We start from the raw sequence: 288,358 nt of genomic DNA, 5'->3' as shown, positions 1-288,358 counted from the left end.
GTTAAAGTAGATAATAAATGAAAAGTGCCTATCTCAATGTCTGGCAAAGAGTAGGTACTTATAGCTGAAATTTCAATCAGCTTGAAAAGACAGTAGAAAGAACTTTGACAGCTCTATGGGAAAAAGAGCTGAGAGGGAGCACATAATCCCCAGAGAGAATATAAAGTATTAAATAGATTGTTCTTTTCAATATGGCTAAATTTTCAATGTAAACTTTCAACTTTCAACATAACTAAACTAAGTTAAGTCTCCAAAAAATAATCAGCCCAGTTCATTAAATCAGGCCAATTCAACATGGGCCAAGGACAGTTTACATGGGTTTTGTTTGGCCTTGGATGTTGGCGTCCCTTCAGCAGAGTTATAGCAGCATTTGCTGCTTCTATTAAACGAGAAGTTGTGGAAAACACAAGTGGGGCAGAATGGGGGGCTGGGTGCAGAAAGAATTTTTTTAAACAGAAAAGAAATGTCATTTACAGAACAGTATCAAGCATCAGCGTTGCAGGGAACAATTCGGATGGGGCAAATTAAGCGACTATTCCCATGATGAACTGTCTCTGCACAGTCAGTCATGTGACGGTAAATCTGGGTTGAGTGGCAGCCGTGTTAACAAACTGGAGAGAAGATTGATGCCCATCCGAGGCCAAGAAATGCACAATCAAAGTGAAGAGCTCTTTCAGCCCTGCGCCAGTCAGAATATAAATATGTATCACTGGCTTCTAAAGTGAGTTATGATTTCATTCTCCTACTGGTACCTGAAATCTAGAGAGGGCATTTATCTAGTCCCTGTATCGAGGGTGACAGGTATAGCAACATGGTCACACGGGGGAGATATCTGCTTGGCAGATAAATCAGGCACAGTGAAGGGACCTGTTGTTATCAATTTGATCTTGGGGGAAAAACATCTCCGTGTACTCAGGCAGTATTGTCAGTGCATTGAACGGGTCCTTCCTTTACTGAAGCATTTGCAGGCATCGTTTTCTCCAATCTGTTGTGTGCCTGGATGAACTAGTGTGCAGCATTCAATTTCTACACTTCACACAAGATACTGTCTGGTTTGCCCACTAGGGTGTAAACACCTTGAGGGCAGATCCATGTCTGATGCCTCTGTGCTCCCATCTTTAGTACAGGAGTTACCATGGTTTGTTCTTTTGAAATGAACAAAAAGGTCAAGCCTGAAATCTAACCTCCACCAGCAGTAGAGGAAGCACCTGAATAACAGCTGCAAGAACACAGGGTTTATTTTTCTGGGTCTCTGTGATAAGGTCCTTGACCTCTGAGTACATCTTCAACATGCAGGGCTCATTTCTCCTCATTTTATTTACTGTCATCAGGCAAGTTTCCCTCCTGAAAAGTTTCCTTTCTGGGGCTTCCCATCTAACCACTGAAGTAACAGATTCCAAATCTCTATCTGCAGCTGAGATCCTTCTCCTGAGCTCCAAACCCATATGTCCAGCTTTCTCGAGGATCTCTCCATCTGCATATCAAACTCAGCCTATCCAAAGTGGAGCTCAGCACCCTGCATCTCTTCTTCCCACATCTTTGACATTGACAATAATCAATGACATTGTCACTGCCCCAACTGCTCAAGCCAGAAGCCCAGCAGGCATCCTTGGCGCCCCCACACCATGACATGACAACCATGATGAGTGGACTCTAGCAAGAAGTTAGACTCTTGTTTGAATGGAGTGAGTCCTGGCTAGGACACTCCTCAGAGCTCATATTCCTGAGATTTTTTTTCCCTGTATGTTGACAGAGTGGACTTTGCAAGGATGAAGAGTTGATTCTATCCAGTCTCCAGAAAAGAAAAAGGATTGAACCAAATGAGTGCTTTCCAAGCTAGCTCTACAGATGTCTTTATCTGTAGATGGAGAAACTCCATACTAGATGGTCCTTTGACTTTGAGAAAGGCTGCAGACCTTTCCTCTGCTCCCTAAGGCCAACTCGCAGGAGGGAATTCCTTGGAGCCTCATGTGCTCCCTGTCTCCCATACGGCATCCAGAGACAGAACTTGAGGCTCTGCTCTCCTTCACCCAATTGTAGAAACCCAAAAGTTAACCCTGAGAAGGGACCAGATAGAGGGAGGGAGAGTAGCCCCACAAGACATTGTTTGGACAATTTCAGCATCAGCACATTGCGGTCAGAGGCAAGGGGCCCCCAGAGAGACCACTCCCTCCTAAACTCCTCCGTTTTTTTCACGAAGAAAGCCTGTGACTGGATGCTCATGTAATCAGGGTTGAGACCAACTGAGCATCGAGGTTAAGAGCGTACACAGGCTTTGGAGTCAGACAGATTTTTGGTCAAACACCAGTTCCACTCCTTACTCACTGTGCAACCTCAGGCCAGTCATTTTATCTCTCCGAGCTTCAGTTTACTCACCAGCAAGACAGTCCTGCCTCACTGGGCTGTTGTGATAATTAAGTGTAGATATGTACAAGTACTTGGCCCAGCAGCAGAAACATAGCAGGTATTTGGTAAATGGTAACTGACTTCACTGATAATCACAATCATCTTTCTGTTTTGAATTCTAAGTCCTTCCATCCCTTGAAAGACTGTTTCAAGTCCTTCTCTTCCCTGAAGCCTTCTTGGATAACTCCTGTCCTGGTCATCTGACAAGGAATTGGCACTTTCACTGAGAAATTTGCCAGGCCAGGAGCTGGGAAGACAAAGATGACACACACAACTCCTGCCTCCAAGCGAGTTATGTATGGTCCTAAGCAGAGTTCAAAGCCCCTAGTCACCACTTCTTCACTGTGTGACGTTCTCTCTCCCAAGGCTCAGATTTCTCATCGATACAATGGAGACAATATTCCTTACCATCATCGGTGGTATTGAGTATGGAAAAAAGCTGGCAGGCAGGCAGGGAGTGAGGAAAGGAAAGGAAGTGTGTATAGGGAGGGAAGAAAGGAGATAGAGACTAGAGGGGAAGAAAAAAGGGAAGGATGAAGACCAATGCACTCTGAGATAGGAACGAGTGGATGAATGGATGGGTGAAATAATGAACCATGTTTCTCCCTGCCATCTCCAGGTCCCACAGTCAGCCTCCGTTTGGCCCACATGCAGGATACCCGCTGCCTCATCTTCGTAGAGAGATTTCCTTTTCCCTCTCTTACAGCCCAATTTTCAATGAGAGAAACTCATTTGAAGGCCGCTGCTCTGAGAAACAGCATCATCGGATAGAGAGCCCGCACCTTCACCCATTTACAGACATTAATAATACATGGCAAAAAGCTGCCGCTTTATTTTATTTTGTCCTCCAAGTCAAGCTCTTTAAATCAAATATTTAAGGAGGGAATATTTACTCACACATCCTCCAGGAAGCATTTCTGGTCTTAAAGGCAAATGTGCACCACAGCAATGGAGGGCTGGTAGGTACAATTGTGGAGTAGTAACTCCTTTTACTCTCACAAAAACCCTGCAAGGTGCTGCATTTAGTATCGCCATTTTATAGATAAGGAAACGGAGGCTCAGAGAGGTTACATAAAATTTCCTAAGGTGAGTCAGCCCCTGAGCAGAAGGGCATGGATTCACACCCATGCAGTCTCATTGGAGGCCACGGGATTCCTGATTCATGGTACCACCTCACACCCAGCCTAGCTGTGAGGGACAGGAGGCTGAGACTGATGGGTGAGCAGGCATTAGCTAGGCTAGAGGTGGGTACCCATCCTTGCTGGGGCATGGCACCCACCTCTAGGAAAGTGAATGAGCATCCCATGTATTTGACATTACCCAGAGACAGTCAAGTGCAGGAGGTTCAGAATGTCTGCAGTGTGGGTAGGAGTGTGGTAGGAAATGAGGTCAGAGAGAAGCTGGGTTAGAACTGGAAAGACATTGAACACCAAGCTACGGAGGTATGGCTTTATCTTTCAGGCAATGGGAAGCTATCAGAGGCGTAGACGGGTTCAGATTCGTGCCTAAGTGAGCAGTTTAGGAGGCTTTGGGGACAATGGATTTGGGTGGGGGACTATGGCAGCAGGGATGTTGGTTATCATGATTCTGAAGCACTCCCATTTCTTGAGAACCTACTGTGCCAGGTCTGTAATGCATTTTCTCTCTAGCCTTCACCCTGCAAGGCAGGCATAACTGTCCGCATTGAACAAATGGGGAAGTACGAAGGGCATGCCCTGGGGGAAGTTCCCTTCTGTGAGGCAGCACATTAAAGCTGCTTCTCTGTCCCCTCCCAGGCCAGCCCCTTCAGTGACTCATGGCCACCCCTAGTGCGCTTCTGAAAACCAAGAACTGACAGGGATATTTGTTCCCTCACACCTGCCTTCTGTGGGTCCTTCTGAATACCTACTGTGTGCAGGTCTTGAACCAGGCTCTGGGTAGGAGTCTTGGGCAAGACACAATTACTGCTGAATTAACTAAAAGGAAGCAGATCACTCTGAATCCTGGGCTTGCAGCCCCAGTGCCGTCCCCACCCCCAACTCCTGTCCTGGGCTCTCTGAGCAATTACATCCAGGCACATTAGTGGTCGCCAGCTAAATGCTGAAGTGTGTGTTTCCTGCTATAGGATCGCTTATCGCTGACTCTGCAAGGCCTGCTCTAAGTGCTCAAGAGCAAGGGAAGGGGCCCGGTAAGAGGGAGGACCAGCCCAAGAGTGGACTGCAGCCCTCCCCCCATGGAGCTCAGAGCCCCTCATGTTTAAAAAGCAAGAGCTTCTGGAAAGGATTCAGGGTTGGGGGAGTCATGTTTAAATGCACTTTTAAGAGGCATAACATCAGACAATCTTTGCAAGCCACAAATGGAGAGAGGGATGGCCAGGGAAGGGAAGGGGGTCTGGTTAATGGAACAAACAGGAATTGGAGTAGAGAGGAGAATGGGGATTGTGGAAGAAAGCCAAAGCCCCTTTTTGCTTGGGACTAAGATGTCTCAGAGGGATTCCCGGTCTAAGGGACCAATCAAGTTCCATTCACATCCATATCCACAACATTTATTGAGAATCTACCTTGACATCAAGGTCACCTGGGTGGCTGCCAGGATCGCCTTGCAGCTTTGAGAATCAAATGACATTAGCTCTGACTCCCAACTCACCGTGCAGGTCAGACACCCAAAGTCACCTGCTGCCTCCCCTGGGCCTTCTGAGTGTAGGATTTAGATTTCTCCTGGTCTACTCCGGCTCCTGGTGTGTTTATCTGCTGCAATGACTCTGCTCACCAGCTGCACACATGGTCCCTTTTCCATGCAGCCTCACCCACACTGGACACACCCTAACCTCCTCTCCCTCCCCGACCAGCATCCCTGCCCCAGGAGGCAGGGAAGGAGATAGGGAAGCAGACTTTGCTGGCAACGGGCAGAACTCCCAGTCCCTTCCTGCACACACATCTTCATCCAAGACCCTGTCCTAGGCCTCCTCTCTTCCTGTGTAGTCTGGTCCCAACCTCTGTCTCCAGCCTCATCACAGCCCATCCACTCTCTTGCACCCTGAGATCTAGCCACTCTCATATATTCTCCACTACCTTAAATGTGCCACACTCCTTCCTGCCTCAGGACCTTTGCACAAGATGTTTGCTCTGTCTGCAAGGCCCTTTCTCTATTCTTCCCCTGAGGAACTCCTACTCAGGTCTCAGCACAAATGTCACTTACTCAGTGAAGGATTCCATGACTTTCCCAAGCTAAATAATATTTCCCATCCCCTGTCCACCAGTGTGTTCTATTCCTTCACTATTCTTTCGCTTTATTGCATGTATTGCTTTGTGTGTGTGCATGTGTCTGTGTATGTAATGTCTGTCTCCCACACCAGACTGCAGGCTTCATGATGGTGGGGGTCACATGTCTAGTAGACACTCAACTAAATGTGTTGAGTGAATGAATGGTGTGTATAGGATATATAAGTAATTTAAGAGGAGTGATAAGTATCTCTAACACATTGAAGGAGGCTTCAGGAAGACGGCAATGCCTAAGTAGGGTTTTGAGATACAAAAAGTACTCACTGGAGGGCTCAGATCAGAGAGCAGGTGCTGACACTCTTTGTTCTTCAGAAAGAGAAGAGCTTGAAGCCACAGAATAGAATGGGTGTTTGAGGGAAACACACAGGGTGTGGTCTGACAAAGGAGTTAAATGCAAGAGAAAAGGGGATGAGGTGAAGCTGGAGATGGGCAGGAGATGAAGTTAGAACTTAATAACAAGACAATGAGGCAATGGGGAGCCATTGAGGGACTGTGAGCAGGAGAGTGATGGGATTGGAGACCTGGTTCCACTGGGGAGGGGAAGTGGCCAGGGAGGGCTGGGCTGGGGACTACCATCGGATGGCTGTTGCAATGGCAGGGTAGTGGGTAATTGGGAGACCAGGATGTGTGCACTGGGGTGAGGGTTCACCCAGGAGGAAGACAGACTTGCTGGAGGAGATAGATGACCTGGCTTGGGACATGTTGAGTGGAAGGTGCCCATAGTCATCCCAATGGAGATGTCCATGAGGCCATAGGATCTGTGGATCAGGAGCACCAGTGAGGCACCTAGGCCAGAAATGTCAGTCTGGGAAGCCAGCTTGAAGGTGGCAGGTGGAGCCAAGGGCATGGGTGAGTGGACAGGAAATATATCCAGAGGGATAGGGCTCCCTAGCTCCTTCCAGCCCCAACAATCATTGATTTTATGAGCACTGGAAGCTTGGTTTGAGAGGGGAAGGGGAGGAATAGAGTTCATGCTCTCTGCTCCAGATAGAGGAGCCGGAGGGAGCAGAGAGATGGAAGGGGCTTATTATCCTCCATCTCCTTGCACCAGGCATCACTCAGATTGGCATCTGATTTCTGGCACTAATGAAAAGGCCTGCCTGCAGCCTGGCAGCCTGTAATCAGGGGCTCACTGGGTTGGGTTGGGCTGCCAAAGGCCGCTGGCTCTGCCCTCTACCCTCTCAAAACCTGGTAAAGGTTTGAACCTGATGCGTCTTCAGTGGCATGTGACTGGTCTGCAGTGAGGATTTTCTTCCCAGGTGCTGGCCCTTCAGAGGGACACTGGCCAGTGGAGTTTTCACTAGCAAAGGTTAGAATCTATGTTTCATGAAGGACAAGAATAGAACTAGGGTGCTGAGGTTGAGAAGAGGAAATCACAAATCCCAAAAGGCTTCCCAGGGCCAGGAGAGGAAATGTGAAGGGCAGAGGGTGGGGGGTGAGAGTAGAGCTCCCTGTCACAGTGAGTGAAGGATATCCTGCTATAGAGAGAATCCAAATCTTGAAGAAGAGGTAGACTAAGGTGACTCTTGGGGCCCCTTCTCTCCCTTGGATTATAAGTCTTTACAATTCACATGCAATGTTTTCTCTGGGTATCCATTATTGCATCTGATCCCCGAGGTCCAGAAAGTTCTACCTAGCATTTCAGCATATCACCTCAAACAGCCTCAGCTACATTTGCCCACATTCCTGTAGTTACAAGCATTCTGGAGTCACACATCCCCTCTAACCCAGTCCTTCCAGCCCCTCCCTCTTTGCCCCCAAACTGTCCCCCCACTGTCCCATCAGTGTGGTCATATGCAAGTTGCTTGACACTGAGAGAATGGAAGGTGACAGCCTAGATTTCAACATTATGCAAAAGCTAATCAATCCTATCAGACTCAGTTAATGCAAATCTCTTGTGCTTCTGGCCATAGTTTTCTGCTCAGTGTTACTGGTAACCTCTGGGAAGACTGCTTGGCCATGACTGCCCTTCTTTAAGTCACAGAGAATAATTCAAGATCTTTATAGGAAGGAGTTTTGTTGGGCTACATTTTCATCTTCACAGTGGGATCCTGAGCTTGTGGAGTTCCACCTACATGGCTGGACTGAGCTACTCTGGAAGATGCTTATGGGTTTGACCTGATAGAATCTCCTACCTACTGCCCCTTCCCTTTGGCCATGGATGTACTAGAGGCCATGGGAAAAGCTCAGTGACCACACATGAGCACTGGCTTCCCCAACCAGGACCCCAGGAGGCAGGAGGCAAGAGGCAGGCAGATGGGTGTATGTGCCTCTGACTCATGTCCACTCACTGCCATCTTAGAATTTAGACCCCTCAGTGGCTGCTGAGGGGTAAAGTTACTACATCATAGGAGCAAAGTTTGGCCTGTAGGAGAAGGAAGCCAGCAGAGAAATGCTTCTGCCTTCTTCCCTTGGGCAAACTGAAGCTATAATAGACGCTCTGAAGATGTCTTGTGAAGCTTTTATGAACTGCACAAAACTAGTCAACTCAGTAACGCACTCCCTTGGATTAGTAGAACTTCTCTCTTGCCTCACTGCCCTTTACCCCATTCTTTGTTTTTTTTTTTTTTTTTTCTTTTAAGACAAGGTCTGACAAGGTCTAGCTCTGTCATCCGGGTTGGAGAGCAGTGGTGACATCTCGGCTCACTTAATCTCCATGTCCCGGGCTCAAACCATCCTCCCATCTCAGCCTCCCAAGTAGCTGGGACTGCAGGCATGAGCCACTACACTCAGCTAATTTTTGTATTTTTCATAGAGACAGGGTTTCACCATGTTGCACAGGCTAGTCTTAAATTTGTGAGCTCAAGCAACCCACCCACCTCAGCCTCCCAAAGTGCTGAGATTACAGGCATGAGCCACTGCGCCTGGCTTACCCCATTCTTACTTCCTTGGGATAGCTTTCCCCTGTAATGATAATAGAGCCAGCCTTCCAAATCCACTAGTTCTGTATCCCAGATTCAAAAAACTGTGGATCAAAAACATTTGGAAAAAACAGACAATAAAAAATTACAATACAATAAAAAAAAACAAAAAGTAGAGGGTAACAACTATTTGTATAACATTTACATAGTATTAGATATTATAAATAATCGAGAGATGATTTAAAGTAAGTGGGAGGATGTACATAGGTTATATGCAAATATAATGCCATTTTATACCAGGGACTTGAGCATCCACAGATTTTTGTATTTGTCAGGGTCCTTGAATCAATTCCCCACTGACATAAAGAAATGACTATATATAAATTGCTGCCTATGGTTCTGTTTCCTTGGGAACTTGAGCTGATGGATTACAATGTGGCTGGTGAGTTTTTCATCCCTAGAAAGATGAAATTCTAGAATGGCAATAACAGACTCCATCTCATTGAATTTCCCTTGCAAGGCCCACCATGGAGTCTTCTCAGGTCCAACGTTAGTGACTTACAAGACTATCATACATCATCATCAGCCCAGTCTACTCAGAAGGGTATAGGGACACACTGCTCATCAGCAGGATGGCATCAAGGGTTTCTAAACTACAGGAACCCTTGGAGAAGCCCACAAAGCAATATAGCTCAAGTGCAGGGAGACAAGACCCACATCAGGCCAGCTTGAGAACCTACCTGCCCTACAGGAGCCAATACCTCTTGTAGCAACTTCTGGGGCCAGGGTCATGGCACTCAGAGAAGCTCAAAAATATGGCTTCCTATCAGGTAGCTCTCCCCAGTCACAAGTAGCTTACCAATAGGGGATCATTTCTGCCATAAGCAATACTGCCTAGTAACAAGGTTGACATATCCTTTTTATCCAGTTACCAGGGGAACAGAGCTACCAAGTTAATGAAAGGTCAAATCTCATGCAAAATGGGAAAGTGCATTGTTAACGTCTCACCCACACCACTCATTACATGAGCTCCAGAGGTATGGAGACTTGGGAAAGGTCTCACAAGTCCAGGACAGGAAGTAGAAAATATCCTAGGTGTTTCACATGCAGGAAGGAATTTAATACAGGGGATTCACTGGACACCACAAGGAGCTGACATCCAAAAAGCAGAAAGTCACTGTCATTGCTGCTGACACATCTGCTTTTACCCCTCTGAGCTGGTGACTAGAACCTAGAATACTAACTCTAACTGCTACAAACACGTGTGTCTCTATAACTTTGCCTATGGGCAGCAATAGCAGGATGAAAATGGTCCCCTTCTCCTCGCTTTTGCCTCCCAAAGTTTCACATGAATGCACCTCATCAGTGGAACATACAACTTACACTCAGACCTAGCTGCAAGGGAGCCAAGGAAATGCCATTATTAGTTTTCCTGGAAAGTACACAGAAAAGGATGAGGATAGATATTGAGTACCAGGTATATTAGGAGTAAATCCACTCACAATTCCCCTCTTTCAGGCCAGGCTTCTCTTTCCTTTGGAACTTCCTAGTTCATGGTCCTTTCTCTCTGAGCCTTCAAGCACTGCCCCTAGCCCTTCAAACACTCCATCTTCCCTCCCAACACAACATAATGCAGTAGCACCTGAATGTCCAGCAGCAGAGCTGTATGGGCCTGGGACAACGTGGTCATAGGAGGAAGGTGGTCAGATGTTCTTTCTTAAAGCAAATTGATCTTTTTTTTCTAGAATAATGCTCTTCCTTCATTGTTGGTGGTTTTATTTGTTTTTGGACTATTAGTAGTAGTAGTAGTAGTACTATTATTATCACTGCTATTATTATTATCTCCTCTTCCCACACTCTCAAATCCTCAGTCTCTGCTTAACTTTTCTTAACCTTCAATCCAACATGGCTTTCAATGCACAAAAAAGAGGAAGACCAGGAGACTTGGGCAACCTCTCACTGCCTGTCATGGAACAGCCAACTTGGGGAAACTTGTGAGTGGAAGTAGGGGAAGAGTTATCTCCTGGCCCCAAGATATAGGAGGAAGAATATAGAATAGGGTAATTCAAAATCTACTTACTGCTAGGTCTGTAAATAGTAGGCTTGAGCAACCAGTAACTCTACTGAAGTAGGTTGTACTAATGGCCCCAATTCTTCCTCTCTCCCTATATTATGACCCTTGGACATATAACTTCGTGGGATCCTCACATTCCAAGGAGGGGAGGGGTAAGTGCAAATTCCCCATCCCATGACTCTAGGCTTGGCTCTATGACTTCCTTTAACCAATGAGATGTTAGCAGGCAGGATGTGACTGACCTAAGTCTTAAAAAGCTACCTCTCTCTTCTTTGCCATGAGAAAGACATGCCCAAGCTAGCCCACTGTCCCCCAGGGCGAAGGGAAGAAACATATGGAGCAAGCCCACTCTCAGCCAAGCCTGGCCTGGATCACCTCATCCCAGCAAAGCCACAAATCCATGAGAATGAATCATTACTGTTTTAAGCCACTGAGTTTTGAGCTTGCTTGTTATACCACAACTGTATATGGTTAAATGACCCGTATCATGGGTCCCATCTTTGTCATGACTTCCCTACTATCTCCTATGCACCCAGCAGTGGCCCCCACCCACAGTCTCTCTAGGGAGACACTAATCCTAAAAATATTTCTTCCCAACTAGCAAGAGCCTTGGCATCAGGATACCTGAGTTCCAGCCCTGATGTCCCCTTATTAAACCTCAGTTTCACATGTTAAATAGATGGAATGCGGCCAGGCAAGCTTGTATTTATAGAACACTTACCTCATGCCAGGCACTTTCTTATGCCTTTATACAATTTGGGGACATAGCTGATTTTATTATTCACATTTTACAATCTAGGAAACTGAGACTCAAGGAGGCAGCACGACTCATCCAAGGTCACACAGTCAGCAAGAGAAGGATAAGTAGCCGGGTGCAGTGGCTCACACCTGTAATCCCAGCAATTTGGGAGGCCAAGATGGGTGGATCACCTGAGGTCAGGAGTTCAAGACCAGCCTGGCCAACATGATGAAACCTATCTCTACTAAAAATACATAAATTAGCCAGGCATGGTGGCATGCGCCTGTAATCCCAGCTACAAAGGAGGCTGAGGCAGGAGAATCGCTTGCCCCCAGGAGGCGGAGGTTGCAGTGAGATGGGATTGCGTCACTACACTCCAGCCTGGGCAACAAGAGCAAAACTCCATCTAAAAAAAAAAAAAGAGCGAGAGAAGGAGCCAGGATTCAAATCTAAGATTTTGAGTTGTTAAGCCTAAAAATTAATTGGAATCCCAGCTCCTTCAACTTCCACTAGGAGGTTTCTTCTTCTAATGTGTGTCTGGACTGCAGTGTGGGGATCTACAAGCTATACTTCCTGGACTCCTTTGCACCTGGGGTTTAACTGTGATTAGGTTCTGCCAACCAAATGCTGCCGTGCAAACTTTGGAAGGCAGAAGAGGAGCATCACAGAGAGAGAAAATGCCTCAGCTGCCCCTTCTGCAGACAAGCCCAGTCACAAGTATCTCTGATGCAGCTATAGCAGAAGTCCCAGAGCTTGATCCCTCACTTTGAAGAAAGGCAGGGCTTTTCATCCATTCAGCCTGTCTGAATCATGGAGAGGTGGCATGGCCCTAGCCTACAGCAGCAGTGGGGCCTCTCAACCTGGCAGGCACCTTCCTGACCCAGCATCTTAGCAGCAGCAGCAACTCCCTTGGTGTCCCAGTTGTGTGTGTGGCTTTGGGAGATGCTCCTAAAATTTCAACCTAAAATCTGTTTTTTCAATGCTCCCAATGATTCTGTAACCGCTGTAATAGTCTGTAAGACCCTGGGTGATTTTGCACCTGAACTCCAACCAATACAGATACAAACATCTCTCCCAACTCCTTTACTTCCACATGTCAAAACCAAGATCCAGAGAAAGCAAGCGGCTTAGCCACAAGTGCCTGAGAGCCGGTGTGTCCCAGACCTTCGGATTCCAAGCCTGTGCTCTTTCTACTCCACCTCTAGTAACAGAGAGAAGGAGAAAAGCCAGGGAATGTTGTGACAAGAACCCAGGAACCCTGATTTCAGGGCTTGTTTCAGACAATGATTCTGTTGGTCTGGAGACATCCTTTCTTAATTTAGAAAGTCGTGTTAAGTTGGCACTGAGTATTCCAAGGAAGATGTTAGGCCTGAAGCCTTTTTTCTCCTCACTATAATCCTTGGCAGACCCTATGTTACCTACGTGAAAAGCCCCACATTTGACTGGACCAAAAATAGGACATTTTTGGAGAAGACAATCAAAGTCTGACATACTGTTTAAATGCTATAAATATAAGTTCCAGGAGATGCATGCACTAACCAGATTTATCAATATTAAAAACCATCTCTGTAAAGATGAAAAGTGGTTGTCTCTGGTGAGAATAATTGTAGGAGGCAGCTTTTTCTTTGCTTTTTTAAAAAATCATGTTACTTAATTTTTAAAGCATGTACACATTATTTTTAATAAACAATGTTTAATTATTAAAATAGTAACATACATATGTAAATGGTTATATATAGTACATAAAATATATCGTTAGAGATATATTACATATATGTTTTGTATGGTTGTATGTATATATATATACATATATTTGGAAAGTTCTAATGTCATGAGAAATGGCAGTTATATAAGTGAGTAAATTTAGCTTTATGAAAAACTGATTTTTTTAAATGCCTGCTATGGCAGGTAACTTCACTCCTGAATTATCTTCTTCGGAATTCAAAAACACATTTTATCTTTTTTTTTTTTTTTTTTTTTTTTTTTTTTTTTTTTTTATTTTTTATTATACTTTAAGTTCTAGGGTACATGTGCATAACGTTTATATCATGTATAACTCCCAATGCAATCCCTCCCTCCTCCCCCTCCCCATGATAGGCCCCGGTGTGTGATGTTCCCCTTCCCGAGTCCAAGTGATCTCATTGTTCAGTTCCCACCTATGAGTGAGAACATGCGGTGTTTGGTTTTCTCTTCTTGTGATAGTTTGCTAAGAATGATGGTTTCCAGCTGCATCCATGTCCCTACAAAGGACGCAAACTCATCCTTTTTGATGGCTGCATAGTATTCCATGGTGTATATGTGCCACATTTTCTTAATCCAGTCTGTCACAGATGGACATTTGGGTTGATTCCAAGTCTTTGCTATTGTGAATAGTGCCGCAATAAACATACGTGTGCATGTGTCTTTGTAGTAGAGTAATTTATAATCCTTTGGGTATATACCCAGTAGTGGGATGGCTGGGTCATATGGTACATCTAGTTCTAGATCCTTGAGGAATCGCCATACTGTTTTCCATAATGGTTGAACTAGTTTACAATCCCACCAACAGTGTAAAAGTGTTCCTATTTCTCCACATCCTCTCCAACATCTATTGTTTCCTGACTTCTTAATGATTGCCATTCTAACTGGTGTGAGATGGTATCTCATTGTGGTTTTGATTTGCATTTCTCTGATGGCGAGTGATGACGAGCATTTTTTCATGTGTCTGTTGGCTGTATGGATGTCTTCTTTTGAGAAATGTCTGTTCATATCCTTTCCCCACTTTTTGATGGGGTTGTTGTTTTTTTTCTTGTATATTTGTTTGAGTTCTTTGTAGATTCTGGATATTAGCCCTTTGTCAGATGAGTAGGTTGCAAAAATGTTCTCCCATTCTGTAGGTTGCCTGTTCACTCTGATGGTAGTTTCTTTTGCTGTGCAAAAGCTCTTTAGTTTAATGAGATCCCATTTGTCAATTTTGGCTTTTGCTGCCGTTGCTTTTGGTGTTTTAGACATGAAGTCCTTGCCCATGCCTATGTCCTGAATGGTACTACCTAGATTTTCTTCTAGGGTTTTTATGGTATTAGGTCTAACATTTAAGTCTCTAATCCATCTTGAATTAATTTTCGTATAAGGGGTAAGGAAAGGATCCAGTTTCAGCTTTCTACTTGTGGCTAGCCAATTTTCCCAGCACCATTTATTAAATAGGGAATCCTTTCCCCATTTCTGTTTTTGTCAGGTTTGTCAAAGATCAGATGGCTGTAGATGTGTGGTATTATTTCTGAGGACTCTGTTCTGTTCCACTGGTCTATTTCTCTGTTGTGGTACCAGTACCATGCTGTTTTGGTTACTGTAGCCTTGTAGTATAGTTTGAAGTCAGGTAGCGTGACGCCTCCAGCTTTGTCCTTTTGACCTAGGATTGTCTTGGCAATGCGGGCTCTTTTTGGTTCCATATGAACTTTAAAGCAGTTTTTTCCAATTCTGTGAAGAAACTCATTGGTAGCTTGATGGGGATGGCATTGAATCTATAAATCACCTTGGGCAGTATGGCCATTTTCACGATATTGATTCTTCCTATCCATGAGCATGGTATGTTCTTCCATTTGTTTGTGTCCTCTTTGATTTCACTGAGCAGTGGTTTGTAGTTCTCCTTGAAGAGGTCCTTTACATCCCTTGTAAGCTGGATTCCTAGGTATTTTATTCTCTTTGAAGCAATTGTGAATGGAAGTTCATTCCTGACTTGGCTCTCTGCTTGTCTGTTACTGGTGTATAAGAATGCTTGTGATTTTTGCACATTAATTTTGTATCCTGAGACTTTGCTGAAGTTGCTTATCAGCTTAAGGAGATTTTGGGCTGAGACGATGGGTTTTTCTAAATATACAATCATGTCATCTGCAAACAGGGACAATTTGACTTCTTCTTTTCCTAACTGGATACCCTTGATTTCTTTCTCTTGCCTGATTGCCCTAGCCAGAACTTCCAACACTATGTTGAATAGGAGTGGTGAGAGAGGGCATCCCTGTCTTGTGCCAGTTTTCAAAGGGAATTTTTCCAGTTTTTGCCCATTCAGTATGATATTAGCTGTGGGTTTGTCGTAAATAGCTCTTATTATTTTGAGGTACGTTCCATCAATACCGAATTTATTGAGCGTTTTTAGCATAAAGGGCTGTTGAATTTTGTCAAAAGCCTTTTCTGCATCTATTGAGATAATCATGTGGTTCTTGTCTTTGGTTCTGTTTATATGCTGGATTACGTTTATTGATTTGCGAATGTTGAACCAGCCTTGCATCCCAGGGATGAAGCCCACTTGATCATGGTGGATAAGCTTTTTGATGTGCTGCTGAATCCGGTTTGCCAGTATTTTATTGAGAATTTTTGCATCGATGTTCATCAGGGATATTGGTCTAAAATTCTCTTTTTTGTTTGTCTCTGCCAGGCTTTGGTATCAGGATGATGTTGGCCTCATAAAATGAGTTAGGGAGGATTCCCTCTTTTTCTATTGATTGGAATAGTTTCAGAAGGAATGGTACCAGCTCCTCCTTGTACCTCTGGTAGAATTCAGCTGTGAATCCATCTGGTCCTGGACTTTTTTCGTGGGTAGGCTATTAATTGTTGCCTCAATTTCAGAGCCTGTTATTGGTCTATTCAGGGATTCAACTTCTTCCTGGTTCAGTCTTGGGAGAGTGTAAGTGTCCAGGAAATTATCCATTTCTTCTAGATTTTCTAGTCGATTTGCGTAGAGGCATTTATAGTATTCTCTGATGGTTGTTTGTATTTCTGTGGGGTCGGTGGTGATATCCCCTTTATCATTTTTTATTGCGTCTATTTGATTCCTCTCTCTTTTCTTCTTTATTAGTCTTGCTAGCGGTCTGTCAATTTTGTTGATCTTTTCAAAAAACCAACTCCTGGATTCATTGATTTTTTGGAGGGTTTTTGTGACTCTATCTCCTTCAGTTCTGCTCTGATCTTAGTTATTTCTTGCCTTCTGCTAGCTTTTGAATGTGTTTGCTCTTGCCTCTCTAGTTCTTTTAATTGTGATGTTAAAGTGTCAATTTTAGATCTTTCCTGCTTTCTCTTGTGGGCATTTAGTGCTATAAATTTCCCTCTACACACTGCTTTAAATGTGTCCCAGAGATTCTGGTATGTTGTATCTTTGTTCTCATTGGTTTCAAAGAACATCTTTATTTCTGCTTTCATTTCGTTATGTACCCAGTAGTCATTCAGGAGCAGGTTATTCAGTTTCATGTAGTTGAGCGGTTTTGATTGAGTTTCTTAGTCCTGAGTTCTAGTTTGATTGCACTGTGGTCTGAGAGACAGTTTGTTATAATTTCTGTTCTTGTACATTTGCTGAGGAGTGCTTTACTTCCAATTATGTGGTCAATTTTGGAATAAGTGCGATGTGGTGCTGAGAAGAATGTATATTCTGTTGATTTGGGGTGGAGAGTTCTATAGATGTCTATTAGGTCCGCTTGGTGCAGAGATGAGTTCAATTCCTGGATATCCTTGTTAACTTTCTGTCTCGTTGATCTGTCTAATGTTGACAGTGGAGTGTTGAAATCTCCCATTATTATTGTATGGGAGTCTAAGTCTCTTTGTAGGTCTCTAAGGACTTGCTTTATGAATCTGGGTGCTCCTGTATTGGGTGCATATATATTTAGGAGAGTTAGCTCTTCCTGTTGAATTGATCCCTTTACCATTATGTAATGGCCTTCTTTGTCTCTTTTGATCTTTGATGGTTTAAAGTCTGTTTTATCAGAGACTAGGATTGCAACCCCTGCTTTTTTTGTTCTCCATTTGCTTGGTAGATCTTCTCCATCCCTTTATTTTGAGCCTATGTATGTCTCTGCATGTGAGATGGGTCTCCTGAATACAGCAGACTGATGGGTCTTGACTCTTTATCCAGTTTGCCAGTCTGTGTCTTTTAATTGGAGCATTTAGTCCATTTACATTTAAGGTTAATATTGTTATGTGTGAACTTGATCCTGTCATTATGATATTAACTGGTTATTTTGCTCATTAGTTGATGCAGTTTCTTCCTAGCCTCGATGGTCTTTACATTTTGGCATGTTTTTGCAATGGCTGGTACCGGTTGTTCCTTTCCATGTTTAGGGCTTCCTTCAGGGTCTCTTGTAAGGCAGGCCTGGTGGTGACAAAATCTCTAAGCATTTGCTTATCTGTAAAGGATTTTATTTCTCCTTCACTGATGAAACTTAGTTTGGCTGGATATGAAATTCTGGGTTGAAAATTCTTTTCTTTAAGAACGTTGAATATTGGCCCCCACTCTCTTCTGGCTTGTAGAGTTTCTGCCGAGAGGTCTGCTGTTATTCTGATGGGCTTCCCTTTGTGGGTAACCCGACCTTTCTCTCTGGCTGCCCTTAAGATTTTTTCCTTCATTTCAACTTTGGTGAATCTGGCAATTATGTGTCTTGGAGTTGCTCTTCTGGAGGAGTATCTTTGTGGCGTTCTCTGTATTTCCTGAATTTGAATGTTGGCCTGCCCTACTAGGTTGGGGAAGTTCTCCTGGATGATATCCTGAAGAGTGTTTTCAACTTGGTTCCATTTTCCCCCTCACTTTCAGGCACCCCAATCAGACGTAGATTTGGTCTTTTTACATAATCCCATACTTCTTGCAGGCTTTGTTCATTTCTTTTTCTTCTTTTTTCTTTTGGTTTCTCTTCTCGCTTCATTTCATTCATTTGATCCTCAATCGCTGATACTCTTTCTTCCAGTTGATCGAGTCGGTTACTGAAGCTTGTGCATTTGTCACGTATTCTCGTGTCATGGTTTTCATCTCTGTCATTTCGTTTATGATCTTCTCTGCATTAATTAGTCTAGCTGTCAATTCTTCCACTTTTTTTTCAAGATTTTTAGTTTCTTTGCGCTGGGTACGTAATTCCTCCTTTAGCTCTGAGAAGTTTGATGGACTGAAGCCTTCTTCTCTCATCTCGTCAAAGTCATTCTCTGACCAGCTTTGATCCGTTGCTGGCGATGGGCTGCGCTCCTTTGCAGGGGGAGATGCGCTCTTATTTTTTGAATTTCCAGCTTTTCTGCCCTGCTTTTTCCCCATCTTTGTGGTTTTATCTGTCTCTGGTCTTTGATGATGGTGACGTACTGATGGGGTTTTGGTATAGGTGTCCTTCCTGTTTGATAGTTTTCCGTCTGACAGTCAGAAGGACTGTCTGTTGGTCTGTTGGAGATTGCTTGAGGTCCACTCCAGACCCTGTTTGCCTGGGTATCAGCAGCAGAGGTTGCCAAAGATAGAATATTGCTGAGCAGCGAGTGTACCTGTCTGATTCTTCCTTTGGAAGTTTCCTCTCAGGGATGACTCCACCCTGTGAGGTGTGGGGTGTCAGACTGCCCCTAGTGGGGGATGTCTCCCAGCTAGGCTACTCAGGGGTCAGGGACCCACCTGAGCAGGCAGTCTGTCCGTTCTCGGATCTCAACCTCCGCGTTGGGAGATCCACAGCTCTCCCCAAAGCTGTCAGACAGAGTCGTTCGCCTCTGCACCGCCCCCGCTGCTTTCCCTATTGGACCTCAGCTGTGGGCTGTCCCCAGAGGTGGAGTCTACAGAGACAGGCAGGTTTCTTGAGCTGCTGTGAGCTCCACCCAGTTCGAGCTTCCCAGCGGCTTTGTTTACCTACTTAAGCCTCAGCAATGGCGGGCGCCCCTCCCCCAGCCTCGCTGCTGCCTTGCGGATAGATCGCCGCAGACGGCTGTGTTAGCAGTGAGGGAGGCTCCGTGGGCGTGGGACCCTCCCGGCCAGGTGTGGGATATATTCTCCTGGTGTGCCTGTTTCCTTAAAGCGCAGTATTGGGGTGGGAGTTACCCGATTTTCCAGGTGTTGTGTGTCTCAGTTCCCCTGGCTAGGAAAACGGATTTCTTCCCCCTTGCGCTTCCAGGTGAGGCGATGCCTCGCCCTGCTTCAGCTCACGCTGGTCAGGCTGCAGCAGCTGACCAGCACCGATTGTCCGGCACTCCCTAGAGAGATGACCCCAGTACCTCAGTTGAAAATGCAGAAATCACCGGTCTTCTGTGTTACTCGCGCTGGGAGTTGGAGACTGGAGCTGTTCCTATTCGGCCATCTTGCTCCGCCCCAACACATTTTATCTTATGCCAACTATATCCCTTGTTACGTTTTTATGCCAGCCACCCTGGTTTACAATGCGATGTCTTTTTCATTCTTGCATTCTTCTCTATATTATTTTTGCAAAAGGCTTGGCACAATGGTTATGGAATGGGTTTTCCATCAGTTATTATGTTAAGGGCACATTTTTCTGGCTCTGGTGTAAGAAACTTCTGCATTGATGACATGATTATATATTTAGAAAACCCCATTGTCTCAGCCCAAAATCTCCTTAAGCTGATAAGCAACTTCAACAAAGTCTCAGGATACAAAATTAATGTGCAAAAATCACAAGCATTCTTATACACCAGTAACAGACAAACAGAGAGCCAAATCATGAATGAACTCCATTCACAATTGCTTCAAAGAGAATAAAATACCTAGGAATCCAACTTACAAGGGATGTAAAGGACCTCTTCAAGGAGAACTACAAACCACTGCTCAGTGAAATCAAAGAGGACACAAACAAATGGAAGAACATACCATGCTCATGGATAGGAAGAATCAATATCGTGAAAATGGCCATACTGCCCAAGGTTATTTATAGATTCAATGCCATCTCCATCAAGCTACCAATAAGTTTCTTCACAGAATTGGAAAAAACGGCTTTAAAGTTCATATGGAACCAACAAAGAGCCCACATTGCCAAGACAATCCTAAGTCAAAAGAATAAAGCTGGAGGCATCACGCTACCTGACTTCAAACTATACTACAAGGCTACAGTAACCAAAACAGCATGGTACTGGTACCAAAACAGAGATATAGACCAATGGAACAGAACAGAGTCCTCAGAAATAATACCACACATCTACAGCCATCTGATCTTTGACAAACCTGAGAGAAACAAGAAATGGGGAACGGATTCCCTATTTAATAAATGGTGCTGGGAAAATTGGCTAGCCATAAGTAGAAAGCTGAAACTGGATCCTTTCCTTACTCCTTATACGAAAATTAATTCAAGATGGATTAGAGACTTAAATGTTAGACCTAATACCATAAAAACCCTAGAAGAAAACCTAGGTAGTACCATTCAGGACATAGGCATGGGCAAGGACTTCATGTCTAAAACACCAAAAGCAACGGCAGCAAAAGCCAAAATTGACAAATGGGATCTAATTAAACTAAAGAGCTTCTGCACAGCAAAAGGAACTACCATCAGAGTGAACAGGCAACCTACAGAATGGGAGAAAATGTTTGCAATCTACTCATCTGACAAAGGGCTGATATCCAGAATCTACAAAGAACTCAAACAAATTTACAAGAAAAACAAAAACCCCATCAAAAAGTGGGCAAAGGATATGAACAGACATTTCTCAAAAGAAGACATTCCTACAGCCAACAGACGCATGAAAAAATGCTCATCATCACTGGCCATCAGAGAAATGCCAATCAAAACCACAATGAGATACCATCTCACACCAGTTAGAATGGCAATCATTTAAAAAGTCAGGAAACAACAGGTGCTGGAGAGGATGTGGAGAAATAGGAACATTTTTACACTGTTGGTGGGATTGTAAACTAGTTCAACCATTATGGAAAACAGTATGGCGATTCCTCAAGGATCTAGAAATAGATGTACTATATGACCCAGCCATCCCACTACTGGGTATATACCCAAAGGATTATAAATCATGCTGCTATAAAGACACATGCACACGTATGTTTATTGTGGCACTATTCACAATAGCAAAGACTTGGAATCAACCCAAATGTCCATCTGTGACAGACTGGATTAAGAAAATGTGGCACATATACGCCATGGAATATTATGCAGCCATAAAAAAGGATGAGTTTGCGTCCTTTGTAGGGACACGGATGCAGCTGGAAACCATCATTCTTAGCAAACTATCACAAGAAGAGAAAACCAAACACCGCATGTTCTCACTCATAGGTGGGAACTGAACAATGAGATCACTTGGACTCGGGAAGGGGAACATCACACATCGGGGCCTATCATGGGGAGGGGGGAGGGGGGAGGGATTGCATTGGGAGTTATACCTGATATAAATGAGGAATTGATGGGTGCTGACGAGTTGATGGGTGCAGCACACCAACATGACACAAGTATACATATGTAACAAACCTGCACGTTATGCACATGTACCGTAGAACTGTAATAATTAAAAAAAAAAAAAGAAACTTCTGCATTAAACAAATCTCTTCTTGCTATCAAATTTTGAAAATTTAAAGTATAGCCGTTTAGCTACAATATCATAAACCATGGTAAGCAAAGCTGCAGTTACTGAGGGCCTCCCACCCCTTCACACGTGAGAGTACAAACTGACCCCACCCTCATTCCCCCACGCTGACCTCAGTGACATCTGCCCCCTGCTCTGGAACTTCCAGGACTGAGACCAAGGTTGGCATTCAAGGCCCTACTAAGAGTAGGTTGTCCTCAAGATTTCTGAAGACTGGCCCCTACTTACTTCCTCTCCTATACCTCACTCCAGCCAAATGCACCTTCCCAATATGTCCCCAAACCATCCCTTGACTCACTCTTTCTTCCTTCTAGATTTCGCTGACATTGTCACATGTCCAGATCCTTCAAGGTGAACTACAATAATAAAAACAGCCAGTAATTCGAGCATTCGCTATGTGTCTAGGTATACCTTCAGAGATTTTGAAGCAGCAAAAACTTACTGAATGACATATATATTAAGTCCTTTGCATCCATTTCCATTTAATCTACACAACCATCCTCTAAGGTCCACCTCAGGAAAATGAGTAACAGAGTTTATTAACTTGCCCAAGGTCCCCCAGCCAGGAAGGAGTGAATCCATACTATGAACTGGGCAGTTCATCATCAGAATCATGTTCTTCTTTAAGACACTATATTGGGTTCTGGACAGTCAATTGGTACATTGTGAACAACTGTTGTCAAGGAAAAAGGCTATAAACACCTCAAAAAGTTAAGCATAGAATTACCATATGACCCAGCAATTCCACCCCTGGGTATATATCCAAGAGAAATGAAAGCACCTGTCCACATAGAAATGTGTATGCTAATGTTCGTAGCAGCATTATTCACAATAGCCAAAAGGCAGTGACAATACAAATGTCCATCAGCAGAGGAATGGAGAAACAAATTGGGGAATATTCAGACAATGGAATACTATCCAACCACCAAGAGGAATTAAGCAATGATACATGCTACACCATGAATGACCCCAGAAAGCATCCTGCAGTGGCCCTGTCACTATGGGATGTTGATTAGGGAAGCTGTGCATAGGTGGGGCTGGGGGATATATGGGAAACCTCTGTACCTTTTGTTCAGTTTTGCTATGAACATAAAACTGCTCTAAAAAAATAAAATCTCTTTTTTTCAAGTTGCTGTATTGGTTTGCTAGGGCTGCCATAACAAAGTACCACAGGCTGGGTGGCTTAAACAACAAATTCACTTCCTCGTGGTTCTGGAGGCTAGATGTCCGAAGCAAAGTGCTGGCAGGGTTGGTTTCTTCTGAGGTCTTTCCCCTTGGCTTGGGAATGGCCACCTTCTCCCTGTGTCCTCATGGGGTTTCCCCTCTGTGTGTGTCTGTGCCCTAATCTCTTCTTCTCCTATGAGCCATCAATCAGGTCAGATTAGGGATCACCCTAATGACCTCAATTTAATTACCTCTGTAAAGACCCTGTCTCCAAACACAGAAACCTTCTGAGGTACTGGGGGTTAGGACTTCAACATATGCCGATAACAGTCACATATTATATGATTTCTTTTCTGTGAAATGTGCAGAACAGGCAAATCCATAGAGACAGAAAGCAGATTCGTGATCACTAGGGTAGAGGAGAATGAGGGTGAGTACCGAATGAATCAGGGTTTCCTTTGGGGGTGATGAAAACGTTCTGAAACTAGAGAGCACTAGTGGTTACACAGCATGATGAATCATAAGCTGTACATGGTTAATTGTATGATGTGAACTTCACCTCAATAAAAATAGGTCAGAAAGGAAGGGGCTTCTCTGAGATTCCCATTCTTCCCCCTCCCTCCGAGCCATGGTACAAGGTCTCCATGCCTCTTCACCCAGGGGAAGGCGGGGCACTGAGAGATCATGGGCCTGGAGTTATCCTAAGTATGACATAAGATTAAGTCAAGTTTGCCAAAGACAGAAGGAAGAAAATGGCCCCAGTTTCAGGAGGATGTAAATGAAACCAAAACTCCAAGCAGAATATCAATCCAAAGAACCAACCGCTGTGTGTCTGAGACTGGCCAGGTGTGAAGTTCATTCCTTTGTTCTGGGCCCCTTGCCAGCACTTGCTGTGGAGGCTTTGTAAATGTGTCGACTGGCCCCACACTCCAACCTTTGTTCTCTAAAAGGGAAACTGTTTCCCAGATTTTGCCTCAAGGTGGAGAGTCAGAAAGATGAGGGGTGTGACTACATAAGCAACATGAGCAGACTGTATTAATGCCTCCCTGGGGCTGCAGACAGAGTGCCTGCCTCTTCTGGGGCCTCAATGGGGTTCCATGATGGTCCTGGGTCTCCTTGACCCCAGTGCCTCCCACAGGACATGGAGGTGGTGCTTGTTTTCTCACCTGTCTGCCACTCAGCACTGGGAGGCCCTGGAGTGCAAAGACAGTGTCTCATTCTATCTTGGACCCCTGCCTGACCAGAACAGGGCCTACCACAGAAGAAATGCTCAGCTAAAGTTAGAGGAAAGAAGAGAAGGTGGAAGAAAGAAAAGAAGGGTGGCATTTGATAGGAAACAGATGGCATGATTAGGAATAATCGTTTGATCTTGGGTTCCAATCATCCCAGGCCTGGTTCCCAGGTGCCCCAGGGACCTGACTCCTCTCCACCGAGGGGAACTAAGGCTGTGATGTGCTGAGAGCCTTCAGGAAGCAGGAGGGTTGAAAGGTCCATTCCTGATGTCATTTAGCTGTCTCCAAGTTCATGAACCTGATTTGCTACATCAGACACTCCATCTCCCTCCTCCAACAGCTCCCCCACCCCAGTGACCACACACTCTCCTGGGTCTCCAAAAGTTCCCCTGAGATGAAGAACCGTTGTCCAACAATAACCTTCGCCCCCCACCATGTGCCCCAGAGGTGGAGTCGGAATCTGTGGATCCCAGGGAGGACCTTGAGTCACTCCTCAACAGCCTATGCATCAGCTCCAGACTTTCCTGAGAAGCCTTCCCCTCACTCCACACTGCTTCCTCTGTGCCTGTAACCAACTCTAGACTCGTTCTGCTCGTTCTGTCTGCATGACAACCAGTAAGTCAAGAAACAAGGAGTTGGAGCAAGGAAGGCAACTTTATTTTGGAAAGCCAGCAAACCAAGACAATGGCAGACTAAAGTGCTAAAGAACCATCTTAAAAGTCACGACGACGCTCAAGCTTCTTTTATATTGAGGAGGAGGGAACAAGGAGGTTGAGGTCAGGAGAGAACTGGTGAACATTGACATGTGGGCATCAGCAGGAGTCTGAGGAAGTCTGAGATTTCTTTGCCCTTGCCCAGGTCACAATGTACCCATAAATTTTTTGTACTTTTATTTTAAGCTCTGGGGTACATGTGCAGGTTTGTTACACAGGTAAACATGTGCCATGGGGGGTTGTTGTACAGATTATTTCATCACCCAGGTACGAAGCCTGGTACCCATTAGTTATTTTTCCTGAGGCTCTCTCCCCTCTCCTATCAATTTTTAACCTAACGTTGTTACTTGTGTGTATGTCCTCCTTATTTCCTCAGGGGTTACTTTTGGGAAGGGACTATTCTCATCCTTACTTTAAAGTTAAACTATAAACTAACTTCCTCCCATAGTTAGCTTGGCCTACGTAGAGAATGAGCAAAGGCAGTTAGTTTGTGAGGTCAGAAGCAAGATGAAGTCGGCTGTGTTAGATTTCTCTCACTGTTACATACCTGACCTCCTGTCTCTTTTGTAATGCCTCTGTCTTCTAGGCATCTCCACCTGGAGCTCCTCCAGGGACCTGGGCACAGAGGTCGGCACGTCTTGCCCCCACAAAGCTGCTTCTGATCCTGCATTCTCAGCCGCATCTCTCAGTTCTCCCCGGTCCTGAGGTCACCTGCAGTGGTTCCCTCTCCCATCCCCATCATCAATCAATCACTGTATCCAGCTCATGATAACTTCTCTCCATCTCCTTCCATGTTCAACTCACTACCATCTTTCTCTAAAACCATATTAACGGTCTTCCAGCCCTAAAGCTTGCTCCCCTACAGCCCACCACACTGTATAGCCAGAGCAAGTTCTGCAACACGGTGGTCTGACTGGGGCAACATCCTTCTCCTCCAGGACAAACTCCAATGTCCCCAGCCCTCCACCATCTGGTACCAACCCACCCTTCTAGGCTAGCTCCTCCCTCTCTTCCAGCCTAGTCTCTTCCCTCCAGTCACACTGCCTACGAATGATCTACCAGTTTCTCCCTGCATGAACCATCCTCTTCCATCCCTTTGCATGCATATTTTCTTCTGCTTAGAATATCTTTTGCTCATCTCTATCTAATAAATTTTCCTTCACCCTAAAAAAAAATATTCAAATATCAGCTCCTGTGATGGCTTTTCCAACGTCACAAGCAGAGGTAGCTGCTTCTTCCTCTATTCTCTCACGGTACAATGTAAAAAGCATTTGTTAGGAGCCACATCACAATGCACCAGAATTACCCATTTACAGTATTTGTCTCACCCACTAGAAGATGAATGACTTGAATTTAAACTCTGAGTGCCCACATGCTTAGGAATGTGCCCAAGAATAGGGTGGGCAACACTAAGTATTAGAAGGAAGACAGAGAGAGAGAGGAAGAAAAGGAGAGAGGAAAAGAGAAAAAGGAAGGAGGGAAGAAAAAAGAGAAAGGGAGAGAAGGAGGGAGGAAGGGAGGAAAACAAGGGAAAAAAGGGGGAAAGGACATGCATAAATAGATGTACAGTAGAGTTTTATCTGTTCATTTGGTTTCCCAGACTTACTGCTAAGAAATGAGTGCTTTCACTAGAATGCGTCAGGAAATCCTACTTGGTTCCTCAGTTTTCCCAAAGAGATCCATCTCCAGAAGCCCAAATAAAATATGTTCTGGAGATCGTATAAATTCAAATAAGCACATGTTTTGAAGACTGGAAATTGTACAAGACTTTTTTTTACAAGTGTACAGACTTCTTTGTTCTTACATCCTACCAATACCAGCCCAGAAGCACTCACAGTGCAGACAGCATCACCCACCATCTTGGAAACTGAAGTTCTATGATAGTTTTGCAAGTATCTTACAATGCAAAATTATGGGGGCAGGCCTGTCATGTGTTAATGTGTGCTAAACTTTGGATAGTTTGTAATAAAATTTCCTATGACTATTACTTACTGAATCCTTGCATTTTATGTTTTCTTTCTCATATAACCTTCAGCATGGCAATGGTGTTACTTTGTCCTAGGCTCCTAGAAAACATCCATCACTCAAGTTATGGAGAGAACAAATATCTACAAAGCACCTGCTCTTGGCAGACAGTGTTTCAATCATCTCATGAAGAAATCAAGGATCTGAGAAACTGGGATCACACAGCCAGTGGTGACAGGGCCAGAACTGGAACCCAGGTCTGCCAGAGTCCTCACATATTTTACCAATACCATGAGCTCCTAAAAGCACTTAAATTTCCAACATTAAGTCCTGTGTGTCTAACTCAGCATATAGTAAATCCCATCTAGACCATGTGGTCTTTATCTCTGGCTACTCAAGGATTATATCTCAGATTGCCTTTTGGCTTCTGCGCTCAGCATAGTGTCTTGCACATGACAAATGCTAAGTGAACACCCATTGTTGGCTAGGAGATGAAAGTAGAGGGCCTAGGACTGGGAACTGGAAGACCTAAGTCACATGCAGTACTATCCACTAACTAGCTTTGAGTTTTAGCTGAACACTTATTCTCTGTTTCACAGATTCCAAATCTGTGTTTGGACTCAGTCTTAAGTGACATATCCAGATAGTCTTTGTTTAATCAACATATTGAGCATGTACTGTGTGCCTGAATGTACCATGTGCTTTTTATACTTTGACCCTTTGATTCCCACACAAGATTGCAGGATTCCTTCTACCTGGAAGGAAGGGGAACCTCTTTGAGATCGATTGTTTTTTGTTTGTTTTGTATAAGCTTGAATTATTTTCAAGTGTGACTGTTTTATCTCTGTGATGGTTTTCCAAGTATATTACAATGCAAAATTGTGGGGGCAGGCCTGTCCATGTGTTAATTCATGTTAAACTTTGGATAGTTTGCACTAAAATTTTCTATGACTATTACTTACTGAATCCTTGCATTTTATGTTGGAATAAAAAATCTGGGAATGGGCCAAAAATATCTAGAAATTACTTGGTCTTCAGGGATATCTAAATGTAATGTGAAAAATGAAATTGCACCTGAAATGTGCTGTAATTCCGTTGTATTTTGGTCTTTTATGGCTGGTTCATGTGGAGCACAGCTCAGTCACAGTGTAGGATCACTGTAGTGTCATGGGCATTGCTTTTTCGGAGTGGAAGTTTGCATGTTTCATGTCTTGGGCCGATCTTGTGAATACTAAAAATGAGAAAGTAGACCCCTGATTTTTTGAGGTATGTACCTGATGGCCTCTAAGACATTGGAGGGTAATATAGTCAACGATGGCTCCAGTAAAAGGAAAATATAAAGCAAAAGGAAATTGATTAAACAATGAATTTCTACCTTGTTGGTAGAATGGTGGGAATGTAAAATGGTGCCGCACCTATGGACGTCAGTTTGACGGACGCTAAACTTAGAATTACCCTATTACCCAGTAGTTCCATTCCTAGATATATACCAAAGAAATGGAAAATAGACACTCAAACAGATACTTGTATGCCAACATTCACTGCAGCACTATTCACAACAGACAAATGGTAGAAACAATCCAAGTGTCCATCAACAAATAAATGGACAAACAACATGTGATATACACATAAATGTATATATGTATATAATGTGATACACTTATATAATGGAATATTATTCAGTTGTAGACAAGACAAACATACAAATTCACTTACATGAAATAGCTAGAATAGGCAAATTCATAGAGACAGAAAGTAGATGAGAGGTTACCAGGGGCTGAGGGAAGGGAGGAATGGGAAGTTATTGCTTAACGATACATAGTTTCTGCTTGGGTGGATAAAAACATTTGGGAAACAGATAATGATGATGGCTGTACAACATTGTGAAAGTAACTAATGCCACTGAATTGTACACTGAAAATTGTTTAAATGGCAAATTTTGTGTTATGTATATTTTACCACAATTTAAAATAAAATTTGGGAACAGAGAAGAACAGAACCAAAGAAACCCAAATATATATCTGTGGGCTGACTGGAAAAGGTTTGGGATTCTTGATTTATTTCACGGTTAAACTGCTCATGCTTTGTAATATGTTCATAGAATATAAATAACATTAGTGATTATAGAGTATCAATTTCTGTCCCATTAAAGCATTAAAGACTTTCTTTCCAGCTCAGAAGGAGGAGGGAGGGGGGAGAGGGGAAAGATAATGAGGTTCCTATGGAGAAAACTAGGGGAGAATTTGGAACAAAATCTTGAGCATGAGTATCTATCTATATTCAACCGTTGATTGACATCTTTATTAGACATTTGGAGATTCCATCTGTGGTATTGCAAATGTACACCCCACATCTGGACTTTAGCCCAAAGGCAAACTGTAGCAATTACCTGCCCCATGGAATGTGGCCTTTGTGAAAATTAGCACTATAGGAGTGCTCAGTAGAGGAGGAGTTGAAATTTAGAATTCAAGGAGTTAGGGCAGGTGGTTTCTCCTCCCTCCCAGCATACAAACCCCTTTTCATTGTTCTGGTCAGAATTTTGCTCTTGAGCCTCCAGAGTACACCAAAATGCAATGGAAACAAAGGAGTTTGTCTCCCTCAGGTAGCCAAGTGGTGAGAAAAATTAAATAGAAGACATGGTATGACAGTTAAAAACAAGTTGAAGGATGGCAATACCTAGAACAATGAGACCATTCACAATGGCCAAACGATGCTGCTCCCGGGACTGGCAAAGAGGGAGCCGGTATTGGGATAGTTTACACTTTCTGTTGCTTTGTATACAGAATTACAGCAGTTCAGAGGATCATTATCCTAATGTTATTCACCCATAATGGTAGCACAGTAGTAAGAAAGAAGGAAAAAATGCAAAGGTCAGGGCAGGGGTGGGAAGGAAAAGAAAAAACAATAGATGAGAAAAATTACAACCAAGTCCTTTTAATAGGGAGATAAAATATGTAAAAGGACACTAAGGGGAAGTGTGGGGAATGTTGAATGTAAAATATTGATCAGCAGGAATCTATGATTTAGCAAAGTGGAAAAGTATTAGGGTGTCTAGAAAAAAAACAGTAGTTGGTAAATTCAGGAGAAAATCTGTAGATCGGTCAGATCTTGGTAGGGAGAAAAATGAAGCAAGGAGAAAAAGCAAGCAGAATTGTGGAATCGTTACGTTTTTTAAATCTCAAGAGGGAAACCCACTTGGGAGAGACAGAAATCTCTATCAAAGCCAAGTACTAATATATCACTCCCTGGTGCCCTAAAAATAGAAAACCTACTTTATGGTAATGACATTATAATGGGGAAAAGACATATAGAAATGAAGACACTGTGCGTGTGGGGTATATTCATTTCCTTTTGCCACTGTAACAAATCACCACAAACTGCGTGGCTTAAAACAACACCAACTTATTATCTTACTGTTGTGGAGGTCAGAAGTCTGAAATTGTCCTCACTAGGCCAAAACTGAGGTGCTTGCAGGGCCACATTCCTGCAAAAAGGAAAAGCTCTAGGGAAGAATCCCTGGCCTTGTGTTCTCCCCCTGCTAGAGGCCATCTGCATTCCTTGGCTCATTGCCCCTTCTTCCATCTTCAGAGCCAGTAGGACAGCATTTTCAATCTCTCTAACTCTGAGTTCTCTTCTGCCTCCTTCTTCCACTTTTAAGGATGCTCTGACTACATTGAGCCCATCCAGAGAATTCAGGATAGTCTCCTACTCTAAGGTCATATGATTAACAGTGTTAATCCCATCTGCAAGCATAATTCTCCTGTGTCGCCTGGCGCAGTGGTTCACACCTGGGATCCCAGCATTTTGGGAGGCTGAGGCAGGCAGGCAGATTACTTGAGGTCAGGAGTTTGAGAGCAGCCTGGCCAACATGGCGAAATCCCGGCTCTACTAAAAATACAAAAATTAGCCAGGCTTGGTGGCACATGCCTGTAGTCCCAGCTATTCCAGAGGCTGAGGCAAGACAATCACTTGAACCTGAGAGGCAGAGGTTCCAGTGAGCTAAGAGCGCCCCACTGCACTCCAGTCTGGGCGACAGAACAAACTCTATCTCAAAAAAAAAAAATCTCCTCTGCCAGGTAACGTAACATAGTTGCAGGCTCCAGGGATTCAGATGTGGGCGTCTTTGGAAGAGGGTTACTATTCTGCTTCCCACAAGGGGGACCACCATCTATAAAAAGGTCTGGAGAGAAGTTTGGGAGGGACTGTGCCACAGAAAAAAAGTGATATACAAACAAAGACTATGACTTGTGGCCAACTTGAGCCTCCAGACTAGGGAAAGGTTTGCCTTCCAAATCCTGTCAACTTGTTGCCCCTCCCCCTAGCTGTAGTCAGAGTCTGTGTTGAGTCATAAGTCATGTGGTTGTGCATCCAAGTTACCTAGGCAAGTTGACTCATCATCATCACTGCCAAAAGCAAATCCCAAATCCTCCTCAGTCAAGTCTGGAAAAAGACAAATACTCATCCTCCCAGGACTCCAGGTAGGGAAACAACAGGGAAACCCACTGCTTAGATTATTTCCCTGCCCTTGCCCTCTTTCCAGAGGGTTGGGCCCATCCAGAGATGGGGAGTGGACCAGGAGTCAACAGTAGGTTTTATTGCTGGACCCTTTCTAAAGATGAAGAATCTAAAGCATAGAGAGATTAAGTAACTTGTTCACAATCAGCTGTCTAGTAAGCTGAGAAAAATAAAATTTGAATTCAGGTTTGTCTGACCGCCCCCCGCCCCCTGCAAAGCTTAGTTGTTTATTCAACAAGTATTTAAATGTTTACTATGGGTCTGCCATTGTATTGGATTATAAGACTCTCAATGTTTTTATATAACTTCAATTTAAAGGAGACACTGGCATGTATTCAGACATTAGATAGAGCAGCATAGGTGTTTACAGATCAGAAAGCCTTGGAATAACAACTAACCCTGCCTTCTTAGCCAGGAAGGTTTTCCATAGAAACAGACATCTAAACTGAATCATTAGCTTAGATAGAAATTATCCAGGTGAAGAGGTGAATAAAGTCATTCCAAGGAGAGGAAACAGCTTGGACAAAGGCATATATTTAAGAGAAATCACAGAGTACATGAGAAACCATCCGGAATGGGTGAGGCTGGAGAGTATGGAAAACTAAGGGCTAGGAGGAGAAAACTATGAGAATCTTGGCTGGGGACAAAGGCAAGGGTCAGGTATCAAAGGTTCCTGAATGTCTAGCTAGATGCTTAGAGAGTCTCACAATCCTGAGAGCCACGGAAAGCAAGTGGCATGATCCAGTCCACTCCAGGTTTACTAAAGATCATCTGGCAGCCCCAGAGTGGAGTATGAATTGGGAAACAACCCTCAATCTGAAAGCCAGCTTAGGTGATTGTGGCTGTAATTCTGGTGAGGGCTTGGATTTACAGTTTAGTAGAAGGATAGAGAGGAGTCAGTGGCAAGATATTAAGGACGGAGTTGGTAACACTTGGGTTCTAATGAGATGTTGAGAGTGAGGGAGGTGAAGATATCTGGGATGACACACCTACTTTTGGCTTGGATGGAAGGAGGTGTCAATCACTAAGATACTAAAGTCAAAGGATATTTGGGGCAAAGCAGAATGAGTTTAATGACAGGCCATCAAAGGCAAGCATTTACTCTCTCTGACCTTGGACATGTCATTAACCTCTCCAAGTACCAGTTTCCTCCTTCCTCAAATGAAAATAAATAATACACTTCTGGGGTTCTTGGGAAGACGAGACGTGATGGTGGGTGGGTTTTCATAGACTCTAGAGTGACGAGGAAGGGGTTATCAGAGGAAAATGCCGTTCAATTCAGTCAGCTGAATGGAACGGGAGTCCTGTCCCACTGTGACCCTTCTCTCTCCTTGTTGGGGCAAGCCTGCACTTCTGTGCCAAGAGGTTCATTTAGCACCTCAGAGAGGGACAGCACCTGCCTGGCCTGCTGGATGGGTGGGAGGGTTGCCTCTGGGAACTAACAAGGATTTGCATAATCGTCTCCAATGTCACTGTGTCCCAGTCCCCTGCCTGGCGCAGTCCAGTCACCTGTTGCTCAGGTGCACAGCCAAAGGGAAGAACATTGACGATAGGAAAGGCTGATGTTGACATGAAAAATGACAAAATATACATCAGCTAGCAATTACCATTCCAGACATGTTTGCTGTTCTCCAACCCCAGGCCCCCATATGCAGTGCTCAGAACAAATGTACAGTTTTGCCAGGCCCCTGTATGCAGAGAAGAAGCCACCAGACTGTCCCCACTCAAGTTCACTACCATCCACTCTCATCTGAGCTTCACAATATCCCCTAGAAGCTGCAACGGCTGGAGTTCTCAGTCCCAAATTACAGAATAAGAAAATAAAATTCTGAGAAAGAAATCACTTGACCAAGGTCACAGAGCTAAGAATCCACAAAGCTTTCGTCTTGAATCTGGGACTGTGTGCTCCTGGTCCTGCCTGCCTCTTTCCTCTACATGTGCATGTATTTACTCAACTTTTTATTACATTCCAACATATAGTGCCAGGCACTGTGCTAGAACTGTTCCAAGTGTCACGTAAAGAAGCAATTAGATATCACACGTAGAGGAAGGGCATAGTCAGTGCATGGTATTATGTTAGAAGGAACAAATTCTGCACTCAGGGTTTAGATATGTCTCTTTCTGTGTGAACTTGGGCAAGAAAATTCACTTACCAAGCTTTGGTTTCCTCATCTATAAGATGAGTGTAATATGCATAGTTACCACCACAAATGTTATCAGGGTTAAATAACAATATGTGTATAAAGCATCTAACACAGTGCCTGACATATAACTGGCACTCGATGTTAACTTGTTAAGTGAAACAATTATGAAAAAGCTTCATGGGAAAGGGAATGTTTTTTTAAAACACAGGAAAAAGCACATAACTTTTGTTAATGTTTATATACTTTGTGATTCACAGAAAACAGGTTGCTTAGACTTGAAAATGTTAGACTCAGGGGTTTACTTACCCTCTTAATGAAGAAAAAAAGCATTTGGACTTATTTTTAAAAGTTTATGGGAAGCCATTGTTTGGACTGACCAAACCAGAATAGAGTTACTCAAGCTAGGTGCCACGCAATCGAACTTTGTGAGCCAGTTTTCATAAAAACTGGAGATTCACAGGAACCTTTTGAATTTGACAGTGTTGAAGAGTCATTTTATATTTACATGCAGACTCAAATAAATAACTTCAACATGCAATAACCCTGAAGAAAAAAAAATTCCCCTAGAACCCAGATTAGTCTGGGGAAGAACTTGTAGGCAATTGAATGATTCAACTCATCACCCTTCCATGACACTAGAACAACTATGGTTTAGCTAATTACGGCAGAGGGAATATTTCTCTAAAGGAAGACAGGATAGTGGATGCTCTACAGAGAGCACTTCTATCCCCAAAGTCTGTGCTTTCACTTACACTAGGTACTAGGACTCTGTCTAACACTTATGCTTTGGCCTGAGAGTAAAGAGACTTAGGCTGTAGTGCCAGCTCCATCACAGATGAGCCGTGTGACAGGCAAGGCAACTCAGATTCATTTAGTTTCTTCATTTTGAAGTGGTGACAACATTGTCCCAAGAGCAACTGGTCTACTTAACTTTGATTCTCCCAATATATGCTTATTTAGCACCTATGTTGTGCCATTCTCTTTTAGGTGATGAGATTCTAATGATTATTAACTAATGTTTGGATTCTGCCCTCCAGAAGGTTCCAATCTAGTGGAAGAGTTAATATGTAGTAGATTGTATTATTCTTCAAAATATTTACTGCCCCTCCCTGTAAGAGGAGTATGACTTGAGCATATTGACTCACTTTTCTGATAAAATATAAGCAAAAGTGATGGTGTCTCTTTCGTGAAGAAGCTTTAAATGTTACTATGTGATTGCTCTATATCTCTTTTTCCTGTCCCCCAAGACTGGCAATATTCTAAGTAGGGCTGCACCTGGAATAAAATTAATGTGGGACAGAGCCACACTTGACCTGTGATAAATATAAAAGCATGACCAATAAATTAATCTTTATTCTAATACACTGAAATTTGTGGATTATTGGTTACTAAAGCATAGCTTGCCCTATCTAACTGATAGAAATTAATACTAGAAGGGGAGTGATGACAAAATATTATAAGCCACTAAAACCATAAGGCATTTACTTCAAAGCTTAAAAAAAAAAAAAAAACAGGCCATCAGAAGAAAACTCATTGGAGGCCGTAAAGAAGGTACCAATGATACGCAGTGCTGAAACATCTGGTAAAAATGTTTTTCTCAGCTGAGCACGGTGGCTCATGCCTGTAATCCCAGCACTTTGGGAGGCCAAGGCGGGCGGATCATGAGGTCAAGAGATCGAGACCATCCTGGCCAGCATGAAACCCCATCTTTACTAAAAATACAAAAATTAGCTGGGCATGGTGGCATACACCTATAGTCCCAGCTACTCTGAAGGCTGAGGCAGAAGAATCGCTTGAACCCTGGAGGCAGAGGTTACAGCGAGCCGAGATCACGCCACTGCACTCCAGTCTGGTGACAGAGCAAGACTCCATCTCAAAAAAAAAAAGTCAACAACTTGGAAGGCAGAAAATATATGAAATGCACTTGTGAATTTAGGTGAACAGTTTGGGAAATCCAATATTAATAGCATTCTTTGGTTATTATTGGTTGCACTTGACAAACCAGTTCATGAGCTCAGAAAATATTTGGCCAGTTTGGTAACAGAAAGGAAAGAGAATTGAGTTCAAAAGTCTAGTATTTGCAAACGGAAGATGCAAGTGCTTTTCATTTCCACTGGTAACAGACAAAACTTAGAAGTCCTTTGAGCAACAAAGACTGATTAAAACAAAGTCTATTGGTAAAGACCAAATCAAGGTTGTGATCATTACAGCCATTATTAAAATCTCCGAATTGGTTGAGGTGGCACCCAGCAATTCCTTTCTGTTGGACAAAATGGCTCAGGGAAAAGAGATTAAGAATATGGTTCTTTGATAGAAGTCTGAGACTCTCAAAGTACCTGTCATTAAAATGAGAAAGATGTATCTACATGGAGTGTAGGTGTGGCTAATGGTACATAGGGCTAACCAAAATGTTGAATGAATTGTGCGAGTGATAGAGCCACCAACGTATACTGACTGACTGTTCAAGATGTGGAGGAGCTCAAAGGCACCCAACCTTCCGTGGGCAAGAAGCAGCCTTAAAAAGCTGATTTTTCAATGCCTTTTTCAAAAGTAGCCAAAAAGAACAATGAAAAGGGAAGGATCTCCCAGGAAGTAGAAAGCCATAGAGAATACTAGAAGGGGAGTTAATCCCAGGGAGCAAAACCAGAACACTCCCCATCCTCAAGGTAATGAGCCCTCATGGCATTCACCCAGCAAGAAGGAAGAATTTCTAGGAACCAGTGACTGCTGGGTACCTCCCTTGCTTCCCCTTTCTGAAGAGGAGTGTTGACTGCAGTTATCCTGTCTCTGATCAATCACTGTATCAGAAGTGTAAGGAACAGAAAACTTGTTTCCAGCTCATAGATCACCAAGTCAAGAAGACTCATATCCAGACCCGAAATAGAGGCACTCTCATGAGCCTGGACTCAGTGCATGACATCGTGACTCAAAAGACTTGTAACTTGTCTCCCTTAGGGAAGGAGTGGATTCAAAAGGGAAGAAAGTGAATGTTTGTGACCAAGAGAAAAGGATGCAGTAGATATGTTATCACTCAAAATGTTCACCGCCCCTTCCTGAGAGGGTATATTTTCCACTCCCTTGACATCAGGCTTGGCCATATGGCTTGCTTTGGTCAGTGAAATGTGAGCAGAAGTTATATGTGCCTCGTCCAAGTGGAAGCTATAAAGAACATCCTGTAGCCTAATATATTGCTGCTCCTCCCACCATGAGACCAGCACACACCCAGATGGGGGCCTCCTCTTTAGCTGGATTCAAACATGAAGATGACCCAGGTCAGGGCTGAGCTGATCTATGACGATCACGTAACGTGAGCAATAAATAAAGTATGTGGTTGTAACTGAATAAGAATTGGCGGTGGTTAGTTACTGTAGCCAGATCTAGCCTATGCTAAGTGATATACAAGGTACGTAAATAATAGGGATTAGAGAAGTTGAAGATGTTGGAATAAAAGAGCAAAAGAGCGTCAAAGAAGATCAGTTGAGAAAGAGAAAATTCCTGCTAAGAAGATCAGGGAAGACTTCAAGGAGGAGGTGGCATTTGAGGTAGGTTTAGAAACAGCAATAGGAATTGAACATGTGGAAATGGAGAGAGGCTCTCTAGAAAGATAGAACAGCATCAATTCCCCACCAATGTAGGAAAATCCAGGGCATGGATAACTTTCTCAAGGAAGAGGTCCCAAGACAGATTCTTGGGGGTCCTGTGAGTTCTTTCAATGTTATTTTAATTTAATTTTGTCAATAGTTTATTTGTACACCAATCCTCAAAACAAGTTTGCTAATACCTTTAATTTTATAATCTTTTTTCTAAGTAGACTTTCTGCATCATCTGAATGGCCACACTGTTTTGGTTTGCCCATTGTGTCCTTTGATCTGGTTGACCTCATTAAGTGATCAACTAAAGTGACAACATTTGGCTTTTAATGCTGAGCACTAGAGGTGTATTTATGAGGATCAGTGAGCTCTTCAGTTTGAGAAGCATTGGTTGGGAACAAATAAAAGCAGAGAGAACCACTTTGTCAGAATGTCCAGGAAGAGGCAGAAAGTGTGGCCGAAAAGATACATGAGAGCTGGATATTGAAGGCCCTAAAAACTGGACTGGGTATATAATTTTTCAACTGTCCAGATTCAAAGAAAACACTCTCCATTTTTCAGACAACAAAATGCAAAAACTCTCTATGTCACTCACAAGCAACTGTGTATGAGATTCAGGGAAAGCCTGAGTTTGGCTGCAGTAACAAACAAGGGTTCATTTCTCCCACGCACTACGTGTTTGGCACCGATTAGCTGTAGCTCTGCTCCACCTTGTCTCCCCTCTAGGTCCCAGGCTGTTGGAGCAGCCTCTGTCTATTTGGGACATTGTCAGTCACAATAGCAAAGATGAGAGAAGACCAAACCACATGCTGGCTCCTACAGTTTCTGCTCAGAAGTGGGGCACGTCACTTCTCTCCATTTTTCATTGGTGAGAGGAAGTCATTTGACCAAGTCTGATGAAAACCAGAGCAGAGAAGGGAGGAGCAGCAAATATGCGTGGGTTACGATGTCACCTACCATGGTGAGCCAGAATTTGGGGATGCACTCAAAGTCTGCACTTCATGGACCACCAAAGCTCACATGGGATTTTATTTTTTTTTTTTTTTTTGGCTCCCAGAGGCATGAAATCATCAAAGGGAGGGAAAAGTTGAGTCCATGACATGGCATCAGCTGGACCATGGCTATGCAAGCAACATCCCTCCCAGGGTGTCTTCATAATAAATGAATAATAAACATTCTACTAAAATCTTTAAACGGATAGAGGAGTTTAATTATAATAATTTAATTTCAGAAGAAAAAGCTGCTTTTGTACAATTACAGTGAGGCAACTTTTAATTAACTTTGGAAACTTTCTTTTGCTTAGAAAATCTAATTTAAAATACGAAACTATTAACATAACACAAGATTCAGGAGGGGGCAGAAATAATATTGGGAAGGTACGGAAAAGACATAGAAAAGATGCCTTTAGGGAGTTAGGGTCACCTAAGTCTCCCAAAGCATTCAATAGTTCCTGTCCCTCCCTAAGCTATTGGGATGCCAAGGAAAGTTTTTGCCAACAGTTGCTCTGTGGGATTCCTCTAAGTTATGGGATCTGATGAGAGTCCTGCTTTTTCTTTCTTCTGCTTTCAGGACGCACCCATCTCTGATGCAGGGAAAATGGGGCGGGGGGGGTTAGATTTGAGGGTCAGAGGAAATTTCAGAAAGTTAAATGACACCATAAATTAGCCCCTCCTCAGAGGGGACAGCAGGGGACAGTCTGCTTACTTTGCAACTTACCTACTTTTAATGTGTGCCCCTGGGAATAACAGCATGGTCTCAACCACAGTGATCAACAATCCAGCAGCATCACCAGGGAGCTCATTAGAAATACAACACTGAGGGTCGGATGCAGTGGCTCAGGCCTGTAATCCCAGCACTTTGGGAGGCCAAGGCAGGCAGATCATGAGGTCAAGAGATGGAGACCATTCTGGCCAACACCGTGAAATCCCGTCTCTACTAAAAATACAAAAATTAACTGGGCATGGTGGCACACACCTGTAGTCCCAGCTACTCGGGAGGCTGAGGCAGGAGAATCGCTTGAACCTAAGAGGCAGAGGCTGCAGTGAGCTGAGATTGTGCCACTGCACTCCAGCCTGGTGACAGAGCGAGACTCTATCTCAAAAAAAAAAAAGAAAGAAAAAGAAAAGAAATACAACACTGATTCTTGGGCCTCGCCCTAGATCCACTGAGTCTGAACGGGCATTTGTTGTGTGTTTGGGAGGATATTTTTTAACTTTTAAGTTCAGGGGTACATGTGCAGGTTTGTTACATGGATAAACTCATATCACAGTGGTTTTTTGTGCAGATCATTTCATCACCCAGGTATTAAGTCTAGTACCCACTGGTTATTTTTCCTGATCCTCTCCTTCCTCCTGCCCTCTACCCTCCCATAGGCCCCAGTGTGTGTTGTTCCCCTCTATGTATCCATGTGTTCTCATCATTTAGCTCTTACCTATAAGTGAGAACATGCAGTATTTGGTTTTCTGTTCCTGCATTAGTTTGCTAAGGATAATGGCCTCCAGCTCCACCTATGTTCCCATAAAGGACATGATCTCATTCCTTTTTATGTCTACATAGTATTCCATGGTATATATGTACCACATTCTCTTTACCCAGTCTATCATTAATGGACATTTAGGTTCATTTCATGTCTTTGCTCTTGTGAACAGTGCTGCAATGAACATACGCATGCATGTGTCTTTATGGAAGAACAATTTATATTCCTTTGGGTATATACCCAGTGATATACATGGTTTGGATCTGTGTCCCCACCCAAATATCATGTCAAGTTGTAATTTCCAATGTTGGAGATAGGGCCTGGTGGGAGGTGATTGGATCATGGAGGTGGATTTCTCATGAATGGCTTAGCACCATCCCCTTTGTGCTATTCTCGTGATCGTGAGTGGGTTCTTATGAGATCTGGTTATTTAAAAGTGTGTGGCACCTCCCCCCACCTCACTCTCTCTTGCTCCTGTTTCCCTCTATGTGACATGCCTCACTCCCACTTTCCTTCCGCCATAAGTTTCCTGAGTCCTTCTCAGAAGCTGAGCAGATGCCAGCACCATGCTTCCTATACAGCCTGCAGAACTGTAAGCCAATTAAACCTCTTTTCTTTATAAACTACCCAGCCTCGGGTATTTCTTTATAGCAATGCAAGAATAGACGAATACACCCAGTAATGGGATTGCTGTGTCAAATGGTAATTCTGTTTTTAGCTCTTTGAGGAATCGCCACACTGCTATCCACAATGGTTGAACTAATTTACACTCCCACCAACAGTGTATAAGTGTTCCTTTTTCTCCAGAACCTCACCAGCATCTGTTTTTCTTGTGTGTGTGTGTTTTTTTTAACTTAATAATAGTCACTGAATGAGCCTCTGAACATGATGCCCAGGTGATGGCCATACACGCTGAAGTCTGAGAAGCCCCAGGCGAGGCCACAGTCATCTCTGAGTATGATCTGCTAACAACCTGCTTCAGAATTCCTTGGGGCGTTGTCTAGAAAGTAGATCTCCAGACCCTACCCCAAGTCTAGTGAAACAGAACCCCTGGAGGTTGGGCTCAGGAACCCACATTTCAAACAAGGTCTCCCAAGAGATTATGGTATGCACTAGAGTTTGGGAATAATTGACATCTTCCAAGGAACTCCCTGCTTGAGGTCAGGAAGCCCGACTGGCTGGGGAGCCCCTCAACCTCTTCTTGGCCTCAGATTCCTCAAGAGAACAGCACCCATTCTCGGAAGTTTACCAAGTGTCTACTGAGAAAGTGGATGGGAACTGCTGTGTAAATGACAGCTGATGATGTAAATCTGAGTGTTCTTTGCTGAAGGTGATGTTGTCATCCCAGGCTGGTTCCACTGAAATCAGAGAGACATTAGGGGGTTAGAAGAGCCATTTAGGGGTTAGTAGACCAAGATACTAATCTGAATTCACCACCAACTTACTACAAGGCCTTCAGCAAATTAGACTACCCTGTCTGGTCTCAGTTTCTCAACTTTCTCACCACCAAGCAATAAAGTTGTAAAATGTGCAGGATCATCAGAGATTTCTAATCGATCTTTGAGACCTCCTAGGGCCCTGGAATCTGTCATTTGCCCTTCAGGTGGAAACCACCTTCCCAGATGAAGACAGAGGCAGAGGGGCCTCTGATAAGAATGGTTTCAAGCCCACCAGGGGCTTTAGGAAGAAGGGGCTCTGTGCACTCCATGTTACAGACATGTGTTTACAAATCAGTCCTTTGGCATTCTTGGATTCTTCTGAAACTCTAAAAGCAAAACCAAAAGGAAAACAAACAAACAAAATTGATTCTCAAGTGGCTCGGAATCCCCTAGCCCACCTGGCCTTGTGCCTGCCCACCAGGGATTCCAAATATAAGCAGCTGACCCAGATTCCTGAGTCAAAGGGCCTCCATTGGGGTTGCATGGGGCAGAGCAGTCGGCAGGAACCGTAATGTTACACTGACCCCCTGTGGAAGTCAGAGGGAGCAGCTGCTGCTCCCACCTCCAGCATCCCCACTCCCCTCCCCCCATTCTCCCAACTGAGCACTCCCCGACAGCAGCCCCCGACCCTCTGAAGGAGGGCCACCCACCAGCTGCCGCCTCTGAGGCACAGACTACTGGCCGAACGCGAATGCATCCTGGGGAACCCCCGCCAAGGTCAGATGGAGGACAAAGGGAGGTGGTATGTCCTCCGTTCCAGCTCGCTGCCACCCACCAGCGCACCATCTTCTGCCTGGACATTGCTCCTGCCTTCTCAGTGGCCTTCCAGCTCCCACATTCATCCTCCTTTGGGGCGAGGCCTCTTTCCTGCTCAAAGGCTTTCGCCAGCTTTCTGTAGCCTAGGGATTAAGTTCAATCCTTAGTCTGGCTCCCAGAGGTCACTAGGATCTAGTCCCAACCTAACTCTTGAGCCTCCTTGCCCAGGCTCAGAGAGGCCAGGAGCACCCAATTCCTCTCTCATCCCATAGTTTCCTACACCATGCCCTTGCTCAGGCTGCCCGCCTCCCACCTGACACCTCCCAGCCTGCGCCTGTCTCCTCTTTCCAGTCCTTCCCAGACTTCAAAGCACAGCAGAAATGCTGCCTCCCGGAGACACCTTTCCTGGTCGCTCAAGCTCCTTACAGTAGCGGGAGGTCAGAGGCTAGCTTTACACCAGCTCCTCCTGCCTCTTCCCAGATGTGCGACAGGTCACTTCCACTCTCAGAGCCTCAGTTTTCTCAGACAGAGAACGGAGATAATAACCCCAGCCCAGCGTAGCTCAGAGGACGAGTACTGAGGTGTCACAAGATAATGGAGAGCTCTGAAAATGGTTAAGTACATGCCTACATTACCTTATGTTACAATGGTTTGTACCATGGTGGGTTTTGGGGGTTTTTTTGATTTTTTGGTTTTTGTATTTTTTTGTTTTTGGGGGTTTTTGTTTGTTTTTTGAGATGGAGTTTTCTCTGTCGTCCAGGCCAGAGTGCAGTGGTACGCTCTTGGCTCACTGCAACCTCTGCCTCCTGAGTTCAAGCAATTCTCCTGCCTCAGCCTCTCGAGTAGCTGGGGCTACAGGCACGTGCTGCCACACCCAGCTAATTTTTGTATTTTTAGTAGAGACAGGGTTTCACCATGTTGGCCAGGCTGGTCTCAAACTCCTGACTTCAGGTGATCCACCCCCTCAGCCTCCCAAAGTGCTGGGATTATAGACGTGAGCCACCATGCCCGGCCCTGTACCTCCTTTTGCCTTGCATCACATAGGGATTTTGTTTCACACACTAACCTCAGATAACTGAGAGAAGCCACTGGAGCCAGTGAACGGCAGACTCAGACCTGGGACCCTGAGGTCCAACTCTGTGTTAGATGCTGGTGACACCAAGATGCCTGCAAAGAGCCCTCCATCAATGAAGGAGACAGATTCATGAGGATTACAACTCAGGTTGATGAGGGCTGGGATGGAGGTAGACAGGCACCTAGCAGGGCCCTGGACCCAGTCTCTGGGGTTAGGAAAGCCTTCTGGAGGAGGTGAACTGGGACTTGAAGGACCAGTGTGTGTTAGCCAAGAGAAGAGCATGAGGATGGGCAGGACAGCTACAGGTCTCTGCATGCAGTGACCCCAGTGGGGGGACACCTTAAGAGTGCAGTGTGGCCAGCAATGCAGTGGAGGCCTGATCATGCAAAAGACTCCAAACATGAGCACAGTGGGCTCTCTGCCAGCTTCTAAAGAAGAAAATGACACAGCCAGATTATTATTTAGGTCGATTCAGAACCTAATATCTGAAAAGCATTCCTCTGACTTCAAGATGCACAGCAAATGTGTGGCCGGGCACAGGCAGGAGCCAGGGAGAGTGTGGGGCAGTCATCCAGCTGACACTTTCCCCATTTTGGGCACTGATCAGCAAAGGAGAGCCCCACTTAATGCTACACGTGGAAAGGCAGAAATAAGGGAACCACAAACACACTCAGATTCACAGGACCCAAGAGGACCTTAGACATGGTCCCTTCCAAACCCAGCTCCCAGCACCTGACTTCTCTCTTCATCCTTCAGCCTCTGTGTGCCATCATCCCGGGCCAGGGAACTTGCTACCTGCCCAAACAAAGCATTTCCCAAGGAGAAATGTACCCAAAGCATGTGGGGATGATGGAGACGTGCTGAAAAAAAGGTATTCTCTGAACCATGAGCCAAGAGACGTGGGAGTTATTAGTGCAGAGCCCAGAATGGTGAGCCCATGTCATTCACTCAACCTCTGCCCCATTCTGCCCGGTTATGCTGCGTTGCCCTGAGACCTGAAGGCATGAGATGTCAGTGGGAAGGAAAACTAAAACTTGCCAGCATGAGGCCCCAGGCCAATGGCCATGGCACTCTGGTGAGTTGGGCCTGAGAACACAGAATCCTGTCGATGACAGTGAGCTTCCGGAAAGGGGAGGTGGCATCAGCATCCTCAAAGGTGAGTTTCAGAAAAGTCCTTCCAATGTGAAGAGGAGGATGGGTGGGAGGAAATAAACCAGCTGTATGACACCAGGGAGGATTTACTGTGTACCAGGCCACGCCCTCAACACCGTGCACGTTTATTAACTCACTTACTCCTCACCAGAAGCCAATGAAGCAGGTACTTTTATTATCCCCATTTTCCAGATGAGGAAGCTGAGGCCCAGAGAGTTTAAGTAACTTGCCCAAGGCTACCAAAGAGTAAGTATGCAGAGTGAGTGGACAAGAGCCAGGCCAGCCTCAAGGGACAGAGCCAGAGCATGTCAGCGACCCAGGGATGGGTCTGCTTGAGGGGTAGGGGGGCTCTACTTCAGGAGGCTGAGCTGGAAAATAGGACCCAGCCAGAGTTTCCTGCTCTGCCATTCTGCAGCTAGATGAGCTCTGACAGTGGATGTCTCCTCTCAGTTTTCTCAGCTGCAAAATGGGCATGATGAGCCTCATTAGCCAGACCTCTTATGCGAATGAACAGGAGAAGGAATACCCAGCCCAGAGTAGGGACCCATGCGGACTCCTTCCCTTCCCTCCCCTGCAGACAGCTTGCTGAGCCCCATGGGCACACACCCAAATATCAGGAGCTGGCAGTCAAGAGCAACTTCCCTCCCCTGACACGTTTCATGTCTTACAGTCTCATTCACTGCCCTTACCATGTGGGACACCATGGCCAGCATTTAGGAATCACCCTGGGGTCTCATTCTTGAGTGAAATGAGAGCATGTTGTGGAGGACATTGTTCATCACAGCTGGGAGGCGCCCCTCTCAGAGATCCAGGGCTGCCTCTCTCAGCCTCTCCCAGGAACAGCTGTGGCTCCTTTGGGCAACAGCAAACAAGTTGTAGATGCTCCTTTTACTCTTTGCTTTAGCTACTAGGGAGCTCAGAGCCATGTATACACTATGATCATCCACTGGTACACATTCCAGTACCCACTGGAAGGAAACAATGTGGAGGTCTTTTCTACCAGTGCAGATGGCTTCCCAGTATACATTCTGGGGAACAAACACTCCCCTGGGCACATCTTATGTTGCCATACTTTTTCACTCCTAGCCCCAATTACCTTACGCTTTTTTCCCCAAAAATAAAAATACACACATGCCATTTGAAATTCCACCCCCTCGGAGATGAATGTTCATGTGAACGTTTTGGTAGACATCCTTCTAGATGGGCATAAAATGAAAGTATAATTTTATAAAAACATCATATAATTGACTCAACTATATATCATAGATAGCTTTTCACATCAATGAATATAAATCCACATGACTGCACAGTGTTCTATAATGTGGATTGCCATCATTTATTTAGCCAGATTCCTGTTTCTATGTACTGTAGGCTCTCTCTCATTTTTGGTCACTATAGAGCAAGCAGCCATGGAATTCCTGGTGCGATTATTTCCCCCATTTGTGTGACATTCTTCTTACAAAAAAACTCTTAGAAATTGTCTCATGTTTTTAATCTGACAGTACTGTTTGTATTTTGTAAGAGAAATATTTATAAAATAATGATATGGTTGTCCATTTATCAAAATAATAGATTATTTCACCATAAAAATGGATGAAGTATCGATATGTGCTACAACATGGATCAACCTTGAAAACACACTAAATGAAAGAAGCCCATTGCTAAAGGTTGTATATTGTATGACTACATTTACATGAAATGTTCAGAATAGGCAAATTGAGGGCTACAGCAGAATGGAAGGATGATGGCTAAAGGGTATCATGTTTTCTTTTGGGGAGATGAAAATATTTGAAAATTGATGGAGGGGTGGTTGCACAATTCTATGAATCCCATCCAATCGTACCATGGAATTGTACAGCTTAAATGGGTTATTTGAATGGTATGTGACTTGTATCTCAATGAAGCTGTTACAAAAATAAAGAAAAGAAACCATAAACAAATCTCCAGGAGCCTGAAAGGAGGCAAGAGGCCTGTGAGGGGACAATAGAGGGAGAGGGGTTGGCAACGCAGGGTTCCTCATCCTGGGGAAGAAACCAGGAGGCAGTATCTCAGCCCCACACGCCAAGGTGGGAGCAATGGTGGCAGAAGAGTCCCTCTGATGTTGAGGCGACCCAGGAGATATCCACGGGGCCTCCCACCAGCCCAGACGGCTGTTCCCAGCACCACTTTCCCAAGCAACTGGCTCCCACCAGCTCTGAAGGCTGTGATACAGGCAGAGCCTTCTCTGGCACTCATGTGGTAGATGACAAAGCTCTCTGATTACAGTCGCCTTTGATCATTTCCCTGAAAGTCACTAATAAAAGCCAGGAAGCAACAAACAGAAAAGAAGAGAAGAAAAGAGCTCTTCAAGTCCCAGTGGTTGGGAATGGCTGAAGGAGAAAATGGAAGAGGATTGGGCTGAATTTTGGGAATCACCCAGGAGGCGCTCCTAGTGGAAAGTGGGTATAGCCAATAATTTCACCTGCAGCTTCACACTGGTATCTGCCTCCAAGTGCCTGGCAGATTCTACCATCTACATTCCAACAGCTGAGAGCACAGGGCAGAGGGCAGTTGGCAGCCACAAGATGCCAGGTAGCCCCCGTGCTCCCTTCTTTTCTGTCACCCTCCCAAGAGCCTTCCCCACAGTCAGCCAACTCAGAGTTAGAATAGCACCTGGTTTTAGAGTCAGGAGGGCCTCCAATCCCATTTCCTAGCTCCAGGACCCTGAGCAAGTGACTTCACCTCTCTAAGCCTCAGTTCTCTCACCTATAAAATGGGAGTGATGGCCACAATCTTCATCTTGTTTATTTTCCTACGGGTTATGAAGATGAAATGAGCCACTAGATGAGTCCCTGAACACCAGACTGACTGCCCCAGAATCCCTATGGATACATACTAAAATACAGATTCCTGGGCCCCCGCCCCAAAGAAGAATGGTTCACTGGAAATGGAGTGGGACCCAGGAATCGGTATTTTGGGGGGGAAAGCTTTTCTAGCACTTTTGGTGGATGGCCAAGCATGAGGGACCTCTACTTTACAAACCAACAGATGTGGCCTCTCAGCCTAAGAGACAGAGATCTGCCGTCAAAGACAGTGCTGGTTGATCCTGGTGAGCAGCTCTCTACTGGGCCAAGTTACTTTCTGACTCTGAGCCTCAGTTTTCTCACCCAGAAAGTGGGGACTCTCACCTCTTTTTCAGGTTTCATAGATTAAGGACGTGAAATGCTTAGCACATCATGGGTCTTCAACAAATGGTAGCTGTTTTCAGTTTATTTGTTGTTGTTGTTGTTTTTGCTTTTTGTTTGTCTTCCGAGACGGTGTCTTGCTGTGTCGCCCCGGCTGGAGCGCAGTGACACAATCTTGGCTCACTGCAACCTCCGCCTCCCAGGTTGAAGTGAGTCTCCTGCCTCAGCCTCCCAAGTAGCTGAGATTACAGGCGCCTACCACCACGCCCAGCTAGTTTTTGTATTTTTAGTAGAGACAGGGTTTCCCCATGTTGCCAAGGCTGGTCTTGAACTCCTGACCTTGTGATCCGCCTGCCTCGGCCTTCCAAAGTGCTGGGATTACAGGTGCTCAGTGAGCCACCACACCCAGCCAATGGTAACTTTCAGGAGTGGGATTCGAACCCACGCCTCCAGGGCAGACTGCAATCTGAACGCAGTGCCTCAGACTGCTCAGCCATCCTGACCAGCTTGCTGTTATTAGTTTTATGTTGGCTTATAATTGTATTATTATTATAGATTGTTAGTTTAAATTCAGCTTACTCAGAACATAAACATCATCATTTTTGTCGTCCTTTACCTAAAATTTTTCTTTAGTCTTTTTTTTTCTCATTCCAAAAGGGCAATATACATTCAGTGTAAACATTCAAACAATCCGGAAGCATTGAATCCCACTACTCATAGTTCAGGGCATAGTCTTGCAGACATTTCTCTATAAACAGGAATAAACATTGCTGTCATTTCATACACACACACACATTACAGGTTATGCCAAAACTTACTCTTTTTTTCCACTTAATCTATCATGGACACCCTTTCATGCCAGCATATTGATCTATTGACCTACAGGCTAAAAAGTGTTCCATTAAACAAGCATACCATGATTTATTTAACCAGGCCCCTTCTGATCAGCATTTAGGTAGTTTCTGATTTTTCACTCTTAAAAACAAACCTCCAATGCCCATCCTTCAACATTCATCTTCGCACCCTTGGGTAAGCATTCCTGAGCATCCGTCAGGTACCTGGTGCCTAATACTTAAAATGTATTTGTCTCAATTAAACCTCATGGCATCTCTGCCAGACTTGACAGATCAAGAGACTGAGACTCAGGGTTTTAAGTCACATACTTCTGTTCACATAGCTAGTAAGGGGCAGGGCCACAGTAAAGCCTGTGGTTGGTTAATTGTATTGGTAGCCCCCAGTCTGGCTGTCTCTCTGCTTCCCTGCTCTTTGGTAGACCCTCCTCTGTGGACTCTCAGTGAGGCCATATCACTTACTTCAACTAATCAGGCAGTAGCAAAGCAGATGCAAGCAGAAGTTTGAAAAAGCATGTTTGGGCTCCCTCCCTCTGACCCCTGTTCAGCCATGAGAACAAGCCCAGTCTGTCAAAGAATAAGAAAATACAGAGAACATCTCATCCAACGCCATCCTAGACCAGCCAGCCCACAGCCCACCTGCCAGCTGATCTAAGACACATGAACAAGTTCATCCCAGATCATCAGAACAGCACAGGTGACCTGTAGACTCTTGAAAAATAATCAGTAGTTCTTATATGAATCCACTGACTTTTGGTATAATTTGTTATGCAACAATAACTAACTGATCCAAAACAACTCTGACTCACAATCCCTGTTATCTCCAAGATCCCACTACCTTTGTTAAGAATCAAAACCTTATGCATGTCTCCTTATCAGAGAGTGCTATTTTTAAAATCCTACATATAGTCCACACGTAACAGACACTGTGCTGACAGACCTGGACGCTCAAAATTAAGTAAGATACGGCCCTGCCACAAGCAACTGACTGTCCAGAGAGAAAGAACCTAAACAAATGATTACTATTCACAGACAGGAACCTGGAACTCAGAAAGGGTCTCCAACTGATCATAATCACACAGTACTTTAGTGACGAGGAGGAAACCCAGGTCTCCTGACCCTGCTAAATCCAGAGTTCCTGGGACCACTCAAACCTTCAACATCTTTGAGCACTGCTAAAAGTTATGTGCCCACATCCCCATCCCTGGCTACACAGAACAGCAGCCCCAGAGGGAGCTTCTTTCCAATTTACTGAGTCTGGTAGAAGAGCTCCAGTTTCCATCTAGGGACATTAACTGCAAATTTATATTTGAGGCCCTGTGTGCAGTTTTTTATGCATCCTTAAATACCAAAACATAATTACCAATGTCAATACATAATGTTTATTTCTTTCAGAACTGACATTTTAATTTTCCCAAGCAGGCGGGAAAAATGATATGCATAAAAATAATGACAAATACTAAAAGTCTTCCAAATATGGGACCGAGATCACCCTCGTAATCCTAAATTTAAATGCACTCACGATCGCAGCCACATTAAAGGCCTGATAAGCCAAATTAGGTTCCATGTAAGCATAATTAATCTTTTTTTTCAATGAAGATATTACAAGGGCATTAATTTGAATCCCAAAGGCCTTTGGGAAATTGAATTATATAGATAAAGCAAATATTTGACCTTTTGCAGATAATTACTATTTTAAAAAATTCACAATGCAAATGAACACCAAGTAAACCTTGGGTGTTACCTGGCCCTGCTGAAATAAAATTCTTGATAAATATTCAGCAAGCAAAGAGACAGTTATTCTACTCTATTCAGCCTCCCAGCTTTTTATTTCAAATTTGGAAGCATGAAACTCCAGCCAGGGGTCCTGATGTTTATTAACAAATAATTGAACGAAAATTGGCCAGGACTGATTATGTCAAATTTGCAAATTATCTGTTATCATTAACAGGTTATTAAATTTCAAAAGATAGTAAGCAAAGAAGTCTCTTTTCCTACAGCAATGATCCCAGGGCCAGCGTTAAATGGGACTAAGGCTTGTTGAGGTGAATGACTTGCCACTGCTGGAACAGTCCTTCCGTCACCTCTGAGCCAGGTCCTTGGGTCCCTGGGCAGGATGGGAAGGAAAAGCCTGCATCAGTCCCACTACCCTTCCCTTTTGGCCACTTGGCATGGAAGAAAAAGCAGAGGTCTAGGACCAAACCCCGATCCTACAGCTCATAACCTGAAGGACGCTGGGCATCTCTGGGCTGGGTTTCCTGGGCAGTTAAGGAGTAGAATCAGACCAGTGGTCATGGCCCATGGGAATATGAAATGAGATCAAGGGTTTTGAATGCTAATGCCTGAGGCATAGGCTTCAGAGTTGGACAAACTTGTGTTTGCATTCTGGTTATCGCACTGATGATCAGGTTTCCTAAGTTTCCTGATCTGTAAGATGGGTCTATAGTACTGTCAAGATATCCTGAGGTTCTTGTGAAGATGAAATAAGAGCTCACAAGATGCTGGCAGAGAGTAGGTGCTCAGCTGCTTCTCTGTACTCCCAAACAGAGAATAACAGTGGTGCCTCGGTCCCCTTCCCAATTTCAAGACATACAGCATCTCTGAAGCCTGAAGCAGCACTGCTTGGGTCTAGAAAGACACAATCCCTCCCAAAGACTGTTCCTGCAGCTTCTGGTGCTAACCCGTCTCCAGAAAGATGTCACTGCTGCTAATGACTAAGCAACCACTGCTACTAACAACTAACACTTGAGTGCTAGCCTGTGCACTGCTCTAAGAGCTTTGCATGGATATTTCAGTGAATCCTCTCTAACAATTGTATAAAGAAAGACTGCTATTATCCCTGTTTCGGATGAGGAAACAGACCCAGAGAGGTTACAGAAACCCCCGACCTGGTAGCACCAGGGTTCAGGCCCTACATCCACATGTGGGACTGCCATCTACACAGTCCAAGAGGCCAGGCTAAGGCCAAGCCACATACCACTGCCACCATGGTCCTGGCCTCCCCTTCCTCTCTCAGTGGACACAAACATAGGAATTCGCCCCTCTCCAAAAGCAAAGGCCTGTATGTCTACCAGCCCACCACGGCATATGCCCAGAGTCTCCGCCTGCCAGGCCTACAGCTCCGGGGTACTTGTCCATATGACACAAAGGGCTGGCCTGAGGATCTACCCTGTCCTCTGTACCACCTACACTGTAGGATGGTGCCTGCCTCTGTTTCTTTCTAAGACTGAGTTACGGGAGATAGAGATGGCCTGAATTTGGATCTAACTAGTGCTTCCATGAAAAAATCAGATGCAGGGAGAGAAAGGCAAGAAAGCAATAATGATGCTTTCATGTAGCCACGCCGCTGCAGAGCAGAGCGACCTGCTTTGCCTGGGCACAGCTAGGCTTTCAGAAGGGACATTCTGCCCTGACTTTGAAGGATGAGTGAGGTACCCTGGCGGAGCCCGGGAGGAAGAGCACTCCAGCGGAGGAAACAGCGGGAACAGAGAGGGAGGTGCATAGAGCAAGTGTGGGGGTTAAGGGACAGCCTCCCGCCAGCACCTGAGTCACTCTTTATGTGAAGGTTTCTGGCCCCAGGCTCCCTTTAGCCCAGAGCACTGCCACCAGGTCCTCAGCCTCACCTCTGTATCCGTGGGGCTAGCAGGATCCAAAGCTGGCCCTGGCTCAGAGCCACGCGAAGGGATGCATTCCCCCCACAACAGTATTCACCTTTATGTTCCAAGCTCTGTCCAGGGCATCATTCAAACACCTCACTCTCAGGCTCTACAGAGAAAGACGATATTGACCTATTGAGATTAGATAACAAAGCTCCACCAAACCCACTCCCTTTCCCCAGCCCCAGCAAGGCAAGTTCAGAGTCCTCAGCTCCTGGGAAGTGTTTACAAAGTCATCTTCCCTGTCATTATTACACCAGAGTTTTCTATTTATGTGATTACGGCAGAATTGAATCTGGCCAGATGAAATTAAATTTGTGTATTTCCGCAATCATACAATCTTCAGACACTCAATGTCCTAGTCCCAATTAGCCTGCCCCGATCTAGAAGGAGGGGGAGATGTCCTTATTGACAAGAGGGGAATAAAAACTCAGAGCCTGGAGTTCTCAGTGATTGACCAGCTGTTCTGAAATGAAAATCCAGGGCATTTCTGGGTACCAGGAGGAGAGCCTCCTGGGCAGGGATGTGCCAGGGGAGCTCTGGCTGCAGAGGGCAATTTGGTTCTCCCACAGTCTGGGGCAGGTTCCTGGGGCTAGACCTTCAAGCCTGGCAGAGGCACATCCACAAGGAGATATTTGTCTTGAGTCAGGCAACTACTTGACTGTAGGTTGCCAGGTGAGCACCACAGCTAAGAAAAGAACCCAAGTTAAACCCCAGATTGTGCCTGGACCCACTGCAGGTCCTCATCTGCCCAGTTCCTAATGCCTGTGATCCTGCAACTTCAATTATCTCACCAAATACTTTGCTGGTGGCTTCATCTGCACCCTTAGCTTTGATGACCACCTAGACCTCTAGGTGGTCTTCACCCTGGACCTCTCTCTCGAGCTCCAAATGCAGGAAGCCAGGCCTCTGGGCATCTCCACTTGGATAACCAAGATGCCTCCAATTGAACATGGACCAAAGGAAGTCAGCATTTTCATTTATTGAGAGCTGATATATGCCAGGCACGGTTCCAAGGACCTTACGCCAAAAGAATCCTATAAGCACTGTTATAATCCCCCTCTTACAGATGAGGAAACAGTTTCTCTCCATTTTTATGAGATGGAGTCTCTCTCTGCTGCTCAAGCTGGAATGCAGTGACGCAATCTCAGCTCACTGCAACCTCCATCTCCCAGGTTCAAACGATTCATCTGCCTCGGCCTTCCGAGTAGCTGTGATTACAGGCATGCACCATCACACCTGGCTACTTTTTGCATTTTTAGTAGAGACAAAGTTTCACCATATTAGCCAGGCCGTTCTCAAACTCCTGGGCTCAAGTGATCCACCTGCCTCGGCCTCCCAAAGTGCTGGGATTACAGGCATGAGCCACGGCGTCTGGTCAGCCTTTCTATATGTAAGATTCTTTGGAAAAAGAAAATCAGTGAGCTGCAACCATGTCTTCTCCAACTCCATAGATGCTGGCCTGTTGCTTCAAAGGAAATCTGAAACCAGCCCAACTTGTTTCTTGCTGAGTTGCCTCTTCGGCATTTTGCTTTTTCCTGTCCGGATCCTTGCAAGCTACTTGTTTTTATTTTTTCCTTGTATTTCAACACATAGTCCAGGATTTATCCAAGCCAGGGTCTCCTTCCATTGGCTTTATCAGGAAGGAGGGGGCTTTCTTAACCTGCAAAGCTGATCTTTAATTTCTGCTTTGAGGGGGTGCAGTGGCTCTTCCCTGTAATCCCAGCACTTTGGGAGGCAGATGCAGTAGGATCACTTGAGCCCAAGAGTTCAAGACCAGCCTGGGCAATATATCAAGACCTTGTCTCTACTAAAAATAATAATTAAAAAAAAAATTAGTCAGGAGTGGTGGCATGCACTTGTAGCCCCAGCTACTTGAGAGGCTGAGGCGAGAGGATCGCTTGACCCCAGGAGGAGTTCAAGGATGCAGTGAGCCTTGATCACACCACTGCACTCCAGCCTGAGCAACAGACCAAGACCCTGTCTCAAAAATAAACAAAATTTTAAGGTTGGGTGCAGTGGCTCATGCCTATAATCAAAGCACTTTGGGAGTCCCAGGTGGGCGGATCACCTGAGATCAGGAGTTTGAGACCAGCCTGACCAACACGGCAAAACCCTATCTCTACTAAAAATACAAAATTAGCCAGGCATGGTGGCGCATGCCTGTAATCCCAGCTACTCAGGAAGCTGATGCAGGAGAATTGCTTGAACTTGGGAGGCGGAGGTTGCAGTGAGCCAAGATAGCGCCACTGCACTCCAGCCTGGGCGACAGAGTGAGACTCCGACCCAAAATAAATAAATAAATAAAATAAACAAAATTTTAAAATTTCTGCCTTGGGGCTTATAGTCCTGTTCTTCCTCAAGAACCACCATAATATCTATTATCACCCCCAAAGTTTCTGTCTTTATCCTTTTATTCTGCCTTCAAAGAGAACTTAAGATTGTCCTCTGCATCTCTGATTTGATTTTCCATAAAGTCGATTTCAACATCAATGTTTCCAGGGATGTTGTAATGATTCTATAGCCTTTTAAATCCCTTGTAATCCTTCCTTATCTCATCCATCTCTCTTTATATTTCATAGAAGTATCTGTTCATCTCGACTTTACCCGCCTTAAGATTTTCTGCTCCAATCTCTTAAGAGCCCAGCTTCGAGTGAAGGTCCACACACAATTCTAACATTTTCTTCTGGATCTGGAGAAAACACTTTTCAGAGGTCTAGTCATATTCTGAGTTTTGAACAATATTCTCATTCATTCATCCAGCAATATTTTTTCACGGATCTCAAACCATTTCTTCAAGAAGAATATAAAATAACACTGACTTACTTATCCAATATTTACTAAGCATCATGATGTCCCAAGCACTGCACAGAGTGTCGAAGAGGCCCCACCACACCTGCCCCACCGTCACAGATCTTCTCTGACTCTGTCCTCCTGAGAGCCTGCAAGGTGCCAGCTCCCAGGCTAGTTTACAGAGGCCCAAAGGCTTCCATTTGATACAGCTCTTCTAGAAATAATCTTTTCCTGGCTCTTGACTCTCTTTGAAATATTGAATTCCTCCAAACCACAATCCCCAGAATGCTCTTACCTGATTCTGGATGTCCACTATCAAGAGGTCTGGCTACTCACCGGCCTGGAGAAATATGAAATGTGTTTCTTGTTGATCTGTGCTACTGACTGAATGTATGTACCTCCCTCAAATTCACAAGTTGAAGCTCTCATTCTAAACAAATGGAATTTGCAGGTAAAGCCTTTAGGATGTAATTATGAATAGGTATAGATAAGGTACTGAGGGTGGGGTCCCCATTATGGAATCTGTGAGGTTTTCATGCTTTGTTTTGAGACAAGGTCTTGCTCTGTTGCCCAGGCTGGAGTGCAGTGGCTCAATCGTGACTCACCTCAGCCTTGACCTCCCTGTCTCAAGCCCTCTTCCCATCTTATGTTAGTACTCACACTGCTGGGAAGAAATACCCGAGACTGGGTAATTTATAAAGGAAGGAGGTTTATTGGACTCACAGTTCTGCACTGCTGGGGAGGTCTCAAGAAACTTGCGATCATGGCAAAGGCAAAGGAGAAACAGGCACCCTCTTCATAGGGCGGCAGGATGGAATGAGTCCCAGCAGGGGAAATGCCAGACCTTATAAACCTATCAGATCTTATGAGAACTCATTATCACACCAGCACGGGGGACCATACCCACGATCCAATTACTTCCACCTGGTCCTGCCCTGGATCATGGGGATCACAATTCAAGGTGAGATTTGGGTGGGCTACAGAGTCAAACCATATCACACCTCAATCTCCCAAGCAGCTGGGATTACAGGCGTGCCACCATACCTGGCTAATTTTTTTTTTTTTTTTTTTCTGTTTGTAGAAATGGAGTTTTGTTATGTTGCCCAGGCTGGTTCTCGAATTCTGGGGTTCAAGCAATCCACAATCCTCCCACCTTGGCCTCCCAAAGTGCTGGGATTACAGGCATGAGCCACTGCACCTGGCCAAATTGATGTTTTTATAACAAGAGGAAGAGACCAATACCCCTCTCTCTCTGCCATGTGATGATATGGCGAGAAGACAGCCATCTATAAGCTAGGAAGAGAGAACTTACCAGGAACTGAATCGGCCAGCACCTTGATCTTGGATTCCTCAGCCTGCAGAACTGTGAGAAATAAACATCTAAAAGTCTGTTGTTTAAGGCTCACAGTTGGTAGTGTGTTATAGCAGTCCTCTGACTAAGACGGTCTAGGTGGAAGTACTTCAAGGGCAGGGACCAGATCTGTCTCTACACCTTCCACAGAAGGGCCATTGAGTCCTGGATGGGACCTAACTGAATGCTCTAATCATGCAGGGGAATGAAAAGGTGACATTTGCTGTCCTTTTTCAGGTCTGGATTTGCACAGCTAATTCCCAGGAGACAGTTCTCGTCTCCTTGGGGACAGAGGCAGCTCTCTTCTTGAGCCCTCCCTCTTCTTAGCTGTTGAGGCAGAGACCAAAGAAAGTGTGGTCAGCCTGGACCCTGCAGTGAGGAGGGGAAACCGAGAGTAGCTGGCTCCAAAGTCAAGCACATTTGAAGCAACACCGATAGCAGCTAAGAGAGACGGCTGCTGACAGCCAGATCCCAGGCCTCCACCTCCTACACCAAAGCTCCCCGCACTGCGACCTCCCTACTTTACTCTAGTGCTTGAGATCTTACCAGAACAGAACTAGCAGAGGCTTGGGCAGGGCGATGACTGGGGGAGGAAGGGATGGGGAGGGGAAGAAGGGAGGGGAGGGAGGGGAGGGAGGAAAGTGGGGAGGAAGGGAGGGGAGGGAGGAAGGGGGGGAGGAAGGGAGGGGAGGGAGGAAGGGAGGGAGGGGAGGAGGGAGGGGAGGGAGGGGAGGGAGGGAGGGGAGGGAAGGAGGGGAGGGAGGGGGGAGGAGGGGAGGGAGGGGGGAGGAAGGGAGGGGAGGGAGGGGGGAGGAAGGGAGGGAGGAAGGGAGGGGAGGGAGGGGAGGGAGGGATAGAGGGAGAGGGAGAGAGAGAGAGAGAGAGAGGGAGAGAGAGTGAGAGAGAGGAAGAGAGAGAGAGAAAATTTGTGGTAAGAGAAGCAATTCTTAATCTTCTCAGAGTGAGGAAGGCGATCCATACCAGATGGTTAGGATACAGAGGGCCAAGAACTGGCACAGTTCCTGCCTTTGAGGAACATATATAATAGAAGAAAAAAAACAGAACAACACATAAACAAATAAAATGTATGCATGCATATTGATTATTTTAAAGGTGCACCAATTCTACATGCTTTATAGCAGCACAGGCTGGGCTGTATGGGGTGATATTACATGAGGTCTAGAATTTGTTACTCAGGTGCATCCCTGGGGACTAGCAGCAACCGTTTCACCTGGGAGCTTGTTAGAAATGCAAATGCTCAGATTTTGCCCCAGAACTACTTCTCAATAGTCTACATGTTCTAACATGTAGAATCACTTCTCAATATTTAGTGGTGGTGGGAAGAGCACTAATTTCACAAAGAGAAAAAGGAAAAGAAATCAGGGGAAGTAAGTCAAGTAGAGAGGAATATTGATAGCTGTTATATACCCAAAAGAATATATATCATTCTATTATAAAGATATATGTGGCCAGGCGCGGTGGCTCACACCTGTAATCCCAGAACTTTGGGAGGCTGAGGTGGGTGAATCACAAGGACAGGAGATTAAGACCATCCTGGCTAACACGGTGAAACCCTGTCTCTACTAAAAATACAAAAAATTAGCCGGGCGTGGTGATGGGCACCTGTAGTCCCAGCTACTCGGGAGGCTGAGGCACGAGAATAGCATAAACCCAGGATGAGGAGCTGGCAGTAAGCCAAGACCATGCCCCTGCACTCCAGCCTGGATGACAGAGCAAGACTCCGTCTCAAAAAAATAAAAAAGATATATGCATGTATATGTTTATTGGACCACTATCCACAATAGCAGAGATGTGCAGTCAACCTAAATGTCCATCAGTGATAAAGAAAATGTGGTACATAAACACCATGGAATACTATGTAGCCACAAAAAAGAATGAGATTATGACCTTTGCAGAGACATGGATGGAGCTGGAAGCCACTATCCTTAGCAAACTAACACAGGAACAGAAAACCAAACACCACATGTTCTCACTCATAAGTGGAAGCTGAACGATATGAGCACAGGGGGAGGAACAACACATACTGTCGAGAAAGAGGGGAAGTGGGGAGAGGGTGAAGTTCAGGAAAAATAGCTAACACTTGCTGGGCTTAATACTTAGGTGACGGGTCAACAAGTGCAGCAAACCACCGTGGCAGACATTTACCTATGTAACAAACCTGCACATTCTGCACTTGTACCCCAGAACTTATAATAAAAAAGAAAATAAAAGAAGTTGAATTGGCTCATGGTTCTTCAAGCTGTATAGGAAATCATAGCAACTTCTGCTTCTGGGGGGGCCTCAGGAAACTTACAATAATGGTGGAAGGCAAAGAGGAAGCAGGCTCATCTTATATGGCCTGAGCAGAAGGAAGAGAGAGAGGAGGGGGAGGTTCACACACTTTTAAATGACCACATCTCATGAGAACTCACTCTCACAAGAACAGCACCAACAGAGAAATCTGTCCCCATTATTCAATCACCTCCCAACAGGCCCCACCTCCAACACTGGGGATTCAACTGAACATGAGATTTGGGTGGGGACACGGATCCAAACCATATCACTGTTGAAACTGGATCATGGGCCTCTGGGATTTCTCCATACTAGTCTCTGCTTTTGTGTCTGTTTTAAAATGTTTGAAGTAAAAAAAAAAAAAAATAAGTAAAAATGTACCAATGAATTGACAGGGGAAAGCTGAGCAAACCATGGTCCAAGACAGCAGAACTTACCCTGGGACTTCCAGAGAGGCTAAAAGAAGGTCCAGGCTCCAAGTCGCTAATGCCAACAGCTGTGCTGGCCTCGGGGATGGGGACGTCATCAGGAGATTTGTCAAGGGGCTGCACTTGGGATGCTGGATACATGTAGTCTTAGAGAACAGAAGGCACTGACGCCAAGCAAGATGAATGAGAAAGACGCAGCTCTAGGTGAGATTTTTGGCACTCCAAAGATAAACAGAAAATTTTGGGCCAGGCACAATGGCTCATGCTTGTAAACCCAGCACTTTGGGAGGCCGAAGCAGGCGAATCACTTGAACTCAGGGGTTTGAGACCAGCCTGGCCAACATGGTGAAATCCCGCCTCTACTAAAAAAGAGAAAAATTAGCCAGGCGTGGTGGCAGGTGCCTGTAATCCCAGCTACTTGGGAAGCTGAGGCGGGATAATCGCTTGAACCTGGAAGGTGGAGGTTGCAGTGAGCCGAGATCGCGCCACTGCTCTCCATCCTGGGCGACAAGAGCGAGACTCCATCTCAAAAAAAAAAAGAGAGAGAGAGATAGAAAATTTTAAATGCTTCTGGAGAGCAAAAACACCGCCTACCAAGGTTATCCACCCTACCGAATGCTGCAGGAAATAGCAAGGCCTCTATCTTAAATGCCTAGGGCTGCTGTAATCAATGACCACAGACTTAATGGCTTAAAACAACACAGATTTATTCTCTTACATTTCTGGAGGTGAGAAGACTGAAAGGAGTTTCATTAGAGGGAAACCAAGCTGTCCGACTGCACACAGTCCAGAGGCTCCAGAGGAGACTCTGCTCGTTTTCCTGGCCTTTTCCAGCTTCTAGAGCTGCATTCCTTACATTCCTTGACTCCTGGCCTCTTCCTGCTTCAAAGCCAGCAGCAGCACAGAATATTGCTTCAGTAGTCATGTCATCTTCCTCTCTAGACGAATCTCCCCCGACCGCCCTCTAGTAAGGACACTTGGGATTACATTTAGGGCCCTCCTGAATAGTCCAGGATAATCTCTCCCTCTCAAGTTCCATAATCACATCTACAAAGTCCCCTTTGCCATATAATGTTCACAGATTCCAGGAATTAAGACCTGGATATTTCAGGGGACCATTCAGCCTCCCACAGCTTCTAATTCCAAAGAAAAGTAGTTTTACCCGGGGTTCTATAGTTCCACGGTTTGGAAAAGAGTTAGGTGATTCATCAACAAATTAAACATAGAATTACCATACAATCTAACAATTTCACTCCTAAGCATCTACCCAAAATAACTGAAAGCAGGCTGGGCACAGTGGCTCATACCTGTAACCCAAGTACTTTGGAGGGCCAAGGCAAGTGGATCACTTGAGTCCAGGAGTTCAAGACCAGCCTGGGCAACATGGTGAAACTCCATCTCTATAAAAAGTACAAAAATTAGTTGGGCATGGCCTGTAGTCCCAGCTACTTGGGAGGCTGAAGTGGGAGAATCACCTGAGTCCAGGAGGTCGAGGCTGTAGTAAGCTGTGACTGCACTCCAACCTGGATGACAAGACCCTGTCTCAAAAAAAAAATAAATTGAAAGCAGAAATTCAAACAAATATTGATACACAAATGTTCACAGCAGCACTATTCACAATAGCCAAAAGGTGGAAACAACCACAATATCCATCAATTGACAACAGGATAAATAAAATGCGGTACATCCATACAATGGAATATCATTCAGCTGTGAACAAGGAATGAAGCACCCATACATGCTACAACCTGGATGAACCTTGAAAACATTTTGTTACATGAAGAAGCCAGACACAAAAGGCCACATGTTATATGATTCCCTTCATATTAAATGTCCACAACAAGCAAATCCGCAAAGATAGAAAGCCGATTAGTAGTTGCTGGGGGTGGTGAGAGGGAGGAATGAGGGGTGACTGCTTAATGGATGGAAGGTTTCCTTTTAGGGTAAAGAAAAAATTCTGGAACTAGACAGCAGTGATGAGTGCATAATATTATGAATGTGCTTAATGCCACTGAATTATACACTTTAAAATCATTAAAATGGCAAATTTGGCATTAAAGAGAAAAAGAGTAGACACAGGAAATAATGATATCTAAGGATAAGTTAAGATCAAGGAAAGTGCAAACCAAATTGTAAGAGAATCTGCTGACCCTGATGTTTAGAACATTCCCTTTGAGCAGTAAGGGTTTCTAGACATAGAATTGATTACATTCTTGTCTCTACAGGCCTAATCACATCCCTTGGTTCTGCAGTGAATATTTCCATAATCTAAAGTATATAAATGATATTTTTACGGGCTTAAAATTTTAGAACTAACCTATAGAGAAATCATGAAAGACCATTACGGTAACAGAGTGAATATAAATGTTATGAACCTTGACAATGTAAGAATAATTATTTAAGAAGAACTGGATGCAGATGGGAAACACAGAACAAAGTGTAAGTACACAGACTTCTTTATTTTTCATAGCAGAGATCAATACTTACAATTCAAAAGAAATAAATCAAGAAATAGATACTTAGTAGGTTATTAAAACTTAAAAAGGCAATCAGTAGACAAACTAAGAATAATGTCTGTAACTGCAAAATTCAGTAAGGGACAGGAGAGTTGGAAGGCAATAAAGGGTGCTCAGTTCCTCAACTATCTTAGCAGAAAGGCAACAAGTACTGTCCAAAGAAGGTGAGTCAAGAAATATAACTATATTTAAAGCTTAAATTGTTGATAGACGTCTGTTTCTGTTTAGTGAGAAAACCCCTCTTTCCCTGGGGATACCCATTTGCATGTGTGAGGTAGGGCAGACCTGCCCTTGTGGCCATAGGAATGGTCACATGACCCATCCTGGCCAATCAGAACCTTCCCTGGGACTTTTTCCACCAGCACTGTTGGGGAACATACTGACTTTAGGCCAGCATTGTCAAGTCAGGAGAATGGTACCCTGGGGCTTTCTGTATCCATCTGCCTGCTACTGGACATGAATCTGCATATAGACTGAAGCAACATCAGAGCTGATGACATTATTGAATTCCTGGATATGCCTGAAGCTCATATTATTCTTCAGATTTCTGTTATCTTACCCATTGAATTCTCTCCTACGTCTTTTTTTGAGACAGAATCTCATTCTGTCACCCAGGCTAGAGAGCAGTGGCATGATCTCAGCCCATTTGCAGCCTCAACCTCCTGGGCTCAAGGGATCCTCCCACCTCAGCCTCCCAAGTAGTTGGGACTACAGGTGCATGCCACCAGGCCTAGCTAATTTCTGTATATTTTGTAGAGACAGGGTTTCATCATGTTGCCCAAGCTGGTCTTGATCTCCCAGTGTCAAGCAGTCCACCCATCTCAACCTCCCAAAGTGCTGGGATTATAGGCATGAGGCACCATACCGAGCTTGAATTCCCCGTTCACTTACAAAAAAAAAAAAAAAAAAAAAAAAGGCTGGGAAAGACATTTGTGCTAACCCTTGGAATCTTCTAGGAAGAAGAGGAGTTCACCAGCAAGGAACTCCAGGAAAAGGTGTTAGAACCACAGCCCAAGTGGTGACCCTAAGGCTTTCAGGATCAGGCCACCAACGGTTTTGAGTGGCCAGAACATCACCTGGTAGAGTGATGGTCACAAGGGGTGTGGCCAAAACTCGACATTTGGACGGCCAGCCAAAAGTCCAAATCCTGCTAAGAGCTATGCAACTTGGACAAAATTCTTAGCATTTCTGATCTTAGCCTTTTTGTTACCAAAATAGAGATGATACTATCTACCCTATGGTGTTGTTGAGATGGTGAAATAAATTAGGAAAAGGTACTTTATAAACCATCTGGGGTTTATTTTTTATGATGATTAGTTCAGTTCCTTGGTCAAACTACTTCTGTTCTCTGACCACAGACTGCATCTTACCTAATTCTGCCCAACCACCCCACAAATATATGCCATAATTCCCAAGTGGTGAGGGTGAGGGAGTGGGAATGACTCACTGCAGTCCCTTCCAATGACTGGAAAGAAAACAACTCCCCAGTGATCACGGGTCACTCAGCTAAAATTGTCATCATGTTCGCCTCCTGCTTCTCCCTCTTCTTCCTGGTAGGTATTTGCTCCTCTGGTCCTTTCTTCCTTTATTATTTTGCACTTATAAATGCCATCCTCAGCCGGGTGCTGCGGCTCACACCTGTAATCCCAGCACTTTGGGAGGCCGAGGTGGGCAGATCACGAGGTCAGGAGTTCAAGACCAGCCTGGCCAACATAGTGAAACTCCATCTCCAATAAAAATACAACAACAAAAAAATTAGCCAGGCATGGTGGCAGGCGCCTGTAATCTCAGCTACTCGGGAGGCTGAGGCAGGAGAATTGCTTGAATCTGGGAGACGGAGGTTGCAGTGAGCCGAGGTCGCGCAACTGCACACCAGACCCGGCAACAGTGAGAGACTCCATCTCAAAAATAAAAAGAAAAGAAAATTTAAAAATAAATAAATAAATGCCATCCTCATGCAGAAACAGGGGATTTTTGAGGGAGCAGGGTATGATTCAGGTGATCTGTGCCTCTGCATATGGTAAGAAAAACCACTGTGGAAGGAATAGTAATGGCTTTCCACTAAGATAGTGTCACTTATGAATTAAGTGGTGTCAGGCTCCCTTTGTAAATTTTTATGGGTTTTTTTTCTTATTGTAAAAGTAATATTGTTTTTATAATATTTTTATTGCAAGTAATATAGGTAATATTGTTTATTGCAGCAAACACAGAAAGATAAAGAAGGAAATAAGTCACCCACCATCCCACAGCCCAGATTTAAACCCTGTTAACATGTTGGTGGACTCTGTTCCATTCAGTTTTACTAACACCCCTGAAATCATATCACATATTGCATCCTGCTTTCTCCACTCAACATTATATTATAAGCATATCTCCATTTCATTAAAAATTCTCAAAGATTTTTTTTGGCCAGCATCATACTCCAGGGTACCAAAATCTATTTAATCAAGCAACTATTATTGAATATTTTAGGTACTTCTAGTTTTTCCCTACTGATTACTCAGCATAAATGTTTTCATCAGCTCAATAAGAGGCTTTCACAATTTGTATGCATTGTCATAGCTGGTACATTTAGCCTTGCTGCTCTCTTGGTTCACAGTAACACATCCAGAATGCCAGGTGGCCAGTCCCAAGGGTACCAACACCACCCACACACGAGACAGTCCCCCTTACCAAAGGCGAGGTTATTTTTCAGACCTCCTTGCCCTTCCTGGCTTCAGAGCCTCACTGAAGGCCATGCCAGTTCTCCCTGATAGATCTCCCCCAAGTTGTGTGTCTCTGGCAGTAGAAGCTGTGGTCTCTGCTCTGTTCTCCTAAAAGTCTCTGGGTTCCTTATGCAAAGAAGTCCCCTCCCTCTCAGCTCACAGTTCCAGAAGATAAACGTGTGGTTCTCTAAACGCCCCCCAAATCGGGTCTTCCACTCTAACCCAAGTAATAGGTGCCTACTGATTCTGCATAACTGAGCCACTCCCACCATCTGTCTTCCCTACAAAGGAAAAGGGCACTGGAGGAGGTTAGAGGGCCAGGGAGGACCAGCCAGAAAGATCCTGGAGTGAGTGTCCCACCCTACAGGTCAGGAGATGAAGCTCACACTGGGGGAAGGGTGGCATGGCTCCACATTCACGCATTTTCTCACGATCTGTGCCCCTGTCCCACAGAGCATATCCACCACATCCGGTTATTCCAGGGTCTGAGCTAGGAAAGAGGGAGCCTGGTCTCTAACTGCAGCTCTGCCAGTAGCGCACTTTGTGATGCTGGGCAAGTACCTTTCCCCCTCTGGGCTGTCAGGAGGGGAAGGGTGACCAAAGGATCCTCAAAGGCCCTCCAGGGTCTGTTGCCTGAGCTCGAGCCCCACAGAGAATATTCTATCTGCAAGAACCTGTGGTGAAGGGCGGCAGCCTGCTTCCCAGGGTCTCCCCGAGCCAGGGGCTGCACTGAGGGATACACCCACTTCCTCCTCCTCAGCCTTTCCATCAAGGGCCGTGGGGCATGAGGCTCACAAAGCACCTTGGAAAGCAGTAGACCTTTTGAGGCCAAAAGGCGAGGTGGAGACAGCTATCTCAGTGACCTCCCGCAAACAATGGGAATAATGGTCACAGGGCTGCTGCAGGACTTGCATGAGATGACAGAAGAAGTAAAAGTTTCAAGCTTCTTGTCAGGAAGACCCAGGAGCCAGCTCAAAGGGGCTCCTGCTGGCCAACCTTAGACAATGTGGGCATCAACATAAGGAATGATAGTAATGGATTATAACTCACAGACTCAGATAAAAAACTGTGAGTCTGTACAGATGGAAATAAGTGAATTAATTGAAAAGTTAAATTGAAAGATTGATGTAAAAGGGGATATTGTCATAGTTTCAAAGCACCTCCACAAAATAATTACTAATTACAAAGGTAAAAGAAGTAACAGACACCATCTACATCAAGTGATTAAAATGAACACCGTAGTAATGCAACATATCCAAACTCACACCACCTGGTAGAAGGTACTGAGACGAGGTATGGCTTCTGGGATATGCTTCCTCAGAAGCGTGACCTGGATCTGATCGTGAGGAACCATCAGGCAAACCCAGATGAAGGGACATTCCGGGAACTAATGGCAAAAATGTCAAGGTCACGAAAGTTTAGAAAAGAGTGAGGAACTGTCCCGGGTTGAAGGAGCCTAGAGATGGCTACGTGCAGCACTCATGATGCTGATCCCGGAAAGAGTGAGGAACTGTTCCAGGCTGAGGGAGACTAGAGACATGATGGCTGGATGCAACACATGTGATACTGATCCCGGAAAGAGTGAGGAACTGTTCCAGGCTGAAGGAGACTAGAGACACCACAGCTGGGTGCAACACACATGATACTGATCCCAGATCCTCGGGCTGTGAAGGACAATTATTGGAATGTTTGGGGAAACCCGGGTGGAGTCTGAATTAGACAGTAGTAATGTATCAATGTGAATGCTCCGATGGCAATGGTTGCTGTGTAGGCAGCCTTTGAGACGGCCCCCGGTGAACCTCACCCCCTGTATTCACTCCCTTGACTGAGAATATGGCAGAAGAAATGGGGAGTCATTTCCAAGAGTAGGTTCCAAAAAGACTGTGGTCTTTTTGACTGCTATACTGTGGAAAGCCCTAAGAGGTTTTCCCATCATGGTGGTGAACAGAGGCCCTCAGCCCAACAGCCCAACTGCCCAGGAGGAACTGAAGCCTCCTAACAACCACCTCAGTAGCTTGGATGTGGGTCCTTCAGACTCAGTCAGGTCAGAACGACTGCAGCCCGGGCCGACAGTGTGACTGCATCTCATGGGAGTCCTCCAGCCACTGGCTAAGTTGTGCCTGTGAAACAATCAATGTTCTTTATTTTGGGCTGCTAACTTTGGGGGTCATTTGTTACACAGCAATAGGTAACTAATACAGTTACCCATTATTATATGATTACGTAGGAGAATGTCCATATTTGTATGAAAGACACACTGTTCAGGTGTACTGAGGTATCAGATGATGCGTAATTCTCAAATGGTTCAGGAACAGAAAGTTCTTTTTACCATATCTGCAACTTTTCTGTATGTCTAGGATTGTTTCAAAATTAAGACATCTATTGTAAAAAGAAGCCATGTGCCCTAGGGACATGAAGGAAAGGAACTCTGTTCTGGAAGGTCACCACTCAGGGTACAAAGGAGTAGATGTAATGGTGGGACTTCAGACACTGTGGTCTCTTTCTAAAATACAAACCACCCTCCTGCCTTAGACCCTCCAATGACTCCTGCTATCCTCAGGATAAAGCCCAACTTCACGAGCCTGGCATTCAAGGCTACCAAGCCCTCCCTATGGACAGCACCCAGCCTGCCTCGTGTGTTCCCTCTGACACTTCACACTCCAGACAGTGCCCACACAAGCAGCTCCCAGAGGCCATGCTGTTTCTCCCCTTTGTGTTTTGCTCTGCCTTGAATGCCCCACTCCCCTTCTTTCCTAGACAATCCCTAACCAACCTCTGAGACTCGCCTTAGGAGCCACCTCCTCTGCATCCCATGTATCACCAACCACCTCTCCTTCTGCAGTCACAGCACAACAAGTAGCACATGTAAGAAGGGTCCATCTCCTCCATCTGACTGTGAGCCCAGCAAGGGCCAAAGCCCTATCCAGTTCCCCACAGGCACTCAGCACCCAGCCAGTCCCAGCAGAGCACACAGTAGGTGCTCAGTTTTAAGAGCCCACAGCCTAACCAAGGCATGGTTAGGGGTGGGAGGCCCATAGTTACACTCCACGGGACCACCCACTCCAAAACTCAGAGCAGCGCAGCCTGGAGTCAGTGTTGGGGGCCCCGGACACAAGTCCCCAGAACTAGCCTCCCTGCCATGGGCCCTTAGACCCGGCACTGCCTTGCAAAAGCCCCTGGGGATTTCAGGCCCTGCAAAGGAGCAATTTGTACTTCAGGCTCACTAATGAATCCCTGAACGAAGGAATTAATTACTGTCTGTCAAAATTAGACTTCTCCCTTCCTTTGAGATGCATCTTCTTTTTATTCTTAATTAATTTTTAAAATTACGACGTCAGTGCAAAGTCTAATTTATTTTACTTTTAGCGTTATTTCTCTGATAAGCAATTTCATTTTATGCCAGGCGCCCTCGTCGGCGCCACTTTGTCACGTCAGCTCTCAGTTCGAGGGGCTGTGGCAGACCTCCCAGAGCAGGCATCGGAGGCCTCAGATGAGCTCCTCCCCCTTCTGGGCCTTGGTCTCCCCGCTGAGAAATGAATGCATGGCACTAACCAGCTTCCGAGGGCCCTTCCGGGCTCACAACCCACTGTTCCACCAGCTTATCCCTCCCTCTGTCGCAGGATCTATGTGAGGCCTGTGGCCTCACAAATGCACAGCCCTCGAGCATGTATCAAGTGCTTCTGCACTTTTCACACCACGGATCCCTCCACAAAAACCCTTTTAAAGCCAAGCCTGTCTTCCCCATTTACAGGTGAGGAAACTGAGGCTCACAGAAGAGAAATTGCTAGGACATGTTGGAAAAAATGCTCCCAACCCAGGCTCTGACTCCAGATCTTCACCCTGGTACCTAGATGGGGTCTGTTGCAAATGATGACTTGGAGGCCTCTGGTAAGACCCAGATGCTGCCTGGACAGGTCCTACATGACACCATTTGAGTCTGCCCAGTGCTCTGGTAAATGTCTCCCCGCTCCCACCCTTGTATGGGGATCTGCTCAGCTCCCCACACTCTACCCTCGCCAGGAGTCCAAATGAGAGGTGCTTGCTTCACCCAGCACCCTACTCTCAGCCACGGGGTGCTTCCTGAGTAGGCTCACAACTCAGTTTGAGCCAACTGGCTCCTTCCCTGGGACTGTTCTCACAGCTGCAGGCAGAGAGCATTTTCCTCTCTGGTTATGAAGCTGAGAAGGTGCGAGCATGGGCCGAGCCTGGTGGCTCATACCTGTAATCCCAACACTTCTGGGAGGTGGGTGAATTCCTTAAGCTCAGGAATTCAAGACCAGCCTGGGCAACATGGTGAAACCCTGTCTCTACAAAAAAATTCTGAAAAAAAAAAGCTGAGCAAGTGGGGCACGCCTGTAGTCCCTGCTACTTGGGAGGCTGAGGTGGGTGGATCGCTTGGGCCCAGGAGGTAGAGGTTGCAGTGAGTTGAGATCATGCCACTGCACTCCAGCCTGGGTGATAGAGGGAGACCCTGTCACAAAAAAATAAAAATAAAAATAAAAAAGAAGAAGAAGAAGACGTTGTGAGCATGGATGCTGCTCCACTAGTGTGGCCCCCACTCCCAGCCCACCTAGGAGAGATGTGAGTCGCCCACAGAGGCACGGAGTGGCATGGAGAGATCCTGCTTCCAGCCCCTTCTGAGACTGCTCCACCCTTGCCCCTCCCAGTTGGTTACACGAGACACTTAAAGCCTTTTTATGGTCTAACTTCCTTTGAATGAGGTTTCTGTCACTTGTTACCCAAAAGTTCCAAGTGGTACGATTGGGCTCATAGAGCTGGGAGAAAGGAGGGGCTCGGCCTGATGTGGCGGGAACTGTCTCCAGTGGATTAATGCTAAGCCCGGGGGGTGAAGGTGCTAGAAGTGGATGTTCTGCAACCTGGAGATGAGTTGTCCCTGCCTCACCCCAGGATGAAGCCATGGGTATATGAAGCCCTCAGGCTCAGGCCCCACTCCCCATCCGGGCCCATCTCCCACCCTGCCATCTTTCACGCACAGCCTCACCACAGCACCCCCTTATGTCTCATGGGAATGGGATCTCACCATGCTTCTCCTTGCCTCCACGCTTTTGCATACTGGGACCCTAGGCCAGCCCCTCCTACCACCACCCGCCTACTTGTTACAAACAACACCTCCTCTGGAAGACCCTTCTGGCCACCCCAGAAAGAGTGACTCACCACTCTTTGGTCTGCCGTGGCAGTCAGCCTATTGCTGCTCATAGCACCTGAGCTGGAATTATCAGTGCATGCTGGTCCTCTAGGATGCTGTGAGCTATTTAACGACCACATATCAGCCTCCCCAGTGCTCAGCACAGGGAGAGTGTCACTCATCAACAAATATCTACTGAGCGCCAGACACCATTCTAGGTAAGCAACATAGAGGAGTCCCTGCCCTCATGGAGTTTATAGTCTATGGTGGGAAAACATGACCAAGGATAAGCATAACACATACAAAAATCACACAGCATGAAGCCAGCTAAGTGGCATCAGGTACACAGGGGCAGATTGGGATTATGAATAGGGGCAGAATGTCAGTGTAGTCCTGACTGAGATGGTGACATCAAGGAGGTGAGAGACTAGGCCATGCGGATGTCTGCGGAAAGAGGATTCCAGCAGAGAGAGCGGCCGGTCTTTGAGGCAAAGCATGTCGGATGTGCTTAGGGAAAAGCAAGGGAGCCCCACGGCTGGTCTGGAGGGAGCAGAGAAGGAGGGGAGAAGGGCTGGTGGCCCCTCAGAAAGGCAGGTCTATTTGGTTAAGAAGCTCAAGAAGTACTTGTTGAACAAATTGAATTGAAATTTGAAAAGATTCTTGTAGTCTATATAGCAAAAACTACATGAATAATGAAAATGGGGGAACGCCAGTGAAATTTCATGGCTATATGATTAGAGCACAACCGGCAGGAGGACGTCCGGGGAGTTCTGAGAAGCAGTGTCTCCAGCCAGGATGCAGGACTCATGTCCACCTTGGGCTGGCAGAGCGGGGAGCAGGAGCACAGGCAGCAGAGGCTGCGTTCATTTCCTAGGGCTGCTGGAACAAAGCACTGCACACTCAGCAGCTTGGAACAACAGAAGTCTATTCTCTTGCAGTCCTGGAGGGCAGAGGTCTGAAATCCAGGTGTCAGCAGGGCTGTGCTCCGTCTGAGGCTCGGGGTGGAATCTGTGCCTGCCTCGTGGCTTGTTGTCACGTGGCCATCTTCTCGCTGTGTCTGTGTCTTCACATGGTGCCCTTCTCCCCTGTCTCTGCCATTTCTTACAAGGACACTGGCCATCCTGGACCAAGGGTCCACCCTGTGCTCTTCTCCCCTGTCTCTCCCGTTTCTTACAAGGACACTGGCCATACTGGACCAAGGGTCTACCCTGCTTCAGTAAGACCTCATCTTAACTAATGACATCAGCAATGACCCCATTTTCAAACAAGGTTACATTCTGAGGTACTAGGGGTTAGGACTTCAACATATCTTTTGGGGGGACACAATTCAATCCATACCAGAGGCTTAACCTCCCAGGGACCCAATGGGTGACTCTGGTGCTCCACTGGGCCTCTCTGAGCCTCGGTCTGTCACCTTGTAAGACCAAGAGGCTGACATGTCATCCCTCAGGCACTCAGCTTGCGTCTCTCCAGCTCTTTTTGAAGAAACTTCTCTCCTCTTCTCACTGCACCGCCTCTGATCTCCAGCGCAGCAGCAATGAGGACAGAAGTTCAGATGGTTCCTAACTCTATCTTCACCATAAAACAAATATTTTGAAAAGCCTTTTGATGTCACTTTAATGGAGTGTGGAAAACACTGTTCAACCCCCCGCATCTTTAATTTCATCCTTTTTGCTATTTTTTTCTCTTTTAAAGCTTGTGTTTGCTTTCATGTTACACGTTATTTATTTAGTTGCTTGTCAATTAGTGTCTATTCTCCAAGCGACAAGCACATTAGCAGCTGCAGAGACTGGAATTAAAATTCGCGGCCCAGTTGGTGCTACAGTAGCTGGGCCTGCCCGACTGAGAAAACAGCACCTCTTTGTCATTTCAAAAGATGACCTTCCTCTCGCTTCTTCCTGTTTCTGGCTTCAGATTTAATTCCTACTGACTCCTCCGTGGTCACTGCATGGACGTGATGGCTTTGAGATGGATTTTTTTCAAATGCACAAAGGAAGATGTGGGCTCCCGTTAACAGCGGCCTTTGATGATGGTTACTGTAAAACAGGAGTCAGCTGGATTTGAATAACACGCTCTAAATTGCCAGCCTGGGGATCCTAACTCAGCCAGCCTAATACTCCACACCTCCCCTCAGCAGTTCAGCAAACATTTAGTAAGGTGACATGACGTAGTAGAAACAGTCAAACAGACCTAGCTCCACTATCAGCTCCTCGATTTACTGGGGACATGACTCTAAGCAAGTGCATTAACCTCACTGAGCTTTATTTAATCTTCCGAAAAATGGGAGAATTAAACCCAGCCGCACATGGATGTTGTAAGAACTGAGACTGTGTGTAGAGCTTTGCAATCCGAGCTTCCATGTCTGATTCCTCCAGTGAACCAGAGGCATTTGCTTACATGGGTTAATCTCAAAGCCAGCAGGACTTTGGAGAAAAAGACTGATGGTGCCAAGGCTCCATGGCTCTGGGGTGGAGACAGAAGGAGACTGCCCCCAGCCCAGCCCAGGCCTAAATCTGACTGCCGTTTACTTCAAGGCTGCAGGTAGAAGGCAGAGAAACTGTGATAACCCAGCCCAAGCAGGTTGACTTCAGAACCCAACGGCAAGGCAGACAACCTGAGAGAGCAGTATTTTCTCATTTTCTGTTCTCAACATGCTACTGCACAGATCCAGGCAATGGAGGTATTGGGATGACTTTTCTCTGCTCACATCCCCTTTCCACTAGGATCCCCTGTCCTGCTCCGCCCAGTTAGATCCTAATACCAGCTCCCCTCTATCACTCTCCCCTGCCCCGCACTCCAGCCCTTTTTGCCATAACACATTTCCCCTCCAACAAGGAGACAATGGGCTTGTTTATTACAGGTGTCCACAGCTGGAATCTAAGCAAGGGTCTTTATTTTGTCCCAAGGGCCCAGGACAGTTCCTACGCTATAAATATTTGTGGAAAGATGACAACTGCAGGTAATGGGGCCTGACTTAGGGAAGGGCGGGGAGATGCGGTGAGGAGCACAAACCGGAGCGATGTTCAGGAGGAAGACGTTCTTAACTCGCTCTGTGCAGCAGGAGCCTCAGGGGCTCTTTTCAAAAACAGGAAGCCCTGCACCTTGCTACAAACTCATCACACCACAGTCTGTGGGACCAGGGTTCTGCTCCTCATGCTGACAAGTCCCTGGTAATTCTAACTCAGCCAGAGTTGAGAACAGCCAGGGTTCTCAATGCAACTGTGATGGAGAGATGCAGGTTGAGAAGACACGAGTGCTGATCCCAGCTCTGCCTCCAACTCATGGTGTGATCTCGGGCAAGCACTTGCCACACTCAGGGACTCATTTTTCCCATCTGGACCAGGAAGGGGTTGAGGCACTGGTTTTCACGAGGTGTCCCTTGAAGCCCTACTGTTTGATAGAGGGACCTCAGAGTGGGGGTGAGGCTTAGTGGGCTCCCAAGCACTCAGGACCCTGGAGGCCCCATCTTTGCTTGCCCTAGAGCTGACCCACCTGCTTTGTATATTGGGGTTCCACACAAGATTTCTTTTTGAACAAAGGGTTCCGATTCACAGGTGTTTGGGAACCACAGGCTGGACACTGGCTGGGACTTGGGAGATGCTGGCATTACCAGCTCTGGGCTCAGGGCTTCACCTTCCCCATCTGTCTAATGTGGGGTGGACCCAATCACCCCGAGGTGCCTTCTCACCTGGGAAGTTGGGGTATTCCAGTTTCATGGTAGCAGGGGTGTTGCGAGGAAGAAAGAGAACTGGGTGAAGACAGGAGACAGTGTCTGCAGACGGACAATTACCATCACACAATGTAACACTCTAATGGCAGAGCCTTTATATGAGAATAGACATTATGGAGCACAGTTCCATCAAATGAATATAATAGACTTGTTTTATATTACAATGCACACTGTAATTACACATTTCAATAATTCCTTCAATACATTACATAGAAGCATTCTGAAGTAATGGAGTCCTGGAACCACATATAATAACACGCCTAAAGGAAGACCCTGTGGGTGGTGACAGGCCTCCCAGCTGGCAGAGAGAAGCACGCCTCCTCCAGCCCTGGGCCATGTGGCTTCTCACTGTAATCTCCGGAGACTCTCTGGAGGAAGTCCTTGGTCCAAGCACCTGCCAATTGAGAAGAAATCCCTTCTACAACAGCTAGCAGGCAGCCTCTGTAACATATCTCCAGGGATGGGGAGCTCACTACCTCACAGGTTATCTATTCAGTGGCCCCTGTCATTAAGAAATTACATGCTACAAGGCCGGGCGTGGTGGCTCACACCTGTAATCCCAGCACTTTGGGAGGCTGAGGTGGGTGGATCACCTGAGGTCAGGAGTTCGAGACCAGCCTGACAAACGTGGAGAAACCCATCTCTACTAAAAATATAAAATTAGCCAGGCATGGTGGCCCATGCCTGTAATCCCAGCTACTTGGGAGGCTGGGGCAGGAGAATCTCTTGAACCCGTCAGGTGGAGGTTGCGGTGAGCTGCGATCGTGCTATTGCACTGCAGCCTGGGCAACAAGCAAAACTCTTGTCGAAAGAAAGAAAAAGGAAAGAAAGGAAGGAAGGAAGGAAGGAAGGAAGAAGGAAGGAAGGAAGGAAGGAAGGAAAGAAGGAAAGAAAGAGAAAAGAAAGAAAGAAGAAAGAGAAAGAAAGAAAGAAAGAGAGAAAGAAAGAAAGAAATTACACACTACAAGCATATGCGTATCATCTCTAAATTCGTATGATCATACTTGTACTGACTAAGGCACAAGATTCATTTACTACTGCTGTCATAACAAATTAGCACAAACCTTGTGGCTTAAAACAACACACATTTATTATCATCTTACAGTTTCATAGGCAGAAATCTGACATGGGTCTCGCTGGGTTAAAATCAAGGAGTAGGCAGGACTGTGCTCTTTTTCTGGGGCCTTTAGGGGAGAATCTGTTTCCTGCGTTTTCCATCTTCCCAAAGTCACTTATGTTCCTTGACTCGTGGCCCCTGCCTCTGTCTTCAGCCACTCTCTGACGCTTTCCCTGGTGTCACATCTCTCTCTGGCCACAGCTATGTCCCGACCCGCAGGACAGTCGAACGGGCCCTGGAAGGGGGAGTGGGAATGGAGGAGACAAGAAAACACGAGAAATAGAGACAAGACAAATAGCCTGATCAAGTCTCGTTTATTGAATGTAGGGTCATGCCTTATATAGGCTGGCAGAGGAAGAGGTTGGGCCAGGGCGGTGACGAGGGGGCCGGGTCTTCTCAAATTACAATCGTGCATGCGCCGTGGGTTTGTACTTTTCCCGGGTGCGGGATCGCGCCTGCGCCCTAGGCTGCATATCTTCCTGGGCGGGAAAATGTTTGCGCGCGCGCGGGAAAGGTTGGCGCGCGCGGGAACAGTTTAGGTGGCGCGGGAAAAACTTAGGCGTGCGCGGGAAAAGCTTTGGGCGCGCGCGGGAACAGTTTAGGCGCGCGCGGGAAGGGCCCGCAATAAAGAACCCGGAAATGTGCCGTCTTGTCTCCGCTTTGCGGAGATCAAGCAACAGAGGTCGGCTAATTCCGGGCCTGATGGCTCCGGACACAGCTAGGAAAACTTCTTCTCCCTTAAGGAATCATGAAATTAGAGTGGACCTACCTGGATCATCCAGAAAGATCTCCCATCTCAAGGTCTTTAACTTTCATTACGTCTGTAAATTCCCTTTTGTCATATAAAGTAACATATTCACAGGTTCCAGGATTAGAGTATGGACATCTTCAGGGGCTGTTGTTCTGCCTACCATAGGCGCTATTTTATCATTGCAATACCTAACATATTGTGACTTCCTCTTCATCTGTACAAAGGACATCATAATGCTTTATGGCATTGAATGTGACTATACACATGTAGTGCCTGGCATATACATGTTTGACGAATGGCAAACAAATTCAGTGAACTGAGGTGAAAGTATCAATTATATGATCCACTTTGTCAATATCCTTCCTGAAGCAAGGCACAGGAAATGATCAGAAGGCCCACAGAAGAGCTGGACAAGTCATGGAGGTCTGACAAGAGCCAGATAATTCACCTCTCTTGGTTGGACTCTGTATCTCTATCAACGCAGCTAAGGCATCATTAGCATTTTAGACTTCTTTGGTCTCAGTTAACTTAGTTGCTTGTAGTCAGTTAAGACCCTAAGACCATCTCCAGTTACAAGGGATCATACCCCTATTATAGGGAGATAAATTGAGGGATAAAGGATGAAGGCCCAGAGGTGATGCCTGAGGTAAAGATGAGTGGGAGTGAGTCAGGCCCGGGATGTGGGAGATGAGCATTTCTGAACAGTAGATGCAGGTGCAAAGCCCAGAGCTACAGGATGCCGAGGAGGTGCTCTCAGGGGCCTGCAAGAAGTGTGGCAAGACTAGCAACCTCATGGATGGGGGAGGGAGAGATCACCAAGGACAAGCCCTGATCTACAGGTGATGAAGGCCAAGGTCAGATGGGAAGGCTTGGGTGCAGTGGAGGAGTTGGTACTTGGTCTTGGGAGAGTCTGCAAGCAGCAAAGTGACATGATTGGCTTGCAATTGACAAGATCATCCTGGATGTGGGCAGAGACAGTGAGGGGTGGGGGCATGCACAGGAGACAGGGAGACCCGTGAGAAGACTGCTGCCTTCACCCAGGCCAGAGGCGCCCAGGTTGGCTGCAGGCAAGCGGCCGTAAGGAGGAGGTGGAGGTGGAGATGGAGATGTAGGTAGAGGTGGAGATAGAGATGGAAATGGGAGGAGAGGAGGGGAGAGGAGGGGAAGAGGACGGGAGGGGAGAGGTGTGGAGGGGAGAGGTGTGGAGGGGAGAGAAGGGGAGGGGAGGGCAGGGGACGGGAGTGGAGAGGAGGGGAGAGGAGAGAGGAAGGAAGCAGAATCCGCTGGGCTGGGAAGAGGACAGGATGGCCTGTTGCAGAGCCTGGAGGAGCTCTGAACTCAGAGACAGGGAACTCTTAAGGGAGGAGGAAGCCTGGGTAGAAAACAGGAGGTGTTGTTACACCCACCTTAAAGGTGAGGCTGGAAACTGAGGCTGGGAGAGTTCAAATCATCTCTGTTTCTGTGGCACAGGCCCTTGCTAGGCAGCTGCTTGGACCGCTATCCTGTCTCCAGACAGAGGGGCTGCGTGCGGCTGGGTCACTGGCTCACTCTAGGGGTGGGGCCCAGGGACTGCATCTGAAACAGGAGTCCCAGGTAGTCCCCCGGGAGGCCACCCCCATGGCCCCATCTGAGTAGGAGGCCGGCTTTCTTTCTTGCCATCAGGCTTCCTGCAACAGCAGCGAGAAGAGAGTGAAATTCTGTGTCCTCACAGCCATGGGGCTCACTGCCTGGGAGATGACCGAGTTCCTCACCCTGACTGGCCTCCCCCATCTAGAGTTTTCTTTCTGCCTCCTCCCAGGGCTTTATCCTTCATTGCTGGAACAATCACCATTGTTTTCCCAATGCCACACACACACACACACACACACACACACACACAAAAGAGGCCCAAATCTACAGTACCTCGTATCCAACCTCCTGTTTCATGTCCCAGCCACGCTCCACTACCATGGGTCCCTCAGTGGCCTCCACGCCTTTGCACAGGCCGTTTCCTCCCCTACCCCAACCCTGTAGATTCTGCCCACCTTGAAAGATGCAGTTGGCATTCCATACTGTTCCATACATTCCGTACTCTTCTCTCCCTGTGGAGGTGCCCGCACCATTGGCTGGGCCAGAAACCTGCAGCATGGACCCTCTCCTCCTCACCCCCACCGCCCGGGCGCGCACACACACACTCACACACACACACACACACACACACACACACAGACATATACACACGGGTCCCCACGTCCTCATAAGTGTCCCAAATCCACCCCGTCTCTCTGTTCCCGACCCCTGACCAGGTGAGAACCCTCCAGCCTGCACCCTGGACACTCGGCAACGTCCCTCCACCCCTTCCCAGACAAAAACCTACGCGTGCCTCCCCTGCTGCTCCCGATGACACCCACCGGCCTCAAGCTGCCACTGGAGGCACTTCCCATGCTGCTGACTGACTCTAGCCAGGCCAATGCACCACTCACAGACCCTAGTCCCTGCTGTTTCCTCTGCCTAGGAGCCCCACCCCCACCCCTTCTCTGCCCCACAATTCCCAGTTGGCCTTTACTGCTCGCCCAGGGTCACCCCAGGACACCTCCCCTGCTCACCTCCAGGGCCCAGTAGGAGCTCATTTTCTGGGTGTCCATGGCCCCCTGTGACCATTTATCATGACCACGGATCACCTGTGTGCTGGCCTGTCTCCCACGCTTGACTGGGAGTGCCTCGGGCGCCCGCGGGGCTCTGGCAGCTCTGGGAGCTCTGGGCTTGGGTGGGTGCCAGCAGATGCTGAGTGTGTAACTGCAACTGTCTCCAAATACCTTCCTATGCTGAGTGTCCACACCCCGCCCCCCTGTGTCTCCCTCTCACACCCACTCCACACTCTCCAGGTGGGCTCCCAGCCTCTGGCTTCCACCACAAAGGAGCCCCGGGCCCGGTCACTCTCTGTCTGTGGCCCCCGACCCCACCATCGTTTTGGCTAAAGAGGAGGGCGAGGCCAGGGCGACCTGGTTCTCTTTCTTCCCTGTGTCTGCCCGCAGTCGGCCAGTGTCACACACGAGCTGGGACCACATGCGGTTCTGTTTGGAATGAGAAAGTGGTATTAACACAAACAGAGGATCGTTTTAGACCTGAAAACATGTAATTAAGCTCTCCCGTGAATGCCTGTTAACAAGGACGTGCTTTTGCATTTGAGAGAGGCGCGTGGGGGAGGGCGCTTTGGCAACCACCATGCACTTAGTCCCAGTGTGATCCAGTTGGAGGGGTGAGCCCTGCCCAGTGCTGCCCTCTCCAGTCAGGCAGGGCCGGCGGCTTCCCAGGGAATGGGGTCAACAGGAAAAGAGGGGACCTGGGCAACCCTGAGGACAAAGAGGTCTAAAAGGATGAGTCAGAAGCAACTCCAACTGCCTGCCTCCCAGCAAGGATGAGGCCTCTCTGGGCCTCGCCAGGAGCAGGGCTGGGCTTTGGATCACTGGCAGGAACCGCCTGAGTGGGCTGCAAGTGGAAGCAGATGCTGCCAGTGTGGGCTGCACTCCAGCCTGGCCAGCCACCTGGGCACTGGCCATACTGAACTGCATTCGCACGCAGCGGCGGGGAGCTGGGCTCTGCAGCCTGTGGGCCTCCATCTGAAGCCTTGTGATCTTGGGCGGGTCACTCCATGCCCCAGTCCTTCATATGAAAAAAGCAGTCCCTCCCACCCAGGGCTGTTATGATGACTGCCTATGACGATGTTCCAAAGACAGCCAGGCTCCGAGGACCCCAGGATCCCAGGACCCCAGGTCTAAGCAAATGTTCCCTATTCACTATATTACTTGTCTCTTCTCCCAACCAAGTTCCTCCAGAGTTCCTCCAGAAGAAGGTGGGAGAAGCTCTGGCAATGTTTGCTGAGTGAATATATTTGCTGGCCCTGTCCCAGGCAGTGGGGCTTGTGTGGTGAGCAAACCACATGAGGTCTGTGTTTTCACGGAGCTTCAGGTCAATGACAGGGAGAGGAAGAACCCAAAGTCACACAGCGGCCAAGTGCCAGTGAAGGGGGATAATCACGCTCTGACCATGCAGAATAGCGGCTCCTGATCCGGAAGCCATCTCTGACTAGCAGGAGAAGCCAGAGTAAGAGCATGCTAGGCAGGGGGCAGCATGTGCAAAGGTCCTGTGGACAGAGACGAAAGCCCTAAGAGACTGGAGCACAGGGAGCCAAGACGGCGGACAGGGGGACTCAGGGAACTGAGGGCTTGCTGACCACACTAGGTGTGGTGAGAGGCATCCCATATTTTTAAACAAGGGGGATAATATGATTTGCTTTGCCTTTTAAAGAATCACTCTAGCTGTGGTATGGTGGACATCTGGCAGGGGGTGGATGTGGGAGGCCAACTGAAAAGCTATTACAGTAAGCTGTCCAGGGGAGAGCTGATGGTCACTTGGACCGAGATGGCAGTGGAGATGAATGAAGCGATGGCCTTGGGAGATACAAGTGGAGTGGCCCTGATCATGGATGGGATATGGAGGGTGAGGAAGAAGGAGGTGCAAGGATGTCTCTAGCATGTGCTGCTGGCCAGAGGCAGATCCTTCACTGAGGTGAACGGATGAACCCCAGCAATTTGGCCATGTCTGGGCCTCACAGTTAGCCATTGTGTATCTTTCCACATCTCATAATTTTTGCGAATAAGGAAACTGAGGCTTGGTTCCACTAGAAGGTCCCACCTGGGGAGCCTGGCTCTCTGGATCTGCTCACCCCCACCCCACCTGGCGCCCATCTGTGGCAAGAGGTAAACAGGTCTAGCCCCTGAGGCACAGTCCTGGGCTTCTCAGGAGATGGGATGAGTAATTTTGATAATTGCATTTTTGAGTTAGCCCTAAAATATGGCCAAGATTGAAGAGGCAATTTGGCAAGGCCAGATCCCCCAGGCAGGTTTCTCAGCTTCCACAATGCCGAGAACTTATTAACAAGATCACTCTTTCTCCATTCCACCACCCATTTACAAGCAGTTCTCAGGGCTGCTGTGTTGAGGAATTCAATTGTGGGTCTCTGGCCCCTGCTCTGGTCATCCAGAGACGTTTTGTTGGAAAGGGTAGAGAAAACTTCGATTTGTAACAGGGAAATGCTGCAGTTTTTCGAAGAGATGGCATTTAGGGGGAATACTGATAATCCAAGGGACATCAGGTTTTAACAGACTCAGGTTCAAATTCTGGCTACATTTGGTCTTCTCATTTGTAAAATGGGTGAGGTGGTGCAGATTACTGAAATGCACAGCGTGGCTACTGCCATCCAGGTAAGCGCCAGAGGGGCGAGGATTTTACTCTTCAGGACCCTGATAGGGACGTGGGGAGGTGGGCCTCAGAAGTGAGATCAAAGCACCATTTCCAAGGTAGGGCAAGCAGGGGGCCCTGGGCCTGTCTCCCAATCCTTCTCTCACTATATATTTAGTCCCTGCAGCTGTTTCTCTCAGGTGCAGCTCCTCCAGCACACGTGGTGATTAATTTCACTGACGGGAAATTGACGCATTTTCTGATTACTGCTTCAAAGCCTCCTGAATTCAGCTGCTGGTAAAATTAACTCACCAGGGACAATGGAGCTTTTTCCAAGGTCCAAATTGTCTTATTTGCAGTTTGTTCTTGGCACTAATCCAGCCCAAACAAACCAGGCTGCTCCTCCACCTCCCAGAAGAGGGAGGGCCTTCACTAGCCCAAGGTTAAAAGTATTTTACCTGACTCTAAACTGGGGGATAAAAATGTACTTACTTTTAGATTATTGTGTTCCTGAAAAGCTGTGGGTGACCTGAAGCAAATGGCCAGCTGGACTCCTGGAGCCCCTCCTCTGCAGGTCCTGCTCCCAGGCATGCCTGGCCTCACCAACCAGACGGGCCTGGGACGTACCAGCATCCAAGGTGGATCTCTCCTCCAATCCCTCCACCTCAAGCCCTTGCCAATGACAAGGTTCAGCTCCCATGGGCTGTGCACTGACCATGTGCCAGGCAAGGTAGGACTCTTCCCCTGTGGGGACATCTGAGCCCAGCTCTGACTTCCAGGCCTTGCCTGAGCTATATCTACTACACTGTACAACCTACTCCTATCTTCCCCACTGCCCCCGCAACCACACATGCTTACATTTGTGCACATCTGCCTGGAGGGTAAATGCCCTGATAGCAATGGCTTAAGCATACCCTTAGAACGACTCTGTATGGCAGACGCATCTTAATGTTGTTCCGAGCTCGAGAATCGAGGAGCGGCCAACCCGGAGATTTGTTCCTTGTTTGTGAGGAATATCTGAGCCCCCCAGCCCATCTCATGGGACACGGGCTGTACCGGGGACTGAGGCCCTGAGTTTTGGGTTAAAAGGTTCTCAGGCAGAGGTCCTTGGGGGAAGGTTAAGTGAAAAATGCTATATAAACCGCATGCTGTTTATAAGTGGTGGCGGTTTTCCTGCCCCACCTGGGGCCGTGGGTTGTGTTCTTCAGCCGCTGCCACTGAACTATCCGTTTCTGTATGAAAAGCAGTTCCCCTGTCCAGTCTGCCGCCTCTGGACTGTTCCCTGTATGTAAGCCTCTAATAAAGCCCACATCCCGTTTGCTGGCTCTGTGGGTCTCTTCTCAGGCCTCTTGAACCCGAGCCTCCCCTACTGAGGTTAATAGGGGTTTGGCACAACATAGCCATAGAACTTAAAACTACTTTAAAACTTGCTTAAGACCAGTCACTGAGACACTGAAGAAGAGTCACCCATTTGTGGAAAGGGTCTTCAGCTGCTTCCAAAATTTGAGGCTCCCAACTCCCTAACAGTACTGGGCAAGAGGAACTCTCACTTACAGAAGCGCGAGACTCAGGACTGGAACCAGGCCTCCGGCTCCACAGCGCCACGCCGACCCGGTGCCTCAGCCCACCCAGCTTCCATTTAGGAAGTCAACTGTTGCGACTGCTTGCAAAAGGCACTCTAGTGACATTATGGCTCAATCTGAGTTTTCACACACTGGTACGTATTCAACCAAGGTGTATCTGTGCAAATATTTCTCAGAAGAGCACAGATGGCAGGAACCCAAGCAGAAAGGGTCCTCACTACCCACTTGCCCCACCCCTCTCTTAATGGATGGGGAGACAGGCAAAGTGGCATAAGGCCACTCCCCAGACTCCCAGCCTAGGCTGCAGCACCCTACGCTTCCAGTCAGTGCAATCCAGTCTCCTCCCCTCACCATCCTGTCTGGGGAGCTGGGTGCCAGGCCAGGTGCTGGCAATTCCGTGGTCAACACAAGCCTCTGTTCTCCAGGGACTCAGAGGATTTGCACAGTGGTGTGGGGGCTGCGGGAGCAGAGGTGGGGTATTTCACCTAGTATCAGGTCAGGAGAGGCTTCCCCAAGGGCAGAAAAAATACTTCTGAAGGACCATTCAAAGCTAACTAGAAAAAGAAAGGGTGGGAGGAGCATGTCCAAGAGGGTGCAGCCTGGGTTAGGCTGGGGAGAACACTGTTCAGTTTGCCCGGAACACAGAGTGGAGTGGGAGGAGGCGAGATGGGCAAGGAACCAGAGGTGCCAGCAAGGCTTGTAAACCTTGTTAGGGGCTCAGGCTTGGATCAGAGGGTAGTGGGAAGCCGCTAAAGTGTTTTGGCTGGGGGCATCTTGGTCAGAGGCAGCGATGTGCATGGCTGATGACACACACCTGTCATCATGGGGACAATGCAAATGCCACATCCCAGCTCTGGGCCTCACTTTGCTCTTTGCTAAATCGGGAATGGCACCACTGCAAGGGCTGCTGTCCAGCAGACTGTGAGATGCTGAGCACACGCCAGTGCCCACAGCCACGCTGCACGGAGGTGCTCTTCTCTGGACACCTGAGCGCGCTCAGCAGTGAGCCATGCGACTCGTGGAACCCTGGCCTGTCCCACTTGGGATTTTGGGACCTGGGCTTTGAGGCTCCACACAAAACAACAGAATCATCAAGGTGAAATGAAATGAATCATTTAATGAGAATCTTCAAACTGCGGCACTGGCTGAGTACTAAGCAAATCCAGGGGAAGACGTGAAGCCCACCAAGGCGCACAGCCTCAGTTCCGGTGCCTGCCCCAGATCTGATGTCTCAGATGCGACATCCAAGAGCTCCAGGCCTTTTTACCACCCGTTTGTGGAGCACCTGCACTTTTCTGACAACAACTCTCAAGCCAACTTTCAGAGAGAAAACATGAAGGGAAAAAAAATATTTCCTTTGGCCAGACAGCTCTTTCTTCCTCAATAAATAGGAACCACCCTTGGAACAAAGAGACACTGTGAGCTCAGTGGGGAAGCACAAGCTTTATTGGCTGCAAGTTCTTCTTAGGAGCCTGGTCTGCTGGGACTGCATGTTCCTGGATGGGCCCCCCCGGGCCTAAGCTAGGAAAAGGAAGAAAAAAAGGAGAATTTTAAGTCCAATGGAGGTTTCTGAAGTAAGACCCCTGACAGAGGTAAACGCAAGACTGTTATTCTCAAAGTGCTTTCAAAGACATAGTTTAGTCAGTAAATATTTACCGAATAAAATGACGATGAGATCATACTGCATTCATTCAAGAAATATTCATCAAATGCCTACTATGTGCCAAGCATTGTTTGCTGAATTTCTTACTGGTAAAAATAGCATACAAATTTAAAACTTAGAACCCCCACTGGCGACAGGGCATGATAAACACAACTTTCCATGCACTGCTGGCAGAAACACACAACTCTCTGAGGAGGACATGTCCCCTGGTTCCCCCTGCACTTGCATTTTTCAAGAGGTCCTTTCTGGCCCTGCACCCCTCCCAACCTTCCACTGGCCTACAGTGAAGACTCAAAGGGCATACCTCCAGGTTTCCTCTGGCCTTCCGAAGGATTTTGTGGGTTACGACCACTGAGGAGAGAGCAAAGAATGCAATGATTAGGGGCATGGATGTCCAGGAGAGCCATGTGAAAGCCAAGTGCAGGGAGGATGAGCCCCACCCCAAAGGGCTCAGACACGTGGACAACATGAGGTCTGAAGCATCCAGACCAGAGGGAGGTACCAAGGGCCCACCTGACCCATCACACACCCCAGGGCCAAATAACACATCAACAACACCTCTTTGAGGCCCCGCTAAGCCACCACCTGACAGCGATGCAGAGACTAGAGCACGCTATGCCGGTTCACAGAAGACACCACAGCTCTGCACGGTCACCCGGCTGTCCAGGTATCCCTCAGGCTCACCTCTGTGGGCCAGGGAGGGCAATGGCGCTGGGAGGGTAGAGGCCTGGGCCTGCCCAGCACTCTTGAGTTTCCTAGGCCCTGTGGGAAGCAGCTGTGGGAAGGGACTGTGCCCCGATCAGGCAGACCCACATATGAGCGTCCAAGTTCTACAAATCCAGGTTTTTACCCAGCAGCTCTTACAGCCAGCTCCAAATGACCTGGAAGAAAACGCCGTGGGCATGCTGCTTCTCCTCTGCCTGCCCTTCAACTGGTGGAATAGCCCAGCCTGGTTCCCCGGGCAAGTCACATTCTGCCTGGACAGGAGGTGGTTGGGTTTCAGAGGTCCCTGCCGACGCTGACGCCCGGAGCACCGTACTAGACAGATGCCCTGTGTATCTGAATTCCCAGGAGGGGCAGGCGAGCCCTGGCTTTCAGGAGCAACTGGAAAGGTGGCTCTTCCTTCAGAGTTTTTCTTGTCCAACACAAACTCCAGCAGCGGCAAGAATGCCCCTCTTGATCAGAGTTGAGCCTGACAGGGAATCTGTTCTCAACAGGGCTTGGTGAGGGTAAGGAGATCAGCTTACTCCCCATGCTGGAAACACCAAAGGCTTCTGGAGCCGCACCTTTAGCCAACAGTGCCAGAGGCGGTAACAGACTCGACGCCCAACACACACAGCCCGGCTCCCCAGTGGCTTCTTCAGAATAGGTGTTGTGTGGTGGCCTTGAGAAAATATTGATTTCTTGCCTCACGAAAATTTCCATCTGGAGGTAATGGAGCTTATTTGCAATCTGTGACACTGGGGACGGGACAGATGGTGTGGACTTTGTTTTTAGCCAAGCAAAACAACTTTCAGAGGTGGCCACTGCCCCTCTACCCCCAACCTGACTTCCTGCTGCAGGGTGAAGTTCTTGACATGGGGCGCTGGATATGTTTGGGGGGTCAGTCCTAAATCCTCCGACACTGTGTGCAAATGAGGGTATGTATCTGGATGTCTGCATTTTTCCACAGAGAGACCACAGCTTTCTCCAGATTCACCAAGGGGCCTGAGACCCAGAAAAGATTAAGTATCACAGCTGTGGAGGTTAAAGATGAGTGTGAAAGATCACTCCATGTCCCTAGAGAACAAAGCTCATGGCAGAAGAACTAAGGATCACCTGGCTCAAGCTTTGAGGGGACCCCTGCACCTCAACAGCACTGCCGCATTCCAAAGCACAGAAATCCCTGCTGCAAGGAGAAGACCGAGGAACACAGCGACAAAGGACTTGTCCCAAATCTAGACTGGCCCCAGCACAGAGATGGGACTCACACGCGGGTCTGCCCAACTCAGTCCACGGTTCTTCCCACCTCAACAGAGTGCTGGGAAGAAGGTACCGACCTGAGCTGAACAGTGTTGACCTGGTGACAGGTGGTTTCCAACTGTGGCCTCACTGAATACTCCCCCACCCTATGGGGCAGAACTACCGTCCTCGCTTTGCAAATGAGGACCTGAGGCTCGGAACTGAGGCACCTGGTTCCAGGTCACATGGCCAGTGAGTGGCCCCAGGGCATCAGGACTCTTAGGGTCCCACTGGGATGCCCTTTCCTTACTTTCCGCTGTAGACTCTGAGAAGGTATAGTGGCAGTTTGACCAGGTAGCAGTCAGCCCTGGCCTTGGCCCTTCCCCATCACCATGAGGGGATGGAGGAAGAGGAGGTGCTATGCCAACGTTCACCTAGTCCACTTCACAGAGCAGGTCTGTGACGTCCGCAGGGCTTGGAGAATTTCCCAGGACCTGGCTCCTTGGGATGAGCTGCAGAGCCTGGCACAGGAGGAGTTGCAGGCCCGGGTCAGCCACCAGCTATGCTGCCTGGGGCAAGCCCCTCACCCTGCTCTGGCGGAGCCTGCTCTGTGCCAGGCCTAGGAGATATGGAGACAGGCAACACTAGCTCAGGAGGGGAAGTGCTATGAGACATTTGCGGCTCTTCTTACTATGAATGATTTGCCACCTCCATGCATAGGAATTGGTCTGGCCTAATGGAAAGAAAGAGGAGGGACTGGGTGAGCATCTCCTCTGCCCCGGAGACTGTGCTAAGTACAATACAGTTTAGGTAGCGTTTATCATCCTTATTTTACAGATGAGAAAACTGGGGTGCTTTTTATAAAGTTGCTATTGAACCCGGCCCCACTAGTTAGTCTTGAGTCCTTTGGAATTCGTGTCTCCAGTTAGAGATGAGGAATCTAAAGCTTAGGGTTTTAGTCTAATGCAGGTCACATAAGAGTGGAGATCTGAACTGTGCTCAATCAATAATTCCATGATCTCTGACCTAGGACACAGGGGACCTGGCTTCTAGTTCTGTCCTTCTGACCGACCACAGTACACAACCCATCCAAACCTACTTCTGCAATTTCCTCACCTGTCAATAGGGTTAGCTACCTGCCCTGTGACTGTTCAGGGTCACAGGCTGCTGAGAAGGAGAGGTGCCAATGCAGAGAGTTCTTCTGCCTTTTCCTAGACCTGTGCAGAGCATCGCTTCTCACCCCACTGCTGCTCCAAGAGTCTAACCCAAATATTCCACAGATGCCTTAACATGACCACAGCTGGCACTGTCTCTCTCCAGGTTCCCCTCTGTGCTCCTTTTCTCTACGAGTGACACAAAACCCTCAACCAGAACCCCACAGACATCCACCACTCTGCCAGGCTGACCTCCTTACAATCTTTCAAAACCATCCCCTCTCCCACAGTCTGGACCCACTGCCCACCTGGGGGTCTATTGCAGCCACCAAAGAGGTCTTCCCGGCCTCCTGGCCCCTCCAAGCTCAGCCATGGGATCTTGTAACACACACATGGACCCCGCTGGTCCCTGTTGCTCGTCCTGGAGTCCTACCCACAAGGCTCCTTGCAACATGTTTCCTGCTTCTCCCTCTCATCTCTCACAGGAAAATCCTTTGCGCGTCCTAAGCATGTCCCTGAGTACTCAGTTCTCTCTCACCCCTGGGAGCACAGCAGCAAGGCCACAGGGCCATCTGCCAAAATCCTATTCCTGCCCCTTCACTGTCTGACGAACTCCTAGTCATTCCTCAAGACCCAGTCAGTCTTGAACCACCTCTCAGGCCTCCCAGGATGCACTCAGTACACTGTCCTGCAGCTAAGCTGTGTGTCTCCCTCATTAAGCCCAGAACCCTCACTGGCAAAGACTGTCTCATTCATCTCTGTCCCCAGGGCCTGGCGTAAGGGGCAAAGAACAGGAACTCAGTGCCTGCTCAGTGGCTGAGCTCCTCTCTTTTGCAGTTCAAACACTGCCAGTCTCACAGAGTCTATTTTCAGAAGGTTCCCAGGGGTGGCTAAGGAGAACTCCTACTTGGCAATAATCTCTGTGCTGTGCTTCTCAGAAACGCCCCAGAAACGTTGGACTTCGATAGAAAAGCCGCACAAGGCAGGCTGGCACATCCACAGAGAAACTGCTGCAGTCAGCAGTTCTCCTAAGACAGGGAAATTGACACACAGACAGCACAGGCTTGGCCAGGGCCATGTTGCCAACAGGCACTAATGGAAACTCAGCTACCGCCTGCTCCTCTAAATGCAGCGGGAGGGAGTGCTGAGGGTTTAAACCGGGAAACAGAGCTGCTCCCACACAATCTCCAAAGTGGCTAGATCAGAACTGGGACTGACCTTAAAAAAGTTACTTCACGGCCGGGCGCGGTGGCTCAAGCCTGTAATCCCAGCACTTTGGGAGGCCGAGACGGGCGGATCACGAGGTCAGGAGATCGAGACCATCCTGGCTAACACGGTGAAACCCCGTCTCTACTAAAAAATACAAAAAACTAGCCGGGCAAGGTGGCAGGTGCCTGTAGTCCCAGCTACTCGGGAGGCTGAGGCAGGAGAATGGCGTAAACCCGGGAGGCGGAGCTTGCAGTGAGTTGAGATCCGGCCACTGCACTCCAGCCTGGGCGACAGAGCGAGACTTCGTCTCAAAAAAAATAAAAAATAAAAAAAAAATAAAAAAAAAGTTACTTCACTTCACCAATCCTGAGTCTTGGCATCTGCCTTGAGAAGAATTTCTCAAATCCATGCCCTCCTCTGAATCCCCAGCATCGTAGCCACCTTTCCTGTCTGACTAGTGAGTCGGCCTCTGCCTCACTGGTGGAGCAGCCACCAGCGAGCCATTCTTGCACACAGATTTGACAGGCCAATCCTCTGCCCTGAGCCTGCCACCTTCAGTCTTTCATGAAGTACTCCCTGACCCCCAATCCCTCCTGCCTCAATTCACTGTTTGCAGCCTTTACCCCACAGGGACTGGTTTTGGTTTCTCACATACAAAACCTTATTTCCTGCCTTTGTGCCTCTGTCCATGCTCTTCCCTGTGGGACTGCCACTCCCTGCTCCATGTGACAATACCTACTCTCATTTCACACTCGGCGCAGGGGTTACTTTGTCTAAGATGCCCACCTCCCCAGGACACAGTGACGCCCACCCAACTCCCACCCCAGTGCTCTGCATGTGTGCATCACTGACATGCCACACGACTGCCTCCCAGTGAGACGACAGTCCCTGACACCAAGGGGCTGCTCTACAAAGGTGTGTTAAGTGAATACATTTGTCTATGTGAGTCAGAAAGGATGGAGTATGAAAAGAAGCCCACAGATAGGAGGCATGATTACAATCTGGGCTCCAAAGTGGGTAATCCAGCGCAGAACTGGGAGCCCTTGGAGGCAGGAAGTGGTCAGGCATAGCGGCCACCCACACACTCACTCACATTGATCAAAGATGACTTTTTCCTGGCGCTTGCTCAGATGCAAAAGCTTCATGGTGTTTTGCAACTTCTTTTCTTGTTCAAACAATTTTTTATGTAATTTGGTGACCTCTGCCTTCATTTCTCCAATCTAAAGAGAAGAGAAATTAGAAAAATGAACAAAGAACATAAAACGTCATGTTACATAGGAAAAATTACAAAGCCATATAAAAGGATGCTCAACCTCACTAGCAAAAATATTTGAATGGATACTAGAAGGCTTTTCCTGACAACCGGGAAAAGGCAACATTGGACAAAACCCATTGAGGGTAAAGGGAAAGCACCTCGTGGCCTCTGGTGGAAGTGCGGGATGGCATGGCCCAGTGAGAACGCCCTGGCAAGATCTCCCAAACTGAGATGCGCTTAACTCTTTGCTCCAGCAATTCTACACGTTGGCATTTCCCCCAAGGAATAACATAAGCACAAGAAGACGCCTATGTACAAGGATGTTCGTCTCAGCATTGTTCATGGTAGGAAAAAATAACTTGATTTCAGTATAGATCTGGATAAATTATGGTACTTACATATAATACAATAGTTTTACAACTATTAAAAACAATGTTGTAGAGCTCTATATATTGATATCAAAAAATGATCACAGTTAGTGACAAAAGAGCCCAGAACAAAACGCCCTGTATACAAGGCATTCCTGTTCCACAAAACTGAACATAAACGCCCACATCCATAGATGTGTATATTGAGATGTCATCAAAATGTTAACAGCAATTCTCTCCATGAGATATGATTTCAAATTGTGTTTTTTTTTTTTTACAAAAACTATATATAATGCTGATTTTAAAATTTTTTTAATGTTTAAATCTTCAAAATATCATATAAAAGTATTATGAGGAAAGTAAGCTCCATTAGAAGAAACTCTTCTGGTACCGGCTGGGCGCGGTGGCTCAAGCCTGTAATCCCAGCACTTTGGGAGGCCGAGACGGGTGGATCACGAGGTCAGGAGATCGAGACCATCCTCGCTAACACGGTGAAACCCCGTCTCTACTAAAAAATACAAAAAACTAGCCGGGCGAGGTGGCGGGCGCCTGTAGTCCCAGCTACTCGGGAGGCTGAGGCAGGAGAATGGCGTAAACCCAGGAGGCGGAGCTTGCAGTGAGCTGAGATCCGGCCACTGCACTCCAGCCTGGGCGGCAGAGCCAGACTCCCTCTCAAAAAAAAAAAAAAAAAGAAGAAGAAACTCTTCTGGTTTTTCAGAGTAAACTCTGGATGGGTGGCAAAACCAGAGTCCCCAGTGCTCCGAGGTGAAATATACGCACGGTGGAGCCCTCTCAGCCGGTCTCCACCAAACCAGCTCACAGGAGGAAGGACACTCCCTTTCTGTCAGGAAAGCACCCTGGCACAGGCCGCTCTCTGCTACGTCAAAACACTTCTGCTTCCAACAGGAGATATGGTGAGTTGTCAGCTCATGAAGAGTCACTTTAGTTTGTTCCCAAACTTGTTTATGGTAGCTGTACTTGTCATCAAATTGCATAATTTAATTAAATATTAAGTAAGCCCATGAAATATGTGTATTAAAAGAGCGAACCAGTTGTATGAAAACTAACATATGCTTCAGGAAAGACTTGATAAAAGCAAGTCACTAAAAAACACATTTCTGGCAAATTAGGTGTGGGTGAGACAACTATAAAAGATGTGGGAGGAACACAGTCTAGAAGAATTCTATATTCAAATTGCTTTGCAAGTGTCTAAGTTTTCTCTTCATCTTAAAGAAACAGAAATTGGAAGTGACAGACATACATTATGGATGCAGTTTATGAAAGAAAGAAGATGTGAAACTCCAATCAGCAGACCCATATTCAAAAGAAAAGGCCCTGGCCCTACATCAAAAGAATGGCAAATGAATGTACATTTATCTGTTTTAAGTTAAACTAAAATGTTTAAGGTACGTATCATTTTTTGATTCCCTGACTTAACCTACTTTTAAGATTAACCAGTCATGTCAGGTACAAGGACTTCGACAGTTCTTCCCAAACAGATCCTAATTTTAAACATTAGGTTTGCTTTGATTCTTTTCCTTGTGGCTAAGAGCCCACAAAGATTTTCTGGTCATGGCTCCAGAGGCCACACATTCCAGAACAAAGTCTCTCTACAGTCAACACCTTAGTCCCACATCTGTAAAATTGGAATAATCATCCCTGATCCAACTATCACATTTCAGTAGAGTGAGACTCAAATGAGATAATGGAAGACAGCGGGAATGATCATTTCAGACTCGGCCTGGTTGACCCACTCCTCGTTCTAAAGTCAGCTCAGGTTTCGCCTCTTCCAGGAGGTTGACCTGGCACTTCTTTTAGGCTGGCTACTGCTCCTCTGGGTGCGCCGGGGCTCAGTGTCTCCCCATCACCGCTCATGGCACACTGGAGTGACTGGGCCTTTACTTGTTTGCTTCCTGTACTTACTACACGCTCATCTCCTCCCTCTAACCACCAGTGTCTGGTGCAGAGTAGGTGCTGTGACACCATTTACCCACTCACGGTGGGTTAATTTTCACTGGTGCTCTCCTAACACCCTGTATATATTCTATCCAGTACTTAAAACAGGGAATTTTAATTGTTTACATGTCTGTTGTTTCCTGGATTCAAATCTTCATTTTTATAGGATGAATATTCCATGGTAGCAACAGCAGGGGCTCAAAGTACAACTCCACCACTCCCAACTATAAGATGCTGAAGCAAGTCACTTAACCTCTTGGGAGTTTCCATTCCTACCTCTGGAAAAGGGGAAGAATCATAGCTAACTCCCTCAAGGTTTCCGCAAGGAATCAGATGAGACGCTGGGTGTGAGCAGCATGCCTGGTGCTGCAGGAGGTCACCAGAACACCCTTCCCGAGGGCCACAGAGCTGCAGCGCTGAAGCCACTCCCTCCCAGGAAGCCTCAGGCTTCCTCGTCAGTGTTCCACCTGACTCCGGGGACAGAAATTTTTGCTTGTTTTCTTTTTATGGTGAAAAAATCTCAAACATTTACAAAAGCAGAAAGAAGTGAATAATGAATGCCCAAGTGCCCATCCAGCTTCAACAATGATCAATTCATGGCCATACTTATCTCTACTACATTCCTGCCCATCCTCTCCCCAAGATGATTCTGGAACCAACCCTAGAAGCCAGTCGTATCATCTATAAAGTATTTTACTATATCTCTCTAGAAGATTTGGTTTTTTTTTGTTTGTTTGTTTTAAACAGAGAGCATCTTACTATGTTGTTCAGGCTGCTCTAGAACTTCTGGCCTCAGGTGATCCTCCCACCTTGGCCTCTGAAAGTGCTGGGATTCCAGGCATGAGCCACCACCCCGGCCACAAAAAGATTCTTTAAAAACAAACAAACAAAAAAAAACCAACACGGTATCATTATGACACCTCTAAAAAAAGGCAGTAATTCCTTAGTATCACCACATCCAGTCAGTGAACACATTTCCCTGATTGCTTCATAATTTTCTTTTTCTAAACAATTAGTTCAATTCAGGATGCAAACAAGATCCATGTTTTGCATTTGATTATCTCTTGAGTTTCTTTAAATCCAGTGGTTCTCAAACCTATCTAGAGGGCTATAAAATCAGACTGCTGGGGTGCACTCTCAGAGTTACTGATTCAGTAGGTTTGGTGTGAGGCCTGAGAAGGTGAATTTTTGACAAGTTTCCAGGTGATGCAGATGCTGCAGGTCCAGGGCCCACGCTTATGGGGACCACTGTAAATCCATGGGGTTCTCTCCCTCTTTCCCCATGCTGGATCCTTTCTTACTAGGATGAAATATGTTCTAGGCTCATACTATACATCTCCTGCCCCAGACCTAGCAGCAAGCCATTTCTCCAAGGAACCCTAGTTCCCTTTAGTGGGCAAAGGTATCTAGAAACCATAATTTGGGCATCAAGGGTGCTCACTGGTGCTAGAACAGACATTGTTTCTAGAGACTTGTATGTTGAGAAAGTTCATAAAATTCTTTTAATGGATGATAATACATCACAAGTTCATAATGATATGTGCTATTCAAATTTAGGATTACAGGGTTTTTCTTTGATTTCATATCTTTTTCCTTACAGTAAAAAATCAGTTCCCAATAAAATTAAGTTATTTGTTTTATCTTATAATAGAAATATAATAATTCAGAATATCAATATCAATATTATTACTAACAATGTCATATTAACCATTAACAAGAGCTTAAATTTTCTTCTTGCCCTTAGAATATTTCTACTAGAAATGTGTGGTCCAAGTACTATGTGTTAGTCATTGAAATGCTTCCTTTTTGTGTTGTTATGCCTGCGTTGCCGTGTACAGTAAGGTTTGTTTCATCTTGCCAAGAATTTTTAGAAATTTTCTCATTTCGATTTTTTTATAATTATGTAATGCATTTATATAGTTGCAAAGTCAAATCTACAAAACGGTCTATTCAGAGAAATTTACCTTCTATCTGTTACTCTAATCTCTCCCCTCCCACTACTATATGTAGCCTGGTTTGTTATTGTTTATCCTCCATTTAAAAAAATTATTATAAACAAGTATGTGTGTACATTTGTATCCCTCCACACAGCTGGTGCACATGATACACACTTTCCAGAGCAGTCCAGACTGCATGGGATGGTATACTAAATGTAAAAGGCAATTAATAACACTCAAGAGAAAACCAGGTAGTTCAAAAGCCCCCGGGTTGCTGGTGAAAACTTGGAAATGGAAATCAGCATTACACACATTTCACACCAAGCAAAGGCATGGTATAAAACACAGCAGTGACAGAAAAGTGGCTAGAGGCAATTTAACACCACATAGGGGTCTGTACCCCAGCAACCACACTGGAGCATCTCCAAGGTCCTTTTTCTGGCACCACAATTCCATAACATCAAAGTGAGCATAATCAATTACTCAAGAAACCTTTGGAAGGAAAGGGGTACTCAGGAGCACCAACCCCTCTTGGAACGATTTGCAAGTAGGGAAGAATCAACGTGGCTATAATTTGTGTGTGTGTATATATAAAAATATATTTTTTATATATGTGTATGAGCTGTATTCTGTCTATATAACAGTTACTACAATGTGCTAAGGACAAAAACATTGCATTAAGTGTCAACTGTTTAGTTCAGACATGTTTATGTTAAAATCATGAGGCAGGTACTACTTTGGGTGTATAGAAAAAAATCACTGGTTCATTCAAAAACTATAAATAAAATAGACACTGTCCTCTGAAGGAAAATAGAGGAAGACAGACATTAAACAAGTATACAATTACAACTATGATGAAACAGAAGAGGACTCTATGATGAAGGACTCAGGGAGCCCTCTCTGACTCTGGGGTAATATTTAAGCTAAGATTTGAAAGGTGAGAAGGAGCCAACCAGAAGCAGGACATGGGACACTCCAGGCAGTCAGGCCATCTGTGTCACCTAAGCCTAAGATGGAACAGGACTTGGTGGATTAGAAGAAGGGAAAGACCAATGTGGGACTGGACCCCAGTGAGTCTCAGCCTTCCTCCCTCATACTCTGTCTCCCACCTGATATGCCACCAGCTAAACATGGGCAAAAAAAAGATTTTTCTGTGGAATGAAAAGTTATTAATTTTCCTGAGCTTAGTGTATCCAAACTTAGTCCCCAGGATCCCAAAAGGAAAATCTTAGGACAGGCTCATTAGAACCTTCAGACCAGAGAGAGCTGCCCCCCAGCTACTTCCTGGTCATGTTTGAGAGACCTGAGAGCTGTCAAAAGGGGGTTTAACTAAATGAGATAAGGACAAAAAGAAATGTAAATTTCCCTTTTGCCTTCCTGCTGGCCTTTGGCAAGAACGGATAGGTCAGATAAACAAAGGTGGAAATATCTATCACGCCACCAAGCAGAGAGTTCTAACTCTTCCTTAACCTGCATGTCCCTTCTTTCAGGGAGGTGTCTCTGAGTAGCCAGAGTGGGCGCATTCACCTTGTCATGATACCACATGTATCCCACACACAGAAATCAGAGGACGGCTTCTACTCTGCCTGACTCCTGGTTTGGAGCCTGTCATTCCTAAGTAGTTAAAACAGATTTTGAACAAGGTCCACTCAAATATGATGATGAAAGCTGTCGACAGGAATCAGAAGAGCCAGAGAAAGGCACCTAAACTAAAAGGGATGATGAGTAGAAAAGAATGGGCTAGTCCATGAGGACAAACTGGGACTTAAAGCCTATAAAATAAAAGAATAAACACTGGGTTCCAATATTTATGCTTTCAAACAAGCTCTAACCTTGACTAAGTGCCTCAGCTCCCTGAGTCCTGGTTTCCTCATGTGTAGAATGCAGACAGGATTCTACTCAACAAAGATATGTTCAGAGCCGGGCTACAGGAGTGTGGGACGGATCAAGTAAGAACACAGTGAAGCCATAGCAAACAGGGCCATCTCCTCCCTGCTACATACCCAAATGGTGGGCACATCTGCTGTGGGCCCCTGCTTGGTATGGAGGAAACTGAGACACAGGCCCCAGTGGCATCACTGAGCCTCTGAATCATGTGTCACCACCTACCTGCTCACAGTGAAGGGGGCACTGGCCATCTTCGGGGACTGAGACTCTCCAGAGAAGCTTCAGCCGCCCGTAGGCCTCTTCCAGGGTCAGCTTGGCTGTGCTCACACTGCTCACAAACTTGCTCAGTGGTGCTGGGGGTGGACCCTACACAGGGGGGATATGAAGGCTGTTATGTGCAGTCTTGAAAAAGATTTTGGACAAGCAAGCCTTAACGTGCAGCATAAATCTCCAGACTGTAGGGCCTCTGTTTCACATGCTGAGCGAAAGAAAGCCTGGTACACATAACACCAATTTATTGTTCTTAAAGACTGGTGAATTGTAGATTATGAGAGAATTTCAGGGGTGATTTTAGCCCGATCAATAACCATGATTAATAACCACCATGGTTAATAACCACCAGCATTAACTACAGTTACTACTCCAAGTACAGGGTCTGTGGGAGGGCCATTCTCACTGTTTGGCGGCCCACAGAGACCCGCCCAGAGAAAATGACACCAACAGCAAGCAATACATGGTTTTGTCTTTACTGGTTCCTGTTAAATGGCCCTGCTGTAGTGAATATGATATCAGGGCCTTATACTGCTGTCAGAGCAAACTCAAATTGGGAGGTATCAAGGGCTTAAGAAAATTATGTATGTGACTCAGAAAAGGGGAAATACAAAAAAAGAAGAAGAAATGAAAAAAGCACTTGTTTTTATAAGTAATAAAATAAATACAAAAATAGAATGAGGTCAGGCACAGTGGTTCATGCCTATAATCCTAACACTTTGGGAGGCCAACGTGGAAAGACTGCTTAAGCCCAGAAATTCGAGACCACCCTAGGCAACATGGTGAGACCCCTATCTCTACAAAAAATAAAAAATTAGCTAGGTGTGGCAGTGTACACCTGTAGTCCTGGCTACTCAGGAAGCTGGGATGGGAGGATTGTTTAAGCTTAGGAGGTCAAGGCTGCAGTGTGCCACAATCATGCCACATACCCCAGCCTGGACAACACAGCGAGACCCTGTCTCAAAAACAAAAAAGAGAGAAAAGACACACCCTTTTTAGATAATAAAGTACAAAAAAGTCATTATAAATAAAAATACCTGGGCTGGGCACGGTGGCTCACACCTTTATCCCAGCACTTTGGGAGGCCGAGGCAGTTGGATCACCTGAAGTCAGGAGTTCAAGACCAGCCTGGCCAGCATGGTGAAACCCGATCTGTACTAAAAATACAACAATTAGCCGGGCATGGTGGCAGGTGCCTGTAATCCCAGCTACTAAAGAGGCTGAGGGAGGAGAATCACTTGAACCCAAGAGGAGGAGGCTGCAGTGAGCCAAGATCACACCATTGAACTCTAGCCTGAGCAACAGAATGAGACTCCATCTTAAAAAAAAAAAAAAAATACATATATATGCTGACATACTCAGGCATGATAGCTGACACCCATAATCCCAACCCTTTAGGAGGCCAGGGTGGGAGGATCGTTTGAGCCCAGGAGATCAAGGCCAGCCTGGGCAACATAGTGAGACCCTGTCTCTAAAAAATAAAAATAAAAAAAATAGCCAGGTGTGATGGCACATGCCTGTGGTCATAGCTACTTGCGAGGCTGAGGCAGGAGGATTGCTTGACCCTAGGAGGTGGGGTTGAGGCTACAGTGAGCCATGATCATGCCACTGCACTCCAGCCTGGGTGACAGAGCTAGATCCTGTCTCAAAATAAAAAAAACACAACAACAACAACAAAACAAAACCTCAACAAAGACAAAAATGTAGTGAGACAAACGTTCATGAACAGAGACACAACTGTTTTGGAAAGTAATGCAGCAACAGTTATCATCAAGAGCCCTAGAAAGTTCACAACCTTTGAACTAGTAATTCCACTTCATAATGGGTGACAGCCAGGTGGATGGGCAGATGAGTGGACAGACACACCAGGGTGCAGATGGAGAGAAGAATGGATGAGAGACCAGATGTACAGAGGCCGTCATGGGAGCAAGACAGCAGAGCCCATGAAGTAACTGCAGGAATACAGGGCATGAACCCCACCAAGCACAGCCACCACCAACAGTCCCCCACACTGGACCTGACCTCTGAGCTCTCTGGGGCCACACTTCCTAGTCCCTCTTCTCAGGGTCTTACTGAGGAAAACTGCGCCCTCTGACTCCCCTACCCCTTCCACGGACACTCCCAGGGAGCAGCTTGTGCCTTCCAGCTCTGTGGTCAGGTTACCTTTGCTCCCAGCTCTTGACTTGTGGAGCTGGGAGCCTCTTGGGTTTGAATGTCCATTTCGGCAAGGAGCCTCTGTCCCTGGCCGATCTGTTTGAGCAGGGCCTCATAGTCCTCAATCAGGCCCAGGACGTGGCGGCCATTCTTGCTGGCCCACAGGCGGTGGCCAGCGACCAGGCGGGACACACACGGAGTGCTAGTTGCCGAGCTGCCACTGTCACAGGAGAGGGAGTCCGTGTCATTCCCAGAGAGTGGAGGAGTCTCTGAAACTGTAAAATGAGAGGTAGGATGTAAAATCTGTTTCAGGTAACACTCTGCGTTCAAGGCGCTTATGATGTTGAAGCTAGCTAGGAGAGCTAGGAGAGGCCCTCGTGCCCAAATGCCACCCAACACAAGCCCAGTGGGGAAAAGAGGCATGGCTCCTGGACCTCTATATATTACCCCACACTGGGCTTACGAGTCTTCTTGTAGGATAGGCTCAAGTCAACTCAACCAACACTTATCAACCACCCACTCGGCAGAAGACCCCAGATTCACAAGGATAACTCAAGCTGGTGCCTGCATTCCAGTAGCCCACAGTCTGATCAGAATACAGACACTGTGGAAGGTGCAACAGCAAAGTGATGAAGGGCCAGAGCCAGGAAAAACAATTATCTGTGCAGGGAGGGAGAGAACAGGGAAGGCTTCTGAGATGGAGCAGCATTTGAGCTGGACTGAGCAAGAAGCAAGAATTACACTAATGATGAGTCATTCTGACCAGGGACAGCAGCAAAGCCATGTCACAGAGAAATGTGCATTCATGATGAGTCTTGAGGAAATGGGACTTTTACTGGCAAAGAGTGGAACAAAGGGGATCTAAAAGTCACAGTGAGAGGAAAGTGTGGGCCTGTCTGCAGGATGGTGACCCCTGTGTGGCTACACCAGGGTAAGGGATAAGGCTGGACGGGCCCACTGAAGCTGGATCCTGGGCGGCCTTGAAAGCCTCACAAAGGTGGTCACAATTTTAATCTAAGGCAACAGGGACCCAATGATGTTCTAAGCTTGGTAACACCTAGCAGTAGATTAACTGGCTTGAAGGAGGATATCACCAGCTGGAGATGCTGAGAACTTGAAATCCCAAATCCTTGCCAAATACCCTCCTGAGTTGGGACCAGGGACCCCCTTTTCTGCAATTTAAAAAGTCTTACTGTCATATCCAATGCTGCCACAGTTACCCAGACTTCAGCTTTGTACCTGATTTTGGTGTCACTGCCTGGGAGGAATCAAACAGATCAAATGAATTATCACTTTCCATGGGATATTTGTCACCATCTACAAAATGCAAAACACGAGAACTGTTAGTTTCACTGATGTCAGCATTCAAGAGAGAACTGAATGAGAATACAGTCAAGCCCCTCACATTCACTAATTCATACACACAAACAAGCATTCCTTCAAATCTTCACTGGGCCTCTGTCCTGCCAGGCCCACCTGTGTGGGACATCAGGGAGACAGAGTGACCAGGCCCAGTCCATTCCCTAGAAAAACTCCCAGCAGAAAAGTAAACAAGCAATTTTATTTTAGTGTGATTGAAAACACAGGCTGCTGAGGCTCAGGTGAGGGCACTATCCCCAACTTGGCTTCCCAAAGGCTAACACCTGTTTTAAAACCTTACGTGGTTTTTGTTTTTTGTTTTGTTTTGTTTTGTTTTTTGATGGAGTCTTGCTCTGTCACCCAGGCTGGAATGCAGTGGCACAATCTTGGCTCACTGCAAGCTCCACCTCCCAGGTTCACGCCATTCTCCTGCCTCAGCCTCCCGAGTAGCTGGGACTACAGGCGCCCGCCACCTTGCCTGGCTAGTTTTTGTATTTTTAGTAGAGACGGGGTTTCACCATTTTAAGACTGACTGTGACTGACCTGTGGTAAGAAGGAGGGAAAGAAATGCCAGGCAGCACAATGGGCAGATGAGAGGCAGACAGTGGGACAAAGAGTGGAATAATTGCTCAGGGAGAAATAAGCAGTTCATAGACCCAAGGCCCAGGGGGCAGGGAAGGACAAAGTAGGATGCAAGGCCAGAACCAAGAGGACTGAGGGGCCCACTCAAGGGCTTTGGGCAAGGCAATGTCAAGCTGAGGTCTGTATTTTGTACTGGAGGAGTTTTTTTTCTGTCTGGAGGCTGCCACACTAATCTAAGCCAGAGATGAGAGTAACCCACAATAGGATCTGGGGGGTGATGTATTTGCAACACTGTAAGGAGGCAAAATCAATAGATGATGTACAGACGACCTGTGCAACACGTAATAATTTGGAAAGCACTTTCACATATGAAAAGCTATTGGACTCAATAGCTCAGTGGGCAGAACACATTGTAATTCAGATTTCATGGACGAGGAAACCAAGTGGCAGAGATAGAAAATGATCTGTCCAGCATAACCCAGCATGTCAGTGGCAGAGAGCAAGCAAGCCCAGGGCTTAGGATCCCCCCCATCCGAGTTCCTGCACCACTGGGCGGTGGGCTGCTGCACTCCAGCACCACCTAAGGGTGTGCTACAGTTCCTGAGGCCAAGAAGCCAGGTCAGCTCCACAGAGCTGGCCCCGAGAGGAATCACTCTCAGCGAAAGACATCAGCCTTTAGAACATAATTCTAAAAACAGATGCACTTAAATACAGACCTGAGAAGTCTTTTGCAAAGGAAGAAATGCTGCTGCCTATAATTCTGATCTTGACTCAAGGAAATTAGAAAACTTTTCTGCTGAGGTAGCACTGTGAATTCTGAATGCTCTCCTGGGTGCCTCTTGCCATGCATGCTGAGGGCTGCTTTTGGCAAATTTCGAAGGCAGGTAAAGGCTGTTGGATGGCCTCCTTGCTTCGGCTACCCAACTCTCCATCCTGGGCACCCCAAGCACAGAACTCTTCTCCCTGCTTCAATCCCCCCTAGCCCACCCCTACAAGTCCCTCAAAGCCTTAAAAAGGGCCAGGTGCAGACCCATGTTAAAAATATTAATGCCCGATGCTGATGAGGTCATGCAAAAACCACTACCTTTGTACACTTCTGATGGACAGACCATTTAGAAGGTGGAAATATGGCACCTTTCTAAACTTCTGAGATTCCCCTGGTCGGGTTTTCTCCTAAGAATATTGTTTAACAGCAAAAAGTATATTAACATTGATGTCTATTATGGCTCTAAATCAGAGACCACTTTAATAATCAACGGGGTCATGGATTGGTGACTAAGAATAGCCTGCAAACAATCATTACGAAGCCCATGTGAAAGCAGAGGGAACATGGATGATGTAATATTGGACAAAAACAAAGAAAGGACACAGAATGACACAAAAACCAATTTGAAAAATATAAATTCATGCCGATATTTAATAAATAAAGAGAAATATGCAAATTTTAAAAAATGATCAATGTATAGAATCAAACTTTTTTTCTCTGTTCACTTTTTTCATATTATTACATCATCTTTTTGGTTAAATTTTAAGATCCTTGTCAATGAGAAATCAATGAACTGATCATTACGAGTTCTAAGGCAGACTGACTTGGTACTCCTTAAGAGATTTATTTTTATTTTTTTAACTAGAGGTATCCAAGTAAAAGTTAAGTGCAAACTTTAGTACAATACCTGCTTTTAAAGCATGCTGGCATTCCTCATCCCACTGGATACACACATTTACCCCATGGGTGTCAGGATGATAATCCCAGGATACCCAAGGCTCCAGAGGGTCCACTGGGTTTAGGAACAGCCCTAGAGTCAAAGCTGGAAATGGTTTCTAGTTCCAGCTCTGCTGCCTAATTGCTATACCACTTTGGGCAAGCCCCATCCACTCTCTGGGCCTTTGTTTTTCATCTCTAGAGCAAAGAGGACAGGCTGCCTGACTGCTTGGAGTCTAACCATTTACCGGTTTGCTCCACACCCTGTGGTGGGCAGGTGGCAGAGGTGTCTGCTCCTCTTTCTGGTACCCCCCAATAGCCTCTCCAGGGCTAGGCAATTAACCTGTAAGCAAATGCAAAACAGATCCACTTTTTAAACCTATCAGGATGATTTTCAGATCCTGAAAGACACTGAAAGCCAGATTAAGATGTCTAGGTTCCCTTCTAAAGGCAGTAAGAGAAACTAAAAGAAATTTCAGCATGGAAGTGATGTAGGCAAGACTAAATGGATAGGAGGGAGCAAGGCCAGAGGCACTGAGGGTGTCTGGAAGTCCAAATTCCACTTCCCTGACAATCAAGAGGCCTCAGATGGAGATTACGCCATTTTGCCAAAGGTGACGTCTAATTAATTAGCAGTCAGGTCCCCTGGCTCCCAGGGTACAGCGTGTCAGCTATCAATAGAAAGACACCTCTGTGGGGCAAAGGCATCATTCAGAAGTTCACATGTCACACACAGATGCTCAGAGCTGCATTCTCAGCAAGTGGGGAGAGGCAGGGGCAGTACCGTGTTTGTCAGGCTGAAGGGGCACCTCAGGGATGGACAGGGCTTGGATGGCCAGAGTGAGGGCTCCTTCCTGTGCCTTCTCTGCCCCTCTTGCCAGCTGTTCCTCGAGGCTGCTCTGCAGAGTGCTGCTGGTTTCAATGCTCCTTTCTAGTTGCAACCGCAGAGCCTGGATCGCCATTAGGAGGCTGTGCAGGTCCCTGAAAGGATCCTGCCCCTTCCAGCCTTCTCCCGACGCCTCTGCGGACATGTGCAAAGAGAAGCCCTGACATCCTCCACAACCAAAGGGTCAGCCATTGAAGGAACTCAATCGCGTTTCACACCCGCCACCACCATCGCCCTCCCTCTTCCTAAGAACGAGGTACAGTTTAAAATAACAACTTGACTTTAGAAACAAAAATATTGGCAGACTTAATTGCTGCTATTCCACAGGCTAAATAAGAGCTGGAAATTAATTTTCGCTTCTGGCCATAAAAGCCTAGCAAATTGCACACCAAACCCCGAAATTATGTCTAGTAGTAATAAAATCTATTTGGGCTAGAATTATAGAATGAAAGGGGATGATTTTAAGAGCCACAGTATATTAAAAAGACACAACAGCAAGAATAAGAAAAGCAAGTTGAGAAGAAAATAAAAGCTGTGAGATGACCCCTTTCTAGATCAACTTTCAATAGAGAGAAACCATCTGGAAAATTAGTTAAAAAACAAACAAACAAACACCTCACCACACCTCAAAATTGATTCTGAAACATTAGCAGAGAGCACTGAGGCCAACAACCATCCCCAGAGCAATGCCCAGCACATGAGAGGTGTCCACAAATGTTTGCTGAATTAATGGGCAAAAAGTAACACACACTAGCAGGACGATAATAAAAGTCATTTCCTGAGTGCCTACTATGTGTCAGGTATCATGCTAGGATGCTTTTAATAAATGGTCTCATTCAATTTTCAACACAATTCTCCACACAACAGGTGCTGAGAGGCATGTTTTACAGAGGCATGTATGGGCTCAAAAGGGTGAAGTGGCCTGCTGAGGGTCAAATAGCTGGGAACAAGGGAGTGGGAACCCAGACCGTGGCTGGCCTGGGTGCTGAGCCTCAGTCCTTCTATGTTTCCTGCTGTTCCTTCAAAAGAAGAGTGGGTCAAAGCGCTAGCTTCAACACCCATCCATTCTACCCACGAGGCCAGAGAGGAGAGGGCTGAGCTCTACCCTCCTGCGCCTACAGCCGGCGGTCGGGTGGGTTTACAGCCCAAAGCACAGTAGCCTCAACGTGAGAAGGGCCTCGGACCACAGCCCCCCCGGTACCTCTCAGTCTCCTGTGCTCTTCATCCAGCTTCTCATACGCCTTCAGCTCCACCCGGAGGGACTGCAAGAGCTTGTCATTCTGTGAGAGCAGCTGCTGCCTCAACTTCACCTCCTCCTGCACCCTAAGAAGGCCCCACAGGCATGAGAAGGACAGGTTAATTTTACCATAGGGTAACTTATTCGGACCCCACAGAGCAGGCCAATTCCACCCTCAGTCACAAGAGTGTGGACCAAGAAGTGACAAGCCTGGTTAAGAATTCCAGTCACAGCTGCAATTTCCAAGCGCTCCCCGTGTCCAGCCCCTTACATACGTGATCTCATGTAATCTTCACAGATACCCTAAACGGTCGGTGCTCTCTAATCCTCAGTTCAGAGATATGAGGAAATGAAACTCAAAAGGGCTGTTTCCTACCCAGGGATGCACAGCTCGGGAGGGGAGCCAGACTTAGACCCAGGACTATTTGGCGGCAAAGACGAAGATCTTTGGGTGGTGCTACCTCACTGCACCACCCTTGGTGATGACGGTAACTGAAAGAGTGGGGCATTCACGTGTGCCGACAGGAACAAGTGAAATGTGGAACCAGACAGACTCAAAGAGGGAAACGGCAAAAGGACCATTGGTGGGATCCTTTTAAAATCGACGGCAGATCCATGTCACTCCTCTGCTCAGAATCTCCCAGTGGCTTCCCACGCCACTCAGAGTAAACCCAAAGTCCTCACACTGACTCTGCAGCCCGATGTGATTTGGCATCCTGCTAGCCCCCTCTCCGGACACACTGCCTTGCTCTGCCAGGCACAGGCCTAAGCCACTCTGCCTCAGGGCCTGTGCCTGTTCTGCCTGAAATGATCTTTCCCAGGCAGCTGCAGCACTCCTCTCCTCACTGCATTCAGCTCTCTGAGCAAATGGCATCTTTTCACAAAGGCCTTTCCTGATTCACCCTCGACAGAAAACAGCAACCCACTGCCAAGCCCTCTCCTCCTTACAGGATCTTTCCCTATATATTGCAGCCCCACCAGACGTATGATGTGTTTGTGTCTACTGCCTGCCACTGTGCACTAAGGCAGAGGCCTGCATGCTGATTCCACGACTGCAGCCCAGTGCCGGGATGTGTGGTACGGCCAGCAGGTCACCGGGGAAGCACAGCTACTACCTGCTCAGCTCCTGGCCACTGTGGCGGACCTCCTGGATCAGCTGCTGGTTGTGTCTCTCCTTCTCGCTGCCTTCCTTCTGCAGCCTTTCATTTTCTTCCTTCACACTGGCATACTCCCGCTGAAGGTGCTCCAGGCTCGCGGTCTTCCTGGAGAGGGACTCTCGTAATTTGTCATTCTCCTTCTGTTTATCTGCAAACACAAAAAGGCGCCACTGAGAAGGGCCACCATTTGTTTTTTCCAACCTTATTATATAAATACAGCACTTCAAGAATACAAAAAAGAATGAGATTCGATCTGGCATTTATGATTTTGGCATTCCAATTATCTAACACACTTTGGGCAGATAAAAATTTGTCAACATCAAGGCTGCAGATTAAACGTCACTGGGATAAAATGGGCCTGTTTAATTTTCTATTAAGGAACAGGCCATGCAAACCTAGTTACTTTGCCTTCACAGAGCAAACAGCGGGTAGAAAGTATAGAGGAAAATGCAGGACCCAGAACTCTGAGAATGGGTGCTGGCCTGGCCGCAGGCCTTCTACCAGCCTAACACCAGAAGGCCAGCAGGGCTGTGCAGATGGCACCTTGAGGCCCATTCACTCCTCAGGCTGAGGACAGCACCTCTCCTGAGGAATAAAATATACCCAGAGGCACAAGAGACACAGTGGTCAAAAGCAGGGGGCTGGAGGCAGAGAGGCCATATTCAAGAGCAGGTCCTCCATTTACTGACTTCATAAGCTTGAGTGAGGAGGCCCTTCACTTCTCTACGCCTGTTTCCTTACATGTGTTATTGTGTGGATTCACTGAGCTCCCATCTATAAAGGGTTTACCACAGGGAGTCAGGAGCACTCTGGGGGCTGGAAGCTCCATAAAGATGAGTTGCCAGCAGTGCTGGTGGTGGTAACAGCTGACCTGCACCAGCACTACCTGTGCGGATGTGACATTAAGGCCTTCACACGCATCGCCCTATTTAATCTCCAGGGCCGACTTCCGAGGCAGGCACTATTATTCTCCATTTTCCAGATAAGAAACTTCCCTAAGGTCACATGGCCAGTAGGTGGCAGAGCCAGAATTCAGACTCAGGTTTTCTGACTCCATTCTTAACCACAAGATAATTTCTAAGCAAGCATTCACCTCCTCCCTGGAGGGCCAGACACATCATGCTGCCTACCCTTCCTGAATGGCCTAGACTCCTCATCGCTAACCCCTGGGCCTCTGTCTGCTCTCTTTCTTCCATTTAAAAGGCCCTGGCTCCTCTCAATCTTCAGCACCTTCACTAAGCCCTCCTCATCCTCTGTTCTTGAAGGCAAGCTTTTCCCGAGTCAGGATGCCTTCTCCAGGGTCCTGCAGTTCCCAGAGCCTGACTTTATCGAGGCTGAGGTTCACGCTGGCCTTCCAAGATTGTCTGGCTGCCTCTCCCATCAGACTATGAGCCCCCTGAGGGAAGGGATGAAATCTCATCCATTTCTGTATCAGAGTCTACATAGCTCTGAAGTAGAACAGGAGATAGGAAATGTTTGCTAAGTGAATGAATGACTGACAGAGGCCCCAATTTCATCTCTTAAGCCAAAAGGAGCATCAATATCCTTTTAGGAAAAGTGGAATAAGCTGGCCCAAGGTCTAGCTCTACCACCTTCTAGCTCTGTGACCACAGGCTGGGCAATTCCCTAGGCCTCAGTTTCTCACCTGTCAAATAGGGCTAATGATACCTCTCCCAGAATTGTTTTTGGTAGTGAAAGATAATGTAAGTGAAAGCTCTTTGGGAGCCAAGCTCAAATAGAAGGAATTAAGAGAAGGGATCTTTATAAGAAATACGGGATAAACTTTGCTGATAGTAGGAAATCACTAGTTGAGATTTTGGCAGTATTATATTTCCAGCCCTTCTTTCTTCCACTGTGAACTAGGATGAGAGACACATGGCTAGAGGGGGGATGAGTGACAAGCAAATAAAATAACATTTACTGAGTCCCTACTAGAGACACTGTGCTGAGAGCTTTACACCGTTCAGTTGTCACAACAGCCCTATGAGGTATTCCTGAACCTCTCTGATTCCAGTATTCTCAGCTATAAAACAGAAACACCTCACAGGGCTGCTGTGACAATTAAATGGTGCAAAGCCATCACAGAACCACGGGATTCATACTTAGGTTGGTCAGACTTCAATGCCTGCATTCTTTCCATGACACAGAAGGCTTTGGCGTTCCAGGCTTCCAGTGACTCCTTTAATTCTTACCTCTGGATGCTTTAATGAGCATTGCATTGAGGGCCTGGTTCTGCTTCCTCAAGAAATGAATTTCTGATGTTAGAGAACTATGAAGCTCTGAACCAGAAGCAAAAATGTTTGTAGAACCTATAAAAACACACATAAAGACTGATTTATAAACAGTCTCCAGATCAGTATAGATGGAACTTTCTAGAAAACAGTTTTAAACAAAGAGTTAGCACAACATACAATGAAAATCCCTCCTGTTAACTATGTAAGGAATTACCAGAGGCCAAAGAGAACTGAGAGTAAGTCTGAAAGAGGAGGCAGGAGGGGCTCCCCCACATCTTACCTAAGGTAGAACAAAGCAGAAGACCTGGGCCAGGAGTAGGGTGAGTGAGTGAGAGTCTTCACCTTCACAGATGTCTTTCCTGAGGTCAAAATTCATATCCAGCTGCCTGCCGGGCCTCACCACTGAGGCAGCTCTGTCACTCAGTCCACAGAGCCAAAGCCGAACTCCTCATCCTTCCAAACCTGCTCTCTCTCACCTGTTTCCTGCCTCCGGAGATGGTATCACCATATCCCTAACCTAAGCTAGAAAGCTGGAAGCCATCCTAACCCCTCTCTCTTCCACTGCCCAATCAAGCAATCATGATGCTGCTGCTTCCTCCAAAATGCTTCCGACACTGGCCTACTCTTTTCAGTCCTAAAGTCCAGGCCTTATCACCTTGCTCTCTAACCTCGCCGCCCTGCTATTCTGCCAATGGGGTTATTATCCTAAACAAAGTCCATTTAAGTTACTCTCTACTCAAAAACATCTGATGGCCCACCATGGCAAAAGACAATTGCACAACAAAACACAAGGGCCAATTTCCCAGTCTAGATACCCCTATTTCATAGATAACATTCACATTCATGGCCACCCTCAGGAGCATGCCTACTGTGTGCAAGGTGCCTTCTCTATGTGGCAGGCAGATGCTTCCCTCCCTGTCCTCCACACTCACTGAGTCCACTTACTACACCAGAGAGCCAAAATGCCAGATTCCTGCTTTCCTAGCCACCCTGCAGTGAGGACATGGTCACGTGCCACCTCTGGTCAATGGGGCCTGACAGGAAGTCTGCTGGGGGCTTCTGGGAAAGATTTTCCACCAGGATGAAAAGAGGACAGGAGGAAGTCCCACCTTCTTCTTTCCCATGCTTTGGACACTGTCTGAGCGACTGGGATGCTTGTAACTACTGCAGTTGTCACAGATACTAACCCAAACTGCTGTCACTGAGCCACAAACCTACCTTGGAACTACCTGCCTCTGGATTTCTTGTTACGTGAGAAAACACAAATCCCTGTTGTTACCATCAGTTGCTACTCCCATTCTGTTGTCTGCAGCTGAAAGCATCCTGGCACACAACTGAGTACCTATCCTATTCAAACTCCTTGTAGGGAAGGTACGGCATCAGTTCTCCAAGGAGCTGACAGCCCTTCCACGCTACAGCACTACCTTTTTCTCATGTTAATGATTCACCTACCACAATGTTATCTAATTGTTTTACTCACTGTGTCTCTCCCCACCATCTTCCTCCACTCTCCCCTGTGAACTCTGGTATCTTTTCAGAGACACCTGGGTTTGCACCATGGTTCTGGCTTCTTAATAGCTGCATGACCTCAGACAAATCGCAACACTTCCCTAAGTCTCCATTAACTCAATAAAAATGATTGATGTTATTGTTACTGCTATTACCATTTGTATTACTAAAACAATTAATGATAGACTGGAGCCAAAATAGCACCAAAAAGTACTGTGAACAAGCAGGAAAAATTCTACAGAAGTCTACCACCACCAAAGCTAAGGTGGTAGCTTTGCAGGCAGTATTTCTTTGCAAAGAAATAATTAGGCCAAAGAACAGTTCCTGACCGGCCTAAACCTGAGCTAGCGAGGCCCACTTCTGATGCTAGGTCAGTCTTTCCTCTGAGGGTCATCACTACAGGCCTGTACAACTGGGGACAAGCTGGAAGCTCTAACACATGAGAGGCCGGTTTTTAACAATATTCCACCTCAATATCGTAAGAAGCCATACCTTTCTCAGGCCTGCTCCCCAAGGTGAACATTTCATAGCAGGGGGAGGCGAAGCCACTGTTATTCCTTTGTCTTTTCAGACACTGTGACAACATGGTGAGAACAGCACGTCTTTCCACCAATGTAAATACTTTATGAATGCTTTTGTAAACCTTCCTGTCAGAGTGAATTACTCTCCAGAGCAATTGCCTGCTCCATTGTAGCTGGTGGCCATTTGAGCCCCCAAATAATTCTGTAATTGGATTTGCCAGGGAAAATGTAAAACAGAATGAATCTAATTCAGGCATTACCAAGAGTGAATGTGAAGGGCCCAGGCGTGTATTTCTTTCCTGTGTTTGATACAACTAATAACTCAGATCAATCAATTTCCCTGAGGGTGAGGGGGGTGGATGCAGGAAGTGGGCGCAGCGAGCGAGAGGGAGGGAGGAGGGCCGGAGAGGGCGAGATGGAGCCATTCGGTTTCCCTTGAAAGCTGCAGCATACATGGTACTTTGGAAAGATGTCCCTCCCGGCTGGTAGCTATGATGGCTAGAGAGGAATGAGACCTGGACAAGGGTCCGAGGACTCAGGCGTGCTGCTGCCATGGAGCACTATCTTTCCAGAAGTCAATTCTACCACCTCTAAAAATGGGAATGACATTAGGGTCCCTACCCATTGCAGAGCTTTGCAATGTTATACAGAATAAAATAGTAAAATAAAATTGATAATGATGATAACGGCAACCGTTTACTGAGTGAGGCACTGAGCAAGGCCCTACTCATAACATTGCCCCATTTAATCTCACAATGACCCTGTTTTATGAAACAATTAAGACTGGGAGAGATGAGTGAATTGCTCAAAGTCACAAAGCTAATAAATGGGACAGCAGGGTCCACACTCTGGCCAGTTCAACCAGACAAACTTGGGCTTTTCTGAGTGCGCCAAGCGGCTTTCAAGACGCAAGCTTTACGGAATGAGGAACTCTCTCTAGAGCAGTAAGGAAAGATGTTCAAGATTTACTGCTCCATGACAAACGGACAGAATCGTGGATATAGAGTATGTTACCTCTGGGGTGAAGAGAAGAATAAGAATACATGCTGCTATTTGCATTTTAAAAAACACTGTTAAGGATACAGAAGAAAAACAAGGAAAAAAGTGGAGAAGAGGGAAGGGAAAACAGGGTTAATGGGTAAAGAATGGAGGTTTTTAATTTTGAAGCACATGAATGTCTTACCTATGTGGGGGGGGGAAATATTTTTAAGTTTTTCATGGGTGATCATTCTACGCGGAGCTAACTGTGTTTATGCAGGAATATGTGTGATCTTTAGCCTGGCATGTGAAATTTACCAGATTGCTAAAATGCAATAATCTGTTATAGATGAAAAGACAATATATTGCTTTGTTTTATCTTAAAATTCCTATCTATTTCTCTCCAGCTTCCAAAGTCAAATGAGGTGCCAGTCACAATTCAGGATACCAGAGGCTGGCAGACTGCTCTAAGATAGAGAAATGAACATTTATCAAGCACCTGCTTTGTACACAGATGCTTACTCAGGCAAATGCGTCACAGTGAAGCACTCATAGACACGTACAGCCCTTTGGGAAGGTCTTTCCTTACCTTGATCAAATTCAGATCCTTGCCGTTCCAACTGTTTCCGTAGCTTATCATTTGTTTTAATAGATTCTTCTAAACGCTTTCTCAAAGTTCGAATTTCCTGTATGTGTTCCATTAGTAAGTCTACAGGAAGGAAGCCATTTTTAATTTAAAATCTGAAACCCCAACAAATTGAATAATTTATGGATTATGCAGGGATCCTGAAATTCCAAACAGTATTGGATGTATTAAGATGGTGAGCAACTGGCAATTCTTTCCTAGGCATGGGGAGGGTGAGCTATTTCCCACAGCCCACAGACACACTTCTATAACGATTCTGTATAGTCCTCCATGGGAAGACATTTTACATCACATAGAAAAAATTATATTCCATACAATTTTAATGCTAACTCTAATGTAGCCTTTTATTCTTCTAAATATCAAATATTAATTTAAAATCTTCCTTATGGTGAAACTAACAGATCACTTTCAAGTCTGCTTGAATTGCCCGAGAGTTGATTAAACTACCTTCATAATGAATCCAGATATTTTTGAGACTAATTTTTTGAAAGGAATATGTTATCCATTTATCATTTACTAATTTAAGACTTAAAGCAAAACAATGCTAGTGAGAATAGTAATAAGAAAAGTGATCTCAAGAGAACATCTTATTAGCATGAGTATAAATGTGTATGTCCTTTTGGGGCTACTTCTATCATTAGCCTTAGAAAAGCTATTTTCCAATGTCTGTTACCAAATAATTCAACTTTTAGAACTCTATTTAAAGAGACCACCAGAGATGCTGACAAGCATTTGCCAGAATGGAGGAAAAGGTTCACCTCAGCATTGGATGTAACCATAAGAACTGATGTAACTCCAATTGTTAAATAAAAAACTGTAGAACATTCATGATGATGCAGTATTACATAGCTATTAAAATTGTTATGAAGACTATATATCATAAAAATATATTAAACTAAATCTTAGATCCAAAATTGATTATTCAACATAATCACAACTTATAGAAAAACAACAACAACAACAACAACATTCAGTTTCTCCCATATACTCACTCAACAATCAACACAGAAGACTTCTGTGACCAAATGTGAGGGTTTTTTTCCCCACAGACTAAGCAAACAGTTCTGCAGCAGACACCGGCCGGGTGTCTTCTAATTCGGTTGGACCTGAAGATAGTGTCAGATTCACAGGTTGAGGGCTCAGTCCCAAGACTGCCCCCCTCCCACAACTTCTGATGCCAATCGCAAGCCCCCAATTGTTTCACCCGTGCCTCTGACCAACCGACTAAAAATTCGGTTCCCTCACCCGCCTCCTGGAGTTGGATTAATTTGCTAGACTGGCTCAAAAACTCAGGGAAACATTTGCTTATGTTTACTGATTCATTATGAAGGATATGCCAGGAAGACCAAATATATACTTCACAATATCACAGAACTCTACTTAAAAATTTCTACAGACAAGGAAAGACACAAATATGTGAAAGAAGGAAATATATCTAAATATTAATAGCAGGTGCCTTTAGGTGGCAGATTTTAGATTTTTCAAAAATTCTATATTACATTTTAACATAATACTTAATAATACATAACGTTTTAAATTTTCCAAAATAAGCATGTGCCACACCTCACTTTAACAAAGAAAGAAGGAAGCACAATTCCAATCCAGGGGTAGGTTTCTAGAGTCAGTGTTGAAAGCATCATCACATTAAGTATCCAAAGGCAAAACTAATGTCTTTAATTTATCAATTAGGGTATACTCAGTATATCTTAGTAATGTTTGTTTTAAAACATTACACTAATGTTATGACCCAGTTTTAATTCCTCCAAAATGACTTCCATTTAAAAGTATCACAACGTTACAGATCTTTTCCTAATTAAATAGTAATTTTACCATGAATCGGAATGTTTATGAGATGACTTAATTCCCAGACCTTCAGCTATCTCCTGCTAATGCCAGAAGTGTGGCAAGTAATTTGGTGGAATGTCCTAACTCTCGCTGCAGCACAGCACGGAAGCACTCTGTCTGCAAAAAGCTACTGGCATCCACAGCACTGCACTTCCCCACTCCTTAAACTCCTGGCGCCCACGGCACTGCACCTCCGCGCTCCTTAAACTGCTGGCGCCCACGGCACTGCACCTCCGCGCTCCTTAAACTGCTGGCGCCCACGGCACTGCACCTCCGCGCTCCTTAAACTGTTGGCGCCCACGGCACTGCACCTCCCCGCTCCTTAAACTCCTGGCGCCCACGGCACTGCACCTCGTGCTCCTTAACCTCTTGGCGCCCACGGCACTGCACCTCCGGGCTCCTTAAACTTCTGGCGCCCACGGCACTGCACCTCTGTGCTCCTTAAACTTCTGGCGTCCACGGCCCTGCACCTCTGCGCTCCTTAAACTTCTGGCGCCCACGGCACTGCACCTCTGCCCTCCCTGAACTTCTGGCGCCCACGGCACTGCACTTCCCAGCTCCTTAAACTTCTGGCGCCCACGGCACTGTACTTCCCAGCTCCTTAAAACTTCTGGCGCCCACTGACTGCACTGCACCTCCGTGCTCCTTAAACCTCGGGCGCCCACGGCACTGCACCTCTGCCCTCCTTAAACTTCTGGCGCCCACAGCACTGTACTTCCCGGCTCCTTAAACTTCTGGTGCCCACTTCACTGCACCTCCGCGCTCCTGCCTTGGTGTCCTGCAAATCTTCTTCCAGCATCTAGTCAGGTCGGAGTCACTCAGGAACTTTTCTGTTTGACTACAACCTTCCTTGCTGGTTTATCCAAGTCACACACTCATGACTGTGAGAAGGGGGCATAAATGCTTAGCAGCCATCGAAAACATGCCATCTTCCACTGAGTCTATGGCCAGGAGACAGAATCATCACTTGGGCTTAAGGAAACATTCCCAGTTGAACTGGACACCACTTATTAATTATGCAGCCGAACTGAAGAGAAGGAAACACTATACTAGCCTTTACAAAATGGGAGAAAAATCTCTCTCTTAGAATAATGCCCTTTTGACAAATGCTAATTCTTTAAAAACGTAAATCCAATAAGCAACTACACAAAAAAAAGTGTGTATCTCTCGCCTAGCAGGTCCAATTTATAGAATCTGTATTAAGAAAAGCCCCCAAATAAGGGAACAGCTTCATGTTCACAGATATCCCCTGCAGCCTTGTTTACAATTGTGAAATCTGGAAATGGCTTAGATGTTCAGCGACAGGGGAACAGAAGGAAAACGGCAATTCAGCCACTCAATGGACTATTCTAAAGCCACTAAAAATGATGTTATGTAACAACATGTCAGAAAGCTTATGATAGAATGGTAAGTGAGAAAAATATGAAATTATCTCTCTACACAAATCATAAATATGACAAAAGACAAAAGAAAAACTAGATGCAGAGAGCAAAAGGCTGAAGACACACCAAAAAAGATGATGGTGGGCTTACTGGGATGGCTCCAGGGAGCACTGTCCCACTTCAGGTAACCCACTAAGAGGGCACAATAAGCCCAAGGTCACAGGTCCACAGAGGAATAAGAAATAGAAGAAATGCCTAAAAGGTTCTACATTAGAAATAGAACAAGGTTGGGGTGGTGGACAGGGTGAAGGGTGGAAAAAGAGGAGCAGGTGAGAGGGAGCAGAGGGAACTGCCTAGTGAAAACAATAGGGACCTCAAGAGTTCCAGTTCAAATCATTTGGGTTGCTGCATTGTAAACTCCACTCTCCTTCTGGTTCCTCAATCAAGTCTGCACCAAAGCCTCATAGGAGTGGTCTCCGGGGATTCTCGGAAAGTCACTGAGTTACACGCTGAATGGATACAATACAGAATGAAGTGGCACTAGGGACAGGGAAACAATTTGTGGTGTGACCTAAATTTGGGAAAGGCAGAATGCAGAGCCAGAAATGACCAAGAAAAACCAAGTACTCAGAAACTCACAAAAACTGCAGAGAGATACAGCCAGCAATCCAAAGAAACCAGGTCTAGATGACATTGCTGGAGGACCCCAGCTGATACCTCAGTTATGCCACCAATGTGGACTTCAGGCTCTGGGTATGCTTTCTGTCTTCAAACTGGGCTCCTCTGAGTCCTGAGTGTCCTCAAGAAGCCTCAGAGGCCACCACGGGATGAAGGCACCATGCTTATCTCTTTCACACACCGCATGGGGCCACTGTGAAAATTTTCATCTGCTAATTCAGTCCATGGTCGGAGGCAGAACAAAGGTGTTATAGACTGAATGCTTGTGTCTCCAAAATTCCTATGTTGAAGCTCTAAGTCCCAATGTAATGGTACTAGGAAGTAGGGGCTTTGGTAGATGATAGGATCGTGAGGGTAGAGCCCTCACAGTGAGATCAGTGCCCTCATAAAACAGACACCAGCTCTCTCACCTTCCTTCCTCCATGTAAGGATACAACCAGAAAATGGCAGTCTGCAACCTGGAAGAAGGCCCTCACCAGAGCCCACTCATGCTGGCTGTACCCTGATCTTGGACTTCCTAGCCTTCAGAACTGTGAGAAATAAATTTCTGCTGTTTATAAATCACCCATTCTATGGCGTTCTGTTATAACAATCCAACTAGACTAAGACAAAAGGCCGGACCCAATGGGCCATGCGTTACACTAAAGGAAAACAAAGTAGATTCCCATAATCACAAATGTTATATTTATATAAAAATATCCGAACAGGGGGCTAGATACTCTTGGGCAACTCAAAGGGGAAGAGTCTTTGAACCAACCCTGCCTAAGGATGACTTTGAAAGAAACAATAGGAAATTAACCAAATCTGCACTGACATAAAAGTTCAGTGACACACAGCCTGCAGGAAATGGCAAGTCATATATTAAGTCGTCATTTAAAAAATAAAAATGACTTTTTCCCAATTGCCAACCCTTTCAACAACCACAGCTTTCTCCAGTGATAAATGATACTCTGAATGACCAGCATTAGCCCTAATGGGATCTCCTTTCATCAGAGAAATATTCAAATGTCACCACACTCTGCTTACTAAGGTAAGATGGAAAACTATTGTTTTAATCAGGCCATGTTTAAAATGCTTAACGAAGCTTAGCTTACCTTCAGAAAAATTGTTCACCATAACTGAAGTCTTCTCAGTCTCATTATCTTGCTTCTGGTCTTGTGAGAAGAAGGACTTTTCAGACGTTTCAAAATCAGAGAGCACATGAGAGGCTGAAGGCTCAGGAGATTCAGGTAGAAGATGCTGGTAGGTTAAGTTGTCTTCCTCAATCCTTAACCATTGAGATTGAAAGATAAATCATCTCCCATGCTAAAATCCCAAGCCAGGACTATGACTTACGAATACTTATGATTACTTTACCCTTAGTAACTTCCCCATGTTTGCAACTTCAGTCAGACCTTTTATTTCTCTACAGCATTAAGCAATGACATTCTAAAAGCAAGAAAGGCTCGGTGGGCTTGAGTTTGGAGCCAACAAGGGGAAGCAGCGGGTTGTGCCTGTCCCACAGCCTGGTTTACAGGGGAGGGACCCAAGAGGACTTGGGTCAACGGTAGCTGTTTACCAAATAACCTCTCTATACCAAGCATTTGAGATTTTAGTTGGGCCTCACAGAAACCCTTTGAGGTAGGGATTACTATCCTCATTTAGAGTGGGGGAACTGGGGCTCATCATAAACTGGCCCACTGTCTCACGGCTTGGTCAGAGGCACAGTTTAGATTTCAACCAGGCCTGCCTGGCTCCAAGGCCCCCAGAAGAATGTGAGAGCCCAGCCCAAAACCATGAGGTGGCCTATGGATTTAAAAATCTCAAAACTCTCATGGTTTCCAAGCAGGTTTCAATATCATTATTCTTGCAATCATCTGGTTATTAACCTGTATTTCCCAAGGACCACCTAAGCCATGAGAAAAAAAAAAAAAGCTGAATGCTGTGAAAAGGCCACATGAAGCTCCATTATAAACTCCTTAACTGATGCTTTTTTTTTCTCCCACATTTTCCTATTACTTCTTGTCAGCAGCCACAGTCTCATTATTCATGAGCTAAGACAAGAGCAAAGACTCCAAAGCTGCAATGCATTCATTAACAGGTAAACACCTGATGCAACTTTGCCCAGACAGTGTGATGGATGCACAGGCTTGCTGCTGGCTTGCAGAAGTGCAGCATGGGCCAAGGGCACCCACTTAATTGGCTTAGAAGTGGCCCGTGTGAGTGCTAAACTACAGTTGAGAGAGGCAGAACAGAAGGCAAAAAACAAATCTGTCAGAAATGAAAAGGAGTGACACATTGGTTGAGGAGGCTAAAACAGGTTCTATCCCTTAATCCAACTCCTTCTGCAAGCAACCCCAGCCGTCTTCCTAAATGGCAAATGTGATCATGTCCAGCCCCGGCTTACCTTCCTTCGAAGACTCCCTACTTCCTACAGAACAGAGTTTGGACTTTTAACACACTTGAGGACCAGCCCAACAAGACCCAGCCTGCCTCTCCTGCTTTGACCCTCTATGTGCCGGCTACATGCTCAAAGGGACCGTGTCTCCTTTGCTTCAGGCATGGACACTCTCCCGACAGCCCCCAGCCCCTTCAACTCTCACCCTTTAGATCTCAGCTAAGAATGTCCCCACTCTGGGAAGCCTTCCTTGCCCTCTCTAAAGCATGCCAGTGGGATATGACCTATTATTACAAGAATGGAATTGGAGGATTGAACTGGCAGGGATCTCTAACAATATTGCAGTGGGAGAAGAGACTTTCTTTTAAATTTGCAGAAGCCCTGATTAAAATGTCCTCCTGTGAGCTGTGATACCTCTCTGCCTACTCGCTCTAATGATGCAAGTGCCCTTCATGATGTCAATAAAATCTACAAGTCTGCACCCTAGACTGGTCTCTATTTTATTCCCAGAAACCCAAAGGACCACATCTTTAAAGCAGAGGAAAGCACACAGCAACATTAATAGCACTCAGAATCTTTAACAACTAAATAAAGGAGGGCAAGACCTTGGCATTTTCAGTTGGCCATAGAGACAAGCTAAGAAATTACACAATTCATTTATTCCATGAATATTTTCTGAACTTCAACTACATGCCAGCAACTTGGAGCTGGAGCAGGTAGAGATATTCAAGACACAGGCTTTGCCCTCAAAAGACAATGTGGAATAACAGGAAGAGGACACGCATTGGATGGAGTGTGACAGATTCAAGTTCAAATCCTAGCTCTGCCTCGTAATGGCAAGTATGCAGCTCTGACCCATGGCTTCCTCATCCTAACATAGTTACTTCAAACTTTATATGGTGAGAACTAGTAAATGTGAAATGCTTACAGCAGCAGCTGACACACACCAATACCTAATGAATACTAGCTAGCTCCTTTCCTCTTCCAAGGAATTCTGGGAATAGAAAGATAAATGTAGAAAGCATTACAATACCATGTGGTAAATGCTGTAATGTAATTATGTCCAAGTGCTACAGCAAGAATCACTGACGCTGGGATGCGGTGGAGAGGGAGGGTACTGGGGGAACCAGGTTCATTTACATTTGAATGGACTCTGAAGAATGATTTTCAAACTTGAAGAGGAAGAAGGTAGAGTGCACAGCCATGGTGTGGGGAACAACACAAAGCCAAATAGGACTAAAACATGGGGTATATCGGGGAAGGGAAGCGAGGAGAACACGCAGGGGAGAAGAGAACTGGGGTCAGACTGAGAAGGGCCTCAAATGCCAGGCTAAGGAGTCTGAAGTTTATCTTGCTGGTATCTGGGAGCCAACAAATGAATATGTCATCTGGTTCAAATCACCTGATAGAAATGACACAAGTGAATGAAATGAATGAATGAAGGCAACAGAACATACGGCATGAGCTCTTGGTTTTGTATGGCCACTGTCAGTTCCATCGATGTTTATACCTTATTTACAAGAAGCAGGAAACAAACAGAATGGGAAGGAGCCAAAATATTTTAAAAGCTGGCAGGTAAATCAGACCTAAAAAGTCCTGGGAAGTCTTCTTAACAAATGCTACACACTCACCTCTCCATCAGTTCATTCTGGGTGTTCACTTCCACTCCAACTGATTTTCCTGGAAGCAGAAATAACATCAAGAAAGGAGGAGAAAAAAAAAAGTGTTTAAGTGTTCCCTAATAATTTCCTGCTCATACAGTTGAAGAAGCACTATTCCACTTGTTTAAACGCTCTATAACAATCCTGGATATTTAAAGTAGGATTACCAAGAGTACAGTTCAGACTATAGACTTCTCCTTTATCACTGCATTGACACTAGTTCTAGGTGACAGCACTGAATCTAAAAAGCAATCACGAGGCATTGCTGGTGCAGGTTCTTTTTCTTTCTCTCAGACTCTGATACTAACAGAATATATGCTCATTACAGAAAATGGGTAACAGAATCAAGAAAAGATCAATATCCTGGCACTCCCACAGCCAAGTTACTGGATTTCCTTCCATTCTTTTTTTTCATGCATTTTGGCATGGAGGATACTATATTACAACATAATTTTTTCACTCAGTACGCTATTATAGCCATTTCTCTTACTAAATTTGCTTCCGAAACATCATTTTTAATGCCTGCACTAATATTCCACTGTAGGTATGCACTACCACAATTTTGCCAGTTCTCTATTTGACGCTTAGGTCATCTCCAAATTTTCACTTTTATAAACAAATGAAATAAGCATCTTTGTGCATACAGCTTTATCTGCATTTTAATTATTTCCTTAGGAAGGGTCTCAGAAGTAGGATTAAAACTAGGGAAAGGAGTACATGAGTACAGTTGAAAAACCCACTGTCTACAGCAGGGGAAATGATTTTTTAAAATGACAAAAGAAAACAAAATATAGCTCAGAATGTAGCTGGGCAAAAGATGCTCTGCTCTCTTCCTGCATGTCATCATTTGCTGTTTGAAAGGAAGCACATGAGCCCAGATTTCAAAGAGACTAACAACTTTATTTTAAAAATACTTCAGAACCCTGGAAATTGCAGGCTGGGATGAGCTCTTTGAAGAAACTGATGCGTGGCTAAAGAAAAAAACAAACTCTTCTATAGTTGTACTTGAAAAATGAGACTATAATTAAACTGCACCCACACATGCAATTTTCAAAACTATTCCTAAAAGGAAAAGTTCTCAAACACCACAGTATAGAGGAAAAGATCACTGAATCCTTGCACATTTGCTTTAAGTCTAGAAGTTTCCACCTACAAACTCACAAGGCTGGCTGGCATGGCCACCCAGGTTCCCTACCACCCACCAGGCCAGCCAACTGGGCACCAAGAGTCAGTGCAACGTGCTGAGTGGTGGAAAGTCACCTACCACGGCAGGGCACTGTCACCATCAGAAATGAGTCACACAGGCCTGAGTGACCAGGCACCAGGGCCTGAGTATGGCTCTTTAACATCTGCTATCTCCTTCAGGCCTCACAATGATCCTATGAGCACGGTGTTAGTATCTCTGTTTTAAAGCAAAGAAGTGAAAATCCAGGAGGTTTAATGTTTCAGCTCTCCCTTTGTCCGATCACACTCTCCCTTACTTTACTACATTTTATAGCTAAGCAAGACAGATGGAGAGATCCTTATAGCTACTTCAGTCACAAACCTGTGCCTCTTTGTTACATCCTGGCCAAAAATGGCATGATATTTTGGCTTCTTGAAAGATAGATAGAGGTTGACAGGCCCTCATCAGTGGATGCTCTCAAAGACTCCACATTTCTGTCCTCTACAATCCTCCTCAAGGGGGAAATCCACACCTGACTGAATCAGATTTCAAGACCTTTCCTGGAAGAACTAGTTTGTAAGACCATCCCTAATGGGTAGGGACAACTGTATGTTAAAAGAACAGCTTAGTCAACATTTTTCATCTCATACCTGCACTGGGCTGCTTACTAACATTTAGCAGATAACACCGACCCTACAGACCCTGAGAATGGACCGTCAGTGCCAGCCCAGCCTTCCAAAAAGCTTAGGACTTACTCAGGCACTAGCCAGGCAAAGTAACATGACATTCTGCTTCACATTCTCACTGTTTTTTGTTTGTTTGTTTTGTTTTTGTTTTTGAGATGGAGTCTTGGTCTGTCGCCCAGGCTGGAGTGCAGTGGCACGATCTCGGCTTACTGCAACCTCCGCCTCCTGGGTTCAAGCAATTCTCATGCTTGAGCCTCCTGAGGAGCTGGGACTACAGGCACACGCCACCACACCCAGCTAATTTTTTTGTATTTTTAGTAGAGACGGGATTTCACCATGCTGGCCAGGCTCCTCTCAAACTCCTGGTCTCAAGTGATCCACCTGCCTTGGCCTCCCAAAGTGCTAGGATTACAGGCGTAAGCCCCTGAACCTGGCCACATTCACATTGTTCTTTAGTTGTATATCTTCCTCAGGAACTTCCCAGGGTGGGGACCCTTGGTTTGGGGCAGGCTTTAAGCATTCCAGGTCTCCAGATCTTAAACCCATCAAAAACCTCTCCTCCATTCCTAACCAAACCCATGATCACACCAGGAAGTGCCCTGATGCCACCAGCAGCATGAGTTTCCCCTTCAAATAAGAGACTCTTGAGGAGCTTGCAACAACTCAACAACAACTGTATTCCACCCATTCCCCTGTTACTGTAACAGAGTTCTTTAAAACCAAGGGACAAATAGTTACTGTAGGAGTCACAGGGAGATCACAACAACTAATGCACTGAATTTCTTGATAAAATGCCCCCACACAGGTAACAGGGTAATCTGTCTAGCGATTCAAAAGCTTAGAATGCATGTCATGAAAATGCTGCTCCCATCTCTCAGGCAAATCTTGTTGCTACGCCTAAGAGCTGTGTAGTATGAGGCAATAGGAGGACTTCATCTTTTCAAATAAAATACATCTAGTTATCCCATCCATAACTGAACAAGCAAGAGAAGACTATTATGCCAGACAAACTTATAACTGGTTGACCCAACTTCAGTTTCCTCTCTGCACTGATCCATTCTGTATAGTGCTACCACTTAAGAAGCCTCTTTTGAAACAGTACTTCCCAGCTCAAAATCCATCAGTCCTACAGAGTGAACTTCAAATCCCACAGCCTGGCATCTCCTACATGACCCAGATGTTTCTTCCTTTCCACCTCTCTGGTAATTGGTAGAAACTAATTCTATTCTATTTTAATATTTACAGTGCTCCTCCCAGGTGCCTATGCCAGACACTGAGGATACAGAAATGAATGCGGAGCTACCCTACCCTCAGTGAGTTCACCTGAGTGGAAAGGGTGGACCCAAAAGACAATTACACTACAGTGCTGTGATAAGGGGCTGCAATGGATGCTGTGGGAAGGCACACAGAGGAGACAAACAGAATCTGGCCTGGACCATCAAGGAACATTTAGGGGAGGTGGCAATGGAGCCATATCTTTGATGGAGGGAAGAACTGCTTTATAAAGGTGGGAAGACACCAAGGGGCTCTGGGGAGGGCAGTTCCGGGGATTCTTAGGAGGAAAAACCCTCCATTTTCTCTGAAAGCCTGGATCACTCTGTTAACCATAACATGCATACCCCATTATTATTGTTGTCACAGTAAGCTAAAAAGTATCTGAGTTTTGAAGTTTCTTTTGCCAAGGTTATGGATCATGACAAGTGACACAGCCCCAGGAGGTCCTGAGAACATGTGCCCAAGGTGATTGGGTTACAGTTTGGTTTTATATGTTTTAGGGAGATATAAGACACCAATCAATATATGTGAGGTATACACTGGTCTGGTCCAGAAAGGCAGGACAAATCAAAGTGGATGGCGGGCTTCCAGGTCATAGGTGGATTCAAACATTTATCTGATTGGCACTTGGTTGAGTTATTATCTAAAGACCTGGAATCAATAGAAAGGAGTGTCTGAATTAAGGTAAGGGGTTATGGAGACCAAGGTTTTTCTTATGTGGATGAAGTCCCAGAGGTGGCCACCTCCAGAGGCAAATGTTTCCTATTCAGATCCTTAAAAGGTGCTGGACTCTCAGTCAATCTCTTCAGGATCAGAAAAAGACCTGGAAAGGGAAGGGGATTCTCTATAGAATGTAAGTGTTCCCTACAAGAGACAGCATTTCAGGGCCATTTCAAAACATGTCAAAGAAATATATTTTGGGGTAAAACACTTTGATTTCTTTCAGAGCCCTGCTATCTGTCATGTGATGCTATAATAGAGTCAGGTTAGAATTCGGTTTCTTATTGCTACAGAGTCTGTTCTGCCAGCCTAAGGATCTCTATTTTAATGTTAATACTGGTCAGTTGTGTGCCAACTCCAAAGGGAGGAGAGTATAATGAGGCATGACTGACTGCCCCCACTTTCCCATCATGTTCTAAACTAGTTTTTCAGGTTTTGGTGGGTTCCCTTAGCTGCGGGAAGGGTCCACTCAGCCAGCTATAGGATTTACAATTTTAATTTTGGTTTACATACCTTCCTGAGCTCCCACTATTTGTCAAGCAGGACACCCTTTAAATCAGGAGTGTCTACTGGGTCTGTTGTTTGGCCAGAAATTTAAAAATGAAAGAAATCAGGGTTGTCCAATCTTTTGGCTGCCCTGGGCCACACTGGAAGAAGAACTGTCTTGGACCACACATAAAATACACTCACAACAGCCAATGAGCTTAAAAAAAAAAAAAAAATCCATAATGTTTTAAGAAAGTTTACGAATCTGTATTGTGCCACATTCAACGCCGTTATGGGCTGCATGCAGCCGTGGGCCACTGGTTGGACAAGCTTAAATAATGTCATTTCATCCTCACAAACATCCCTACAGGACAGGTACTGCTATCCCCCACAGGAAATCTGGCCCTTCCAGGGATAAACGACCCATAAAGCTGGGATCTGAACTCTAGTCTGTCTGACTTCAAAGGTCTTGTTCTTTCCAACCCAACATCCTTGTGACAGCCTCTATCACAAACTCAGATGTGAATATCAAGTGCAAGCTATAAACAAACCCAGGGTGGGAGGGGGTGGAAGGAATAAATTTTGCTTCCACTTCAGGTGAACAAAGAAAGTTTCCTGGAGGACAGGCAGAATTTATCTAAATTTCTCTAAATGGAAAGGGAGTAAAAGTCTTACAGAAAAAAATAATGGTTTGAACAGAATCATGGAAGAGGGGAAAGGCAAGGCCTGGCCCACAGAAATGTTTGACCAGTGCATCCAATTTGATAGGAGTGTGAGAAGCACAATATCATGGTGGTTAGGAGCGTAGACTGTGAAAGTGAACTACATGGACTCAAATTCAGACTCTGCTCTTCCTGTCTGACTTAGACCAAGTGAATTAACCTCTCTGTTCCTCACTTGTTAATAAATGAGGATAATAGATAATACTTCCTCTTAGGCTGAGAATAATGCCTGGCATATTGCAAGCACCCAATAAAGATCAGCCTTCCCCACTCCCTCATTGTTTCTCCTTCAGCTGCATCATTATCATCATCATCATCAGAAGGTGGTGGGCTGGCAAAGGCCCCTTCCAGACTGTGGAAGGCCTTGAGAAGAAACCAAGTTTCAGGTTCACTTCTATCAGCAGAGAACTGAGGCAAGCGTTTCCAGGAGCTATCTTTGTTCATGTGGTGAGCTCACTGATCAAACTGTCTTCTTTGTACCTTTCCCAGTGTCAAACACAGCTTACTCAAAAATACCTGCAGACAAAATACCACCTGCCTTATTCATACAACAGCTCTTTGGAGGCACCAAGAACAAGGATACAGTGGAAACTCTGGCTACAACACCAGTTCCTGATCTATTTAGATCCCAGCCTTCCTGGGAATCTAAGTTATAGACCCTCATCCCAGAAAAATGTACATACTCACAAAATCTTGTGGGTTTCCAGATCTCTGGTGGGATCCCCAGTTTAATGGAGCCAAGGGAGAGTTCCCTTATAAGCATTAAGAAACCACACTACCATCCTACTTCTTGGAGCCTGCCAACCAAACATTATTAAAGAAATAGCAAGGATATGCAGAAAGATTCCAATACAGTGTTCTTTATAATAGCCCCAAAATGGGAACAATCTGAATGTTCATCTAATGGGGAATGATTAAATAAATTATGGTACGTTGACACAAAAGAATGCCCTGCAGCCACTAAAACTTACAATGTATATTTATTATCTACAACTGAACAAAGGGAGAGGATGCAAACAGACCCACTTCCATAAAAAATACACATATGAATAAAAAAGGTCTGGGCATATATACTCCAGGGTATTCAAGCTTTGTTGTGTGATGCAATTATAGGAGTATTTGCTTATCTTTTATTCCACAGTAAACATGTATTGCTTTCTATTAATTTTTTTAAAAGCTATATTTAAATTTTTAAGAACTCATGCTATGCAACTGCCTCAAATATAAAGCTGTTTTATGATAAGCTTGTTTCATAATTCAAGAGCCAGACCCCTTGTATGAATCTAAGAAAGAGCTACCTCTGTGTTACACTTTAGTTCCTAAGAAAAGGAGTTGTGGTGAGGTTTCTGGGACTTTTATGCTTTTTGTAGGAGAAAATCAAGTTCTATGTTTGTGTTATCTGCTAAGCCTAAAATGCTTCATCTGCCTGCAGAACCCACAAAGAATAAGTAGGCTCTCCTTGGGCATGTCAAGGTAAACAACTAAAAAATAAATCAAGGGGAGTGGCTGGATGAGGGAGGGAGGGCAGCTGGTGCCAGAGGCACCGTCTCTCAGCTCTCCACTTCCTAGGGCCTAGAGTGAGGGCCTTCAAGAAGAAAAGAAGCCAACAAAAAATGACTTGGGCCTGGAAGATACGGCTTTATCATGAGGACTCAGATATTTCTCCACTAATAAAATGAAAACTAGCTTATTTAGAATACCCTTAGCTAGAAGGAAGTAGGTTTTCATAAAGCTGGGAAAAGTCAGGTACTCCTATATACCCTGGTCCTCAAAAGTCCTGGGAACTGGTATTAGCAAAACCAGTCTACAACAGGTCTAAGCTGCTGGGCCCGTTGGAAAAGCTGGGGGAAAACATTCACTAGGCCCAGATGGGTAAACTACCCAATGTCCTATCCCAGAATTACATGAACTATGTGGGCCATCATAAGCCATCTATTTTGTACATACGAAGACAAGAGGAACAGAGTCAAATCCTGGTTCCACCAAGTCAGTTGTGACTTTGAACAACAAACTCTTATTTGTTAAGTCTAAGTTCCTCACCTGGAAAACAGGCTGTTCTGAGGATTAAGCCCCAACTCACAACAAGTACAAATACTAGTAAGAACTCAGTACATAAGAACCATGCATTCAGCATTGAGGCAAGCAAGGCTTCACATCCATAACTTAATTCCTACAAAGACTCTACCAATTAGGTATTAGAATGCTAAGTTTACAGGTGAAGAAAGAAACTGAGGCAAGGAATTAAGTAAATTTCCTAACATACACAGCTTATAAGTGGGAAGCCAGAGCTCTAATCTGGCCAGCCCAGTTCCAATGACTGCATTCTTCACCACTAGGCCCATTTATTTAGATATATAAGGTTATATCTCTATGCCTCAGTTCATCATCTATAAAACTGAACTTAATACATTTTGCTTCCAAGGTCATTGTGAAGTTTAAATCAAATAACCTATATAATACCAACTATAATACAAGTAGCTCTAGTAGGAAAAGTTTTTTGTCCAGAGACCTGATTTGAATCCCAGCTCTGCCATTCACTCCATAAATGGTCACAGATGAGTTGCTCACCCTCAATGGGCCACACTCTCCACAGCTGTAACACTGGACTCACTGATTAATTTATTCATTCTCTCAGAGTATGTGTTGCATGTCCACCATACACCAAACGTTATCTATATCTTAGCACTACAGCAACAAACACAACAGACAAGCTCCATGCACCTTTGTGGGACTTACCTTCTACAGGGAAGGCAGAATAATCAACATATAACATGCAAGGTGGTTAAGATGGTTACGGGTAGTAAACACATAACATGCAAGATGGTTGTGGGTAGACCGGGGAAAATAATGCAGGGCAAGGCAAAAAGGGGAATGTCAGTGATAGGCAGGGGTGCCTCGCTATTTCATAAAGCGCTGTCAAAGAGCATCTCGCTGATATGATGACATTTGAGACAAGGCCTGAAGGGATCAGGGACACCAGAGAGAAGAGAAAGTGCAAATCCCCTGAAGGAGGAGCTGGCCTGGGCATGCTAGAAAAACTGCAGGGTCAGTAGCTGGGGTGGGGAAGCAGGAGAGGGTGGGGCACCAGGAGTAAGAAGAGAGCGCAGCCGGGGCAATGGTACAGGGCTTTGCAGGCCCTTATCTGGACTTTTACACTGAATAAAAAGGAAAGGCTTTGATTTGGGGGCAGAGATGGGACATGATCTGACTTACATTTTTAAAAGATTATTGATTACTGTGTGGAAATGCACTACAGTGAGGCAAGGATGGAAGCCCAGAGGCCAAACAGGAGAGGCCTGCAGCATCCAGGTGAGATAAGAGAAGCGAACTGAAGCGGTGGCAGCAATAAGGTCGTGAGGACTGATGGAAGACATGCAGAAGGCAGGGCTGCACAGAGGCAGCCAGGGAGGGAGAGGAGAACTGAACTCTCAGTGGTATCATCTGGAAGCCAAGTGAGCCAAGGAGGGAGGGATCAACACGTCAAATACTGCTGCAGTCTGAATAAAATGAATACTGAAAATTGATCCTTGGATTTGGCAAAGTGGAAGTTGTCAGTGTCGGGCAAACTGTTTCAGTGGAGGGGTTAAGATGACTGAGAGTCCAGTCCCAATGGGTTTAAGAGAGAAAGGGAACTGGAAAGCAATACTAATGGAGATAAAGGAAAAGGACAAAAATAATGACTTCACAGAGCAATTTAAAAGGATACAGTTTTGACTCTGGACTCATATTCATGTTATGCATATTCAAAAAATTAAATCAATTAAAAATAGGGTAAAAAAACTCTAAAATTGAATACAAATAAAAACAAATGAATCTAATTGTGTTTCAAATGACTAACCCAACAACGGCTGTACAAAGAATGAAACCAAACAACTTTTAAGTTCAAGAACGTACTATAGTATACTTTTAGCCTAAAAATAAAGAGAACCACTTTAATAAACAAATCTTGAACTGGAAGAGTTCCAGTTCAAGATTTGTTTAACTTCCAGTTCAAGATTTGTTTATTAAAGTGGTTCTCTTTGCTTCCAGTTCAAGATTTGTTTATTAAAGTGGTTCTCTTTGTTTATTAAAGTGTTTCTCACTGTTTTTCACAGTGGAAAGGGTGGAGTAATTCTGTAACTATATGCATATATTACAGAATTGAGTAAATCAACAGATATGGTGATGTTGTCAGAGCCAGGGTTCTTACTGTTGGAGAAGGGAAGTAAAAATACGGAAGTGGGAAAAACAGGAAAGAACCCAGTGAGTTTGGACTGGAATTAAAGCCACCATTGTGAAGTAATGATTTTTAAAAAAAAATAAATTATGCATTTACACACACACACGCACACAGCCTGCTAAAGGGCCTAGACACAATGGTACCCTCGTAGCAATGAACACACCTAGCACCAAATCTTGGTTGTTAAATATCATTCCTCATTAAAAGGAATCAAGGCTCTTGGAGAAATGGCTCATTCAGGGTAGGAGCAGTACAGGATGAGCATGGAAAATCTATTTTGTCCCAGAAAGTAAGGAAGTGCTCCCAAAACGATGGAGACATGTCGAAAGAAACTGCCACTTACCAAATTTGGGACAATATGATATGAATGTCAGAATGGATAATAGTCCATTGAATAAAATAAGAATCTTCAAGCCCACACTGATCATAAACAAATAAACAAGAAATATATTAATAAAAGGAGTTTAACAGAGAACGCATCCTTCTAATAAATGCCACCTAATACAAATGAAGAAGGAATGTGATTTTAAAAATGTTACTATTAGAAAAAACCTGTCATAGTAACATTTGACTCGGACAAGAATCATCAATATATGGTAGAACTCATGGTAGAAGTTTGAAGAGGAAGAGAACACATATGGAGTTACAAAGTATCTTCTACAAATTACTCATTCATTACATAGGTTAATACAATTTACATTGGAGAAAACTGACAGACATTACCTTAAGAAGTGATCAAAGTTAATATCACCAAAAATGGGATTGATATTGTGTGCCTCCTTAAGAAAATACCATAAGAGGCCGGGCGCGGTGGCTCAAGCCTGTAATCCCAGCACTTTGGGAGGCCGAGACGGGCGGATCACGAGGTCAGGAGATCGAGACCATCCTGGCTAACACGGTGAAACCCCGTCTCTACTAAAAAAATACAAAAAATTAGCCGGGCGAGATGGCGGGCGCCTGTAGTCCCAGCTACTCGGGAGGCTGAGGCGAGAGAATGGCGTAAACCCGGGAGGCGGAGCTTGCAGTGAGCTGAGATCCGGCCACTGCACTCCAGCCTGGGCGACAGAGCGAGACTCCGTCTCAACAAAAAAAAAAAAAAAAAAGAAAATACCATAAGAACAAAATAATATGTAGCATTCCTGCCAAAACTGCATAGCCAATCTAATTTAACCAATCTAATCTAATCATGAATTGAGTCTTAAGAACAGATAATCCCAAGGTGAGGGGCTAGCCTGAACTATTCAAGTATGTTCACATCATGAAAAGAAGACAGGGTGAGGAACTACTGCAGATTAAAGAAGACCAAAGAGACACATAACAACTAAATGTAATGTGGGGATTGGATCCTGGATCAGGATCAGGATCCAGAATAAACTGTCATAAAAGACATTATTGAATTAATTATAAAAATTCAACTATAGGTTGTATATTAGATAATAGTATATGAGACAACACTGTTTCTGCTTGTGATAACAGTACCATGGTTAGGTAAGAGAACGTCCTTGGTCTGAGGAACCACACCCTGAATTACCTAGGGAGAAAGGAACATCATAGCATCAATCAATCCACTCTCCTAGGGCTCAGAAAGATAATAGTAGAGTGCGTGTGTGTACAGACGGGGAAAGATAAAACAAATGTGGCAAATGCTAACAACTGATGAAGCTGGGTGCAGAGTAAATGGGAGTTCTTTGCTGTAGTCTCAAAAAAAAATTATTTTGAAAATTTTGCCTAGCACATAGCAAAGGTTTCTTTCTTCCTCTGGCCATCCTTAACTCTTCGATACACTTTTTAACTGATAAAAATTGTGAAAATTGTGCTTGGTTGATTGGATTTTTTTGGCTGCCAACATTTAAAACACACGAGTTTTTACAAAAAAAAAAAAAAAAAAAAAAAAAAAAAAGGTCCCATCTTCTCTGGAAAATTTGTAAGATGCAAGAACTGGCAACCATGTGACCACTGCTGAGTGAGAGGCAGCATCTCCTGGCTGGTTTCACTCATGTATCTCGTCGGTCCAGCCCCTGAGGTGTCTAAACTGGACTCCTGGTTTGTAACAGTGCCGACCACAAGCCACGTGGAAGTGGTCACTGGAAGGAAGAAGGAAGCAGCAGCCAGTGTGGTTCTGCTGTCACCTCATCAAGGCAGAGGGGTAAGAGATAAGTAAGGCCAAGGAGTTAGCTCCTCCTGTGCCCCTCCAAGAAGTCCCGGGTCAATTACTGATGTCTTAGGACTCGCGTACCTCACCCTACTTACCGTTGAGAAATAGCTTTTCCAATTTCTCCAGCAGCGCAGCACATTGATTCAGCTGTTCCCGGAAACCCTCGGCCACGCAGTAATCCACGTCGCTGGCCTGCAGCAACTCCTCAAATGCCTTAATCATGGTGTTCATGTGTTGACGGGAGATGACACAGATGCCATGGCCATCTTTAATCTGCTGCCGTTGAAGGGAGAGCTCCCTGGCTTGGGACTGAACTAATGAATTGTATCTGATAAAAGAGGGGAAAGAAAATACTTGGACCATTTTAGAATTGAATTTTTGTGACCTTAACACTAATTGGAAAAATGACAGAGTACAATTTTTAAAAGCCTGCAGCTGTACAAGTATATATACTTTTAGAAAAATTGAAACTGTACCAAGGTCACCCCTTCTTTGATTTCACACAGCCAACAAATGCTGGAACAAAGATTCTTCTGCAACATTTGTAACCTTATAAAGCCCCCAATTAAAGTACAGATTGGCAAGGACTCAGGCGAACAATTAGTTTCCAAACACTCTTCAAAAATACTATTCTGAATTGTAGAAAGGAGTGCCCCAAGGGTCAGAGGACCTACCAAAAGTTCTCATGAAGTGTGACAAAGAAAGTGTACGGCAAGGAAAAAAAGGATAGGACTCTCTCCTCCTGAACGAAATGTCACTGAATAATCACGATGCTAATTACCATTTACTGAGGGTCTAGGACCTGTCAGTAACTGAATTCAGTGCTTTATATGTTATCTGATCCTCTCAGTCTTCCAAAATGTATAAATGTTCCCTTTTACAGAAGAAGAAACTGATTGCAAAGCTAGTTAAGTGGTAAAGATTTTGGATTCAAACACGATTCTCACTTTGAAGATCATTATGCAATATTACCTTCTTACCACCATGTGCCATCTTTTCCTATGTGAGCCCATAAGAGAAAGGCACTGAGTAAGTACAAAGGTTAAGGGAAATGTGACTCAGGTAAACTGGCCACAATAACCTTGCTCCAGCGAGTAGCTTGGCAAAGATGTTGACACTTCAGTTCAACATACCTTCCTAGAAATGACAACACTACATGGGCTGGCAGTCGCCTTCAACATAGAGTGTGCACATGCAGATGACATGATACCAGCATTAAAGGTAGGGGCCAGTATCATGTGAATACCGGAGTAACATGGGTAAACATGGGGAACTCATGAGCAACATGAGTAAACATGGGTACTGGAGTGGGATAATGTGGGCTTGAACCCTGCCAATGGCTTTGACCAGCTCTGTGAATATTCCCTGTCAAGTCACCACAGCTGCTTCGAGGCTCAGTTTCCTTACCTATAATAACTAGTTTAGGAACACCTCCTTCTCAGGTGATTTTGAGGATTAGATAAGAAAAGTGCCTAACCAGAGGCCTAAGACAACAGCCTTTCAATAATTACAAGCTTCCTTCAATCTCACTGCTTGGGAAGTCTTGAAAAATTCATCCTGGCTCCTGACAATTCAGAACAATGTGTTTGACTCAAATTAGTGACAAATGAAGGTCAACTTTACAAATGATCCCATTTTTGCCATATCTCATGAAGCAAAACTGTATATATCTATGACCATAAAGCATTATCTTCGTGACCTAAGAATTCTTCTCTTTCAACACAGGCTTATTTCTCTAAGATGACCTTAAAGGGTAAAGATATGGAATATATTTCTATCCCTCCTATCTTGCCTAGACATCAGTTTTAGTTTCACAGCACAGCAAAAGCCAGTAAGAGTCCAGTAGTACACACTGCAGTTCAAGCAAAGGCTCTATCACTCACCAAGTGACTAGTATGAAACCTTTACCCTGAGTCCCCAACTCGAGGAGGGCGAAATCTGTCCTGCCAATTTCCAGAGGACCCAAGACTCGTAACTGACGTTCACGTGTGTGGTCGCTGTTCCTCTTCTTTGTGGCCTCACCTCTCACTTCTCCACGGGACCTGGCTGCCTGAACCCCACCATCAAGCCCTCCCCAGAACACACTCTACCTATCACAGAGCAGCATTCTCTTTTAGCTCATGGGCTCCTACCTAGTGGCAATACTGGGGGACTACAGGCTTAAATGGTGAGACCGCAGAGGTGGAATGTACCTGGAAGGTGAGAGATCTCTGAACTTATTCTGCAGATTATGGATCTCACTGAAAAGTTCTAAGTTCAAATTCTGCTCCTTCTGCAGCTCATATTCCTGTTCCTCCAGCTGCTGTTTGAGGTTCTCTAGCATCCTGCTGTCAATCATCTCTGGGGCCAGCGGATGGAGGATTTTCATGTGTTTCACATATCGTACTTGGTGCAAACCTGAAAAGGTCATTTCTTCCTCATCAGAACTACTCTTGGGCTTGCTCAAGCCATCCTGGGCCCCTTCCATCCCACACAAAACTGTAATAATGGCCTCACTGCACTGGGAGTGCTTTTGAAGCTGAAATATGAAATTCTGGTAGCCTTCCAGCTCAGTTTCCAAGTCATGGATTTTCTGTTTTAAGCATTCTGTCTCATTTGAAGTATCAATGCTCTCTGACTGATCAGTCCCCATCACACTGACTTTAGCAGAAGGCTGACTCTTGGAACTCAAGTAAGTAGCTACTGAAGTTGGGCTCAGAACATCTTCAGGATTTTCTTTGCATGATGGCAAGCTGGCAAGGTCATCAGGTGGGCAAATCTCAGAGCCTAAAAATCAAAAACATTTATGTCAGTATCTCTTTTACTAAAATCCAACCCCTCTCTCCTGCCTCACAGCCATAGCCAAGCCAAGACCACTGCAGTGGCCTAACAAGCCTCCCTCAAAAAGGCCCTGGTATTTCCTAACACACTTCCCTCAAAAAGCCTCAGTCTTTCCTAACAAGCCTCCCTCAAAAAGCCCTAGTCTTTCCCTCTTACGCCTCAGTTGTCCTCTTCCTCAGAGTGACTGTTCTAAAAAGTAAATTTAACCGTGATAAACCCACATACACCCCCTCTAAAATTCATCGACATTCCCACTATCTACATGAGACCTTCCCACGATCTAGTTCCAGGCAACCTTTCCAGGAATATCTCTGGCACCACTATGGAGACTTCCTACAAAATTAACCATGATTCTCTGCACATAGCTTGCTGTTTCATGCCTCCATGCTTTTGCATGAGCCGTGCCCTCTGCCTGGAACACCCTCAGCCCTCTATTCTACTCCTACCTAATGAACTCTTTCCATACCCAGATCTAATTTTCCTTCCTCTGCAAGCCCACTGCCAAACTACACAAAAGTCATAACTCGCTGTGGTTCTGTAGCACCTTATGCATATTACTCAAGACAAATATACTATGTGCTGGGTGCTAAAGTAAAAATTATAAGTGGCTTATTTGTTGATTCACATAGCAATTAGTTATCTGAATGCCTCTCTCCCTCACCAGACTGCACGTTTCTTCACAGCAGAGATGTGGCCTTTCCTTTTCACATTCTCGGCATCTAGTACAGTACGTAACCCAGACCAGACGTCAGTGCCAGTGTGAGAAACATTGACAGACTGTGAAGCAACAGTAAAGAGTGGCAATTCTGAATATCCACGACACGTGAGAGTCTTCTCATGTCCATGTCTAACGGCTTCCAGGAGATACCCTGACATCCCCTTTAGTGAGGTGTTTCACTCACTCACAACACTGCCAGGAAATATTTCCTTATAGCTAGTAAATAGCTAAAGCCTTAGAAATGCAGCCACACTTGTTTGAGAAGTGGAGTGGTACAGCAGAAAGAATATGAAGCTTAGAAGGTCGCACAGCCTGAGGCAAGTGACTTTACTATCCAAGAGCCTCAGTTTCCCCTGTGTCTAAAATGTGGAAGAGATGTCTCATATGGCTGTAGTGCAGCTTCAAGCTCAGGCCTGACTCCAGAGCATCTGTTCTTAACCACTATGCCACACTGCTGGCTGCCCAGGGAAAGTTCTGCTCAATATAGAGAGCTGTCTGAATACTTAAGGGGCAGCGGAATGTAGTAGAAAAACCTGCCTTTGAAATTCAACACACATGGTTTCAAACTCTGGCTCTGCCACATAGGCAAGTTACTTGACCTCTCTGAGCTTTAGTAGCTTTATCTGTAAAATGGAAAGAACATCATTCACTGTGAAAAGTTGTGTGTATACGTTTGTTTTTAGGGATTATATGGAACAATATCTGCAAAAAGAGAAAAAAAAAAGGCTAGCACAGTATCTGGCACACAGTAGTGAAGGAATCCAAGTAACACAAACATCGTCTAACCATTCGAAGACAGGAGATGCCCTTCACGGGAGGCGTGCATGCAAAGGCCAGCCTGGAAAAATGCTACAGAAGCAACAACATGGGGCTGGACTGGGTGACCTCAGAGATCTCTCAGAAAGAAATTCACACAAAAATCGTCATTAGACTGCATGTCCCAATTTCTGATTCTGCAATCTGCTCCTTGTGTCTTTAGGTACACTCTTGTCTCTGTTCATGATGCAAATACCATAAAATACGGTATTTCATTTTAGAAAGCAGCTGCTACCTGACCTAAAGGAAGCATTCCGAATACAGTATTTTTATTGTACACAATTTGCTATGATAATTAGTCAATAATAGCCTTGAGGGTGGTGACCGTGTCATCCACGTCTGTTTCTCCAGTATCTCGCACAGGGCCTGCGACAGAGAATGTACTCAGCAAGTACTTCTGGCTGAACAAGAAAAAGAAAGAGGAGCTGGGGAGGGAGATATCTCTCAATAAGGCTTTCTTCCAGTGAATCACCCTCCAAGACAAGAAAATATCTTTGCTGTAACAACCTCATGATAATGGAGTTTGGTCTGTACTTCACGACAAGAAGCGTGTTCACTCATGGAAATAAAGATTAGTTCCCAGGACTTTCCTTAAGTAATTATGAGGCATCACTAATATCCCCACTTTACAGAAGAGGAGGTTGAGGCTTAGAGAGCTTAAGAATTTGCTCAGGGTTCAGCGTAGGTAAGCAGTAGAGCCCTTCCTCCCAGCCTGGCAGTCTGCCTCTAATGCTCTGAATGCTGCTTCCCAAAGTAACACTCCTGCAATGGAATCTCCTGTACCAGGGTGCATGAGCAAAGAGAGAAAGAGTTCTTAACCCTCAATGTGAAGGCCAAGGTGCCTGTAAAATCCTTTATTCACATCCCAAGTATCTGTCAAGGGCCTCATGAAAAAGAAACAGCAGTGAAGATGTCAACATGCAGCACCCGGCCTCAGCTGGGCAACAATTAAAAGGTGGAAGTTCGGGCAGACGCAACTCATGTGCAAAGTTCTGGAAGCACATTCGGAAAAATGAAAGACGTTCAGTAATGAAGGGAAGTACTGACAGGGAAGGGGAAGCTGTCAATTAGCTAAGAAGTTTGTATTAATGACTATGAAGAAATCAAAAGATGTCCCCAAGACCATTTATGAATATTTGCATTATAAGAAATACTGTAGTTCTACAACTTTCCACAATTCAGTTAAGGGGGACTTTATTGCCTGGTAGAGTAGCTTTCTCCTCAAAGCCCAGAACACACAGAAGCATGTGAACATGTATTCACTGCAGTGACTCTGGACCTTGCAAAAGTATACACCACTGGAAACAGTGTATATACCACAACTCAGTATTTTTCCAAAGACTGGTGTTCCCATGGCCATCCCATGACAAATTTAGGATTCTTGAGGACAATTATTTCTAACAGAGTGAGTTAGATCTGGATTAATAGTGATTTTTTTTTAATGAATGGGGAAAAATATCTAACATAAAAAGAATGTAGGCATTCGTTCATTCTGGTTCAATGAGAACATGAGTATTTGTTATATTATCTTTTGTGTTTATGTATGCTTCTAATACTTCATAATTTTAAAAAGAGAGGAATACAACTTGCCTGTGCCGTCACCCACATATCTGCACCTTTTTCACTGCTCTGCCTGGCAAACCCCACAAACCCAGTCTCAGCCTCAGGCTCTCCTCTGACCCACTCCTCCCGGGCACACAGGCCAACACTGAACACACCTCAGCAACAGGCAGCCCCGCGCTGAATACTGACAGGCTGTTGCGATGGTTGTCTCCCCTGACCTGTGGGGTCCCTGAGAGCAGGCTGTGTCTTTTCATGTTGAGCCACCAGAACCCAGCCCACTACCTGGTAGAGAATCATGCTGACACATGGACGGGTGGGCTCTGACATCCTACTGTACTTTGACTCTTCTCCTACTTACCAGCTGGGTGACCCTGGGTCAATTATTTCTTAAAACCTCAGCTTCCCATGTGTTAGACTGGAATGATAATAATGCCCCAAGAGGGCTGCTATGGGCTTAGTAATAATTTTAGATGAAACATCCCAAATGGTGCCTGGCACATGGAAGGTGTTCAGTACACATAGGGATTGAATTCTGACCGATCTCGTAGCTTGTTTGCTGATCACTGTCCATTTCCTTGTCTCTCCAGGCAGAAGATGTGGTTTTAATTCCTTTCTGCTCTCCTGGGTTGTCCTGGTAGGCTGCTCCCACAGGGGGCTGAGCTACAGGCAATCACAAAGAGAAAGAAAAATAAATAAAACCGTAAGACTTGAAACTTAGCCAAGCAACTGAGAAGAACACAAAGATACAACAGGGAAAATAAAAACACTGGGGAGGCAAAATGCAATTTATAAGATAAAATTAATCTATCGAGCTGCCATAACAGGACATAAAAAGCATAAATATACTGCAGCTTGTCTGAAATGGTTTAAGTCCAGGCCCTCAAAAAGCTGAGTGAGAAAATGAATTCTATCAATTCGTGCCCATTTTTCCCAAGAAGACAGAGGTCCTAGGGTCTCCTGGGCAACTGTTGAGGTAGCACCTGGGGTGGAGGCACCCTGGTGTCTCAGTGAAAAATAAAAACAGTATTGAGTGTAAATGGCAAGCTAGGAGCCAGGCATGGTGGCTAATGCCTATAAACCCAGCACTTTGGGAGGCCGAGGTAGGAGGGTCACTTGAGGCCAGGAGTTCAAGACCAGCCTGGGCAATATAGCAAGATCCCCATCTCTACAAAATATAAAAAATTTAAATTTGAATTTTTAAAAATGGCAAGCCATGGGGAAAGTGCCAAGGCCTCTGTTGAGCTGAGTTACCTTTGCCATAAAATCTTTCCTCCATGAAGGTCCCCACAACCCTGTACTGATTTAGTTAACTGCCACCTCCCCCAACCCACACCAGACGGGGAGCTCTCAGAAGGCAGAGACTGTATCTGATTTATTTCTCTCCTACCCCCAGTGCATGAGGCTGGAAACCTAGCAGGTGCCCAGGGAATGTTCACTGAATGAATGAAAAGATGCCTGGATGATGGTTGAATGGATTAGAAGAAGGTAGATAAGGAGGTGGTAAGGGAAGAGCAATTCTGTCACAGGTCTTCTTATCTGGAAACCTCAACTATGGTAAACCCAAAAGAAAACCTAAAATTAAAGGAAACATATCTTTGGCTATGGATCACCATAAAATGCATACAAGAAGTATCACACACTAGGCTTTGTGAAACAGTAAAGAACATGGGCTTTGAAATTAGGCAGGCTGATTCCCATCTAGCTAGAAAAGTTGGTCACAGTGTGACTGTAGCCAAGTCACTTTATCTCTGAGAACTGCTGCCTTAACTATAAGATGGTAGTAATTTCTGTATCTGCCTCAAAGGACTGTTGAGAGAACCCAATGAGATCATGTACTTAGAGTGTAAAGCAAGACTCAGTAAGTAATAGGTGCTTGTTTTATTAATACCACAGTATGTCCAAGACTCCAAAGTCATCTCCAATCCCTGAACCACTCTAGAAATCCTCTAATCTGATGCAGCCTCCCACCTTGGTATTCATTCCCTTCATTGGCAAGTCCCAAAGAACATCAATATCCTCTCTGAACGTTCACCTCTCCCCATCACTCTAAGGGAACTTGGGATGACCCCAAGGACACTGCTTATCCCGCAGCCTTCAAAGTTGTGGTCATTTCTTTCCCATAGCTCTTATATCATGGGCCCAAAGTGTATAAGTGTCTTTGCTCCTCACTGCCATTTCTAGATCATTCTCTCTCTTCCCTGAAAATTCCACCTTTGCAGCTAATGCTTCCAGACTATACCACCACCGACCCCACTTTACTGTAATCATCCATGGTCCCCTGATTCACTGAATCCCCTGAGGTTTGGTGACAATGTGGCTCCTAACCGCCTTCCTTCTCTACATTGCTTTACGGTATAATTCCTCAGCGCTGTCTATGCTTGCTGTCTCCAATCTCTCTCTCCTGCATTCTGTCTCTGGAACCCATGCCAATCAGACCCCACCCACTCCATGGAAACAGCCTCGCTTCAAGGACACCAACGACTTCCACATTGTTAAATCCCAAAGTCAATCGTCAGTCCTTGTCTTACCTGTCCTATAGCAATATCTGACACTGCTAATCCCCTCCTTACTCAGCTTCTGGGAAGTCATCCTGTCTTGGACCCCTCCTACCTCACTGGCTGGTCTTCCTGGTCCAACCTTTAACCACTAGAGAACCGCAGTTTCGATTCCTGGACCTGGTTGCTATGGCTCCACGTCATATCGCTTCAAATATTACCAATATATTGCTATTTCCTAACTCTGTATCTCTAATCCAGACCTCTGCCCTTGACTCCAGACTCATCTGTCTCCAATTGCCTATCTGATACCTCCACAGGGATGGTCAACAGGCATCTCAAATGTCCAAACCAGACCCCTAATGTCCCCCCTCATGCTTGCCTCTCATGCAGTCTTCAGTCTTTCTCATCTCAGTGAATGACAACTCCATCCTTCCAAAGGTTCATATCCAAAGTGATCCTTTAAAGCAGAAGTTGGACTACCTTTCTTAAAAAGTCAAATAATAAATACTTTAGGCTTTTCAGGCCATAGGGTCTCTATGGTAACTACTCAACTCTGCCATCAAAGCACAAAAGCAAATAGATAATATGCAAACAAATGGGTGTGGCTGTGTTTCAATTAAACTTTATTTCCAAAAACAGGAAGTGAACTGGATTTGGCCCACAGGCTGTGGTTTGTCAACTCCTACTTTTCTTTTCTTTTTTTCAGATGGAGTTTCACTCTTGTGTCTGCTCACTGCAACCTCTGCCTCCCAGGTTCAAGCGATTCTCCTGCTTCAGTCTCCTGAGGAGCTGGGATTACAGGCACATGTCACCATGCCTGGCTAATTGTGTATTTTTAGTAGAGACGGGGTTTCACCATGCTGGCCAAGCTGGTCTCGAACTCCTGACCTCAGATGATCTGCCCGCCTTGGCCTCCCAAAGTGCTGGGATTACATGTGTGAGATACCGCGCCCAGCCTGTCAACCCCTACTTTAAGGCTTAAGTCAAATCATGACTCTGCTGCTCAAAACCCTCCAAAAGTTTCCAGTCTTACAGAGTAAAAGAGCCTGCCTGATCTGTTGCCTCCCAGACCTCATCTTCTACGACTCTCCCTCTTCCTCACTCCACTTCAGCCACACAATTAGCCTCCTTACTATTCACTCATCTTCCCCTGTTCACAGCAGCACCAGGGCCTTTGCCTTCTTCCTTCTTCCCGAGATGACTAGAGCACTCATTTCCCCCGTTTCCCTTCAAATGCCATTTCACCACGGGGGCTCTCTAGCATTCGTGACATGAGCAAATCCTGCCCCTCCTCCACATTCCCCACACCTGAATCCTGCTTCATTCTTTCCCATGGCACTTATTTTCTCACATGTTATACATATGCTTATCAGCTTTCTGTCCTCCCCCCGACCGTACACACACACAAGAATGTAAGCTAGACACAGAGACAGTGACTTCATCTGCTTTGTTCACTCCCCTCTCCTCAGTGCCTAGAATAGTGCTTGGCACACAGAAGAAATGAATAAATAAATAAAAGATTACTTTTGTTGTTCTTGTTATGGTGCTGCTGCCATCTGCTTACAGAAGTTCAAAATTAGGAGTCAACATATGCACATTTGTGGATTCATGAGCCCTGAGAAAATGATGTAAAATGCTACTTATATGCTCACCTGCATCATTCTGTGGGAGGGCCCTCAGCTTTCTTCAGATTCTCAAAGGGTTACTGGTCCAAAATCTCTAAGCACCACTGTCCTAGACTAGAGGACGCCACTAGACACATTTCCTCCAAGTCTCTGGATCCTAACTATTTAGGGACATTTTAACCCAGGGGCTTTCTGTTGTCTTGCCTCCCAGGAGAGCAGAGCCAGCAGGTTCAAAGAAGGTGGGGAAGTGGGTCTCTTCTAGAGGAAGACACAAGGTTAGTAAGGTTTGGAATTAGCTCCAAGTTGGCCTGGACATTCCAGAGAACTCTGCAAAGTAGATCCTCACTTGCATACCTCTGACGCCACACGCCAGAAGCATCCACAGACAAAGCCAAACACAACTGGGGCATCTGCAGAGAATCCTAAGTGAAGGCAGCAGCGCCCCCTCAGACCTATGAGCACTACACGTTCCCTTTATCCAGACTCCAGAGTAAAATGAAAGCAATGGATTCATTCTCCTTATTGTGTTCCCTCTGTTGTGCATTTGTCAAGAGTCAAGATTTATCACTGCAATTCATGAAATTTATACTCAAACTTATTGCAATTCTAAACAACAAGGTTGACATTTCAAGCAGTTTTCTATCGAGCCGTTTGTCTAGCTCACAGGGAATACATTTTTCTTGGTGCTTACCATTCAGCAACATTTTGTCGGGCGTTGGCCTCCCCTCCATCATTGCTTCAGCCAGAATTAACTTTTGGTGAAGCTGCTTATTACAAGTTTTAAACTCCTTCAGCTCCCCCTGCAGCTCCAAGATCTGGCTCTGCAGCTGCGTCACCACCTCCTGGGTGGCAGGGAGACGATACGTATTTCTTAATGACTGGGATGGTTTTATTAGGATTGGCAAGCGCGACTTCTTAGCCTCCTGAAAACACACATATGCAAGAATGAATACACTTTGAACACACTTCCTTTGGTTGCACAGTCAACATTCTCATGCCAGCCTTATAAAACGGAATTCGAACTGGCTGCCCAGACTTTTCGGTCCTATAATGGCAGCTATGTTTATCCACCAGCCAAAGAGCTTGTATCTTGGCAGGTCTCTCCTCTGATCATCAAGGGCTAAGCTTCTCCTCGCCACCCTCCTGGCCCTGGCCCATTGTCTCTCTGGACAATCCAGATGCTCCATAAATGGCAGTTCTTCTTCCAACTTGATCTTCTGGGAAATGTTATTTTGCTCCTTATCTATTTCCTCATTTCCCAAACATTCCTCAGTCTAATCTAATCTGGCCTATCAACCCCTGCTAGTCCACCAGAATCACCCCTTACTTTGGTGGCTACTAAGTTGCCAACCCAGGGGATATTTCCCAGGCTCAGAACTCCCAGTCATCCTCATTCATAATGACTTATGGGCACTACAGAATCAACTGAAAATTCAACTCTTCAGCTTCATCGCCCCATGCCTCCACTGAAAATCTATGCCACTTCAACAATCTCTGTCTTGGTGAATCGCATGACTATCCATTTACTACACAATCTAGAACCATGGGAAGAATTTTTAAGTTTCCCTTTATTCTTGTTACCCACTTTCACCATTCATCAGGGTCCATTAATTATAAGTCCCAGGTTGTCTCTCAATTCTTTCAACTCTTCTCATCCTCCACTGCTACCACTCAACTCCAAGATGCTGTTAGCTCTCACCTAAGTCATAGCAACAGTCTCCTGGGTGGTCTCCACACATTCACTTTTGCCCTCTCTAAGCCACTCTCCATGCTACAGCAAAAAGACAAACCTACTACTCCTCTCTTCTGCCTAAAACTATTTTAATTGCTTCCCAGTTCTCTCAAGACAAAGGTCAAGGTCCATACCACAACCTACAAAGTCCTGCAGAACCTACAGCCTGAATTACATCCCCTTTCACTTTACTCTGCTCTTCAGCAACAATGACCTTGGTCCCTCAAAATGCCTTCCTTCCACCTCAGGACCTTAGCATATGCCAACCCCTTTGCCCAGAACACTCTCTCCTTCCCACTTCCCTGACTAACTCTAATAGCATTTATTAAGACTCAGCTCAAATGGGCCTTCCTCAGGAAAATGGGCCTTGATTTCTAAGACCAAGGCAGAGCTCCCTATTACACACTCACTGTCCTCTACATATCCCCTCAGAGAACGCTAGTTATCATTTTAATTAAATGCCTGTGAAATTATCTGTTCCTTGCCTATCTTCTGCACCAACCTGTAAGCTCTAGGGTTAAGAGGCTTTGCATATCTTGGCCATACTCTCTGTATAGCTTCTAGCATAAGAACTAGTACACAGTAGGTACTCAACAGCTATTTGTGGAATGAACATATAAACAATAACTTAAGAGGCCAAATGGGGGTCTCTTTCAACTGGGGAATTTTAAACATCCAAAAGCTGGGCAGAGGGACTTAAATCCAGACTATATTTAAAGAAAGACTACAACTCAATAATAAAAACAAATAATCCTATTAAAAGATGAGTAAAAACTCTGATAGTCATTTCCCCAAAGGAGATATGTGCATGGCAAATAAGCATGTGAAAAGATGCTCAACATCATTAGTTACCAAGGAAAATGTCTATCAAATCACAATAAAATACCACTACTTCATACCTATTAGGATGGCTATAACCAAAGGACAACAACAAGTGTTGATGAAGAAGTGGAGAAACTGGAACCCTCACACACTGCCAGTGAGAACGTAAAGAGGGTACAGGCGCTTTAGAAAACAGTCTGGCAGTTCCTCAAAAAGATTAAACAGAGTTACCATCTTACCCATCAATTCTACTCCTAGGTATATACACAAGAGAAATAAAAACATTATCACCCCCAAATTTGTACATGAATAGCAACATTATTTCTAATAACCAAAAGTGGAAACAGCTCAAATGTGCATCAACTAAGGAATGCAGTACATCCACATGGATACACTATGGAATACTGTTCGGCAATAAAAATAAATGAAGTACTGACACACGCTACCACGCGAATGAACCTCAAAAACAGTATGCCAAGTGGAAGAAGTTAGTCACCAAAACCACGCATGGCATGATTCCATTTATATAAAATAATCCAGAATAGGCAAATCAAAAGAGACACAAAGTAGATTCGCGGTTGCCTAGGGCTGGGGTGGGCGAGTTGGGGGGAAATGGGAAGTGACTGTTAATGAGTACAAGGTTTCTTTTGGGATGATGAAAATGTTCTAAAACTGTTGTACAACTCTAAATTGTACAATACACACAAAAAAACCCCACTGAATTGTATACCTTAAAGGGACGCATTGGATGATATGTGAATTAAATCTTAATAAGGCTTTTTTCTTTTTTTAAAGTTTTTAAATAGCAGAGGAGAAGGAACCCAAGAAGAAAACAGAAAATATTTGAGATCCAAGAAATGAGATCACTGAGGTCTCTTAAGAAGGAAAGAAGAGTAAGAGCCCCTTCTTGAACATTCTAGGATATAAAATGCTTTCAAGCACACTTTCCCATAATCCTGAAGTGAACTCTGCAATCCCAGAACTCACAGGATAAGAGACGTTATCATGCGTACTTTCCAGATGAAGAACTGAGATGTCAAACAACTAGTCCAATGTCACAGTGCAAGAAGGTTCAAGAGTCAGACCTAAGACTAGCTCTTCAGGGTCCAGTGCTCAGTTCAGAAAAGTGAGATGCTTTCTGCTCTGAAATTTCAGGTAAGAGGAGAGAGTAGGTTCAAGGATAAGAACAGTTTGAGGTGGCAAAAGGAGACCACGTGGGAGGAGGTGGATGCCTCAGCAAAGAGGGCTGGAAAATAACAATCATTTGCCTGGTCCTCAGTCTCCACCAATCTTTATTCCTGGATCCAAATCTGTGTGTCATATGGCAGCAGAAAAGATATCTGCAAGTGCACAAATGCCAAAGCCAATTTCCAGCTGGAAGACTGCCGTCAGTCAACCTAATGCTCGTTCTAAAATAACACGACACAAAATGCTACCTTATGGACTCTGAACAGAGTCCCACCTACCACATTATTAAAAATGTCACACTGGAACTTCTTCCTTGGGAATGGAAGGGAAACAGGAACTCACACACTCCAAGCTCCTACCATGTACAAGGTACTGTACTAGACACTTGCCAAAGACTCAAAGCAGGTAAGTGGCTAGGCCCAATGCAAACACATGTATATCAGGAAAGTCCACCCTCTTGTCTGTACTAAACAATTGAAAGGATACCTGGTCTCCTTGTCTCTATAACTAAACAACTGGAAGGATATCTGGTCTCCTTGTCTTACCCTCGGGCTGCAGTGATATTCCTTTTAACAGGATATCAGAGTCTCCTATTAAAAGAGGTAAGCCATAGGATTATCAACTTCTTAACTACCAAAGACCACAAAGAATATCATTAAATTTCCTTCTACTTTGCATAGACTGGAGGCCATGGTGGTGACGGGAGGGCTCTTCTCTCCCAGAGAAAGGCAGATTTATAATATCTCTGTCTGCATCTAAAACCAGACTTTAGTTTATATCCCTATCACTCCACTTACCAGCTAAGTCACTCTGGACAGTTTTCTGAGCCAATATTTCTTCAAAAGTAAAATGTAAGTAATACCTACCAAATTCATATTCTTGTTGAGAATATTAAGTGAGATTATATATATATATATGTATATATACACACACAGACACACACAGAGTATCCAGCACAATCCCTAACAGATACTAAAAATAATAAACAAATACGGTTTCCTTCCTTTTGAAGACATAGCAAGAGGAACAATTTCAAACTAAAAAAATATATATTTTAATATATTTGGGGGAAATTAAGTCCATTCAATTCTCCAGTTTTCCTGAACACAGAATAACATCTCTCACACAATGAAAAATTCAAACAAAAAAACCAAACAAACAAAAGACACCTAGTTTTCCTGATATACAGGTACAAACTGAAGGAGCTGGGGCAGATGAGAGCATTTCTATTCTAGCCAAACTGCACAAATTTGCATTTCTAGTACCGTTAATATAATGGCAGTCTCTCTCTCTCTCTCTGTCTTTCTCTCTCTCTCTCTCTCTCTCTCTCTGTCTCTCTCTCTCTCTCTCTCTCTCTCTCTCTCTCTGGTCTCTACTGATATCTTTAGAAAACCCTTTTCTAGAAATTACAGTTTTGGTGCATAATTTAAAACAATCAAAAGCAATTTTGCTAATGATATATCTAACTCTCTTTTGTATGCGCAAAAGCAGTAATTTAGTGGTCAGAAAATAAACTTAATTCTCCATTCTGATGCTATAAAGCAGTGTGTACAGTTGATTTCTCAAATACAAAACACCCATCAGAAACAAGAATATCAACAGCCTTCACTGAACCACTATTAGAAACACGACCTATTTCCTTCTCTCCCAGAACACATCTCCCTTCTATGGGGATTCTTGGCCGTAGGGTGGCGGGGGTGGGGGGTTCAAGCCATGACCTCAAGAGGATTTTCATAAGGGTCCAACCAAACATTGCCGAAAGAACCTAGTTTTAACAATCTGGCATATTTGACAGGATGTGTAGGGCTTAGAGACAGTATATAAGCTGAAGGAAAATCAACATGCAAACATTCACTCAACAAACCCAGACTTTATCATTTCACACCACCAGGGTTGGAAGGTAGCCTGATCCAGGGAAAGGGTGTGGCTGTGCAGTCAGGTACAGTGGGAGTCTCAGCTCAACCACTGGTTAACAACAGGAACATGGGGTGTGGCTTCCAGATCTTTGATGAGTGTTGTCAGGATAAAAGATTATAGACGAAGCCCTCAGAATAATACCTCTACTACACAAAGTCTGCACAAGATAAAACCTAGGTTCTCATCCCTACCCCGAAAGTCAGGTTATGACCATTTGACTGCAACCTGCAAAAGCAAATGTTCGTCAATACAATGAAAACTGTATAGATTTTGGGACATCTCCACAATGCAACCTTATGTAGCCATTACAAGGAAAGATGTTCCTCATAACATGAAATAGACGGCTATTGACAGATGTATAAACAAGACCTCACATGTGTTTTTTCTAAGGAAAACACATAAATGTCGCAATATACAGATAAATTAGATAGGGCTGAGATGGAGGAAGACAGACAAAGGGAGTGAGGGGAAGGAGAGGCAGAGGAAGGTCAGTGAGGACACACAGCTCTGGGTGGAGGCCAGGGTAAGTGCAAGCAGAGGGAGACACTGGACATTCTCATCATATAAATGGGAAGAAAGTGGTAAGATTAAAGGTGATTTTTAAAGTTTTTTGTTTGTATAAAGTAAGTACATAATTAATACATGGAAAAACTTACTCTATTGGTCCCACCAGGGAGGGAAAGGAGGGCAGCCTGCCACCCAGGCACCCCGTGCAGGTTCTCTGGCCGATGCTCTGCTCTGAGTGCAGTGTTGATTAGTTTCTCTTCCCAAGCCTCTCTCACTGCTTCGTGCTTGGATCTGTGCAGGTCGCCCTCCGTGGCCACAGTCTGCACTGAGGCATCTTTCAGCTCCACCTTGAGCACTTCGCCTGCCTTTACTAGCTGGGCCTCACAAGACAACTTCAGTTCATCATGTGGCTTGGAAAATGAGTTGGTTTGGACAAAATGGACAAGTTCACCTTTTTGCTTGGGTGTCTTCTCAGTTTTACCACCAAGGTGTTCTCCAGAAACTTCCTGCTCTGTCAAGCACAGATGTCCCAGAAGCAGTTCCCGTACCACTTTCAGAAGGTCTGGCCTGTTTTTCCAAAAGGGAAGGAAGTAGAAGAATCAAGCTTTCTGCTAGGCCTTGTCCCCTAGCCAGTATCCCAAGTTATCCCCACCTACTGTTGCCCAGATTCCATCAAAACTAAATACAGTGTGTACCCACAACGTGCCAGGACCCACATCCAGTATTTTATCCTGTGTAACCTCACAGCAACCAAACAAGGCAGGTACTACCATGTCATTTCAAGGATAAGAAGAGTAGAATTAATTTGACACAAGGTACACAGCAAGTGGGTGAGTCACATGAATATGTGAATGCAGGCTGGGCCCAGGTAGAAAAAAACAGGATTATAAGGTGTCCATGACAATTACAGGGTCCTCCCTGACTCTACCCCGCCAGCCAACCTCCTGGCCCTGGCCCCATTTCTATATTCAGGAGCAAGTATGGCTTTAGACTAATCTGGCCAACCTGGCTGGTCCATCGATGACCTAATCCATCTTGGTGCACAATGGGTGCTTAACAAAGAGGTGTTAATGAAGGAATATTTGTATACAGGCATAGTAGAAAGTGCATTGGCTTTGAAGACAGATACAAATCCCTTCATATTCTAACTCCACAATTCTCTGAAAAGAAGATAAGTATTCCTCCACAAGACAGCTATGAGGATTAAACGAGATAGTGTATAGGCAGCAGATACTTTCCATGCTCCTTGTCACATACCCTTGGCACACCTCTGACTTCAGCTGCTGCTGTGTGGACAGTCCCCATAGACACAGTCCCACCTCAAACACCCTCTACATCTCTGCTGCCTTGGGGCTTTTTCCAAAGCTCTATGAGCAAGCCAGTAAAGCAGTGTGGAAGTGTGAAACAGTTTCCATTTCTGGGGAAACTCTCAACCAGTGGGAGAAGACAGCTGTTGCGTAAATGTCCCAGTCTCCCATCCTTCAGACGGACCACACAGGCATAGTAATATACAGTCCCTCAGAGGGTCCCCAGCAGTAACCAGATCATCACCGCACCCTTATTGGTTCTGCTTTCATTCCTGTCTTACTCTCCCTGAGCCCTCATTCCTGCTCCCTGATGTCAAATTCCAAACAAATCCCTTATACTCTAATCCGAATCTCAGGCTCTGCTTTCCAGGGAAGCAAAACTAAGCCAGCATGTAAAACACCTGGAATGGTGCTCCGGTGGAGTAACTCAAGAAGACTCCCTTGTGTGTTTCTTGTGCTGGGCACTGCAGTGGCCACTGGGGATATAAAACTATCCCAGGAGGACATGGACTAGTTTTAGAGAAACATATGTAAACAAATTATGGTTACAGGGCAACCATCCCAGAGTGCCCCAGACTGGGGGTGGCAGGGAGAACGACAGCGGAGGGTTTCTAACATCAATGAGAACAGTCTAAGCATGGAAGCCTCGAGGAGGGGAAATGGAACAGTCTAAGCATGGAAAACAACAGGAACAGAGTCAAGTGGCGAAGAAGGGGTGAGGCTGGAAAGATGGGCAGGGAAAAAACGAAGAGTCCTGTACAACACATTGAGGAAAAAAAAAGGAAGGCCACTGAAAGGCCTTGTGAGGGACCAGGCTGGTCACACAGGTGCTTCAGAAAGGTGACTCCAGGCCGGGCATCACGGTTCATGCCTATCATCCCAGCACTTTGGGAGGCCAGGGCAGGCAGATAGCTTGGGCTCACGAATTCGAGACCAGCCTGGGCAACATGGCGAAACCCTATCTCTACAAAAAATACAAAAAATTAGCCAGGGATGATGGCATGTGCCTGTAGTCCCAGCTACTCGGGAGGCTGAGGTGGGAGGATGACTTGAACCCTGGAGGCTGCAGTGAACTGAGATCGTGCCACTGCACTCCAGCCTGAGCAACAGAGCCAAACTTTGTGTCAAAAAAAAAAAAAAAATCAAGAAAGGTGACTCAGCCTGCTGCTGCATAGAGAATGGACAGAGAGGCCTCACACACAGAGGAGCTCCCCTCATGCTGGTCTAATCACAGAGTAATGACTGCAAAATATGCACACCTAAAAAATAGTGTAAGGTACACTATAGGGCTCAAAAATCAAGATAAAAGTATCCAAAGATCAGAAACAGGGGAGAAAACCCACAGCTGTAAGAAGAGGGCTATTAAAAAGACAACAACCTAATGAGAGAATTCACAATTGAGGAAACAGAAACAATAAAGCAATCTGAAGAAGATTTTTAAATAAGTATGTTTAAATCGTCTAAAAAATAAAGGGAAAAAAATCATAAGAAGACAGAGTTATGAAACTGGGACAGAAAATTATGGGAAAATAAATGGGGGAAGTAGAGAGAAGAGACCAGCTGGAAAGCTGTCGCTAACTCCCAGGAGAAAGAAAATGCAGGTCTGGGTGAGGTGGTGGCAGTCAGCAAAAGAAGGGGACAGAAGGTCCTCATTGGTGTTAGCTCTTTTTTCTTCTCACTTCGGTTTCTACTACCTGTTCTATTTCTAGAAACCCTGTGAAACAGTCAGGCTGTACTCTACAACTCCTTTAACATACTCTGACCTTCCCTTCCTCCGATCTTTGCTGCCACTGACAATGACAGGCACCCCTGTGTTGTCTTTCCCACTGAGCCCTCTGAGGGGAGGGAGAAGGCCCTCTGCATATCCAGATTTCTATTATCTAGATGGAGGCAGAGTCAACTCCATTTAAATAGCTATAGCACACCAAAATGGGGTTAACAACAAAATTTAAACGTATGGTACATTTTTCACCTCTAATGTGAAATTATCTAGACAACAGAAACAACCTCAAACTATAGTAAACCCAGACTTTCAAAATATTTCTGGCATTTCAAGCTTCAGGAGATGTTAAACTAAATTTTCCTTTCCTTCGCCTCTTTAATATAGATAAAAAATAATGAGAATTGTTATTTGGCTAGCCAAAGGAAGACCATTACTCACCACCAAACAACACAATAAAACCGAGGAAAAATACTTTACACATGGGTAGTAAAAGGTGGTGAAAGAGGCCATTATAATATACTAAAGTGGTGGTGCTATTAAATAAAATATTTCAAGTGTTATTTTGCTAGAAATCTGAACAGCAGATTCATTAAGCTATAACTATAAGCCGGACCTTTTCAATGGTTCAGTCCAAGAGACTTCTCAGAGCCCAAATATTGTTTATATCCCCTTCCTGGGCATCTGTGCCATGAGGAAGGTATAAGGGAAGAGGAATTGACATTTCCTAAGCACTTACCATGTGCCAAATCCTCTAAATACACTGAATCCTCACAATAAGACTGTGAGAGGGGGATTCTTTAAAAGCCCATTTTACAGATGAATAAATGGGCTCATAAAGGTTCAGGATCCCCCAACCAAGTGGCAGAGCAAAGCTGAGATTCCAGACCTTTCTGACTCCCATTTCAGCTGGGGCTGAAATGCTTCCATTGCCAGAAGGAAGCATTTCCCCCGACCGCCCAATTCACCACGCTCCTACCACAGCCCACTGCACTCTCCCTGATTCACATCACCCAAGTACATTCCCACATGGCCCTCACACAAAAAGTGTCTTTTAACTCTGAAGTAAAATTAGGGACCCTGATGTTCAGGAAATCCTCCATTTCCCAAGCACCAACTACTATGGTCATCTAACTACTTGTGATAATAAGCCAGAATTGCCACTGAGCATGTCTTCCAAGAAGACTCATGCTAGAAAAATATTGGACAGATGTCAGGGATTGGGGAGGAGTCAGGCTTGCTGAGCTCACAAAAACAGAGTGCTTCAATCCCATTTTTCCACTGAAGAAACGCCCGTAAGGCTTAGTCCATCAATGATACAAGAAATATTAGCGTTCCTGGCTCTTGTCAAGAGTCATGGGCAATCATTACTGCTCCATTTCTCTACCTATTTGGGAGGAGAACTGAAAACTGTTATTGAACACGCACCACACCACATGCCAGCCATTTTTCTTAAGTGTTTTTTTCTTACTCCCCACAGCAACCCTAAGAAGTAATCAGATAAACTGAGGCACTGAGAGATTAAAAAGACAGCTCTTTTTGGTTCCAAAGCCCAAGCAGCTGTTACGGAAGGACTAGGAAGAACATGAAAGGGGGAAAAATTACTCCCAAAGGATTAATTGAAAAAACACAAATGTACGGAATGTTTCTCCTTTTTTGTTTTAAGGAAAACAACCTGTAGTATCTCCTCACATAGGAATGGCTCCCAACAGATACAATGAGAAGAGAACTTTAATTCAAGCTCAACAAAAACAGCAGAATCACAACTACAGTGATATTTTTTAAGCTGTTGTCGAAACTGGGAGAGATTTCGGTAGGGCTGATTCCTCTCGCTGACAGCAAGGCAGCCCTTTCTGGGGCTCCCAGGAATAATTCTCAAAGAAAGCTTTCTTTCTCCTCTTTATAATGGGCTTACACGAGGCTTTGCTGACGTCCCCTCACAGCCACTAGGATGCAGCCTAATTACTTAATTGCATGACTGGCAAGATTCCTTCCAAGCCATTTCAGGAGCTCTCTCAGGTAAATTACACAGCAGCAGCATCTAAACCCATTTAGCAAAATGAGTTTGTTCTCCCCTAGAACTAGAGAAACAAAGGAATGTCGGGGCCTCATGTCTACCTGGATTCCAGTAACAACGTGGCCTTCTCATTGAACAAAGGGGCAAGCAGGTTTATGAACACGCCTTCTTCTAGGCAGCCAGGTGCCTGGGCCCCATCGGATTCTAAAATCTTAGGCTCCGTGCACCTTAAGTATCCGTTTTTGCAGCCTCCTTTGGAAAGGTCTTTCATAATCTGCAAATAAAAGTATTTGGTCAAATAATAGAATAAGGAGAGTAAGGGAAGCAGGTGTGTGGAGAGAGGATGGAGATGCAGGGTAAGTGAGTAAGTGCAAATAAGCCAGACACACTGAGCCAGAGAGAAACAAAAAAGGAAAGGGGGAGAAGGAGGAAGAGAGAGACACACAGGCACGCAGGTGCGCACGTACTCACTTTAACGCAGGAAGATGTTCTAGAAAGAGGATAGAGATGTTTACATCACTTCTCCTCACCCTCAGTTTCCTCACCTATAAAATGGGGGTAGTAATGGTACCTCCTGCGGTTCTTAGGAGAATGAAATGAGACCACCTCAGGTTACTTGTCTTACTCACTACAGGTGCACACTGGAAATGCATTCTCCCACCCCTACTGCCCACTCCTTGAAAGTTCTTTCTAAGAAGAGTAGGGAACCCATGTCATTAACAATGATTTGAGTGCTTATTACATTCTTCTTGCAATGTATCCTCCTTATTATGTATCAGAAAGCTGACTTACTCTTTACAGACACATACAATTTAACATGGCTTTGATCTTTCTCATTAGGAAGGTAGAGAGTTCCTAATTCCCATGGAGATGTTATTTACGGATCCACCTTCTTGGGTCACTGAGGGTCCCAGAGGAGTGGTACCAAAGACGCAACTAGTTAAAGCCTGTACTGGGCATGTCTTTGAGGTGCTGCAATTAGCATTCTTTCTCCCCTATCCAAAGCTGTAAATTTCTTCTACCAGTCTATAAATAATTCCTCTTGACTTCATTACTGCTGGTGATAGACACACTAGCCATCACCCCCATCTCTCCACACTGGTGAAATGATTAAGATTTTTAAATGGAAGACAAGACCTACACAAACGAGTTGTTATTTATAGTGTCTTCTTTGCCACCAATCTAGTTATTAAATCCAACTAATAAGCAACCTCCAAAGAAGGAAACGTATAGAATAATAAAAACAATAATTATTATTTACTGAGCACTTATTACATGCCTTTCTATTTAAATATCACAATCCTAAAAGGAAGTATTACTATCCTCACTGATGAGGAAACTCAGGCTTAGAGGTTAAACACTAATTAACCAAGGTCACAGAGATAGTAGTGCCAAAGCTAAGACTTCGAATGAGGTTCATCTGGTTGCACTTTTAATTACTTTGCTTTCTAAAACTATCTATATTTTAAGATCTTCCCCCTTTGTGACTCCACAAACTTGAACATCCTGAAGGCCAAAAATGCCAAATCTGTAGCATCTTACCCCCACCACATCCCAGTCTCTAGGGTTCTTTCAACTTTGGAGACTGCTTGGAGTCTCCCACACATTTTATGAATTAGAGGGTTGGAGACTGCTTGCTCCAAATGTTCAGTATCAATGTGATTGGAAGAGTGCTCTATGTGGATGGGGGTCATATTCTCACAATGCCCAATGACAGTGTGGGTCCAGATGAGGAGACTGCAGAGCACCCCTAGGAAGGGGAACTAAGTTCCATCAGTAGGTCTTTACGCCTCAACCAAATGATCTGGTAGTTCACACAGTCCAGAAACAAGGGTTCTTATCCTAACTGTATCACTGATTTACTCTGTGCCCCAAATAAATCATCACTCCTCAAAGGCTTCAGTTTCTAATTCATAAAATGGGTTGGATTAGATCACTGAAGATTTGTCCAGGTCAAACATCCAATGCCTGCTATTCTACTATAACAAGTTCATTTTTATTTGCAAGTATACGCTTGTTTTCATGTTTCATGACTGGCTCTGTCACCCAGTTTTTAACTTCTAAGAGGGAAGAGACCTACTCTTTGCTTTCCACTGGCACATGAAAGGTACACAATATAGGCAGAACGAACAGAAAACTCACTGGACTCATTCCAGACTCGAAGACTGGTTTGGACATAGAGTAGAATAGATGAAATAAGGAGTTAACTGCAAGGTTCCTACCTCATTACTCTGCTGCAAATGCTGGTCACTCAGGAAATTATTCTCGTCATCCTCTCCAATTTTGATCGTGTCCTCATCCTCCTTGCTAGCCATAAGCTACATGGAGCATGGAATGATGTGAAAATGCAACCCAAAAAAGTGTGCAGCATGAATATGTATGAATAAGTCAGTGATGTCTTTTTTTTTAATGCAAAACAAAAGGCAAACAAAAAAGAGGAAGAAACAAATGCCAAAGCCATGAAATAAAAATTAACCAAAGTTAGAGTTGCTAGTTGTGGCGAATCACACCAGCTGCCTGGATCAAGCATAATTTAAGGACAAATTCCCCAAGAAAACAACTAAAGACATTTCCCCTTGCCCTCGCATGGCCTTTCCTTAGCTGCGGTAAATTAAATATGCTGTATGCCACTGCCACTCCTGCCTTTGCTAAATTCACTTTCAGATTATATAAAAGTAACAAGATTTTGGAAAACAGCTATTGATGGAATTGAAAATATCAAATAGCAAGAAAGTAATAAATGAAATTTATGGTGTGCCCAATTTATGCATCATTTCTCCTATTTAGCACAAGGCATAAACCTCTTCTTGTTTGACTGACACACCTCTGAGATGGACAGTCCTGGCAACACTGTCATTTTGCTGACAAAAAGTCCTCATCTCTAATGAGAAGAGTATCACGCTTGCCTGACGATAACTTTATGCTTTTGGAAACGAAGGACAGTTATTTATAAAGACTGCATAAATCCCTAATGCTTCAAAGAAGTGTAAATCCCAAAGCTTCTGAGTGCTACAAAATGGACAGTACAAAGTTCTCAAGAAAGCCAGTTCTCAGCTCTCCGGAAAAGTAAAAATTCTATTGATGGGGCACCTGAATTAACCAAATTAAAAATGAGAGAAAAGGTGGCCAGCCACTCCCGGGTAAGGAATCAATCGAAGCTATGTCAAAATTATACCAAATCTTATCTCACCAATAAAAGAGTCTGGCCAGGTGCGGTGGCTCACACCTGTAATCTTAGCACTTTGGGAGCCCTAGGCAGGCAGATTGCTTGAGCTCAGCAGTTCAAGACCAGTCAGGACAACAGAGTGAGACACCTGTCTCTACAAAAAGTACAAAAATTCTCCGGGTGTGGTGGCACATGCCTGTAGTCCCAAGAGACTGAGGCAGAAGGACCACCTGAGCCCAGGGAGGTTGAGGCTGCAGTGAGCCGTGATCACACCACTGCACTCCAGCCTGGACAACAGAGTAAAGACCCTGTCTCGAAAACAAAAACAAAACAAAACAGTCCACACCGAAGGTGCTGAAACCACGGAGTACTGGGTCATTTGTTGGGTGTGTTGTACATGTGAGATACCTACGGTTCTAGTTCAAGTTTTATCTCTGAATCCCTGCGTTTAGTCAATTATCCCCATAGCTCTCCAGTCCAACTCTCTGATTTTCCTTTCAGAAGAAAAACATTGTTTTGGAAGAAAAACAAAACAAAGGCAACTGAGTTCAGTTTTTATAGAAACTTCCCAGGGTCAGAACACATTCAATCTAACCATATCTAAATCTGCAATCAGGATCAAACAGAAGTGATGATCAAAAACCATATCCCACTATCCTATCAAGCACAAAACAGACTAGACATGCATAAATATACCTACTGAGGTATAAAAGTTTATAAATATGGGTAAGGAAGCCTCTTTCTCTTTTGGTTTCTTCCCTCATTACCGTAACATTCTCACCGTGATAAAGACTAACTGGAACTATCAAACTCATTGGTGGGAATATAAAAGGTTTGGAAAAAGCATTGGCATTTCTTATAAAACTAATAACCCTATGACTCAGGAATTCTACTCATAGGTACTCGTTAAGTTTAAAAAAAAAAAAAAGTATGTCCCAACTAAGAATTGTACATGAATGCTCATATCACCTTTTACCCAAGTGTCCATTAATAGCAGAATGAATAAACAATGTAATCCATTCATGCAATGGAATACTACTTGGCAATAAAAAAGGAACAAACTTGATGCATTAACAACATAGATGAATCTCAAAAACACAATGCTGAGTAAAAGAATATATACAAAAGAGAATATACTGTAGGACTCCACTTATATGAAGGTCTAGGCAAAATTAACCCATAGTGGGACAAAATCAGAAGAGCAGCTGGGGTGGGATTGGGTTTGGACAACAGAGGAGACGCAGGCTCTTGATAGGGGTTTGCCTTACATAGGCACATACACTTGTAAAACTTAGTGAACACAGGCTTACAATTTCTACAGTTCATTTAACTATAAGCATTTATTGAAGATAATGTACACTGAAGTACTTAGGGGGAAGTATATTGATGTTTGTAGCTTCAATTAAAATTTATCAGAAAGATGAGACAGAGTGATGATGGGCAGGTAGGAAATGTGAATAGAACCTAGGTGGTGAGTATATGGGTATTCACTGTAAAAATCTTTTCACTTTGCTGTGTCTGAATTTTTTCATAATAAAATATTAGGAGAAAGTCTTTCCCATCTTTAAAACAAAACAAAACAGGACCGGGCGTGGAGGCTCACGCCTGTAATTCCAGCACTTTGGGAGGCCGAGGCGGGTGGATCATGAGGTCAGGAGATCAAGACCATCCTGGCTAACACTGTGAAACCCCATCTCTACTAAAAATACAAAAAATTAGCCAGGTGTGGTGGCGGACGACTGTAATCCCAGCTACTCGGGAGGCTGAGGTAGGAGAATGGTGTGAACCTGGGAGGCGGAGCTTAGCTTGCAGTGAGCTGAGATTGCACCACTGTACTCCAGCCTGGGCGACAGAGTGAGACTCCGTCTCAAAACAACAACAAAAGTCTCTCTCTGATTCCCCAACAGCTCTGGTCACTGAGTGTTCTCTGCCTCTCTCCAGGCTTCTGCAAGGGGTCTATTCTCACCTTCCGCAATGTGGCTTTTACTGCCCAGGAAAGGTCCCCAAAGACCTTGTTTATTAATGAGAGATGAAATCCACATGGGGTTAGGAAGGAGGCAGAGAGAAGCTCCTCCCTGACTCCTGCAGATCTGAGAAGAGTTTCCCCTAAGTTTAGCTGAGCAAAGAAACTATCATTAACACGTCATTCCAAGTTGAAATATGAAAAGCATCAAAGTTATTCTGCATTTCCAGAACCATAACCATGCCAATACTTGATACAGTGAAGTAAAAATTCACTTTCATTTTTCTTTACCTCTGCTGACCTGGTCAAAATTAAAAGTAAACTCTCAGTTTCCAGGAATGGTCAAGAAATTAAATGTTATGGACATAGAGAAATGTACTTCATGCTACATGCTGCTTACCCATTTTCGAAGACATAGAACTAAGATGTCAGAAAGAACTGAGTCACTACACCTGGCTCAGCTTCCAGCCCTACCGCCACTAAAGAAGCAACCTCCAAGCCTCCAAGTGTCAACTGGCTCTATCCTCATTTCCTCACTTCTCATCACTTCTCTAAGCCCTGCAAGCTGGCTTCTGTCCCCCTCACTCTAATGAAACTGGTCATGGGACTCACAGGAAGTTCTCAGTACTTTTTTCTTTCTTTTCTTCTCAGAGTGTTCCACACTATGAAACACTCCCTCCTTGAAACCCCATGCTGTTACTCTGCACTCTACTGCCTCTCCCCCCGTCTCTTGAGCTATTCTTTCTTCATCTTCTTGGCAGCTCCCCTTCCTCCTCCAGGAAAAACTTCCCTTAATCCCCAAAGTGAGGGCTGAGCACCTGTCTACAACTCCCTTGAGACTCTGCATTCACTCCATCAGAGCCCTCACCACACTCTGCCACGACTGCCCCTCTGCTTCTCTAGATTACATCCTAGACAGGGCGGGGACATGCATGTGTTCATAGTTTTAACATCAATGCCTGATGCTCAATAACACTGCTGAACAAATAAACAAACGAATAATGACTTTTTTCAAAACGAGATCTAGAAACAAGTGGTTTTCAGGATTGCCTCTGGTCTTGCTACTCAAAGGGTATTCCTTAGGGCAGCAGAAGCATCATCACCCAAATCTGTTAGAAATACAGACTCTCAGGCCCCATGCTAGGCTTACTGGACAAGAATCTGCATTTTAACAAGACTCTCAGGAAATTTACGTACACATTAAACTTCAGAAGCACTGCCCTATGGTGTTGCTAAACAACTCTAAAGGGAGTCAGAAGAGGGTTATAGTCCCATCTCTGCCACTAACTCACCAAAAAAAATAAAATAAAATAGCTGTTTTACTGAGTACCTACCACATGCCAGAACTGTGCCAAGGGCTTTATAAATCATGTAAAACTCATAATAACGTATGAAGTCAAATTGTTAGAAAGTTCCTCCTTTTAATGAAATTAAATCTGCTCTGACAAACCAGGTTTTATTGTTACTATTAACAGAATATTTAACAAGTACCTTCTACTTCTGAGAACCATTTCTGTCCTTTAGAGTCACACAAGGTCTATTTCTTGTCAACATGACAGCCCTACAAATATTTGAGTTCAATTAAATTATGCCCCTTGTCCAGGTTTCCTCTCTACGTCAAAAAAAGTTAGTTTTCTAACCATTCTTTTTTTTTTTTTTTTTTTTTTTTTTTTATTATACTTTAAGTTCTAGGGTACATGTGCATGACGTTTATATCATGTATAACTCCCCAATGCAATCCCTCCCTCCTCCCCCCTCCCCATGATAGGCCCCAGTGTGTGATGTTCCCCTTCCCGAGTCCAAGTGATCTCATTGTTCAGTTCCCACCTATGAGTGAGAACATGCGGTGTTTGGTTTTCTCTTCTTGTGATAGTTTGCTAAGAATGATGGTTTCCAGCTGCATCCATGTCCCTACAAGGATGCAAACTCATCCTTTTTTATGGCTGCATAGTATTCCATGGTGTATATGTGCCACATTTTCTTAATCCAGTCTGTCACAGATGGACATTTGGGTTGATTCCCCTAACCATTCTTAATAATGACAATATAAGTAAATAATAATAGTAACTAACGCTTTCGAGCCTTTACAGTGTGCAGGACTCATGCCACATGCTTTCTTTACACATAGCCTACACTCAGAAGGCAGGTCCACGTCCTGACTACACTGTGCTGAAATCACTCCTCTGTATCAATTTTCAACCTAATTATCCTATAATGCATGAATAACCAGCAAATAAATATGAGAAAATAGGTGCAACCTCATATTTGTTTAAATGTACACAGCAACAACAGGATACCTGTTCTTGGTGTTTTGTTTGGTGGTGTCTATGTGAACTACCAGCAGGCAGGAACTGAGCACCATGGTACCCAGCTGGTGAGGTTCTACACCAGAGCCAGCATCTTAAAAAGAAATCTGACAAACTCTATTAGAGCCTGCAAACTACTTATAGTCTTTTATAAATTAGAAGTTGTTGGGGGGCAGGGGAGAATAAATAAATAAATGAAAATAAATTGTATGCCTATTGCATATTTATATCTGTCCTTTGACCTACTAATGACACATATCTGGGAATCAACTCTAAGGAAAAAAAAAAACCCTAAACACAGAAAAAGATTTGTGTTCAAAGACATTTATTAGGGAATTAAAAATGGCAAATCACTAGAAATAACCTACATGTCCAACAGCAGTGAGGCAGTTAAGTTTCAGCACATTCATAACATGGGATGAGATGCTATGACATAATAGCAATTAGCAAGAACAGAAGACAAAGCTGCATTCCAGGAGAAGTATGTGCATACACATGTTCATACACACAAATACAGAAGGAACACTTCCAAATGTTAATTAACTGTGTGCTTGTTTTAAAGTGACAGAAATAGGGGTAATTTATTCTCTCTGTTTTCCAAATGTTGGGGTAATGCTATGGGTTAATTAAATATTGGAGAAAAAATACTGAATTTTAAAAATAAAAATATACTTGCTTTCCCCCCCGCCTTTTCTGATTTATAGGCTCCTAGAGAACAGGAACCATACCCAGACCCCACTTTGCAAGTCATGCTGCTCGGGAAATGCTATGGACAATATACGCATTTCTGGTTTGTTTCTGATTTGTTTCTCATCAAAGGAGAACCACACGTACTCCCAGAGAACCGCAGGCTCCGCTCTTTCCCATCTCACCCTCACCCTAACTCCATCTACTCCCTCAGCTAAGATTCCAGTGGGCACATCACCTTTCCCATCCCATTCTGGGGAATGATGGGGAGCTGTGCTATAAAGAACAAGGCTATTCATGGGGAACATCAAATCGAAGTACGATACGATAAAAGACTCAACAAATCTGAGTCGGCTGATATTAAGATCTTAGGGTGGGAAAAGGAAAAAGCCGTTTTCTCCAAGGGACATAATGGGACATTTAACAGACTTTTGTTTTAAAGGGCAAATGAACAAACAAAACACACCACTTGTGTCTCAAATGAAGTTGGTGAAGAACACTGCCTCGGAGGAAGCAAATCAGACTTGTTTCTCCCTAAATGGATCACAGATATTCTTGGTTTTCAAAATTATCTAGAGTCCTGGAGGCTAAGATCAATAATGTTCCCTCTCACAAAGAAAGAAGATGGCCAGAGTGCAGCATAAATACCTTTGAGCATTTCCCACTTGGAAGGTAGGAGGAGACAGCTTAAGGCTGACAAATCTTTCCCAAGAAATGATACTGCAATGAATGTGAGTTCTCCATCTACCTGGCACTCCAGGTAGAGCAGAAGACAACCCCAACCAGGAAGATTCCCGTTTCATACACGAGGGACCCAAGTACATAACGGCCCTACGACTGCACTTTATGGGAGCGCAGTTCTGGTCTTCCGAAACTATGCTAACACGCGCATGAAGCAAGGTGCTTCCCACGGGACAGTCAGGCCAAGACAGGGAATGAAGAGGGAAACAACATCACAACTTCAGGGTCCTCCCATTGTGCAGCCCGGGTCCCAAACAGAGAAAATCAGAGCCAATAAATCACAAAGATCAGCACTGAGGCCCAGAAGTCATCAAGGAGAACAAGACTTCTTTCCTCTTTTCCCGGGTGGGTTGTGTGTATGTCAGTTTTTCAATGTTAATGTATTCATTAAGGCCGCATCCACAGTATTCAAATTATCTGGGTGGTTTGGAAACTCTCCAGACCCCTCTGAGACCACATCACTCATCCAGATGTGTGCCATCTGCAGCACAGGTCCCAGGGCTGGACCAGAGTCAAAGCATCACAGTATATCGAATGTGTCCATGGAGACATGACTCGAACCTGAGGAAGCCTGTGGGCAGACCTGACAGCCTAGTGGGACCCTCAATAACCAGTTCACAACAAAGGGAATTTCAGTTAGAGATCTCCCCAGGAACAGATGCAGTCTTGAAAAACCTTTCGGGTTGTTATACATACATACATACATATAAATATATGGTTTGTATACATACATACATATATATGAATAAATGGTTTTGATGGGGTTTTTTTTTTGAGACAGGGTCTCGCTCTATCCCACAGGCTGGAGTGCAGTGGTGTAATCACAGCTCACTGCAGCCTCAACCTCCTGGGCCCAAGTGATCCTCCCACCTCAGCCTCCCAAAGTGCCGGGATTACAGGCGTGAGCCACCATACCAATCCAGTTGTTATATTTTTGTAATCAGCACATGACAATAAAAATATTTCTTACCTCTGTTTGTTCTGTAGACACAAGTCTATCTGGAAACCCATTTCCCTGGAAACCCATGCAGGAGAGATCAAAAATGGTTTTCTTCAGATGCTGGTTGTCTGTATACAGCTCCTTCACTAGCTGTATGAGGTCACTGACCTAGGAGGAAAAAACAAGGAGAGGGCTGTCTACCCAACAAGAGACTTCAGCTTCCCAGGGCCACAGCCCCAGACAGCCCTATTAAGCGACTCTTTGGCACCATGGTTATGGGGAATCAGGCTGATTCTAGCCCTCAGGATACCCTGCGCACAGTGACAAAAATACTGTCTTTAACATCTGACATACCAGTATTCTAATCCCAGAGCCATCACTTCAAGGCAAAAAGATCCTGGGCAAACTGCACAATCGAAGTCCCAGTTTCCTCATCTGTAGAGTTACTATGAGAACTGAACAGGATTGTGGTCACAGTGCACTGAAGTCCCTGGCACGGTCTAAGTGTTCAGTCAGTGACAGCTAATACTATCTCTCTCCTGCACTTGAAGCCCTCTGGAGGAAAAGTCTCCCAAGGCTAAAGTTTCTGAAACTGTATCAGAGTCTTACTTTTCACTAGTGACCTCCTCCTCTGCACACCTATCTGGCAATGCCAGTAATATTAACAGTTGTCAATTATGAAGCAATTTATGGCTAGTAAAATACTCCTACAAGCTTTAGTCCATCACTCCTTGCAAAAATCCTGAGGAGGTGAACAGGCTAGTATGTCTATCTCCATTTTACAATGAGGACATGAAATACAAAGAAATTTAACTGCCCAAAGTCCCACAGCTGGGGTGCCTGGAGAGCTAAATGAGCCAGAACAATAGCCAAAGTGCCTAACCATGTGAAAGAGCAGCTGCCTCTACACAGACAGAGCTGGGCCTGGGTCTTGCGAGGCCAGACACATAAGGAACCGAGCAGACACCACCTTGGTTTCCTGCAGGCTTCAAATCCCAATGGCCAGTAATTTTCCAAGGCTTCTTGATGGAAGCGATTATTAGCTCTTCAAATAACATGGAAATTCCCACCCTGAGTACACATAGTAGATATCCAATACATCAAAATATGAACAAAAATTGGATCTAATCCTCAAGGAGGTTCTAGTAGGAAGAACAAGACATTCTGAATTTACTAAGTGTCAACCAAGTGAACTACCTCCTGGCCTTACCACAGCCCCAGTAGGCACTAGCAGCAGCTATTATCATCTCTATTTTCTTCATCTTTAAAAACTAACAGCTGCCTCCATACTCCTTGCCCTACTCCTCCCAAAATACCCAAAATTTTATTCTCCTTGCTATTTCTTCGTTCTGTGCCTTACACAGGCTATTTTCTCTTTCTTTGCTGAGAAAGTGGAGACCTGGGCAAACTCTGAATTTGTCCTTCAAAACCCACTTCAAGTCTCACTTCTGTTGATCAAGAAAGTTCACCCCGCCATCTCCCATACAGGCAATTAACCTCTCCTCTGCTATTTCTATACCTTGTACAGCTGCCCATACAGCAACCTTGCACCTCACATTGCAATTACTTGTTTACATGCCTGTGTCTTCTATCAGAATGTAAATTATTCCAAGACGGAAACTGATTCTCAGTCACACATACATGATAATTTTACAATAAATCAAACAGTCTCAAACCTCCTATTCCTAACAATGTTTTTCAGAACCTTGAAACACTAAACCACTCTAACCAGGCCACTGATCAACACATTGAAGAACTTTTCCAGTTTAAAAAAAGATGTATTGATCAAACCTGGAACGTTATTCATTCAAAATGTATCTATTATGAGCTCCTGTGTGTGTACCAGGCAATGGGAAATCAGAAATAAGTAAGACATAATCACTAAGTTTAAGATGTTCACAACCTAGCAAGGAAATAGAGACAAATAACCACATAATTACAGATCAGTAAGAGAAGGACATCGATTTGGATTAGGTACAAAAAAAAGAGGTGAACAGCCTAAAGGAAAAGTGGCTAACTCTAAACGGAGGGGCCAGAGAGCTTTTCCTCAAGGAGATCAAGCCTGGCTGGGTTCTTAGGCCTGGGGAGTTTATCAGACACGAGGGAAGGTACTCCAGGTAATGGACACAGGAGGGGCACACACAACAAGGCAGAGGGGACAGGAAGGAAGGAGAGGGGCCTTCAGAATCTTAACCTCTCATCAGGAACCCAAGATACAACAAACAATCTAACAAAAAGAAATGCACTAAAAGTTAATCGGTCAATACCTTTTTCTTAAGTTCTTCTTGAGAAAAATGTTCCACTTGAAACCGATTGTTTTCTTCAAGGCAAATACTTAGATAAGATGTTTGATCACTATAAAATGAAAATGATTCTTCTGCCCAAAAAAACAAAAGGTGGGGAGGGGGAAGAGAAAAGGAATATCAAAAATAGGTCCTCCCAAGACTGATCCCTGTGCAATCCATCCAAAGCAATGTGAATGGGGGAGGTGGGGCGGAAGGGAGCATAGTACACAGAGGGGGCCTAAGGCACCACCTTTGGCGCAAAAGTAATTTTCCCTTTCTCAACAGGCTGGTATTTCAACGTATGGTTTCATCTTAGGCCGTAGGTTTTCACTGTGGCCAACTGTGAATTATAATTTGCATATCAAGTATTGTGCCTGGAGACCATTCTGAATGGCACAAGAAAATGGTGATTTCAGTTTAAATGAGGGACTGATTCTGTTTAGGGGAAAATGCAGAAAAATTAGATGTGACCCACAAGGGCAGAACTCAAGGGAGATAAAAGTGTCTGATCTATTTTTTTTACTGGCCCCAGAACCCTCACGGGAAACCAGCACACTAAGTGCAAAAAGTGCCTGCTAGTGCTAAGACAGAAGAATCTCTGGTCACTGATGTAAGGATCTGCTTCCTTTGCAGCAAAGGTCAATTGTAATAGGAAGGGGAGAAGCAGGGGGCGGGGGGAAGATGTGTGTATATGTGTACTGAGCAAGGCATATCAACAAACAGTATCTCATTTAACACACACGTGTACGAGCTGATACACCTGAACTACGGTGTAGAATACTAGAAAGAGCTAAACTTAAAGGAAGATGCCTTGGCTCAAATCTGGGCACATCAACCCCCAGCTGAGCCCTGGTTTCTTCATCTACCTACTCTACCTAATGAGATGACTGTGAGGGTCACAGGTGGAAAGTCAGGTGCCTAGCACCGTGCCTCGTACAGAGCAGATGCTCAAGAGATGTCAAACCTACCACTGTTATTATCAATTTTTACCATATGTGTCAGGCACCAGGCTAGAGATACAGAAGGGAATCAGATACCAACCTGAACTTTAAAGGGTTCAAGTTCTACCAGGGGAGAGGGTCAAATCTTAATATTACTGTGATGAATACAGAAAACATATGTCCCACAGGACCCTCATGTTGTAGCCCTCCTTTAATGCATATACACCACTAAAAACAGTGCTTCAACCTAAAACAGCATCTCACCCATATGTGTGTGTGGTCTTGGGCTCTCTGCAGTAGGTGCTGCAGTAGGCAGTACTCAGATGTTTTGGGCGGTGAGGGCTGTAATCCCCCAGAAAAGGGGATTGCAAGTGCCCAGGGATATTTGGAACTAGAAGTATCAAATGATGCAGAAAACAGTAGAGGCAGCTAGGAAGCAATCCTGCACCTGACCTTCAGCAGAATTTAGTACAACTTACTGGGCTCTTCTACTAGGAAGGCTAACATCAGCGTGGTCATCACAAAAAGGATCTCCAGATGAAACCCTGTGTATGCTTCATCCCTTAACAAATATTTAGGACTCTCGTGAAGTTCAGTTCATGCCCTCCAAGTGGAAAAACCAAAGAGAAGCACATAGAATAAAGTGTGTACCTTCCCGCCTCCGAATTTCGCTGATCTGCTCCTCCAAGGTCTTCCGCAAATTCTGATATGAAAGCACATCCTGCTCCAGTTGCTTCCGCAGGGCAAAAATGTTGTTTAACTCAGCCTGCAGGTTGTTGATACTTGGTAAAACAAGACACCAGAAGTTTTAAAACAGACCTATTTGTACTTTTAGATGCAAAGCCCAGAAACTGTTCCTGTGATTTTTATGTCATTTGTGTTTTTTTCTGGTTATAAAAGTAAATACAGGTTTACTATAGAAGATTTTAAATACAACAGTATAAAGAAAACAAAAATTATCAGGCTCCTACTACCAACTAACACACGTCAGACTGTATTTCCTTCCAATCTTTTCCCCTATTAGTAATTTACATGGCTGAAATAATACTAGACATACAATGCTGATATGCATTCCTCACTTCATAATTCCCTATATTTTTAGCAATTATTTGCAAACATCATTTTTAATGACCATATAATATTAAACCAGGTGAATGTCCTATCACTTACTTTAACTCATCCCCTATTAGTGGATACCTGGGTCATTTCCAAATTTTTGCTATAGGCATAACTAGGTGAAAATAATGTAATTCTCCAGTCCAGAACGTGTCTCTGTTCTGAACAATGCCCTGAGAGGGCTTGGGTATAGAAAGGGAGGCTCCCCAGGGCCTGGATGTCACTTGGACACCCAGGCTTCAGAAGAAAGGGAGACAGAGGACTCCTGCTGCGCTCCTCAAAAGAGTCATATTGGAAGTAAGGGTGGGAGACAGGTGGGAAGAGAAAAAATTAAAGGAAGAGTGAGTCAACAATAAGAGGGAGAAAAGGACTAATCTATTAGGGGTCAACAAAATTCCACTGTGATGGGTTAACCACTCAGAAATGTATAGTATGAGTGGATTTTTATTCTGGGAGAGGAGACGTAGTGCTAAGCTGTACAGAGAGCTTGCACAGACTAGAAGCCCAAAACCCAGAGGAGGCCAAGAAAATGCACACCTCCCAGAATTTGCATTAATCTTGGGGAGCCCTGTCCAACAGAACTTTCTCCAGTGATGGAAATATTCTATACCTTCACTGTCAACTACAGTAGCCACTAGCTACAGGTGCCTATTGAGCATTTAAAATGTGGCTAATGTACCAAGGAACTAAATGTTTCATTTTATTAAATTTACAGTAAGTTTAAATGTGAACAGCCACATGGCTACTGGCTACTGAACTGGACAGTGCGGATCCATAGGAACGGCTTTGGACTCCTACTGATGTGCAATTGGCAGAGATTGGAACCACTTAAATCCAGCTCTTAGAAGAACATGGAGACCCCAGCTGACATCTGAATAGCATAAATAATGCTTCACTGTGCATCTCTGTGGTTAAAGCCTTGTTTGACATCCAGGTTGTTTTCTTAAGAAAGATTCCCAGCAATGCAATTACTGGGTCAAAGTATATGAACATTTTTAATACTACTGAAACACATTAACAAATCAGACAGACTTCTTTTTTAGATACCAAGAGATCTATCACTCTCCACCCAGCGCCTATGGTTCCCTAAAAAGGTCCATCAATGCCATGAAATTATCCGCAAAAAAATGAATGAATATGTGGATTTTTCTAGGAAGAGGGCCTATAAGCTTTCATCAGATTTTTCAAAAGGGATCAATAGCCCCCGAATGGTTAGAGGCAATTGCTCTAAATATGTGTGCCAGACTCCTCAAAGAAGCCCCACTTCTCCTTCCGAGACTTCCAGCTCCATCCATCGAACTGCACACATAAATCAACACACATTGGAAAGAAAATAAACCATGATGTCTAATCTTCTATGCTTGCTGCTTTGAGGACAGTTCATCGTGAAGCAGTCTTCATGCTAGAGAAAGGGCCCTACTAGCAACTTGTACCTAGTTCCATTTTAAGACAATCATAATGATCAATTTGCAAGGCTGATGAAAAACCTCACAGAGGTGTCACAGCACAGCACTCGCTTGTATGTGGTCGTGCTGCAGAGGCATTTAACCAGGGGGAAAAAAGGAGGCTGTTTTAGAGAAGCTTCTGTGATTAGGGCTGGGGAAAGCTAACTACTTCACTCCCTCTTCCATTTTCTGACAGGGTGAAAAGTACACAGCTGCTGCTCCTGTGTCTGTCATTTATGTTTTCCCAACTTGAGAATCTTTTCAAGGTGTGAGGAGTTGGGAGAACAAAAGGTGCTTCACTCAGAAAAAAACAAAAACCTTCCTCTTCCTGGAATTGGGGCGGGGCAGACAGGAGCAAAACAAGGAGTCAGAGAGATCCAAGCTCAAAATAGCACGTTACCACTACTCAGCAAGCCAGTTCAACTGAGTCCTGATTTCCTCACACAAAATGGGGATAATAATACCTTTGCTTTGCGATTGTTTTGAGGAATAAATGAGATGTTACATGGGAAAGACATTAGGACAGGGGCTAACACATATGAGACGCTCAACGAGCATCATTTCCTTCCTTCCACGTACTCCAACAACTCCTATCCGGAAGATAATATTTATGAGCCAAGATTGCTGATTTTCATGAGTTACAGCAATGATAATCACCTGGAGATGATTTTGCCCCCACCCCCCAGGGGACACTTGCCCATGTCTGGAAACATTCTGCGTTGTTACAACTGGCCTGGGAGGACCAGGTGTGCCGATCTTCCCATGGTAGAGGCAGGGGATTGCTAAACATCTTACAAAAGCACAGGACATGCCCTCATGACAAAAAAATTATCCAGCCCCAAAGCCTCATATTGCTGAGGCTGAGAAACCCTGAGTTAAAGGGAAACGGTGCTAGTCCTCAAGATGGGGAGTGTATCAGCAAGAACCTGGCTTGGGAGTCAAGGCGACCTGAGCACTGATAATCCTTCACTATGGAAAACTGGGTAATACACAGCGTCTTAGAATGCACATTTCCACTTCTGTAATTTGGGGATAATCCGCCAACTTCTAAGTGCTGCTGTGAAGAATAAATAGTAAAAGTGAAAGGATCAACCACATTCTTACGATGAGTTTCCTCCCTTCTTGACCTTCTTTTCCAATTTTAATCATAGTACATCATCTGTCTCCAGGGTCATCCACCTTTCCTGCCAATTTCCAGAATGAACAGTGCTGGAGTTACAGAAAGGAGCTCTACCTTCCTTAGCCCACATTCTGCCCTCTGGATATGCCAAGGTCTGAGGAATCAAAAACCCCCTGCAAACTAAGTTTATGCATAATGGAATATTGAGACATATATAAGCTTTTCATGTTGTCATTATTCTTAAGAAATCTTACCATTTACTGAGTGCTTACTACATGCCAGGAAGTATTAGGTCTTTAAACAGTGTTCTCTCTAGTTTCAACACAACCCTGTAAAGCAGGTAGATCTCTAAGTAGGTAGGTAAGTAGGCAGACCAGCCAGTCTCAATTTCACAAACGCACTGAGGCTCAGGGTGAGAAATTACTTACCCAAGAGCTCAGGGCTGCTGAGTGACACAGCTGAGATGCGGACCCAGGTCTGTCTCCTACTAAATGTATTACAAGTCTCAAGATGAACAGGAAACCTTTTAAGAATCCTTGTTAGTTCTGGTTAGTCCTTGTTAGTCTGAATTAGCCCTGACCCGCCTCAGTCCCATCCAAGTTTTCATTCATTAAGAAAGAGCCTGTGAAACTTCGAAGCCCCTCATGAAGCTGAGAAGACTCAGGCGCAACCACATCCACTCACAAGGCCTCTCAGTACCCAGAATCAACCTGGCTCCTATCCAGAGAAGCTGCGGGATTGAAATGAAATGTGTCCACTCCCTCTGTGAGTTTCCACACATGACTCAACCCCCCACGCCCCACACCCCTCGCTCCCCCGCCACCCCCCCCACACCACTCGTCAAGTGAAAATGACCAGCAGCTGAGGTTTCTTGAAAAAACTCACTTTCAGGGAGTGACGCCTACTCCCAGAATTTCAGCGGCATGTTTTCGTTTTCCCTAAACTCATTTCCTATGAAAAAATCTGGAAATTATCTCATAATTTAGAAGATCAACACAGTGGGGAGGGGCATTCCTGCACAGAACATTTCCCAAGTGCCTACTCTGTACCAGACCCTGGGGAGCCGAGAGAGTAAGGTGGGACCCCTGCCCTGAGGTGAGGAGGCACAGCAGGCACAGACCTACACAAGGTGACCTCCCCATGCAGGGCAGAAACACAAAGAGGCAACTGTTCTGGGGATTAGCGGGACTGCTTGACAAAGGTAACATTCAAGCTAAATTCTAAAGGACTGGGAGGAGACAAAGTAGGGGAAAGGTTGGGAATAGGGTAGGAAACACAGGTGAAGGTATAGCCCAGGGAACGATAAAGAGCTCACTATGGTGAGAGTAGAGGACACACAAGAGGAGAAATGAGGGGTGATTCTTTTTTAACTTTTTATTATAGAAAAGTTTAGACATATATAAAAGGGGGGAAAAAAAAACTACTGTAATGAACTGCTCCCCCATCTACACATACCTCAGCCCCAACAATCAGAGAACCAGGGCCAATCTTGTTCTTTTGATATCCCCACCCTCTTCCTCAGCTTCTGCACAGTTTGGAAATGAATCCCAGACATCATATCCTTTCAACTGTACCCATTCCACTGTGTAGAGAGTGGTGGCCAACACCTGTAATCCCAGCACTTTGGGAGGTGGAGGCGGGTGGATGCTGAGGTCAGGAGATTGAGACCATCCTGGTTAACACAGTGAAACACTGTCTCTACTAAAAATGCAAAAAATTACCCGGGTGTGGTGGTACGTGCCTGTAGTCCCAACTACTTGGGAGGTTGAGGCAGGAGAATCGCTTGAACCTGGGAGGTGGAGGTTGCAGTGAGCAGAAATCACACCACTGCACTCCAGCCTGGGCAACAGACCAAGACTCAATCTCAAAAAAAAAAAAAAAAAAAAAAAGGATTTCTCAATTCTGAGAAATCCCTGAGGCCAACCCTGCGTGTACAGATACGTGGACAGAGGCCCAGAGCAGCACTTGCCTGTGGACACAGAGCTAGAAAGTGGGAGAGCCAGGGCTAGAACAAGGCCTCTCAATCCTAGAGTTGGCTCTCCCCACCACACCTTGCTGGCAGCAACTCATTTCAGCAATTCTGCAGAGACAGGGAGACTTGTTTGAGTCCCAGGGTTCTGTCACTTGACATCTGCGTGACTTTGAGCAAGTAACTTACCCTATCTTAGTTTTCATGACCTTATAGAAAACAGGGATAGCATTATTATTACTTCACAGAAAGGCTGTGGGGATCATACGAGATAATACACAAAGAAGCACTTTCTAAATATACAATAAAGTATTTTTAAAACCTGAGTAATCATGATTTTAAAACCTGAGTAATCAATTTTGTTGCCAAAAATCAGACAATTCTTGATAGAAAACAGGTACATGTGACTATTAAATAGGGCAATCGCCACCCAAGCTTTATAAGCTCCATAAGCAAACTGGCAGGGCATTGCTGCCTTAGAGATCACCAGCACTGATTGAAGGGGTGCGTGTGTGTGTGTTCGCATTCACATGTGTGATGTCCAGACAGAAACCCTTACCTGTCTGATTCCTGCAGAGATTTGACCAGATGGGTATAGATGTCCCGCTCTTTCTTTAAGACCTGAATCAGCTCTTGACAGTCTGATGATTGTTTCTCTTCCTGGAAATGACAAAGAGCATTTGACATTAAGGGAAGAATTTTGAAAGAGTACATCCTTATATTATGCAAACATATGTAGCTAGTCCCAGTTTTTAAAACCAAACGAAGGTGAGGCCCTGTGCCTGGCTCTGGCTCAGGCCACAGTCAGAGAGCACCACCTTCAGGAGGAGTGGGGAATGACTGCCCATCACTTATCCCAGAACGAAGCTGAGAGCTGAGCTTCCAATACTGCTTCCAACAGCTGCTAGGAAGACGCATCAGTTATGGGATTAGCCCATCGTGAGACTGTCATCCCTCAGAGCTGCTGGTCATCGTTTCTACAACACTACAAAAAAATGTCTTTCCATATTTCCTGTTGCTCCAAAGAAGAGAAATTCACAAACCAAAACCTGTCAAGTATTAGGGACTAGGGATTTAGTGACAGTCAAGTAGAAGAGGTCAACCGAGGCATTCTTGGGAGGCATCCAGAGCACAGTGATGATGAAGAGATCTGAGGTGGATCTCTGCCACTTACTGGAGGTATGATCTTGGGTAAGTAGCTTAACAAAACTCTTTGAGCTTCAGTCTCCTCATTTATGAAATGGGGATGTCATTTTATGAATTCACATTCACAAATGTGAAATTTTTTAATGTTCAAAATTTGGTTCTGCCACCTACCAGTTCTGAGACTCTGGGAAGTTACTTACTAGGAGCCTTAGTATTCTCACCTGTAAAACTGGTGGACAATTACCACTGCCTTGTGGAGTTATGGAGCAGATGAAAGATAAACTGTGTACTATAAGGAACCAGGGATACCTGGAGAAATTGCTGATTCCCGTATTAGGACAAGGAAAATCAGGAACAACAAAAGATATGTGCATAGCATTTTACTGTGCCAAAAAATGAGGAAGTGCTTATAGAACAGTGGTTGCCAGGGGCTGGAGGGATGAGGATATGGGAGATGTTGGTGAAAGGGAACAAAGTTTTAGTTATGCAAGATGAATAAATTACAGAGATGTAATACACAGCATGATGACTATAAGTAACAATACCTTGGCCAGGCACAGCGGCTCACACCTATAATCCCAGCTCTGTGGGAGGCCAAGGTGGGAGAATCACTTGAGGCCAGGAGTTCAAGATCAGCCTGGGCAACATAGTGAGACCCCATCTCTACAAAAAAGTAAAAAATAAAAACATTCGCAGGATACGGTGGCATGCCCCTATAGTCTCAGCTACTTGGGAGGCTAAGAGAGGAGGATCCCTTGAGCCCAGAAGTTTGAGGCTGCAATGAGCTAGAATCATGCCACTGCACCGAAGCCTGGGCAACAGAGCAAGACCCTGAAATAACAAGCAAACAAACAAAAAATACTGTATTTTACACTTGAAACGTGCCAAGAAGGTAGAGCTTAGGTTTTTTCATCACACAAAAAAAGGTAACAATGTGGGATGACAGATATGCCAATTAATTGATTATGGTGATCATTTCACAATGTGTGTGTGTATATATATATATATATATATATATAAAACATCTAGTGTACCTTAAATATATGCAATTTTAATTTGTCAATTATAACTCAAAGCTGAAAAAATTTTTAAAGAAATGCTTAAATAATGATGGAATGTTGTCAAAAGGACACACAGAGCTAGTTTGGAAAGGCTCCCACAAGCAAAATCTGGGGATGATTTGAGCATTGAAATAAATAATGAGTAATGGTTTATAACCCACTGATAATAACTGATAGTAACAGATTGTAATCCACCAAATAAAATAGGAATTCATAAATCCATACTGATATGAATAGGAGGGGAAAAGAGTAGGTTTTTCTTTATAGAAAAATGATGACTAATAAATGTAGAAAGAATGATGGAATTAGAAAAATCACCCTTCGCCAGCCATCACAGTGATAAATAATTACCAAGAAACACAAAAGGATGCTAACACTAGTAGGTAAAAGTTTGAAGATCGAGATACTTACGTAGACTCAAAACACCTCCCCCAAAATATTTATTAAATACAAAGGGAAAAAAGCATAACTAGACAGTCAAGACACCTGGCAGACACTATCTTGATAAAGTTATCAAAGTTAGCATGGCTAGTAATGGGGCAAATCCAATTGTGTACCATCAGACAGGACACAATGAGAAGAATATAGCATCGCTACCATGATATTCCTGCCAAAGATGCATAAACTGAATCTAATCAGCAAGAAAACACCAGACAAACAACCCAAACTGAAGGGACATTCTACGGTATAACTGGCCTGGGCACTTCAAAAGTGCCAAGGTTATGAAAGTCAAGGAAAGATTTTAGAACTGCTCCAAACTAAAGACTAAAGAATCATGACTATTAAATGCAAGGCATGATCCTGAATAGGATCCTTTTGCTACAAAGGGTGTTATTGAGACAAGTGATGAAATTCGAATGAGTCTGAGGATTAGAAGGTAGCGTTGAAGGAAATTAGTCCAGGCTAATTTCCTGGTTGTAGTGGCTGGGCTGAGGTTATACAGGAGAATGTTCCTGTTTATAAGAAATACACACTAGCACATTCAGAGGGGACAAGGCTTCACATTGGCAACTTTCAGAAGGCTCAGAAAAAATATAATCCTTTATTTTTGTACTTTTCTACAAATTTAAAACGATTTCAAAATAAGAAAAAACATTAAAATGAAGTTAATGCATACAGAATATCCAGCACAGTGCCTATCACCAACTAAGTGCTCTCTAAATGCTGGAGGCGGATGTTCAGTTCGTGAAGAAATTGGGGCTGCAAACAGCCTTTGTAGTTCACATTGACTTGTGTTTTCTCCTAAAGCTAAGATACCACCTACGACAGGGGTTTTCAACCTGATTAAAATTTACAGACTGAAGGAATATGAGCAAGGGAAAAAAATTACATCTCTATTTCCACTAACCTCTAACTGAAATTTAGCATTACCTTCAATTATGAATTGAAGGAATACTGCTATTGCTACAAACCATAGTAATACTAGTGGTATTACCTTGACTTTGTCATCAAAAGAAATAGTTATTTTGTATATATTGCAGATATCTCAAAATATTCATTCTTATCACTACTTCATAACTACGGTAGTTACTTATATTCACCACTATATCTTACTAGTTAACATATTAATAAGTAATATTAATTAAGGAAGCACCACTTCCATAGCATAATTTATATTTTGATAACCTAATTTCAAAATATTTGGTTTCCTTTAGAATCCTACACATATATTGTATGCATTTAAACATTTTTTCAAGCTAGAGGTCTCTGGCTTCAGTAGATTCCCAAAAGGACGCAGAGGGCAAAAAAGGTGAAGAAGCCCTGATCCAGGGGAATACTGTTATGCTTCCAATCCTGACAAAACAAGGCCAAGGCACCACCTGCTAATTAAAGCTTTTAAATGCTAAACCACCAGTCTGGTCATGATAAGTTAGTCATCCAGACTGCTGGAAATGTCAGGCCCTTTTGTAAATCATGCCACATGTCACTGGCACAAGGAGTTCCCAAATGCCTTTTGTACACAACAACAGAATCATGTGGGATTCTCTCAGCTCCCACCTGCACACAACCACGTGAGCAGCCAGAGGACCTCAGAGAAGAGTGGGAAGGATTTAAAGAGGACATCAAGACCAAGGAGGCTCTCCAGGACCAGTACGCCAGCCACCATGCTAAGTGCTTTCCAGGCATTTTCTCATTTAATCTTCACAATGACCCAATGTGCTTACGTGTTACTACACTCCCTATTTTAGAGATGAGGAAACTGTGACACAGAAGGCTGTTCATGCTCAAGGTCAGGATGGTGAGGCCAGGTGTGGGCTTCAAGGCCCATTCTCTTCAGCCCACCCATCACTGCCCCATAATAGATGCCTTAAATATAATGCATCTGGGTGCTTGGCAAGGGTAACATCATCACTGTCAGCCACATAAAGGCCAGCAAAAGAATATAAGAAAAGCCAGTGACAAAATAAGAAAATCTATTGTTTCTTGAGCACTTAACATGAGGGGCAGTGATGATTAAGAATGTGTGACTTTATGAACTATGCGACCTTGAATTAGTTACTCAACCTCTCTATGTCAATATTCTTTTTCTTTCCTTTTTTTTTTTCAGATGGAGTCTTGCTCTGTCACCCAGGCTGAATGGAGCACAGTGGCGCAATCTCTGCTCACTGCAACCTCCACCTCCTGGGTTCAAGCAATTCTCCTGCCTCAGCCTTCGGAGTAGCTGGGACTACAGGCGCCCGCCACCACACCCGGCTAATTTTTTGTATTTTAGTAGAGACAGGGTTTCACCGTGTTGTCCAGGCTGGTCATGAACTCCTGAGCTCAGGCAATCCTCCTGCCTTGGCCTCCCAAAGTGCTGGGATTACAGGCGTGAGCCACCGTGCTTGGCCTGTATGCTAATATTCTTACCTTTAAGTAGTGGTAATAATTCTACATACGTCCTGGAGCATAAAAGAGATTAAATGAGTTAATCCAGACAAAGTTCTCAGAATGATGCCTGGCTTGAAGCAAACACTTGATAAATGTCAGCTGTTACCATTATTCTTATGCTCCAAGTGCTATACTAGCTACTGACATATTATCTCTAGTCACCACAGCATTCCAGGGAACTTCCCATTTTTCAGATGATGAAACTGACTCTGTGGGAGCAGAAGTAACTTGTTAGAGTCCACTAAGCTAGTAACTGGTAAAGTCAGAATTTGTGCCTAAGTATGTAACTTCAAAGCCAACCAAGAAAGATTGGGGGAAAAAAATGGTAAACATGGATTTCTGACGGATGGCACAGAGACCCCAGGAATGTATGCATGTAGGACCCAGTATCTTAACAGGACCTCTGCAGCCTGGCTGTTAGTCCTCCAGGAGGACAGCCCACTGCCTGCCACACCAGGGCCTGGATCTCAGTTCAGGCTCTTTTCTTCTTTCTGGCAGCTATTCCAAAGGTTCCTCAGAATTTTCAGGCCACCACTCTCCTCAGCTCCTGCCCTCCTCCCTTCCTCCTGCCCTTGCATCTCAGTGGAACTGGGAAATCCCTCCATCAGAGTCCCAGGGGGATTGCCTATCCCCCCGAGACCCAGTGCTGTCATTTACCATTCTCCACTGGCACACTCCAGAGCACTTTACAGGATCTGCTCAGGCCAAACCTCATCAGGAAGCCCTTCCTTGACTGACAAAGATGTCCTCCTCCAGCCCCCAGAGCTGGCATGCCAGCCACCTGTTTACAAGGCTGAGGGCTCCTGGCAAGCAGCAGTGTCCTGAGCCAGGCACAGTGTCTGGCACAAATCAAACGCTGCCACAAATAATTGCTAAACTGATGATTAAGTAGGTAAGAGGGGAACTCAGAGACCGATATGAATCTTAAGAGCAGAGATTCCTGGGAATATTTTGCATAATGGAAGTCAGAGTGAGTCAACGTCTTCCTAGAAGCAAATTGCTTACCCATGTTAAATAAATGAACTCTCTGAAGCCATTTGGGTCCCATTTCATCAATCACCTATTCCCCTGCGTTGAATCATGCCCCATTAGAATGAAGTCATTTGGCTCCCTCAGCAGAGCTGACAAACCAGTAGATCTCCTCGGCACACAGGCAGGCGGCCAGGCTGCCCAGAGGGGAGTCATGAGAAGCACATGCTGAGCAGGAGCAACCAACCCCCACTACCCCCTCTCCACCCAGCCCCTCCAAACAAAAAGCAACCCAGACAGTAGGTCTCTCAGTGCAGAGAAGACTCATCACTGCTGCACATCTGCTGGTGTCTGGCTCTGCGATGTGTTCTCCATGGCCCTTGGAATGACCACCCCGCTCACCGCATTCCCCTGCCTCACCTGAGAACTGTCCCTACAACACAGGGGTGAGTCCCAAGATGACTCCTCTCCTTTGTAAGCCAGGCCCTGGGCCCACTTGCTAAACCAGTATAGTTCTCTCCCAGGAACTGAGAGATTTAAACCAAGACACCAGACAGCTGGGAGTCTCTGGGTCTGTGTCATGTCACCGACAGAGCCCTAGAGTCTGGGACTTCTGTGGTTGAGGTCCATGGTGCTGCCCCAGTTTCACCCTCCCCAAAGTGTGGCTGCTCAAGTCTTGCCTGGCATCTGTGACAGCCTCAAGTCTGCTCCCAATCAATATTCCCTTTCGTGGTGGTTGTGCTCAAACTATCCAATGGGAGGTTCTGCAGCCTGCAACCAAAAGAACCTTAACTAATCCACTTCCATCATTTCTAATCCTCTCAAAAGGCAGGCATGTAACTGTCCACTTCACAGATGAGGAAAGTGAGTTTCAGAGGCATTAAGTGAGTTGCTCAAGATCACAGACCTAGTGAGTAGCAGGACTGGCATTCTGACGCCAAAGCCGGGCATCTTCTACTTTACCATAGTTTCCTTAATGACTTGAAGGAAACACATGTAACGTGCAGACCACATCTAAAGAGACAGCAGACCTGTAATGAGAAAGCTTAATGGATCACTTCTTGGTAATCAGGCAATTTAGAGGCCTGGTAGGTAGATGGGGTCTATCTATTTCAGTAGCTATGTCACAGCCCTGCAACAAAGACATTAATTTTAATACTCGGAAAATTCAGCAGCGATGTCCCAACCATGTCAATAACCAAGCTATCAATCTCTGGCTGCAGTAAGTTAAATATAGTCAGTGTGTTGTGCTCTCTATTCTTCAATTCCCTAGTCATCTAGCATTAATTCTCAGGATCACACAATGATTAGAAGGAAAACAGACTGCCCAGAGTCTATGGAGACATGATCATAGCCTCAAGTTCTTTCTAGAAATGGGCAGAGGATAAAGTCTAAACCAACACAAAATAGCCAAGGGCACAGCAGAATAAATTCACATTTTCTACAAAGACAGAACTATGATCTGAAAAGCACACCTTTCTTGGGGCTGGGGGAGTGGGGGGTACGACTGTAAGGCTGCAACAGTTGGGATTTCTTAAAGTGACACCAGAAATTTACAATTCTTAAATGATCACTTAAAATTCTTTTGTTGCTGTTGTTTTGTTTTTTAAAAAGACTGGGTCTCAGCCAGGAGAGGTAGCTCATGCCTGTAATACCAGCAATCTGGGAAGATGAGGCAGGAGGATCACTTGAGGTCAGGAGTTTGAGAGCAGCCTGGCCAATGTGGTGAAACCCTGTCTCTACCAAAACTACAAAAAAATTAGCCAGGCATGGTGGCACATGCCTAGAATCCTAGATACTTGGGAGGCTGAGGCGGGAGAATCACTTGAACCCGGGGGGCGGAGGCTGCAGTGAGCCAATATCATGCCACTGCACTCCACCCAGCCTGGGTAACAGAGCAAGGCTCTGTCTCAATACATACATACATACATACATACATACATAAATTAAATAAATAAAGAGACTGGGGCTCACTCTGTGACCCAGGCTGGAGTGCAGTGGCACGATCATAGTTCACTCCAGCCTCAAACTCCTGGGCTCAAGCAATCTTCTTGCCTCAGCTTCCTGAGTAGCTGCTACTACAGGCATGCACCACTGTGCCAACCTGATTTTTGTAATTTTTTTTTTTTTTTTTTGTAGATGCTGGGGTCTTACTAGGTTGCTAAGACTGGTCTCCAACTCCTGGCCTCAAACAATCCTCCTGTCTCAGCCTCCCACAATGTTAGGATTACAGGTATGAGCTATGATGCCTGGCCAGTAAATCTCTATCTGCAATTTGCAATTCATCTTGCAGAACACAATTAAAGCCTTTGCTAAAATACTTAGGTATTTGACACAGTAATTTAAATATCACCAGGATCTGAATATTACCAAAATGCCCAGCCAGTAACTTTATATTTCTGGTCATATGAAGTACATCACCCAGCACAAAACAACTAAAAGCAAAATGATAAAACTGAAATTTTAAAATACCCAACATGTCCAATAAATTTATAAGCATTTTGTTCAATATTTACATACCGTTTTTTTGGGGGAGGGAGGAGTCTCGCTCTGTCGCCAGACTGGAGTGCAGTGGCACAATCTCGGCTCACTGCAACCTCCGCCTCCCGGGTTCAAGCAATTCTCCTGCCTCAGGCTCGTGAGTAGCTGGGATTAAGGGCATGTACCACCACACCCAGCTAATTTTTGTATTTTCAGTAGAGACGGGATTTCACCATGTTGGCCAGGATGGTCTCGATCTCTTGACCTCGTGATCCACCTGCCTCGGCCTCCCAAAGTACTGGGATTATAGGAGATACTTTTTACATGACTAAAATGTGATTCAAAACAGCATTTTAGTTTAAATACATTCATAGTAATGAAGATATTTCCATCTAAAATAACCTGATGAGCTGCTATCTTGGTGTGAAACAGACTATGCCTTATATTACAGATTAATGTGAATCTTAGCCAACTGAAGTTGGTCAAAATCAAATTAACTAAATGCTAGTTAGAATCACAAAATATTAGCCCTCTGAGATTTAGTTATAAGACTTGCACCAGGTTACGTAAGTGAAATGACAGAGTCAACAGAGAGAAATCCAGGCCTCCAGATTGCTGGCCCAGCCCAAGGGCTCCACAAGTCCATGCTGATGCTCTCAAGAGAAACAGCAAAATGCAAATACACAAACGGTCAGAATTAAGAAACAGCTCCAACTGCTCAACCAATGATATCCCCAGGACAAGCTCTGATACTGAGCAGATACACAGCACAGTGGCTAGCACTGGTTGCTAAAATACTGAAATACTTCCACACCAGTTGGAAAATAAACCCTGGTCCATCCACTCCAACCATGCTAGCTGCCCTGGTCCCTCCCTAGGGACCTCCCGGGAGGTCCCTAGTAGTTTTTAAACTACAGGGTTGGTGCCTGGCACAGGAGCAGGCCTCCAGGTCCCCACTCCAGCCCTAGTGCCCAAGTCTTTTCTGAAGGCCGGTGCCCATGCTGTACCAGTTATTAATTATTTTAAGAATCACCCTTCACAAACCTGCAAGTCACAATTAGAGCCATTCATCAGAAAACTAATTTGCCTAAGAGTTCTCTATCTTCCAAATGTATGAACTTAATTTAAGCTAGTTTTTTTTTTTTTTTTTTTTTTTAAGTTATTCTTTTCCTTTCCCATATCTGGCTGCCTGGTTGCATTATTCATTCACTCACTCAACAAATATTTACACAGCCAGGCAACAGGCTGAACACTGGGATTTGGAACATGTGCCAGTTCCCTACCCCAGAAGTGCCTGCCCATGGTGCTATACAAGAGCTCAGGTGAGGGGAAGCAGAAAGGTGGATCCCATAACTCCAATGCACAGAGTAAGTACCATGAGGGGCACTTACTAGAGGGGACCGCACTACTAAGCAGGATCAGGAAAGACTCCAGAGAGAAGGTGACACTAAAATGGCACCTGCAGAGATGTTCAGGAGTTAGCATGTAAACAAGGAGGGAAAAATCATTCCAGGCAGATGGAACTACACACGCAAAGACACAGAGGTACAAACATGGTGTTTTCAGGAATCTATAAGAAATTTGCTATTGCTGGAGATTAAAGAAAATGAGATTGGAAAGATGATTTGAGGCCAGATAAGGAAGGGCCTGCTGTGCCATTTTTTGTGTGAATTTAAACAGGAACACTTAACACTTGGGATTACATAGTTCTTAAGAGGTAAGCCCTGATAGAGCAAATGAGGCTTCTGGTTCAACAAGCTGTGATTTCTCAGTTTCGTGTGCAGTGCAAAGACTAATATTCAGATGAAGGATATTAATCTGTAATGTGGTAGGCTAAGAACTCCTCCTCCTACCTGTTGTAGGCTCAATTATCAACAAGAAGGCATTTGAGGATCTCTAGATCAAAGGAGTTATCAAGTATGTTTCAAAAAAGTATATGAATCCATTCGCATGTGAATGTCCAATTTCAGTCAAGCTTACCTTAGAGAAGATGGTTTTGCTGCCTGGTGACTGTTGAGAAGAGCACTTTTCTGTTATTAAGCCTTCACTCCTGAGCTCGAGATCCTCTGCAGTCATTAAATAGCGGTTCTGTTGTATTACTTCCAAATCTTTTTCATTGAATTTCTAATGAAATAAAACAAATTATAAGGAAGTTGACATCAAGAAAAAAATACTAAGAAATTGTCCCAAACTCCTTAAGGAAAAATATTTTGTTTTTTCACAATACTCCTATATCCCCTACATAATTTTCATCATTCCAAAACACTAGACAATTACAAAACTGTCATGCAACTCCATTTCTATGCTGTTACAACTTGCAGAATAGCTGCATGCCAGCAAAGCAGAGCCAAGGACGGTGGCAGTCGCTACAAACCATACTCGCTCGCCTTCCAGTGGGCGTGGAGGACAAAGTCAGGCTCTGACCCAACAGACCTGGTTCCAAACCTAGGTGCATCCTGCTCAGGATGCGATCATTTCCAGCCCTGCAGGCTTATGGAGATGATTACAAGACTTGCACATCAAAACCCAATGAAGTCTTAGTCTCTCTTGAAATGTTACAAATTTGATAAAACTTGAACTGTGCATATCCAAAAGGAGATCTAACTTCCAGGAAAAAAAGCCAAGACTGCAAATACTGCTTTAGGGTCTGGTCACATATGAAAGGCTCCCTCATGATCACACACAATACGATTCCACTGACTGAACCCTTCAGAAGATCTAACATCCAACAACAAAACAGGACTGGAGACTGTATCTCTAGTCTTCTGCGTGGAATCTATTCCTAACTATTTAAAATCCTGCTAACTCCTGAACTAGGATTCTGTCCACTCTTGTCAAAAATTAAGGGTAAGAACCACATCTTATTCCTAAGCACCTAGCAGAATTAATGTATCCTTTCAAATTTTTATGAGAAATTCGGTGAACACAAACAAAAAAAGTAGAGGTAATTCTTTATAAAAACCCATTGAACTGTAATAGAAAGAACTAGGAATCAAACAACCAATACTGACTTTCTAGAATTGTCACAATACAGTTGTGCTTAAATTACACCATCCATTTTCATTTTTCTAAAGTCCAATTATAGATATATATAGTTTAACAGTCAAATAGTACTACAAGGCTTAAATGGAAAATGGTGTCCTCTCCCTCTCCTCTACTCTCACCTCTCAAATCCCACTCCCAGAGAAAAACAATTTTCAACTCTTTAGCTATTTCTTCTGCTATATACCTCCATGTTTCTATATTACATTCCTATTCTTACATGGCTTGGTTTCTTAAGTTTAGATTTTACCTACTGGTTCCTACCATAGAAGTTTAAGGATTCGGCTCTTATATCCTCTGTCCCTCAACCCTTTTCCTAATAATATCCCAATTTTAGTTAACTCAATATTCTGCATTTACATTACAACCAAGTAGATACTGCTCATGACTTAGCCATACAGTGTTCTGTGATCACACATCAAAAAATTGACCATTTGCATTTTAGTTTCTTGGAGAAATCCCAACTGAAGCCCTCAAGAGTTCAAATCTAGGCTTTCTATATAAGCAGCTCAGCTCTCATCCCAGGACTTCCCTTCACCACATGCCACGTGAATTCCCTACTTTCTGGAGCCCACGTCTCTCTCTTTTGGTTATTCTCTCCCATTTGGTTATTCCTTTATACATATGGAATCATCCTACAAGAGCTTCCTGCAAAAGAGTACATAGGAGGCAGATGACCGTAGGTACCAAATGTCTGAAAATGCCTCTTTATTCTGCCCTCACACTTGCTGACAGCTTAGCTGAGTACAGAACGCTGGATTGGAAATTACTTTTCTTCAAAATCTGAAAGCATTGCTCTTCCATCTTCTGGTTTCCAATGTTGTTGCTGAGAATTCTGATGTCATTCCAAGTGTGGGTTCTTCGTATGTGACCTGTATTCTCCTCTCTGTGGAAGGCTTTCAGGTCCTCTCTTTATCCCTGTGTTCTGAAATTTCAAAATGACACACCATGGGGTATGGGTCTTTTCTCATTCTTTGTGCTAGAAACATCGCAGGCCCTTTCAATGTAGAAATAGTTGTCCTTCCATTCTGGGGAATTTTCTCCTATTACTTTGAAAACTTCCTTCCCTCTGCTTTGCCTGTTCTGTCTTTCTGGAACTCCTATTAGTCATATTTTGGACCTCTTGTATCAAGCCTCTAGGTTTCTTATCTTTTCTCTCCCATTTTCTCATCTTTTTATTTGTTTCTATTTTCTGAAAAACTCAACTTTATCTTCCAACTTTTCTCACTCTTCTTTTAAACATTTTTATATTTGCAATCATACTTTCAATTTCCAATAGGTCATTGTTCTTTTCCAAATATCTTTTTTGTCAGAGCCTTATCTAAAGGTGTTATAGCCTGAATTTTTGGATTTTTAAAAGCTGTCTTGTTTTTTCCTCCTTGAATGTTTCTTATTTCTTCTATGTACCTCTGCTCTGTTTGCCCTTTGTCTTAACTCTTTTTTTTTTTTTTTTTTTTTTGGAGAAGGAGTTTCGCTCTTGTTGCCCAGGTTGGAATGCAGTGGCACGATCTCAGCTCACCGCAACCTCCGCCTCCCAAGTTCAAGGAATTCTCCCGCCTCAGCCTCCCAAGTAGCTGGGATTACAGGCATGTGCGACCACACTCGGCTGATTCTGTGTTTTTAGTAGAGATGGGGTTTCCCCATGTTGGTCAGGCTGGTCTTGAACTCCCGACCTCAGGTTATCTGCCGACCTCAGCCTCCCAAAGTGCTGGAATTTCAGGCATGAGCCACCATGCCAGGTCATCTTTCCTCCTAAATTCTTTTCTCCTATTCGATAAACCCAGGCCATCCACCTACTTTTAGGAGTTAGAAGTATTCAGCAGCTCTGAGAGTGTGGAAAGGATCCATCAAAGGTGGCCTCACAGTGAGGTGCTCAGGTGGGGGGCCCAGGTATTTTGCTGGAGGACCCCCAATTGTCAGCATCTTTCCATTGTTTCTCCCCTCCGAAGCATCTCACTGCTGGGCATGCACACTTCCACTCCCTCCCTGTTTTCACTTAAGTGGTCACTCCTGCTTTCAGTTACATCTGGTGACCCCATAGCCAGAGCTTCTCTGGTTTAAGGTCTCCAGAGATCTCCCGCTTGTGAGGAGAGGGTCACCTATAACTGCTTAGAATTCCAGCCAGTCTCCCATTTTTAAAGTTACCAGGTATACCCAATGCATGCCATGCCTTTCTGGGGTTCTGTAGCAGAAATCAGCTTGCTTCTTGTTGGCTTTTTGTCCCAAAGGCATGTAGCTGTGTGGAGAAAGCTGAATCCTATGCCCTTAACATGGTCACCCATCCACTTAGCCAAATTTTTTTCTGTCTTTTTTTTCTTTTTACCTCTTTTGTCTACAAGCCACACTTATCCAAAATTCTGTTGACAACTCACACTTGCTATTATACCTCCTTCCATTCTCCTAGTTAGTCCCTGTGGGTTTATACCTTTTTATTCTTTCACTGTTATTTTAATGAGGTTTCTGTAGGAAGCAGAGTTAAATGCCTGTGTTTACTCCATCATGGTTATCTGTAAGTCTGAGGTGAATCTCAAAAATTCACTACATGATCAAACAAGAAGGGCATTCCTAAAGAAAAAGGAACAGTCAGAAGAAAAGTAAAGGGGAGTGAAAGAGCATGGTATAAATAAGTAACAGGAAATATTTGCAGTAGAAGAGCCTCAGTGAAGTAGCCTGAGCACTAGGGCAAAACAAGCCAGAGCGTGACTCTAGGCTCTGCTATGTAGTCGTCAGGATACGTTTCTTCCCTTCTCTGAGTATCTGTTTCACCACACTTACCTCCCTGGTGGCTGAAGCCCAAATGACATCATGAAAGCTCTAAAGTATTCTGAAACATAGCAATGATTACTGTAATCATAAATATTTCTGCAAAAGAATTGTTTTTAAAAAACAACCCATGCCAAATGAAAACATTTAAATACAAAAGTTACAGTACCTGAAGTAACATGTCCTTGTGATTGGTACTTTCTGTTAGATGTTTGATCACTTGCTCTTGATTGTGCAATTTTTTACTGCTTTCACTCAAAAGATTCTTATAACGATTTTCCATTGCTTTCTCTCTTTCATTCACTTCATTGCGTAATTTTTCAACCTCATTTCTAAGATCCTACCAGAAGAAAATGAAAAAATGGAATATATTTAACAAAAATTTCAATCTCTTATGTGTTTGACTTGCTAAATTACTGCTACAAGAGAACAAGATAATAGATGTATTTAAGGCAATATACAAGTGTATATTTCCTTCTCACTTAAAATCTTACAAAAACCACTATAAGAATAATCTGAGGCCAGGCGTGGTGGCTCAAGCCTGTAATCCCAGCACTTTGGGAGGCCGAGACGGGTGGATCATGAGGTCAGGAGATCGAGACCATCCTAGCTAACACAGTGAAACCCCGTCTCTACTAAAAAAATTCAAAAAACTAGCCAGGCGAGGTGGCGGGCGCCTGTAGTCCCAGTTACTCGGGAGGCTGAGGCAGGAGAATGGCATACACCTGGGAGGCGGAGCTTGCAGTGAGCTGAGATCCGGCCACTGCACTCCAGCCTGGGCGACAGAGCGAGACTCTGTCTCAAAAAAAAAAGAATAATCTGAAATTTGGCAAAAGATTTATGAACAGATAATTTATCACAATATTATTTAAAATGCTGGAAAACCAGAAAGAAACTAGATAGTCAACAACAGAGAAATAATTATAGAGTATGGTATTTAAAAAACACACACCCACAATTATGAGTCAAAACAAACCAGAGTATTCAACTGTACAGATAATAAGATGTTCATTATTTTCTAAATGTTAATATAAATGTCATAAGGCTATGAGGTAACACATCAAAACAACAACAGTATATCTAAGTAGAGGAAGTGTGGGTAATTTTCCATTGATTTTTACTTATTTTTCTAAGCTTCCACAATTTCTATATAATCCTGTATTATCTTCACAATCAGGAAAAACACTGTCTTAATACCATTTACAAAGAATTTACAATAACATTTAAAAAGTTCATGTTATTCCCATGTTATAGAAAAAGGAAAAAAAAAATGTATACAGAATGATTATGACTACCTTTAAATATGTATACTATTTGAAATACTGAAGCACTATTCATAATAGCAAAAGGCTGTAAACAATCCAAAGGTCCACCAATAGAGGAATAAACTATGGTACATTCTCACAGTGGAGCACTCTTAAGCTGTAAAGGAAAAGGAATGAGGACTCTCACTATATATATAAATTTACTGCCCTAAAGTAATCTTTGGAATATTTTGTTAAGTGTGTATGGCAGCAGCAGAGACCCAAGAGAAATAAGTATGGATAGCACACTGCCATTTATTTAACCACAAAACAAATTAAATCACTGCCTATAAGGTATAAGAGAGAATAAGGTAGAAGAGACAAAGATAGACACTAGAACTCATTTTACAGATGTGACACTGCAATCATCTAAATGTTTACACAATTATCTTAAAAATAAAATAAAAATCCCCTAAAACTGAAAAAATAGCAAGCAAACAAAAGAATCTAACTTTGTAACCAGTTAACTGGTTAACCCAACAGACAGAAATTATTTCAATAACTTTGAAGCAGAATAATTTGTACATCCCTAGTGGGATATTTCTCTAAGTACAAAAGAGGTTGTAAAAAAATATTAAACTGTTTTTAGTAATCATGTTATAAGTAATGACATTGGTAATGTTATTCTGAAACTGTGTGAGTATATATAACATATATATATTTATTAAACAATTATTGTCATAAAGCCCAAAACCTTAAGTAGAAAAGAAATACAAACATAAAAGAAGTTAAAACTTGTCACTCTAAAAGTGAATTTGAAATATCAATATGAACTTCTATTTTCTGTTGTTTCCTTTCTTTCACTAAAAACGGTTAGAATCAGTGTCCGCCTTGGTATCTAGACTAGAGTCTCTAAATGCCTTTTCCTATAAAAAAGAACAGGGTTCTTTAAAGCAGTGGTTCTGAAGTACAGTCCCTAGAACAGCACAATCAGTATAACCTGCATACATGCAAATATATTGCTGGTTCTGAGAATGGAGGGGACTCAGACCTAGAAATCAGGTAGACTCTAGGAGCTGGAAATGGCAAGGAACTGACTCTCCTCTAGAGCCTTCAGGAGGAATGCAGCCCTGCCAACACCTTGATTTTAGTCCAGTGGGACCCATTTCAGACTTCTGACTTCTAGAATTGCAAGATAATAGATTTGTATTGTTAAGCCACCAAGTTTGTGGTAATTTGTTGAAGCAGCAATAGAAAGCTAATAATACAGTCACCATCGGAGGATTCTAGGGAACTTGTTTTGACTTTCCTGTATGAGCTGCACCTCAGGGTAACTAAATAGGTGATGAAAAACCAAGTTTCTCTTTATAGATGTATTCAGCTATAAAAGAAGGAATAATGAAATCAAATTATCACCATTTGCAAATGATCAATAGCTAGTAACATCACAAAAAGAGGGACTATCAAATATTTGAAAGTACAAATGACCATTTATGATGTAATCTTGCCAAAAAATTTAACCTGAATTTGACCATGCATCTTATCTAAACTACTACTTTACTAGAAATAGAGTCAACAGAGAAATAAGTCAAATGACATTACAGAAACAGTCAGCAAAATCCATAATGTGAAAAACTCTAAAGAACAAATGACCCAACATATTCAACAAATAAATTACATGGGGTAAAAAAAAAAAAAAAAGAGGGAAAACCTGCTTACTTATTAAACAATAAGTTAAAAAGTTGGCCTGTAATCTCAGCACTTTGGGAGACCGAGGCAAGCAGATCACTTGAGGTCAGGAGTTTGAGACCAGCTTAGACAACATGGCGAAACTCTGAATCTACAAAAAATACAAAAATGAGCAGGGCGTGGTGGCACATGCCAATCCCAGCTACTCAGGAGGCTGAGGCAGGAGAATCGCTTGAACCCAAGAGGCAGAGGTTGCAGCGAGCCAAGATGGCGCCACCACACTCCAGCCTGAGCAGTACAGCAAGACTCAGTTTAAAAAAAAAAGAAAAGAAAAGGAAAGAAAGGGAAGAATGAACTCTGTAGAATCAGTCCAGTCTGAATTCATGATCACACACACATACACACAGAACTGGAAAGATATAGAAATACAGATGTTTGTATGCATGTATCATATACATATTTCAGCTCTGTACACTGACAAATCCTAGAGGCAGTAATACTCCAGTAGTAATAAGGATACCCATCATTCACATCTTGGTTTCTAAATACCATTTTCCAATAAAAGAAACCAGTGTTTCTTGGGAAAATACTTGCTTCCAGGCCTGGAGCAGGGAAAATATAATACAAGATGAGCCCAAGAGATCTTGTGCTCCTAGAAAGCAAGGAATTGCTCAAAAAACAAGGAGTTATGTTGAAAAGGCACAGGAATCAATTTGAAGGAGCTCCCAATGGCCAAATATGGGTCAATTTGAACAATAAAATAAATAATGATAGTAATGGCTTATAACTTATAGAGTAAAACAACATCCGCAAGTCCATACTGATAGAAACAAATAACTAAATAATAAACAAATGCAGGAGGAGGAAGAGGACAACTCTTCCTCATAGTAGACTTACAACTAATAAGAGTAGAAGGAAAGATAGAAAAAGAAAATAACAACTAGGTAAACACCACAGTAATAATTGTTGCAGGTAAGAATCATCAATGGATGCTAGAATTCTTCAAAGTATGAAGAGAAACAGGATATTCATATAGTCTCAAAAGATCTCCCCACAAAATTAATTATAAAGGTAATAAAATAGTGACTTTATAGTGAAGAAACCCAGAAGATTCCACTTTAACCAAGTGACTAGCACTAACCTCATCAATAATGACAGACTGACATTACGCACCTACAAATAAGATACACCAAGAAGAGCACGTCACTTCCATGCTATTCTTGCCAAAAACACACAACCTCAATCTAATCATGAGAGTGTTGGGAGAAAAGCTGAGTGTTGGGAGAAGCTGAGGCAGGGCTTGATATCTGACATAATGTAAAGAGTCTTGGAACATGCCCGGGGTCCAGGGTCTAAAACTCCTTATGGCCTTTGGAACACCAAGCTCTGTGCTGAAGGGTGGAAGGCTACCCTGATGCACCATAATCTAAGCCCAGGGCATAAAACCCCTCTTGGCTTGGACAGAATCCAGGAATCAGGGACTAAAACCCCTTGTGGCTCTGGAATGTGTCTAGACTTGCTGGCTCCTTGCTCCTTGCGCTCCCAAGATTAATTGTATCGAGTTAAAAGAACCTGATCTCCATTATCTCAAGTAGCAGAACATATTCCATATGCAGCAAAGGAAATGCTAAACTGTCACAGCTGTAGATCATGTACTTGCCCTGTCCCATATTCTCACCACCTGTTTCTTTGTTTGATCACCAATAAATAGTCTGGGCTTCCAGAGCTCCAGGCCTTCGCAGCCTCCATACTTAGTGATGGCCCCCTGGTCCTACTTTCTCTTTCAAACTGTCTTTTCTCATTCCTTTGATTTCGACAGACTTCGTTGCCCCCACGACCTGCTGTTGGGTCTGATCACCCCAACATGACAGAAACACCAGGCAGGCCCAAATTTAACAACATTTCACAAAATAACTGACCAGTCCTCTTCAAACCAGTCAAGGTCGTAAAAGACAAAATCTGAGCAACTGTTCCATATTAGCCAAGTCTAAGCAGACATGACAATTCAATGTGGATCCTTCATGAGATCCCGAACCAGAAAAGGCTCACTCATGGGAAAACTGGCAGAATTCAAATAGAGTCTGTAGATTACTTCATAGTGTTGCATCAATGTTAATTTCCTGATACTGATAAGTATGCCACAGTTATGCAAAATGTTAACACCAGGGGATATATAGGAAGTCTCTATATTGTTTTTGCCCCTTTCCTGTATGTTTAAAATTACTGCAAAATAAAAAGGTTTAAAAAAAAAAAACATATTGACAGGTGTGTTGACTCACGCCTGTAATACCAACACTTTAGAAGCCCAAGGCAGGAGGATCACTTGAGCCCAGGAATTTGACACCAGCCTGGGCAACATGCATGGCAAGACCCCATCTCTAAAATAAATAAATAAATAAATAAATAAAATGTATACACTTGTTTGGATCACAATTTATCTTTTTTTAGAGACAAGGTCTTTTTTTTTTTTTTTTTTTTTTTGAGACGGAGTCTTGCTCTGCCACCCAGGCTGGAGTGCAGTGGCCGGATCTCAGCTCACTGCAAGCTCCGCCTCCCGGGTTTACACCATTCTCCTGCCTCAGCCTCCGAGTAGCTGGGACTACAGGCGCCCGCCTCGTCGCCCGGCTAGTTTTTTGTATTTTTAAGTAGAGACAGGGTTTCACCGTATTACCCAGGATGGTCTCGATCTCCTGACCTCATGATCCGCCCGTCTCGGCCTCCCAAAGTGCTGGGATTACAGGCTTGAGCCACCGCGCCCGGCCGAGACAAGGTCTTAACTATGTTGTCCAAGTTTATCTCAAATTCCTGGGCTCAAGCAATCCTCCCATCTCAGTCTCCCAAAGTGCTGGGATTACAGGCATAAGCCACCACACCCATCCTTGGATCATGATTTAAACAAACTATTTCAAACAATTGCTTTTAATGAGACAATCAGGGAAATCTAAACATTTATTGGTTGTTTGGTAATTTTAAGAAATTACTACCCTTTTGAATGTGAAAATGGTACTTTTTAAAGCATACTGAAATACTGATAAAATAGTATGTCTGGGAATTGCTTGAAATAATTCAGTGTTGAAAAGGGGGGAATGAGGGGGAGGGCAGAGATGACACAAGATTAGCTCTGTTTACGATGGCTAATGCTGGGAAACAAACACATAGGGATTCAATGTACTATTCTCTCTCCTTTTGTGGGTATTCTCAATTTTCCATAATGAGCAGGGTCTTTTTTTTTTTTAAGGTACTTATTAGAAACCTGCAAGAAGTATCAGAACACATGATTATAGACGATTTTTTTAAATTGTGTTATTCTTTTCTCAATTTTAAAATATTTCACACTAAGCAGACACTACATTCATAATCGGTAAAGTAACATTTTTTAAAATGCTTTAAAAATTGTTAATTTTTTTCTTGGGCAAAAGGATGATGATGAGATTGCCTTAAACCTTTACTCCAAACAGCCAGACCAAGAACTTATCATGAATTATAAATGTCAGTAAATAGAAATTCAATTTGGAGAAGGAAAGAAAGGGTTTTTTATTATTATACAAATGATACTAAAGCAACATTAACGGAATTCTAAAGCTAAAGAATAAAAACATTCCCCCAAAATACAGTCATGGCAATATATTAAACCATTTTCAAACAGTAGGTGGCTTCTTTCAGTTCTTGTCCATCTGCAGCCCTAATTTTTGTACAGTTTTAAGTTTGGTATGGACTTTACCCTATTTCACTTTACTCCATTATACTGTGGCTTACAAAGAGCATAGAGCAATTAAATAATGATGACATAAAAGAACAATTAAACAACAAGAAAAGTTTAAGAGTATAAAGTCAAGAAAAGTTTTTTGTTTTGTTTCATTTAAAGTACAGAGATGAGAAAGGTCTAGAGAGCTGCTATAATATGGAGCTTCCAACTTGGCTCTGCTCATCCTCTTAGTCTAAAGGAAGGCGGGACAGGTGGTGAGGCTGTGCCTAAAGCAAAAGATACCACATGATCATACCACATGATTATACCACATGATCTTTACGCTTACCAATTTTAATGCATGTCTCTTAGGTCACTTAACTACTTTCCCACTGTCACCAACTGTTTGCTAGTACAGAAAATACAACAAGGAATAGCTGTGAGCATAAAACAAGTTTTTTTTCTAACTTCTGATTTGTTTTCTTAAGCTAAATCCCCAAAAGTAGAATTACTAGGCCAAAGGATAAGCATGTTTTCAGGATTCTTTCTATAAAGTGACAAACTTCCTTCCAAAAAAACAGTGGCAAAAATGCAATCACCAAGTGGGAGTTTTTTGTTTCACCACATCCTTACCAGCACTGATATTTTCTTAAATGTTTGCTAATTGGTATAAAAAGGTTCTTCCTAAGTCTTTGAATTTGCATTCTTTGATTGCCAATCATACTTCTATATATTTGACTATTGTTTGAATTTCTCCTTGTACAAATTGTCCTTGTGGGCCATGAATGAAAATAGTTTCAAGGAGAGTCATAATGAAAAGCTGATCTCTCAAGAATCACCCAAGGTGTACATACACAAACATACACACACAAGCTCATTTTCCCCTACATTACAAAATCTACCAAGGCAAGGTCTAGCTACCATACTAACGTTATTAGAGAAGAGGCTGATTATGAGGCTGATTATCATCATGTTTTTGCCTTCCTGATTGTGTTTTGCTGGCCAGTGACTGCTCAGGAACAGTCAATACCACCAGTGCCAGAAGAGCAACTGTGGCTAAAGACTGGGTACTGAGTGGAGTAAGGCGGGTGCTGGGAACTCCCATACCTGAAAATTCCTACACCTGGGAGCTCCCACATCTGAGTTCTATCAATAATAGAAGCTACTGTGTGTCAACAGCCTACCATTGTTCTAGGCAAGGAGCTAGGCACTTTCATAATGACGTATTTACTCTTCACAACATAGGATGACCCACAAGGCCCCCACCAGCTGGCCTCTTCTCCTGTGGCTCTCCCCAACCAGTTCTTCTCCAACAACCCTGGCTGTCTTGCCGTTCCTCTTACACACCAGGTCAGAGCCCTTAAGCCTGCTGCTCTCGCTATCTGGAAAGTTCTCCAGGTTGCTCCCTTACTTTCTTCAAGTGCTCAACCATCATCTTCTCAGACCAGTCTTCCCTGACCATCCACCCTATTCTCCATATTCCTTCCCTGCACCATTGTACCTCATGGTACCTCCTAATATAGTATTTAATTTATATGTGTATTTTGCTTACAGTTTTCCCACCAGAATGCAAATTCCATGAGGGCAGGGAGTTTTGTGTATTTTGTTGGCTGCTATATCTCCAGCACCTAGAATGGTATCTGGCACATAGCAGACACTGTGGCAGATTAAACATACCCATAAATTATTTGACTTTCCTTCCATCGAGAGGTGTGGACTCTATGTCCCCTCCTATTGAATCTGGGCAGCATAGCACCTGCTGTGACCATGAGACTATGGCAGAAGTGATACTGTGTCAGTTTCTGTTCTTTCCAGCCATCCCCAACAAGGTATCAGACATGTGAGTGAAAAATCATGAACCCTCCAGCCCACCCCATCCACCAGCTGAAGACCACAAGTAACCTGGGCCACCTGGAGCAGAAAACCCACCTATGCCCTGCCCAAGTCCTTGGCTCACAAACTCATGAGGTATAACGAAATGATTGTTGTTTTAAGATACCACATTTTGGGGTAATTTGTTATGCAGCAATAGATAACCAAGAAAGCACTCAGTAAGCATCTGTTGGATGACTGAATGAATCAAGCAATGAGATGGATGGGACTACTCCTATTTTATGAATGAGGAAACAGGCTGAGACAGGTAATTTGCCTAAGATCACCATCACCAAGGGACAGCACCTGCCTTATTCCAGGTCTCTCTCATTCCGGATCTTCTCAGTTTGCCTCCACACCATGGTTTAGATCTCTTTTGCATGACTCACTAACGCAATGATCCCAATTCACTTAATGTACATCCAACACTCACTTCTAGAAATCTTCCCCTGAAAAATGCTGTGAAGAATACCTATAAAACCTGTGTTAAGCCAGACATTTAGGTATACCTTTAAATTCACAATAAATGTGTATGTCATCCTAGAAAGATCGTGCATACCCGTTAATTCTAAAAATGTTCATGTATCATGCTGAGTAAAGAGTGTGCACTTTTCCTGTGCATAGTAATTACAGGTCCACTTACCTCATTTTCGAGATTCAGTTTCCTCCTCTATACAAACAACTATCAGACCCATATTTTGATGTCTGGTTCAAGTTCCAGTGTATGTATATGTATTCAGCAACCATTTATTTCATTCTCCTTTTAATTTCCTTTTAATTTTTAATTCAGCTACCTAGATTAAGAATGTCTTACCTCGCTTAAGCGATAAGGGATACTAATGTGCCACATTTCTCCCACAAATCCCCTAACAGAGTTGACAACATGAAAATGACCTGTTACAGAATTCCACAAAGGACATGTAGTTCTGTCACTCCCCAAGATTAGGAGTTCTTAACCTAAGGACCATTGACTGGGCCAGGGATCCTATGCAAATTTGTGTGTGTGTACATTTGGGGTGGGGGGACAGGTAGAGGGCCCACAGCATCATCAGGATCTTGGGGAAAGTTAGGATACAGAAGAGTATAGACCGCTTCTCTTATTTTACTCATTAGTTACGGAAACCACCATTTACTGAGAACCAGCTATGAACCACGCACAGGCCAAGGCATTTTTACATAAAATATCTCCAACCCTAATGACCGCCTACATGGTAAGTATTATTAATCCTGTTTTTACAGAAAGAGAACTAAGGCCCACAGAGGTTGAGAGATTTTCACAAAGCTTTACAAAAGCTCTAGTAAGTTCTAGGGCTGAAGTTCAAACCCCAGTCAGTGTGACCCCAAATTCTGTGCTTTTTCTACCCATATGTGCTATTGTTAATGCTAAAGAAAGCATAAAACCACGCTGTGACATAGGCTTCCACTAGCCAATAATTCCAATACCTGAAATTAATTTATCGTTTCTTAAGGACTTGGATTGATGGACTCTCTAGCCTGAGATTGAGGCCCTCCTTCTAACGAATGGGGCAGAACCAAGCACCTTGAACCTCATATGAAGAGCAGTTAAAGAAGGTTTAAAGTAAAATGACCATGGTGGGGTGGCAGGTTTGTGTGCGGAGGTGGCCCTGAAGGAGAGTGGCTGCCATGGCAACACAATGACGGCTGACAGGCTCATGCACTTGCCACCAGTGGGGCTCTAATAAATGCTCTGGGGAGGCATGGAGACGGCATGTCTTGCCTGAGTACAGCAATCAGAACTGAAAACTGATCATCTTGGGTGGTTTTTCCAAACCTCCTTCGATATTCCTGGACTGTGAAAACAGACAGCCCTAGTTTTGAATCCTGCCTCTACTGCTAACTAGCAGTGTGACCAGAGATGGATAACTTAAATCTTTCTGAGTGTTTCCTTTCCGGTAAATGAAGGTAATAATGCAACCTCCCAGGGTCCTTGGAGGGCTGGAGGAGAGAATGCTCAATGGGTGCCCAGCATAGAAGCTAGTGCAGAGCAAATGAAGTCGTCTCACCTCCCTCTGTCCCCACATACAACCCCCAGGCTGATCCTCACTACCCAGTTTCCTCACATGGTCATGGCATCACCACCACCACCCCCACCTCACCACAAGGTTCAGCTCTTGCCCCTCCCTCTCACAGGCACCTTGTCATCCAACAGTTAACCCAGGTCTCAAGGTACAGCACACCCTCAACATAGAGCACCTAGGAGATGAAAAGCGAGGATTTGGTGCTTTTCACGGCCAAGAGTGTCCAAATCCTGCCCTGTCAATCACTCCTGCTATCCGCAGAGTTCTCAAAGGAGTTATACACAACAATAGCAGAATGGGAATCAAAGTACAATTCTGTAACAATCTCATATCCAGATAAGTGCTTTCTGATAAAAGTAAGGGTTATGGGTAGTTGTTGTTGTTGTTGTTGTTTGGGAAAAGGGAGGGTGTATGCAGCGTAGGGAGCTACCCACGTCCTCTTACTCAAGTAGAAGTAGAAGTGCACAAAGATGACTGATGAGGAAATGAGGGAGTCGGCCTGTCCAGCAAAGGCTAGGCCTGGCTAGGTCAGGAGCAGGAAGGCAAAAGAATCTGGAACTTAGGTTCTTATAACTCACCCATTAACAAGGATGGCCCCCAAAATATCCTGAACTCTCATCACTCAGATTAGTAACTCCCCCAAAATATCCTGAACTCTCATCACTCAGATTAGTAACTCCTCCTTCCTTAATTAGAAAGGAAGAAGGGTAGAAGCTGCAGTATGGAGAAAAGTATTCCTTCCGCCAGACAGCTCCCCACCCCACATCCCACTGCCTCTGCCTTCTTCAGAACTCAGCTCCCAGCTAGTCAACTGCAACAGCTTCCTAACTGGTCTTGCTGCCACCAAATCACATGTAGACCTCTGATCATGACATCTCTGCTTGGCATCCTTCAGTGACTCCAAGTTAACTGCAGAATGAAGCTACCCTACAAGGAGTCTACTCAAGGCTCCTACTAGTGGGCTTCAGCTTACATTTCAGCTTTATCTGCCACCAGTCCCCTTCACCCAACCACTTAATTAACATACTTTCAGGCTCTCTGCCTGTATCCAGTCCCCTCCCCCTGGAAAAAGTATGAATTCCCTCCAGTTCCACCGAGAGAAAGCACACTATCCTTCAAGGCCCAATTCAAGTGCCACCTCTTCCACAAAGCCCAATTTGATTACTCAGGCCATCAACAATCATCATAAAATACCACCTGACATTTTCTTCTACAAACTCTGTGACATTTAGGAGAGTGCTGGGTGATTTGTTTTTTCTAAGACCACCAGAGCGGGCACAAAAGAACCAGCGAGTAGGCAAGGGTAGGAGCAAAATTGCAAATTTATTTTGGTCACTAAGGTGTGGGGGAGAGGTTTGTCAGCCTCCGGCAAAGAAGGCCAACAGAGTCCCCCAGTGGGGCTCTCGGGCAGGGTTCCTGATACAGTCCCGACATCCCGACAGGAGTGGGGCTGGGAAGTCCGCGCATGGCGACCGTCAGGAGCGGCTTTTCTAGGAGTGGGAGGGCAATAGGCGGAGCAGGGGCGTGTCAGGGGGCGTTCCGCAGGTGCGACCAGGTAAATATTGGTCTCTTCGGATTGACGTCACCTGGCGCATGCCCAGTTGGTCTGCACCTTCCCGGGCGCCGGCTGCATTTTTGCGCGCGGGGGAAAAGTTGGTGAAGAACCCAGAAGTTCATGCCTCCGTTCATCCAAACACTGGGCACTTTATCTATCACCTCATTCAACTCTCACAACCCTATGAAGCAGGTACAGGCATAGCTCATTTCATTGTGCTCTGCTCTACTGTACTTCACAGAGATTCTGTATTTTACAAATTGAAGGTCTGCAGCAACCCTATATCAACCAAGTGTGTCAGCATCATTTTTCCAACAGCATGTGTTCATTTCATGTGTCTGTGTCGCCTTTTGATAATTCTTGCAATATTCCAAACTTTTTCACTATTAGTAGCTGTTATGGTGATCAGTGATCTTTGATGTTCCTATCCCAATTGTTTGGCAGTGACTCAAATCACACCCATATAAGACAGCAAACTTAACGGATAAAAGTGTGTTCTGAGTGCTCCACCAACTGGCCATTCCTCTGTCTCCCTCCCTCTCCTCAGGCCTCTCCATGCCCTAACATACAAGAAAATTGAATTTAGACCAGTGAATAAACCCCATGGTGGCCTCTAAGTGTTCAAGTGAAAGGAAGAGTCATGTGTCTCTCACTTTAAATCAAAAGCTAGAAATGATTAAGCTTAGTGAGGAAGGCATGTCAAAAGTCAATACAGCCAAAAGCTAGACCTCTTGCACCACTTAGCCAAATTGTGAATGCAAAGAAAAAGTTATTGAAGGAAATTAAAAGTGCTACTCCAGTGAACATATTAATGGTAAGAAATCTAAACAGCCTTGCTGATGTGGAGAAAGTTGTGGTATGAATAGATCAAACCAGTCACAACATTCCCTTAAGCCAAAGTCTAATCCAGAGCAAAGCCTTAACTCTATTCAATTCTACGAGGGCTGAGAGAGGTGAAGAAGATGCAAAAAGAAAAAAGAAAAATTGAAGCTAGCAGAGGTTGGTTCCGGAGGTTTAAGGAAATAAGTCATCTAAGTAATATAAAAGTGCAAGGTAAAGTTACAAGTGCTGATGTGGAAGCTGCAGTAAGTTATCCAAGAGATCTAAGATAATTGATGGAGGTAGCTATACTAAACAACAGGTTTTCAATGCAGACGAAACAGCCTTACATTGGAAGAAGATGCCATCTAGGAGTTTCATAGCTAGAGCGGAGCAGTCAATGTCTGGCTTCAAAACTTCAAATGACAGGGTGACTTCCTTATCAGGGGCTAATGCAGCTGGTAACTTTAACTGGAAGCCAGTGCTCACTTATGATTCCAGAACTCCTTAAAAATTATGCTACATCTACTCTATCTGTGCTCTACAATGGAGCAACAAAGCCTAAATGACAATACATCTGTTTAAAGCAAGGTTTACTGAATATTTCAAGCCCACTGTTGAGACCTACTGTTCAGAAACAAACATTCCTTTTAAAATATTGCTGGGCGCGGAGCAAGATGGCCGAATAGGAACAGCTCCAGTCTCCAACTCCCAGCGCGAGTGACACAGAAGACAGGTGATTTCTGTATTTTCAACTGAGGTACTGGGTTCATCTCACTAGGGAGTGCCAGACAATTGGTGCTAGTCAGCTGCTGCAGCCCCACCAGGGAGAGCTGAAGCAGGGCGAGGCATCGCCTCACCTGGGAAGCGCAAGGGGGAAGGGAATCCCTTTTCCTAGCCAGGGGAACTGAGACACACAACACCTGGAAAATCGGGTAACTCCCACCCAATACTGCACTTTAAGCAAACGGGCACACCAGGAGATTATATCCCACACCTGGCCGGGAGGGTACCACACCCACGGAGCCTCCCTCATTGCTAGCACAGCAGTCTGTGATCTAACGGCAAGGCAGCAGCCAGGCTGGGGGAGGGGCGCCCGCCACTGCTGAGGCTTAAGTAGGTAAACAAAGCCACTGGGAAGCTCGAACTGGGTGGAGCTCACAGTAGCTCAAGGAAGCCTGCCTGTCTCTGTAGACTCCACCTCTGCGGACAGGGCACAGCTAAACAACAACAACAAAAAAAGCAGCAGAAACCTGTGCAGATGCAAACAACTCTGTCTGACACCTTTGAAGAGAGCAGTGGATCTCCCAACATGGAGGTTGAGATCTGAGAAGGGACAGACTGCCTGCTCAAGTGGGTCCCTGATCCCTGAGTAGCCTAACTGGGAGACATCCCTCACTAGGGGCAGACCGACACCCCACACCTCACACGGTGGAGTACACCCCTGAAAGGAAGCTTCCAAAGCAAGAATCAGACAGGTACACTCGCTGTTCAGCAATATTCTATCTTCTGCAGCCTCTGCTGCTGATACCCAGGCAAACAGGGTCTGGAGTGGACCTCAAGCAATCTCCAACAGACCTACAGCTGAGGGTCCTGAGTGTTAGAAGGAAAACTATCAAACAGGAAGGACACCTACACCAAAACCCCATCAGTAGGTCACCATCATCAAAGACCAGAGGCAGATAAAACCACAAAGATGGGGAAAAAGCAGGGCAGAAAAGCTGGAAATTCAAAAAATAAGAGCGCATCTCCCCCTGCAAAGGAGTGCAGCTCATCGCCAGCAACGGATCAAAGCTGGATGGAGAATGACTTTGACGAGATGAGAGAAGAAGGCTTCAGTCCATCAAACTTCTCAGAGCTAAAGGAGGAATTACGTACCCAGTGCAAAGAAACTAAAAATCTTGAAAAAAGAGTGGAAGAATTGATAGCTAGAATAATTAATGCAGAGAAGGTCATAAACGAAATGACAGAGATGAAAACCATGACACGAGAAATACGTGACAAATCCACAAGCTTCAGTAACCGACTCGATCAACTGGAAGAAAGAGTATCAGCGATTGAGGATCAAATGAATGAAATGAAGCGAGAAGAGAAACCAAAAGAAAAAAAGAAATGAACAAAGCCTGCAAGAAGTATGGGATTATGTAAAAAGACCAAATCTACGTCTGATTGGGGTGCCTGAAAGTGAGGGGGAAAATGGAACCAAGTCAGAAAACACTCTTCAGGATATCATCCAGGAGAACTTCCCCAACCTAGTAGGGCAGGCCAACATTCAAATTCAGGAAATACAGAGAACGCCACAAAGATACTCCTCCAGAAGAGCAACTCCAAGACACATAATTGCCAGATTCACCAAAGTTGAAATGAAGGAAAAAATCTTAAGGGCAGCCAGAGAGAAAGGTTGGGTTACCCACAAAGGGAAGCCCATCAGACTAACAGCAGATCTCTCAGCAGAAACTCTACAAGCCAGAAGAGAGTGGGAGCCAAATATTCAACATTCTTAAAGAAAAGAATTTTAAACCCAGAATTTCATATCAAGCCAAACTAAGTTTCATAAGTGAAGGAGAAATAAAAATCCTTTACAGATAAGCAAATGCTTAGAGATTTTGTCACCACCAGGCCTGCCTTACAAGAGACCCTGAAGGAAGCCCTAAACATGGAAAGGAACAACTGGCACCAGCCATCGCAAAAACATGCCAAAATGTAAAGACCATCGAGGCTAGGAAGAAACTGCATCAACTAACGAGCAAAATAACCAGTTAATATCATAATGGCAGGATCAAGTTCACACATAACAATATTAACCTTAATGTAAATGGACTAAATGCTCCAATTAAAAGACACAGACTGGCAAACTGGATAAAGAGTCAAGACCCATCAGTCTGCTGTATTCAGGAGACCCATCTCACATGCAGAGACATACATAGGCTCAAAATAAAGGGATGGAGGAAGATCTACCAAGCAAATGGAGAACAAAAAAAAGCAGGGGTTGTAATCCTAGTCTCTGATAAAACAGACTTTAAACCATCAAAGATCAAAAGAGACAAAGAAGGCCATTACATAATGGTAAGGGGATCAATTCAACAGGAAGAGCTAACTATCCTAAATATATATGCACCCAATACAGGAGCACCCAGATTCATAAAGCAAGTCCTTAGAGACTTACAAAGAGACTTAGACTCCCATACAATAATAATGGGAGACTTCAACACTCCACTGTCAACATTAGACAGATCAACGAGACAGAAAGTTAACAAGGATATCCAGGAATTGAACTCATCTCTGCAGCAAGCAGACCTAATAGACATCTATAGAACTCTCCACCCCAAATCAACAGAATATACATTCTTCTCAGCACCACATCACACTTATTCCAAAATTGACCACATAATTGGAAGTAAAGCACTCCTCAGCAAATGTAAAAAAAACAGAAATTATAACAAAGTGTCTCTCAGACCACAGTGCAATCAAACTAGAACTCAGGACTAAGAAACTCAATCAAAACCGCTCAACTACATGGAAACTGAACAACCTGCTCCTGAATCACTACTGGGTACATAACGAAATGAAGGCAGAAATAAAGATGTTCTTTGAAACCAATGAGAACAAAGATACAACATACCAGAATCTCTGGGACACATTTAAAGCAGTGTGTAGAGGGAAATTTATAGCACTAAATGCCCACAAGAGAAAGCTGGAAAGATCTAAAATTGACACTCTAACATCACAATTAAAAGAACTAGAGAGGCAAGAGCAAACACATTCAAAAGCTAGCAGAAGGCAAGAAATAACTAAGATCAGAGCAGAACTGAAGGAGATAGAGACACAAAAAACCCTCCAAAAAAATCAATGAATCCAGGAGTTGGTTTTTTGAAAAGATCAACAAAATTGACAGACCGCTAGCAAGACTAATAAAGAAGAAAAGAGAGAAGAATCAAATCGACGCCATAAAAAATGATAAAGGGGATATCACCACTGACCCCACAGAAATACAAACTACCATCAGAGAATACTATAAACACCTCTACGCAAATAAACTAGAAAATCTAGAAGAAATGGATAATTTCCTGGACACTTACACTCTTCCAAGACTAAACCAGGAAGAAGTTGAATCCCTGACCAATAGCAGGCTCTGAAATTGAGGCAATAATTAATAGCCTACCAACCAAAAAAAGTCCAGGACCAGATGGATTCACACCTGAATTCTACCAGAGGTACAAGGAGGAGCTGGTACCATTCCTTCTGAAACTATTCCAATCAACTGAAAAAGAGGGAATCCGCCCTAACTCATTTTATGAGGCCAACATCATCCTGATACCAAAGCCTGGCAGAAACACAACAAAAAAAGAGAATTTTAGACCAATATCCCTGATGAACATCGATGCAAAAATCCTCAATAAAATACTGGCAAACCGGATTCAGCAGCACATCAAAAAGCTTATCCACCATGATCAAGTGGGCTTCATCCCTGGGATGCAGGGCTGGTTCAACATTTGCAAATCAATAAAGTAATCCAGCATAGATACAGAACCCAAGACAAGAAGCACATGATTATCTCAATAGATGCAGAAAAGGCCTTTGACAAAATTCAACAGCCCTTCATGCTAAAAATGCTCAATAAATTCGGTATTGATGGAACGTACCTCAAAATAATAAGAGCTATTTATGACAACCCACAGCCAATATCATACTGAATGGGCAAAAACTGGAAAAATTCCCTTTGAAAACTGGCACAAGACAGGGATGCCCTCTCTCACCACTCCTATTCAACATAGTGTTGGAAGTTCTGGCTAGGGCAATCAGCAAGAGAAAGAAATCAAGGGTATCCAGTTAGGAAAAGAAGAAGTCAAATTGTCCCTGTTTGCAGATGACATGATTGTATATTTAGAAAACCCCATTGTCTCAGCCCAAAATCTCCTTAAGCTGATAAGCAACTTCAGCAAAGTCTCAGGATACAAAATTAATGTGTGAAAATCACAAGCATTCTTATACACCAATAACAGACAAACCAAGAGCCAAATCATGAATGAACTTCCATTCACAATTGCTTCAAAGAGAATAAAATACCTAGGAATCCAACTTACAAGGGATGTGAAGGACCTCTTCAAGGAGAACCACAAACCACTGCTCAGTGAAATCAAAGAGGACACAAACAAATGGAAGAACATACCATGCTCATGGATAGGAAGAATCAATATCGTGAAAATGGCCATACTGCCCAAGGTTATTTATAGATTCAATGCCATCCCCATCAAGCTACCAATGACTTTCTTCACAGAATTGGAAAAAACTGCTTTAAAGTTCATATGGAACCAAAAAAGAGCCCGCATTGCCAAGACAATCCTAAGTCAAAAGAATATAGCTGGAGGCGTCACGCTACCTGACTTCAAACTATACTACAAGGCTACAGTAACCAAAACAGCATGGTACTGGTTCCAAAACAGAGATATAGACCAATGGAACAGAACAGAGTCCTCAGAAATAATACCACACATCTACAGCCATCTGATCTTTGACAAACCTGAGAGAAACAAGAAATGGGGAAAGGATTCCCTATTTAATAAATGGTGCTGGGAAAATTGGCTAGCCATAAGTAGAAAGCTGAAACTGGATCCTTTCCTTACTCCTTATACGAAAATTAATTCAAGATGAATTAGAGACTTAAATGTTAGACCTAATACCATAAAAACCCTAGAAGAAAACCTAGGTAGTACCATTCAGGACATAGGCATGGGCAAGGACTTCATGTCTAAAACACCAAAAGCAACGGCAGCAAAAGCCAAAATTGACAAATGGGATCTCATTAAACTAAAGAGCTTCTGCACAGCAAAAGGAACTACCATCAGAGTGAACAGGCAGCCTACAGAGTGGGAGAAAATTTTTGCAATCTACTCATCTGACAAAGGGCTAATATCCAGAACCTACAAAGAACTCAAACAAATTTACAAGAAAAAACAAACAACCCCATCAAAAAGTGGGAAAGGATATGAACAGACATTTCTCAAAAGAAGACATTCATACAGCCAACAGACACATGAAAAAATGCTCATCATCACTCGCCATCAGAGAAATGCAAATCAAAACCACAATGAGATACCATCTCACACCAGTTAGAATGGCAATCATTCAAAAGTCAGGAACAACAGGTGCTGGAGAGGATGTGGAGAAATAGGAACACTTTTACACTGTTGGTGGATTGTAAACTAGTTCAACCATTATGGAAAACAGTATGGCGATTCCTCAAGGATCTAGAAATAGATGTACCATATGACCCAGCCATCCCATTACTGGGTATATACCCAAAGGATCACAAATCATGCTGCTATAAAGACACATGCACACGTATGTTTATTGCGGCACTACTCACAATAGCAAAGACTTGGAATCAACCCAAATGTCCATCAGTGACAGACTGGATTAAGAAAATGTGGCACATATACACCATGGAATACTATGCAGCCATAAAAAAGGATGAGTTTGTGTCCTTTGTAGGGACATGGATGCAGCTGGAAACCATCATTCTTAGCAATCTATTACAAGAACAGAAAACCAAACACCGCATGTTCTCACTCATAGGTGGGAACTGAACAATGAGATCACTTGGACTTGGGAAGGGGAACATTACACACTGGGGCCTATCATGGGGAGGGGGGAGGGGGACGGATTGCATTGGGAGTTATACCTGATGTAAATGACGAGTTGATGGGTGCTGACGAGTTGATGGGTGCAGCACACCAACATGGCACAAGTATACATATGTAACAAACCTGCACGTTATGCACATGTACCCTAGAACTTAAAGTATAATAATAATAAAAATTTAAAAATATTAAAAAAATAAATAAAATATTGCTGCTTGTTGACAATGCACCTGGTCATCCAAGAGCTCTGATGGAGATGTACAAGAAGATGAATGTTGTTTTCATGCCTGCTAACACAACATGCATTCTGCAACCCACAGATCAAGGAGTAATTTTAACTTTTCAAGTCTTTAAGAAATACATCTGTAAAGAGTGATTCCTCTGACGGATCTGGACAAAGTAAACTGAAAAGCTTCTGGAAAGGATTCATTATTCCAAATGCCCTTAAGAACATTTGTGATTCATAAGAAGGGTCAAAATAACAACATTACAGGAGTTTGGAAGAATCTGATTCCAACCCTCATGGATGACTTTGAGGGATTCAAGACTTCACTTCACTGCTAATGTGGTGAAAATAGCAAGAGAACTAGAAGTGGAGTCTGAAGATGTGACTGAATTGCTGCTATCTCATGATAAAGCTTGAACAAATACGGAATTACTTCTTATGAATGGGCAAAGAAAGTAGTTTGTTGAGGTGGAATCTTCTCCATCTCAAGATGCTGTGAACATTGTTGAAATGACAACAAAAGTCTTAGAATATTATGTAAACTTGGTTGATAAAGCAGTAGCAGGGTTCGAGAGGACTGATTCCAGTTTTGAAAGAAGTCCTATTGTGGGTAAAATGCTACAAACACCATCACATGCCATAGAGAAATATTTTGTGAAAGGAAGACTTAATCAAGGTGGCAAACTTCATTCTTGCAGCAACCACCACCCTGATCAGTCAGCAGCCATTAACACTGAGGCAAGACCTTCCACCAACAAAGACTACAACTAGCTAAAGGTTCTGACGATCATTAGTATTTTTGGCAGTAAAGTATTTTTAATTCAGGTATGTATGTTGTTATTTTAGACATAATGCTGTTGCACACATAATAGGCCACAGTATAGTATTAACATAACTTTTATATTCACTGGAAAGCCAAAAAATTCATATGACTCGCTTTATTCCAATCTCTAATATCTCCTGAGGGATGTCTGTATTTTAATTATACCCATTTTACCAATCAGAAAACTGAAGTTCAGAGACTTCAAGCAACTTAACCCAAGTAACATAGGTAAAAAGTAGTGGAAGCAGGATTTGAAACCAGGTCTATCTATATTCTTTTTACTATGCCAGTGGTTTTACAAGCCAAACCCAAAAAGCTCTAGGATTAGGAATACCCAAACCTGACTGGATATCAGTACCCTCTAACTACATGTTCTTGGGCCTTCCTCTAGAAATTGACTCAGTAGCTTAGGGAAGAACACAGAAAATTATATTTGATTTCAATACAAAAAGCCACCATCCTAAGGAATCTGCAAAGCCCCCCTGGGTGCATCTGTTTTATTTGCTTCTGAACAAAGGGTTTACAGAGGAAAAAAAAAAAAAAAAAAGAACCCTATCCTATACCAGACTACCGCCTTAATTTAAAGTTAGTGCTGCCACAGCAAACCTGTACGATGATGTCAACTAATGGCCTCAATTTCTACACTAATGGGCAATTTTCCCTTAAGATTCACAGGTGCACTCCAGACCAGCACTGGGCTGAGAGCTGCCTCTGCATGGCAGGGCTCTCTTTGAGCAGACTGGCTGATTTAAAAAAATAAAATAAAATAAAATAAAATAAAATTTAACTGCATTGTTTGAAAAATAACATGTCCTGAAATCTTAGAATCACATTAGAAATGAAAGGCCAAGCCCTCACACTTCCTCCTCCAGCCTGCTAGTTTTGTTTTATCTCTGGCCAGATGGAGAATGAGAAGGTTCTCATCCATCAAATTTCCACCTTATCAGGTTTCACTGCGAGAAAGCTTGTCAAAGTGCTCAGTGGTTACCTGTAAATATACAAAGGAAATTTCTCCACAGTCTTAATGAGGAAGAGGTACTCTGTGATGTAAGGAGAATTTCCAGAATTAGTAGGTGCCACATTTTGTGGAGCCTCATTGCTCCTGGGGGCTGTGGTGGAAACAGATGATGCAGGGAGGTGGGTGCCAGGCCTCCTACCTCACTTCACCCTGAGCAGCTCCACTTTTGTGTTTTCTCTCCATAATAGTTCATTCAAACAAACAATTCATATGCTGGAGGAAAAAAAACTTGGAGGCCACCACAATGAAACAGTCCTTGGCATAAAGAACTAACAAACATGTGCCTCACCTAACAGTATGGTACTAGCTGTGATGACTGCACAAGTTCTGAGCAAAGGGCTTGATGCAGCTTTCACCAGTTGCCCCCTCCTCCAGCCCCACTCACTGTTCCCCATGAGCCAGGCTCATTCATGGACCCCAAACCTTGGCACAGGCCTTCCTGCTACCAGGAATGCATTCCCACCTCCCATTCCCCCAGGCAAACAGCTACCTATCCTTCAAGTCTCAGCTCAAATCCACTTCCTCTGTGAAGCCTTCCCTCCCTTCTTTTCTAGCCTCTTAGCACAGTTCCATTCTCTGCGCTTCCAAAGCATTCAGTCCATCCCACTATTAGGACTTATCATGCTATATTTTAATTAGCTCTTTGTATGTCTATGCTATTTCTTCACTAGATTCCTTCAGAAACTGTGTATGATTTGATTCAGTCCTGTACTACTAGGGACCAGGACAGAGCCTGGCACAGAAATGATAAAATGAGAAGGTGACATAAGGGAAAGTCTCCCTGTTTGTGCCCCATGGAGATTACGGCAATTTCATATGAAAACTGTTGGGGACAGCCTTTTAAAGCAGCTTTAACAGCAGCCCCAGGTGCGAGCCACTGAGAATCTCCGGAGTTTCTCAATAGAAGAGTGCTCCGACTCCCTTCCTAGAGGGATCAATCAGCTGGAAAGGAACAGACAAGCACTCTCTTCAGAGGAGAGGTTACTGTTGATCAAGGAAGAAATTTATAGCTTTGGTGACTTGGCTGGTAAAAGGGAAGACAACATTTATTAATCAACAGCATCTGGTAGATTCCAGCAGGTGATAATTTGTCATTCAAAGTCCTGAGCCAGTACCTGCCACACAATTAAAAACAGGAAAACAGGACAGAAAAGAAGGAATCAGATATACTGAGCATCAACTTCTCTGTGTCAGGAACCATAGTAGGCATTTTCTCACACGTTACATTTTACTATTCACTTGTTTAATCCTAAAATACATATAATCAACCCCATTTTAGGGGAGTGAACATAAGTTTAGCAAGTTTAAGCTGTTGGCTTAGAAGTTAAGCACTTGTAAGTGAAGCTGAGATTGCAACCCAAGTTGAGAACTATTTTCCGCTATTCCAAAGATGGCCACTGAAATTGCTACGTTTCTAGGGCCCGAGGCCAAGGCATCATCATCAAAATAGCTACCAATTATTGCTCATTTATGATGTGTCAAGTATTATGCTAAGCATCACTCCCTCTCTCAGATAAACCTAAGAACTAACCGTTATTATTCTGATAAGAAATGGGCATACCATGGTTCAAAGAGGCAAATTTGCTGGTTCACAGTTCAACAACTAGTAAGTAATGGAGCCAGGACTCCAAACCAGTTTTACTCCAGTGTTTCTGCCTTCAGCCTCTCTCATAAGAAACTGGAATTTGCAAAGATAGTACTTCTTCCAACATAGGTCATTTAAACTGCATATTATTCTATAAAAATACCAACTCAAAATCTTCACACCTAATTCATGTATACACACACACATACACACACACACACACACACACACACACACACACATAATATATATATATTTAGGGCAAGAGGAGAGCTTTGGCCCTTAGTAAAAAACATACTATCTCAGGTCTGTGGTCTTAGCCCTAACCAACCAGCCTGTAGAGACACTGTCTCCAAATGCCATGTTTTGATTCTGATTTACCAAAAGATGTTCTAAATGCTGTCACAATCTCATTTGGAGATATCCATCAATGAGTACATGTGAGAACTGGGAGGTTCAGGCTGAACTACCCTGAAATTAAACCCACTCCTGTCAAAGCACATGGGATTAGCCAGCTGGGTGACAGGTACAACTTTAATTAGATTTTTGGGCTTTAGCCAGCAAATGCATCCCCACAGAGCTAAGTGCCCAGGTACTGAAGCACACACTTGTCAGGGTAGCAGATGACAGGTCTCATAACAGATGAAAGCATTCTGAAACAGTCTGGGGAATACAACTAAGCCAATGTCCAATATATGTTGCTTATAAAGGAGAACAAAAAAACCGTAGCTTGCTTCTCTCCCGCACCCACCCTGAGTAGAATACTAAGTACCTGAACCAGAGAGAGTGCACCTAAAATAAAGATTTCTCTCACCCTTCACCAAACACACACATTCATGCACATGGGCACACTCACACACACTAAAAGGAGAGGAACTACCAGTTGAATTATAAGGTCTCTGGCTCTGACAATGTATCAAATGAAGGCAAAGATGTGAGGATCCAAGCAGCATCCCTGTTACTAACCTCAAGAGTAGGCCACTTTAAACATCACAGCTGGGGCATAGACTTGGGAACAATGGGTTTTTTGTTTGTTTTTGCAAAGGTCTCCTGAATTTCCTTGAAGGGATACGGGCCCCTTTGGCAGCAAGGAGGTATACTACAATACAGGGGATCTATCTGTGATCCTCACTTTTTGACCTTCTTCATTGTAAATATGATGCCCAAAGTAAAAACCAAAGCTTGTATTCACCAGAGCCTAACAATATCATTACAAGTACTCCATAAATTTGTGTTGAATAAACAAAAAACTGCAAATTACAATACACGCTGAGTCAACTGGGACTAGGTCACTGCAATCACAGGCAATTAAAACAAACAAACATGGAGAACTGACTCTCGGGGCTCAACTTCTCAGTGTTCATGCACAACCAGACACAGTGAATTCATAAGCCTCTGAACCAAGCTGAATTTTCAGTAAAAAATTGCCTCCCTACAAAATGCTAAAGAACAGGCAAAATGAGACTGGCAATAAATGTTGTTGGCATGAGCAAAGGATGGTTTGATCACATCCAAGAATAATGATTGGCTTACCATCAAAATTCAAGGAATGCTACAAAAACCAGGACTGCTTGATCTGGATCCTGTATATAGGCTTTAGGTCAGGGCTCATCTGTAAAACAGAGCTGCAGCATTTCCAATTGATTTTGTAGTTCTTGTCCAGAAAAAGAGAATAATGGGAAACCTACTTACAAGCTTACTTACTTGGATAACATTAATCTGGCCCCATGCAGAATAGCTTTTGTTGAATGGGGTATTGTTGAAAACGCCATAAACTGCTCAAAGTACTCTTTATAATAGCCCACCAGAGGCAATTCTTTCCTTGGGCCTCAGTGCCAGCAAAAGCCGTCCTTTCACTTGACATGTTCCTCTTACAGACACTGGAGACCTTGTAACTGATTTTCTCTTTTTGCTTTCCCTGCCAGGAACTACCAGTTGAATTATAAGTCCCCCTCTTTAGCACTGTGAAGGATATCACAACATGTACTTTTTTTTTTTTTTTTTTCCTGAGACAGAGACTCCCTCTGTCACCCAGGCTGGAGTGCAGTGGCACGATCTTGGCCCACTGAAACCTCTGCCTCCCAGGTTCAAGCAATTCTCCTGCCTCAGCCTCCCAAATAGCTGGGACTACCCAAGTACCTGGGTGCCACCACACCCAGCTAATTTTTGTATTTTTAGTAGAGACGGGGTTTCACCATGTTGCCCAGGCTGGTCTTGAACTCCTCACCTCAGGTGATCCACCCGCCTCAGCCTCCCAAAGTGCTGGGATTACAGGCATGAGCCACCGTGCCCAGCCACAATGTGCATTTTTATATACTCACTCTGGGTCAGGCGCAGTGGCTCACAACTATAATCCTAACACTTTGGGAGGCTGAGGTAGAAGGATTGCCTAAGGCCAGGAATTCAAGACCAGTCTGGGCAACATAGCAAAACCCTTTCTCTACAAAAATTTAACAAATTAGCCAGGTGTGGTAGTGCATGTCTATAGTCCTAGCTCCTCGAGGCTGAGATAGGAGGATTACTTGAGCCTGAAGGTTTAGGCTGCAGTGAGCTAGGATCATGCCACTACACAACAGCCTGAGTGACAGAGTAAGACCCTGTCTCAAATGAATTAATTAAAATACACACTCTGGTTCCATTTTGCCAATCACTCTTATTTTTCCTTGACCCTAAAGCCTTTATTTTTAATTTCATTTAATCTTATGACTTTCTATAAACCTCTGCAAGTATTTTTGAAACATAAAAGGAACAAATTACAATGTTTACAGCTTCAATTAGCCAGAATACTTCAAGTTGGGTGTTCTTGAGAATGTATTATTCTGGTCTGTTGAAAAGCTGAAAATATACCAATCTTCCTTTCTGCCAAAAGCACAGTATTCTCAACATAATTACTGATGGTTTGGCATAGCAACAGTGTACTATCTTAGCAAAGTCCTGAAATTAGATAGAGTCCATAGACCTGAATCCATGTCACATACATATCACCATCTATGTAACGATGACCGAGCAATGTAAATTCTGAGGCACAGATTAATCTGTAAAATGGGAAAAACATTTTCTACGCCCAAACCCAAGGCTGGGAGCATCACGTGGGCACACAGGCAATCTTCATAAACTGTAAAGTACAATCTACACCTGAGGATCATACCTGCTTTATTTCTACCACTCTGAATAGCAACCAAAGAGACAATGAGGGTTGAGCTGAACGTGAATTGAGAACAAGACCTGTGTTTTGGATGTTGTTCTTACCAATGTTTTCTTTATCCTACCTGTGGGATGCAGCAAAGTTTGAGTAAACATGAAAGGGACCCAAAGGTGAACATCCTAGAGTCCTCGTGGATGAAGCATTGAATATGCACCAAGTCAAGCCCTACAAGCCACAGCTGAGCATCCCCATTACAAAGAAACAGGTTCCTCTTCTTTTCCCCCATAACACTGACCTCTCAGAGCCTGACTTGTGTTAAGGAAAAGCCTTTTCTCATCTTGTTTCCTGGCTTTCCCTCAGCAATCCATCCTCTAGACATCCCTCAGACTAGTCTTTCTAAACTGCAAATCTGATGCTGTCAGTCCTCTGACTGGCATACCCAACCCCTACCCCGCCTGGGGCCCCTTGCCTACACCTCAAATCCAGGTGCCCAGACTCTGCATCCAAGGCTCTCCACAAACCAACATCTCTCAGGTTAATCTCCTGACACATCCCTAGAGGAACCACCCTTCACTGCGGCCCCAAACTCTTCTTCCCCAAAATCACCATACCCTCTCCAACCTCTAAACCTTTGCCTTCTATACAAAACCGTCCTCTCCCTTGCCTATCTATTAGCCTCTAGCTCAAACTTCAGAACCAGTTCAAAAGTTACTTTCCCCAGGAGCCTTCCCTGCTCCTGCAAGCCACTTCCTTTCTCTGTGCTCCTGTGGTAGTTTGTTCCTGTCCCTATTATGGTATTTTCTCCTTGTCTAGTAGAGGACTTGCACAAAGTGTTCAACGTTGCTGAATGTATGAATGGATTCCTTTCTTTTGCCAGGACAGAAACATCACAAAAGGTCTAGGTTTTTCTGTTTCAATCCAAAGCCACAGCTGTAGCAGCTGGAGAGTGGGAGGCACTCCAGTTAAATAAGGAGCCTAGTTACCAGAAACAAGCTGGGAAGTTATGCAAGGCTAGTGTGTTATGCTCCACCTGTGCATTTATCCTAGCGCCATAAGGCAAAGGCACCACCCCACCATGTTTCCTCAGGCTCTGAGTAAGCCAGTACTCCCAAGACCTGGTGTAGAACAGTCATGTGAGATGCACACATCAAATTCTTAGACTATAAAAAAGTTAACTAGAGATACAACTGTGATGCAATATCTATACAAAAAGAAGGAAACCATGGCCAAATCATCTTGTTGGAAACATGTATGTAACTTGATGTATAAAGGTAGTCACGATGAGATGCCAGGAAGCCTGAGTCACCGGCATGTTCACCTGAGGAAAGCATTTAGAGTATACAGCTACTTTTGGTCTGCCCAGTGCCCTGAAACAAAATACCACTTTCTCTGGGTACCTGCTCATCCCCTTCCAAACATGTGGTTCTAGGGGAGGTTGCCAATGATGTTATACACACACACACACACATACACACCTTTCTGCCAAGGCACAATGAACATGTGACCCAAATTGGGATTCTCAGTACATCACCCATCTGGCCATCCTGACAAGAAACCAGCCAGGGCAGCAAAGTGTGGGAGTCCTTCTTCTTCTTCTGCAATAAATTGGGAAGATGTGATCCCAACATGGCTGGCAATGAGTCCAACCTCTTGGAACTGGAGTATGGATGCAAAAAAAGAAGCCAGCTCTCAGAGAGTGAGTCTGGTCTTGGCAGTTTTCCAATGCCCCTGTCCTTCCAGCAGTTTAGTTACACAAGGCAATCAAGTTCCCTTTCTGCCAAACTTAGTTCAAGCTAGGTTTCTATCACTCACAAGAAAGTCCTACCCACAGTATACTCACCCCAATCCCTGCCCTATTGCCATCACAGTCCCCTTCCATTCCTTGCCAAATACCTCCATATGAAGACATATACATGTTATGCATTAATACATCTTTTTATCCACAGCAGCCCAAAATTCTTCTAGAAGCACCAGAGTTTACATAAATAAGTAAATTATGAAACCAACAAATAATGTCTAACAACAGAGGTATGCCTAAGGAAATTACAGTATATACGCTTGATGTTATACAGCCATCTCAAATGATTACAAAGACTAAGTTATGATATAAAAAACTACATATTATATATTATCTATGAGAGAGAGAGAGAGAGAGAGAGTGTGTGTGTGTGTGTGTGTGTGTGTGTGTGTGTATCATCCCCTCATCCTCGGCCTTCCAAATTTTACCACACAAACATTATAACAGCAGTAGGGGACGGGGGATAATTGTTTTAAACTAAAAAAATTGTCATCTAATAGTGAAGGATATAAGAATTGATTATGAAACATGCAGCTGTATAAATGGACCCTCTGGCCAGCCTTTTCTTTACCTCATCTACATAAAGTCACACTACTCAAATCTGACCCCTCTCATTCTCAAGTGTCAGCCCCTCCTAGAAGATTTCCTTGACTACCACTTCACACAGGATCTTTTGCACTGAGTACAGGTTATATTAATTAGCTATGGATTTTAAATTGTTTTGCATTTTGTCTTGTATAGCATTTTCACCTCCCTTAGAAAAATAAAACTTTCAGGAGTTACGTATTGTAATTCCATCAGTGTCTAAACCAGATACATTTTGTGTTCAATAACACTGAATAAATATGAGAAACAGGTCTTTTAATAACATGCATTATACTACTGCACTCTAACATTGCTGGTGGCAGCATAAAATGGGCCAGCCTTTTGGACAAACAATTTGGCAACATGATTAACCAACCAATATAAAATATTGGCCGGGTGCAGTGTCTCACACCTGTAATCCCGGCACTTTCAGAGGCCAAGATGCAAAGATCACTGGAGACCAGGAATTTGAGACCAGCCTGGGCAACACAGCCAGACCCTGTCTCCACAAAAAACAAAAATTAAATTAGCTGGGCATGGTGGCATTCACCAGAAGTTCCAGCTACACAGGAGGGTGAGGCAGTAGGATCCCTTGAGCCCAGGAGTTTGAGGCTGCAGTGAGTTATGAGCATGCCATCGCACTTCAGTCTAGGCAAGAGTGTGAAACTCTGTCTCGAAAAATATGTATTTACATATATATACATATAGGCACTATCTGACCCAGTAATCTCACTCCTCAGGATCTATCCTAGGGATTTCAAGAGAAAATACCCTTATGTCAAAAGACGTTCATTGTGGCATTATTTAAATAGCCAAAATGTCCAACAAAGGAGATTATTAAGTAAATCATGTGAAATCTATTCAGTGAAAGAGTATGCATCAGCATTCAACATGATCGTTCTGAAGCCTACACCATGAGATGGTGCCTATGATAGACTAAGTGATCAAAGACAGAATGGTATTTAGAATCTGATTAGACCAGGAGCCCAGGTGCACCAGGACTGAACGGCAGTACAGAAAATCAGAGTTACTTTGCTAGGGTAGTGGAATTATAGCTACCATTTTCTAATTTTTCTAGATTTCCTTTATGGATCCATTAATGTTTGTTAAAATTTTATTAAAATATACAAACATCTGCATTTCAATTCTTTCTTCAGTGTTAACATTGGGATTTCAACCTTTGGATCCTGGTGTCCCCATCAGCAGCAGGCACCATAGAGCTAACCACTGGTATTCTTTTGAGTCCTCTACTCTAATGACTGCCTGGCCCAGGATCTCAGGCAGATAATTCAATTAACTTGCATGGCAATGATCACTCAGACCCAGACCCCAATCTTACCTGATTGCACCAAGGCTATGTTCTCAGGAGGGATTAAATTAAAAGACACAGAATATTTAAGTTTAAGCATAATTGAAATTTAATAAGCTTACCAAATTCAGAGAGGATTTTTAAATGCTAATACCCAATGCTAAATAGAGTACAGTCATAAAAAAGATCACCCAGAGAAACCTGGTATAATCTTTCTGTAGAACAATTTGAATTTATCTATACAACAGTCCTTAAAAAATTCATACTCTTTGGCCCAGTTATTATACCTCTATCAGGAATAATTGGTGAGGTGGGCATGGTGGCATATGCCTATAATCCCAGCTACTCAGGAAACTGAGGTGGGAGGATCACTTGACCCCAGGAGTTCAGGAACAGCCCAGGAAACAGAGTGAGACCCTATCTCAAAAAAAAAACAACAAAGGAAGAATCAGCAGATAAATATTTATGTACAAGGATGTTTGCGGCAGAAGTCATAAGGCAAAAAAAAAAAAAAAAGTAAAATAATCTAAATGCCGTTCAAAAAGAACTAGTTAAATAAATTGTAATACATCCAAGTGATGAAATATTATGCTGGCACAAAAAAATTGTTTTTGAAGAACATTCATTACATGGCAACAAACCAGACAGAGAACATTAAACTTAAAAAAGCACGACACAAAACTGTATTTTCAACGTGATAACAACTCTCTGTGTGTGTGTGTGTGTGTGTGTGTGTGTGTGTGTGTGTGAGAGAGAGAGAGAGAGAGAGAGAGAGAGAGAATAAAAGGACTGAAATACCAAATAGATCAAATGAAGCTGGTCATTTCTAGGTAGTGAGATAATAAGTGAAGTATTTTCTTTAGTCTTCTGTACTGAACATCACCCCACAAGCAGACACAGCCACACAGCCCCAAAAGCACTGTCCACTGTGTCAGAAGGGCAGGGCAGTACTCACACGGATGGTGCAATCTCCTCTGCTCTTCTCTCGATGGGCTTCCTCCAGGTCCTTCTCCAGTCTCTCCCTCTCCTGCTGCAAGTCACTCAGCTCCTGGGTGATCTTCTTAATGCTTCTACGCAGTCTGTGGTTCTCTGCACTCTTGGTGAGGTTTTGTGAGCGCAGCTCAGTCAAAAGGGCTTCCTTTCCTGATAGAGCAGCTTCACAGTCTTCAGACCCCTAGAAGAGAAGGGAGAGAGGAAAGATGAGCTAATTTTCATACCTCATGAAACAAATCAAGAACCTGGGCTCTTAAGAAAAGAAAAACATTAACATAGACAACACTCAGAAACCAAAGCAACAAGATAATATTCTTATGATGTGGATGTTAAGAAGAAAAGTCTACTGTTGTATGAAAGAAGTATTTTCTTAAAGGACCAGGAAAAAAAGCACAAATTTTCAGCCGGGTGCCATGGTTCACACCTGTAATCCCAGCACTTTGGGAGGCCGGGGCAGGTGGATCATGAGGTAAAGAGTTCAAGACCAGCCTGGCCAACATGGTGAAACCCCGTTTCTACTAAAAACACAAAAATTAGCGGAGCGTGATGGTGGGTGCCTGTAGTCCCAGCTACTTGTGAAGGTTAAGGCAGAGAATTGCATGAACCCGGGAGGTGGAAGTTGTGGTGAGCTGAGATCATGCCACTGCACTCCAGTCTGGGTGACAGAGCGAGACTCCGTCTCAAAAATGAAAGAAAGAAAGAAAGAAAAGCACAAATTTTCACAGTGACTGTCTTTAGTTGCGTGGGACTATAGTTAATTTTTTTTCTTCACAACTCTGTATTTTCAAATGTTTTAAGGTAAGTGAGCATGTTACTTTAATAATGGTTTAAAAAACAATTTAAGTCATTTTTAAATGGTAGAAAATGAAGGCCTTCATTTGAAAATGTGAAAGTTGTCAGAATCAAAATGGAGTCACTTGTGTTTAAAAAAAATAAAAAATCAAATAAAAATTAAAAAAAAACCTTGACAAATAGATTCGGGTATATGAAAACAGATTACTCAGGCATAAATGCCTCAGAACAAAAACTACCACAAAAGACTCTGTAAAAACCACAACCTTGCACAAGGGCCACTGCAATCCTACACAAAAAAATATTTCATGGCCGGGCGCGGTGGCTCAAGCCTGTAATCCCAGCACTTTGGGAGGCCGAGACGGGTGGATCACGAGGTCAGGAGATCGAGACCATCCTGGCTAACACGGTGAAACCCCGTCTCTACTAAAAAATGCAAAAAAAAACTAGCCGGGCGAGGTGGCGGGCGCCTGTAGTCCCAGCTACTCGGAAGCTGAGGCAGGAGAATGGCATAAACCCGGGAGGCGGAGCTTGCAGTGAGCTGAGAACCGGCCACTGCACTCCAGCCCGGGCGACAGAGCGAGACTCCGTCTCAAAAAAAAAAATTAAAAAAATTAAAAAAATTAAAAAAAATATTTCTGCAAGGACATCTGTCCAGCAACTGCCTATCCAACCTAGGACTGGTGTCATTCTTGTTACTGATCCTTGTAGCTAAGGATAAGTATCTCAATACAATCATGTAATTGTCATTTTTCTTTAAAAATCTTTGTCTTCCTTAACCTCCCTGAACATGCACAAAGCTATGGTACATGTATTCCCACTGCCATGTCCTATTCCTGAATAAGTGTCATTTTCTCTTCGAGAGATTCTCTCTGTTATTTAGGTTGACAAAAAGCAGAGATAAACCTAAGCACTTACAATGTTCATCCACATCAGAATGGCTCAAACCCAGATTCATTTGGAGAAAAAAAAAAAGTGGTCAGCATGCTAGTTCAATGGCCAGCCTGAGAGACTGCAATTTCAGCAAAGTCCATGGTCAAAACAAGTCAAGAATATGTGGTATTTCATTAATACACAGTTAAAGAAAATACATATGATTATCAAACATATGTACATCTGTGAAATGGGAAGTGATGGCCTCTTTTTTTTTTTAATTATTATTTTTTCCTTCTTTTTTTTCTGAAAGCTGGTTTACCAGCATTCCACTAAATATAGCATATATACAGAAAGGTACACAAATCATCCGTGTACAGCTGAACAAATGTTCACAAACTGAATACACTCATATCAAGAAACACATCCTTGGCCAGGCACAGTAGCTCACTGCCTGTAATCCCAACACTTTGGGAGGAATGGTCTCTATTTTCTTCTTGTGAAGATTAAACATGATACACAGTCTGGGTGCTGTGGCTCACGCCTGTAACCCTAGCACTTTGGGAGGCTGAAGCAGGTGGATCACCTGAAGTCAGGAGTTCGAGACCAGGCTGACTAATATGGTGAAACCCCCATCTCTACTAAAAATACAAAAACTGGGGGAGGGGGGAGGGATTGCATTGGGAGTTATACCTGATATAAATGATGAGTTGATGGGTGCTGACGAGTTGATGGGTGCAGCACACCAACATGGCACAAGTATACATATGTAACAAACCTGCACGTTATGCACACATACCCTAGAACTTAAAGTATAATAAAAATAAATTAATTAATTAATTTAAAAAATACAAAAATTATCGAGGCATGGTGGCATGCGCCTGTAGTCCCAGCTACTTGGGAGCCTGAGACAGAAGAATTGCTTGAACCCAGAAGGCAGAGGTTGCAGTAAGCCAAGATTGCACCACTGCACTCCAGTCTGGGTGACACAGCAAGATTCCGTCTGAAAATATATATATATATATAAAATATATATCAGATATATATAATATGAGATCATATATCACATATGAGATATATCACAATACATCTCATTTGAGGTATATCATATGATATGTATCATGTGATATATCTTATATGAGATCTCATGATATATATCTCACATATATATCTCATATATCTCATATAGCATATGATACATAAATTGCCATTTCAGTGGGTACAACATAAATAAATCTAGCTCTACTTTTCCTTTACCTACTCCACTATCTTTCATTCCCAATCAAAAAATAATAGAGCGGTTCCACAAACCAAAAGCTATATATAATAACACTATTAACCAAGAATTTGAAAAACAGACCAAAGTACTCTGTTTTGTCCAAATACCACCTAATTTAAGGGTGAGTTAACAACATTTACTGTGCCCAGGTACACTTTCTTCTTTAAATCTTTAAACCTTGGGTGATATCTAGATTTTACAATGCACAAACAGGCTGGAAGAGCTCAAATGTCTTGCCCAAGGTTAGAGTTAGTGATATGGTTTGGCTGTGTCTCCACCCCAATCTCATCCTGAATTGTAGCTCCCATAATCCCCACGTCATGGGAGGGACCTGGTGGGAGGTAACTGAATCATGGGGGCAGGTTTTTCCCAGGCTGTTCTCATGATAGTGAATAAGTCTCACAAGTTCTGATGGTTTTATAAAGGGCAGTTCCCCTGCACATGCTCTCTTGCCTGTGCCATGTAACATGTGTCTTTGCTCCTCCTTCGCCTTCCGCCATGACTGTGAGGCCTCCTCAGCTATATAGAACTGTGAGTCCATTAAACCTCTTTTTCTTTGTAAATTCCCAGTCTCGGGTATGTCTTTATTAGCAACATGAGAATGTACTAATACAGAGACTGTACTACTACTACTACTTGCTCTCTGCAAGAGCAGAGTCAAGGTTCAAATCCATGTCCCACTCCACATTCTTCCCAGTAAAAATGTTACCTCCATATAATGGACTATACTCAGTTGTTTAAAAAGATTGAGTAGCACAAAGCTAAACATGTACACACCCCCACACATAAACAAATGAATGCATGTCAACTGCTAAAAATCTGAATAAGGTCAAAGGACTGCACTAATGTCAATGTCCTGATATTACATCACAATTATGCAAGATGTTACCTTTGGGAGAACTGGGTGGAGAGTACAAAGAACGTACATGTAAATCTACAATTATCTCAAAATAAAAATTAAAAAAGAAAAGACTTGGTAGGTCTATATAAACTGCCATGGCAAGAATGTTAAATTTTAAAAAATGGTCATGGAACAAAATACATATTATGATCCTATTTAATTTTTTAAAGTGTATATGTATATATGTACAAATATGCATTAGAGTCGAGGCACAGAGTCAAGGCAAGAGGTGAGTTTACTGATGATTTCTATCAACTTCTCACTACTACTTTAAGTATTTTATAAATTTCCTACAATGTGCATTTTTACTTTAATAGCTGGGAGGATACCGTTTCCAATTTGAAAGTTTTTTTTTAAATGAGTGTGGAGGTAGCAGCAGCCAGCCCACACTATTACCTTCACAGTGATACCAGTGACTAGAATTCACACCTCTGTACTTCTGAACTTTGGCAATCACTTCAAGAGTTTAAATATCACCTGCTGTTGCTTCAGTGTCAGGCTTGATGCCAACCCTGTGAACACTAGCTATTTAACTCATGCTGCAGGCCGGGCGCGGTGGCTCAAGCCTGTAATCCCAGCACTTTGGGAGGCCGAGACGGGCGGATCACGAGGTCAGGAGATCGAGACCATCCTGGCGAACACTGTGAAACCCCGTCTCTACTAAAAATACAAAAACTAGCCGGGCGAGGTGGTGGCGCCTGTAGTCCCAGCTACTCGGAGGCTGAGGCAGGAGAATGGCGTAAACCCGGGAGGCGGAGCTTGCAGTGAGCTGAGATCCGGCCACTGCACTCCAGCCTGGGCGACAGAGCGAGACTCCGCCTCAAAAAAAAAAAAAAAACCATGCTGCAATTGGCTCAAATCACATGATATCCCAAAAAGACCCCAATACATGGGGGAAAAAATGCATTTACATGTATCTGTGCACCATTCAAACTATGTATGCCTCACAATGAGATAGCCAACATAGGTGTATTGTGTGCATTTACTCACACACAATCAGAGGAGTGGAAAGAACATAGGCTTTGAAGACAGACTTGAGTTCAAGTCCTGCAAAAACTCGCTGATTTGTAAATCTGCTACCTCCTTGGGCAAAGATTAAATGAGGGTTCTCTGAAGAGCCAACCTGACATGTATAACCTGAGGAGTTACAACAGCTCCCGATCTCTGTGTGCCGCAAGATAAGAAACCCGACCAACACTGTACATTGTAAGACCTCAAAACTCATTCTTAAAGTCTTTTGACTAAGACTGGGGTTATTAAGTTAAATGTATGTAATAAATCTGGGTAACATTTAAATTTATAAGATTCCTTTCTTTCCTTTAAGGCCCGTCATAACCAGTAAAATATCGCAATGTTTATACTGCTCTCTCTGGCTATCAGCAGCCAACAGATCTTTTCCCAAGCAATGGGAAACATAATTTCCCTAAGAATTCAGCTTCTGAAGCTTGTTATTTTCTAGGCAAGGAAAAAGAGAAACAGTCTAAAGTGTAATCTTAGCTCCATTTCATCAACCACTGTCAAAATGGTGAGCGAAGGCAAGTCTGAGATTCCAAAAGCGAAGATTTGTCTATGTTCCTAGCGTACTATGATTTAAGCCAAATTACTTCAATTATTCTTACTGTGAATCAAAGCTCTGCAAAAGATAAGGCATGGGATATGAATTTTGGGAATCAAACAGTCTTAAATCAGATTTAACTTCTAACTTCTACGTTACAACCAAAAGCAACATCAGTGCAAGGGGTGGGAGGAGGAAGCTTTAGGCAGTATGGACTTACTTTGATGATGAAATTTATTGATTTATTAAGTTATTAGTGATAGGTATAAGCTGTGTAGGAAAACTAGAAACATGAGAAGAAACATGTTACAATAATTTAAAACATGAAATTAAAATTAGGAAGAAAGAGGGGCTGACCAGCAGGAGTCCTTGTAGTACAACACTGTGGGGACAGAGGGAGGAGAGAAAAGGCAGGTCAAAAACATCAAGGTCTGAAAAAGAGCAGCTGGGACCAAAGCAGCCAGCCAGGTAAGGGATGACAGTAAAAGCACAGTCTTTGGAGTCAGACGGGCTCTGGAGTCAAATCCTAGCTCTATTACTTACCAGTTTTGGGACCCTGAGCAAGTTACTGGAAACTAACTTGGATTTCCTCAGCAGTTAAAAAAAAAAAAAAAGGATATTAATCGTACTTACTTGATAGAGCTGCTGTGCAAATAACTGAGATAATCTATGGAGCGCACTTAGCAGGCCTTGGCACATAGTATGTGTTCAATAAATGTCTCTTGCTATTATTAGCAATTACTACACTAAAATCTTGGCTCTGCCACTTGCTAACTGTGTGACAGTGAATAAGCTGCACACCCTCCTGAGTCTCAAAACCTCACAAATACGGCTGGGCGCAGTGGTTCACTCCTGTAATTCCAGCACTTTGGAAGGCCAAGGCAGGCGGATCACTTGAGGTTAGGAGTTCGCTACCAGCCTGGCTAACATGGTGAAACCCCGGCTCGAGTAAAAATACAAAAATTAGCCACGCATGGTGGTGGGCTGTAATGCCAGCTACTCAGGATGCTGATGCAGGAAAATTGCCTGAACCCAGGAGGCAGAGATTACGGTGAGCAGAGATTGCGTCACTGCACTCAAGCCTCAGCGACAGAGCAAGACTCCGTTTAAAAAAAAAAAAAGGTACAAACACAAGAGGGATGATGATTACCTTCCCCACAGGGTGGTGAAGATTAAATGAGATAATCCACATATCTTGCATTATTACTTAGCACAGAGCACACTTAGCACTCCTAACTGTAGAGGTATTTATCATTACCATATTGAGGAGGGGGCTGGAAAATCTCCCAAATCTGGTACAGAATTTCCCTTTAATTAGACTGAGCGAATCTAACGACCACCCACAGTTTTCCTTGTTAAAATCATCCAAGTTCTTTCAGCTGCAAAGTCCTCACCTTACCAGGGGTCAGGATCAAAGAGACAGCCACTTAAGCCAAGTGAACACTTACCTGGAATTCCTGGGTCTGTGCTTTCTGCAGGGCCTCTCTGGCTTTAGCAAAGGCAGCACTGAGCTTTTCAATTTCAGAGTTAAGTTCTTCAACCTGGGGAAGTATAACGAATACCAGCCAAGTATCTAACTGGGCTCTCCTCTCTGCACAGCCCACATGCTTTTCCTGCTCAATTGTGTCGTGCTTATAATCAAGGGCTTTGTAATCAGAAAAGATCCGAGTGGGATTTCCAGTTTAGCCGTTTACTAGCTGGATAACTTCAGGCAAGGTACTCAATATCTTTGAGACTCCATTTCCTCAACTGTAAAATGAGGATATCACCACTCACCCAGCTATTGTGTTGTTAGGGTTAAACGAGGTAATGTGCATCGGTGCTAAAATAATGCCTTGGTCATACTGTTACTATTACTACTGTCCGTATAAATGACCTGCCCAACAACCTAGCCTGGGTATTCCCCAAATTCCTCATTCTCCAGTGACTTTCTCCTACACCCCGGAGTTGGCCATGAACCACCATGGCCACACCCTGGACTTTGCCAGCACCTAGAGCAGCTCCGACACCAGTGTCCTGACATACTTGAAGGCTTCTGGTCCCAGTTGGGCCTAGAACTCCCCACAAGTGATACAATGTTGACTACTTTTGTGTGTTTGTTTTTTTGTTGTTGTTTTTTTTTTGAGACAGGGTCTTGCTCTATCACCTAGGCTAGAGTGCAGTGGCCAATCACAGCTCACTGCAGCCTCAACTTCCCGTGCTCAAGCAAGCCTCCCACCTCAGCCTCCCAAGTAGCTGGGACCACAGGTGAACACCACAAAATCCAGCTACTTTTTTGTAGTTTTATTAGAGAGACAGTCTCACCTTATTGCCCAGGCTGGTCTCAAATTCCTGGCCTCAAGCGATCCTCCCACCTCAGCCTCCCAAAGTGTTGGGATAAAAGGCACAAGCCACCATGCCCACCAGGACTACTATTACTAGGAGGCAAATCTCTGCTGCATCTGACACTGGTGATCATTCAAACTCCTTAGCAACACCACCAGTTTCCTGGTCAGTTTCCTACTTCTGCAACCATTCCTTCTGTCTCCTTTGTGCATTCCTCTCCCTATCCCTGAAATTCTGATGTCCTCTGCAGTCCCATCACCAATCTTCTTCTTTCCCATTCTATACCCTCCTTAGATAAGTAGGTCAACTCTCAGAATCTTAACTCACACCTGTACACAAGGGATTCCTAGACTGACCTCTTCAGGATTGAGCACTCTCCAAACTTTAGGCATGCACATTATCTGCCTCCTGGACATCTCATCTGGATGGTGTACGGGCTCCTCAAAGTCAGCACTTTCTAAACAGATTCATCACATCTACCACTGTCCCAGATCTTGCTATCAACCTCCATTATCCACACTTTGAGCTGAGTCAATGGCACCACCATACCTCTAGTCATGCAAGCCAGACACCTGAAGTCATCCTTCACTATGCTTCTCTGAAGTCCTACATCTAATCCTCAAATTTTCCCAACCTTATTTCTAATTACTTCGAATCTTATTTCTTAAATAAGCCCCTCCCCGTCCATTCCTACTTGCTGTGCCCACTGCTCTAATTCAGCCTTTCTTGGCTCTCACCGAAGCTATTGGTCTCCCAGCCTCTATTCTCTCCCTCCTGCAATTCACTCTCCAGATAGAGCCAGAGACCTCTCCAAAATGAAAATGTGCTTAAGAGTTTTCAGTGGCCTTCAGTGCCACTCAAGCAGCTCAATATGATTAGTTTCCCCAACCCCCACTGGTTGGCCACTTGAAAAAGCTTCACCTTCTTCTCTCGCCTCAAAGCTTTAAGTTTTACACTTTGTGCTCTGACAACTCCAAACTGTCTGTGATGCATATGGGGTCTCTCCTAACTAAACGCCTTGAGCAGTGTTCTCCCCCCGTCCGCCTTACTTCCCAACTAACTCCTACTGATACTTTAAGATGCAGCTCAGGCACCTCCTCCTCTAAGCACTGCTCCACACACCCGACATCCACACCTAATCTGGATCAGGCCCCCTTCCTTCTGCCTCCCCAGCTCCCTACACTTCCCTCAATCACAACCCTCATCACTCTTTCTTCCCCAATAGACTTCCAAGCAGAGCTGGGTTTTCTTCTCTGTGTCTGTTCCTTGCATAGTTACTAGGACACAATAGATTGCCATAGTAAGGACAAGAAAACAGCACAGAACCATCAGCTACTACCTTGGATCACAAAGGCAACATTCAGTTAGCTCTTTAACCAACTCACAGTCATGGCCTTGCCTCCCAAAACTCCTTTATCTCACTCTTCTGTTATGCTTCAAAAGATTAGACCTGCATTGTCCAATGCGGCAGTCACTGGCCACATGTGGCTCTTGGCATGTGAAATGTGGTTAGATTGATTTGAGGGTGTGTTGTAAACATATCTGGACTTCAAATAGTTCTGAAAAAAAAGTGTTGACTATCTCATTACTTTTATTGATTACATGTTGAAATGATTATGTTTGGAGGGATAAAGATATATAATTAAAATTAATTTCACTTGTTTCTTTTTACTTCTTTTAATGAGGCCACTATAAAGTTTTAAATCACATATGTAACTCATATTATATTTCTTTTGGACAGCACTGGATTAGATACTCCAAAAGAATTCCCAGTTGACTAGAGGATTATTTCCCCACTTTCTATACTATCTCATCTCTCTTATAAACTTTTTATCTAAAGCTAAAAATTCAGGGCAGGACAGACCAGTCATAGAAGCTAATAAAGAAAAATCTTACTTCAAATGTATCACACATACCTTTTTTTCCTTTGATTTTAATGCCATGGTTAAACCCTGAATGGCTTTATCCCTCTTTAAACTATTTTTCTTCTCTGTAGCAATTTCTCTTTCCTTCTCTCTCAGGTCCTCCTCAAGTGCCTAAATTAGATTAGAAAAAGATTCACTAAGTTGATGTGTTCCAACCAAAATGCACTGTAAATATATCTTTAAGAGCACACTCAAATGCAGTTATTCTATCTTATTCCTGTCAACCTGTGATTAATGTTTCCAAGTAGAGCTGAACATAGTGCCATCAACTCCAAGTTACTGTGTTACCACTCCCGGCAACAGGGCTGGGTGAAGGGAAGGGGATCAAATCAGTTAAGACGATGACAGCTATTCCTATGGGAAGGATTCCAATGCCTTCTGGAATTTGAATACAGTCACTCAGAGTCTTTGAAACCATACCAGGTTATTTGGGGGAAATAACAGATCATTAATTTCATTCCTTTTGATGGAGACTGAACTATACATTTATAGTCTGAGTTCATTTCTAAAGATAATCACCACCGCCTCCCTTCCGGGCTGTTGTGAGGATCAAATGGGATAATGGATGTGAAAGCACTTTCTAAGCTGGCAGGCACTCCACAAATGCCTCCTGCTGTGACAGAGGAACCATGGCACATGGGCAGGTCCAAATCTTCGCTCTACCTCTTCCTAGCTATGTGTTCTTAAGCAAGTGACCTCACCTCTCTGGGCCTCAGGTACCACATCTGTAAAATGGGAATGTCTACTTCACAGAGTTACTGCAAAGATTAAGAAACCCTTTCTAGAGTACCTTATGCTCGACTGTCATACAGTAGCATTCAATGAATGACAGCTATGTGACACAGAATTATCTGTTGCACTCAATAAAACAAGAGGCAAGAATAGACTAAATCTTCAATACATTTTTTAAAACCATATCAACATACCTGGATCCTCTCTTCAAAGCTATTTCTCTCCTGATGCTCCATTTGTGCAGCCTAAAAGACGGCATTAATTGGTGTCAAGAAGGCACGTGCAATCCAACAGCTTATCCAGAACAATTAGAACGAGCACATCCTTGTCGCTTACTCACTTTCCCCCACTACTGTGGAACTCATTAAAACAAGTGTCCCCTCCCTCTCTCCACCCCACCCAAAACCCCACCTGATTTGAATGAAGAAAAATGTGAAGACAACAACCTACCCTGGTTGATCACCAGCCCCACAGAGAGTAAACCACGGTGCTGCTGAACAAGATGAAGGCCTACTAGAGGGCCGTGCCACGGAAGTGGGAAAGAGAGTTAAGAGGAGGGGCAGGAAACAACTGTGGATTACAGACGAAAATGAACTGGCAAGGCTACCGCATTCACTGCTGTGGTAGGAACACAGGCCCTACCTCCATGAAGAAACCAAGACTTTCTGTGAACAACCAGAACATCCCCAATGTGAATATACCACATGCAGCAGCTATTCTTGGTCCAACAAGAATGGAAGGCCTAGACTAAGACCTACCTGCACTTCCCTGGCCTGCCCAACCTCTTCAAAAGAGCTTGCTGGGGAGGCTGCCTAGGGCGGGGGCAGGCGTCCAGGGAGGCTTTGGGGTCAGCTACTAGTAACTCATCTCTTGGAACCTGGAAAAATGTAACAACTCCTCTGAGCCTGTTTCTTTTTTTTTTTTTTTTTTTTTTTGAGACAGAGTCTGGCTCTGTCGCCCAGGCTGGAGTGCAGTGGCCAGATCTCAGCTCACTGCAAGCTCCGCCTCCCGGGTTTACGCCATTCTCCTGCCTCAGCCTCCAGAGTAGCTGGGACTACAGGCGCCCGCCACCTCGCCCGGCTAGTTTTTTGTGTTTTTTAGTAGAGACGGGGTTTCACCATGTTAGCCAGGATGGTCTCGATCTCCTGACCTCATGATCCGCCCGTCTCGGCCTCCCAAAGTGCTGGGATTACAGGCTTGAGCCACCGCGCCCGGTCCTCTAAGCCTGTTTCGAAACTTGACAAGGAGACCATGAGCTCTACCTCGCCAGGTGGCTGGGAGGATTGAACGAGGTGGTATACAGAACCCCTCCCATGCTGCCAAACCCGATACAAGTTAGTCCCCTTCCCACCCTACCTCTCAAGTTGCAGAGACCAAAGTTGGCCTCACACCTACTTCTAACCAAAAAGGCAAGATGGAAAACAACGCACCACAACTGTATCGTAAGAAAACCCAAAGGATGAAAATAAAGTCCCCAGGTAACAACAAATCAACACATGGTAAAACAGAGGCAAGCAGGTAGAGACTGTTTTTTTTTTTTAAGCAACTCTTTATAGGAACAGGAGGCTGAAAAGGAAAAAGAATGTCAGGGCCCTGAACAAGGCAGTTTCTACTCACTCCTCAGCTGACAGGGGTCTCATATTTAGAAGCAGGCTGTGTATGAACCATGAGGCCTGAATGCGCATTCCATCTCCCACAGAGGAGTCTGGTTGGCTAATTAAAGTCCCCTCTTCATGTCCCGTCGCCTCACCTCGGTTTCTCTCTCCTTTTCTTCCCTTGGAGCAGCACAAAGTCCTCGGAGCTCTCCAGATGACACATTCTCATCAGGAGATGCCATCTGAGATTTCTCCTCTTTAAGGCACTGAATTAAAGCTTCTTTGCTCTTCAAAGACAGCTTCAACTCCTCAATCAGTCTAAAAGAGAACAAAATTTAAATATTAATTCTAAGCTGTTCTCTTAGCTCAGTGGAGCAGGAGGAGGAAGGAAATGGGGCCAGATATCTTCAAAGTAGACATATACAGTGGCTGAACATAAACAGAATCACATTTTGCAGGTAGGAGATGAAGCACCAGAATTCACGTGACATTAACTGGTCCCCTGCCTGCCTCCAGTCAATTCAACTCTGAGCTTCTAGACTCTAGCCAAGGTGTGCTCCTATTCAAATACCTTCAACGGCCCCCACCAACAGCAGTGGACTACTAATTTTTTTGGCCAAGAAATCCTCTCTCCAAAAGAAATGTCACTGAAACCTAAGCAAACAAAACCAATGAAGCAGAGTTGTCCAGGTGAGTGTGGAAAAAACGGCATGTCTTGTCAAGGCTTCTCAGGGCAAAGTTTAAAAACACTGACTTTCAAGATAAAGGTGAAACTCCTTTCCAGGCATTCCAGGTCCCAGGTCTTAGGGCCTACCAGATCAGAGGCCCCTGCCGACAGCTTCAGTCTCACAGGAAACCATCGCCCTCTCCATCTCCACTCAGTAGCCTCACTTCCAGTTCTCTCCCAAAGCCAGACTGTTTCATGCCTCTACGCCTTTGCTCATGCTATTCCCTCTAACTAAAAGGCCCTTCCCCACCCTACCCCCAGCTCACCCCCACCTCTACCTGACAAACACCCATTCATCCTGCCAGAGCTAATTAAGCATCACCTCCCCTCCAGGAAGTTTTGCTACCTGCACCCCTAGTGCCCCCCTCAGGAACAGCTGAACATATCCCTCCCTGGGCTGTGTTATCACGTAACACAATATAATTACCAAATTATCTCATATCAACTGCCCCTTGGGCATGGCAAGTAATTCAATCTCTCTGAGCCTGTGCCTCCTCAGCTACAAAATAGGGGTGACTTGCGATTGTGGACTGGAGACAAGCTATTTAAAACAATCTTGCATTGCTCCTGGAATATGGTGGAACTCAACAAATGACAGTTGCTACAATTATTACTTTTTTTTTTAACATGCAACAATTAGCATTTTGTCAGAAGACCCTCAGAATAGCCTTTCTGCAGCTAAGCCTAGAAAGCAACTTAGTTTGGTAGAAAGAACAAAGATTTTGCAGTCAGACAGAGCAGCCCTAGTGAAGCACAGCTTCCCACGATGAAGGTAAAGAGGGAGACAAAGGTAACTGAAGTACCTAGCAATGTACTAGGACACAGGGTGCCAGGCAGCACCAATGCAACACCCCAGAAAACCTGGAAAGAGGTGTAAGATTGCCCTCTAGGGGCTCAACTTTGAAATCATCACATAATCAATGAGAGGTAGTCACCAAACTATAAATACTTAAAATTGAAGCACTGTGTTGTATGTAATTTTACATCAATAAAACTGATTTTTTTTTTTTTTTTTTTTTTTTTTTTTTTTTTTAGTTACCTTAAAGCAAGTTCTAGATAGAGAATAGAAACAGTAGGCAGGCCTGGTGGGGACTCCTGTGGCCAAGCTGGAGCACCAGGCCCATCTAGGGGAGGGGTAGCCTCAATCCAGCAAGACAATACCCAGGGCTGCCAATCTCCTAGATTTTAAAGAGAAGGTGGAAATCCAGACTTCTGCATGAAATTCAATTTTTTACATATTGGCAACTAATTCACACTTTAAAAAATACTGTAAGCCAAACAGAACATATCTGTTGGCATATTTGATCTGCAGGGCTTCCCAGTATTAACTGCCTTAAAGACACAGAGCAGCTCAAAGGCCAGATTGAAGGCAATAAAGTAGCTAAAGCATGCACCTTTAAAAAGGGTGGTGAGACCCCAGAAAGATATTGGCGGAGTCCATCCATCCACGTGAGGGGTCCCTGGGCCCTAAAGATTCAACACCTTGCCCTGCCCAACAGTGAGTTGATCTGTGTCGCAGATCTAGATCCATCTCACGAGGGCAAAACCAAGGACTCTGGCTCCAGTTCTCTGCTAACCACCTGACCTTGACTTAGCTTCCTAGGCAGGCCTGCCTTCAGGGAGGGAACATACTGATCCTACACCCAGGAGAGTTTCACCACAAAAAGGGCCACAACCTGAGTAAAAATCCAGAGCTGGCATCCGACTGCTGCACTGGTCTCTGGGAGTGCGCCTGGGACATAGCTAGCCCTGAGAGACAGCTGTATTCACAGGACTGACACATTGGGTTTCGGCGCCTGTCCAGCCAGACCTATGGGAAATCCCAGGAAGATGCAGCCTTTAGCAAAGCCCTGATCCGACATCCATGGAGACTCCACCACCTAGAACACAGTAAGTACTTGATACACGTTAACCCTTCCCAAAGTCCCCCTTCCAAAAAAGATGAGCAATCAAGCTTCTGTGGCACATGCTAAGGGGACCACTCTCCTCTAGGATCACCTTAAAATGTGCCAGGCTCTGTACCTTTATGTGCTGTTTTCTCTGCTTGGCAAAGTGTCCTCACCCAACTCCCAGGACTCCTTGTCTGACAAGCCCTCCCCATCCCACGCCCAGGCAGAGCTGATCACACCTTGCTTTTGTCACAGCACAGAACCCTGGGCTCACCTTTATCACAGCATCCATCACGACATATATTTTTTTCACATCTATCCCCTCCCGCACTGAGAGCACCATAGAAGCAGGAGAACGTTCAGCCCTGCGTTCCCAGCATGCATTCCCAAGGCCACACTCAGTGGTTGGTTAAGGAATGAATCTATACTTCCTTTAACTCAAGCTTTAATCCATACACCCAGCCACATCCTAGACTCCACTCACTGAGGCTCACAGGCCCTCAAACCCAACACGTGCCAACTGAAGGTATCATCTTCCCTCTCCCTCCACCCAAAAACATTTCTTCTTTTTCCTTTTCCCCCCACAAAATTCAATAAACTGCACCACAGCTGCTCATGCTCAAAATCTGGGCAAGGGCCAGGCGCAGTGGCTCATGCCTGTAATCCCAGCACTTTGGGAGGCTGGCAAATCACCTGAGGTCAGGAGTTCAGGACCAGCCTGGCCAACATGGTGAAACTCTGTCTCCACTAAAAATACAAAAATTAGCCAGGCTTTTTTGGTGGCGGGCAACTGTAATCCCAGCTGCTCGGGAGGCTGAGGTAAGAGAATCACCTGAACCTGGGAAGCAGAGGTTGCAGTGAGCCAAGATCACACCACTGCACTCCAGCCTGGAGGACAGAGTTAAGACTCCATCTTAAAAAACAAAACAAAACAACAAAAAAAAAACACCTGGGCAAGGCTGTGTCACTGTAGCCGTTCCCCTCATCCCCCAAATCCAATCAGTCACCAAGTCCTTCAAGCCCATCATGTCTACCCTACCTTCTAGCCTGTTTTCCTCCATTCCCAGCTCTGTCACCTCCACCTTGATCACCATCAGCTCTTTCCTGGATTTCTGCATCAGCCTGAGAACTAGTCTTCTACCCAGCCCCAGCACCAATCCATTCCCTAAGGGCAGCCAGAAAGACCTTTCTAAATTTAAATCTGATCTTGTCATTCCCCGAAGTTCTTGTATGCCTTTAGGATAAAACTCAAATTCTTCAATAAGGTCCATATCACCTCCCCAGCTTCCCTCTCCTCACCTCTTCCCCACTCCTTTCCAGAACACAGGACTCAGGCCAGGATCCTGCCTGTTCCTTCTTGCCTCAGGACTGTTCTTTTACTTCCCCTTTCTTTGTCCAAGTAGTTCTTCCTCATCCCAGTACTTCTGCCAGGAAACTTTTCCTAATCCCTCTAAACTGAATTCAATAAAATATGTTAACCCAGCATTGATCCTACTTAGCCCTTATCATCCTGCTCCTCCCTCCACCCCTCCCACCCTGCTGGATGATAAGCTTCAACTCAAACAATGAGATTCCCGGGGAGAGGAACCCAGGCTGTATCACTCCCTCTTACATCCTCATCACCACTGTGCTGAGTGGAAGATGCTCAGGAAATATTTGTTGAATAAAAGGTGTAAAGATCCAATAGAATCAATGAACTGACTGCTCAGCATCTGTCAGGCCCCTCAGAGGGCCTTTTCTATTCACTCTGTCCCAGGACCTCTTTTCAAACCTATCCCAAACGCTCTCCTTCCCCTTCACAGGCACCAGGAATTCTGCCAGTCGTTTCTTCTTTGGTGGCTGCTCACAAATTCTATTCCCTGGGTCCCCTACTCCCAGTTTAACTGCTCCAGACCTGTAGCTCCCCAAGGAAGACAAGCCCATAAGCCTTCTAAGGGCTTCACTGCTGATGGGTTGGCAGAGATACAAGGGAACACAGAAATGGTTCTGTGGAATTCTCAGTCTAGTGGCTCCATGGGTGGTGCCTGGAAAGGGCAGTACTCTGAGGGGAGGCTCAGTAGCAGGGCACATCCCAGGGAAGTTTCCCTTCCTAGCCATGAAGTCAAGAAAAACACAAGGTCTCAAATGGGTAAACTGACATGATACATATTCACTCCACCGAGGTCCATGGGGAACCCAGTTTCCTCACTCACCCTGAAATTATTAATCATTAAACTTTCATTTTCCAGATCAAAGCTAAGAAAAGATCACAGCACCAAATAAATGCTCGCACCTCCAAATGCTGAAGCTAGGGCACTTACATGGAGGCGTGGGCTCTCCCTCTGGGTCTATTTACTTCTCTTTTACAGATAATCCCATCCCAAGGATTAGGATTTGCTCATCTGATTTTCCAAGCAGCAGACTCCAATCTCCACAGGTAGTACCAAGGCAGAAGTAAAAGCAGACAACAGTTGAGAAACCAGGCAGTTAGGCCAAGCACCTAAACAACACAGTAGTGTTCGTCAATGCAGGGGGCAGGCACCAAATAACCAAGAAAACGGAGCCAGTCAGTATCCTCTGAAACAGATCATTTGCTTTAGAACAATTTCTATCAAATTCCAAGCTCGGCTCTTCAACAGATAGGTCACAGGTTAGCCAGCAGTTGGACTTAGATTTAGTTAACCTTCCACTTAGTGACTGCCAAAATAAGGCAAAAGTATCAAAATGTAAGGTTTATGGTAAGCAATAAAATCAGCTTTCTCCTGACAAGTTTTTACCAAAAGTTTGGTTGCAAAATACAACGGGCACTAAGGATTGCCTAAAGGCCATATCAACTATCCAATAGACTAGAAGGCATCCATTTTATTGTGGATCATCAAGGAGCTCTGTATTGGGTCAACACTGTTTTATTTTTGACACCTTGCCCTGTACTAATTTGTGCCGTGGGCTGCATTAAAAGATATGATGGAAAATAAGTCACATGGAATTCACTGGTATTTCTTGTGGGGGCAGTCACTCACTGTTCACTTTCGGAAGAACCACAAGAGAAATTTCCTCTGATTGTGCCAAGTAAAACTGGACTTCTCCTGAGTTACTAGCTTGTTTTACCTCATTTGCAATGTGAATCTTGTCTCTATCCTTTTTCCTTTGACTCCCAGGAAGCTTACGGGCAAAATCAAATGCTAACTTTAGTTGAGTAGAACTTTTCAGCATGAATGTCTATCAGTAGACTATCTCTGACCTCATATGACTATGCTATTCCTTTTCTCTTCCTCCTGATTTTCTCTGTAGTTTTCTTTCTATCTAACTGTGTTGGACTTGTTCCCATTAGTCACTCAAGTCCTGTGGGAAACATGGGGAGAAGGGAGGGATAAAAAGGAAGAAAAGAGAACACGCTGCCAGATAATGTGATGTCAGGGTATGACAGGGACAAGAGCCAGACCTGTCTTTCTCATCCAGGACCAGAGCCATTGCCAAGTCCCCCTTGTGCATCTTCTTCATCTCTGAAAGCTTGCTTTCCAAACTCAACCGAAGAGCCTTCTCCGTTTCTGTCCCTGCAAAGGCCTTTTCCAGTTCTGCTTGGGCGGCTTTCACATCCTAGAGTTAAATTAAATGCATTTGATGCAATTTTTCAATACAATTGGGAACATTTTGAAAGGAAATTGGATTAAAATATAAATATTTATGACTTTTTCTCCAGCACATTTCCCCTCCCTGAATTGTACTATACATGGAGAGAATCGGTAATAAATACACTTGCCAGCCATTTTTCCGTCTTGTATCCTGAAGCGTAATAGGCATTTCCAATGGAAAAGACTCCACTCTGTAAGAACTGTATTTTTGGTTTTGAAAAATCAGATCAATATTTACAGCTTCAAGAAGAACAAGGAGAAATGCTCCTCTCAATACTAAACATACATAAATTCCAAAGAGTCACCATAATTTCCATACGAATTCATCCCACACACCCCCACTGCCCTATTTTTTTAAGATAATGACTGAACAATTCTAAAGTACATTTTCTATATCTCCAAGGTGATTTAGGTGGTACAAAAAAAAACAACTGTATGTTCTTCCCAAGAGGTCAGAGAAGCCAACGAGGAAATTATCTAAATCATGCAGGCAGTGTCTGTGTTAGGGAAAAAGGCTCTGGTGTTCATGAAAGTGACCTGGGAGTAGATATGAATCTCCAACTACTCACACCAACTGCCTCCAATTACATCACAAAGATAAATATCAAAGAGAATTGGGTTCAAAAACCAGCTCTCCCACATACCTGCTGTGTGACCTCAGGTAATTGTTAAACCTCTCTGAGACTGAGTTTCCCAATCTATAAAATAGGGATAACCACCGTCCCATCAAAGAGCTGTCGTGAGTCACTGTCAAATGCTTGTTCCATCACAGGACGCTCAGAAAAAAATGTTGGCTCCCTCCTCCCTGGCCATGCCCTCCACAGTGCCGCCCCCACCACTATCTCCCCACGGGGCTTCCTGTCACTCTCAATGACAGCTGAAAAAAATCATGTATCATATTCTTAGACAACAACAAAGCCTGTTATTTACTAAATGCCAGGCTCTGAGCAAGGAGCTTCATTCGTATTATCTCCCATCTGCATCCAACCCTAAAAAGTTATATCCCGAGACAGTAGAGTATAGCAGTTTAGAATGCAGGTCTGAAGCCAGTTATGATATTTACTGCCTGTGTGCCCCTAAGCAAGTGACTTAGCCACTCTGTGCCTGTTTCATCACCTGTTTTAAAAAAGAAAGAAAGAAAAAGGATGACAGAAGTATTCACCTCACAGAGGTTTACTGAAAAGATTACCTTCATGTCTATAAAGAGCTTAGGAGGATGTCTCACACAATGAAATGGTAAGCCCACAATAAATTGTTAATACCACAGTTATTATTACAATTACCGCTGCAAACCAGGTATCACTGTCCTTATTTTACAGATGATGAAGCAGAGGCTCAGAGTAAGCAAATACCTTATCCTAGGTGATAAGGCTACTAAGTGACAGAGCAGAGACTCGTCACGCCAACACACAGGAAAGCACTTACAGGGAAAAACAAATGACCCAGTAAGTTAGATCTCATAATTACACTTTAGCTAAAATTCAGAATTTGTGATCAGGAGAACCTTCTTGTGGTTCTAGTTCTACCACTTCTGACCTATACTAAGTTTCTAACCCTCTCCAAGCCTGTTTAAAACACAGGTATTTTGGGCCTAATAGCTACATACCCCCAAAAGGACAATTTAAGGGCTGATGTGAACATCATAAATGGAAAATTGTAAACTGCAAAAACAGTGCCTGCTGTTTGTATCCAGAAGTGCTTTTGGTGCCATTTCTCTCTATATCTAAAAAGAACCAGTTTCAGGTAGAGAAACTGTGATAAAATAACAGATATCAAAGACCAAGAATTAAATAGTATTACTTAATACTAGCTTAAAATAGATAAGGAGACAGGATTTTTTTAGCCAGGAAACATCCTGACTCCCATCACAGTGATAGGAAATACCTAACTGAGAATAAATAGAAGGAGAAGTGACATGCAGTGCCTAATAGAGAAAAGACATTCTGTGAGCACTGGCAGGATGGTTGGAGGGAAGCCGGATACCAGGTACCAGAGCTGGATGGACACGTGGTAGCCTAAAGGTCAGAGTCTGGTTCCAGGCTTAACTAATGTGAGGTAAGTCATTTCCCTTCTCTGGCCTTCAGCTTCCACATCTTTAAAATAATGGAGCTAAACTAGACAATAAGCAGAGTGCTGCTGTAGAAAGAGCATGGGCTTTAAAATCAGCATAGTTAAACCCAGGATTAAATCTATTAGTATTAGGTAAGGCCTATCAAACGAGTTAGTACTTCTCTCTGTATTTCAGTGACCTTATACAGAAATGAAGACCACAATGGCCAGTTTGCAGGGTAAAGGGGTTATAAATTATACATGTAAAATGCCTGAAATGGGGCTACAATCCAGGAGATGCTCAATAAGGGTGGCTGTTGTTTCTCCTGAAACTGACGGTTTATGAAAAAAAAACGAAACTGTGCCCACCTGTTATTAACCCACTGTAAGAAATACATCGCCCTCAGGATTTCCAGACTTGCCTTTTCTAAAAGGAGTATTCTTTTGGTTAGGAGATCTTCCACCTGCTGCACCTTCTTTCGAGCATCTTCTTTTACCTGCTGGATTTCAGAGCCACCAGCTTCAGCTAAGCTCTCAACTGCTTTGCTGCAAAAAGAGGCACGGGGTAAAACATGCAAGGGTGATAGTCTGATGGTCATTTCACAGCCCCAGAGAGACAAGGAATATTTGTTAGTCATTTCTCCCACAGACCCGTGCTGAGCTTCTTTTTCTTTAGCTTAATATTTATCATTCAAAAACGCAAATAAGAAAAAAGTAAGAATCATCCATAATCTTGTCACTCAGGATAACTAAGTCAACATTTTAGCATATAGCCTTTCAGACATTTTCTACAAAAAAGAACCATTTGGTACACATCAGTGAATTGATTTTGTTACTTAATATACCATAAACATCCTTTTGTGCCAATAAATAAAAGTCTATATCATCATTTTTAAAGGCTGTACATTAACTCAATGTATGAAATGTACTATAGTTTACTAAATCAATTCTCTATTTTTAAAACATTTAAATTGTTTCTCATTTAACACATTGTATCCAACGATACTCACAAAGTTCTGAGAACAGTGCCTAGTACAAAGTAAGTATTCAATAAATGTTGGTGAAATTGTTTACTGTAATAAGCAATGTTATGATAAAAGCATCCTTGTATGTCTACTATCCAGTGACTTCCTGAGAACAGATTTCTAGAAAGGGAATAGCTGGGTCACAGGGTAAGCCCACTGCTAAGATTCTGGATAGCTACTGCCAAATTTCCCACCGGGGGCTTCCAACAAAGTATACTTCCACCAGTGGTGCAAGGAGGGCAGAGAGCTGGTCTGACAAACCAACGTGCAAAGGAGAAGTATGCAACGAAAATAAATCTGCAGGAGTAAGGGTCTGCATACTTTATCTTCTGCCAACTGAAGGGAAAAGCATTTTAAATGCATCAGGATCAATCTGTTCACACACTAGCTACCACTTAGGGTATGAAGAGGGAAGGTTACACAAGCAACCTGTACTCTGTGTTACTCTAACATAAAACACGGAGTACACACTGCTAGAGCACCATGGAATATTTTCTCCACATGATAGGCAGTGGTGGGAATGGCACGCCCAAATCAGATGCAGGACTACAACCACCGATGCCAGAAGATAAACAGTGTCGGACATGAATGCATGAGCAGTCCTCATCAGATTTCTAAAATGACTGCAGGTTTCCAGAAGGCAAAATAATAAAGGAAATGCTTCCACCTAAAGCTGGTTTCTCAGAAAAACTGCAACAGAACAAATCTATTCACCACCAGCTTCCCATGCCCTACTTTAAAGATATATAAAATTTTTCCAACTGAGAGCCATGTGATCAGACACTCACATGTACAAGCCATGTGAATTTTTTTACTGAGAACAATGGAAAGTCAAGAGGACCATACTTGTTGTCCAAGTCTCAAACATGAGTCGCCTGAAAATAAAGACTTTATTAATATCTTTTTTCTTTTCACCAATAAAGCTTCAGAAGGCCGCAGTGTCATATCATTTTAATGGAATTCAATGTGAACAACTGGAAAGAAAGAACATGGGCTCTGAAGCTGCACAGATCTGCTTCTAAATGTTTACTCTATTATATCCTCAGTGTGACTCTGGGTGAATTATGTAGCCTCACTAAATTACCTCTCACACCTCAGTTTCCTCATGTGAAAAATGAGATGATTACCTCTCAGAATTAATGTGCTCACATATGTAGGCCTGTTCCTCTCTGATCGGAGTGCTCTGCAGCTAGCCCTTGGCCTCTGAGGCCCACACAGTGCTGGCTCCTGCTGAGCTGCTGTGAGAGGCCTCATTCTACCCTCTGCTGGGGTCTCTGCTGGCCACAGCCAAGGTGCCCATTTCCATTTCCTGATTAATGCCATTGAATGCCATCACCCCCCACTCCTGGGGCTCATTTTTGGATCGCTGTCTTGAATTCACAGTGATTCACAATCATTTCTATCACTCCTTGAGGAGCATTATACACGGCCGAAAGAATTCTGGACAAGAAGCCCTGCCTTCGCAAGCCTTGGATACAGGATTTCTCCAGTAATGAATTTCTGTTACCTGCTCACCAAGGTTTGAGGCCTGGGGCTTTACAGAGCCTCCTCTATAAAATAGATCACCTCTGCTACCCCTTTCCCTTACCCCTCCACCCTACCTACCAGAGTGCAAATATGCTGTCTCCCTTTGCTGTCTGAATCACACACATTGTCAAGAAGCTGACTATAATTTTTAACAAGTACTATTATTACTCAGTTTGTTTGAGTTTGAGTTATACCAGTAAAATATATTCCCAATAATAAATGTTCCAACTTTTCATTTATCATCTCTGTGTTTCACAGTTTCTGTGGCAATAAAATTTATACTCAGTAGTATGGTACAATTTTCCTCTACTAATGGAATTATTATTTTTGTTTGTGTTTTAAAGCTACAGAGATAAAATTTACTCGCAACAATATGACTGCTTTCGTTTTTAATGTCCCCTTATTGTAACTGATAAATATAACAGTGGAAAACCAGCCAACAAATGTTTATTTCACAGCAAGGCACAGCGTGCTCTGGAGCCAGAGCAGCCGCTACACGTTTCCCCACTCCTCGAACCTCGGTTTTCTCTCCACTCAAATGGGAATACTGGTTGCCCACATAATTGATCAAATGCAATAAAGCCTGTCAAGTGCCAGACGCAGGATGTGGAACAGAGAAGGATCTCAGTAAGTGTTAGCTCCCTCCCTCGACCCTTTCTTTCCTTGCAGAATCGGGGCTAACACACAAGGTGGACAGCAAGACCTGAGGAGAGGAAAGGCTGAGAGAAACTGGTTTCATCTAGCTTTCTACCCAACACAAGAAAGTCAGATTCTATAAATGCCAGCCTCACTACCCTTTCAATCCTCCACATTTCCCCTGGATTCTTTTCATTCTAATTATGGTTCTTCAGGTAAAAGCAGGGGCTTTTCCTGTGGCAGTTGTCATATCCTATCCCCATGCCCCACCAAAAATCGTAACACTGAAAAGGGGAGTCAAGGGTATTATATTAACATAGATATTTTCCATCAGCAAGTATCCACCATAGACATACTGCTGGGTGCTAGAAAGCTAGGGTTAAAGAGAAAAGCACGACCAGGCATGGTGGCTCACGCCTGTAATCCCAGCACTTTGGGAGGCCAATGCAGGTGGATTACCTGAGGTCAGGAGTTCGAGACCAGTCTGGCCAACATGGTGAAACCCTGTCTCTACTAAAAATACAAAAATTTGCCAAGCATTGTGGCGCATGCCTGTAATCCCAGCTACTCAGGAGGCTGAGGCAGAAGAATCACTTGAACCCAGGTTGCAGTGAGCCGAGATTGTACCATTGCACTCCAGCCTGGGCAACACAGTGAGACTCCATCTCAAAAAAAAAAAAAAAAAGAGATAGGCACACCTTGCCGTTCCATGGTAGATATTGTCATTGAACACATACATAGATATTGTGTATATACCAATATACAATTATCTACATACAAAAATTTAAAAAGAACATGGAACCTAGTGCTGAACTAGAAGTCAGGGACTTGAGTTCTAATGGCAGATGTGACCTTCCCGGCTGGGAGTCATGGCCCTTCCCTTTTCCTGGCCTATAGTCTCTCCTCTATGAAATGAGGGTATTCTTCAAGACTTTCCCAGCTCCCAGAACAATGATGGAATGTAAATGGAAAGTGTTTTATAAACTAACAAGTGTTATGCATAGACGATTATCATTCTGTACCAGCGAAATCCATTAAGAGACTGACGCAGGCTAGAGGAAGCCATGCGTGGTTCCAGATCTGAGGCTTCACAAAGGGCTGAGCAATGGAAGGCATTTGGGCTGGGAGGAGATGAGGGGGAGGAGGTCTGCTGGAGCAGAGTTAGAGCAGCAAAAGCAAGAACATTTTAGCATCCATGAACTGTGTTTGCGATAGAGTTGGTAGACAGGAAGCTGGAGCAGTTTAAGAATGTTCATTGCGAACATTCTTAACAGAGCTCATGACCTTAACCCCAGACAGGAATCATCCATGACATCTCCCTTCCCATCCATCACTAAGGCCTGTTGATTCTGCTTCCCAAATGTCTGATTCACCCAGCTACTCTGTCACTCGCCTCTCACCTCAACCACTGGACTAGCTTCCTGACTAGTCTCCCAGCTTCCACTCGCACTCTCTCCACAATCCACTTCCCACCCAGCATCCAGAATGACCTTTTCAAAAACAGAACTCTGATTGTATCACTTGCTTAAAACCCACGACTGCTTTCCATGTGATTTTACGATAAAGACCAAAATCTCTAGTGTTCTAGACTTCTCATATTCCCTCAGACCCATACATTCTCTTCTCCTTGAACAGTTTCTCTACCCATTCACCTTGTTAATTCCTACTTGTCTTTCAGATCTCATTTCAAATGCCACCTCCTCAGGGACACCTTTCCTGCTATACAGCCACATCTAAATATTTACTCCCCTACCTGGCTGGGCGCAGCGGCTCACCCCTGTAATCCCCATACTTTGGGAGGCTGAGATGGGTGGATCACGTGAGGCCAGGGGTTCAAGACCAGCCTGGCCAACGTGGTGAAATCCCATCTCTACTAAAAATACAAAAGTTAGCTGAGCATGGCGGCACATGCCTATAATCCCAGCTACTCGGGAGGCTGAGGCAGGAGAATCGCCTGGACCCAGGAGGCGGAGGTTGTAGTGAGCTGAGATCACGCCACTGCACTCCAGCCTGGCAGAGTGAAACTCTGTCTCAAAAAATAATAATAATATATATTTACTCCCCTACCTATAAATTCTCATAGCTCCCTTTATTTTACTTCATAGCTCTTTCCCCAACTTTTGTTTATATATTTATTACTCCAAGTATTTTATCACCATCACTCCCACTAGAATGTGAGCCTCATGCATCTGTTTGCATCACCACTACATCCCCAGGAACCTAGTCCACTGCAGCACACAAGAGCCACTTAATACATATTTCTGAATAAATGAATAAAGCTAGTCAGACCACACAAGCCTGAGCAGTTTGGGAAATATACACATTTAAAGATGTGCACAAGCCTCCAAAATACTCAATCCCATGTTTTGCTATTGAGGAGGGTATGCAAGCCTTTGTGAGCTGAGGTTGCCATGTGTATGAGCTTAACTAAAAACTAGTCCAAGCCAAGACCTGCAGCAGGCAGGGCACTGAGTATGAGACAGACCAAATTCTATTACTGATCTTCAGGTTTGATAAAGTAGATTTGCCTCCCTGCCCAGAAAATAATGTACTTCAAAAAACAACGACAACATTAACAACAACTTGTTTATATGGTGATATTTATTACTTCGTTCACTTATTCATTCAGAAAATACCAAGTGTGCAAGTTCAGCATAACCCGGAGAGGCAGCCTACGCCTGGCATCCTGTAGTCTGCTGAAAGCCAACAGCAGGCCAGCTTCCAGTTGCTGGACCCGGTGGCAATGAAGGGAATTATACTGGCCTGGCCCAGAGCAGTGCAGCTGTGCCCTAAAACGAAGAACTCCATGGTCCTGGCCTACCACACCCAGCAGGAATTCTACTGTCAGAACAAATGAAGCATTTCCACATAAGCTTCTGGCTAGGATCCTCAGTGAGGCAGCCCCGGGAAGTCTTATTCCACTGTCACAGAACAAAACTTAGCACACTTTGGTGTCGCCACTTTACCCACAACACACTCTACCACTGTACCTTCCTGGCATGTTATTTTTCACAGGTGTGAGGAACAGCTCACCAGTCTCTGACGGGCTCTTCGAGTAGAGGGGTGGAGGGCTCTCTCTTTTCAGATCTTTGGGCAGATGTTAGTTCGAAATACTTGTGTATTTCACAAGTTATTATGTAACAAATGTTTATGAATGAGTGAATCATCAACTGATTCACAGACTGTATTTGCTGAACTGTGCTTGTTGTTCAATATTTTAATAAATGAAAATACTAGTTTTCAAATGTTTTTTAAGGAGTAGAACCTCTTTCAAGCAAAATATTATGAGGGTCCCTAGTACATTTAACAGATCTTAAAGAAAAAAAAGAAAAAGACAATTACTCTGGCTGAAGCCCTATCCTCTGTCTCCCTGCCTCACCCACCAGGACCCCTTCAAATCACCCCAGGCTTTTACAACAATAAGAATGAACTACTGATATAATTAAAAACATAGATCAATCTCACAAATACATTGTTGAGGAAACAAGCCAGACACAAAAGAAAACCTACTATATAATTCCTTGTATATAAAGTTTAAAAACAGGCAGAACTAACAGTGGTCAGAACGGTCGTTATCTTTAGGGGAGAAAGGTGAGTTCTGAGACCACAAAGAGGGCTTTTACGGGGGCTGGTATGTTCTCTTTCCTGATCTGGATGGTAGTTCCACGGGTGTGTTTGCTTGTGAACATTCACGCTGTACACTTAAGATCTGTTCATTTTTCTATAATCATGGTATATCTTAAAAGCTTGTTGAACAGTAAATAATTAAGTAAAAACAAAAACCTCTTTGGAGTCCTCAGACTCCAGATGGAAATCAATTGTCTTAGAAAAGTGTATGGCTCTATTTCACTGACCAACCCAGTGTGGGCGACTTGCAGGCTTTCAACAGATGACGGTACTCACGAGGCTTTGACGAGCAGCCGCTCTCTCTCCTGGAGTTCCCGCTTCAGACTTTCTACTTCCACCTTGAGCTCAATGTTCTACAAGACAAGATTAAGAAAGAAAAGAATCAACGTAAAATACAGGACCTATGAATGTCAACAATGGGGAAACTGCTTCCAGCACAGACTGACTACAGGATGCTTGTAATAGGCAGATGTTAGATTCAAAAACCCTCATTAGCCTCAGGGCACAGGGAAAAGGGAATTATTAAACACTGGTGGTCTCAAAAGAAAGACCTGGATTTCGCAAGACTTGGAGCAATTATGTAAATGCTCCAAGCTTCTAACAGCCAGAGCATTCAAATATCAAGGCATAAATGTCATACAAGGAAGGCTGATTTAAAAATTGTATGCCCTCCGCCAAGCAAATTTACAAGCAATTCTGCGGTGTGTTTTTCCCATTCCAAAGCAATTACTGGTGGTTGTTTACAATCACACATGTGGTGGCTGTAGCAGTGGGAACGTGTTACAGCTTAAAAAAAATAAATAAAACGTGGATGGAAAACAGGAGGACACATCATGGCGTGTGTCATTTCAATACAAGATTTCAAGGTTCTCACTTACAAAAAAAGCTACAACCACATGGGGCAAGCTGTCTATAAGGAGAACCACAATGTTCTCCAACCAAATGTCTTCCTCTTAACTGAGTGGAACAAAGGGAGTCGCACACAGCCTTGGGCTTACAACTCACGTGAGAATCCAAGACAGAATTCAGGGCAAATGGAATTCAATATGAGACAGTGGAACAGTGGCAGGCTTCTAAAACTTATGCACAAATGTATCCCAGACAGAATATTAGATGAACTCATGTAGTAGATGGGGGTTTGGGTGCATAGTTTGTGGAAGACTGCTGTAAATCTACAATTTCTTGGAAATCTCCCTTTGGTTTTTTGTTTATTTATTTAGAGGCAAGAGTCTTGCTCTGCTGTTGCCCAGCCTGAAGTGCAGTGGTGCTATCATAGCTCACTGCAGGCCTCAAACTCCTGGACTCGAGGGATCCTCCCACCTCAACCTCCTGAGTAGCTGGGACTAGAGGTGTGCACTCCCATGCCCGTTTTTTTGTTTTGTTTTGTTTTGTTTTGTTTTTACAGATGGGGTCTTGCCATATTGCCCCGACTGGTCTTGAACTTCTGGCTTCAAATGATACTCCTGCTTCAGCCTCCCAAAGCACTGGGTTTATAGCTCCTCTTTTATTTTAATAATCCATGCCAATTTTATGTTGTACTCCATAATACATGTGTTTTTCATTTTTTGTTTTTTTGAAATGAAGTCTTGCTCTTGTCATCCAGGCTGGAGTGCAGTGGTGCGATCTCAGCTCACTGCAACCTCCACCTCCCAGGTTTAAGTGATCCTCCTGCCTCAGCCTCCGAGTAGCTAGGATTATAGTAGGCACCTGCCACCACACCCGGCTAATTTTTTGTATTTTTAGTTGAGATGGGGCTTCACCATGTTGGCCAGGCTGGTCTTGAACTCCTGACCTCAAGTGATCTGCCCACCTTGGCCTCTCAAAGTGCTGGGATTACAGGTGTGAACTACTGCATCCGGCCACATGTGTATTATTTAAACAAAAATATTTCCAGGCCAGGCACAGCAGTTCACACCTATAATCCTAGCAGTTTGGGAGGTGGGTGGATTACTGGAGGTCAGGGGTTCGAGACCAGCCTAGCCAACATAGCAAAACCGTCTCAACTAAAAATACAAAAATTAGCCAGGAATGGTGGTGCATGCCTGTAGTCCCAGGTATTTGGGAGGCTGAGGCAGAAGAATCGCTTGAACCTGAGAGGCAGAGGTTGCAGTGAGCCAAGATAGTACCACTACAATCCAGCCTAGGCGACAGAGCGAGACTCTGTCTCAAAAAAAAAAAAAAATCATTTCAAGTAAGATTTACCATCTCACAGAATATGCCTTCCTCCTTTCTGGCAAGCAGCCCTAGAGAAACAAGTACTTCAGGTTGAGAAGTACAGCCATGACAGAAAAGTCATGGCTGTGTGACCAAAAGGACATGGGTTTAAATTCTGTCTCTACTCTCTACAAGAGGAGACCACAGAGTCAGTGGCTACTCACTTATTCATTCCTTCACTTCGCAGAAACTTACCAAGCACCTTTGAAGAACCGATCACAGAAGACACTGAAGTGAACAAGACATGCTAATGTGGAATACAAAACTAGAAGCACAATACTGTAACTGTCCTTAGACACATAAGTCCACAGGGTGACAAAGCAATGCTTCTCCTTTCCAATCCCTCAAGTGCCAAAAACAAAACATAAAAGCTCCCATGACATGAGGGCTTTAAGGATTAAATGAGCGAGCAAATGAGAAAAGCCTCGGAGACAGGGCTTAAAATAGGTTATCTTCTTCACTGTCAAACAACAAGAACTAAAGAAGTCATCTATGAGGCAGAACTTTTTCTTGAAGAAAGTGATCTTTGCATAAAGGACCCTGGGTAACAGTGTACAATGTCTTCAACTGTAATTTTGTGAAAAATGCAGAAACATCCTTCAAACAGAGGATTCTTTTTCCAGCTCTCAGAAGGGTAGAGAGCTTCTATTTATGAAATGATATAATATACGCTAAGTGCTTCACTTTCTGATGAACCAACAGGCACTCCAATTTAATACATTTAAAAGAATTAATACTAACTTGTCCATTTGGCTATTTTTCTCAAGTCCAATATCTCAAGTTATAAACTCATATACCTAATTGTAATTTCCAAACCAAAAGTCAGGGTACCTTCAAAGCATAAAATGGAATATTATGAAACTATAAAAAAAAGGCAGCTTAGTGCGGTGGCTCATACCTGTAAGTCCCAACACTTTAGGAAGCCAAGGCAGGAGGATGGCTTGAAGCTAGAAGTTCAAGACCAGCCTTGGGCAACATAGCAAGACCCCATTTCTATAAAAATCAAAAATTTTAGGCCGGGCGCGGTGGCTCAAGCCTGTCATCCCAGCACTTTGGGAGGCCGAGGCGGGCGGATCACAAGGTCAGGAGATAGAGACCATCCTGGCTAACACGGTGAAACCCCGTCTCTACTAAAAAATACAAAAAACTAGCTGGGCGAGGTGGCGGGCGCCTGTAGTCCCAGCTACTCGGGAGGCTGAGGCAGGAGAATGGCGTGAACCCGGGAGGCGGAGCTTGCAGTGAGATGAGATCCGGCCACTGCACTCCAGCTTGGGCGACAGAGCGAGACTGCGTCTCAAAAAAAAAAAAAAAAAGCAAAAATTTTAAAATGCCAGGTGTGGTGGTGCATGCCTGCAGTCCCAACTACTAAGGAGACTGAGATGGGAGGATCCCTTGAGCCCAAGAGTTCAAGGCTGCAGTGAGCTATGATCACGCCACTACATTCCAGCCTGGTGACAGAGTGAGATACTGTCTCAAAAACAAAAAGAATAAAGAAATTCATTCTTAAATTACTCTTAAAGAAAGATATCCAAGATATCATTAAGTAAAGCGAGGTGCAGTGCCTCACGCCTATAATCCAAGCACTAAGACAGGCCAAGGCAGGTGGATCACTTGAGGCCAGGAGTTCGAGACCAGCCTGGAGAACGTGGCGAAACCCCATCTCTACCAAAAATACAAAAATTAGCCAGGTGTGCTGGCATTCACATGCAATCCCAGCTAATCAGGAGGCCAAGGACAGGAATTACTTGAACCTGGGAGGCAGAGGTTGCAGTAAGCCAAGATTGCCACTGCACTCCAGCCTGGGCAACAGACGGAGACTCTGTCGGAAGAAAAGAAAAGAAAACAGAAAAGAGGCCGGGTGCGGTGGCTCAAGCCTGTAATCCCAGCACTTTGGGAGGCCGAGAAGGGCGGATCACGAGGTCAGGAGATCGAGACCATCCTGGCTAACACGGTGAAACCCCGTCTCTACTAAAAAGATACAAAAAAAAAACTAGCCAGGTGAGGTGGTGGGCGCCTATAGTCCCAGCTACTCCGGAGGCTGAGGCAGGAGGATGGTGTAAACCCGGGAGGCAGAGCTTGCAGTGAGCTGAGATCTGGCCACTGCACTCCAGCCCAGGCGACAGAGCGAGACTCCGTCTCAAAAAAAAAAAAAAAAAAAAAAGAAAACAGAAAAGAGAAAAAAGAAGGAAGGAAGGAAAGAAAGAAGAAGGAAGGAAGGAAAGAAAGAAAAGAAAGAAAAAAGAAGGAAGGAAGGAAAGGGAAGGGAAGAAAGAAGGGAAAGGAAGGAAAGAAAAAAAGAAAAGGAAAGAAAGAAAGAAGGAAGGAAGGAAGGAAGGGAGGGAGAAAGAAAAGAAAGAAATCATTAAGTGAAAAATATAAGGTGCAGAACAGAACACGCTTGCATTTATGTAAAAAGAGGGTTTATACACATACATACACACACACGCAAACACACGCTTGCTTGTACTATATATACATAAAATTCCTCTGCATAAGCAATCAATATTTATTAGATCTAGAGGACCAGGACACAAGGATGGAAGAGTCTTTTCAGTGTGTATCTCTTAGGCTTTTTGAATTCTAAACGATGTGCACCTATCCAAAAACTTACACTGAAGAAAGGGGTCATGAAATCAGGTCATCTAGTCAGACAGCTGAAGTGGTATGGTACAATGAGGTTGGAAGACCTGGGCTCAAAATCCACCTCACATAATAGCTATATGACATCAGGTGGGTTATTCGTCTTCTATAAGTCTCAGTTTCTTCCCCTATAAGATGAAGATAAACTCCATGGCGCAGGACTGTCATGAGAATTACAATAAGATGCAAATGTACAGATGCCGAAGACAGTGCCTGATAGAGTTGGCAATTGGCACGTTTTGTATTCCTATCACCCAAGAGGTTCTGAGACGCATGACCACCATACTCACAAATAAACTGCTTTAGGCTACTGGTTTTCCTCTAAAATTGTGATTGCATCACCACTCCCTTCCAGAAAAGGGGACATCCTCATTGTCTTTCCACCCCCAGAGTGAAGAAAAAAACTCTCATAGGGGACAAAGAAGCTTGTCAATTCTTGAAAGGCTCAGAAGCACAGCACAATCCCTCTTCAAGACAAGGCAATTTAAGTTCATCTGCTGAAACTCAAGGAGAGTTCTTTTTCCTCCTTCAAAAGTTTCCACTGGTACAAACTTCAGAAGAGAAAAGTCAGAATAATTCCCAGGCCAAGGGCTAATCTACTAGAAAAAGCCAAGAAACAGGCACTGAAATACTGTTTGTACTCAAGCCTTTTCAAGAAAGCCAAGTTCTTTTTTCAGTTTTCAGAACCAAGGTTTGTTTTCAGACAAAGACCTCCAGGTCAAGACTTCAAATGAGGATAGCCTTTTCTTCTGACAGTTACAGGCAAGCACACAGGAATACAGAAGAGTCCTATCACAGAAAAACTGACAATCCTAACTTTGGGCTGCCAAACGAAGCCTCAGGAAGACGATAATTGTCAACTGACTGTGCTGGAGCTTTTCATCTGTCTTCTCATTTTAATTCACACAAATAACCCTATGACAAAGGGATTATCACTTAATTCTGGAAGCAAGCCCCAAGAGCTAAAGTGACTTGCCTAAGTTACACAAGTTAGCTGGTAACAGAATTCAACTCCAAAACCATTCCACCATTTCACTGTCTGTTTCTAAAGAACACGTAATTATAAAAACTTAATTGAGGTAAAAATGAGTGAATCCGAATTCTGATTTTTAAAACAGAGTGAAAGACTTCCTTAAAATTAATCAAGTACCCCTTTGCTTAATATTAAAGTCATCCTGATATCTTTATGCTCCCCATAATTAATTCAGATTAAATGAAAGCATCTCTATTCCTGCTAACTCTGAGATCAAATATTAATCAAATTTCTGCTTGACATGACAATGAGAAAAGACACAAGAGACAGCAATGAGAAGTGGGCCACTCACAGTTTTGTAGATATGTTCGGTGGGGCCATGAAATTCCTGTTGCATTCTTTCCTCCAGGAAATAGATGCGCAGCTTTAGGTTAAAGTTTTCTTTCTTCAATTCAGTGATTTGCTGAAAAATATCACAGAAGGGTCATCAAAAGCAAACAAGAGACAGATAGTACATACATTAGTCCCTATAGATTACAAGGCTACAAAACTGATTCAAATGTTAAATACTAGAGAAAGCTTATTTTTGCTACCATTCTACTAACCCAGAAGAATTAAGCGGTTCCCACTAGCCAAAGTCAGTACAATTTGAGCATTAAAATGAATAATGACAGGAATGAATAATGAATGAAAATGAATAATGACTGAATAAAGAAAGAATTCAAAACTCCACACTGATAAGAAGAAGAAAAGCAAAAGAAGAGGAGAATCTCAAAAGAAATCCAGTTAATAAATGTAGAATATGAGGAACAGAAAATCACTATTGTACAACCTCCATAGTAATGACTGATTCAGGTAAGAATCAGCAACACTAACAGCATTAGATGAAAGATCACTACAGAACATAATATTCAGACAGTCTCAGACTTATTACCCCACAAATGGCTTATTAATTACAAAAGGAAAAGGTACCTTTACAATTTAGAAAACTTGCAAACACCATCTTAACCAAAAAAATTCATCTCTTATCACCACTGAAGGGATAAACTAACATCATTTTCCTCCTGAAATAAATCACTGAGAGCAAACAATTCCATCTCAAGTGCTTCTGTCTATAACCTTTAACCTGTACCTAATCAAGAGGAGTCTACCAGATAAATCTAAGTTGAAAAACATTCTGCAAAACAACAGAACTGAACTCTTCAAAAATCTTAATGACAATCCTAAGGCAAAAATGTTTGGTAAACTCTTCTAAATAAACGGAGATTGAAGAGGCACGACTACTAAGTACAATAAAATCTTGAATTATTAACAAAAACAACCATATGATGATACCTGCGGAAACTTGAATAACAACTTTTTATTAGGTAATAATATTACGATTTTACAGGAAAATGTCCTAAGAAAGAGACACATGCTGATATACTTAAGAGTTCTGTGTCATGACGTCTGCAATTAACTCAAATGAGCAGAGACAGAAAAAAAAAGATAAAGCAAATATAGAAAACATTAATTGGTGAATCTAGATGAATATACATGGTTGTTCACTGCGCTATTTTGCAACTTTTCATACACTTGAAATCTGTCACAATAAAAAGTTGGGGGAAAAAAGAATATAGTAAGAAAAAGCATATTTACTGAGAACCTACTATGTAAACAAGCATCTAGCTAGATAATTTACATACAATATCTCAATTCTTAAAGTAACACTGCAAAAGTACTGTCTCCACTATACAGATGATCAAAGATCACACTAGTAGGGGAAGGGCTGGGATTCCCATCCTGCTATCTGACTCCAGTAACTATGATCTGTCAATTCAACCTCACTGACTATAGAGAAAATTCCTGACTTTTTTGGTTTGGTTCATCCAGTAAACTTTTCTGTGCAGTCAAACTTAACTTCAAGAACAGATAATAGCCTACACAGTAAAGCAATTCCTAGTATGCTTCTATCACCATGTTTAAATAGTTAAATGTTCTCCAAAATCCTACCAACATCCCCAGGTTCTCCCTCTCTGTTTCACATATTTTTAAGTCTCTGCCTTTGCGGGGGAAAAAAATTCCTCTCTTTACCCTGTTACAAAGGAAGGGACTTTAAATTAGTCCAGGATGATGGTTACCTTTGGGGAGGAAAAGTGCTTAGTGCCTGGAATGAGCCACAAAGCAAACTTCTGGGGCACTGATAACGTCCCATGTCTTGGCTTTGGTGATGGTTATAGGTTATGCTCCTTTTTTGATAATTCATTAAACTGTTCACATATGATGTGTGGGTATGCCTGCATGCATGTTACACTTCTTTTAAAGTTTTTTTTTTTTTTTTTTTTTTCAAAGATGAGGTCTTGCTCTATCACCCAGGTTGGAATGAAGTGGTATAATCACGGCTTACTGCAGCCTCAAACTCCTGGGCTCAAGGAATCCTCTCACCTAAGCCTCCCAACTTGCTGGGATTATAGGTGCAAGCCATCACACTTGGCCTCATTTTTTTAAAGTTTTTAAAGTCAAATAGTCTACTAGTCTATGGTTAATGTGAATTATTAAAAGTCAGTTTGGGCCGGGCGCGGTGGCTCAAGCCTGTAATCCCAGCACTTTGGGAGGCCGAGACGGGTGGATCGCCCGAGGTCAGGAGATCGAGACCATCCTGGCTAACACGGCGAAACCCCGTCTCTACTAAAAAATACAAAAAACTAGCCCGGTGAGTTGGCGGGCGCCTCTAGTCCCAGCTACTCGGGAGACTGAGGCAGGAGAATGGCGTAAACCCGGGAGGCGGAGCTTACAGTGAGCTGAGATCCGGCCACTGCACTCCAACCTGGGCGACTGCGAGACTCCGTCTCAAAAAAAAATAAAAATAAAAATAAAATAAAAGTCAGTTTGTCCACGGTTAAGTAAATTATAGTATGTCAACTCGATAGAATATGATAGAACCATAAACAAGAATGAGAGACCACATTGTGCACTCATAGGAAATTATGTCCAAGATACATTGTTAAACAAAAACACTATACTATGGAACATTATATAGATAGGTTACTATTTTTTAAAAGGGCAGGGGATATGAATACGTAATTATTTACTTGATATGATAGTATGCATCTAGAAGTACATTGTATATTTGTACCATATAAATTTCCAATAATAAAAATAAAGTAATAATAGAAAAATGCAATCTTTTTTTGAGACTCTGAATTGTGAAGCGAGTGCTGATGATATTTACTAAATGCAGTGTGCCTGTCCATGCTACAGTTCGTGCATCTGTTGTTCTCTTTCCATTCTCAAAGTCACTGTTCAAGCTCAGTTCTCAATGGTAAGGCAGAAAGATTAGCGGCTTTGGAGACAATACTAAGTCCAATCTTAACTCTCTTTTATGATGCAAACTAGACATGCTACTTCTTTGAGCCTCAGTTTCCTCAACTTTAAAACAGGGATAATAAAATCAATCTCATAGGTTTTTGTGAGAAGAAAATAAATGAATTTGACAATTTCAAAATGTGAAACTGTTTTTTTTTTTTTGAGTCGGAGTCTCACTCTGTCACCCAGGCTGGAGTGCAATGGCGGTAATCTTGGCTCACTGCAACCTCCAACTCCCAGATTCAAGCCATTCTCCTGCCTCAGCCTCCCAAGTAGCTGGGATTACAGGCATGTGCCACCATGCCTGGCTAATTTTTGTACTTTTAGCAGAGACAGGGTTTCACCATGTTGGCCAGGCTGGTCTCAAATCCTGACCTCAGGTGATTCGCCATCTTTGGCCTCCCAGAGTGCTGGGATTACAGGTGTGAGTCACCACGCGCAGCCTCAAAATGTGAAACTTTTAAAGTCAAGTGACTAAAATGTTTGCAACATGCAAAATCATGTACTAAGACATAAGACAACAATCTTGAAATGAATGGAAAGATAGAAAGTCTGAGTGGAGAAACAGGTATAAAAAAAGAATCAAGACCCTGTCCCTACAAAAAATGAGATACCATACACACCTACTAGAATGGTTAATTTTTTGGGGGGGTGGGGCGGGTGGGAGACAGAGTCTCGCTTTGTTGCCCAGGCTTGGCACGATCCTGGCTCACTACAACTTCTGTCTTCCCGGTTCAAGTGATTCTCTTTTCTCAGCCTCCTGAGTAGCTGGGATTACAGGCACACACCACCACGCTCGGCTAAGTTTTTGTATTTTTTTTAATAGAGACGAGGTTTCACCATGTTGGCCAGGCTGGTCTCGAACTCCTGACCTCAAATGATCCACTCGCCTGGGCCTCCCAAAGTGCTGGGATTACAGATGTGACCCACTGTGCCTAGTAAAATAAATTGTTTACATTGTTAATACCAAGTACTGATGTAGAATAAATGGAGTTCTCATACTCTGCTGATGGTAATGCAAAATGGCACGGACACTCTAGATATACTTTGGCAATTTCTTACAAAAAAACTATACTTAACATGTGACTCAACAATTCCACTCCTAGGTATTTATCTTAGAGAAATGAAAACCTATGTTCACACAAAAAACCTGTACATAAATTTTTACTGCAACTTTATTAATAATCACCAAAACCTGGGAAAAACTCTTATGTCCCTCAGAGGGTGAATGGATAAACAGTAGACATCCATTCGACAGAAGAGTGCTCAGCAACTGTGAAACACACAACGTGAATCAAATTCAAAGACATTATGCTGAGGCAAAGAAGCCAGTCTGAAAAGATTACATACTGTACGATTCCATTTATATGACATTCTGGGAAAAGCAAAATTACAAGGACAGAGAACAGGGCATTAGTTGCCAGAGGCTTGGGGTGAAGAGAGGATGTGACTGCAAAGAAGCAAAAAAAAAAAAAAAGGGAAGTTGTTGGGATTATGGAACTGTTCTATATTCTGATTGTAGTGATCATTACATATGCCAAGAACTGCACACACATAAAAAAAACTATAACCATACATACATACAGATTACAATAGTGATTACAAGGGAATATACATCTGTCAAAGTTCATCCAACACCTAAAATTGGTACATTTTATTTTATGTAAATGATATCTCAATAAAGCTGATTTTTAAAATAACTAAAATGAATTAGGGCAAAATGTGAAAAGCTACACTTGGATGCTAGTACATCTTCACACTCACCACATATTTTTTCCAGCTTTTTAAAAAACAATTTTTAATAGCATATCATATTCTTTTTAGTAAATACTTTTTTTTTTTTTTGAGACAGAGTCTCGCTCTGTCACCCAGGCTGGAGTGCAGTGTTGCGATCTTGGCTCACTGCAACCTCCACCTCCCAGGTTCAAGCGATTCTCCTGCCTCAGCCTCCCGAGTAGCTGGGATTACAGATGTGTGTCACCATGCCCAGTTAATTTTTTTATTTTTAGTAGAGACGGGGTTTCACCATGTTGGCCAGGCTGGTCTTGAACTCCTGACCTCAGGAGATCCACCCACCTAAGCCTCCCAAAGTGCTGGGATTACAGGCGTGACACACCACATCCAGCCCATAAATACAATTTTATCAGTGAATAAAAGAAAACGATAAGCATATTTCACATTAAGTACATTTTCAAACTATCTACCCTTGGCCCGCTTGTTAACACTTAAGGTTTCACTTTTGTGGTTAACAAGAAAAGCACAAGAAACAACTGATAGGTTCATTAGCACCTCCTTTTAAGGAAACAGCACATAAAACATTCATTCAAACAAAAACGACTAACCCGCCAGATGCTTCCTATAAAGAGAAACCTTATTCTGTTACTCAGCTACCAATAAAATATTTATGGAGGTTGCTTAGAATGCCCTCATTGTACACAATGCTAAAATTCTCAGCAACACTTGAAAGAATATTTGTCCTATTTATAGTTAAAGAAATTTTTGTATATGGCAAAGGAAAATACGCCTTTAGAAGGTCACAGCAAACGCCAGACAGTCCCAAATGAATAAAATGAAATACAAGCACCATCTTTTCCACCATGGCCAGTTCAGTTCTCTGCTTAGTACCATTTCTCTCACAGTTTTCTTTGAATACCACTACCAGGCTGGACCGGGGATCCTTCTACATGTTTCCATACACTCTCTACTTTATCAGAGCAATGACCATACTGAATTGTCCTAGCTGGATGCTTGGCTTTCCACCCACCCCCATCCCATAACCACCTTGTGCACTCGACTGTAACCCAAGAGATGGTTACTAAATAGCCAATGGTTGGCAGAATAGATGGACAGACACATTTAAGAATTTCTTAGCTGGGCAGGATGGCTCACATCTATAATCCCAACACTTTGGTAGGCAGAGCCAGAAGGATCACTTGAGCCCAGGAGGTCGAAGCTGCAGTAAGCCATGATCATGCTACTGCACTCCAGCCTGGGTGACAGAGTGAGACCCTCTGTCAAAAAATATATATATATTTGTTTGGTTTTTTTTTTGAGACGGAGTCTCACTCTGTCACCCAAGCTGGAGTGTAGTGGTACAATCCCAGCCCACTGCAAACTCCGCCTTCTGGGTTCAAGCAATTCTCCCTGCTTCAGCCTCCGGAGTAGGTGGGATCACAGGTGCCCACCACCACACCTGGCTAATTTTTGTAGTTTTAATAGAGACAAGTTTTCACCATGTTGGCCAGGCTGGTCTCGAACTCCTGACTTCAGGTGATTCGCCTGTCTCGGCCTCCCAAAGTTCTGGGATTACAGGCGTGAGTCACTGTGTCCGGCCTAAAAATTTTTTTAAAAAAGAAGTTCTTGGCTGGGCACGGTGGCTCACGCCTGTAATCCCAGCACTTTGGGAGGCTGAGGCGGGCAGATCATGAGGTCAAGAGATCGAGACCATCCTGGCCAACATGGTGAAACCCTGTCTCTACTAAAAATACAAAAATTAGCTAGGCGTAGTAGTGTTCACCTGTAGTCCCAGCTACTCCAGAGGCTGAGGCAGGAGAATGGCTTGAACCCAGGAAGCAGAGCTTACAGTGAACCAAGATCACGCCACTGCACTCCAGCCTGGTGACAGAGTGAGACTCCACCGCAAAAAAAAAAAAAAAGAATTTCTTTAAGACAGTGTGATGTAATTAGAGCCTCCTCAGGCTTCAGACAGATCTGGTATACACCACTCCCTGGGTAAACCCTCCATTAGCTCGTTTCCATCATTCTTAGAATAAAACTTCCTGCCACAGCTACAAAGAGCTGTATCATCTGGTCCCTGACCACCTCTCCAACCTCATCAGGTATCATCTTCTCCCCGTTCACAATATTCCAGCCTCACTGGCCTCCTTTCCAGTCCTGAAATAAGCCAAGCCCTTGTCTGCCTACAAAGCTCTTTCTGCAGCGTCTGCCAGGGTGGCTCGGTCTCATCCCTGCCACCTCAGCTCCAATGTCACTGCTTTGGGGAGGCCCTTCCCAACTACGCCATCTAAAGTGGACCCCATCTCTACCACCCCAACCAGTTCACTCTCTAACGCACAGCTCTTACTTTCTTGCTAGAATTTTTCACCATCTGTATTTGTCTCATCTATTTGCGTGTTTATTATTATCATGTTTATTACATGAATATAATCCACTTAATCTTTCATGGCTGTTTCCTCCAAGGTTTTAACAAGTATCTAGAACACAGTAGATATTCAACAATTTGTTAAATGAGTGAACAAATTAATGAATAAATGCAATCCAGACCACTTTACTAGCTGTATGGCCTTACTGAAGTTCACTTTTCCTATGTGCCTCAGTTCCTCTATCTATAAAAAAGGGATTATTATAACCATCTCAAAGAACTAGTCTAAGAATTGAAAGAAATTAATTAGAATGTTTACTATAGTGCCTAGTACAACATGGGAATTTAAAACATTGTTTTTCTCACGTGTACTTTTCCCTTTAAGAAAAACAAGAAAAAAAAAAAAAAAAACCTTGAGGTGGAAAAACTGGTAACAGCTTACAATACAGTAGGAATAAACGCCCAAAATATAAAACCCACCAAATATGACTTGGAAACCTAATGCTCAAAAGTAAGCTAATGCAAGGCTGTATTTGCCACGTTCCAGCCCTTGGAAGCCACGTGTTACTGTGGAAGTGCAGCCATCTGAAATGGGAAATATCCCAACATGATTATGGGGTGATGCTTTCTGAAACTGGAGAAGGGCCCCAGCTTAGCGGCAGGAAAAAGTTTGCAGGAGCTAGTAGTCAATCATCCTGGCTTCCTCCTACTCCCACTCTCTGTCAAAAGCCTTGCCTAGCCTGAAGTTCCATCTAAAAGGGAAGAAAAACCAAAAACATAAAAAGGAATCAGGGCAACTCCAACCAGCCCTACCTCAACTGAAATCTAAGCAAAGTGCGCCTAATTCTGGCTGTCCATTTCAAAGGCTCGCAAGAACCTGGGCCTCCAAAGCTGAGGCTCACTCTACCAAATCATCTTTCCACCCAAGACAGCACTAGGGCTAAGTGCAAGAGCTCTGCGATCAGCAGAAACAGACTAAACTACACGAGCTGCTACTTTTACATTGTGTGACCTTGGGAAAATTATTTAACATCTTTGTCCAGTGTTGGCTCATCTATAAAATGAGGATAAAGTCAATTCCCTCACAGGGGTGTTGTGATAACCAAATGAGCTAAAGCACCTGGCAGAGCCTTGTACTCAGCAAGCAGGAAACACAGGATAGCATTAAAAATCGCGTAGAGTGAAGGCAACACCAAGGCGCTAAAGGGAAGAGATCTTCTCCAACCCAACCATCTTGCTGTCTCAAGGCCTGTGTTCTTCACTCACTATTGACCGGGAATGGTCTGTGGCGATCCTGGCTGTTGCTGACTCTGTGATTACGTCCACTCACAGTCTCAAGACAGTATGGCATCTTTCCTCCATGAAGTCATCAATTTTTAAATGTTTACACCTAGGGAAGTATTATAGTCTGCATACATAGATGGTGATATTGTCTTTTTTTTGTAGACAGAGTCTCGCTCTGTCGCCTAGGTTGGAGTGCAGTGGCGCGATCTCAGCTCACTGCAACCTCCGCCTGCCGGGTTCAAGTGATTCTCCTGCCTCAGCCTCCCAAGTAGCTGGGATTACAGGCATGTGCCACCACACCCAGCCAATTTTTTTTATTTTTAGTATCTTTTTCAAACTCCTGACCCCAGGTGATATGCCCGCCTCAACCTCCCAAAGTGCTGGGATTACAGATGTGAGCCATCGCACCCAGCCGATATTGTCTATCTTAAATAATTGCATGTGTATACACACACACAGAGTAAAGCCTGTTTTAAAAAGAAAAAGAGGCCGGGCGCGGTGGCTCATGCCTGTAATTCCAGCACTTTGGGAGGCCGAGGCAGGCGGATCACGAGGTCAGGAGATCAAGACTATCCTGGCTAACATGGTGAAACCCCATCTCTACTAAAAATACAAAAATTACCCGGGCATGGTGGTGTGCGCCTGTAATCCCAGCTACTGGGGAGGCTAAGGCAGGAGAATGGCGTGAACCAGGAGGCGGAGCTTGTAGTGAGCTGAGATCGTGCCACTGCACTCCAGCCTGGGCAACAGAGCAAGACTCCGTCTCAAAAAAGAAAAAAGAAAAAGAAAAAGAAAAAGAAATTCACTTCTCAGGCCGTTAATAAGCAGATCTTTGGGTCACAATGAATTTTTTAACCTTTTTGAAAGTACAAAAACTGTTAGACCTCACCTAGCCATAACAAAAACCATGAACTTGGCTACCTAAAGTTGATCTCTAGTAAACAATACTGCATGTAAGATAATACTGCCTATAGCAGCTAAGTGAGGTAGTAAAGACGGGAGGATACTTTGGAATCAATTTCTGATGCTGATGTTCTCCTTGGTGTCTTCAAATCATCAAGAAAACTGTTACTAGGTAAGTCTCTATTATAAATAATACTGGAGCAATAACAGAATTTTTTTTTTTTTAAAAAGGGTCTCTCTCTGTTGCTCAAGCTAGAGTGCAGTGGCACATTCATGGCTCACTGCAGCCTCAACCTCCCAGGCTCAAGCAATCCTCCCACCTTAGCCTCCCGAGCAGCTGGGACCACAAGTACACATGACCATGCCCAGCTAACTTTTTAATTTTTTTGTAGAAATGAGGTCTCACTTTGTGACCCAAGCTGGGTCACAACTCCTGGGCTCAAGCAATCCCCCTGCCTTGGTCTCCCAAAGTGCTAGGATTACAGGTGTGAGCCACCACACCCAGCCTCAATAACAGAAATTTAAAACTGAATCCCAAACACCAGTTGGAATTTAACTACTTTATGAAATCAACTATTTTCATATTCTTTTCAACCTTTGCTCATGAATATACATTTTTGCAGAATTATAACATAAGTGAATTTGCATATTCCATTGCTTTCCTTTAATATTTCTTAAGCATTTTTCATATTGTGGCAGAATTACACAAAACTATCAGTTGAAATAACTGCACTACATTCCACTGAAGTGATTCAGTCAACTGTTTAACCATTTCTCTGCTGTGCACTGATGGACTCAGTGTGCTCTAATGGAAAGTGACCAGAAAGACCAGGCTTGAATTTTCCCTTCTTTTTGCTTCTCAATCACAATAAGCTCATGGGCAAATTGTTTAATCTCTCCAACCTCAGCTTCCTCATCTGTGAAATATCCTCAATACACGTTTGTCAAAAGCAAAGAGATAACAAATGTAATATATAATTTCCCTTCCTTACAGTTTTTCACAATGATACACAATGTGGTCACAAACACCTTCATCAGCAGAGCTTTATTCCTTCTACTGGGTTGTTTCCCTAGGATCAACTTCCCCAAAATGGATTATTGGGCTCAAGAGTAATTTTATATTTATGACTATCAAAATCTCTTTCCAAATGGCCTTCAAAAAGACTGTAAAAATTAACACTACTCAGCCCTCCATCTGGCCATTTTTGGAAGGCATGGCCAGGACATGCAGAGAGAGGTACAGGAACTCAGAGCATTCAATCCAGCAGGACGTCCCACTACACAAATGAACCCCTGTACTTAACACTTTTACCCCACCAGCCATGAGCCCTACTTGATTCCAAGTACTCATCTCTGCAAAAAACCCTAGCACCGTCGGGCTATATGTTGTGCACAGAGCTCCGTGGAAAGTGGCTACGACACTCACTCTGCCAGCTACAGACCTGGTCTTCACCCACTTCCACTGAGTGGCATCCACCGAATTCTTACACTCCTGCCGTGTTCTGAGCTCACCCTCATTCTCCCACTCTTAGCCTCACCTTGCCCTCATTACTGCTTGTTTTGCTATGACTCTGGCCCTGCATGCCCCCATCCTCATTATAAGCTGTCTGCCTCTAAATGTGTCTCTAGGCATATCTCCTCTCGAGCCACTTTAGTAACAATAACCACAGCAGCTGCCCTGATTGCTAAAGATCTGGTATAGCAGGCACTATCCTAGCATGTTCTTTACTTTTCCCAAGCCTCAGATAAACATTTTTCCCAGTTTTACAGATAAAACAAAATTCGGAGCTTTAGTATTCCATACAGGGTCACACATTCATTCAAGCAACAAATATTAGGTGCCTACGATTTTCTTAGGTTCAGTGTTGAGTACCAGACATTGAATAGAGACACATGTTAAGCAAGTACACTAATAAAGAAATAATCACAAACTGTCACAAGAGTCACAGTGGGAAAGACAGGGCGCTGAGTACTTGCTAGAAGACAGAATCATGAGTTGAGAAGGGAGTTAGGGATAGCCTCTCTAACAAAGTCACATTCAAGCTGAGGCAAGAAGGTCCAAGGGCCTGCCATTCAAGGAAAGGGAGAAAGGGTGTCCACGCAGAGGGTGGAACATGCATGAAGGCCCTGGCACGGGGACAAGCTGGGTGTGGCCGAGGAACAGCGGCCTGTGTGGCAAGAGCAGTGTACGACAGGGAGAGGAATATGGTGAGTTCAGAGAGACAGGAAGCTGCCAATCACACAGGGCAGGTTCTCATGGATCATGGTTAGGGATTTTATTCCAAGGTCAAAGAAACATCACAGAAGGATGTACAGAAACTGAACACTGATGGGGCAGAACCCAGGGCAGTGGTTGTAGTCAACAGAATCTTCGGATTAGAGCAGACATCAGCATGTATTGAGTACCCACCTTCCACCAGGCATCATTCTAGATGATTTCCATACCTTACCCAATTAATAACTCTGAAGGAAAGACAGTAGAAGCCCCACTTTACACACGAGGTTTTAGAAACAACCAATTTAAGGCCACAGGTCAGTAAGTGGCAGGGCCAAGCCTGAAACCCAGTCCTCATCATTCTCAAATCCACATCGTATCTATACACCACGGTGCTTCTGAAAGCTTCAGGGCCATACAAGTGGGGCAGGAGTGGAAGGTGAGGGAGCTATGATCTGGTAGTAAGTAATTCACAATGTATTACAGCAAATTTAAAGATGCAAACATCCTAGTGAAACTAAAAACAAAACACTCAAATTTGACCAACTGTCTCGGCTGAGGCCAAGAATTTTCAACAATAGGAATAAGGGCCTCAATGCAAGAATGCCAGCATCTCAGGACAGGTGGGTATAAGACAAGAACAGCAAAAGATAAGGAGACTAGGTGTGGACAGGATACAGGAAATTGTTTCAGCCATACCTGGCTAAGAGTTCTTTCAATTCCTTAGAAAGGAGGCTGCTAGACACAACAAATCCTATTCCATAGCATCTACTATTTATTGCATATAAGTTATGCTTAATATCTCTGACATCCAGAAATCTCATTTCTAGGAATCTACCCTTTTAAAAAAAACCACTCAGCAAGGCACGGTTTCTCATGCCTGTAGTCGCAGCACTTTGGGAGGCCAAGGCGGGCAGACCACAAGGTCAGGAAATCAAGACTATCCTGGGTAACACAGTGAAACCCTGTCTGTATTAAAAATACAAAAAAATTAGCCGGGCATGGTAGCATATGCCTGTAATCCAGCTACTTGGGTGGCTGGGGCAGAAGAATCAATCACTTGAATCTGGGAGGCAGAGGTTGCAGTGAGCCAAGATCACACCACTCCACTCCAGCCTGGGCAACAGAGCAAGACTCTGTCTCAAAAAAAAAATCACATAACTATAAAAAGATACACGCACAAGGAGATTCATCACAGCTTTGTTTATAAAAGTGAGAAATTAGAAACAACCTGAAATGTCCCACAGTAAGTTGTTACAAATTATGGCTCAATCTATCCCTTTTAATAAGCCTTTATTTAATATTACACAGCCAATAATGCCATCTATCAGTATTGAGAATGGAAAGCTATCCATGTCATTCCCTGTCAAAAGCCAGGATTAAACTCTTCCATATGTTCATAAAGATAGCTACTTGGACAGCATATGTTGTACCAGATTCTGGGTCTTCCCCACTCACCCAAAAAACATGTTTTTTAAAGGGAGAGCAAGATACTAGTGTCCAGAACAAGTCACAACAGGTACAGGCCTTCAAAAAATGCTGCCTCCGCGAGGCCTCCTCTGGTCTAGGGAGGGAAGACCAGTAAGACAGGCTCCCGTAGAAGAGCAACTGATTTACCTACTTCCTACCATAAGGCCTGCCATACAGGTGATTATACCCTCAGCTAACGAGGATATTAGACAATGGATTATCAGTTTAAAGACCAAAAAGAAGACATGTGGTTTTCACAAGCCAGAGTGAGTATTTGCACAGAACAGTCAAATGAAATAGAAAGGACTTCCTTTGATAGAAGACCTGGGTTCAAAGCCTGAATAAGTCCCTACCCCTGTCTGGGCTTCAGAGTCCCCACATGTCAAATGAAAGGACTGGAAGAGATGATTCCTAGAGCTCCTCCAGCTCTGAAATTAACTCTATTCTAAATATCCCTTCATTCCATGCCCTTAGCTCCACATTCCTCCCTTTGGGCCCACACCACCACAGCAGCCTTTTAACTCATCACCTTACCACCAGCATTGCTCCCCTCCAAACTCTTCTCCTCATAGTCACCAGCCTGGTAAGCTTTTGAAAGCACTATTCTGGTCATTTCCCTCCCCAGATTAAAATCCATTGCTGGTTCCCTTTCATCTTCAGGACAAAAACCAAACAAAGCAGTGTAACGTTCAAGAACCTGCAGGAGCTGGCCCCTGCCTGCTTCAATGGCCTCACCTCTCAACTCGTCTCACGCAGCCTCCTTCCAGCCAAAGAGAACTTACAGGTCCCTGAACTCATCAAACCCTGGCATGCCTCTCTCTGCATTTGCACATGTGAGTCCTTATGCCTGGGATGCTCCCTAACTCTCTCCACTTGATCAATCCCTACCTGTCCCTGATGAGCCAACTCAGGCAACATCTCCTCCAGAGAGGCTTCTCTGAACCCCGAGTCATAGCCCCTCCTCTGTGGCCCCACAGCACCCTATACTTACCTCTGTCCCTGCACTATTTTTCTATCCATCTTCCCAATCAGACTGTGAGCCTCTGGATAGGGGGACTTACCTGGTCTTAATTCACTGCAGATTCCCCCTGGCAGAGAGCCTGGCACAGTAGCGTACATTTAAAAATGTTTATTAAATGGATGAACTCTGAGGAAAACCAGAAGGGGACCTATGTGTTGCCAGCCCCCAACTAAACGCAACTCTTGATGGTTAGATATCAATCATCCGAGACTAGAATAGGACGAATCATGAGTTTCCACTTTAAATCCAAAGTATCTCAGCCCCCTCCTTAATATGCATGCTGACTCTAAAATTAGCTTTAGATGCCAAGAGCATTTCCTATAAGCATCCCACAGAAAGTTCAGACTACCACTACACAGAGATCATGCATTCATAACTCAGGCCAAATGAAAAATTTCAGTGACTCATAAAGACCTGAAAGGGAGACACTGAGAACACTGTGGCCATTTCAATTCCGGCTGCAGAATTTGCTCTTGAAAATGCTACAATAAAAAATATTAATGCCATAAAAACCTAACAGCAGCCAAAGGACTACAGTCATAAATAAAAAAACATAAATCCTAAAACATGTTGGTGGCATAGAAGGCTCTCCCTCACCTTCAAGAAAAACAGGATTTAGGTCACCAAAAACACATCTGAACAAGGGGAACTTGAATCACACGGCAAAGGGGAAAAAAGTAACAGTAATGATAACAGTAACAGTAAGAAAAGGAAGAAGCAGGCCGGGCGCGGTGGCTCAAGCCTGTAATCCCAGCACTTTGGGAGGCCGAGACGGGCGGATCACGAGGTCAGGAGATCGAGACCATCCTGGCTAACATGGTGAAACCCCGTCTCTACTAAAAATACAAAAAAAAAAAAACTAGCCGGGCGAGGTGGCGGGCGCCTGTAGTCCCAGCTACTCGGGAGGCTGAGGCAGGAGAATGGCGTGAACCCGGGAGGCGGAGCCTGCAGTGAGCTGAGATCCGGCCACTGCACTCCAGCCTGGGCGGCAGAGCGAGACTCCGTCTCAAAAAAAAAAAAAAAAGAAAAGGAAGAAGCAGTGATGGCAAACACATAGAACGTACTCTGTGCTTTGCAAATATTCACTCATTCAATCCTCCTAACAACCCTATGAAGTAGGTACTGTTATCATGCCCATTGTTAAAATGAGGGAAGTACAGAGAGGTTAAGTGACCGGCCACAGGGCACCCAGGAGATGTGGACAAATAAGCAGCCTGGCTCCAGAAGCCATGGGCCTCAGGCAGCACAGACTGCCTCTGAGAACGATTTTGCCATGTCACATCCCTGGGCCTCAGTTTCCGCTATATATAATAAAGAGGGTTGTGTTCAATTCTGGGATTCCTTTCCGTTCAATAAGCAGATAAAAGATGTGAAACCAAAATTCTAATATCCTGTGAAATTTTCCAATTTAGAAACAAAATGTAAAGCAGTGCCCTTCAAAAATGAAATAACCATCTTGCAGAGCCGCTTTAATATTAAAGTAACATATACAAAGAGCTTAGCACTTAAAGTGCCCAGCTCGGAGCAAGAGCTCAATAAACAGTAGCTGTTATTACTCTTACGATAAAACAGGAACAACCATTTAATAGTAGAGCATATTTTAATTATACACGATGTAGAATAATCAAATCTCATTCGTTTGAGGCCCCAGACCCCAAAGCATAGATCGAGTTGTGCAGCTGAAATTATAACAACTCAAAGCTCAGAAATTACTTGTTTCCATTAGAGATCTGACAAGTCATTTCTTCAATTGCTCACTGGTGGTTTGCAGATAACTATTAGCAGTAATGAGTATTCTAAATTAAATCCAGAGACAGCACCGCTCTGTTCTGTAAAGACAACTGGGGAGAGAGAAACATAATTGTGGAATGTCCTTCTCTCTGTGTCCTCCATCTTCTCTCCGATAAATATCTCTTGTGTCTTGCAGAGTATGGATTTCATTTGCTTACAAATGAAGAAGGGTCTAATTCTTCCCATGATAAATGAGAGCACTGAACAGGTAACTTGTTAAAGAGAATTGGAATTGGGAAAATAACCTTATTTTCCTGTTACTTGACAACAAACCCCCTCTACTAATAAATGAAAGACACAATGCTGGAAGACATTAGGCATTGAAGCCAAATCTATCACCAAGTAATCCATTCTCAGAAAAAAAACTACACAGTACTGGGTACAGGTTACTCACATTTCATTCAAGAGCAACAAAGATAAAAGTTTACAAAATGCAAGGGGAGGCACAATGCAGTGGAAAGAATAATGGCTTTGGAATTAATAAAAACCTGGATTCAAATTCCAACTCTGACACTTATCTATTATATGACCATAAACAAGTCTCTCCTAGTCTTAAGATTCTTTATCTGTAAAATGGGAATAATACAAAATATCTCAAAGGTTGCAGTGAGCATCAAATAGAGGACCATAAATAACATGCCTTATAGTAATAGTAAGGCCCTTGACAAATGTCAGCTCCCCTCAGCTGTGCAACATGGAAACATCCTCACCTTTAGGACACCAGAAAGACACCAAACTAGAAAACCAAAGTTGAAAACTAAAAGTTTCACCCCAAGTTGAAAACTGCTGATCCCATCAGAACCTATATTTGGCCCTTGTATAACAGGCTGACTGCATGTGGACGTAAAAGTCTCACAGAGGATGTCCATGAGACATGGCACCTCTCCTACCTCTGGCATCACCGAACTTAGATCTCAAGAAACACAGCTTTCCTGGGTCTGGCTGGACAGGGGCAGCAGACATGATTTGCTGGGGACAGTAATTTGGTATTTCCACTTACATTTTCAAAGTCCTTCATGTTCCGTGCTCTGGTGGGAGACACTGTTTCTTCTGACACATTTGGGAGCACTGTAAAAAGGTAAAATAGAGGAAAACGTCACAGCATGCAAACTGCTCAAGGTTCCTATTGAGGAACAGAGCCCAGAGAGGAAAACAACATGAACTGCTTCCATAGTGCACGCGGCTGGTACCTGCTGTCTGTTGTGATTTACTGATTTTAGTCCAGGGAAAGCTCTAAACCATTAATTTACAAATTACTTAAACTAACCCCAAAGTAACAATGCGCACATCAGAGGATGGACACAGTAAACACGTCAGGCATTTTGCAAAGCAGACTGTCCTGATACGTACTTCCTTATTTCGTGAAATTACTTTACTGAACAGAGTGTCATCTTCTCATGTCAGTAATCACAACAAAGCACGTGTAACTGACTTGACAGCAGGGTTGGCAAACTTTTTCTTAAAACGCCAGACAATATTTTAGGCATTGTGAGCCATACACAAAGCCTAAAATCTGTCACAACTACTCAAATCCTTGTCACACAAAAACAGCCACAAACAATCCAGAAACAAAGTGGTTGCGTTCTAATAAAAGTTTATTTTCAAAAGCAAGCAGTGGACCGGAAATTGCTGACCTGTTTTAAAGACTGTGCCAACAACCAAATCTCTCTGCAGCGTCTTTAACTGAACAAACATGTATTACACACCTACTCGGTGCCAAGCCCCATTCTGTGTGCTGAGGAAACAATGGTGAAGGAGACACTAATCCTGCACCCAAAAGGCTCCCTATCGAGTGGGCAGGATGGAGATCTAAACTAACTGTTATCAGGCTGAATACCCGTGGCACTTTGTAGGTGTTCAGTACATGTGTGCTGAGAGAATAAGTTCATTCTTCCAAAATATATGCACTGAGAGCCCACTTTCTGCTAGGCCCCTTTCTAGATGTGGAAACATCAGGAAATAAAACAAACAAATGCAGCTGATAGTCTAGAGGGAGGAAACACAATAAACAAAATGAAAGGACAACGGCATAATATGTTAAAAGGTGATAAATGCTATGGAGAAAAAGTAGGTAAGGATAGGAAATAGGAGGCATGGGGTGAGGACTGCCATTTTAAGTAAGGTGGTTAAGGAAGGTCTCACTGAGAAGGTGACATATGGGCAGACTTGAAGAGAAAGGACCAGTTACCTGGGGGAGAATTCTCCACATTCAGAGAGAAGCCTGAGGTGGAAGTATGGTCCCCAGTGGGTCTGTGGAACAGTCAAGAGGCCAATAGTCTGGAGCTCAATAAACAAAGGGGGACAGCAGGAGAGGAGGTGAGACAGGTAAACGGGGACAGACTGTATACAGTTTTTAGACTCTTCTAAGGACTCTGAGTTGCCGCTGGAAGATTTGGAGCTAAGGAGTAAGATGATTCGACTTAGGTTTCTACAGGCTCCCTCTGGCTGCCTGTCTGAGAACAGACTGTAAGGGGCTTAGGAGAGAAACAGGGAAACCAGTTAGGAGAACATTGGGATAATCTAGGCCATGGTGGTTTGGAGTAGAATGGAAGGCGTCTAGGCGGCTGAGAACTAGTCTGATTCTGATACTTTAAAAGTAGCCAACAGGAATAAATGAAATGAGAGGAGACAAACTGAAATACACAATGCTGAGAGAGGAAAGTACACCTTAGCCTGGGGAGAGCCAAAAAAGGTGGTGAGCTTTGAGCTGAGTCTTAAAGAGGGTGCAGGCCGGGCGCGGTGGCTCAAGCCTGTAATCCCAGCACTTTGGGAGGCCGAGACGGGCGGATCACGAGGTCAGGAGATCGAGACCATCCTGGCTAACACAGTGAAACCCCGTCTCTACTAAAAATACAAAAACTAGCCGGGCGAGGTGGTGGCGCCTGTAGTCCCAGCTACTCGGGAGGCTGAGGCAGGAGAATGGAGAATGGCGTAAACCCGGGAGGCGGAGCTTGCAGTGAGCTGAGATCCGGCCACTGCACTCCAGTCCGGGCGACAGAGCGAGACTCCGCCTCAAAAAAAAAAAAAAAAAGAGGGTGCAAGCAGGAACTGGGCAGATGAGGAGCAAAAGGAAGGAGAGACAGCCCGGGCAAAAGCACACAGGTGGGAGTGGGGATGGTGTTCAGAAACCACTTAGCAGAAAAGAGGCTAAGGAATGGGCAGGGCAGACTGTGAAGAGCACACTGGTTTGTTTTCCTGTTCCTCAAATGGGCCATGCCCTCACCTGTGTCTGGGATGCTCATCCCCTCCTTTTTCCTTACCTACATCCAACTTATTCAGGTCTCTGCTCCAATATCAATTTCTTGTGAAACTCTAGCCTGACTCACCTCCACACCAGAGGAAATCTCCATTTAATCCCCTCTCACAGCACTTGATACGTCTTTGCTCCTGACACTGATCATATGATTTCTCATAAGTGTTTGTCTATCTTCTCAGCTTAAATGTAAACACGTTTGAGGTTGAATTCTAGCACTGAGCCCAGAGTCGGGCATGAAACAGATGTATACTATTGGCTAAATTAAGAAATAAGCCAGCCAGGCACGGTGGCTCATGCCTGTAATCCCAGCACTTTGGGAGGCCAAGGCAGGCACATGACCTGAGGTCAGGAGTTCGAGACCAGCGTGGCCAACATGGTGAACTCTGTGTCTACTAAAAATACAAAAATTAACTGGGCGTGGTGGCGCATGCCTGTAATCCCAGCTACTCGGGAGGCTGAGGCAGGAGAATTGCTTGAATCCACGAGGCGGAGGTTGCAGTGAGCCGAGATGGCACCACTGCACTCCAGCCTGGGCAACAGAGCAAGACGCCATCTCACATCAGACTTGTTAGATTTTGCATTTAAAGTAAAAGTTGCCAATGAGTGCAGTGGCTCATGCCTATAATCCCAGCACTTTGGGAAGCTGAGGCAGGTGGATCGCTTGAGTCCAGGAATTCAAGACCAGCCTGGGCAACATGGCAAAACCGTCCTACAAAAAATACAAAAACTAGCCGGATGTCTTGGTGCACACCTGTAGTCCCAGATACTAGGGAGACTGAGATGGGAGAATCGCTTGAGTCCATGAGGTCAAGGCTGCAGTGTGCGTGATCGCACCTCTGCACTCCCATCCTGGGTGACAGAGCAAGACCCTGTCTCAAAAAAATAAAAAGTAAAAAGAAAGTAAAAGTTAATAGGTTCCTGAGGAAAACATGAGGGTGCCCTGTAAGTTAAGGGATTTTCCAGAAATAAACCTTGGGACTCTTTTCCTGTGTGCTCCAAAATCTCCTTCCTTTTGCACATATCTCAGCACTATGGAAAAGAGAAAAAAATACACAAGTCAAAATATCTTAGAGATATTTTGCAAAAACTAGCACTACCCACAGAGACGCTTAAGCATTCACTTTCTTCAGAAATAAAAATTATGAAGAATGCTTAGCTAGACCCAAACTGCAAAGTCTCCTCATAATCCAGCTTAAACACAATACGCTACTTGTTTACTCAGTGCCGTCTCCTGTGGTCTAACCAGCTATTTGTCTCCAAAGGGCAGGCCCGTGTAGGAATGCTGGGCCTCAGCCGGCAAACAGGATCCAGCAGCCTGCCAGGAAGGTCTTGGCACGCTAGAGTCCAGATGGCAGCTCTCCTGGGCCTCCAGCCACCGGCCTAGCCGCCAATTCAATGTCCAGCCTCCATGCAGTTGTTCAGTTCAGCAAACGCTCACTGAGTCCCTATAGGTTTAGTAGCAACAAATGAAACTCATGAAGTATGGCCAAAAGGACAACAATTCCTCTAGTCCAGTGTTTATGAAAGGAGGTGGAGAGCAAATCCATACATACAAAAATACTCAGCACCTACTGTATGCCAGTCCAGGGAAGCCTCTGGGCCCCAGAGACATGAAAGCTCAAGATGCTCACAGTCTAATGTCTACTTTCCTTGTTCTTTACTCAAGAGAAGGCCTGGTTTTGTGTACTTACCACCATTTCCCAACCTAGCATCGGGGTTGATGCCATCTAGGTCATCTGGTACATTGGGAACAAGGCCACTAGGAGAGAACACATGAGATAACAGATGAGCTAATGTTTGAACAACAGAAACTGTTACGACTGTCTGGACTGCACATGACAATCATCCCATGGCCAGGAGGGACGCACACAGCTGAGCTACCTATGAGGCATGAAGCACAGAGGTTAAGAACTCAGGCTTTGGGTCTGGGTTCCAGCTCCAACACTTGATAGCTGAGTGACCTTCAGTAATGTCATTCCTTCAGTCATATATCACATGTTCTGTGTGCCAAATATGTGCTACTGGCAGAGGCACTGTGACAAGTACAAGCTACTTATGTTTCTGAGTCTCACTCTCTTAATCTGGTACATGGGGATACCATGCCCTCCCTGTAAAAATTAAATTAGTTCATGTCTATAAACACAAAGCACATAGTAAATGTTCAATAAATGACAATTATTATTGTTGTTACTATTACCATTATGACCACTAATATGCCTATCACAACCTCTGGGAATCAGACACCAATTTAGATGCTTTAAGAATGTCGGCCGGGCGCGGTGGCTCAAGCCTGTAATCCCAGCACTTTGGGAGGCCAAGACGGGCGGATCACGAGGTCCGGAGATCGAGACCATCCTGGCTAACACGGTGAAACCCCGTTTCTACTAAAAAATACAAAAAACTAGCCGGGCGACGTGGCAGGCGCCTGTAGTCCCAGCTACTCGGGAGGCTGAGGCAGGAGAACGGCGTAAACCTGGGAGTCGGAGCTTATAGTGAGCTGAGATCCAGCCACTGCACTCCAGCCTGGGAGAGAGAGCGAGACTCCGTCTCAAAAAAAAAAAAAAAAAAAAGAATGTCAAACAATGCAAAATTCACTGATCCAAGAAGTTGTCCTGGTTGAATTACATAAATACATTCAGTGAGGATCTGGAGACATTGACAGAAAACTAACCCATAATAGGAGGTGTGGTGTGACACAAAAGACACTATCCTGGATTCTATTCTAAGCTCTGCCATGTATCTCTCTGAGCCTCACTTTCTTCAACTGTAAAAGGGGAACAGCAGCTACCTCACAGAGTAATTGGCAATTAAACAAGATACAGCAAGGTCCAGTATATTGTGGGTACTCCACAAATGAGAGCAAAATATCATGTCGCCTTGAAACCTACAGTGCTTTACAATTTATAAAAGATTTACCATCATTAGAATTGCCTAACTTCCTGAGGGTGCACACATTTTTCAAGGCCCAGACAATTTCACTGTCCTAGCCAGGGTCACATGGCAGTTCAGTAGAGAGCCAGGTCCAGAAGCCAGGTCTTTTACGTCCAACCCCCACGAATGCTTCCCTATACCACACTGTAAACTAGGAGCTGATGGAAACTCAGCTTGACTTCTTGGCAGTTTGCTCTTTCCATGCCTCTAAATCCAAATTCACTGTGCTCCTCAGACAATTTTGCCTGACCACCAAACTTTGGAGTTGGAATGTACCTTCAAGATCAAAAACAGGCAAAAAATTGGAAATATCATAAAATTCCAACATCAAGAAAATGATCCAAAAAAAAATGTGTCCAGGTCGGGTACAGTGACTCGTGTCTAAAATCCCAGTACTTTGGGAGGCCAAGGCCGGTGGATCACTTGAGATCAGGAGTTCGAGACCAGCCTGGCCAATATGGTGAAACCCCATCTCTACTAAAAATACAAAAATTAGCCGGGCATTATGGCAGGTGCCTGTAATCCTAGCTACTCGGGAGGCTGAGGCAGGAGAATCACTTGAACCCAGGAGGCGCAGGTTGCAGTGAGCTGAGATCACGCCGCTGCACTCCAGGCTGGGTGACAGAGTGAGACTCTGTCTCAAAAAATAAAATAAAAAATAAAAAAATAAAAAATGTGTCCCCTATAAAGGCAAATGAAAAAACATAAACAGAATACATCCTCAATTATGAAAACAAATACATACAGTACATAAATACTGAAGTCACCTCAAGTCCGTTTTGGAAATAGGTGGGCTATAGATATATAACAAGACAAAGGAAATACACTGAAATATTAAAAGTCATCATCAGTAGGGAAATGAGAGGTTTTCTTCCTTTTTAATGTTGTATAATTCTCAATTTCCTCCAATAAACATCACTAAAAGGACAAAGTCAATTTTCTAAACTGAATTTTAAAAACTAAAATAAAGTTCAACCATCACCTTTTGCAGACAGTGGTCCAGAAGCCCAAGGTCACACACACTAGGGTATTGGCCAAGCTCAGCCTAAGGTCTGGTCCTACACTCTCAATCTGGGGTTCTCTCCACCAGAGCCATTACATTAACTCCCACTGGCTGAAACTGCCCATGAATAACTCAAGCCAAGATCAATCACAGCTGAAAAGTACCTAGCAAACAAAGCCAAAGATTTTGGTCTTAGACAAACTTCCTACAGGCAAAGTTTGAAAAACGACATTTGACATCCCAACTCTTAGACAAAACCACTATGTAATGCAGAAATTCTTGCTTGGATCCTGCCAACTTTCCATTTGGGCTTTACCTCCCACTTTTAAAATGCTATGAACCTCTGTCACCTGCATCCTCCAGTCAGTTCCAACCACACCTCCAGCCCCAAGCAGCTCCCACTTTCCATTCTGATCATTCACTTGTAGCCTTATAATTAAGGTTGGGGCCTCAGGGAGACTCACCAGAAATAAAAACAATGTAAGCAAAACAAAAGGGCTCAGATATGATCTTACTCCACAGATGAGAAGACTGAAACCCAGAAATGGGTTAGGAACTTATTTGCTCAAAATCACAAAAGTTACTGGCAAAGCTGAGCCCAAAGTCCAGGATCCCAGTGCCTTTTCCCCTTGCTAGCCTGTGTGTGGACTGCCCAAAGCTCCTACATAAATGTGACACATGGTGGAGTACCAGTTTCCTCACGTGCAAAATAAAGCACAATCTAAGAAACCTGCCTTACATGGAGCACCCATTCTGCACAAGCACCGCACTCAGCACAGGACAGGCAGCCTTCCCTTTCATCCTCACCACAGGACTGAAGTCCATTTTCTAAACTGAATGTTTGAAATTAAAATCAGGTTTAATCCTCACCATAGTCCTTCTGCAGTAGGTGGTGATTTTTAATGTTACCTTTTTTTTTTTTATTTTCTAATGAGGAAAAACAAAGACCCAAAAGTTAATAGGTTGGAAACTCCAAGCCAGCCTGACTTTAACCCCCTGCCCTGAACCTACACCACCCTGGTACCCCTGACGCCTTCCCTGAGGTTGGGGATGGGGGGGGTGGTGGTGGTGGTAAGGACCAAATGGACTGAGGCATAAGGTTTCCATCACTCAGCACAGGGCACAGCCATCATAATGACTCTTCTGTTTTGTTTCGGTTTGGTTTTTTGGAGACTCTCACTATATCGCCCAGGCTGGAGTGCAGTGGTGTGATCTCAGCTCACTGCAACCTCCACCTTCCGTATTCAAGCGATTCTCATGCCTCAGCCTCCCAAGTAGCTAGGATTACAGGCATGCATCACCATGCCCAGCTAATTTTTTGTATTTTTAGTAGAGATGGAGTTTCACCACATTGGCCAGGCTGGTCTCAAACTCCTGAGCTCAGGTGACCTGACTGCCTCAGCCTCCCAAAGTGCTAGGATTACAGGGGTGAGCCATCGTGCCCTGCTGTAGCAACTGTCTGTGGACAATTTTTGAGTGATTGAATGGATCTTCACCTGAGCTCCACCACCTCCTCCTGTCTTGCTCTATTGCTACCAAAAAGGAGTGACCTCTTTCTATGCCTATATATGCCAGTAACAAATGTCCATTCAAACCACAAGACCCAACAGGACTGTCTCCTTGACAAATTGTTTCATGAGAGCTGTGAATGAGACCAGACATAACATTCAGACGATTACACCAACGAGCTCACTTTTGTCTTTTAACAACCCCTTTTTCATTCTATTTTATTCTTAATTAGAGAAAAATACATAAATTTAAAAAAAAAATACAGATAAGCCTAAAGTTCTCCTTGGCTCCTCCTCACTCCCATCTAGTACCCACCTAAGAGGTAATCACTGTTACCAAAAAGACCTGTAACTTCCAGATCTTTTTATGTGTTTTTACATAGATAGTTTTAATTTTGCTGCTTAAAAATAAAACACATGCAATCAAACAGTATATATCTTGCTACAACATCTTTCTTCTACTTAATATGCCCTCAAGATGTTTTCATGACAGTACAAATAGATATGCCTCAAAGTTTTTAACTCCTACAAAGCTTTCTACAGCACTGTTCTTCAAACTTTACTGACCATGAGCCGCAGAAGAAATATTATTACTCTTCATCCTTGAAATGTTTTCTATTCTGTTCTACTTTTCTAAATCCTGGCTGCAACCTACTAAATTGAATTTCATGAGCTACCAATGGGCCACAGTCTGAAAGATACTTTTGAAAGGATGTGTATTTACCCAATCCCCTACCGATAATAACTCAATTTGTTTCCAAGTTTTTCTTTTACACATATTGTCATATGAATGTCCTTATAAGGTCCTGTTATGCACAAGTATGAGGATTTCTCTAGCATAGATGACAAGAAGTGGAATTGCTGGGTCAAAATATATTCACATTTTTTAAATGGACAATGGATTTGAATACACATTTCTCCAAAGAAAGTGTACAAATGGCTAAAAGGCACATGGAAAGATGCTCAACACATCAGTAGCCATTAACGTGTAATCAATACCACAATGAGGGCCGGGCGCAGTGGCTCACTCCTGTAATCCCAGCACTTTGGGAGGCCGAAGTGGGCGGATCATCTGAGGTCAAGAGTTTGACACCAGCCTGGCCAACATGGTGAAGCCCCATCTCTACTAAAAATATACAAATTAGCCAAGCGTGCTGGCATGCGCCTGTAGTCCCAACTACTTGGGAGGCTGAGGCACGAGAATCACTTAAACCCATGAGGCAGAGGATGTGGTGGGCTGAAACTGCACCGCTGCACTCCAGCCTGGGTGAGAGAGTGAGACTCTGTCTCAAAAAAAAAAACAAACAAACAAACAAACCACAATGAGATACCTACCATGCCACACCCTAAGGGTATAATCAAAAGGACAATAAAAATATTGGTGAGGGGCAGGCACAGTGGCTTGTGCCTGTAATCCCAGCACTTAGCAAGGCAGAGGCAGGAGGATCACTTGAGCCCAGGAATTTAAGACCAGTCTGGGTAACAGAGCAAGACTATCTCTAAAAAAAATTTAAAAGAAAAGTCTTAAAAAGGAAAGAAATTCTGACACATACTACAACATGCCTGAACCTTGAGGACATAATGCTACATTAAATAAACCAGTCACAAAAGGACAAATAGTGTATTATTCTACTCATACGCGATACTTACAGAGTAGTCACAATCATAGAGACAGGCTGGGTGCAATGGCACATACCTATAATTCCAGCACTTTGGGAGGCCGAGGCAGGCAGAACACTTGAGGCCAGGAGTTCAAGACCAGCCTGGTCAACCTGGTGAAACCCTGTCTCTACTAAAAATACAAAAATTAGCCAGGTGTAGTGGGGCATGCCTGCAGTCCCAGCCACTAAGTGGATGAGCCACGAGAATTGCTTGAACCCTGGAGGCGGGAGTTGCAGTGAACCAAGATCACTCCACTGCACTCCAGCCTGGGCAACAGAGCAAGACCGTATCTCAGGAAAAAAAAAAAAAACATAGAGACAGAAAGTAGACTGGTGATTGTCAGAGGCTGGAAGAAGAGGGGAATAGGGAGTTACTGTTTTAACAGGGACAGAGTTTCTGTTTTGCATTTGCAAGACGGAGAGTTACAAAGATAGATAGTGGTGACAGTTCAGCAATAATACAAATAGATTTAATACAACTGAACCATGCTTTAAAATGGTTAAGATGGAATGTATGCAGTATCTAGGCCCTGTAAAGGAGGGAGATGAGGGAAAGGAGAATGTTTGCTGTTCTGTTGAGTAGTTACTCCAGGTCAGACACTGAGCTAAACTTTTTAAGATTCATTTTAATCCTTATGCCAACCCTAGGCTTTACACCAACCCCTTTTACAGATGATAAACACTGAGGCTCATGGAGGATGAGTGACTTGCCCCAAATCAAGGGGTTGTTAAGTAGCAGAACTGGGATTGAAACCCAGCTAGGCCTGGGACCCCAAAACCTAAGTGTTTGGCCAACAAGCAGTGAAATGAGAATGGCTATCTGAGAGAATAATAATGGAAGTTACGATAACAGCAATAAGCAGCATTAAAAGCATAAAGCAGCAGACTGTGAAGAGCAGATTTATATTTAAAAAATAGTTCTCAGGCTGGGCATGGTGGTTCACACCTGTAATCTCAGCACTTTGGGAGGCCAAGGTGGGGAGATCACGAGATAAGGAGATGGAGACCGTCCTGGCCAACATGGTGAAACCCTGTCTCTACTAAACATACAAAAATTAGCCAGGCATGGTGGTGCACTCCTGTAATCCCAGCTACAGGGGAGGCTGAGGCAAGAGAATTGCTTGAACCCGGGAGGCAGAGGTTGCAGTGAGTCGAGATCGCGCCACTGCACTCCAGCCTGGTGATAGAGCAAGACTCAAATAAATAATAGTTTTCAAACTGTAGTATAAAAAACTATTAGAGGTGCAAAGGACAATACAGGAGAGAAGCCTTACTCCAAATATACTGGGGCAGTGGAAGTAAAACAGACAGAAAAGGGTATGATGAAATATCACAGGACCCAATTAGACAGGAACTGCAAAGCATCTTAGTCTGTGCCTGATACATGAAGGTTCTCAATAAACAGAAAAACCATTTGTCCAGGTTTACCCAAGATAGGCCCTATGTATGTCTGCTGCCCGGGCATAAATATTAATTATTTTCACTTTTTTTTTTTTTTAAGACAGAGTCTCACTTTGTCACCCAGGCTACAGCGCAGTGGCATGAACACAGCTCACTGCAGCATCAACCTTCCAGGCTCAAGCAATCCTCCTGCCTCAGCCTCCCGAGCAGCTGGGACTACAAGTGCATGCCACCAGGCCTGGCTAATTTTTGTATTTTTTGTAGAGATAGGATTTCACCATGTTTCCCAGGTTGATCTCACACTCCTGTGCTCAAGAAATGGGCCCACCTCAGCCTCCCCAAGGACTTGGATTACAGGGGTGAGCCACCGCGCCTGGCCCTTTTCACTCTTAAAAGTGTCCCAGTTAGCACAATAAATACTATGGTCACCCTTTCAATTAGGATCTGTTGACTAAAAGCAGCAGCTTGTCCCTAGTAGAGCTGGATAAACAGTGCAGGTTCTCATTCAGGGCTCTCCTCTTCTTTCTTCTACTCACTCTCCAACCAGGAGTCCAGGACAACCACAGAGGCCAGCCCTGGAGCAGTGTAGTGCTCTATTAGGCCTTCTTACCAGACCCCAGCTCAACCAGCAATGGGGACTCCCAGTCTCTTGGGGCAGGTCCATGGGAGGCCACTCTTGGCCATTATTCCCTGATTCATATCACCTTTGATGACAGTAGTAATAATAACACCAATGGCAACACAAGATCATTTTTTAAGCACTGATTATGTGGCAGGCACTACACTTGCCAAGCTAATGGCTCGACAGGCATCACCTCTTTTAATCCTCACTCCAACTCTGTTGGGTGGATATTACTAGCCCATTTTACAGATGGGAAAGCCGGTGAAATCACTTTACCAAGGTCACACAGCTAGTCAGTTTACAGGGCTGGATTTGAATCCAGTTTTGTCCAACTCCAGCCACGGCTCTTAACCATTGCACTCCATTGCCTCCTGGGTGGCCACTATCTGACCCAAAAAGCAAAGTCTGGGCATACCGGCTATACTCGCCATAATGAAAAGAAACCCTCAAACCAGAGTGAACCATTAGGTGCCCTCAAGGTCCCTGTTCTCCACTAATCCCCACTAACGGGATACTCCAAGTGGCCCCACCCTGGTCCTACTCTTTCACAAAACCGCTTACTTGTTCTTCAAGCCCTCTACAAAGTACGTGGTGCAATGCTACAGGCAACTGTGGTGCAGATCTTGGCTCCCAGCCCCCCAGAGTGTCAGCTGGTGGGCCCCCCAGAGACCCTCTCTGAAGGAGCCCACCCCACACACTTGCCCCTGGCCAGACACCCTCAAAAGCAAACCTCAAGGCCGCGTTAGAGCCAAACCCCATCAGCTGGAACCCCGGCCCGGTTACCAAGACCACCAATGCCCCGGCCGCACCTGCAGCCGCTGAGCGTCCCAGGGAGGGTGACGTCCTCTTCCAACACCGAGTCCATCATGGATACAGAGGTGCTGGCGGTGTTGGTGTCTGTGGCGGCGGTGCCACTAGTAACCCCCGCGGTCGCGACCCGCCGAGCTCCCAATGTCCCCGCCCCCTCCACCCCAGCGATTGTTCTGACTCCTGCGGCGCCGCTGGAATTCAAACCACAGACGCCGCCATCTTTCCCGGCGCTTCTTCCTACGGAAACGAGGCGGGGTCACCGAGGCGCACGCAGTGAAGCCGACCGGCTGGCGCCAGAGGACGGGCAGGGAAGCGGGGGTAGGTGCCATCTTAACTAAGGGCATAGCGTCCGTGCTTTATGCCAGCAAAACTAAGAGAAAAAAAAAGGCCGGCTATCATTTTTTGTGAGGGCACTTAAGACGAGGTTGGCCGGGCGCGGTGGCTCAAGCCTGTAATCCCAGCACTTGGGGAGGCCGAGACGGGCGGATCACCAGGTCAGGAGATCGAGACCATCCTGGCTAACACGGTGAAACCCGTCTCTACTAAAAATACAAAAAACTAGCCGGGCGAGGTGGCGGGCGCCTGTAGTCCCAGCTACCCGGGAGGCTGAGGCAGGAGAATGGAGTGAACTCGGGAGGCGGAGCTTGCAGTGAGCTGAGATCCGGCCACAGCACTCCCGCCTGGGTGACAGAGCGAGACTCCGTCTCAAAAAAAAAAAGACGAGGCTAGGGCGGGTGCCATCTTTGTTGAGGGCCAAAGCCGGCCCTAGTCCGTTAATTTACGCGGGAGATGGAAATGAATACAGCGCCTTAGGCATCCTCAAATTTCCTAACCCCGTGTTTGCTTTTCTGGAATAATGACCCCAAAACTGTGATTTGACCTTGAGTTGAAACGCAGATAACTGAGTGCTGCCTTGCTTTAGAAAAATCCTACATGCGGGATCTCAAGGCAAACAGTAATTTGCAGACTTAGTTTGAAGCAAATAACTTACTCCCATGAGCCAGTGGTCAACAGCACTCCCACTCCAGTCACTCACCTATTGATCTTTTATTACCATTAGGACTCAAAAGGCACTTGTGGTCCGAAAACTGAGGCCCAGCGAGAGGAAAGGACTCTCCCAAAGTGATTAAGTATTGACAATGTCTTTCAACTGGAGCGGGGTCCGCAGCTCCTGCCAACTAATGAGGGCCCTCTGCATAACCCTGGCTGCCTTTCATTTTTGTCTTTTTTTTTTTTTCTTTCTTTCTTTTTGAGACGGCGCCTCACTCTGTCGCCAGGCTGGAGTGCGGTGGCGCAATCTCAGCTCACTGCAACCTCCACCTCCACCTCCACCTCCCGGGTTTAAGCGATTCTCCTGCCTCAGCCTCCCAAGTAGCTGGGATTACAGGCCCAGCACCACCAAGCCCAGGTAATTTTTGTATCTTTAGTAGAGACGGGGTTTCACCATGTTGGCCAGGATGGTCTCGATCTCTTGACCTCGTGGTCTGCACGCTTCAGCCTCCCAAAGTGCTGGAATTACAGGCATGAGCCACAGCACCCGGCCCCTTGGCCGCCTTTCTTAAAGCACATAGCAATCACCAAACACTTAGATAATCTTGGCAGAGCTTAAGCAATGAAATCAACCTTCCCCTCCTCAACTCAGTGTTGCTCCTTCCTCTGCAGGCCCTTGTGAGAGCACCGGATGAAAATAACTTGAAACAGTTGATGAGTGGATAGATAGTGACTTTCCCAGTAATCTTGAACAATTCCCGTTTCACCCTCAGTTTCCTCATTCTTTTTTTTTTTTTTTAATAGAGACAGGGTCTCACTATGTTGCCTAGACTGGTCTTGAACTCCTGGCCTCAAGCAATACTCCCACTTGGCCTCCCAAAGTGCTGGGGTTATAGGCCTGAGCCACTGCACCAGGCCCTCATTCTTCAATTAAGTAATTAACCAATTATTGATACTTTTCAAAAGAAGCCTTCCCTAATCATTTAATCTAAATCAAGCCACTTCTTGTATTCCTAGCAATGCAAATTATTCCTTTGTGGCACTTACCATATTTTGCAGTGTGTGTGTGTGTGTGTGTGTGTAAAATCTTTTTAAATGTCTTTCCTTGCACTAGACTGGAAGCTACATGGGGCAGAGACTACATTCTGAATTGTTCACTGCTATATCCTCAACGGCTAGCACATGTCTGCTACTCAGCAGCTATTTGAAAATGTATGTTAAGTGAATGATTCAATCAATCAATCTGGAAATGAGGACAATACCTATACTGCAAGGTTTTTGTAAGAATAATCGGAGATACTTTTAGGAGCTCAGTCAATAGTAATTCTGTGTATCCCAGATTCATATTCATTCTCTCTCTCTCTCTGTTTCTCTTTCTCTCTCTCTTCTCTCTCTCTCTCTCTCTGTTTCTCTTTCTCTCTCTCTCTCTCTCTGTTTCTCTTTCTCTCTCTCTCTCTCTCTCTCTTTCTCTCAGCTTTAGTGAGGCTTCCAAAGCCCACGATTTTTGCCTGTCCCTCTTCTTTCCCTAGATCTTCAACCACCCCCAGCATTAGCAATATAAAAGCATGAAAAAGAGGGAGAGCTTAGCACACCGGGTGCACTGCTCCAGGAAGGGGCAGTCCTTGAAGCCCAGAAACAATACTCCTTGCCAGTAAGTTCAACCCATGAACAGGTGTGTCCAAAAACAGAAAAGTTGGGGTGTCAGGATTCCCCCCGGCTCTGCCACCAACAATGTGATCTTTGGCAGATCACTTCTTTCTTTTCCTTTTTTTTTTTTTTTTTTTTGAGATGGAGCTTTCCTCTTGTTGCCCAGACTGGGGTGCAATGGTGTGATCTCAGCTCACCGCAACCTCTGCCTCCCAGGTTCAAGCGATTCTCCTGCCTCAGCCTCGCAAGTAACTGGGATTATAGGCATGCGCCACCACGCCTGGCTAGTTTTGTATTTTTAGTAGAGGCGGGGTTTGTCCATCTTGGTCAGGTTGGTCTCGAACTCCTGACCTCAGGTGATCCACCCACCTCAGCCTCCCAAAGTGCTGGGATTACAGGCATGAGCCACCCCGCCCAGCCTGGCAGATCACTTCTCTATGGACCTCAGCTTCTACATCTGTTAAATGAGAGGGCTGAACCTCAGGGTCTCTCAGGATGTTGCAGCTCTGGAGGTGAATTCTGCGTTTCTTTACTTTTCTTTCTTTTTTTTTTTTTTTTTGAGATGGAGTCTTGCTCTGTTGCCCAGGCTGGAGTACAGTGATGCGATCTCGGCTCAATGCAACCGCCACCTCCTGGGTTCAAGTGATTCTCCCGCCGCAGCCTCCCAAGTAGCTGGGATCACAGGCACCTGCCACCACACCCAGCGAATTTTCGTATTTTTAGTAGAGACGGGGTTTTACCACGTTGGCCAGGCTGGCCTTGAACTCCTGACCTCAGGTGATCCACCCACCTCGGCCTCCCAAAGTGTTGGGATTACAGGCGTGAGCCACTGTGCCCAGCTTCTGTGTATATGTCAAAGCTACTAACATACAACCAGCTCTCTCATGGGGAGGAAGGCTAACACTTCCCACATGAAGGAACTAACTTTGCATCTCCAGCCAATGAAAACTCTTGAGAATATAAACAAGGAAGAGAACTTACACATTTTTTTTTTTTTTTTTTTTTTTTGAGACGGAGTCTCGCTCTGCCGCCCAGGCTGGAGTGCAGTGGCCGGGTCTCAGCTCACTGCAAGCTCCGCCTCCTGGGTTTACGCCATTCTCCTGCCTCAGCCTCCCAAGCAGCTGGGACTACAGGCGCCCGCCATGTCGCCCGGCTAGTTTTTTGTATTTTTTAGTAGAGACGGGGTTTCACCGTGTTAGCCAGGATGGTCTCGATCTCCTGACCTCGTGATCCGCCCGTCTCGGCCTCCCAAAGTGCTGGGATTACAGGCTTGAGCCACCGCGCCCGGCCAGAACTTACACATTTTGAACGTGTCTTATGTGTCACTTGTTCCAGGTATATCACATGCAACACCTCATTTAACCCTCCCAACAACCTTCTGCAGGAGGTGCTACTATTTGACTTAAAATTGAGAAGACTGAGGCTGCGAAAGGTAAAAACTACTTACTGAAGGTCCTACAGCTAGTAAGTGCCAGAGATGGGAACTGAGGCCAGGTCCCTTTGAATTCCAGTACCTTGAATGTTTCAGGCAGCCTGTCATCCCCATTTGGGTTTTTATTTTGCTTTAGAATTTAGTATTAAGAGGTGAGGTCTACACCCAGACGACAGTATTTAAGGGACGTGTTCACCAGACCCTACTCCTTGGGAAACTGCTCCAAAGTGGCTAAGAGGTGAATCTTAGTGTGGGCAGTTTACAGAACCAGAAGTCTGGACACCTGGATTCTGACTCTGGAAACTCTTCCCATTTATCCTGTGACCTGGGGTTCCTTCCCGCTTGCTACACATCGATTTTCCCATGTGTAAAATGGGGAGGACAGTGCTGAGTTCACATGGTTGCCTCATCTAATTGAATACCTTGGACATTATTGAAGAAGAAAGAACCTGTAAGGAGTTGGGTTGTTTTTTCAATTTATTTAATTTTTTTTTTTTTTTGACACAGGGTCTTGCTTTGTCAACCAGGCTGGTGTGCAGTAAGAGTGATCATAGCTCACTGCAGCCTCCACCTCCTAGGCTTAGGTGATCCTCCTACCTCAGCCACCCAAGTAGCTGGGACCACAGGCAGGTGCCACCATGCCTGACTAATTTGTTTATTTTTAGTAGAGACGGGGTCTTGGTATGTTGCCCAGGCTGGTCTCAAACTCCTGGGCTCAACTGATTCTCCCACCTCAGCCTCAGAAAGTACTGGGGTTATATACATGAACCATCGCGCCCAGCCTAGGAGCTCTCATTATGATTAGTCTATTGCCTTGTTCAGCATGACCATGTCCCTGGATTGCATGCTGAACCCTTTAGTGAACCTGGAAACTGAAAATAGAATCAATTGCACAAAGGAAAGGCTCTTTGGAAGTTGGTTTTCCTGCTACTGTAGTGGTTTCATGGTCAGAGACAGAGGCCTTTGTCCTGTCTCTGTCTCACCATGATCTTTCTGCCAAGCCTAGAGGTGACGTCACTACCACCAGCTGTTTGGGCTATCTGGGGCTATCTCCTTGACAACAGCTGTCCAACCACAAAGCTGGCATTATTATTTCCTCAGACAAGGTCATATAAATGGCTGGGAGGCAGTAGCTTGCAGTCAGATGTTTTTCATTTGGGTAGAACCCTCCTGAAGCTTTCACAGATCAAGACACTTGAACTGCCATTACTAACAGCAAGAATAACTTTTTATAGGATCAATATATATGCAATGCTGCTACTTTGCACTCTTCCATTTGATCCTCATGGTGCTGGGAAGTGAACTGGGGTGATCGCACTACTCTACCTAAGAAGAAACTTAAGGCCCCGAGAGGGGAAGAGATTTCCCAAAGGCTACACTTCTTTTTGTTTCCTTCTTTCTTAGCTTTTTATTTAGAAACCATTTCAAACTTAGAAAAAAGTTGCAAAAATAGTACAAAGAATTTCTAAAATATTAACATCTTCCACAACCATAGCACAATTGTCAAAAATAAGAGATTACATTGATACAATACTACTTATTACAGACCTTATTTAAATTTAATCTTTTCCCATTAATTCCCTTTTGCTGGTCCAGGATCCAATCCAATATGCCACATTGCATTTACTTGTTACTTCTCCTTACTGTCCTCCAGTCTCTGACAGTTCTGTTTTTCATAGCATTGACACTCTTTTTTTTTGGAGACGCAGTCTCACTCTGTCACCCAGGCTGGGGTACAGTGGCGCGATCTCAGCTCTCACTGCAACCTCTGCCTCCCAGGTTCAAGTGATCCTCCCACCTCATCTTCCCACGTAGCTAGGATTACAAGGCATGCACCACCACGCCCAGCTAATTTTTGTATTTTTGTAGAGATAGAATTTTACAATGTTGGCCAGGCTGGTCTTGAACTCCTGACCCAGATAATCTGCCCATCTCGGCCCCCCAAAGTAATGGGATTACAGGTGTGAGCCACTGCGCCCGGCCAGCATTGATTGGCACTTTCTAAATGTTGTTGCCAGTTATCTGGTAGAATGTTCTTCAGTGTGGGTTTGTGTCGTGTTTTCTCAGGATCAAATTCAAGTTATGCACTTTTTTTTTCAGAGACAGAGTCTCACTCTGTCACCCAGGCTGAAGTGCAGTGGCACCATCATGGCTCACGGCCGCCTCTAACTCCTGGGCTCAAGTGCTCCTCCAGCCTCAGCCTCCCAAAGCCCTGGGATTACTGGTGTGAGCCACTATGCTGAGCCCAAGTTATGCACTTTTGACAAGAATACCACAAAAGTGACGCGCCCTTCCTTGGTTGTATATCAGGAGGCGCAGAATGTTAATATGTCACATTAATGGGTGATGTTAACTCTGATTTCTTGGCTAAGGTGGTATCTGCAATAAAATTACTGTTTTTCCTTTTGTAATTAATACTAATGTTGTGGGAAGATATTTGAAGCTGTGTGTTCAGTTTGTATACTTTCACCCACTAATTTTAGCATCTATTGATAATTCTTACCCAAAACCATTTTCACAGTAGTATTTGCCAATTGGTGATTTTCTATTTTCATTATCCTTTCTGTATTTATTGGAATTCTACTGTAAGGAAGAGCTTTCTCTTCTCCCCCATTTATTCATTTATTCAATTATTGATTTACATCATTATGAAGTCATGGATATTGGTTTATTTTATGTGTTTTAATCCATTTGTATCATTATTTGTTGCACAAGCTGTCCTAGATTTAGCTAAGCTGCCCTTCCTTTTTTTTTTTTTTTTTTTTTTTGAGACAGAGTCTTGCTCTGTCCCCAGGCTGCAGTGTGGTGGCGCGATCTCAACTCACTGCAACCTCCGCCTCCCGGGTTCAAGCAATTCTCCTGCGTCAGCCTCCCAAGTAGCTGGGACTACAGGCGCACACAACCACACCCAGCTAATTTTTGTATTTTTAGTAGAGACAGGGTTTCACCATGTTGGCCAGGATGGTCTCAATCTCCTGACCTCATGATCTGCCCGCCTTGCCCTCACAAAGTGCTGGGTTTACAGGCATGAGCCACTGCAACCGGCCCAAGCTGCCCTTCTAAACTATGACTCTGCTGAGATTCAAACCCATGCCTGTCCAGTCCCACAGTTGGCAGTATTTCTGGCACACGCATCTGCCCTGCTGCTCCCAAGACCTCTTGCCATCCAATCCTCAACACCAGCAGTCCTTATTAGGGACCAGTTCTCAATTATTACCCACTGCCTTCTCTGAAGAGTGCAGGGTGATCAAGCCAGTGATGCCTTCTGGGCCCAACATGTAGCCCAAGACTGTGCACATAGTAGGTGCTCAGTGCCAGTTTGTCAGATTAACTCCAAGTCCTGACTTTTTCTCAAAATGGAAAGAGGAATGAGAAATACCAAATATCAAAGGAATAGAATACGGATTATTGGACTAGGGATGGTAACACACATCAACATAAGATTAATACCAACCTCCCAGTTCAACTTTCTGGGCCTATTTTCTTATCGGTGTACTGAGTGAGTTACACTACAACATTGAGTCCCCTTCAGCTGTGATATTCCATGAATAACTAAAATTAGCTACCATATATGAAGCTCTTTCTGTGTGCCAGGTACTGTGTTATATACTTGGCATTCAATCCTTACAATAACCTTATGAAACAAGAACTGATGATGCTCTATCTAACTTTATGGTTGACAAAACTGAAGTACAGAGAGAAGAAAGAGTTGCCCGGCCATTGAAGGGGATCAAAATATGCCATCCCAACATATGCTACTTTTGCATAAGGATTATTTTGAGCTGAAGACAATTGAGAATCAAGAGATGCAGAAAGAATTTTCTGCCTTCTCCTTTTCTACCCTGAAGCAGGACATAAATTTCCCTTTGTGAAGATGTGCCTCCTCCCTGTCTACCATTAGTTTCCCCCATATATTCCCTAATCACTTCCCCATGATTTATCAGCTTTGAAGCTCAACACTCCCTTCCTTTGTCATAATGGGATAAAAGCCCTTGAGCCTAACCACTTATTTGAGTTTCACTTCTTTTCTATGAACTCTTGTGCACATAACTATTAATAAAAATTATATGCCTTTTCTCCTGTTAATCTGTCTTTTGTCCATTTAATTCACAGAACCCTCAGGTACTGAGCCAGACAGGATAAAGAGAAAGTTTTGCTCCCTGACACCATCCAAGTAGCTCAGTTGTGGAGATGAGATTTGAACCCAGAATTCATCCAAAAGCCCTTGCTCTTAACCACTAAGCCATAGTGCCTTTCACTGAATACCTGTCCTCAAGAAGCTGGTGAAAATGCACATAAATAATTATGAAACAAAGCAAAACATTTTAAATACTTTGTTGATATAAGAAAGATAACAGGGCTGGGCACGGTGGCTCACGCCTGTAATCCCAGCACTTTGGGAGGCCGAGGCAGGTGGATCACAAGGTCAGGAGATGGAGACCATCATAGCCAACATGGTGAAACCCCGTCTCTACTAAAATACAAAAAAAAAATTTAGCTGGGTGTAGTGACGTGCACCCGTAGTCCCAGCTACTTGGGAGGCTGAGGTAGGGGAATCACTTGAACCTGGGAGGTGGAGGATGCAGTGAGCTGAGATCACGCCACTGCACTCCAGCCTGGCGACAGAGCAAGACTCCATCTAAGAAAGAAAGAAAGAAAGAGAGAGAGAGAGAGAGAGAGAAAGAAAGAAAGAGGAAGGAAGGAAGGAGGAAGGAAGGAAGGAAGGAAGGAAGGAAGGAAGGAAGGAAGGAAGGAAAAGAAAGAAAGAAAGAAAGAAAAAGAAAGAGAAAGAAAGAAAGAAAGAAAAAGAAAAGAAAGAAGAAAGAAAGAAAGATAACAGTAAGATTCTAGGATCACAGAAAGGCTTGAGTCATTCTGATTGAAGAGTTGGGGAAGGCTATTTTACAAGTAAGACCCATGCCCTGCAAAAGCAGGATAAAAACCTGTCTATACTATTATGTGCACTAGCTCCTCGTGTTTGAAGGTCCACAGAGATCAAATAAAATCCCTACTTGATGGAACTATTTAAAAAGCCGGTGTCACATTCTTCCTCCCTTGATTCTACCTCACAACAGCTCTGAGAGAAGTTTGTTATCATTCTTCTATGGATAAGGAAATTGAGGCTCAGAAACATGAACCAATTTTCCCAAAGTCACACAGCAAGCTAGTGACAGAGAGGAGCTTGGACCTCCATTTCCTGATTCACAAAAGCTGGTTCCTGAGCTTTTTGAAACTTGCAGGAGCCCAAGATAATGTCCCACGCCAAGATCTCCTACCTAAATTGATCATCGTCAGTACTGTGGCCAGATCCCCACCCACTGAAATCCATGGTCTGCTAACAGAGATCTAAAAGCTGCTGGAAAAACTATCCTAGGATGCCAGAGAGTGCTTTCAAGTACCCTCTCCAGCTGCACATTGAATATGTAAAGCAGCAATAGCTCTAGGCAGAGAAGGATAATTGAATTAATCAACTGTCTGGACATTTTGCAGATTAAAAGAAGCACTTAATGTCTTGTGACTTGTAGGAGGGGACGGTAAACTTTGCATCTCCCTTAAATGCAGTGAATTCACATTGAGAGCACAGAGCAGAATCTAGAAAAGGATGAACACGACACTTGTGGCAGCTGCAGGGCCTCCTTCCTCAGGCGGATAAATGACAGTCCCCTTTTCCTTGCATGTGTCCTCTCTGTGTGACATGCCACCAAGTACACAGCACAGGCTGTGCCCTACACAAGCACATCCACTCAAAGGAGGAGTGGAGGCTGAAATTGAGTCCGTGTCATGCTGGACAAGCTGTGAGTTTATCCCAAAGCAGGGATGCCTTTTTTCTAATTCACACAAAAGAACTATACATGCCAGTGACTCTTAGAGTCTGAAATATACTTCCTTCCCCTTCTCTGTGTCCTAGGGTCCTCTAAACAGCAGTTCAAGAGAAAGTTTTGGGAGCCAGTTTGGGTAGATGTCCCACCTCTGGACTCCCCGAATACCCTGAGCCTATCATCATTGTGACATTTCGCTCTGTAACTGTTAACTTGGCTGCCACAGTGTGAACTCCTTGAGGCTAGGAGAGGCAATGCCAATATTTTATTTTTATTTCAATTTATTTTTTGAGATGGAATTTCACTCTTGTAGCCCAGGCTGGAGTGCAGTGGCATGATCTCAGCTCACTGCAACCTCCGCCTCCCAGGTTCAAGCAATTCTCCTGCCTCAGTCTCCCAAGTAGCTGGGACTACAGGTGTGCGCCACCATGCCCAGCTAATTTTTGTATTTTTAGTAGAGACAGGGTTTCACCATATTGGCCAGAATGGTCTTGAACTCCCAACCCAGCTGATCCGCCCACCTCGGCCTCCCAAAGTGCTGGGATTACAGGCGTGAGCCACGGCGCCCGGCCTTTGTCTGAGACAGAGTTTCGCTCTTGTCGCCCAGGCTGGAGCGCAATGGCACGATCTCGACTCACTGTAACTTCCACCTCCTGGGTTCAACAATTGTCCTGCCTCAGCTTACTGAGTAGCTGGGATTCCAAGCATGCACCACCATGCCCAGCTAATTTTTGTGTTTTTTAGTAGAGACAGGATTTCACCACGTTGGCCAAGCTCCTCTCAAACTCCTGACCTCAGGTGATCCACCAGCCTTGGCCTCCCAAAGTGCTTGGATTACAGGCGTGAGCCACCGCGCCCGGCCTCACTATTCTGTTTTCCCTCATTAAAGGTTTGCCTTCTCGGGCCGGTCATGGTGGCTCTGACCTATAATAACAAAACTTTGGGAGGCCAAAGCAGGAGGATTGCTTAAGCCCAGGAGTTCGAAACCAGCCTACTCAATATAGGGAGACCTCGTCTCTACAAAAAAAAATTAAAAATGAATGGAGCATGAGGTGGCCGCAATGGCTCACGCCTGTAATCCCAGCATTTTGGGAGGCCGAGGTGGGTAGATCACGTGAGGCCAGGAGTTCAAGATCAGCCTGGGTGACATGGCGAAACCCCATCTCTACTAAAAATACAAAAATCAGCTGTGCATAGCAGTGCATGCCTGTAGTCCCAGCTACTTGGGAAGCTGAGGCAGGAGGATCCCTTGAACCTGGGAAGCAGAGTTTGCAGTGAGCCAAGATCACACCACTGTACTCCATCCAGCCTGGGCAACAGAGTGAGATGCTGTATAAAAACAAACAAAAAATCATTTTTTCTTTCTTTCCTTTGTTTTGTGTCTGTGTGTGTGTGTGTTTTGTTTTGTTTTGTTTTGTTTTGAGACAGGGTCTCGCTCTGTCGTCCAGGCTAGAGTGCAGTGGTGCAATCACAACTCACTGCAGCCTCGACCTCCTGGGCTCCAGCGATCTTCCCGCCTCAGCCTCCCGAGTGACTGGTACTACAGGCACATGCCACCACACCCAGCTAATTTTAGTATTTTTTGTACAGATAGTATTTTGCCATGTCACCCAGACTGGTTTCAAACTCCTGGACTCAAGCTATTCTCCAGTCTCAGCCTCCCAAAGTACTAGGATTACAGGCATGAGCCACTATGCCCAGCCAAGATTTGTCTTTCAACAGTTTCTTGCGACTGGAATCATACAGTACATACTCTTGTGTCTGGCTTCTTTGGAGAGCAGGAACTTTTAATTCTATACCCTCTGGTCTGTTATAATGCCTGGCAGAT

The 288,358-nt window shown here is 44.2% G+C and overlaps 1 protein-coding gene and 3 long non-coding RNA genes across 7 annotated transcripts; 2 read left to right on the top strand and 2 right to left on the bottom strand.

The window, feature by feature from the left end:
- Window positions 1-73,561: 73,561 nt before the first annotated feature.
- Window positions 73,562-78,199, bottom strand: LOC117099373. Its single transcript, XR_004443787.1, has 3 exons — window positions 76,943-78,199; window positions 75,764-76,024; window positions 73,562-73,841 (listed from the first exon to the last, which is right to left on the bottom strand). It is a non-coding gene; the product is annotated as an uncharacterized LOC117099373 (long non-coding RNA).
- A 4,058-nt stretch (window positions 78,200-82,257) lies between these two features.
- CDK5RAP2 (CDK5 regulatory subunit associated protein 2) lies at window positions 82,258-276,899 on the bottom strand. Of its 3 annotated transcripts, none has more exons than XM_033237639.1 (38): window positions 276,642-276,899; window positions 268,398-268,465; window positions 264,451-264,518; window positions 247,672-247,782; window positions 241,769-241,845; window positions 235,100-235,223; window positions 232,439-232,593; window positions 226,557-226,719; window positions 225,001-225,051; window positions 224,066-224,185; window positions 221,273-221,365; window positions 214,387-214,605; window positions 183,568-183,738; window positions 179,574-179,717; window positions 169,625-169,725; window positions 164,067-164,197; window positions 162,457-162,563; window positions 160,220-160,357; window positions 152,609-152,704; window positions 150,488-150,660; window positions 145,492-145,909; window positions 139,868-140,099; window positions 135,591-135,713; window positions 131,329-131,902; window positions 129,232-129,464; window positions 117,679-117,727; window positions 114,765-114,937; window positions 109,709-109,828; window positions 106,070-106,186; window positions 103,836-104,025; window positions 102,685-102,806; window positions 101,382-101,618; window positions 98,194-98,271; window positions 96,964-97,229; window positions 94,753-94,896; window positions 88,221-88,347; window positions 83,128-83,174; window positions 82,258-82,681 (listed from the first exon to the last, which is right to left on the bottom strand). In XM_033237639.1, exons 1-38 carry the CDS (start codon window positions 276,698-276,700, stop codon window positions 82,625-82,627), a joined length of 5,676 nt encoding a protein of 1,891 aa, XP_033093530.1. In that variant the 5' UTR covers window positions 276,701-276,899; the 3' UTR covers window positions 82,258-82,624. The 3 variants fall into 3 exon arrangements, with proteins under 3 accessions (XP_033093530.1, XP_033093529.1, XP_033093531.1); XM_033237638.1 differs by having other exon boundaries at window positions 162,457-162,566; window positions 276,642-276,898; XM_033237640.1 differs by lacking the exon at window positions 152,609-152,704 and having other exon boundaries at window positions 162,457-162,566; window positions 276,642-276,898.
- Window positions 178,885-193,454, top strand: LOC117098756. The gene is made up of 4 exons (XR_004443577.1): window positions 178,885-178,960; window positions 191,832-191,984; window positions 193,002-193,099; window positions 193,358-193,454. It is a non-coding gene; the product is annotated as an uncharacterized LOC117098756 (long non-coding RNA).
- On the top strand, window positions 276,882-282,852 carry LOC117098755. Of its 2 annotated transcripts, XR_004443575.1 has the most exons (4): window positions 276,882-276,960; window positions 279,162-279,304; window positions 280,615-280,711; window positions 282,812-282,852. It is a non-coding gene; the product is annotated as an uncharacterized LOC117098755 (long non-coding RNA). The 2 variants fall into 2 exon arrangements; XR_004443576.1 differs by lacking the exon at window positions 279,162-279,304 and having other exon boundaries at window positions 276,883-276,960.
- The last annotated feature ends 5,506 nt before the right edge of the window (window positions 282,853-288,358 follow it).

Source organism: Trachypithecus francoisi, unplaced genomic scaffold, assembly GCF_009764315.1.
Source record: "Trachypithecus francoisi isolate TF-2019V2 unplaced genomic scaffold, Tfra_2.0 Lachesis_group16, whole genome shotgun sequence".
In the NCBI taxonomy this organism is placed as follows: domain Eukaryota; kingdom Metazoa; phylum Chordata; class Mammalia; order Primates; family Cercopithecidae; genus Trachypithecus; species Trachypithecus francoisi.
The sequence above is the reverse complement of the archived record's forward strand: the minus strand, read 5'-3'. Positions and strand labels throughout refer to the sequence as shown.

Bases quoted from the DNA above. Each gene is read 5' to 3' on its own strand.
- CDK5RAP2 (XM_033237638.1), bottom strand. From the start codon at position 276,700: ATGATGGACTCGGTGTTGGAAGAGGACGTCACCCTCCCTGGGACGCTC. The intron at 160,358-162,456 runs GTATTGACCGAT...TTTTCCTCCTAG, and splicing joins AAGAAGAACTTAAGAAAAAG to GTCAGTGACCTCATACAGCT. The intron at 101,619-102,684 runs GTACCGGGGGGG...ACATGTCCGCAG, and splicing joins AGAGCACAGGAGACTGAGAG to AGGCGTCGGGAGAAGGCTGG.